This window comes from Sorex araneus, chromosome 1 (genome assembly GCF_027595985.1).
Source record: "Sorex araneus isolate mSorAra2 chromosome 1, mSorAra2.pri, whole genome shotgun sequence".
Lineage (NCBI taxonomy): Eukaryota > Metazoa > Chordata > Mammalia > Eulipotyphla > Soricidae > Sorex > Sorex araneus.
Window position 1 is genome coordinate 76,089,088 of NC_073302.1, and position 288,358 is coordinate 76,377,445.

A 288,358-nucleotide genomic window follows, 5' to 3' on the forward strand; every position below is an offset into this window, starting at 1 on the left:
AGATAACATTCTGTCATTTACAACAACATGAATGTACCCAGCAGATACTAAACTTAATGAAATGTGCCCCTGGGAAAAAACAAATTCCATATAAAAATGAAATCCATATGATTTCACTTGTGTGTGGTATGTGGAGAAACCAGGCATGTAGATTAACTAAGTGAAAAACTAACTTTTGTACTTTAAAACTAATGCACTGTTGGTGGGACTATTTGTCTGGTTCAGTCTCTATGGAAAACAGTTTGGAGATTCTCCAAAACATTAAATGTAGATCATCCTGTGATCCAGAAAACTCCACTCCTTGGAATCTATCCCAGGAACACAAAAACATTAATTGAAAAAGGTATTTGCACACCTATGTACATTTCAGCACTCTAAAAGTAGCCAAGATCTGAAAACAACCCAAGCGCCTAATAGCATATAAGTAGATAAAGAAGGTGTGGTTGAGGCCAGAGAGATATTACAGTGAGGAAGGCACTTGCTTTGCATCTAAATCACCTTGATTAGATTTCTGGTACCACATAGGATCCCCAGAGTACTACCAAGAGTGAGCCTTGAGTACAGACTATAAGCACCATTGGGTGTGCCCCCCCCCCAAAAAAAAAATCAACACAGCAAGAAAAGAAAGTGTGGTATAAGAAAATATAAAATCTTGCATTTCCCTGCAACTTGAGTGGAACTGGAGGGTTTCATGCTAAGGGAAATGCATCTGAGAAAGACAGACAAATACTAGTGTCACTTTCTTATATAAGAGCAAATGGGGGAGGGGAAGAGAGAGGGAGAGAGAGAAAGAGAAAGACAGACAGACAGACACAGACACAGAGACTCAGAGAATGAGGAGAGGGACAATTAATGGCTACCAGAAGAAGAAAAAAGAAAGGGTGTGGGTACATGCTTTATAACTGATGGGCTTTAGACATTTTTTCCAGTATCTGTTTTATATATTTTTCTCTTTATACTAATTAAAAACATTTGTTATTAAAGAGCTATAATTTTCAAAGGTACTGATCCTTGAGTTTTAGGCATACAATAATACAATAATTCAACACCAGTGTCAACTTCCTTCCACCATTGTTCCCAGATTCCCTTCCCACCCAAACCCAACTCCAACACCAGCCTGTCAACTTAACAGGCACATTACAAAGGGACAATTCTAAAGGATGAGACTAGACTTTTAATGGTGAATTTAATGTAGTATATATACATGTGGATTTTTAATGATGTATGCACAAAATTATAGAATGTTATACTGCTTTGTTAGTCCAATTTTTAAAATTCATCACATTTGGGATCAGAGTACAACAGGTAGGTCTCTTACCTTGCATACAGCCAATCGGAGTTTGGTCCTCAGCATCCCAGATGGTCCCCTGAGCACTGCCAGGAGTGATCCCTGAACACAGAGCCAGGAATAACCCCTACGCATTTCCAGCTGTGGCCCCCAAACAAAATAATAACAAAGTAAAATTTAAATTTAATTTCATTTAGTATTTTAAATATATAACAGCTTGCTAGGGGAAATGGGTGGCTGCTGAAAGATGACTCAGTGGCTTGTTTAAAGCACTTGCCAGGCAGGCAATGAGGCTGCAAGTCCTAACCCTACGCCCTCTCTGTTCTTCAGGATTTTTGGAAGAAAGAGATTGGACAATGGCTCAGTGGTGGGACCAGGGAAATGGCTCACAGGACTGGAGCATCCGCCTTGCATGTGCAGACTCCCAACTTCTGTCATCAGCATGGCATGTGGACCAGAGCAGAGCCACTTGCCCAGACCACTTACTAATCGGCAGCCATCTCTGGGAGCTGCCCAGGGCACAAAACGTTGCTCTGAAAAGTGCCTAGCACCAGTTGGAGGCCTTGAGCAGAATTCCAGGACCCTGTGTGAAGAGGAATCCCCTCATCGCTACCACCTCGGGATCCCTGGTAACAGGGAAGACTCAATGTCAGGGTGCAAGGTACAATTAGAGGGAAAAGTCTGATGTCTGTTTGGAGGAAATTTTATTGTGAATGATCCTTGGATATCTTCAACCCTTCACTACTCAAGTTGATAGATGGGACCACGACATACCAAATGTGAAAATATTTCTTTGAAAGGGAAAAAAAACAGGTTCTTTACAAGGTTCCTCCACCTTGTAGGTCTTTCATCTTGAAATCATTTCTGATTTACAGATATGTAAGAATAGTGGCCGAATTCCTGGAGCTGCCTTTCTATACTTCTCTCTTGTTAACCCTCACCACATCTGCTCATCTCTCTTGAAGTCTGGCAATTCAATCTGCACACTTGTGTGTACGTTTTTCTGAATCGTTTCAAAACAAACAGCATACAGCTTTCCCTCTTGCACCTAAACACTTCAGTATCTCCTGGGAATAGGTTTGTTTGCATTTATATTGCAAAATCATAATTTAATTTAGAAGCTTTAGCATACACAGTTCATATGCAAACTTTGCCAACTAGTTCAACACTGTTTTTCTTTTGTACTTTTGTTTATTTTTGTTTGTTTTTAATCTCTGGCTCTGTGCTCAGATATAACTCCTGGCTGGGCTCAGGGACCTTATGGGATGCTGGGGATCAAACCCAGGTTGATCACTTGCAAGGCAAAAGCCCTACTATTGCCCTGGCCCCGCTTTTACAGAACTTCTATAAATTCAGGATCACATTTAGGTTTGTACCTTGCACTTGGTTGTCATGTTTCTTTAATCCTTCTTAATTTGGCACTTTTCCTTAATAGTCCCTGTCTTGAACAGACTAATTATTTGTATAGTCTTCCTTAATTTAGGAAGAAAACTTAAGAACTCATTATAATTTCAAAGACTTTAAAACTTAAGATATCTTCCAAAATTTGTGTTCTTTCTGGGTTTTTGTTTGTTGTTGTTTTGGGAGTCACATCTAATGATAGTCGAGAACTGCTCCCAAGAGCAGTCAGATCTTGGGACTGCTCCTGGAGGTGCTTGGGGACTGTGTGGTTCAGGGAATCAGACCCAGGTCTCCTGTATACAAACCATACACTTGAGTTATGCCTCTAATTTCCAAATTTAGTTTTTTGTTTTGTTTTATTTTGTTTTGTGGCCATACCTAGTAGTACTTAGCGCTTACTCCTGGCTCTGCATTTAAATATCACTCCTGGCCAGGCTTGCTGGGCCATTTGGGGTGCCAGGGTCCAAACTGGGGCCAGCCACATGCAAGGCAAGCACCCTATCCCCTGTACTATCACTCTGTTCCCCTAAAATAATGTTTAAAACATCATCAAGGATTGAGGTGATAGCACTACCTCAGGGGCCAGAGCAATAGTAGATAGGGCATTTGCCTTGCATGAACCCAACCTGAATTTGATCCCCAGCACATCATTTGGTCCTTGAGGCTACCAGGATGACCCCTGAGTACTGCCAGGTGGCCTAAATACCAAAAATAAATTATAAAATAAAAATAAATTTAAAAGAAACCACAGTCTGAGCAAGGTCAGACTCACTCAGTCTGGGTCAAATATCATCAAATGTAACCTGTGGCATTGAGAACGGCTGTGGAGTCCTGCCTAACCACTCAGTTCAACTCCTGTGTTACAGAGAAGCAGAACTCAGAGATCACTCCTAGCAGAGCCAGTTAAAACTGTGTCCATCACAAGTAAGTCATTAGATACACGGGAGTTTACACCCAGCACTTTTTATAATAGTGGGTGAGCCGGGCAGGGGAAGGACATGACCTCAATGTCTATCAAAGGGAGGTTCTTTGAAAAATAAAATGTTTTGTATGAGGCAGAAGCAATAGAACAGCAGGTAGGGTGCTATCCATCACAATGGCATGCCGGATGGTGATCATTACCATTTGAAGAGTCAATCATTACCATTGAGGATCATTACTATCTGAGGAGTCACACCTTTGTAAGAGGTAGTGTAATAAAAAAATAAAAATAAAAATAAAATAAAATAAAAATTAAAAATTAAAATTAAAAAAATTAAAAGTTGTGTGGCAGGTGAGTACCCAAAACACAAACAAGCAAACAAAAACAAATTGCAATCAATTAATGAAATGCACATGCAATCCTGGCCCCAAGTACAGGAGATTCCTGAACCCCCTGAACCCATTCCTTCATTTCATTGAAATCACAAACTCTGTGTTAAGGACTCATGAGCTAAGTGGTAGCAAGAACTGACTGAAGCTACAAAGAAGAGGCAGAGCTCGCCATAGACATTTGAGGTCAATTCATGCATTTCTGTTTCACATAGAGAAAAGGTCTTGTACTTAAATCAGCAAAGAAAAGGCTGAAAGTTAATATAAGTTGTTTTTCTGGTTTCTAGTTTGGTTTAAAACAATGTCTTTCAAAAAAAATTTTTTAATCACTACAGTGTCAAGTGGTAGTTAAGGACAAGAGTCCATGATTCCTTACAAAGAACAAGCAAGAAAGAACACTGAGGATGCATTCATTTAGGCAACAAATCTATGTTGAATTCCCATTATATTCAGGGTCTTGTTCCAGGAATTGGAGATGTAACATGGAAACAAATAAATAAAGTGCCTGCCAAATGAAACTTGCTGGCTGGCTGAAGTAGAGAAGGAAGACCATAAACAAATAATTTTATGCATCACATCACATTATAATAAGTGCCAGGGAGGGAAATGCAGCAGGAGAAAGAGAGAACAAGCCATGGAGAGGTTGTTTGACAAAGGGCAATTTGGGAAGGGCTCAGTGAGAAAGAGACAATAAATCAATGTGAGAATGGCACGAAGGAGCACGCCATGCAAGCATCTGGGGACAGAGTTGTTCAGAAAAGCAACAATGCAGAGTCCCAAGAAGGAGTGTGCTCCATGCAATTGAGAGACAGCCCAGAAGCCACTGTGGTCTGGAGAGGGTTACAGAGTGGTGGGCAGCCCAAGAACTGGCCTGGAGTCAAACCATATAAAGGCTTAGAGGCCACAAAAGGGTGGGTTTGGTGAGGTGTCAAATTGTTTTGCTTCCCTTCCCCTTTTCCCTTCCCTTTATTGTTGTTATAGTGTGCCCAGAAATCTCCTGCTGAGCCATACTCTAAACTGCAGAGCTGCCAGGATCTTGTTTGGGGCATGGAGTAGTACCAAAGAGTCAACTCTTGATCTGGAGACTAGAGAGTTGGTACAGTAAGCAGGGCATGGTCTTACACACAGATTAACCAGGTTTGATCTCCAGCATCCTGTATAATCCCCTGAGCACCGCCAGGAGTAATCCCTGAGCATAGAGCCAAAAGTAAGTTCTGAGCACCACTAAGTCTGGACCAAGAACCAGAAAAAAATAAATAAAAATGAAATAACCTCTTCATCTGATGCTTGTAAGGCAGGAATTTTAAGCCACTGAGCTAGTCCTTAGTGAGCTCCAGGAACTTGACGTTGTTATCTAAGGTTTGCCAGAAGCCTGTGGAAGTTTTTCAGGAGGGCACTAGGATCTGATTGATACATTATGATGAACGATTCCAGCTGTTATGTGGAAAGGACAGAGCAGGAAGAGACTCACAAAAACAGAAAAGATAAGAGAGATAACTTATGTTCTATTTCATATGATAACCAGAGATTTTTGATGATAGCAGGAAGAGGATTATCAGGATCATGCATCATCCTTCAGATCAGCTAATTCCTTTTTTTTTTTTTCAATTAAGCTTTAGAAGGACCGGGGGATAGGAGAGGTGGGGATGCAATGCCTATAAAAGGAAAGCATCCAACCAGGAGAAGGAGGTGGTGCTGAAAGGTGCTAAAATGTTACATGTGAAACCCCATCATTACTGTAAATCACAGCACATATGTATACACACACACACACACACACACACACACACAGAGTACCCCATATGGTTCTCCAAGCCCCACTAAAAGTGATTCCTGAGTACAGAGCCAGGAGTAATTCCTAGGCATCATCAAGTGTGGCCCAAAAAAACAACTAAAAAATTAATCAAACTTTGGTTAATTAATCACATGATTATTTTGTTTGTTTGCTTTGGGGCCATACCTGGCAGTAGTCAGGGCCACTGACTCTATTCTCAGGGATCACTTCTTGCAGTGTTTGAAGGAACACATGTGGTGCCAAGCATCAAACCTGGGTTGGCCGCATGCAAAACAAGCACTTTGGCCCAACATACTTACTTTTAATTTGGGGCCACTCTTGGTGCCAGAAATTGAAGCCTGGGTTTTCTACATGCAGCATGGACTCCTGCCCTTTGAGTAATTTTCCCAGAGAAAGACCAATTAATTCTATTCAACATTTAGCAGATAAGTCTTAGAAAACAGACAACAACCACTTGGTAAATATTTGGTCTTCTTTATGCAAATGATTGCTCTTATTTTTCTCCATTTTCCTGGCATGGAAGCTAGAACCACAACAGTGAATATTCTAGACTAGGGATCTGAAGAGGTGGATCAAGCCCTGAGTCTGACATTCTAAACTGTGGAGATTGGGGAAGTCCTATCACCACTCAAACTCAGCTTCTTCAACTATGAGAAACAATATTGCCTTTTGCACAGATTAATTCTGAGAAGTAAAACTCAAAAATATATTTGAAAGGTCTTTGTGAACCATAAACTGATAGAATTAAAGGTTCTTCTCCTCAATTCAATGCAATTCAATTTAACCCTACTCAGAACCTAGCAGTCACTTCCAGGAAAAGGATAAGGAAGCAAAGCAAAGCTTTATCCATTACTCTCATACCCTCCTGGACATGGGGGCATTAGAGGGAAATCTAGGGGTTTGCAGAACCTCCACCAGTAGTGGGTATTGGGGGAAAGAGGGAGAAGAGAGAAAGATGAGAGAATAAGTTAATGGGAGGAGGAGGAGTAGAAGGAGTGGCAGGCATGAAGGAGATGGATCTGCATTGCAGACAGTGCTACAGTGCTTCGATGCCCCTTACAGCTCTGCAGTCTCTGTCTGCAGCAACCATCAGTCCCCTAATGTCCAATTCAGCAGCAGGGAATCACTTCATTCAAGGTGCCAAGAGAAAGCTGCAAAGGCCCAGCTCTCTGGCCTAGTGATGGACAGTGAAGCAGGCAGAATCACTCCACCTCTGGGGCTGAGTTGGCAGAAACTTGTCTGTGCAGAGACCAACTGCTGCCATTGTTTACTTTATATATATATATATATATAATATATATATATATATCTGCATTGCAGAAGTGCTACACTCCCTTACCCCCATCCACCACCTTATTAGCTAACTTGCAACTCAAACTCTAGGTATCAGCTTCTGAAGAACTTTTACTATGCCAGAGTGTCCTGAAGTTATTTTGCTTTCATTTTATTATATATAATTTTTTTTTAAATTTTGGGCCACCACTGAGATGCTGCTCAGAGATTTACTTTTGATTCTGTACTCAGGGATCACTCTTGGTAGGCTCAAAGGACCATAAAGGATGCCAGGGATCAAACTCAGGTCAGCCTTATGCAAGGAAAATGCTCAACCCACTGTGATATTGCTTTGGCCCCTGAGATTATTTTAATAGAATATAATTTGGAAAGTGTTCAAAAGAGTTTCAGTTTATCTAGCACCATTTTACTGTCCCTTGTCCTTTAGTATAAGGATGAAATTCACCAATTTATCACAAGATAAGTAATACTTTTAGCTATCATTTGTTATTATTAGTTACTAGTTGTATAGTATAGTTATATAGTATAATCACATTTGATACTCAGAAAACTCTAGTACAGGAGGCTAGGTAAGGATACCACAAGAGCACACCCTGACTCAGTGACTCACCATGAGGACTCATAACACTGAGAAGTACGTTTTTCTCAGGCTATGATTTGTTCCATAGATGCAAAGGATGGAAAGGAAAGAACAGACACAACAGCAAGGGGGAAAAGGCACATGGATGAAAACTGGGGTAAAGATTTTAACTAAAATTCAAATAGGGTAAGCATTTTGCTTAAGACCACATAGGTCATAGAGCAAAGCCAGTATTCAGTCTATAGTATGTCTGAATTAAAGCACAGAACAAGTGTTTTGTAAAATTTCAAATCCTCAAAAAATCTAGCTCATATAAAGTATGTATTGAAAGTAAGTATTAAGTTACATGGTTTCTTTCTTTATCTTTTGGGGCCATACTCAGTGTTGCCCACATTTATTCCTGGCTCTGAGCTCTGGGGTCACTCCTGGCAGTGCTTGGGGGACCAAACATGGGGGTGCCTACATGCAGGGCCAATACCTGATCCACTGTACTATCTCTTCAACATGTCACATAGCATCTGTTTTGGGGAGTTATTGTTGTTTACTTTTTGGGCTACCCCCAGCGGGCTTACTCTTGGTTCTGGTCTCAGAGATCATTCCTGGTGGTGCTTTAAGGACCATATGTACTGATAAGAATTGGATTCAGGTCAGTCGCTTGCTGTACTATCTTTCTGGCCATTTCTTTTCAGAATAAAACCCTTCACTGATAATTATGGTGCTGCAGATTTACAGAAAAGGGAAAGACTAGGTTTTAAGTTTAGCATTTTTCAGTTCTGAAAAATGATTTGGGACATCCCCTTTCTGGTTCTGCACTAATAGAACTTAGAAGTTGCCATTCCATCTTAACAAATAAAAAATTAAGCAAACTAAAAACTCAATAATTCTCCTTAAATTCATTAGAGAAGTGAAGTCACAAAGCACATTGCTCTGTCCTTTCCACCACCACCAAATTGGAGAGAAGTGAATACATGGATTTTGCAACTTAAAGGGCAGAAATCATATGAACATGCTCGGGAAGAGGGGTCACAACTGTTATTGACAGATTACTGGAGATTCCATCAGACAGGTCTGAGAGATTAAAAACTCCAGCCAGCAGCTATATGGAATGTGGATCCTGTCTTCAGAAGGACATCTTAAAGCTGTATCAGATTTTCTCCTAGGAGGTAGAGGGGGAAACAAACCATTGTGTAATGCACCATCTGATTCAGTCCCTCTTTTATTTATTTTTTTTTAATTTTATTGATTCACTGTGAGATATAGTTACAAGTTTTCATGTTTGATTTACAGTCACACAATGATCAAACACCCATCCCCACCACCAATATCCCCCATATACCCCCACTTTTCCCAACCTCCTTCTGCCTCCATGGCAGACAATGTTCCCCATATTCTCTCTCTATTTTTGGGCATTATGGTTTGCAATGCAGTTACTGAGAGGTTATCATGTCTGGACCTTTATCTACTTTCAGCATATATTGATTCAGTCCCTCTTAACAGAGGGTCACACTTCCAGAGGATCGCTAACCAGCTCTCACTTCCTGCAGAGTCCAATCTGATCTGAGAGAAAGTAAACAGTCAATGGTGATTTTTCCAGCCTCCCACAAGGGACAAAAGGACTCCATAGGCCCAGTCTAATCTTACTGTCCTGTCCCAGCTAAGCCGGAGTATGCAAATACTGTAACAAAGCACCTGTGAAGGCCACAGAACAGAGGTACAGGCTCACCAGTGACGGGGACTGACTTGTAGGTCTGTGGAAGACTCACCTGCCTCTATACTTGACCAGAGAAAGTCAACAGATAAAGAAACCAGAGATATTGCTCAATAGACTGAGCACAGGCTTTGCCTGGGCTTGAACCCCAGGATGACCTGGACTCCTGAGCACTTGGCAAGAGTGAACCTGGCCCCTCAGCATAGAGCCAGGAGTAGCCCCTGAGCGCGACTGGGTGTGACACCCAAACAACAGTAACAACAACAACAGAAGTAAATATATGGAGGAAGCCATGCCATGTTTAGTTTAATCAAAAGAAAACAGGGCAGCAATATCAATTTCAGAGTAGATGTCAGAACAAAGAACTTTCTTAGGGAACAAGAGAAACATATAAAACAGACACAATAATACTTAATATAAGTCTATCAACAATAGAGTCTCCTAAAATGTAAAGTAAGGGGTCAGAGCCATAGAACAGTGGGTAGGGAACTTGCTTTGCAAGCGACCAACCTGGGTTTAATCCCTGGCATCCCATGTGGTCCCCTGAGCCCTGTCAGGAGTTGTCTTTGAGTAGAATCAGGAATAAACACTGAGCAGTACCAAATGTGACCCCCCCCAAAAAAAAACCCAAAAAAGTAAAGTAAAAAGAGCTTCAAGGATAAATAGCTGAATTGACGTTTCATTTGGAGAATTTAATATTCCTCTATAAAAAATATACATCAATGAAAAGAAGGAACTAAGCATATGGTTCAACATCAATACATTTTATCTAATTGTCAGTGAACAACTGTAGAAATACACTTTGTCTCACACACAAGCTCTGGACTATGAAAAACCTCTTAACAAATTTTCAAGACTGGAAATTACATAACATGTCCTCTCAGATCACAGTAGAAATAAAATAAAAATGAGCAATTGATAAATATCTGCATAATTCTTGGAGATTCAACAACACATTCCTCAAGGAGACATGAGTTCAGGACAAAAATCTCAAGACTTTTTTTTAAAATAGATGAAAATGAAAACTGGCTATTAAAATGTGTGGCTACTGTAAAAACAGTACTTAGAGGAAAATTTATAGTTCTAAAGGATGTGTTAGAAAATAATAAATATCTTAACCTTCAGGGATAATGCTAGGTTTTGGCACACCTGCTCTGCAAACATGTGAGCACAGGTTTAAATCCCTGGGGTCCCACATGTGCCAAGCATGATTTTGGCACCTCTGCTACTTGAGTGGACAGCTATTTTGCCTATGATCTCTGACATAGCATGGGCTTTCCAGTCACACCATGGCCATACGTGTGTGAGCACCTCTGCAAGTAACACCAAAAGTAAATGCTTGACTACCAAAGCCAGAAGGCTCACCTCTGGCGAGCATGTGCGTAAGCACTATGCAGGATTTCAGTGAACTCACACATCACATGTGGCCTCAAAGTGTGTGGCCTAAACACACACATACACATACACACACAAACATGCACACACACACACAAACTGCGCGTGCACACAGACATGCACACACAAAGCCAATTGAAAAGAATAAACAAAAAATCCTGATAAGCAGTTATGGCAAAATTGCATGGTACAAATTTAGTATACTTTCCTATATAACAACTTTCACTTTCCTCTATAACAACAATGAGCCAATAGTATTTGAAATGATCATATATTGCCACTTATATTAACACAAAAAAGAGGAGCACATAGCTATAGATCTAACAGTCTAGGTATAGATCTATATGAAGAAATGAGAGAAATCTCAAGAAAGATATTAAAGAACTAAATAATTGGAAATTCATGTTCCTAAACAGGTAGATGCTATATAGACAAGATGTCAGTTCTTCCCAACTTAAGCTCAAAATCAATGAAATCCACGTTAAGAATCTCAACAAGTTACTTTGTGAATATCAGCAAACTAATTCCAAAGTTTTTTGGAAAAGGAAAAAATGTCCATAACAGTAAACACAATTCTGAAAAGAAGAGAACTGACAGTATCCAATTTCAAGACTTATTAGGAAGCCCAACAATGTTAATTGTGGCATTGGTGAAAGAGCATACATATATACAAATGAAACAGAATAGAAACACCAGAATAAACCTATGTAATCACAGTTAACTGAAATTTTACAAAGAAGCAAAAGAGACAAAATTAGAGGTATTCTTAACAAGAATTTGACAAAAGGTTCTGGAACATCTGGGCATCCATGGCGGTGGGGGTGGGGAAGAATCTGAACACAGACCTTACATTTGTCACAAAACTAAATACAAAATAAATCACAGATTTCAATGTAAAGTGCTACAAAGTGTAAAAATTATAAAACTCCCAGGAGGGAACATAGAGAAAAATCTACATGACCACAACCTCAAACGCATAATCCATGAAAAATGAACTGATAAGCTTTACTTCATTAAAATTGTAAAAATCTGCTCTGGAGTGCCACTGTCAGGAGATTAGAAAAATAAGCTACAGCCTGGGAGAAAATGATTGCAAAAGACTTATCTGGGGCTGAGGAATAGTATATGAGGTCAGGCTCGTGCTTTGCATGTGATTGTGATGAATGCAACCCTGATGGGAATTCCCAGAACACATATGGTCCCCTGAGCACTGCCAGGGACCACTCAAGCACAGAATAGCCCCTGAAAACTGTGGGCATGGGACCCAAACACTAAAGAACAAACCTAAATCAACTCTGGTAAAAGATTATTATCCAAAACATACAAAGAACTCTGAGAACTTAATAAGAAAATTAACAACTCTGATTGGAGAGCTCCAGGGTTAGGCACATGCTTAGTATGTGGGAGGTCTGAGCTACTCCCAATTCAGTGCTTAGGGATTACTCTTGGTGGTGCTCAAGAGATCATGAAGAGCTGGGGACAGAAGAGGACCTCCAGCATGTGCTCCAGACCACTGAACTATCTCTATCGCCCCCAACAGAGCTAAATAAATGTTTACCACCATATAAAACAACCAATATCCTTGGCATTTATCCAAAATAACAGAAAACTTATGTCCGCACAAAAACATGTCATTGAACATTCATAGCAGTTTTATTTAAAGTTAGTAAAAGTTGGGAGCAATGGTTCAACCATATGATGGAGTATTCTTTATTGAAAAGGGAAATGAGCCTACAAGTCATAAAAGGCATCAAAGGCTGGAGAGGTAACTTAAGTGATATAACCAAGTTTTATCCCTAGCACCACATGCCTGCTCCACACCACTAGGTATAGACTTGCTGGTCCTGAAGCATAGCCGGGATACCTCAATTTAAAAAAATCAAGAAATATTAAATGCATATTCCTATGAAAAAGAAGCCACATATTGTTATATTCCAAATATATGGCATTCCAGAAAAGGCAGAAATATTAAAAACAGTAAAAGAGACCAGTGGTTGCTAAGGATTAAGAGGCGGAGTTGGGATGAACAAACAGAGCAGAGGATTTTTCAGACAGTAAAATTATTCCGTATATAGGTCAATGCTAGAAACACTTAATTGTACATTTGTCCAAAGTTATTGAACATGTAACACCAAGAATGAGCTTCAGTGGATACATACTCAGAACACACTGAGCCTTGATGAAACTTTCTGCCCCATATTTGCAAGTTCAGTGAGCTGGGCAAGCTACTTTAACTTTATGGGTTTCAATTTCCTCATCATACATAAAGTGCTTGGTAAATTGCTTTTTACTGCTTATCACAAGGCAGTGATAATTAGCAATTCTTTTAGAAATCTGTGCAATCTCCTAGCACAGAAATCTTTTCCTTTGCTTTTAAACCATGTGATATCAGTATTGCTCTTATCAGTGGGGACTGAATAATGGAAAAGTCATGGGAAAATCTACATGGAACCTTCGGTGACAAATATTGGGCCAGTGGGATCCGTTCCTGCTGCTTCCAGTATTCACAGACAAGAACTGTGTGTCACCAGGTATCAGGACATGGGGACACTGTGTTCCAGATCAGCCTGAAGGTAACCTTTTGTCTGTGAGGCTAGGAATAGAGACCGCATTTGCTGACACTTCCTTGTTGTCTCTCCTAATAAACTTTTGCCGATTTGGCATGTGGGTTGTTAATTGATGGGATGATGGAGTGGAATTGTGCAACAGATAGGCCCAATTTATTTTAAGCTTCCCCTTTTGAAATAAAACAGTGGCAGCACTTAACACTCACATGACTGTGCTCAGGGGGTGTTATGAGAATCCAATAGATTAACAAATGTGAAAATGTTTTTATTAACATCCAAACATTAAAATACTCCCTAATGATTGCTTAGGAGTCAGATAACACACCTTTGAGAAACATGCTTCCTGCCTCCCAGAATGCATCACTTTTCAAACAAAATTAAGGGGACTGGAGTCAGCTCAGGTGACTTGAATTTGTGCTTTGCATGTGGAAGATCCCCAGTATAAGGGTCCCCTGAGGACTGCTGGAGTGACCCCAGAACATTGCCCCAGAAGGAGCACCTGAGCACCACTGAGTGTGCCTTTGCTAAAATGCAAAAATAACAAAAGCCAAAATAAAATTTTAGAATTAAATTGTTCACAGTGACTTACAGTCTGATCTTGCAGCATTTATTCTTTGGGGGGGAGGGAGATTAATGGAGGGAAGAGGCCACACTGGGGGAAGGAGTTGCTGGAAGGTGACCAAGTGTCAGGCATAAAACCCAATCAGTAACAGGACAGTAAACCACAGTGCTTGCGGGGGAAGGGGGCAGAGAAGTGCCTGGGGGTGTTGGGGAAACTGGGGACACTATAGGAGAAAAGTGGACATTGGTGAACTGGATGGTGTTAGAACATTATATGCCTAAAATGTTATTATGGATAACTTTATAAATAATGTTGCCTCAACTGAAAAAGCAGCAGAGGGATTGAGGACCGGAGAGAGAACTCAAAAGTCTGAGTGCATGCTCCCTTGAGCAACAGCCAGGAGTGAGGCCCCAACACAGAGCTGGGAATAACCCCTGGAGCACCTCCTGATATGGCCCGAGCCTAAAAATTATAATAAAAAATTTTCACTGTCACTCATCCCATTGATCATTGATTTGCTCAAGCGAGTGCCAGTAACGTCTCCATTCATCCTGGCCCTGAGATATTAGCAGCCTCTCTTTACTTGTTTTTCCCAGCGGTGCCACATTGAAGGCTCTTTCAGGGTAAGGGGAATGAGACTCATCATTGTTACTGTATTTGGCATATCGAATATGCCATGGAGAGCTTGCCAGACTGCTGTGCGGGCAGGATGCTCTCGGTTTTATCTGAATTACCCAAAGGGGATACCTTTTAGTTCACAGTCTGGAGGCATTTCTGCAAGAAGCTGCTGGTGCCGAAGGTAGTTAGATGGGCGTTCAGAAACGGAGGGACCGCACAGGTGTGGCCGCTCAAATCACATCTGGGCGGAGAGTGGCGCTGGTACCGCCCCCCTCTCCCAAGATCTTCTGCGCATCCCGTTGCTGCAAGCTCGTACCTCTGTTTAGTGGGTCTTACAAGATGGCGGTCGCCATGCCTCCCCTCGGAAAGAAAAAGCCAAGAGAGAAAAACCTTTCCCCTCCTGGGGAGGTATGGGGCCATGGCTTAGTTCACAGTCTGGAGGCATTTCTGCAAGAAGCTCCTGGTGCCGAAGCTCCTAGTTAGATGGCCTCTGGGGTCATGGGCGTTCAGCAACGAAGGGGCCACACATGTGCCAGGATACCTTTTAGATCAAGATCAGAATACATTTATTTGATCACCTCTATAGAATTAGAATATGATTCTTACAAAAAGCAAGTTTACAGAAACATGGTTTTCTCTCCACCTTCATTTTAAATTTTGCCAGATGGCTTAACAAACCTGACTTGTTCTTTTGCATAAACACAGCAAGATTAGAAAACTCTCCATTTGGGGTACCTGGTTATTTACGGAGAAGTCCTGGGGGTTGGCTAAAGACAGGAGACACACCAATAATGGCATTAATCTCATCTAGCAAGTCAGAGTTACCCAGGCCTGGCCATAAGATGTCCCACAATGAACTGGATGGCCTCTAGCCTTCAGGTTGAACTGGAGGTGGCCTTGGGCTTCATTTTCCATAGAAGTGTCCTGGCAGAAAGGAACCCATCCCATCTCTTCTTCAGGGCTGGGAGAGATCCTGGTTTCCAGGGTTTTTCTTGATGCTGAGAGTAAGCCGAGGCTGAGTCAGTCATACAGATTTCCAGATTCCTCATTGTCCATAGCAGTGGTGATTTCCAATCTTTCCTTGAGCTGGTCTGCTTCTAGGGTCCCCCTGAGGTTTGTAGGGTACTTGAAGCAGTACCTGTTAAATACCTGCTTCTGTCATTTAGACCAATCCCTTGACTGTTTCCCTGGAAGAGGGCTTTGGGGTCCCACAACTGATTTTCCTGTCTGCATCAGGGGTAGACACTATTACAGAGAGGAAAGACTTACCTGGATTTATGCAAACCAACATAGTGCCATGAAGCATCAAAAACATACTGAAGGTACAAAAGAAGAGAAAAGCAAGCATTTCACTACTCACAATGAGATGTAATACACCCATTTGTTGTAGGTCCCAGTCAAAAGAAGCTAAAATCTGTAGAGATAAAGCATACAGTTTAACATCATGTTTAATTCATTCAATCCCGTGTTGAAAGCCTTGACTTCCCATTAATAAGAGCACTCTACCAGTGCTCTTATTATTAAAAGTCCAGTGTACAGTTAAACATGTGTAACTGTTTAATCCCATATTGAAAAACCCTTGATTTCCTGCAATATTTTTAGAATTCCATTATCTAAGAGCATTGTAAAAGGTACTAGAACAATTTTGCATGTGATTTAAAGAGTTTTTTTTATAACAAAATAGTTTGATCAGTTCTTTTCCTTAAAACACAACCTCAAATTTTCCATTCATTCCTTTATATTCATTCTGTAACTTTCATTCATTTAAAAACCAACTTCAGGGGCTGGAGTGATAGCACAGAGGGTAGGGCGTTTGCCTTGCACGCCACCGACACGGGTTGGAATCCCAGCATCCCATATGGTCCCCTGAGCACCGCCAGGGGTAATTCCTGAGCGCATGAGCCAGGAATGACCCCTGTGCATAAAAAATAAATAAATAAATAAACAAACAAACAAATGAATAAATAAATAAAAACCAACTTCACTTTAACAGGATTCCTTTCCTTTTTCCGATTGATATCTCCATCCATTATCCTTCTGACTTAAGACATACATCTGTATTCCTATATTCCTTATAGTTATCCCAAGTTTAGATTCTTATTTTACTGAACTTAGTACAACAAGTTTAAACACAAGTTACTAATCATCTCATTTAACATGACAGAACTACTTTGCAGTATCATTGCAAAAGGATTACAATAGTTCTATATTCAAAAAGCTTTAAAGATGCTCAAAACTAAAGTTCTTACAACAACTATTCACTGGGCAAAAGTTCACTTCACATTAGAAATTAACCAGAAGACATCTTTAGAATTCTGATTTCTGGGAAAACACAAATACAAAAGGATTAAAACACTCATAGAGTACCATGAAACAGAAAGGATTTCACACTTGTGTACAAAGGTCTCTGAAGGTCAGGACTAGGTTGATACCTGGTGACAAAGCTTTGCATGAAATAAAGTTATCAGAATAATGGCATGCATTTTTTTATATACTGGACAGGCTGATTAACAATAGCCAGTAAAAGTTCCCATATTTTCCATTAAATTCTTCATTCTTTTTTTTTGAAATCTATTCATTTTATTTTTTTTATTGGCGAGTCACCATGAGTTACAGTTACAAACTTATGAACTTTCATGTTTGCATTTTTTTATATACCTCCACTAGTGCCCAGTCACCTCCACCAATGTTCCCAGTATCCCTCCCAACCTCCCACCCCATCCCCCATACCCCACCCCACCTTTGTGGCAGGGCATTCCCTTTTGTTCTCTCTCTCCTTTTAGGTGTTGTGGTTTGCAACAGAGGCACTGCGTGGCCATCGTGTTTGGTCTATATTCTGAAATTCTTCATTCTTATCTCAAACTTTTACCAAGGTGCAATGCTGTGGCTTCAGACTATCAGGCTGACATTTAGATTAATCCATTATAACTCTCTGCTAAGTAGCTCTAGAAATTTTAGTTTACAAAAGTCTCAGAGATCAAATAAAACACTGGCAAGATAAGTTTTGAAACCAATTTTATAACTCTAGAAGCTCATGTTTTAAACTAAACCATTACTCAGTTCAAGTGTTTTTTTCTATGCTAACATCAAGAATCAGTAAAATATCCAAAAGGCTTTTTCTGTGTCTGAAAGCATGTTTGTCTTCTTGTGGAATTGTTAAAAGTATCTGGTGTAGAAAGCTCATGATTTAAAATAACTAAGGTACAAAAACTATTGAAATTAAGCCAAAGAAGGTTTTATTGTGTTTCATAAAAGTTGATCATTCAAAGGTCTTATGCTGTTATGTCTATGTTCATATTTGTATCTACATTGGATTATAAGAATGTGAGTTAAAATAATTGTGGTACAATAAAAAATTTAATTGTAATAAAAAGTGATTGAAATTCAACCTTCATATTTTACCCAAAAAGGAAAAAAAATGCTATAAAATTTAGAAACTGTTCAGCTGTCAAAAAATGTCACCACATGAAAAATGGCATGATCTGTATCTTAGGTGGTCCTCTCTGAAGGATGTCATTGGAAAACTTGAGCAAGACAGCCAAATAGTTAATAGGCTGATTATTGGGGGTCGGGGAACAACAGTAAGTTGTGCCCAGGACTTACTCCTGGCTCTGTAGTCAGGGATCATTCCTGGAGAGGTTCAGGGAATCGAACCTCGGTCAGCATCCTGCAAGGCAAATGCCTTACCTGTTGTACTATCTCTTCAGCCTCTCGGGCTGAATTTTTAAGCAATTATAGTAATTGAGAAACTACATCTTGGTTTGCTGTGTATAATTTGAGTGTTCACCAATCAAAGGTCAAGATTCTGGGTTAGGGTACCAGTGGATAGTACATGGATAAAAGAGGAGTTAAGGCACTTGCTTTGTATCATGCTCACCCAGGTTCCAGCCCTGGCACCACATATAGTCCCCTGGGCACTGTCAGGCATCACTCCTGAGCACAGGGCCAGGAATAGCCCCTGAGCAATGCCAGATGTGACCCCAAAACACAAAAATCTGTACTTGGGATTCTAAATGTTTGTAGCACTGTAGCACTGTCATCCCCTTGTTCATCAATTTGCTTAAGCGGGCACCAGTAACGTCTCCATTGTGAGATTTGTTGTTACTGTTTTTGGCTTATTGAATATGCCATGGGTAGCTTGTCAGGCTCTGCCATGTGGGTGGGATACTCGCAGTAGCTTGCCAGGCTCTCCGAGAGGGATGGAGGAATTGAATCTGGGTCAGCCGCATGCAAGGCAAATGCTCTAGCTGCTGTGCTATCGCTCCAGCCCCGTTTTAAATGTATTTTATACAATAAGAGGATGAATGTCCTACATGGAAGATATCCCCCATACTCTACTTCTGAGAAGAGTTTTTCCATATGAAAACCCGAATGCAATACAGAAAGCCTCATACTTTATTTGTATCAGTGGATATTTATACTAACCTGTGGGGTGTGTGATTGTTTGAAGAATTATAATGTCTAAACCCTTAACAAAAGCTGATTAACATACATGGTAGCACCCATGAATCAGACTTGACCAAGATCATTTATTTATTTTATCTTTTATTAAAGAACTGTGATTTACAAAGTTATTGATAGTGGAGTTCTAGGCAAATAATATTTTAACCCCAATCCCACCACCAGTGTCAATTTCCCTCCACCAGCGTTCCCATATTCTCTCCCACCCCAAACCCCGCTCCATCACCACCTGTCAACTTGACAGGCACATTACTGAAGCTCCAATGGTTGCAGCTTAGATTTCAGTGTTGCTGAGTCTGTTTTTGGGATATGTGGCTATACCACTCTGCTATTTTTCACTAGAATATCTGAAGCCCTGATTGTTCATCGTTACTTCCAGTTTCTTCCCCTCTTGATTTCTTTCCCTCCCTATCCTTCTCCTCTCTAAACACTGGGGACAAGGGGGAAGATCACTTTTTTAAACATCTGCTTCTTTTTCCCAGCTAGTCTATCTTTGAACATGTCATATCCTTTGTGAAGAACATGATTAAAATATAAAGCGTCCATATTTCCAGCTCTGTCAAGTATTTTTCACTTGAATAAATGTAATGCAATGAATACACAGAGAGTCCTCCAATGGTTAAGGTGTCTGTGGTAATGATTAACCATTTAAAATACTGTTTTATGGGAAACAATTTTGATCATAATATATTGTGCTTTATGAAACTTATAACATTTTTTCAAAAGAATTTTCCTCTCAGCCTCTGTAATCTTGTTCCCTCCTTAATCACTCCAGTAAATCGAGCTATGAGAAGAAGCCATCGGTTTAAAACTACATGGAATTATAAAAGGCTTTTGTTTTCCCTGGCTTTGAGGAAATTGAACATCGAGTTTTAGCCAGGTTGGCAGGGGTACCCAGAGAGAAAAAGAGGCCTCATGCCCCAGTTTCCAGCGTTTGAAAGTGAACTTGCATTCTAGGCCACCATCAACTTTGGTGTTTAGGCTCTTGACTTAGAATACTTTATATCATCAAAGGAACCTGTTCTTTAAGGAAGGTTTTTTATATGTGCGGCAAATAAAATCGGAACGAAGCAGTTCAGACCCCACTGTGACATCTTCCGCTTCTGCAATTTCTTCATGTCCCCAAATTTGGTTTTACTAAGCCGGGTTTGTGGGTGTGCTTCCGGGGCTCTGTGGGCAATAGCACCATGAAAGCAAAATCAAAGTGAGCTAGTTGTTCTGTTGTGGAGGAAGAGAGGTTCCCTCACCCCTCTGGCTTCTTCCTGACTGGCCGATCAGTGTAACAAATTAACAACAGGCAGAGGGAAAATAAGAGGGAAAACAATTCATTACCTAAGTATGGAGAATCCATATAGATTCCAAAGACAGTACAACAAAAAAGGGGTCAGGGAGTACAGAGTATGAGCTAGGAGACGGGATTGGGGACCTGGGGCTTCAAGGAGAAAGGAATCATATGATAAGAGATGATTTGTCTGATGGGGAACAAATGCTCTAGAACAAAAATTAGAAATTAGTGTTTGCACCACTCTGTCATATAAAATAGATTTGGGGGCCAGAGAGATAGTCCAACACAGTTGAAAGGACAGATTTACTTTATTCAAGTGATATTGGTTTGTTAGTTAGATTTTAGACACTCGGTCTATATATACCTTAAAAATAGTGCAAAATATGTGTTCAGCCCCATCTGTCTTTTCAGCCCCAGATATTTCAAACATTTTTTGGGGGATCTACATACCCTTTTCCATAATGGCAGCAAGGGATAGAACTTTTTGTTCACAGTTAACAATCCGTACAAGGCACATGAGGCATTTGCTCTGCACAAAACAGTGAAGGGGGAAATCAATTATGGAATGTTAACTTCTGAAATGCTTACATAGTTTTGCTTCTGGAAGCATTCCTGAACTACTTTTGTATCTGATGAAGACTCAGCTCTAGAGCAAAGAGTCAAAGCTGTTAACTACTTGAAGGTTTAGTGCAGATACCAAATAGACTCATAGGCCCACTATTCAGTGTGATAGAAGGAGATTGAAGAGCGGAGCAGAATTTTCATGAATGAACAGAATTCATTTTTGTTTTGTTTTGTCTTAGGCCACTCCCAGCTTTGCTCAGGGCTTCCTCCTGACTCTGAACTCAAGGATAACTCTTGGTGGACTCAGGGGAACACACAGGGTCCAAGGGATCAAACTGGGGCTGGCCACGTGCAAGCCAGGCACCCCACCCGCTGAACTATCACTTTGGTCCCTTAATGGAATACTTTACATAAATCATTGAGAGACAAAAAGATAAATCAGTGATCTGGAAGACATGCTTTCATGCAGGAAATTCAGACATGAACCTACTACCACACAGTCTCCAGAGCACCACCAAATAAGACATTTACGCACTAAACCAGCAGAAACCTGTGAGCACTATCAGGTGTGACCCAAAAGCAAACCTAATGCTTAACAAACTTCAAAGTGTTAAAAAAAAAGCAGAGGAATTTCAGCTATGTAACATAATAAAACATGAAACTTTAAAAAAACTTATCATTATTCAAATGCCCCAGATTAGATGTTAAATGTGTTGTATTTAAATGTGTTTTACACTAGAACTTAGAAGAAGCAGTTGGCTCTCACAATGGAACAGCTGTTTATTATGAATATCATACATCACATTCTATGAACATCTGCTAGTATAAAAAAAGTCAAGCTTTCATTATTGATTATTGTTTTGTTTTGTCTGGGACCATTCCTGGCAGTGCCTGGAGGCTACTTCCAGCATTGTGCTCAGAGGATTATGTGGTGTTGGGGATGGAACTTGGGGCTCTCACGTGCCAAATATGTACTCCAATTCTTTAAGTTATCTTAAATAATTTTAAAGGTGAAATTTTGTCACTAAGTACTGCTGACTCTAGAGGGATAAATCTAGACATTTACATTTTAGTTAGGAAAATACTTCAGCTTTCCAGGTACCAAGCCTTAATTTTTGAAATGGCATATTTTTTTTTCTGCTTTATACACAAATCTTTGGCTATGTAGCTTTCTTATCATCTTTTTGAAGTAGCTAACCTGGGCATCACAAATCCTGATTATGTTGTTGATAAAAGAAATGCGTGAAGAGAAAAGAGTTTGTATTTTGGAAAAGCATGTGGAGCATATTATTTTGTTGCTTCTTCTAGAGAATTTGGGGTTTTGGTTTTGGGGGGTCACACTTGACAGTAACCAGGGGTTACTCCTGGCTCTGCACTCAGGAACCACTCCTGGAAGTGTTCTGGAAACCATATAGGATGCCAGGGATTCAACCTGGATCAGTTGTGTGCAAGGCCCTACCCACTGTGTCAATTCAGCTCCTCTACAGCATGTTTTTCTTTTTTTTAACTTTTCAGTTGAATCACTGTGAGATAGAGCCTTGCAAAGCTGTTCATGACTAGGTTTCACTTGTACAGTGTTTCAACACCCATCCCTCCACCAGTGTACATTTCCTAACATCAGTGTCCCCAGTTTCCTTCCCATCACTGCCCCCTACACCCCACAGCCTGCCTCCATGGCAGGGGCTTTTCTTTTCTCTCTGTCTCTGTCTCTATCTCTGTCTTTCTCTCTTTCTCTCTCTCCTTTTGGGCATTGTGGTTTGCAATACAGATATTGAAAGGTTAGCAGGAATATCTCTTTATCTACTTTTAACGCTCAGTTCTTGTCGAGCATCTACAGCACTCCTTAAAGAAGTTTATATATTTTTAATGTCTTGGGTTTGTGTGTATATATGTGTGTTATTAGTCACTGTCACTGTCATTCTGTTGCTCATCGATTTGTTCGCGTGGGCACCAGTAACGTCTCTCATTGAGAGACTTATTGTTACTGTTTTTGGCATATCCAATACACACGGGTAGCTTGCCAGGCTCTGCTGCGCGGGCTCAATACTCTCGGTAGCTTGCCGGGCTCTCCGAAAAAGGCAGAGGAATCGAACTCGGGTAGGCTGCATGAAAGGTGAACACCCAACTGCTGTGCTATCGCTCCAGCCCGTGTTATTATTATTAGTAGCAATAATAGTAAATGTTTAGGAAATTCTTTTTAATGAAACTTCTCATTATGTTAACTTCATAAATATAACTTATATTTTTAAAACGCCTAGAAGGATCACATGATAAATTATACATCAAAGGAATTAATGTAAACTAATTATATTTAAATAATAACAAAATTTATATAAGCTTCTCCAGGTGGTATTGAAGTCCTCCGAGGCCCAGACCAAAGATGCTCAGTGCTGGAGGGTCATGGGGTGCCATGGACCAGTCTTGGGGACTTCAAGCACAGACACTAACTTTTGAAAATGGGAGTGTGTAATTTTCCACCTTTAATTCAAGTAAAGCAACAAACTAGTTGTAAGGTTTTAGGGTTTCTGTGGTTTGAGTCTAATATCCAAGGCCACTTCTCCACACCTCTCAGAGAGCCTGGGAAGTTACCGAAAGTATCTCGCCAGCACGGCAGAACCTGGCAAGCTACTCGTGTTGTATTCGATATGCCAAAGACAGTAACAACAAATCTCACAATGGAGACGTTACTGGTGCCCGCTCGAGCAAATCCATGAGCAACAGGATGACAGTGATACAGTGATCCAGTGATCCAAGGGCAGTCTCCATCCTCTTTCTGCAAATGCTGCACTCGGCCGGTAGAGGGCACTATGCGTGCACTGGGCAGAGAAAATCAAAGGCTTGAGTGTCTCTTTCTCAGTTTCTTTTCCTTTGAGGGAATAATCTCTCCAGTGTGGGCATGAGTGTAATTAGAAGGTGGGGGCATAGGCGGAGCTCATCCAGGTGGGGCCCTTTGGAGGTGTGTTAAAAGTAACAGGAAATTCAAGGTGTGTGTGTGTGTGTGTGTGTGTGTGTGTGTGTGTGTGTGTGTGTGTGTGTGTGTGTGTGTGTGTGTGTGTGTGTATGATGCCTCTGGTTTTTTTTAGCACTCGAAAGCATCTGAATCCTGGGCTGGAACAATAGCACAACGGGCAGGGCATTTGCCTTGCATGCAGCTGACCCAGGTTCAACTCAGGATCCTACATGGTCCCCTAAGCACTGCCAGGAATAATTCCATGAGTTCAGAGCAGGAGTAACCCCTAAGCAGCGCTGGGTGTGGCCCCAAACTGAAACCAAACCAAAAAAGAAGTGCCTAAGTTCGGACTTGGTTGCATTAGAAATAGAGTGTAGTTAAATCAAATGATTGCTTTTAGATATGAGTGACAAAATGATAGTGTCTAACCTAGCAGCCCTTACCACAAAAAACAGCCTGGAGGTCAGGCAGCCTGGCTCTGTTCCCAGCTGCACCATCTCCTGCCCAAGAGAGGGAGAACTACTCTCCAAAACACACTTAAAAGCTTTGCTTATGCTTTCATCACATATGATCGATACAAGACTGACTCATATTTTCCACTTTGCAGTTATAATTATAAAAATCTATATCCCTGTCATTTAGATATTCATTGAACGTTTGGTTTGGAAAAACACAGTCATGTGTTTTATGCACAGTGTGCTTAAAGGTTTAACCCCATTAACATTTATTAATCTTAATGCACTTCCAGTGAACCTTTTTCTCTTATTTCTTATAGTACCTAGAATTGAATCCAGTGTCTCATGCATGTGCTCTACCACTGAGTTTGACCCTATGCCCTTACTGAATTTTTATCTAACTTAGCACAAATAGCAGTGGCTGAGATCACTGCAGAAATTTACTAAATAGTGCATTTTTAGTTCAATACTTCTCTGACACTCTTCTAAAAACAAGTGCACAATCCCTGATTTCTGGAAACAGAATTTGGTAGGAAAGAGGGAAAGTGGAGTAGTGGAGTAGGACATCGGAAAAGTATCTGCCAAATGTTATTTTATTGCTCCTTCTGTATATTTCTGAAAGAAATGTACCTTTATTTTTCCTTAATGGCTTGGGTTTGTGTGCATATATATGTTATAATTAATATGTGTTATTATTATTAACATAATAATCCTCATTATGTAATACATAATACACTACATATTATGTATCCCTGTATTATGTAGGGATCATCTATATTGTTGAATTGGTCAAAATACTAAGCAAGAGAAAATATACGGGAGAAGATGGATACTCAGTGAACAGCCTGTTTTTTTTTTTCCTGGTGTTTAATAATTCTATTTTCTGAGTGGTAACTCAGATAAAGTGGTTCTCTGGAAAAGAGAAAAACTAGAAATCTGAGAGTGGACTTATCGGGCACCTCCCTCCCTCGAAATCATCCTCTTGGGATGGGGGTTGGGATTCACAGATGAATGAAAGGGTAATGGAACCAAGGCAGTGAGGAGTCTGAATCATGTGGCTATGTGGCAGGACTGTGGAGTCTCAAGGTGTGAGATAAAGAAAAGAAGAGGGATTTTAGGAGAGAAAAAGGCATTTTATCCATTGTTCCCTCTCCTTGTGGAAAGAGAGGAAAAGGAACATCTCATCATGCAACTTCATGAGAGGCGTTTTCACATAAGGAAAAAATTCTTCCAAATGCTTTGGATGCACACTGTCGGGAGCTGGCGTTACAGTGTTCAGAGATTCTCTCCTAAAGATCTGGTAGATAGTTCCCTCCCTTTCTCTCTTAGTTAGCTCCTAGTTCAACCGTAAGCACACAAGGCACAAAGACAAGATACACAGGGGCCGGAGAGATACACTGGGGGAGTGCACACAGCCAACCTGCATTCAATCCCTTACCCAGCACTGAGCATTGCTGGGAGTGATCCCTAAGCATAGAGCCAGGAGTAAGCTCTGAACACTGCCAGGTATGGCTCCAAATCAATAAAAATAGGAAAGTAACCCCCTCCCTCTAAAATAAAAACAGTCAATGCAGCAAAAAACAAAGGGTATAGAAGTTATAAATATGTGGAGAGCAAGAGCTCACTCCTACCACCTTCTTCCATTTCCAAGGACTTTGAGACATTGAGTTTATTCTGCTACTGACCACTGAAGAGGGCTGTGTGGTGGTTTGGAATGGAAGAGGTTGATGTGCTGAAAGAATTCATTCTTTGAGGTCCAAAGTGAAGATACAATGGGTAGAGCGTTTGCTTTGCAAGCAGCTGACCTGGGTTCGATCACTGGCATCTCATATGGTCCCCAGAGCACTACTAGGAGTAATTCTTGAGTGCAGAGTGAGGAGCAATCTCTGAGCATAGCCGGGTTTTATCCAAAAAGCCAGAAAAAGAGATAAAATTCTTTGTTACTAGCAATCTCAGAACCCTGTGAAAATTAGGAGGGCTCTTATTAAAATTGCTATGTTCAACTTTAAGTTTTCATCCAATATGAACTGCACATTTTATTTAGTATTCAAGAAAAGAATATGAGGCCATATTCTTTTTGGTGGGAGGCAAATGAGGCCGCCCACCTACAAACAATGGTGAGTGATATCCAGCATGGAGGGAACAAGAAAGTCTGTGCTGATTCCACAGTCTGGGCCTGGACAAATTTGTTGTTAAATTCAGCTCTTAATTTCTTTATGCCAGTTTCAATCCCCAGGGTCAGTTGCCGATTTCATAATATTTCTCAGAACTTTGTGAAATCACATCTTTGTGGTTGTGTTTTTTAAAGTTTACACCACATTCTAGATTAACCTGCTGATACACTTTTAGAAAAAGAAGTAGACTTGAGACAGTGTAAGTCAATAAGAAAAAATATGGAACTGTCAGTTGGAAAATCAAAGCCAGATAACAGACAAATTTGAGATCTATCCCAAGTTTACAAGTAAAAACTTCAAAAATGATTGAGGAGTACAACCTGACAACTATAAAAAGGCACATTACTGAAACATTTTTCTTTTCATATCAACCCAATTCTAGCAGTAAAGAGGGTAAAACTAATCTGCAATTTTAGTTAAGTCCTAATCAATGTGGCTTAGTTTATTAATCTGCTAATTTTATTTCTGTTTAATAAATCTTCAAACTTAGTTTAGTTCTAATAAATTTAGAACCAAATCTATAGTTTAGTTCTAGTAAATGTGGCCAATTATTTTGCATGAGCTCAGAAACAACCATAAAAATTCTCAGATTTCTTTCCTGAGCCATTGTAAAGAATCTGACTGAACTTTTCTTTTGTTTTTGGCTTTGGTATAATGGTCGCTAAGAGGTTATGACTGATTTGGTGCATGGGGTTGCTCCTGTGGTATTTAAGAAATCGTGTAGGGCCCAGGATCAAACCCAGGGCTCCGCAAGCAATGCATGCACTCCTGTCCTTTGAGATATCTGTCCCTGGCCCCAGCTTGAGCTTTATGTTGCTGTTTTGAGATAGGGGTTGGGGTCACAGTCAGAGATGCCCACGGCTTACACCTGGCTCTGTGCTCAGGGATCATGCCTGAGCCATGCTGGGGTCAGCCCTGTGTAAGACAAGTGCCTTAACCTTCTGGTCCCCAAATTGAGCTTTTAATGACCACTTAGGACTCAGCAGCCATATCACTTCTCTTTTTAAGAAACCATCATTTCATTCTTCCTGTCATGTATGTCTGGGTATGTCTGGTTGCCTCTTCTCAAGATCTCCCAAATGTCCTGGGATTAAAGGGGCTGCTTCTTCTGTTTGTTGTATTTTTTTTTTTTGCTTTTGATAGACTAGTACCTTTTAAACAGGTTGTTTTTTACTCCATTCAGTCTGATGAACACACAGTGTACATTCCTGAACCAGTATGGATGGGGTCTGATATTCTAGTTACAGCTCTGGTAGTAGGGCCAATTTAGGAGTAATTTTTTGTGAGATAAGAACATCTTCCTGAATCTATGCAAACAAAGAGTTTGCTGTGAGAATTAGGAAAAGCCCTCCCTCAGAAAAAAAGGTGGGGAGTAAATACAGTGAACTATAAAGTTGCTTCTCTAGCCCTTAAAATGAGGTGACATAGTATGCATTTCATTCAATAAAAATGTACACAATGGGGACAGAGAGATAAGGCAGAGTATTGGAGCTCATGCTTTGCCTGCTAAAAGTGCTGCTTAATCCCCAGCACTGTCTGATTCCCCCACACTGGGAGGATTGAGCCCCAAGCACTGGGCCAGGAGTAGTCTCCAAGCATTCACTGAGTGCGGCCCTCTCGCAAAAAAAAAGACAAAACATGTTCAGCGTCAAGTCAAATAAAATGTTGGCCTGCCCACAAAGTCAGAGTCCAAAACTCTAAAAACCATCCCATTTTGGATACATATTATTACTCACTCTATCATTTACTTACTAGAAGGTGCTTTATTAAGATTGACTTTTGTCTGTTGCCAGTAAAGTTTTTATCCCACTGTTAACAAATCATCTGCTTACCGCCCCCTGGGAGGTCTTAGAGTTAAAGGCATGTGATAGGATCAGACAGTCCCAGGTAAACCTGAGCTTTACTGATTAGAAACTAGATGATCGAGGGCTGGAGTGATAGCACAGCAGGTAGGGCGTTTGCCTTGCACGCTGCCGACCCAGGTTCAAACCCCAGCATCCCATATGGTCCCCTGAGCACTGCCAAGAGTAATTCCTGAGTGCATGAGCCAGGAGTAACCCCTGAGCATCGCCTGGTGTGACCCAAAAAGCAAAAAAAAAAAAAAAAGAAACTAGATGATCTTGGAAATATTAATTTTTCTCAGCTTCAGTGGTTTTTTCCTCATCTGTAAAATAAGAATATTGATGATGCCTCCTTCCTAGAGTTATGGGGATCAAGTGAGCAAAAGCAAATTAAGTAAGTTCTTAGTAAATCATTGGGATATATTGTTATTATGGGGGTACAAATGTTTTAACGTCAGTTTAAACATAGTATAAAATGTTAGAATTTTTTATCAAAAGAGGTCATAAAATCATAAATTTCTTTTTAATCTTCTCATTTTCCATAAGGAACCCATGACTCAAAGAGATTGAATAGGAATCAGGACCTGTAAGAACTCCTTCAATCTCTGTATGTTTGATAGTGATAATTAGAAAATGTAATATGCTTTTCTGAGTGATTAATAGTATAGTTTCTGGAGCCAGAGCAATACTACAGCAAATTGGTGCTTACCTTGCATGCAGCAAACCCGGGTTCAATCTCTGATATCATATATAGTTCCCTGTGCACTGCCAGGAATAAAAAGGCAAAACACTTTTATTTAGGATTAAAAAGATCTGGGACCCACAGCTCCTTTTTTTTTTTTTTTGTAGTTGTTGTCTCATAATTCTTCTTTGTTTTTTTTAAAATTGAACCACTGTGAGAGACACAATTACAAAGTTGTTCATTATTGGGTTTCATTAATACAATGTTCCAACACCCACCCCTTCACATTGCACATTTCCCACCATCAATTCCCCCAGTTTCCCTCCTGCCACCACCCCCACAGCCTGCCTCTACAGCAGGCACCTCTCTCTCTCTCTCTCTCTCTCTCTCTCTCTCTCTCTCTCTCTCTCTCTCTCTCTCTCTCAGTGTCTTTCTTTCATTTGGGCATTATAATTTGCAATACAGGTACTGAAAGGTCATCATGTATATCCCTTCACCTCCTATCAGCACTCAATTCTTTTCCAAAGTGATCATTTCTAACTTTGATTGTCATACTGGTCCCTTCTCTGTCCTAACTGCTCTCTGCCCCTCCTCCCCCCCCCACACTTATGGCAAGCTTCCAACCTTGGACACTTGGCCCCTGTTTCTACCCCAGCTTCATTTTTAAATGTCTCCATTTGTGTCAACTTTTCATGGCCTTTTTGAGGGTAAAGGTTTTGTGTTCTCTTTCACCTCCCTCCTCTGGCTTTTTTTCAAAACCTTTTTTCCAGTGCACTTATAGTTCAGAACAGATGTCGCTGCTGGCCTGCTCCCGGAGCCGGCCTTCCAAATCATGACTGCACCAGTCCCTGAGGACTGAGCCATGCAGAGTCAGAAAATGACCAGCCCACAGCAGAGTCTGCATGCTGCCAATCCAAACTCTGAGCCACAAGGGATCAATCCTATCTGTAGCTGTGTGTGTGTGTGTGTGTGTGTGTGTGTGTGTGTGTTTAAGCACGCACACTTCCACTTCATGTTGAGACTGTATAGTACATCACATTTTGAGGATTTATAATATACTCTCTTTTCCTAACTGGCTCAGCATTGCCATGTGTCGATTTTCCTCACCAAAGTAAGAACAAAAAGGAGGAAAATCTGAATAGGCTAGCAGGAACTCAGTGAGAAAATAAATTGGTTCCTTAATTAAATAACTGCAAATCGTTTCACATGTAAATAAAGTTGGAGTATATGACCCAGATGACTAATATAACAGACTCATACAATGTGACTTTAGAGTACTCTAGAGTTCTAATGTCAGCCCTGCTATTTCCCCACCACTGACTGGTATGAGAAACATCTGTGATGATAAACAGCAAATGAGGGGCCAGAGAAGTAATACAGCAGTTAGGCCACTTGCCTTGCACAGGACCAACTCGGGTTCAATCCCCGGCACCTCAGATGATCCCCTGAGCCCTATCAGGAGTGATGCCTGAGAACAGTCAGCAATAAGCCCTGAGCACCACCGGATGTGCCCCCAAAATAAAAGTAAACAGAAAATTAAAAATAGACCTGGGGTGGGAGGGTTGGTACAGAATTGGAGCTGATGACTTTTTGAAAAACTGCAGACACAGAGGGATCCTGAAACAGAGCAGAGGCTGGTCTTTTTTTAAGAGGCATTTGTAAAGGCAAATTCATTTTCCTTCTCTATTTAATTCTCTTAATGCACTGAAGCATAACTTTGTGTGTCTGTCCCCTCCCCATCCCGCCCGCAAACACACACCCCTCCCCCACAGAAAACAAAAACAGCAACAATGAACATTATACAAAGTTCAGTTCATGGGAGGAAGGCGCAGTGCTGGGAAGTCTGGATGACAATGATAACTACTAATACCAGCTCCCAGTGGGGAAAATTCACATTAGGGAAAGCTCCAGGAATAAGATCTGCTTGGGCATAGCAGGAAGCAGCGGTAAACTGAGCATCTATCTCTGTGGTAGCTACAAATGGCAGAAGGTAAGGACCCAGCATGACCTGCTCTGAGTGAGCACAGAAATCTAGATTTCAGGGGCCAGAGCGATAGTACAGCAGGTAGGGTTCTTGCCTTGCACACGAATGACCAGGTGCGATCCCTGGCATCCCATGCAGGTCTCTGGAGCCTACCAGGAGTGATCCCTGAGTGCATAGCCAAGCGTAATTCCTGAGCACCACCAGGTGTGGCTCCATAACAGAAGAAATCCAGATTTCAGGCTGGTGCCAGACAAACAGGGGCAGGATGGAGGGAAGCGTGGGTGGTGGGGCCTCTATTCTCCAGGAACTCTGAGTGTAGTCAGGAAACAGAATAGCTACAGCATGTGAGGAAAGAGCCCAGGAGCGGAAATGAGTAAGAAATAATCATTTTTCGTGCGTGCATGTATGTGTGTGTGTGTGTGTGTGTGTGTGTGTGTGTGTGTTTAAGAGACCCTCCATTAGAAAAGAAAGACGAGAGCACAGAAAGATAGTAGGAGGATAAGGATGTTGCCTTATATACTGTTGACCTAGGGTTGATCCCCAGCATCATCTGTAATTCCCAGGCACTGCCGGAAATAATCCCTGAGCACAGAGTTAGGAATAGGCCCTGAGTACTGCTGAGTGTGCCTCTTACTACCTCCCTGCCCTGCCAAAATGAAAAGGCAAACTAACAAGAGAAAAACAACTATTTGATGACATGCAAACTTTCTGAATACATGAGAGATAGCCAAGAAAACAAAGTAATTTTCCAAATGACTCAACCCATCAACTTAAATATTTTCGGCTAAAGACAGAAATGCCTTCAGGTAAACACATTTTCAGACTAAAAACTAAAGTTGTGGGGCTGGAAAGCCAATTGTAGGAGGTTCACAAACAAACCTAGCAGACGGGGCTGTGGTTATACAGAGGATGCTGCTGCCTTCCCCATCAGTACAAGTTTCTAGAGATTTAAACATGATTGTTATCCTGGTAAAGAAGCAGCCATCCTTTCTAACTGGTTTCCCTTACAATAGATTTATTTTTCAAAGGAATCACTTGTACTTGGATTTCAGAGTTTCTCCTATTTCTTGAAAATAATCAGTTCAAAACAAACATTATGTCAAAGAAGCATATTTGGGGGTAACACATTCTGCCCCTTGTCAAAAGGCAGGTGATGAATACTATCAGATGACTCATACATCATTCAGAAGGGATTATGCACTGGGTATAAAAGAAGAGTTTGCAGAGAGACAGGTTGGCAAAATTCTTTGCATACCGTAAAGAGGAGCAAATGCAAAAGTAATAACCTGAGAGCATATATTATGACTGAAGCTTAAACTTAAATGGGACAAAAATGGTAAGGGGAGATGCTGAAGAAAGAGGTAAGAGACCTGTATGTGACTCAATGATGGAGCTCTTGCTTTCGTGGAAAAGGCCCTGCATTCTATATCCAGCACCACATGGTCACCTGAATACTGAGCCAGAGTAGGTCTTGAGCACTGCCAGGTATGACCCTAAATAAAACAAACACTTAGAATACCTATATTCCATTTACCTAGATTTCCCTATTACTGGTTCCATCTGCTCTATCCTTCTTTCCCTCTGTGCTCCGGTCAATGTGGAGCCCAGGCTGGAAGACTGAGAGGCAGTAACAGGATTCCTGACAAAACAGAGAAACAGCAACACAATTTCCATCTATGAGATGCTAATAAAGGAGATGAGAACAATCTTCCAAAAAGATATAAGTATCTGAATTGTTTTAGCTGAGGGCAATCCAGCCCAGCAGACCAATGCAAACTTCTACTCTTACATCTTTGTCTGGAAAAAAAAAATGAAGTAGGAGCCTGTCCTAGGAAGAGAGTTATTGCTTCTCCCTAGTTTGCCTATTCATCTGAGAGGACAAACATCGAATTCCTGCCTATCTGCTTGTTGTACAGCAGTTGTACAACAAGTTGTTGTACAACAAGTTGTGACTGCTTCTCCTCTGTGGGATCCCCAGATCTCCATCCTACCCTCCTGTCAATGGATGCACTTTCCCTTGGAAGTCCTGTCCATATGAAATTGATTTTCTTTCCAGCCTATCTGCCTTATGACATTTTTAAATCAGATCAGCCAAAGAACCTAGGAGGGTAGGAGGAAAATGTCTCAACCCCATGCAGTGAAATTATTTAAATACTTTATTTTGGGGATCATTTCCCGCAGTAATAACAAACCCATGTAGTGCCAAAGGTTGAACCTAGAGTTCCTACATGCAACACATGGGCTCTGGTCCTCTCAGCACTTCTCTGACCTTTTCCTTTCTTTCTTTTTTCATCTTTTTTATTGAATCACTGTGAGATACAGTTACAAAGCTTTCATGTTTGAGTTTCATTCATACAATGATCGAACACCCATCCCTCCACCAGTGTACATTTTCCACCACCAATGTCCCCAGTATCCTCCCCCATTCCAACCCTCCCCCTGCCTCTATGGCAGACAATTTCCCCCATACTCTCTTTCTACTTTGGGGTTTTATGGTTTACAATATAGATACTGAGAGGCTATCACGTTTGGTCCTTTATCTACTTTTAGCACACATCTCCCATCCCGAATGATCCCTCCAACCATCATTGACTTAGTGATCACTTCTCTATTCCAGATGCCTTCTCCCCCAGCTCATGAGGCAGGCTTCCAACTATACCAGGCTTTTTCTTAATAATTTAAAAGGTTTTGAAATAAATAGAAAATGTTGAGTCTATTGGTCATTAAACTTAAAGATTCCATTTTAATGCCTTAAATTAGAAAAACTTCATCCAGTTTCATTCTTTTTTTTTTTTTTTGCTTTTTGGATCACATCCAGTGATGCTCAGGGTTTACTCCTGGCTTTGCACTCAGGAATTACTCCTGGTGGTGTTTGGTGCTTGGAGGACCATATGGGATGCTGGGGATCGAATTGGGTAGGCCACATGCAAGGCAAACACCCTACCCGCTGTACTATTGCTCCACCCCCCCCCCAGTTTCATTCTTAAAAAAAAATAATAAAAAGTTTTAACATTTTATATCCTCACAACACCATGAGGTTAGTTCTCTTGTCAAATTCATCTTACAAAGGAAAAAAATCATTTTTGAGGTGAAGCTGCAGTCAGTTTGAGATAGATGTTAACCTAATCTGGGGCTAGAGCGGTAGTGCAACAGGTAGGACATTTACCTTGCATGCTGCCAACCAGCTTCAATTCCTGGCATCTCATATAATCCCCAAAGCACTTCTAGGGACTATTTTCATAAGTGCAGAGTCAGAAGTAACTCCTGAGCATTGCTGGGTGTGGCCCAAGAGCAAAACAAAACAAGATGTAACCTATTTTTTTCTAAAAAGGAAAAGGTAAGAAAAATGTGGAGATCAAAGAATTGCATTAGGAAACTTGAAAATTTTAACTTTTATTCCTAACAGGAGAGAGCTTATCAGGCTTCAAAATGCCAATCTCATCTTGAATGCTGAGATTGACTTAATTTTATATATTTTATCTAATGCTGGAAACGATATGCATATAATAACAGTGTAGTTCTAGTTACTTTAGAGGGAAATTAAACCCAAAATGCTAATAAGAGACTCTTTGAAGCATAAATATTTTCCAAATTACATAGGGGAAAATTAGATATGGAAATAGCAAATCAATTTTACTTCTGCTTTAATATTCAAAGGGCTTTTAAATCACTGGTGTGAACACAGGGATATCCACGCTGCCCCCTTGTGGTTCACTTTAGTGATTTCTAGATATAGCTGATGAACAGAATGCACATGCATAACTTTATGGAAGTAGTTTGCAAGGTGGCAGCCCCAAATTAAACAGAACAAGGTGAGAGAAGATGTGTTTTTAATTTTTTTCTTTTTGGGTCACACTCAGCGATGCTCAGGGGTTACTCCTGGCTCTGCACTCAGGAATTACTCTTGGCAGTGCTTGGGGGACCATATGGGATCCTGGGGATCAAACCTGGGTCAGCCGCGTGCATGGCAAACACCCTACCCGCTGTACTATTGTTCTGGCCTCCGAAGATGTGTTTTTAAAAGACTAATGAGGTAAGGTAGACAGGCAGGCAGGCGTCGGAGGAGGGAGAGTGCAACAAGTCATAAAACTAAGATGAAATTGGTGGGCTAGAGTAATGGTACAGCAGGTTGGGCACTTGTCTTGCACACAGCTGACCTGGGTTTGATGCACAGCATTACATATAGTCTGGAAATTCCTTCCAGGAGTAATTCCTGAGTTTAGAGCCAGGAGTAAGCCCTTAGCAATGTCAGGTGTGGCTCAAATACACACACACACACACACACACACACACACACACACAAAGATAAAAGAAGTCCTGTCACCTGCCTGCCTCCAAGGATGTCAATGCAACCAGAAGGCTGAACCCCCTCAGAAGACGGTATAGAGGAACAAAGGTCCTGGTGAGACCCAGAATAAAGGGACCCAGGGTCAGAGCATGTGCTTTGCAGGTGGGAGCCCTGACTGGATCCATGGCACTGCATGGTTCTAAGATCACAGAAAGGTGTGGTTGAAATCTGCCCACCCCACACGGCTACAAAAAGAAAGACATCGAGCTCAAATACAGACTTCCAGAACTCAAAGTGATAACACTCTAGTTATAGTACTTTTTGCAGGGGGAATGTGGGGTGAGGGAGTGGGGGTAATGCTCGGGACACATGCAGTAATGCTCAAGGGTTGTTCCTGGCTTTGGACTCAGGAATTACTCCTGCAGTGGTAAGGGGACTATATGGGGTGCTAGGGATCAAAACTGGGTCAGCTACATGTAAGGCAAGTGCCTTACCCACTGTCCTATCGCTCCTGGAAGGCCCCATAGCAAGATAGCTTAGAGAAGGAGCTCCCTTGAAACAAACCCTTCGCACTGTTCTAGGGTTGCTCACTTCCTAACATAGAGTGTGTGATCCCTTTCTTTCACATGGTACACAGTTTAATTTGGACGTTACCCTCATTTGCCAACTCTGGGTGCACAGCTTCGTCACTCTGCAGTTGGCTTCTCTCTCTGGAGAAGCTGCATCTTCTCCTGAAAATGTTTCTTCTGTGGGCAGTGACACAGCGCAGAAGGGTGGAGCACCAGGCCTCTCTAAATCTTGTGCGTGAAACAGGAGCCAATCAGAATAGGTAATGGGATGACTGAGAGGTGATTTGGCAGAATCATATGATGAGAGAACCCTGTCTCCTGCTCTCTCCCCGCACCTTCAGCTCTCTCTGAGAACAGCTTACTGGACTCTTTCCTCTCGTCCAAGGCCTCCAGCATCAGCTATGGCCCAAGACACAGGGTCCAGTACAGAGAGGTCACTTGGGCCCAGACAGGAGGCTCAATCTTATCACCACCTGGGTGATGGAGGGCTTGGCTGCCCAGGTAGTGATGAGGGGCTAACACCAGAGTCTCACCTTCTCACACATGGCTGTGGCCAGAGCCTAGAAAAGCTAGAGCAGGACAACAGGAACTGCTGGGGTACAGTGGTGAGGTCCACAGACAGGTACAGAGCACAGGGATCTCACCTACGCACAAGTGGCCATGGCTGGAGAGGAGGAAAGAGTACACGGAATAGGGAGTGTGAGGAGACAGGACCTGGCCGTCATTCACAGGAGACAAGTAGACTACTTGGAATGAGAGCGGGAGGTCATCCACGACTGGGCAGTTTCCAGGGACAGGACTGGTGATGTCATTCATGGGTAAAGGAGAGGCCTGGACATCTGGGCAGGGACCATCTACTCTATCTATACAATAAATCCTAACTTACTCTTCTGGGTTTTGAGTGCAAATCCTTCATACAATTCTCCAGATCCCACCAGTGCTGGAAAATCTACTTTCACACCAGCTAAGAGTGGGATGGAGGAAGGCCTGGGGCCACAGCCAGCATCCTCAGAGGCTACTCCTGGCTCTCTGCTTGGGGTCTCTCCCAGAAACACTTAGATGATCCTGTGGTACAAAAGATGAAAGTGGGGTCATCTGTGAGCATGAAAAATGCTTTAATCTTAGTACTATCTCTCATTATTTAAATGCTTTTTTTTGGCCTTCACTCCTCTCCATAATTCTGTAGTAAAACTGTTTTCCTTTACTTTCTTTCTTTCTTTTTTCCTTTACTTTCTTTCTTTCTTTTTTTCTTTCTTTCTTTCTTTCTTTCTTTCTTTCTTTCTTTCTTTCTTTCTTTCTTTCTTTCTCTCTTTCTCTCTTTCTTTCTTTCTTTCTCTCTTTCTCTCTTTCTTTCTCTCTTTCTTTCTTTCTTTCTTTCTTTCTTTCTTTCTTTCTTTCTTTCTTTCTTTCTTTCTTTCTTTCTTTCTTTCTTTCTCTCTCTCTCTCTTTCTTTCTTTCTTTCTTTCTTTCTTTCTTTCTTTCTTTCTTTCTTTCTTTCTCTTTTTCTTTCTTTTTTTTTTGCTGTGAGAATAGACAATGAAGCTAGGAAACCTGGGTGGAGATTGAAACTTTCTCTTTTTCCTGAGAGCATAACTTCACCTAAACCCGAGAATTATGGCTCCCCAAGACTCCAGTGGCAGGGACCAGCTCCCACACTGCATATATCAGGTTGATACAGCTAGACACAGCTTCCAGATCTGCATTCCCCACACTGAGTAGGAACTCAGAGCCCCTGAGCAGTGTGCTTCACCAGTGTGGCTGCCCCAGATCAAATCAGAGGTTGCTTACCTCCTCCCTCTCTATGGCTTGCCACTCACCTCATCAGCCACTATAAGTAAATAACAACTTAAAATATATTATTTTCAGGGCCAGAGAGATGATGCAGCAGGTGAGGTTCTTGCCTTACCTGGTTCAATTCTTCTCACCCCATACAATCCCCTAAGAGATCCCTGAGCACAGAGACAGGAGTAACCCCTGAATACTCCCAGGTGGGCCCAATGCCACCACCACCTCTGCAAAAATAGACTTTTTCAAATTCACTTGAAACAATTTTAGAAACATTGTGCTGAAAATCACTCAGGAATGTGGCTTAACACCTGTCTTGCATGTGTGAAGCCCTATGTTCCATCTCTGGAGACACATACACACACACAAACACACACATGCAGATCAGTACATGTGTTGCATGCAAGAGTCCACAAGTTAATCCCTGGCAGCCAACAGTCCCCAAGCACTGCTGGGAGTGATTGTTGGGTAGGGTTCTTAAAATCAAAGTAATAACAACAAAGAGCATTTTTTTTAGAATCAGAGATGATCTTGTCATATTGTTTGGTCTTGCATGTGGAAAACAACAACGATAACTAAAGTTGCAAAATGGCTTGACCAGGTCACAAAGAATAGAAATGACAAAGCCAAGAACAGAATGTAATGAAGCAGGCAGGCAGACAGAGGTGAGGGAGCGGGCGGGGGGCGGGGGGAGTTGGGGGCAACACCACTCTGAAACCAGCCTAAAATCATAAAGGCTGGAAATTCATTGAGATGCAAAAAAAGAAGAAGAAGGTTGCCAGCATCCTTTCAGGAGGCTGGACTAGAGAAGCTCAGGTTGGAATTGGACATGACGGCCGTGACTGGAATATGAACAAAGAGCTCTTCTTCTGCGGGAGTAGATATCCTGTAGGAGTGACTGGTTCTGACTTTCCTTTTCCTGCAGCAAGCAATTTCTCTTTCTAGCATGAAGCCAGGTCTCCCCAAGAACTTGGGTTGGGATCTAGTTCCCCCCGATGTAGACCAAGTAAACTTCAGGAGCCACTTGGCAAGGTGGGTGGAGCAGGAAGGCAGTAGCACTCCTTTTATTACTCTCTCTCTCTCTCTCTCTCTCTCTCTCTCTCTCTCACTCACTCTCTTCCTCTCTTGCTCTCTATCTCTGTTTCTCTCTCTCTGCTCCTTCTCAGTTTCACTCTTTCACTCCACCCGAGTCACCTACAACATAGAAACACTCAGGAGCTACAGGATCCACATATCCACATATGCGTATCTTGCATGGTGACAACTGGGTTGGATTCTGGAAGAGGATTGGAAGGATTTAGGCCACACCCAGTTGTGCTCAGGGTTACTCTTGACTTTGGGCTCAGGAGTGACCCTTGGCAGTGCTCTGGAGACCATATGGGTTGCCGAGGATTTGAACCAGAGGATGCAAGGCAACCACCTTAACCTCCCAGTTAAAAAAAAAAAAAGTCAGTGTGTTTATCACTTAACTCGCAGAGTTCTACAATGTCCCTACCTACAACCACACATCAATTTGAACTAAGAAGAGTTCATGTCAAGTTGCCAAAATATACTCTTCAGAGAGACTTCATTTCCTTTTTAGTAGTAGATATATCTTAACAATCGGTTCTAAGGAGGCATGGGAATTAAGTAGGAGAAAACATTCTCCATGTGAAAGTATTTCAATCTAAAATGGGGAGAAAGCACATGAAAGAGAGAATCACATGCTTCATTCCCTCAGAGCAATAGACCTTAAGAATGCACTGATTCCCTTTAAATGTCCAATTTGGAAGAGAAAACTTTCAGGACACCACATGGTCCCCTGAGTACCCTCAGGAGCAACAGCACAGCACAGAGCCAAGAATAATACCCAAGCACCATGAGGTATGGCCCCAGAAAACAATTAAAAAAATTAATGCAATGAACCAAGAACCTCTCAGTAGCCTCATGTCAACATACTGACTTCTTGGATGAGGCTGCATCTTCTGTTTTCATTAAACACCGTCCACCTCACCTTCTCCTGGGAGTCCCCCATCTCACTCCCCAGCTGATAACACAGTATTTCCAGAATTGCAATTTCTAAATAAACTTCATTTCTTGGTCTTTGAGCTTGCCAAAGTTTCCTTCTCTGTTTAGACAGAAACCTATAGGACAAACCGCTTGGATGGGCAAGTGTTCCTTCCATTAAAAGATTTAAGCCTGACATGGAAGGCTTGCTCACCCCTCCCCATAAACACCAAAGTCTCCCCTGCCATTCTCCATTCAGTGCTCTTCCTCTAGGTCTGCAACTTGAAAGAGCTGTTGAAAATGCCACTTTGGAAGAGGTATGGGAAGAGTAACAGGAAAAACCACCTTCTCAGGGAGGATTAGTTCATAAGTCTTCCGGAACGGATGGGTGAAGCACTGTATGAAGAAAGGAATTTGCACAGTGGGGAGATGTCTTGGTAGCTTGTCAGCCTTACCATTCTGCAGGTACAATTCTTCATATCCCTCAAGTGATTACATTCCTGGGAATCCTTCAGATTGCTATCTGATCTCTCTCCAGGCTCACGTCAGTGTTGACAGAAGTTCTGGACTCATTGAAAACTTTGCTTTTTAAAAAAATTGACTCAAAGCCTGGGCATCCTCAGGGAGTTTGTTAAAAATGCAGAATCACCAGCCCCACCCTAAAGCTACTGAAGCCAAACTGGCATTCTTACTGCATTCCCAAGTGATTCATCTGCACATTAAGGCTTGAGAAATTCTGCTCTAAAAGATAAATTGCAGAATCTGGTGGCTGGGAGCGAGACAAAAAGGTTCCCCCAGTCAGCGCAGAGTTTTCTCAACTGTATTAAAATCTAGGGTTTCATGGAATATTTCTGTGATTCCAAGAAGCCTAATGATGTTTTGCTGAAATTGTTGAATATATAAATATTTTAAGCTGGAGCATTATAGCAGAGTGCAGTTTCATTCTCTGTCTTCTTTTAAATTTCATCCTTCACCTAGGAGGGGTATTTGTTTCTAAATACAATCAGAGAGAACTAGTATAGCCATTTGGAACAGAAAAGTGTCAGACACTAACAAACAGTTCTCAGCCTATAATGAGTTACACGATCTGTGTTAAATTACTATATATTTTAAAATTTTTCTTAGTCAATCATTAGTTGATAATATTATATAAGCATATTAAATTGACCATATATTTTCTAATTAATTTGTGTTAATTGTATTTAAATTATTAGAGAATGAAATTAATAGCATTAAAATTATTGTATTTGTTTTGTTTATTAACCTATTAGCTAATGAGTTTAGATCATTATTTAGGGGGTGGCTCTTGGGAGTTACTCCTAGTGCATACGAATCAAGCCTTGAACTCTCTCCCCAGCCCTTGATTTCTGTTATTTCAGTTACTGTGTCACCAGTGAGAGACTCCACCCCAACCCAAGCAGGATGTGGAGTGTGTGTGTGGGGGGGGGAAGGGGTGAGGAAATGGCTTTTGTGGAGTGGGGAGGAGAGAGTTGGTAGCCTTGGTAACAGGGTCTACCTCTGTCCTCTCTACCCACCCTGCACCCTGATCATCTAGGGAAATGTCTGGGAAAGTTGAGGAGAGATGGAAGATTCCATTTGTTCTTTTTGGTGTGGGAGTTCATCCCTGCCACCTGATCTCTCAGGGGGCGCCTTGGAACCCAAACTGAAGAGAGGGAAAGGAAAACCAGTCCTAACCTTACCAAGGCTTTTCCAAGTCTGTCACTTTCCCGTGCTAAAAAGAATTGCCAAGAAGGATTTTTCTGTTATTTGTTTAGCAGTGACATTCTGCAGTGCTTGGTGGACTATGGAATGACAGAGATCGAACCCTGGGCTCCCACATGCAAAGCAGCCCTATCTCCCTTGCCCATGAGTTTTATCTTATTTTTTTTAGTACAAGTTTTTAAGTGACTCATTCTGCCTTCTGGTCTGGACCCTGCCACTGCCACTACACTTTTTTCTTTTACTAATTTCTAGTTATATAATTTTTTGAAACTAGCACTCATAAAATATCATCAGGAATCCATGTAAGGCCTGCCTTTTATTGTCCCTTTGACCACTGATGTCACATATTTGGATTAAAAATGCCAACAGAGACCCGAAAGATAGAGCAGGAGGTGGGGGCAGAGCAACAGTACAACAGGTAGGGCATTTCCCTTGCACGCAGCAGACCCACGTTCGATCCTTGGCATCCCAAATGGTTCCCCCAAACAGCCAGGAGTGATCTAGGAGTGTGCATGTGGAGGGTCTGGTTTTGGTCCCCAGCACGACAAAGTGCCCCCCCAAGAATTTCCAGGAGCAACTCCTAAGCACAGAAGTAGGAGTAGCCCTGAGTACCACCAGATGAGTCCACCCCCCAAAAATATCAGTAAAAAGAAAATAATATGGTCATTCTCAATGTGGGCCACATCCTTACTCAGATCAATATTTCTAAATACACTCTCTCACACAGGACATATTCTCATTCACAAGAAACACCAACCTTGATTTAAGACAAATGATACCTTCCCTATATTGGAGCCTACTTTGGTCTTGGCCTTGTAAAGGGAGTGGGTGGGTCATGATCTGTCACTTTTCCTCCCACTTGGGGCTCCCCCCTTCCCCTAGTTAAATATATGGTTCCTGGGGCTAGAGCAATAGTGCAGTGGGTAGGGTGTTTGCCTTGCATGCAGCAGACCCAGGTTCAATTCCTGGTATTCCGCATGGTCCTCCAGACCTGCTGGGAGTGATCCCTGGATGCAGAGCCAGGAGTAGGCCCTGAGCACCACTGGGCATGGCCCTCAAACAAAAACAAACAAGCAAAAATCTGGTTTCTGACTCCACTAAAAGTTGAAGCAGGGGATAGATAAGAATGCAAAGATCAAAGCTGTTTTCCTGTTGATATCACCAGACAATGGTGCTCCACCAAATGTAGTGGCCAGGATGTTCCATCCGAGTGCCTAATTCCTGACTCTCTTATCTATAGGATTTTTTTTTTTTTTGCTTTTTGGGTCACACTTGGTGATGCACAGGGTTTATTTCTGGCTCATGCACTCAGGAATTACTCCTGTCAGTGCTCGGGGGACTATATGGAATGCTGGGAGTCGAACCCGGGTTGGCCATGTGCAAGGCAAATGCCCTATCTGCTGTGCTATCACTTCAGCCCTCTTATCTACAGGCTTTAAATCCTGAGTTGACATCAGCCCACCATGTCCCTGAACTCCATATGGATATATGTCAGATTATCCTGTTTTTATTAAGTTCTTCTAACTTTGAAGTAAAAAGATAGTACCTTCCACATCCATTTGGGAGGTGTTGTAGGCAGAAAGATGGAAGGATCTGGTAATGCATATTGGAATAAAACTATTGTCTGGAACCTAAATCAGCCCAACAGTAAGACACTCTGTGTCTTTGAGACACAGGACCCATTTGAGGAGACCAGAAAACCATTGAGAGGTAAAATTCCAGGTCAGAACATGGGATTTCTGTTCACATTTCAAATTCCCAGTCACCCTGGGAAGAGATGTTCCATTGCTGGAACAAAGGCCACTGTAAGACTGTCACAGAAGACTATCAACAGCTTCAGACTGTCCTCCTTGGCAATATCCCTAGTAATGGACTTTGGGAGTCAGTTTGAGAAAACTTGGCCAAGGGAAAAGTATACTTGCTCCCAATCTTCTCCTGAGATGTGTATTTCTCCACTCTGGGGAAATGACCCACATGTATCCTGCTTGAGATGTGTACTAGCTTTTTTTTCCACTCTAAAGAAACCTGTATTCTCTCTTGAGCATGCTTCTTTCTCTCTCTCCCCTTATTTCCCAAATAAACTTGTTTTACTTCACTCTTGGTATCCACTGAAGTTTTTTCTGTGAGAGAATGGTGACAGACGCAGAAAGCCTGGGTAAGATTTAGGACTGACTAACTTTCCTACAAAGAGCAATTCCTCACTCCAGTCTGGGTTTCATGATTCCCTGACAAATTGAGTATAGAGATCCATCTCCCACTGGGGGCAGAATAGGTGGAACTAAGGTATGGTTTGTTTGACAACCACCTCAACCAACTCATGGGGTTGGTGAAGCTCAAGGAAAGAAAGAAAGAAAGAAAGAAAGAAAGAAAGAAAGAAAGAAAGAAAGAAAGAAAGAAAGAAAGAAAGAAAGAAAGAAAGAAAGAAAGAAAGAAAGAAAGAAAGGAAGGAAGGAAGGAAGGAAGGAAGGAAGGAAGGAAGGAAGGAAGGAAGGAAGGAAGGAAGGAAGGAAGGAAGGAAGGAAGAAAGGAAGAAAGGAAGAAAGGAAGAAAGAAAGAAAGAAAGAAAGAAAGAAAGAAAGAAAGAAAGAAAGAAAGAAAGAAAGAAAGAAAGAAAGAAAGAAAGAAAGAAAGAAAGAAAGAAAGAAAGGAAGAAAGGAAGGAAGAAAGGAAGAAAGAAAGAAAGAAAGAAAGAAAGAAAGAAAGAAAGAAAGAAAGAAAGAAAGAAAGAAAGAAAGAAAGAAAGAAAGAAAGAAAGAAAGAAAGAAAGAAAGAAAGAAAGAAAGAAAGAAAGAAAGAAAGAAAGAAGGAAGAGAAAATACTACCAGTTTAAAATCTCTCTGACCCTAAGTTCAAAGTTTCCATTTTTACATCATGGTATATGGGTTTACATCATGGTATCTTGCTTGTTTCTGAGACATCCCACATCTTCATTGACTTCTGGGCTCTCAGATGTGGTGTCTCATTTTTTACAAGATATGAATTGAATCTCCATACTTTATATGTATGAAATGTTCTATGTAACAAATGGACAAAAAAATGTATGGGTTTACCTTTTTTTTTTTTTTTTGCTTTTTGGGTCACACCCAGTGATGCTCAAAGGTTACTCCTGGCTCCTGGCTTTGCACTCAGGAATTACTCCTGGCAGTGCTTGGGGGACCATATGGGATGCCGGGGATTGAACCCAGGTCGGCCGCGTGCAAGGCAAACGCCCTACCCGCTGTGCTATCACTCCGGCCCCTGGGTTTACCTTTTGATTCCTTTATCTGATATGATCTCTGTACTTTGATATTCTTGGTACAAGATGTACCTTGATCTCTGTACCTCTGATATTCCTTTATCTGATATGATCTCTGTACCTTGAAATAAATACATACTATGATTCGTTTGGGATTTTTCTTGGGTGAGATACTCAGAGGCTCCTCAGAGGCTCCCGCCAGTTCAGTGTTTGGGGTCATTCCAGAAGCCTCATACAAAGCATGTGCACTAGCTATCCCCCAACCTATAGGGTTAAAAAAAAAAACTCTTATTCTGGGCCCAGAGATATAGGACAGCTGGTAGGAATTTGTCTTCCATGTGGCCTACCTGGGTTAAATTTCCAGCACTCTGTATGTCCTCCCACCCCGCCCCAGCCCTGAGTGGTCCCTGAGTTCAGAGTGAGAAATGAGCACTGTAGTGGGTACACTGCCACCCAGCAGGTCAACCTGTACCTGTGGGGCAAGTGCACCAGCAGCCTGGAGGTGCCTTCAGACTTCTTGATACCCCCAAATTGCCACTGTGCCTCTGGCCAGACACCAACAACTTGGGACCAAGTTTCCCGAGAAATTAAATGGCCAAAAGTTAAGTATGTGGGAGTCACACCCACAAACCACCTCCAATTCAACTATATAAGCTGATTTACTAGCCTTGATTCAGAAACCCTTAAATAAATCTCAAAAGAGATCAAAAGCAAGCAAATTAAGTGCATTAATGGCCATGATTCAGAGACTCACAATTAAATCTCAGAGAAGAGCAGCACCCTGCAGAGATGTCTACCCACCCCATGCCAGGCTGATTTCACTGGGGCACCTTGGAGTGGGGCAGGTGTGTGCCTCTGCTGCCCCAAATGAACCCTGGCAGCCACAAACCCCCAGAACCCAATCGTTTCCACACTCATGATCAACCTTCACAGGCTGGACCCAAGCACCCCTGCCACACACACACATATGAAAATAAACCCGCTAAAAAACCCAGGTATGGGGACTAGTGACTGAAAACTCCAGGCTTCATGGAGTTGGGGATAGGCAATCTCCCCACATCTTCCTGCCCTACCGGTTTCCTGGCAGTCATGCCAAAGAACTTCCCCTGGGTGCCATTTAAGCGCATTAACGGCCATGATTCAGAGACTCAGAAGTGAATCTTGGAAGAAAGCAACACATCACAGATATCCCTCTAGACCCCAAATATTAAAAAAAAAAATTAAGATTTCAGGAGCATGTTGCCACTTTCACAACCATGTGACTCCTCATACTATTTTTGGCAAACAATAAATTATTTAGCAACTATTTAAGACAGGCTAGGGTAATGTTTGGAAGGTGCAACAGTTGTCGAATTGGTGTTAAAATATTGAATGTAAACAGTTATTTTTTGAACGACTTTATGAAAAATTTAAAAATAAAAAAACATAATGCAGAGTTCATGCCTGCTTCAATCGGCTTAATCAGTGGCTGAATAAATAGCAATACTTCTACATTAAAAAAAAGTGAGCAGTGTCAAGCATGGCCTCCCCTCAGCAAACAAACAAACAAAACAAATCTTTTATTTAAAATTGTTTTCCTGGAGTTAGCGAATTAGGAGAGCTGGTAAAGTGCTTGTCTTTCATGGAGCTGACCCGGGTTCACTCTCTGTTGTCCCACATGGTCCCCCGAGCCCCAATCTTTAAGATTCTGTGCTCAGGGAGTGATCTTTGAGTTCAGAAACAGAGTAAGTCCTGAGCACTGCCAGGTGTGGCCTAAACAAAATAAAACAAAATTATTTCCCCTTTCTCCTTACTGTGCTGACCAGGATCCCACACACAGCTGCCGGCCTCACACTTAGCCACGGTGCTTTTAGGCCTTTCCCTCTTGGAGTTGTAGTGCTCCCTACAATGCTCACATATGTGCACATGGGGTGTGTGTGGAGGGGGCAGGGTCAAGGCTATGCTGTTTGTACAGCTTTAGTTGTGCTCATCAGGGTGTAGAATAACATTGGGTTTGTCCTTTCAGCCTTGCCACAGGGAACTTAGTTTACCTTAAAGCAATGTCCTTTCTGTATGAACACAGGAAGACAGTTAATATTATGCTTTGTAACTTCGGAGTTGATTGACTCCAATAATATTTACTCCTGGGCATCTGCTTTCTCAACTCAGTTGCCCTTAACTCCTAGCACCCCAAAAGTAGGGTCCCGACAAGGGACAGAATGGACCCAGGGCAAGCTGTGAGCTACCCTGGCATCGAAATGGGTCAGGCCAAAGCACCACATTACTCAACTGTAAGTTGAGAACATGGTCATAGACAAATGCTGTCATCATCCAAAAGTAACAACGAGACTAGGACCCTGCTGGAATTAGGAAGACTAACCTGACCTGAGGACTGTGGTCTAGAAAATATAGTGAGATATCCTCAGAAAGAACCAAACTTTAAGTTTGATACATCTCTTGTTGTGCTCATACAGAATGACATTACTAGAAATATTAGAAGTAGATTTACTACAACTATTTAAGTAGATTACTAGCTGAGGAAGGAAGAAAGGGACACATCCTGACACACCCTTGTTTGGACCCCACCCTTGATCAGATCTCCTAGTAATCTGGAGTAATCTCTTTAGATAAGACTTTTGTTAATCTCCTGGAGGAGTAGTCTTACACCTCTTTGTTGATTTGTTAATGTCAACCCACCTTTGTGTCACAGCCCTATGTGATTGCTATACAAAAATACTGTGGGGGTGGGGCTGGAGCGATAGCACAGTGGGTAGGGCGGGTAGGGCGTGTAGGGCGTTTGCCTTGCACACGGCCAACCCGGGTTCGATTCCCAGCATTCCATATGGTCCCCCAAGCACCGCCAGGAGTAATTCCTGAGTGCATGAGCCAGGAGTAACCCCTGTGCATCACCGGGTGTGACCCAAAAAGCAAAAATATATATATATATACTGTGGGGGAAGAGGGGAAGACAGCAGAGACAGAAGAAGAGGCAGCAGGACACAGACAGAAGAAGACACAGAAGCGAGGGAGAAAGACAGAGGCAAAACAGAAGCAGCAGAGAAGACACAGAAGCAGGGAGAGAAGACACAGAAGCAGAGACAGAGAGAGGTCGGAAGAGACCAGAGGAGAGACTACAGAGACAGAGACAGAGAGACAGACAGAAGAGAGCACAGTGGCACACACAGAAGCAGAGCACAAGGAGGAGTTATCCCAATCTGGTCCATACACAGCGGCTTGAGAGCACCGAACACGAGTGGTGCGCACGAGAGAACTGCCCCGAGAGCCCATGAACAACAGAACACAACACACACATCATTGCACCCTCCCGTGTGCCTCTTTGTAATTTTTTACACCACGGGATGCACATTTGAGTTGTATGGGAGCTCAAACACTCTGCTGTGGCACCAGAGATCCCGGACAACAGAGCTTCGGGGACCAGACTTGGCCCACGTAACCACTGGTGGAAATCACTCAGCCCAGGCTTATAAGGCCCCACTTCTGCCACCCAGCCAGGCCCACGACCTTTCATGCTTTTTATTTTGTTTTGTTTCTGAATAACCTCAGCAATGCTCAGAGACTCCTGTCTCTGTACTAAGGAATCATTTCTGGTGGTGCTCAGGAACTATACGGGATGCCAGGAATCAAACCCAGGTCTGCTGAGAGCAAGGCAAATGTGTACTATAGCTCCAACCTTTGATTCTTGAACATCATCTTTTTTCCTAGTTTCAGACTGAGGCCCCGTTCTCAGAATACATTTCTCCCCATCCTAAATTTGATATTAGGAAGCCTGGAGAGTGGGAGAGGATGAACTGTGTCCTGAGGTACCCATCCCATGTACCAGCTGTGCTGTCAGTAGAAATGCAGCCTGTTTTCTCCCTACAAATGAGGAAGGACAGGGTTGGGATGATTCAAAGGGAAAACAGAAATGCATGCAGTAAGTGCTTGGACCTACGACAAGCTCAGAACACATTGTTTCCTTCGCTACCAGGAGAGATAAGGTTTGATTGTGTTTGGGGCTGGAGAGGTAGTGCAACATGCCAGACTGAGGCCCTGGGTTCATTCGCTGGCACTGAGAAGACAGTGTGCATTCGAGTGGTGCTCAGGAATTATTCCTGGCTCTGCACTCAAGAATCATTCCTGGCAGGCTCCAGAGGCCATATGGGATTTAACCCAGATCAGCCAGGTGCAAGAGTGCAAGGCCAGGGCCCTCCTCACTGTACTAGTCCCAACAGCTCTTTTCTCTTTTATCGTCGTCGTTGTCGTCATCGTCGTTGTTGTTGTTGTCGTCGTCGTCGTCCTCCTCCTCCTCCTCCTTCTTCCTGTTTTTTGGGCCATACCTGGCAGTGCTCAGGGGTGACTCCTGGCTTTGTGCTCAGGAATCAGAAATCAGTCTTTGTGGACTCATTGGACTGTATGGGGTGTCAGGGATTAAACCTGGTCAACAGCATGCAAGGCCAGTGCCCTCCCTGCTGTACTGTTGCTCCAGTCCCATTAGCTTTTTCTTTTCTTTTTTTTTTATTTAAATTTTATTGAATCACCATGTGGAGGGTTACATAGTTCTCAGGATTATGTCAGTTATACAATACTCAAACACCCTTCCCTTCACCAGTGCCCACATTCCATCACCAACCACCCCATTATACCTCCCGCCCCCTCCCGCCCCCCCAGTCCCCACCCTTGTAAGTGATAAGTTTCACTTCGTTTACGCTTTATCTTGGTTACATTCCATGTTTCAACACATAACTCACTATTGTTGCTAGGGTTTCCCCCAAAAAAAGAAAAGACAGTCCCACTGTCAAGGAAGCATTTGATAGTTCTCCATTGCTGAGAATGTAGAGATATTAAGTCCCACTGTTTGTTACATAACTTTTCTATTTTTCCCCCCCTCGTCCCGCGCCACCGAGTTCACGCCTATTTAGTAATCACCACGCTGACTGACAAAGGGAAAAAAAACGAAAAAGATGATTATTTCCCGTCATCCGCCGGCGTGGGGATCTGGCTTAGTTGATAGTCTGGTAGAATGTCTGCAAGCAGTTTCTGGAACCAAAAGTAATACGCTGGTATCGGCCCTGGCTCGAGATTCCACCAGCATCCCGCTGTCACTACAAACTTTAACCCTATTATGGTCCCCCCAAAGTCCAACCCGTTACAAAGGAACCATTTCATATTGCTGATGATTAGATGACATTAGGTTGTGCGGCCGCAGCAGCGGCTGCACGGTTTTGGGTTTCTATATAAAGTCCAGGGAAAATTCTACCTAAAATTCTATCGCTACAATCTTTTACCCTTCAACAAAAAACTCAGTGTTATTGTTTGGAGTTTCCCCCCACGGTAAGCCCTGCCAGAAAGGAACATTTACACGTTGCTGACAATCAAGAGATATTAGGTCTCGCGGCTGTGATAGCAGCCGTGCGGTTTTGGATTTCTATATGAAGTCCAGGAAAAATTCTTTTGGTAATTGCATCACTCGCTGGCGGCGCCTGGGCCAGTAGCTCGAGCACACAGTTTGGAGGCATTTTTGGGGCGCTGCTCATGTCCAAAGTGGTTCAGTTGCCTCCAGGGTCGATCTCGCGCAGCGGCAGAAAAAGCCATTAGCTTTTTCTTAAAGGGCTACTCTGCTCTTGCCATTATAGTAATAGATTTGGCTGCTTCAACATCACCATTAAGAAATGGAGTATTTTCTAACCTGGCTGAAGAAACATTTCTTTCTTTTGTCTTGCTCTATGTAAGAAAGGAGTTACATCTGTCTCTTCTCTCCGTCCTCTCCACTCTTTCTTTCCTTTTCCTCTCTATACTCTGTGTTCAGAGTTGATCAGGACACCACCCCTCCTTTAAGGCATTGCATTCCCTCATCCAGTTATTCTAAATACCACATATAAGTGATACCATCCCATGGGAATCATATACAAAGGTGGTGTCAAGGAATGATAGAGCCAAATATCCAAGCTACAGAGTCAACCACACTGAAATCGAGACCCGAACTTTGACAATCAAATTTAGAAAGATGCCTCTCCAGAGGGCAGGCTGGGGGTATGGGGGGGAACCTGGGGACATCGGTGGAGCTAAGGTGACACTGGTGGTGGGATGGGTACTGCAGTATTGTGTGTCTAAAATTCAACTGTCAATAACTTTGTAAATCACAGTACTTTAATACAAAAAATGTAAGTGGGAAAAAAAGAATGGAGTTACAGAGACAGACAGTGGAAAAATAAAATGTTTTTAATAAATAATGAAAATATGACCCTTGGCGCCAGCAGGTACTTAAGGCCATTCATACTCCCTGATATCCGCTGAGTCATTGCTAACCGAGAACAGGAGTTCCTGAAGCTACCTGGAAGGCTGATGAGATCATCTCTGGTGGAAATGGATCCTGAAATATGTGTCATCTCCTGGTGGAGGGGAGCGGAGAGGTAAACTCCTGGGAAGTGAGGTATTACTTTGTTCCAGTTTGCAAGAAAGATCCATCAGACTCCTTTCCCAGAAACTGTCTCCTGAATGACTTAGAGCAGGGCTGAGGAAGCAGAAAGCATATTTTTAATTGATTCTGTCTTTCCTGGAGCTGCACGCCGAGTTGCCTAATACATTTTTTAATTCCCCAAGAGCTAGTTGCATTCACAGGGACTCCAAAAAAGATGTTCTAATTTGGGATGTCACCAGTATTGCTGCCATAAATGGTCCCAAACCAGATTTCTGCTTGGACTAATTGTGAGCTCTGTGGAAGACTGTCCTCTTTGTCTTTCACCTGCAGCCTCCTTCTAGCCTTTATAAGTATCAGTTCTCAGAATTAGGGATATGGATTGGATCTGTCCTCCCATAAATAATTCAGGTATTAGGTCATAGAAAAACCAGAGAATTTCAGAACCAATAGCTCTAGTTCGAAGTTCTTGCAACAATTTCCAAGGTCACATATTTCAGTGTTGCGGTTCTCAAACAGTGTTGTGTGTTTTAGTGAAATGTGTCCAGATCTCTTGGAGAACTCTTTCGTTTTATTTTTAATTTTTAGTTGGTTTGAGGGCTACATCCAGTGATTATCAGGAGATACCCTCAACTTGGTGATTGTGGGTGGGGGGGTCATTCACTGGGATACTGGGGGACCATGAGGTTTCAGGGAATGAAATCCAGGTCTCCAGCTTATAATACATGTACACTAATCCTTTGAATCAGCTCCCCAGCTCTTGGAGGGTTTTTAAAAACACAGATTACTGGGCCCAATTCCCAGAGTTTTTGATTCAAAATGCAAGGGTGCAAGGGGTGGGGCCTGAGAATGTGCATTTATCATAAATGTTTAGGTGCTAATGCTTCCAGTTCAGGAACCATAATTTGAAATCCACTGTCTTAGTAATTTACTTATAAAGTATAGAGGTCAACAACAAGCAAAAAAATAAATAAAAATAAAAAATAAAAACCATGGGGTTTTTTCTAGGGTCAAGATTTTATGGTAAAATGAAGGATGTGATATTTGCGTCTTTACACCGTGTTTTCCCTCTGTCTCCTGAAAGGGGAGACTTATTAAAGGAGGAGGGAAAGCATAAACTTTGGAATCAGACAGACTTAGTCAAAGGGCCTGACACAGCTCTGTTTGCTGTTTTGACTTTTTACAAATGACTTATTTGTTTTGTTTACAGAAGTTTGGTTTTAGGGCCAGAGAGTCAATACAATGGATCTGGTATTTGCCACACACATGGCCAAACGAGGTTTGGTCCCCAGCACCATATACAGTCCTCTGAGAAGTCCCAGGCATGGTCCTGAGCAAAGAGCCAGGAGCAGCTCCTGTGTACCACCAGGTATGGCCCAAAAACCAAAAAAGAAAAAGTTCATTTGAATTTTTATCTTTTGGGGTTTTAGGGCCACACTTGCACACCTGGAGGTATTCCAGGGCCTACTCTGGATTCTGTGCTTAGGGATAACTCCTGAAAGTACTCAGGGGCCCTAGGGGTACCAGGTATGGAGATGGAGTCAGCTACATGCAAGGCAAGTGCTTACTCACTGCACTACCTTTCCAGTTCCACGAAAATGTTTATTGGTAAATGTGCAAAAGACTCTAAGATAACTCATTCTAACTTTTGGTGGACAACATGTATGGCAGGAAACCTAGATCTTTAAACTGGCATGGCATTATGCTTCAGGAACAAAGAACAGTTCTTTTATTTGCCAGGTTTTTTTTTTTCAATTCTTTTCTTTCAGGATGGCTGACCAAACCCAACAGTGCTCAGGAATAACTCCTGGCTTTTGCTCAGGGATCACTCTTGGCAGTGGTCAAGATAGTGGTGAACAACACAAATGTTTTACTCCCTGTGCTGTCTCCCTGGCTTTTAAAATAGATTTCTCTTTTTGGGGGGTTAAGTGTATTGGTTCATTTTACCACATCCAGCAGTGCTCAGGGGTTACTCCTGGCTCTGCATTCAGAAGTTATTCCTGGAAGTTCTCAGGGGACCATATGGGAATGCAGAGATTGAACTGGAGTTGACCATGTGCAAAGCAAGTGCCTACCCACTGTACTATCATTCCAGCCCCTTTGATATATATTTTCAGTTTCACTGCAGCCAGGTGGTCATTCGGACTCTGGGTGGGGGTGGAGGTGGAATATGGCAACACTTGGTCATTCTCAGGGGTTACTCCTGCTCAAAGGATCATATGTGATACCAAGGATGGAATTGCATACAAGATAAGCATGTTACCTCTGTACTCTCTTGCTGTGGCTAATTTCTTCTGCTCCTCTTTTTGTTTCTGCTTCTTTGTTCATGTCCTTGACCTACTTCTTGGGGATACTTCAGGGTCTTCTTGCCAACTTCCTGGATGGACATGGCACTCCTACAGCCCTCTCTCCTCTTAGGTGATTGGAGTCTCGTATTCTTTATCTGTAAATTAGAAATTATTTGATTTTCTGATGATTTGAAGAATCATAAAAGAAACATCTAGCATGATTAATTATAATACTGTTAGCTCTCAACAGAGCATCTAAGTTCACTCACTCACTTTTCAGTGACACAAAGAGTCAGGATAAATACAGATCTTAGCCAAGACCTCATAGTATATGGCAAAATGAAAACTAGAAGCCTAGTTTTTAATGAGTTTTGTTTATCCTTTGCCTTGAGTAAATATTTCCTAGTCCAATACTTTACTAATGAAAATGATTTTTATTGTAAGATGTAGACTTATGCCAAACATTTACTTTCTTTTGTTTGTTTTGGGGTCATCTGGCTCAGGGCTTACTGCTGGCTCTATTTTTAGGGATAAGTCCTAATGGTGCTTGGGGACAATATGGGATGCCAGGGATTAAGCTTTTATCAGCTATGTATAAGGTAAGCACTCTACCCACTGAACTATCACTCTTGTCTCATGCCAAACATTTTGTAAAAATTCATATTTATACTACAAAGCTATAATAACCAAAACTGCATGGTACTGAACTAAAGATAGACCCATAGACCAATGTTAACAGAACTGAGAGTTGGGCATCAAACTGCCATAATTATGAATTTTAAATTAGTTAGTTATGACAAAATTATGATTATTTCATAGCCAATTAATTATTTCGTAGCCAATTATGACAAAGTTAACGTTTTACCAAGGCACTAAGTTTATGAAGTGGAACAAAGAAAGTCTTTTCAACATATGATAATGGAAAAACTGGATAGCCATAGATAAAAAAATGAAATTTGAACTATCCCACACAAAAGTGAGCTCAAAGTGTAGTAAAGACTTTGAGATTACACAATACTTTGAATTGCAATACATTGAAGAAAACGTGTACATTCAACACATAAGATAAAGGGCTAATATTCAAAATCATAAAGTACTCAGAAAGGTCGGCAACAACAATATCCAATGACTCAATCCAAAAATGGGGAGATGACAGACACTTCCCAAAGAAGACATCTGAATGGCCAATAGACATAAAAAAAATTGCTCATCATGAAAGTAGACTATAGCTCGGACACAATGGCCACTCAATGCTTCTAGTGCAAACTACAACACCCAAAAGGAAAGAGAGAACAAAAGGGAATTCCCTGCCACAGAGGCGGGGTGGGGTGGGGGTGGAGGGGATGGGAGTGGTGGGAGGGATACTGGGATCATTGGTGGTGGAGAATGGGCACTGGTAGAAGGATGGGTACTGGATCATTGTATGACTGAAATGAAAGCACAAAAGTTTGTAAGCATGTAACTGTACTCCACGGTGATTCACTAATAAAATTTTTTTAAAATTGCTCATCACTTATGAGTAGTGAAATACAGATCAAAACAACAATGAGGTATCAACTCATGCCAGTGCAAATAGCACATATCAAAAAGTCTGGAAATAGCCAGTGCTGGTGGCATTGTGTTGAGAAAGGAACTCTCATTCAGTGTTGGTGGGAATGTCATCTGGTTCAGCTTCTATGGAAAGCAATATGGGGTTCTCTCAAAAAAAAAAGAAAGGAGGAAGGAAGGAAGGAAGGAAGGAAGGAAGGAAGGAAGGAAGGAAGGAAGGAAGGAAGGAAGGAAGGAAGGAAGGAAGGAAGGAAGGGAGGGAGAGAGGGAGGAAGGAGGGAGGGAGGGAGGAAGGAGGGAGGGAGGGAGGAAGGAAGGAAGGAAGGAAGGAAGGAAGGAAGGAAGGAAGGAAGGAAGGAAGGAAGGAAGGAAGGAAGGAAGGAAGGAAGGAAGGGAGGGAGAGAGGGAGGAAGGAGGGAGGGAGGGAGGAAGGAGGGAGGGAGGGAGGGAGGAAGGAAGGAAGAGAGGAAGGAAGGAGGGAGGGAGGGAGGAAGGAGGGAGGGAGGGAGGGAGGGAGGAAGGAAGGAAGAGAGGAAGGAAGGAAGAAAGGAAGGAAGGAAGGAAGGAAGGAAGGAAGGAAGGAAGGAAGGAAGGAAGGAAGGAAGGAAGGAAGGAAGGAAGGAACTCAAATATGACCCAGGGGTACACTTCATGGCATTTATCCCCAAACACAAAAAATACTAATTCAAAGGCCTATGTCCACACCTATGTTCATTGCAGTGCTTAGTACAATAGCCAATATATGGAAACAGCCCAAATTCCCAACCACAGATGAATAGAATGAGAAGTTGTGGTGTATATACTCAATGGAATATTATGAAAAAAGGACAAAGTTATGCAATTTGTTGTAACATGGCTAGAACTAGGGGCCATCTCACTGAGTGAAGTCAGTAAAACAGATAGGAATAGATACAGAATGTGATCTCTCATAAGTAGGACTTAAATTTACACAGCAAGATAGCAACAAAGGGTCAAAGCCTTTTGACAGAACAGGAGAGTTGATCTGCAGAATTGAGTTTGGGGGGCTGCGGATGGTGTGTGGGGGTGGGGAAGAATAGTGCCTGGGAATGCCCAGCTTGAGCAGTACAACACCCTCAAACTCTCACATAGAACCACCAGGACAATAATAGGGAGTGGCCTGCGGCTTTATAGGTACCACTTGGGAAATCCTTCCCCTAAATAATTAAGAGAATAGCTATAAAATAAAATATAAGGACCAGAGGGAGTTCAGAGGTTGAGGCCATACTCAATGTGGCTGCTGCTATGACAACGGTTTAAATCCTGACACTACAATCTCCCAGCACTATCAGGTGTGTCCCCTGAACACCAGCAGGTGTGTTTGTTCAAAACAAACATGTTAAATTAGAAAATAGAAATAAATTTTAAAAAGAGCCACTGTTGTAGCTATATTAGTGTGTTGCCAAAGGAATTTGTCTACTTATATCCTTGCTTTGCTGTTAGAAATGAGTACATTTGCAAAGGAGCAGTTAGTAGAGAGATAGAAAACCAATTTTGATGTGGCAAAAAAAAAGTTTTAGTCAGATTAGGAAAATTGGAATAAATGTTTAAAGGAAAAAATATCATCCAAAGGACATTATTCACTCAAGCTGCACTTGTTTGAGATGTACTAAAATTAGCGTGCTTTAGAGCTAGTGAAAAACACTTCATCTATTACACCCGGACTGCTGGGTGCAGGAGCTGAGGAATTTGTGAAACTGAGTAAATGGTCTTGGCAAAGAGGATGGAGCCTAGATCAGTACTTTGGGAACTGTCCCTAGCTCACCATTTTCATTTTATGCAATATCAATATTTCTAAAAGATTAGCTATTACTTTTTTTTTAATTATTTTTTTTTATTAGTTTATTTTTAATTAGAGAGTCATCGTGAGGGTACAGTTACAGATCCATACATCTTTGTGCTCATGCTTCCCCCATACAAAGTTCAATAACCCATCCCTTCACCAGTGCCCATTCTCCACCACCCGTAAACCCAACATCCCTCCCCCCCTCCCCAGTCCCGTCTCCCCCCACCCCACACTGCCACTATGGCAGGGAATTCCCTTTTGTTCTCTCTCTCTGATTAGGTGTTGTGGTTTGCACTAAAGGTGTTGAATGGCCATTGTGTTCAGTCTCTAGTCTGTATTCGGCCCGCCTCACCCTTCCCCCACATGACATCTAACCACATTTTACTTGGTGGTCCCTTCCCTGAGTTACCCAGAATGAGAGACCAGCCTCCAAGCTATGGAAACAATCTCCTGGTACTTATTTCTACTATTCTTGGGCGTTAGTCTTATAGTCTATTATTCTATATTCCACAGATGAGTGCAATCTTTCTATGTCTGTCTCTCTCTTTCTGACTCATTTCACTTAGCATGATACTTTCCATGTTGATCCACTTATATGCAAACGTCATGACCTCATTTTTTCTAACAGCTGCATAGTATTCCATTGTATAGATGTACCAGAGTTTCTTCAACCAGTCATCTGTTCTAGGGCATTCGGGTTTTTTCCAGATTCTGGCTATTGTAAACAGTGCTGCGGTGAACATATAAGTGCATATGTCACTTCGACTATACTTTTTGGCTTTTCTGGGATATATTCCCAGCAGTGGTATTGCTGGGTCAAATGGGAGCTCAACCTCTAGTTTTTTGAGAATCGTCCATATTGTTTTCCAAAAGGGCTGAACTAGTCAGCATTCCCACCAGCAGTGTAGAAGGGTCCCTTTCTCCCCACATCCTCTCCAACAGCGGTTGCTTTTGTTCTTTTGGATGTGTGCTAGTCTCTGTGGTGTGAGGTGGTATCTCATGGTTGTTTTGATCTGCATCTCTCTGACGACTAGTGATGTAGAGCACTTTTTCATGTGCCTTTTGGCCATAGCTATTACTTTTTTGTGAAGATAAGAAATAAAAGATTCAGGGCCAGAGCCATGGTACTGTGGATACAGCATTTGCCTTGCATGAGGCTGACCGGGGTTCAATCCCTGGCACCCCATATGATTCCCAAGCCACACCAGGAGTGATCCCTGAGCACAGAGCCAGACATAAGCACTGAACACCACTGGGTGTGACCCCCCCAACCCCCCCCAAATAAATAAAAAGTCCATGTTAATGCAATAAAAATCCAGAGAACTTCCATGCTTTTTGCCATTTGTTTTGATGTGTGCCAACTGTTTACATCTAAATCACCATTTGACTCTAGTAAATCCAGGATCAATGATACTATGTATGTAATTCCTTTGATCCAAGAGCTTAAAAGCTTTTGTGTTGGGCATATCTATCCACTAAATGACCAAGAACTGGACAAAGGACAAGGAAAAAGCCTTTTCTCAGAAAAGTTTAGTTATTTCAGCCTTCAGTTTCTGGATTCAAAGCAATGCAACCATTCCAACATGGCAGAGTTTCCGTCGCTTTGCAAGCACTTACTGACGTGCCAACAATCATCCTCTCCTGTGGAGAGGGTTCCCTGCACAGCGGTGGACAGAGAACTGTGCACATCAGGAAGCCTGTCTGCTTGGCCCAGCAACTGATAACTAAAAATCTGCACTAATAGGAAGGTGCAGACCCCAGGGGAGAAGGCAAAATCCCCTTAAGACAGCTTGGTCCTGTCTAGAATTTGTGATGTGTCTACTTCAGATGATTTGGAGCTTATTTGTAAGGGTCTGGAAGTCCGAATATAAAATGATTTTGAAGTCACGATATAAATTATTCATTATGTCAATTGAATATTCAAGAATCACGCCTCTATGGAATACAAGAGGTTATTTCTTTGGGGACGCTGCAATACTGCTATTGTTAGGTCCAGAATCCAGCTGATTGCTTCTAGGGAGCCTTTGTGCAGCCCAAAAAGGCACTCCCTCCTCCTGGTGATGCAGACCTGTGCATGCCAGACTTGGCCAGCAGTGCCTGGGCTGAATTTTAACTGCCTTTTGTCCTGTTGGCTGCGTGATTTTCGGAATACACAAACTGCACTTCCCCCTGCCCCATTGCTATTGGAAATGTTTGCCAGCAGAAAGGTCTAAGTTTGCAACGTCTGTGTCCGCTGTGAGAGAGCACATCAGAAATGCCTGCTAGCTGTGGCTCCTTCCTGCCACAGGATTAGCCACAGGAGAGAACGTGCCAGTTCACCTCCAGAATGCTGTGAAAGCGGGTGGCATCTTAATGACAGAGATGAGAGATCCTATTTCCTAAAGAGGCACCTACGGCGGGTCCAGACTTCTTAAACCAGAAAAAACACCTGGGAAATGTAGGCGCTTTTGTCCACATTAACAGGCAAGCCCTGTATTGTGTTCGGTGTGGAGTGAAAACCTTTTATATTCACCAGATGAACAGGAACTGATGTAGTAGTATTAGCACTAAAATAACATACATAGGATAATAAGGTACTATTAACACTAAAAGGTAGAGACTCGATGGTACCAGAGAGATAGTATGATAGGTAAGGGCATTCATTTGCCTTGTACATGGCCAACCAGGATTTGATCCCCAGCACTCTATCTGGTCCCCTGAACCTGCAAGCAGTGGTTCCTGAGCACAGAGCCAGGAGTAAGCCCTGAGAATCCCCACATATGTGCCCCAAACAAAACAAACACACCACACACATACACACACACACACACAAAACCCAAAAGTATGCATTTTCTTTCCTGGAGCCACTGCCTTATGGGTATCACGAGGGTGAGACCAGAACCATGGTTCCAGGGAAAGATGGAATAGACACACAGCTCCCGGGACTCTAAGGCTAAACACTGCTAAAGTTCCTGCATATTGTAATAAAACCCAACATGAGAAGATTCTAACAGGTACAGGGTGCCCTGGATGGTAATGGAAGGATATCAGCTTCTTGTGGTGTGCAAGGTGTAGTGACATGCTGCTCCTAAAGCTTACAAGATGTCTACTCTTGGTCTAGAGAGGGCGCTCAAGAGGCTGAGAGCAAGCTTTGCATACAGGAAGCAGGGTTCAAGGAGCACCACAAACAGCCCTGAGCACAGTCAGCAGTAGTCCCTCAGGATGCTGCGTGTGTCCCCCAAACCAAACAAACAAATCAATTTTACAGTCCTGTAAGCCAATATTTCTCAATTTAAAAATTAATAAATGTAAGGGCCAGAGAGATAGTATGAGTGAGGCACTTGCATGTGGCTGAGCTGGGTTGAATTCCTAGTGACGCATCTGGTCCCTGAGTCTTCCCTGAATGCAGTCATTAAGTAAGCCCTGAGCATAACTGGGTGTGGCCCCAAACTAAAATCCATAAAAATTTGTTTTAAAGAATATATTTTTTTCATTTTAAAAATTTTATTGAATCACCGTGAGATAGTTACAAGCTTTCATGTTTGGGTTACAATCAATCTCACAATGATCAAACACCCATCCCTCCACCAGTGCACATTCCCCACTACCAATATCCCAGGTATACTCCCCCTTTCCCACCTTCTCCCCGCCTCTAAGGCAGACAATATTCCCCATACTCTCTCTTTACTTTTGGGCATTATAGCTTGCAACACAGACACTGAGAGGTCATCATGTTTGGTCCATTATCTACTTTCGGCATGCATCTACCATCACCAAGGACGGTAGATACAAGAAAGAAATCTTGGGGCTGGAGTGATAGCACAGCGGGTAGGGTGTTTGCCTTGCACGCGGCCGACCCGGGTTCAAATCCCAGCATCCCATATGGTCCCCTGAGCACCGCCAGGGGTGATTCCTGAGTGCATGAGCCAGGAGTGACCCCTGTGCATTGCCAGGTGTGACCCAAAAGAGCAAAAAAAAAAAAAAAAAAAAGATTTAAAAAACAAACAAACAAAAAAAACAAACCTTATTTATGGGGCTGGAGTGATAGCACAGCGGGTAGGGCGTTTGCCTTGCACGCGGCCGACCTGGGTTCAAATCCCAGCATCCCATATGGTCCCCTGAGCACCGCCAGGGGTGATTCCTGAGTGCATGAGCCAGGAGTGACCCCTGTGCATTGCTGGGTGTGACCCAAAAAGCAAAAAAAAAAAAAAAAAAAAAAAAAGAAAGAAATCTTTTAGGGGGCCAGAGCAACTGTACAAGTAGGCTCTTGCCTTGCATGCGTGGCTGACCCAGATTAGATTCTCAGCATCCCATATGAACCCCTGCCAGGAGTTCCAGTAGTGATCCCTGAGTGCAAAGCGAGAAAGGAAGGAAGGAAGGAAGGAAGGAAGGAAGGAAGGAAGGAAGGAAGGAAGGAAGGAAGGAAGGAAGGAAGGAAGGAAGGAAGGGAGGGAGGGAGGGAGGGAGGGAAGGAGGGAGGGAGGGAGGGAGGGAGGGAGGGAGTCTCTTGAGCACTGCCAGTGGTCACTCATGAGTACAGAATCAGGAATAACACCTGAACACTGCTGACCCAATCTCACCTCTCTTCCAAACAATCTTTACTAAAATATAATTTCCTTGGGCCAGAGATATAGTTGTGTGGAATACATGCCTCATAGATATGAGACCCAGGGTTTTTCTATCCCAGCATCACCTCCAGTAAATTCCCTTATAATAAATTCCTTTATTTCTGCAGTCACAGCACAGGAAGACATAAACTGTATTGAGAAGAACAAAGAGATTGTGAAAGACTAATGTTAGTGTGAAACCCATCCTTTCTGGAGAAAGCACACAATGTTGGAGCCTTTCACCCAGCCACTTTGCTGCATCCTAAAACTACAAACTCCATCTTATTATGAACACTTTGCAACTAATGTGTGGGGAGAAAGAAGATCTCATTGCATTTTAATCAGTTTTGTTGAATGATAAAGACTATACATGAGACTATTTCCGGTTTCAGAATGTTTTCTTTTGTTGTTATTGGGTTTGGGGCCACAGAGGTGCTCAGGATTAATTCCTGCCTCTGCACTCAGGGGTCATTCCCAGCAGGCTCTGGAGAGCCATATGGGTGTCAGGGATTGAATCTGAGTTGACCGCATACATATTAAGGACACTACCCACTGAACTATCACTCCAACCCCCAGAATAAGTATCCTTATCCCAAAGTCATACTTAATTCATTTATTTAAAGATTACAATTGTGGGACTGGAGAGATAATACAGCAGGTAGGTGCTTGCCTTATACATGCCCAACGCTGATTCAATCCCTGGCATTCTTTTTTTTTCTTGATCCCTGGCATTCTTTTTTATTTTTTTCTCGATCCCTGGCATTCTATATGTTCCCCCAAGTACCACCAGGAGTAATTCCTGAGTGCAGAGCCAGGAGTATCCAAAAATCATTTTTTTTAAAATAAAGATTTCACTGTTTGCCCCCTGCTTTAACAAGTATCTCTGAGCACTCAATGCTCCTTGCTTTCTAGGGAACTAGCATTTTTTGGGGAAAACAAAGACATATCTTTGTGGTTTTTTGAGAATATTGTCCAATTTAATTTAATAGTGTATTTTGAGTCTTGGCTGAGTAAGGGGGGGGGGGGGTTGATCCTTTGATTTAAAGTTCATTCACGTTTCCTTCCAATTTTCCTTAGAAATTAGCTCCTTGTATGATCCTCTGTTTAGAATCCAGAACATTGACTCAAGTATTTTTAACTAGAATCCTGGCAAACAATCCCAAACCCTAATAAATCCTTATAGATATGTTGTGAAATCTCACTCCTCCTTGTGCCAGTTGGTCATAGCAGCCAGACTAGAATTGTCTGACTAAGAATGCATCTACCCATTACCCATTCCTCCCTCAATAATGAGAAAAGCAAAACTTAAACTTCTCACTTAAGCTGCAGACAGTATAATACCGACTTACTATAGGTCTTTCCTTTAAGTCTTCGCCCATCCAATTGAGTCTTGACATTTAATACTCCCCAGTGCTTTCCTTGCTCTGTTGGAGCACAGGAATTACAGGAAGAGACTGTAATCCCTAGGGCATATTCAAAAACCTTCCAGCTCCTGTTTGCACTGTAGCATTGTTATCTGTCTGGTTGTTCATCGATTTGCTGGAGCGGGTACCAGTAACATCTCCATTGTGAGACTTGTTATTGTTTTTGGTTTTTGCTTTGTTATTGTTACATGTTTTTGGCATATCGAAAACTCCACGGGTAGCTTGCCAGGGTCTGTTGTGTTGGCTGGATACTCTCGGTAGCTTGCTGGGCTCTCTGAGAGGGACGGAGGAATCGGACCCTGGTCTGCTGCGTGCAAGGCAAACGCCCTACCTGCTGTGCTATCGCTCCAGCCCTCAGCTCATGTTTAGAAGAGGTTAATTGGGAAAAAGTTCTGTTCCTTCCAAGACAGTGTAGCCCTAACTTCCAGTGTCTTGGGTTGTTTGATTTGAATTCAATTTTAGTTTTGGTGTCTTCTGAGTTGCTGCATTCTCTGAAGTTGTTTTAAAATGTAGCTCGGGGTAGAGCACCTGCCTGGCTTGCATGTGTGAGGCTCAGATTTAATCCCACCACCACCATCACCACCACCACCACCACCACCAGACTAGAAGTCTTCATCCTGAAATATGAATGTGTTTGGGTAATGCCTAATTGTGTATGGACTGAAAATGTGTTGGACCTAATTCACGGTGGACAGGATAGTGAAAAGGGAATGTCCTTGAATGCCCTCTTACTTTATCAACCTAGTTGCAGTTTGGCATGAAATGTCGTCTCGTGACACAGAGTCCATCATTGCTTCTTAAATGTAGTCTAGTGCCTGGGTGGGAACGGAGGGACAGGGTGTGTTGACAAAATTCAGTCCATTTAAATAAACAAAAATGACAGGGCCTAGCCCACACCCCTTCCCAGCTTTGTCAGTGTTCAGCCTCAGTACAAATCAGCAAAAGACTTAATTTCCTGATACCAGAAAATTTACATTTCATCAAGAGACATAAGTATAGATACTTTGGTGGTGACTTTACTTTTACTTACAAGTTAGAGTAATAGAACATCTTGGTAAAATGACCTATTATTGACTTAGAGAAAATTTGGAATGGTGTTCAAACAAAGTGGGGAAAAGCAGGAAGAGAAGGAAGTAGGGTGAGAATTAAGAGGTAAAACTGAGCAGTTAAAGAGGATGCAGATATTGATTTTGGGTTTTGTTTTGGGGTTGCTTTGTTTTGCGGTGATTTAGAGGCTCAGGGGAAATGTGGAAGTAACAGTCAGAGAATAGAATAGTGTGGTAGAATGGAAAGACAGTGTAATGGGCTGTGTACATGCTTTGGATGTGGTAGTCCTGGGTTCAATCCCTGTCACCATATAGTCCCCTGAGCACTGCCTGGATATTATGACTCCAAAAGCCAAAACAAATAAATTAAATAATTAAATAACATGGAAACTAAGCCAAAACTTCTTTTATATAAATTAAAGGCTTTGGAGTATTGGAGAGACAGTTTAGGGGGTAAAGCACTTGCCTTGCAAACCACTGACATACTCTCTTGAGCACTCCAGGAGTGATCCTGAGAACATAACCAGGACTGATTCCTGAGCGCAGAGCCAGGAGTGATCCCTGAGAGTATAACTAGGAGTGACCCCTGAGAACATTGTTAGGAGTGATCCCCATGAGCACCATTGGGAGTGACCCCAAATCAAAACAAGAAAACAAAAATAAAGTAGGGTCTTTGGCAATTAGAAAAAATTCCTTCCATTTTGCTTAACTAACACAATACATCCATCTTAACACATATGTGAAGTGCTGATTAATCCAAATTACTGGCATGTCCTAGACCAACACACTGGCATGTCCTAGACTGCTGCCATTTTTCCTCCAGAAAATGCTGCCTCGGGTTTTCTGCCCCTGTGCGATAGCTGGTATATACAATCATGTACTCACCGGACACAGTAGCAGCCTCAAGGAAAGTCACCAGGGACAAGAGATAGAACAGCAGATAAGGCACTTGTATTGCACATGTCTGACTTGGATTTGATTCCTAGCATTCTTATGGTCCCCGAGCACTTCCAGAAGTGATCCCTGAGCACAGAGTCAGGAGTAAGTCCCAAGCACTGCTGGGTGTGGCCCCCAGACAGACAAAATAAACAGGATAGAAAAGTGGAATCAGGAGGCTTAATCATTTGCACAATTTATTTTTAATTTCTCATAAAAAATTGTTTCTAATAATATGCATGAGACCCTATCAGTAACTGTATTGTAAAACCACAGTGCCTAAAAGGAAAAAAGAAAGTGCCTGCCATTGAGGCAGGTTGAGGGGCAGGAAGGAAACTGGGGCATTGGTGGAGAGAAGCGGACATTGGTGAAGGGACTGGTGTTGGAACATTGTATGTCTGAAACTCAATCATGGATAACTTTCCAAATCATGGTACCTCAATAAAGAAAAAATATATCCTTTGTATCACTTGTCATCCTGTTGTTTATCGAATTGCTCAAGCGGGCACCAGTAGCGTCTCCATTCATCCCTGTCATGTGCTAGCGGAGACCGATGGCATCTGCTCACTCCAGGCATACAAAGAGCCTCAAACCGTTCGTTCAGGGTCTTTTTTTTTCCCCCTCATACAATGTTCACAAGCACATCCCTCCACCAGTGCCCGTTCTCCATCACCAATAAACCCAGTATCCTTCCCCCCCCAATCCCATCTCTCCCCCACCCCACCCTGCCTCTGTGGCAGGGTACTCCCTTTTGATTTCTCTCTCTCCAATTGGGTTTGTGGTTTGCAATAGGGTATTGAGTTGCCATTATGTTCAGTCTCTAGTCTACTTTCAGCAAACATCTCCCTTCCCGGGCAGGATCTCCAGCCACATTTTACTTGGTGTTCCCTTCTCTATCTGAGCTGCCTTTTTCCCCAGCATGTGAGACCAGCTTCCAAGCCATGGAGCCAACCTACTGGTACTTATTTACTATTCTTGGATATTAGTCTCCTATTCTGTTATTTTATATTCCACAGATGAGTGCAATCTTTCTATGTCTGTCTGTCTCTTTCTGACTCATTTCACTTAGCATGATACTTTCCATGTTGATCCACTTATATGCAAAGTTCATGACTTCATTTTTTTCTAATGGCTGCACAGTATTCCATTGTATAGATGTACCAAAGTTTCTTTAACCAGTCATCTGTTCTCGGGCACTCGTTTTTTTTCCCAGATTCTGGCTATTGTAAACAGTGCTGCGATGAACATATAAGTGCAGATGTCATTTCGACTATACTTTTTTGCTTCTCCAGGGTATATTCCCAGCAGTGGTATTGCTGGGTCAAATGGGAGCTCAATTTCTAATTTTCTGAGAAGCGTCCATATTGTTTTCCAGAAGGGCTGAACCAGTCGGCATTCCCACCAGCAGTGTAGAAGGGTCCCTTTCTCCCCACATCCTCTCCAACAGTGGTTGCTTTTGTTCTTTTGGATGTGGGCCAGTCTCTGTGGTGTGAGGTGGTATCTCATGGTTGTTTTGATCTGCATCTCCCTGATGATTAGTGATGTAGAGCACTTTTTCATGTGCCTTTTGGCTCGTTCAGGGTCTTGATGAAGAAGTCTGACCATCTTGTAGGTGGGCGGCCACGTGTTCTTTTGACGTCCTGTGGAATCCAGGCTCTAGGCTCAAAAAATATATATACATTTCCCATTTTATTCTTAAAATTTTATTTGAGAAAACTTGATTTACAGTACTGTTTAGGGTAGGGTTTTATGCAATGTTCCAACACCACACCCTGTCCCAGTGTCAGTCTCCCATCACCACTGTGTCAGGGTCCCCTCCCACTCTCCTCCATATGGTAAGCTCAGTTCTGCGGACGAGTTCTCGGGTTCCATTCTCTTTGGCCATTTGCTCTTCCCCTCCTATGTTTCTTTATGTCCCATGTATGAGAGATTATTCTGAGTCTGTCCCTCTCCTTCAGACTAACTTCATTCAGCATGATGCTCTCCAGATCCATCCACTTAGCAGCAAACTAGGATTTCAGCTTTTCTTATAACCAGGTACTAAGTATTTTATTAAATAATTAATAGTTCATTAATTCCAGTATGTAAAAGTTTCTTTACCCAGTTTCCTGCTCTTGTTTATTTTTCTGATTCTTATTATCGTTCCTTGGGGACTTGAGGCCACAGCCAGCAGCACTCAGGGCTTATTCCTGGCTCGGTGATCAGGAGCCACTCCTGGAGGTGCCTGGGTTACCACACGCAGTGCTGAGGACTGAGCTAGGGCTGATCGCATGAAGAGCAAGTGCCTATTCCTGTAGTCTCTCCAACCCCCATCATCTTTTAATGTTGTCAATTTTGAGAAACCTAGACCTACAATACTGTTAATACAGGGTTTCATGCACACAACATTCCAACACCACACCCTCCCCCGTGACACCCTTTTTACTCCAAGTCCCCCTCAGTGGTATAGCTGCTTGATTTAAATAAGGGTCAGACCCAGAAGACCTCTGGGGGGGGGGGTCTAGGGCCTCTCTCAGCTGTGCTTGGCACAACCATATGGATAGTTTGGTGCTCAGGTTCACTGACACTAGGAAGCACCAGGTGGACAACCAGCTGTGCTTGGAGGACCACATGGTGCTGTGGATCAAACGCAGGGCCTTATGCAGGGCAGACACGTGCTCTATTGCTTCACTTATCTTCCAGCTCATCTTTAGAGTCTGAATTTTTCTTTTTCTTTAATTTCCTCTTATGTTTCTTGAACATTATCATGGTAATTGTTTACATGCCTCAGTGATTCTATGTGGTGTGAGGTTTTTATCATTAGTCTGACTTTTTACCTATAGGCCAGAATTTACTGTTTTCTTGCACATCTAGCTAATTTTTGTATATTGAGTTATTTTTGGTCAAGGCCAAACTTGGTTAGTTTTGTGTGTGGAGGTTTATGCTGTTCCTTCACAATGTTCAAGCTTGTTTCTGTGGGCAATTTATTTTCAGACATATCTGCAATGTAGTTTGTAGTTTTGTTACACTCCATCTAGTGCCTCTTTTCTAGGGCCAGTGTCATCTGGCTCTGAAGGCGTCCTTTCTCAGACCTCCTTTGGAGGCCCCAAATGTGTAAAAGTCTTTCTGGTATGACTAAACTAAATTCAAATGTACCTCAAATTACGTGTGAGAAATCCTTAGCCTTTGTTCGTTGACTGGTCTATCTGGATTTCACCTCTGTCATCCACAACAAGGAACCCAGAGGACTCTGTTGAGAAATTTCTGGGTTCTTTTTCTCTGCAGCTTGTCCCCCTACACTATTCTATACTGCGAAAAAATCAGTAATGGTACTTACTGTAAAGCATAATGCAGAAACTTACTTATTTTTTTTCAAAAGTGCCTCTATAGAGGCAGACTGGTTGGTGGAAGGCAGGGGGATGAGTAGCTCTGATGGACAGAAGTGGATACTGGAGAAGGGATTGGTGTGGAAATATTGTATGCCTGAAATCCAATCGTGAATGACTTTGTAATTTCAGTGACTAAATAAAAAATTTTTTTCACCAAAAAAAAAAATCTAAAAACTAAATAGGGTAGCTTACTGAGTGTGGGGGGACTCCTGGCCTTGTACTCTGGGCTACTGGCTCTGCTGAGGATCAAACCTGGGCTTCCTGCAAAAGCCTGAGCTCAGCCTGTTGGATTACCTCTTGGGCCCTGAGGTAGCTCTACTGTCTGTAATTGTCTAGAAGCATCTTTAGGAGACAGTAGTACCCAGGATACTCAGGGTAGAGCACATGCTTTTGATTTAGGGGTGGTGGCGGTGGGGGTGGAGCCCCACCCGACAGTGCTCAGGGATCTTTCTTGGAAGCGTTCAGGGGGAACATATGTGAGACTGGAGATTGAACTGGGATCATCTGTGTACAACGCAAGTCCCTGAACCCCCATGCTCTCTCATTGTGCCTTCCCCACCCCCAGTGTAATTTCTTATTGTTTTGTTTTTTGAGCCACACCTGGCAGTGCTCAGGGGTTACTTCTGGGTCTGTGCTCAGAAATCACTCTTAGCGTGCTCAGGAGACCATATGGGATGCCGGGATTGATCCGGGTTCAGTCGCGTGGAAGGCAAGCACCCTACCCACTGTACTATCGCTCTGGCCCTCACAGTATTTCTTCTGACTCTGGAGTATGTGACATAGAGTTGTTCATGTGAGAAAAACAGTTATGATTTAAATCTGTAATCACCTTTGCTCTTCTGCTTTATAATCTCCACAGGCTTTAATTTTGCCCCATTTCATCTGCTTTACACAAGGCTATCTCATCTCTGAGGCAGGTCACAAAGTTCTTTGGCTGGCATTGCACCAGACTGTATATGAGGTTTCAGTCCATTCCCAACTACTCACCTCCAGTGAACAATGGCCAGGTCCCAGGCCCATGTCATCTCTGTTCCATGCACACTTTCCTGGTCTAAATCGTGTCCGTGGGCCTTTCCCAGACTGCTCCCCAACTATTCCCCGAAGTCTTATTCTATTTTTCCTTAGTCTCCAACCATTGTCACATACATGTGAGTGACTCTGGTGCTAGGCATCTGTCTCTGCTTGGGTATCCATGACCTGCTTAAATCTGAACTTTCCCGGGCTTGAGTCTTGCCTGTATTCTGCCCCTGTGTAGGCCTATGGGTCGGCCTGTTGTCAGACACCTGCTTGGAAGCGCAAGTCTTATTGGATGCTGTAGCTGGCCTGGGCATGAAGAGAGGGCGAAAGGGCAAGAAGGAGAGGAAAGGGGGAGAGGGGGAGAGGAGAAGAGGGAGAGAGGAAAGAGTCTGCACACACACACACACACACACACGGCATGCATGCAGAGGTGCTGGGGGCTCCTATCTGCTGCCATCTCCTGTCCCCAGACGTCCTATTATCTGTTTTGATTGGCTACCTGTTTGATAGGCTGTCACTAGATTCACCTGGTACTCTACCCCCATTGTAACAAGAGAGGGCAACCAATATTAATTGAGTGTTTACCATATACCAAGTATTTCACATGCAGTGTGCTGGAGTCAGCCTGTGCCAGTTCATATGGGCCTGTGAGAGGCAATTGTCAGTATTTTCAGGAATCTTGGAAGATTTCAGGAATCAGGCAAGATTTTCAGGAATCTTGCCAGGCACTTTAAAACTGTTGGGAGCTAAAAATTGACAACAGGAATACTATAGGTATCAGTGAATGCTCCAAGTTATGGCTTCTCTATCCACTCCCAGAACCGATCACTAAGCAACGACCAGCACCTCATGCAGCCATGTTTTTCATTTTAATTTATCCTATAAATCCTAGTTTTATAATGTGTTTATTAGAATTTAAAAAGTTCTTTTCAAGAGGAGAGACAGAGACAGACACACACAGGGGAGGGGAAAAGGGAGGGGAGAGAGAGTGAGAGAGAGAGAGGGAGGGAGGAAGAGAGAGGGAGGGAGAGAAATAAATGTGTCTGTCATAGAGCTGGTGGGGGAGAGGGGAAAGAAAGGGGGTAGAGAGGGAAGGAGGGAGGGAGAGGAATGTGTCTGTCATAGAAGCAGGTAGGGGAGAGGGGTGAGAGAGGTGGGGAGGGAGGGAGATCGAGAGAAAGGGGGAGGGAAGGAGAAAGAGAAATGTGCCTGTCATAGATGCAGGTAGAGGTTGGGTGGCAGGAGGGAAACTGGGGACACTGGTGGTAGGAAATGTACACTGATGAAGGAATGAGTATTAGAACCTTGTATGACTGAAACTCAATCATGAACAACTTTATAACTGTGAAAAAATTTTTAAAAAGCATAGTAAGGGAGCAACAAATGGCCAAAGGCAAGATTGATTCCCTCCCTCCCTCCTTCCTTCCTTTCCTTCACTCCCTCCCTGACTTACAATACTGTTCATGACAGACTTTCATATGTACAACCATCCAACACCACAATCTTCACCAGAGCAGCTTCTTCCCTCCACTGTAGTCTCAGGTCCACTCCTTCCCTGCCCCCACTCCGTGGCACACCACCCCAACCATTTGGCAGCTCATTTCTGGAAATCAGTTCTCTGGTTCTCTTTATTATGTTTCTTTATGAATCCCATATGAGGGGGATCATTCCCTATTTGCCCCTCTTCTAGCTGACTTCATTTAGCATGAAAGCCTCCAGCTGCATCCAGCATCAAATTAAATGATTTGTCTCTTCTTATAGCCAAGTAATATTCCAATGTGTACATAAACTGTACCAAGCACTTGCTTGGTCAGTGTTGCTCCATCTTTAAAGAGGCCTTGGAAAGTTCTGCCTACTTTTCCTCAATGTTATTTATGGATTCAGGTCTGTGATCAAGGTCTTTAATCCATTTTGATTTGACTTTGTGCATAGAAATGGGCCTGCGTTAATGGTTTCCCTTGCTTTCATACTTTTGGCTCCTTTACCAAAGGTTAATTGTGTTCTTGAGAGTCTCTACCTGTAGCAGACACACAAACAAGGCCCTTTGAGTGCCTTCTAGGAATTTGCACCACTTGGGGCTTCCCAGGACCCAAAGCTACAAGATTTGTACTTTGTGTACTACCAGATTCGCTCTGCTGAATTGTTCCCTGGAGATGCAAGAGTGAAAATGGAAGTTCCAGGTGATTGGTTGAAAATTTATCCCTGGAAAGTACCCTATTGAAAAATCACCTATCTTGTCTTTCTCTACTTTGGACTTAGTTATCTAGCAAGGCTTTATGCCGCTGATGGACTGATCTTTGGGAACATCCATATGTATCTTTGTTTCAAAGAATTCAGTAACTAAATTAAAGATGGAAGGGGAAGAGAGATTGTACATATATGCTTGCCTTGCACACAGCCAACCCCAGTTCCGTGTGATACCCTGAGCACCACCAGGATACCCTCAAGCACAGAGCCAAGAGGAGCCCTCAAGCACTGCCTGCTATGACCCAACCCCCTTCCAAACAAATTAATAAATAAAAGCGGAAGCCAATGAACAATCAGAATTCCAATGAGAGAAAAAAAAAGGGACTGATTTTGGAAGATTGATAAGGTCCTAAAATCTGAGAGAAGATTGCAATTTTTGTTTTGAGTTTGGTTGTGGGGCGGTCATCTTGGTAGTGGTAAGGGCTACTTCTAGTTTGGAGCTTGGAAATTGTTCCTGGCGTTGTACCAGAGATCATGCAGTGCCAGGGATGGAACCTGGGCTTCCACATGCACACCATGTGCTCCAGGCCTTTTTGCTAACTCCCTGCCCCACGGTTCAAGAAGAGTTTGTTTATAGGGAGGACTACTCGGTGCTTATGTGGAACAAGCACTAAGTGCGTGGCTTTAGGCTCTAGCAGTTTCTAATAATGGGACCTCAATTAGAAAGCTGAGGTCCTAATTTTCTAAAACATCAGTAGCCTTTGAACGGGCAGAGAAAAGATAATCTGAGCACTGCCTTAAGAAGTAAATATATATTTTTTGGTTTTGTTTTGGGGCCATGACTGGCTATACTCAAGGATTACTCCTGGCTCTGCGCTCAGGAACCATTCCTGGCAGTTCCCAGGGCACCATATCTGGTGCCGGAAATTGAACTGAGGTTGGTTGTATGCAAATCAAGTGCCCTATCTGCTTATCTCTCTGGTCCATGTTTTGTCTTGTCTTGTTTTCACCAGCCAGCTGTGGGCACAAGTGCTCCTCCAGATCTCAAAAATAAAATACAGGGATTAGGGTCTAATCTTGAGTCACTAGAAAACTGACATGGTGGTGGGCTTGGAATTGGAATAGTGAATGCCTGAAACTATTATCAACAGCCTTGTAAATCAATGAAAAAATAAATAAATAAAGGGATTAGGGTGTATGTGAAAAATGTATTAGTTTATCTGAGTTTCCATAATCATTCTTAAAAAGTTAACTTTTTGTTAAATAGACTGTCTAGGTGCAAAAAGAATGACAATTTTATGATGTCAAAATACACTATTTAGAATATAAAGTAACAGAATGGGAGACTAACACCCAAGAATAGTAGAGATAAGTACCAGGAGGATTACTCCACAGCTTGGAAGCCGACCTCACATGCTAGGTGAAAAAGCAGCTCTGCTAGAAAAGGGATCACCAAGCAAAGGGTGCTAGGCAGGCCCACTAGGGATGGGAGATATGGGCTGAAAATAGACTATAGACCGAACATGATGCCTACTTAATACCTCTGTAGCAAACCACAACACCCAAAAAGAGAGAGAGACAGCAAAAGGGAATGTCCTGCCACAGAGGCAGGGTGGAGTGAAGGGAACAGGGTGGGGGTGGGGGAGGGATGCTGGGACGATTGGTGGTGGAAAATGGGCACTGGTAGAGGGATGGGTACTCTCGATCATTGTATGGCTGAAATGTAAGCATGAAAACTTGTAAGTCTGTAACTTTTTCTCATGGTGATTCACTAATAAAAAAACAAAAATTAAAAAAATAAAAAAACCAAAAAAAATACACTATTTAAAATCAAACATTATTTATTAAGCTTTCTTTGGGCAATCATACACATGCAAAGCATGTGCTTCAGATCTTTGACCTGTCTCCCTGGCCCCACTCCAGCTTTGCTTTCTTTTATAATTAAGCTTTCTTATGGCAAATAATATAAAAGTCACCAAGCAAAATGCACTTATATATTCTTAAGAGCTATATGAAACTGGTAAATTAAGTTAACATTGGAAAAGCATAAAGGTTAACCAGATCAGCAAAGTTATGTGTTGGGACCACAACCCACAGTGCTGGAGTGGGGGCTACTTAAGCTGATAATAGGCTCAGTTCAGTGACAATCTAGGGCTGAGGGCATGTGCTGCTGGAGATGGATCTTGGGCCCTGCACATGCAGGGCATGCCCCTACCTCACCCATCTCCCTGGCCCTAATTCTACGTCACTCTTCTAGATGCCACAGGACAAGTGGTGCTCTGATCTAGTAGATAAAATCTGAATGACATATTAAAACAATTCTCAACCCTATTATTCAACTTCACAATGATCTAAGTAAGAATATGAGAATGTTTGCATTTAGAAGAAACATGTATCCTTTTAGATGGCTTCCAGTCAGCATTTTTATTATAGAAGTGCAGTCCCAAATTGAGGAAGAGTTGTACAAGATCTTAAAGGGCCCTTATATAGCGTGAACAGAGTTCAACTTCTCATTTAAATCTGAATGTTTTTCAGTAGCATTTGTGAAAAATATAATTATCATTCCTTGGCATGCACAGCAGAGCCTGGCAAGCTACCCGTGGCGTATTCAATATGCCAAAAACAGTAACAAGTCTCATAATGGAGATGTTACTGGTGCCCGCTTGAGCAAATTGACGAACAACAGGACAACAGTGCTAAGGACAATGCTTCTTTGATCAACAAATTCCCAATAGTTCTTTTTTTAAAACACTGAACACTGTCTTTTTACAACTTCCTAGTTGTAAAGTTCCAACTTCCTAGTTTTCCTTTGAGAGACAAGAGTCAAGTATAAATGACACTTAAATACTGAAGACAGGTATCAGTAAATGGAAATCATCCAACTTAGTAGTCCCTCTAGACTTTGCTTTACTTTGTGGATTTCCTTTCATAGTATTCTGAAAGTAAATTAATGTTGCAGATGTGGTTTGACCAGAACTTTGTATAATGAGATCATTTCCCCATGATTTTTAGCACTCTAAGACATTAATTTTAAATAGTTGTCAGCACACATTATTCCTCGCAGGCTAACATTTCCAGATATATTTCCATGTTTATAGAGTAAGGACCAGGATCCATGGCTGTGTCCCAAACCATGTTGCCAGTCTCACTCACCCTATGGCCTCCTTTCCTTTCAACTTCTGGCCTGATCTTCTGTTTCAAATGTCCAACCTTCCCTAAGTTTCCACATATTGGTACCCTCAGAGCCAGGAATGTTTCCCTTGGGTAACCCAAGTTGAGTCATTTCTTCACATTTAAAACTCAGGTTCAACAAACTAGTGCATGCTTTATATGTAGGCAACTTGGTCCAGATACACTGCACTCCTTCAGATACTCAGTCTTGACCCCTGAGCAACACAGGATATGGCCCAAACCCTTGCTACCAACCTGCTCCCCGCCCCCCCCACCCCCCCCCCCTGCAAGGGGATAAAAAATAAAACAAAAAAAAAACACACATACACACCAAAAAACCCCAAAGCAAAACAGAAAAAATGCAGAAAAACCCACAAAAAGATTTTCAAAAGTTTAGCTCAAATACTATTTCCTTAAGGGACTCACCGACTTTCTTCTCATGGAACCCCTTCCAAGAGTATCTTTAACCTGCTGTAATAATACCCTTCAAATCTTGGTCCAAACAGTAATACTTACATAATAAGGTGTATGTCTCCTCAGATAGACTGTGAAGTTAATGAAGACATGGTTTCCGTCTATGTTTATCTGGCACAGGGTTTTGCATGATCTAGATACTGGATACATATTTGTTAAATGAATGAGTGCTAGATCAGTATGATACACACTGCAATTTTCGCAGATAATCAATGAAAATACCTAGTAAATTCTGGGTTGTACGTTTACAAAGAAATAATGGCATTGATGGAATTCAAAGACAATTGTGAAAAGAAAAAAATCTCCATGAATGAAATGTGGTACAGTTTAGAAAACTATAGAACTGCAATTTACAAAATATAGTTATTTCCCCCCCCCCCCCCATTCTTTATAGTACGGAGTCAGGAGCATGGAAAAAGGCAAATAGGCACAGCTGAGTGGTATTTTTTTGTTTTACTGTTAATTTGACACATCTGAACCAAAGCATTCACAATACTTGATATACTTTGAAGAGAATCATATACTATAATCTTAAGACATAACCACAGAACAAGCAGAACAATTAAAACTACATAAGGCCTTAAAATATATCCACAGTGTATATTATTTCAATATTCATTCATTTACAAATTAGACTACATACCGTTAATTTTTTCTTTCATTGTTTTATTCAAGCAGGATTCATTCAAGGAAAGGCAACTTAATTTTTGTGTGAGCTTTATTTTTTTTACTACATTGGTTAATATAAAAGTTATGAATTATTAAGTGTTTTCTTAGCTCCTGCATACAGGAGTGAATCCATGAAATTCTCTGATAATAATCCCAAACAAATGATTCTATTTTTAAAAATAGCCAACATGAAAAGGGACAAAATAGCTAGTCTGTTTGTGGTCTTGAAGAACATCTAATGGAACTTTCAAGTTATCTTATAATGAAGAGTACTGCCATTCTATAAGATTAGTCAAAATTTAAAACATCACATACAAAATCATTCTTGAAGCTCTAAATTCCATTTAACTAAAATAAAAAATTTAAGAAGTTGCCTTATAGTACCAAACTTATAAATTAAAACTAGTTAAAATTCACTGCTATCATGACTTTTCATTTACAAGGTAACTAGATGGTAAATTAACAGATGGCATAAAAATTAAGACTTTACATCATTTTTTTTTAAAGGGATAAAATGTACGGTAGTCAGGGAATACAGAAAATTCAATGTATTTTACAATAAAATAACCGTTTAAACCTCGATCCCTATACAACAGGGCTTAGGTCATCTCTAGTGAACTCAACTGTTTTATACAGATTATTTTATTATGAGTACTTGAATTATTTTAGATATACAGCATTTTCTTGAAAGAATATTACATCTGAATACCAGGATAAGATTTAGTACATTGAGATGTTTTAAAAATATTTATAAATTTGTTTCTGATATGCAAAAGCATTTGGCAATACTTTTACAGCATTTGATTTTATAATTAAAATTTTATACAGTACTCATCTTGATGTTAAAAAAAAATTCACAGAAAAAATATAAATTATACAGCTTGACTGCATGATACTGTTACTTCCAGTTTCTATTTCTGGTAATTAAAACCTTCATTAAGTCTGTTAACAAATCATTACCTGTACATTTATGAAGGCAACTGACATGATTTGCAAACAAAACCTTCAGGTTTCATACTCTTTACCAGAGTGCAGTTCAGCAAGAACAAAATAAACCCAGTATGCAAATTTACAGACTATTTTACAAATTTACCAGTTCCTGTGACACAAACTGTTTCAACCTTTCAAGGTATTGTCCATAAAGTTCCACATCATTGTGACCTGCCCCTTCAACCCATAGGGGTTCCACAGGTCTTTGGCACCGCTCAAATAATGCGAGGCCATGTGAAAAGTCAATGACTTCATCTTCAGTCCCATGAATTATTAATACTGGAGAGGTTATCTTAGAGATTTTGTCAATACTGTAGGGAAAAAGAAAAGGGGGGGAAATCAATAAATTAACTCTGCAAAGGAACACCTAACAAATTTCCTTGTGCTGTATCTGGCCACTCACTGAAATAATTGTCTGTGAGTCAATTCTGAGGGGATAAGTGTCTCCTGGATGTTAAAATGCAAAAAAAGTTACAATTCTTAATATTCCCTGCTTTAAGATGATCTAAAGATATATACTTCATGGACTTTCTTTGTGAAGCAACAACTCATCACCCTACTTCACCTTTCTGATATGTTTTGGGGACCCGAAGGCAGGTAAATGTCAATTTGTTAAGAGAGAAAAAAATATGGGAGAATTTCACAATTTTAAGAGAATAGAAGGCAAAGTAAACAAACAGCACACTTCACACACAGAATATCCCAGAGGGTAGGAGCTGATATGGAGATGATATGACAGCTGATGAAATACACTCTAGTTTTAAGGCCCAGTATGAGAGCACATTCCTCACTCTGGTGAGGGACTGGGATTGACCCCCTTACTGAAATTTTAAAAGCAAGCAAGCAAGCATGCAAGCAAGCAAGCAAGCAAGCAAGCAAGCAAAAAGGCATTTAAGAAAGTTATGCCCTTTCTCCCTAAGAATTTGTCCCTTCTTTATGTTGCCAGATAATAGCTGTCACCCCAGGACTGGAGGGTTTGTTGGACTAGGTTCTTGCCACACAGAGTTTAGGGCAGAGGCAGCATAGTGAACAAGTAAACACATACACACTGGCTTTTGAAACCATTTCCCCAGAATGTTGGCAGTCAGGCTTTTATTGTCAACTGGCGAAGAAATAAATCCTGGATGCCCCCAGCACTACTGGGTGTTGTCTGCATAATCACAGGCACCACAGGTCTGATAGCTGAGAATTGCTAGGGTCTTCTGAATATTTTGGGCGTCCTCCCAAAATAAATAAATAATTTTCCCCAACAATGATAGGAGTATGTAGGTACTAACAAATTATTTTGAGAACTGGATCAGTTGCCTTTCAAATTTGTCTAATACTACATATTTACACTTTGCAGCAGTAATAATTATACTAATTTAAGACAATTTCTAACTTAGATATCCTTATATTTAATCTACTCATTTTTATGCACACTTTAAAATTTTCCCTCTACCTGTCCCTATGAACCACTACCAACTATATGCATCCCATGGAACTGCAGCAATATCCATCAGCAACTCAAGTGACAATCATAAATTATACGTAAGTTCTTTGATCAGCATCCCATAGTCGATCTGATGCTTAGTTGTCAATTATTATTTCCCAAATACATGTCTCATCTCCAACACAAATACCATGTATTATGAGGTCCTTGGTACTTTTCAACCAGATTATTATGGCTAACATTCAATCTCTTCACTGATGCTATTATTCTCTTCACAGATTTTTTTTTTGCGATATATTTAAAATAGCTTATGACTGAGAGGGGCCACAGAGATAGTATGGTGGATAGGGTGTTTGCCTTGTGCATGGCTAACCTGGGTTCAATCCCAAGCACTCCATATGGTCCCCTGAGCTCCTCCAGGAAAGATCCCTGAATGCAGAGCCAGGAGTAAGTCCTGAACACTGCTGGGGTGACCATCCCTTGGTTCCCCAATAGCTCATGACTGAGATAATTAAAAGAAGTTATTAAAAATTCCTTAGATTTATTTTGCATTTGACACTTACTTTGGGAATGCATCAAAACAGTACGTCTTCTTGGTATCAGGAAAAGCAACTCGCATTCCTGAGGTCAAAGGAGAATGAAGAATAACAGCGGCGCTCTCATATCGAGCAGCAAGATCCACAGATGGGACTGTCCCTATACTTTGGCCATATATAATCACATTTTCAGGACGAATGCCATATCTACAAAGTTTAAGAGTTTAAAAAGAAACAAAACAAAGTTAGACTGGCAAATGAAATGTTCACTCATTTCACATGACTTAGAATTACACGGTGCCAAAAGGTCATATTTAAAATTTCAATTTCTAAAAATTAATCACCGGCACGTACATTCTTTGTTTATTTCATCTTTTGATAAATAATTAAGGTACATTGACATTTCAATCTTGGATTTATGAAATCAATTAAACAATTTAATAAAGCACACTGGTGAAAGTTGGTACAAATATTAATCATATTCTAATGGACTTATGCTTAAGATGATAATGTTTTATTAAAATGTATGTATCAGGGGCCCAAACAGGCTGAACATATGCTTTGCAGGCAGGGAGTCCTGGTTTGATCTCTTGCACCACAGGATCTCCAGAGTACAGAACTGGGAATAATTCCTGAGCACCACCAGGGCCACAGAAAGGCTCCAAAGACCAATCCCATCCCCATTTATCATTTTAGCCAAGAGATATTACTATTTTTCTTGAAATTTGCCTTTGTCTATGGAAATGAACAACTGAAAAGGTAAGAATCTCAAACACTTCTAGGTTATGTAGATTATGAATGGGCTTCACGCTAGTATCAAGAGTATGGCTTTTACTGTAAGGCACCAGATGAAAATATGTTAACTACATTAAACGGTGGATGCATACTATATTACAAGCGTATTACTCTCTAAAGTATAAGTGCTAATTGTAAACTAGTGCAAAAATGGTGTTAATGAGACAGAAGTAGTAACCTTGGACTGCTAAAGGTTATTTGAGTAACAGTTTCTCGTTTTCTGAAAAGGGGCCAAAATTTTTTTATGGTTAAAAGTAGAAAACTGTACCAGGAAAGAGCAAAACCAAACCTTGTCCTTCCTTGTTAGGGCATAGGGCCATACTAACTACCCAGAGAGTGGCATGACCACCAGTCCCCAAGCTTCTTCCAACCCACACTGTCCATGCATTTGGTTATGGTCAGGATGGGTTTCCCTTTACTGCTAACTGTTTAGCCTCAGGAGAATCTCTTTCTTGCTAAGAGTATGCACCATTTGTAAGTACTTCATAGAATGAAGACATTAGGAAAAAGAATGTTTACATCAGTCCACCTCCTGAGGCTGCACGCTGCTGTCAGCTGAAGAGAAGCACTGTTGGTATTAACTATCTATGGGTTTTGGGCTAGAGCTAGCAATGGCAAGGCTCCAATGCAAGGCGCCAGAGTGGCAGACGCAGCTGCTAACTTAGCCTAAGAAGACTCAAAGCAACAGGAGAATTACAGTTCTAGTATGCACCAGAAAGGAGTTTAGAGACCAATCTAATCTAGTTCAGCTGCTTACTGAACAGATGTTCAAACTCAGTGGCAAACCTATAAATAGAATCCAGGTATTCTTAGGCCCAATGCTTTTTCCTACTGTAACAGCACAAAAATAATGAGCTTAAGGACTCTGGTGGCCAGTTGTGACGTGATTATCAATCCCTTATTTTGGGAACTGCAGAGATAGACAGTGGGTAAGTCGCTTGCTCTATGTGCAGCCAATCCTGATTCACTGCCAGGAGTGATCCCTGAGCACAGAGCCAGGAATAAGCCTTGAGCCCAGGCAGGTGAGGCTCCAGAAAAAAAAAAAAAATCTCTTTGTGCTGATCTACTGTGGTTATTAGAGATATTCAATTTTCCAGAAAAAAGGGGTCATAAATAAAAATGAACTATTTCCCCCTAGAGGCTAAAGCCCTAACTTTTTTACTTTAAGGAAGTGAAAAGCATGAATTCTGATTATACACACTTTGTGAGAGGATAGGACACTGAAACCAAAAGGATCTTGGGGTTAGTGTAGTTTAATTTCTTCATTGAACATGTGGAATTGAAGAAGTTAAATTGTGATCCAGGGCTAGTTCTAATTTTTACAACTCTTCCAAATATATTTAAGGTTCAACATAAAAGAAAATTAAAGTCTGATTTTTGTAAGGGGGTCACACACAGTGATGCTTAGGTGTTACTCCTGGCTCAGCACTCAGGAATATTCCTGGTGGTGCTGGGGGTACCATATGGGATGCTGCGGATAGAACCCAGATTGGCTGTGGATAGGAAGTACCCTACCTGCTGTACCATCACTCCAGTTCTAGCTTTTTATCTTAATACTGCTCATCAAATGTGTTTTATTAAAAGATCAATTAATGAAGACTAAGCCTTATCTTAGAAGGTTTCCTTCAAATTGGTAAACTGACAAGATAAAAAAAAGCTTGCCATTTACTAGATGAGATCTGCTTTACACTGACACAATGCTGAAATGGATACTAATTTTCTCTGAATAACATCCTTCTGTGATACTTTGAAGTATTAATAATAAAGCTATGTAGTTTTTACTTAGCATCCTTAAAAACTACACTTATCTACTGAGGTATGATTTAAAAGGACGAATTATGGCCTGTAAAATATAACTCAGTCTGTTGTAAAAATTAATTTTGGGGGCTGGAGAGCGATAGTTCAAACAGCTGGAGCTCATGCCTTGCATATAAGTTCCATTCCCTGCACTGCAATGGCCCCCAGGTACTGAAATGTCAGGCCCACATAGTCTGGCCCAGTATCTCCACAAACGAGCCAGTCCCTGAGTACTGCTTGGTAGAAACCATTCTCCATAAATGAATTTTCCTGAGTTAATAATCATTAAACTGCTAACTGAAGAACACTTGTTTCTGATTTTATAGAGTCCTCAGGGGTCTAAGATAAAAGGTATCTGGATCAATTTTGATTTTGGCCACTTAAAAGTGATATTCAAGGGCTAGGGATATGGTTAAAAGATAAGATCATTGGCCTTATATGAGCGAGACTCTGGGTTTGATCCCTCTGGCACCTTACCGACACAAACTTAAAGTTAATTTTCAAGTTTATAATTTAAGTCATTTTTATATTATTATGCTACTCCCTCTAACCTGTGAACTCCTTATATTACTACTCAACTGATTTTAAAAATCCCCTTTATATAAAAGTTGCCAAGGACAGTACTGGTAAACAGTTCTAAAAAACATGTTCTAAAAAGGGTTACAAGCCCAAAGGAAATGCACAGGGGGCATAAGAGCACCACTCTTGCAATATATGGCCAACAGTTCAAATCCCCAGTGTCCTACATGCACTACATGTACCCTCAGAAGTTCTGGGGTCTTGGGATGCCAGGAGCCAGGTAATCTGGCCATGTTTATGAGCATGACAGAAAAGGAATGTGACCCCTATAAGCACAGCAACTACAAAGATGTGCCAGTCACCTGGCCAGAAAGTGCAACCTCTGGTGAGCATGTGTGTGAGCACAATGACCCCATGAGGGCACCACAACTGTTCATTTTGTGGCTCAGCAAGAGTCCTCTAAGCACATACATGCCCTGCCACAGAGGAGACGCCTCAGTGAGTTCTGCAACTGGGAGTGCAGGTGTTCTGGCTGTCGTGCAACCCCCAGTAAGCATGTGTTCAGGTCACGTAACAGCACTGAAAAAGAAGAGGCAAAGAGAAGAAAAAGAAAGAAAAAGGGATATACATACTAAAAAGAACCACCAGGTTCTCCTTAGCAAACTAAAGAGTCTTTAAATTAAAGGCTGTAACTGAAAAGTCAGGTAAATTATCAATGTATATGAGGACTAACTTACATCAAGTTTATATTCTGATTTGTTTTATCATATTGTACAATGAAAAAATGCACTGGGATGGAGCAAGAGCACAGCGGGTAGGGCATTTGCCTTGCATGCGGCCAACCCAGGTTTGATTCCCAGCATCCCATATGGTTCCCTGAGCACTGCCAGGAGTAATTTCTGAGTGTACAGCCAGGAGTACCCTAACCCCTGTGCATTGCCGGGTGTGACCCAAAAAGAAAAACGAAAAAAAAAAAAAACCCGAAAAAAACCTGATTTACAAAAATTGCCGTATTTACACATACTTGGTGTCAAGAACAGATTAATACACTTTCTAGTTCCTCCAAAAAGTATTAAGTTATAATCAAAGAATAAGTAATATAGTATGAGAATTTATTTAATGATTTATTGTAACATTACTTATTTCCATTTGAGATCATCACTACAAATTTTAAATTTTAATCCAGAATAAAAAGTAAAAATTCCTCCTATACAATATATTCTTAAAACCAGTTCAAATATGATATCCTTAAATAACATCTAAGAGATAATTACATGAAATAATGCAAATACTGACTAAGAATTAGAACAAAAAAAATAAGGTTTTTTTTATAATTTATAATTATCTTACATTGTTATCGACCAAGTAAATAGCTATCACTATTTTCTCTCATTTTCTTGAAATGACTTTGAGTAAAGATTTTACATTATATTCTAATAAGAAGTTTATAGAAAAAAATCAACTGTTAGTGGCTTAAATTTTTCAGAAAAATCATATATACCGAGACACAGCAATGCAAACTACCTTAAAATTTCTTTTGTTATTAAAAAAATTAACTTTCATAATTATGCTGGTAAAATTGGTCTATTCAAGATGTGTCACAAAATTGCCTTATTGTAGTCTCAGAGAAGACCATCACACATGTTAAAAATACTTTAGAGCCATCATTTACCTTGTCCTGAGAGCAAGCCAAGCAGCTTCTATGTCTGCATAGAGGTTCTTCTCTGTGGGCTTCCCAGAACTTGCACCATATCCAGAATAATCATAAGAGAATATGTTACAATTAATCCGTGATCCCAAGCCTATATAAAAACTGCTCATCTGACCAAGATCCACAGCATTTCCATGTGAGAAGAGTAAAGTGTATTTGGCATTGGGTGAGCAACGCACAAACATGCAGGCAATTCTGTTGCCTTTATTGGTTCTAGTCATGAAACACTCAATAGCATCTTTCTCTCTGGAAGAGTACTGCCAGTCTGCTCTTTCTGAGAGGTGCAAAGTCCAGCGGCTTCCACTTTCATCACACATCAGCGTGTAAGTTGGATCAGGCGGCAAAAATGCTAATTTTGAAGCAATTTTTCCTGGACAAGGTGGACAGCAGAAGAGACAACATAGCTCACTAAATGAAAGATTATTCATTTTCTGGAAAAAGAAAAGAAGATAGGAAATGTTTTAATCAGCAGTCTACATTCTCATACAATAAAAGCTTAAAACAAATACTAGTATTTGGAGCCTATTCTTCTAATTGTCCTCTCAAACACAATTTTGGCATCTTGCTTTAAACAGTAGTGGTTATCTCTCATAGTTTTTAACAAAAACATAACAGGCTATAGTTGCCATTTCTTCACAAACAACAGCACAGGAGGTATGAAATATCTTTAGTATTTATACCAATAACATTGAAAAATTCTCAGTCAACTTCACTGAAAAGCCAGCTTTTTAGTATGATAAAATAACTACATAACATTTATGAAATCCAGGTATCATGCTGGATTTTCCAGAACTAAGATTCAATATTTAGCTCTTGGAGCAACCCTGTCTGTCCAATGGATGCAAAGTGACGCAATGGCAGTGTGCTAGGACTGGACACTATATTTATTCATTGTCCCACACAACGAGGCTACACTGGTCTAAGTGCTCAGAAAACTATTTGTCTCAGAAACCTATAATTTTAACTATAGTGTCAGTAGCCTAAGCAATCTGCAAAACACAATGTGTATATAATTATTGCTATATAAACACAATATATATAATTATTTATATATATAACAATATATAAATATTGTTTTATATATAACAAAAAAGTTATAAAGTTTGTTATGGAGAAAAACAAATTTTCCTAAATGTTGGGGCGGAGGGATAGCTTCATAGAGCGCTTATCTTGGAGGGCATGAGTTCAAACTCATGAGGCCCGAGATCACCTCCCAAACTCAGAGCTCCATCACGGTTGGCACAGACATTTGGGATCCCCACACCCACAATAAGTCTGTTCTCTGACTCATGGCAACCAAATGTATGACCCCTGGTAAGGACTAAGCAATCTGAGCACCATAGCTAAATTATTGCTGCCCATCAACAATAGGAAGGGGAAAAAATAACAAGATGCTTAGAAAAACCTTAATTTTTTTTTCCTTGGCTGACCCAGGTTCCATTCCAAGCACTTCATACGGTCCCCAGAGACTGCCAGTGATGTAGGCAGGCAGGCAGAAAGGGAAGGCCCCCTCATAAGGCAGTGACAGTAAATTTTCTGGGAAGTAATAGCCCTTAAGAAATGTTGGTGAAATTAAACCTTGTAGAACCTTTTAATCTGACCAGCAACAGACCCAGAGAAGGCTGGACCCCCTCCCAGAGAAGTTCCAGTAGAAACAAAAGGCAGGAAAGGAATGTTAAAAGACATCACGAATGTAATCAAAGTAAAGAGAAAATGAAGTGAATTTTATCAGTTATGCAGGTGGGAGTAGTAGGTGGGGGGGTGGGAGGTGTACTTTTTTTTTTTTGGTGGTGGAATATGGGCACTGGTGAAGGAACGGGTGTTTGAGCATTGTATAACTGAGACATAAGCCTGAGAACTTTGTAATTTTCCACATGGTGATTCAATAAAATAAATTAAAAAAAAAAAAGAAGACATCACCACTCCCAACCCTACCCCACGTTGGAAACCCCTTAGCAATGGACTATTACCTAGGTAGAAGCCCCACAAAGGGGCAGATTGGAAAAACCCTAAAAAAGCTACCTTGAACAAAGGAAGGAGGCACATATGCTGCCAGAGCCCATGTGCTGCTTGTGTCTATGTGGCCAAGCACATGTGGTGCCCGAGTACCTGTGTTGCCCACATCTCCCCTCTTGAGATGTGTACTTTTATATCTAATACTGGGTTGTGTGCAGGGGCTCTCGTTGCTCCTGGAAAAGCCCATACTCTCTCTTGGGTGCATTTACTCAACTCTCCCATGTTTTCCTCCCTCCTCCCCTTCAAAAACCTCCAAATAAAATCTGTTTTACTTCGCTGTCTACTCCTGAAATTCTTTTCTGCAAGGCGAGACAAGAACCCAGTACTCCTGGGTTCTGGGGTGGCAGAGATGGATGGGAGAAAGTGACCGTCTTTCTCCTCCCTGCTTCACATAAGCCACCTGTGGGGCTCACCGACACCACCAGGAATGATCCTTGAGCCAGAAGTAATTCTGAGCACAGCTGGGTGTGATACCCAAACAAAATAAAGCAAGCAAGCAAACAACAACAAAATTTCCCTAAGGGCTTGAATAACTCACAGTAAGCATAAGTGCATATAGGTATTGCTAGCACCATCAGGAGTGAGGAGAATTGGGTGTGGTCCCCAAACAAACAAGAAAGGATTGTTAAATGTTTAGAACAAGGAGATTCAAGTTTGAGAGAATAAGGGTAGAATCTAATCTCTACTATTTGCTTACTGCATGACTTTGGGCTTTAAAGAATTTACCTTTCAGCCTGGTTGTGAGAATGAATACAATGAAAAGCTAAGGAATAATGGCAATAGTATACTTCTCCTATGCCTTTTTCATTAATATTTTAAAAGCATTCAGCTCATACTTGTTTGCTCTACTAACATTTTCTTTTGTCTTGTCCTTTCAGATTCCTAGCTCTTTTTAGCAGAAGCAGAACACTGTTTAGTTCCAGGAAGAAGATACTCAAAACAAACACCTTCCTGAGGCACTTGAAATCCTCCCCCAAATCTAAATACAAAGATAGGGAAAATAAGCATCATTATGCCAGAAATGGAACCACCTAGGGAGAGTGACTAAACAGCATTTTGAAATAAAGGATTAAGACAACCCCCAACCTCAAGACACACATTAGCAAATTAAAATCTAGTCTACATAGCTTCAGTAAGCAGAAGCAACACAAAGAAACATGGGCAGTATTTCTTTGTGGAAACACCCATCCGCTTGAGCGGGCACCAGTAACGTCTCCTTTGTGAGACTTGTTGTTACTGTTTTTGGCATATCGAATACGCCACGGGTAGCTTGCCAGGCTCTGCCATGCGGGCGAGATACTCTCGGTAGCTTGCCATGCTCTCCCAGAGGGGCAGAGGAATCAAACCCAGGTCAGCCACGTGCAAGGCAAACGCCTTACCCGCTTACTATTGCTCCTGCGACATGAGTAAGGAAATGAGTAAGGAAAGAGAAAAACAGGAAAGTGTTTCTTGGCTATTGGGAAACACCATTACTTGCTATTCTACTGTTATTCCTTTATAGTCTTCAAAACAAATAAGAAGCCAGATTAAGTTAAAGTTTTAGCATGGTTTGAGTAAGAGTCAGAGAAATAATAACTAGATGCCATATACAATATTAATTCTAATTGTCTCCCCCATATCTGTTGTTTTTTGGTACATGGCTAATAAATAACAAACAAACAAAAAAGAAATAAGGAAAATCCCATTTACAATCACATAAAAATAATCAAATATCTTGGAATAAAATCAAAGACATGAATGCTGAAACTCTAGGATACTATTTAAAGAAGAAAGAAACTACAAAGAGATGGAAATATATTCTGCGCTCATGAACTGAAGTAACAACAATATGGCCATATTACTTAAAACAATATAGATTCGATGAAATCTCAACCATTCATTAAAAAAAACTGAAAAGGGGATGGAGTGATAGCACAGTGGGTAGGGCATTTGCCTTGCACGCAGCCAACCCGGGTTCAATTCCCAGCATCCCATATGGTCCCCTGAGCACCGCCAAGAGTAATTCCTGAGTGCAAAGCCAGGAGTAACCCCTGTGCATCACTGCAAGTGACCCCAAAAGCAAAAGCAAAAGCAAAAAAAAAAAAAAGCCTGAAAAATATTATTATTTGGATTTACGTAAGACCTTGAATAGGAAACACACTCCTGAGAAAAAAATGAATATAGAGGTACATGCTCCCTAACTTTATACTACCAAAGTGATAGTGATTAAAGTGTTTATCCCAATACTGGGATAAACAGACAGAGACACACAAATCAATGGAAGAGAAAAGAGTTCAGATATAAACATAAAAGAACACCTAATTATGACAAAGAAGTTAAGAGTTAAAATGGAACAAGGAAAGAGTCTTCAATAAATGATGCTGGGAAAGAATGAAACTGTAACCTCTAACAGTTTACAGTAGTATTAATTCAACATGTAAGATATGAAACCATAAAATAAATAGAAGGAAATAAGGGATATGTATCACTCCTTGGTACCACACTTAGAGATGTATTTGGTGACTCAACTCTAATGGAAAGGGGGGAAAAGCAAAATAACTGGACATACCACCAAACAAAATATATGAAAGAAGGAAGCATACAAAAAAATGAAGACACTGGTGATGGATGGTAGTAGAGGGGTTAAAGTGATTGCCTTGCATGCATGTGGTCAATCCCAACTCAAGCTCCCAAATCCATTCAGTTTCTGGAGCTCCGTCCTGAGAAACACTTATGTAGAGCTAGGAGTTGTCCCTGAGCAACACTGGCGTGGTCAATCCCCTTACAGCCCTCCAAAATGAAGACAAGATACTTGCATGTCATAGTTTGAGATGGAGGATCAATACCTCCAATGTACAAAGAAACCATAAAACTTAACAATGAAAAACTGAACTTTTAAAAAAAAATGAGTAATTGAGAATGAATATGCTTAACGTAAGACAGAGATAGGCAAGAAGCACACGAATGAATAGATGTTTATTATTTACTACTATTTGGGAAATGAAACTGAAAAATGCCATCACCTCACACCTGTAGAATGGCTATCATCCAAGATGAGAAACCAGTGTTGGAGAAGATGCAAAGAGAAGGTAAACCTCATACAGGAATATAAGATGGTTCGGACTTTATGGAAAAACAAAATGGAGGTTTCTCTCAAAATACCAAAATATTAATTTAAAGAGTGACAATCATCCCTGTATTTGTTGCAGCAATACTTCCAATGTCAAGAGCTAGAAATAACCTACGTTGACAGACTGACAAATGAATAAAGATGTAATACACACACATGACTATTCAGTTGTTATAATGAACAAGATCCTACAATTTGCAACAAATTGGACCTAAGACATTATCCTTAGTGAAATAAGCTAGAGAAAAACACTATGATTTCAGTCATATGGTATACAGAATAGAGATGAAGTAAAGTGAAAATACACTTTGAGATTGAATTAATTAACCTAGTAATTACTAGCTACCATACAGGAAGGAGACCGGTGATATATCAAAGAAAATAGGACAGTTGCATGGTGAAGGACAAAACTAGACTTTTAGTATCCATGTTGATTTTCAATTATGCACATCTAAATCTTACATAATATGTATTAAATATTCAAAAACAATTATAAAGAGAAAAAGTGTGAAGTGTAGATATGCACTAGAGAATATGGTGACAAATTTACTAGCAGACTAAAAAAAAATCTTAGGATAAGCATGACAGGGAAGGGAGTTCAAAGGGTCTGTTTCAGGAGTCAAAACAAAAAAAGGATGATGAAGCAGAAGATATAATGCCAGTGCTACCTGTATATTCATCTGCCTGTGGCTATTTCTTGTCCCCAATTAGCTGATGCACAATAGCCTATTAAGGGCTTGATTAATAAGTAAACTGCAAATTGTTAAAGACTATACTCCTGTAATTTATCTTGTGAACATGAAGATTTTTACATACTATAATAAGTAATTTTGAAGTAAGTTTGGCTGACTGGACATGCATAATGCAAGAGAGATCCTTCTGGGGATTAACCCAAAGGAGAAAAGCTAAGAGGAAAAACAAACAAAAGACTGCAGTGCCAGAGTCTGGTCTAATGAAGACAACTTGATTCTGCTGGTGGCAGAAGAATTTATTCCCATCTCTATTGTCCCAAATCCAGACAAAATTTACAAATTATCACCTTTTCATATAATAGGGTTATATGAACCTATTATATGCAATAACAATATAGATTTGGGGAAAAAGAGTCACTCCTTTCTTCTTAGTAGGTGCAAAATATTCCACAATAAATAGTACAGTTAAAAGAAATAAATCTGGAGGTAGGGGGTGGGGAGAAACTGGGGACATTGGTGGCAGGAACTGGACACTAGTGAAGGGATTGGTATTGGAGTATTCGATCAGTGTGTGCCTGAAACTTAATCATGAATAACTTCTTCTTTTTTTTTTAAAAAAAAAAAACCACACCAGCAATGCTCAGGGCTTGAACCTGGCTTAGTGCTCAGGGACCACTCTTGGTGGGTCGGCTCAGGGTAGCTGGAGATCAAACCCAGGTCTGCTGCATACAAATCAAAGGCCCTACCTGTGGTAGTATCTCTCTGGCCCCACAAATTTAGATACTTTTAAAGTCTTAATTTGTCTTTTGTGAATTTCACTTGATGAAAATATATACTTATTTATTGGCAAACAAACTGAGGAGATATTTGGTGGTACATAAAAGCTTTGAAATAAATTGAATAAGTCATGTCAAAAAGTTTGGCTAGATAAAGCAAGCATTTTACGTTGTTACAGGGCTCGTAAGATTAGTATGGAGGCTTACAGTGCCTTCCCTGCAAGTGTGGTCACAGTTCAAATCTCAGTGTCACATATGCTGAGCATGATGACATGTGGCCAGCTTTGTCCCACAGCCTGGTGTATCTGCTGTCTACGATCTCTGCACTACAAGGAGTTCTGGTAACACTATAGCCAGTTAGGTAAAAGCATCACCAAAAGGGATGCAAGCCCTGGTGGGCACAACTAAACAGACGTGTGAGACGTGCAGTTTCTCTGGAGTACCACAGCCAGGTTGTGCAAACCTCAGTCACTGTGACAGCTGCAACTAGGTGGAAAGAGAGAGAAAAGGGGCAGAGAGTGAGGGAAAGAGAAGAACAATATAAGTGACCTGGATTCCTTCTCTGCCAACACACACACGCACCGCACGACAACAGATACAAAAGGAAAAAAAGCACCAAACTGAACATTCTGGTACTAGAAAACCAATATTGGGGGCTGGAGAGATAGTACAGTACATAAGATGCTTTCCTTGAGTGCAGCTGACCTGGGTTCGATTCCTGGCATCCCATATGGTCCCCAGAGCAGCACCAGAAGTGCATAGCCAGAAGTAACCTCAGAGCATTGCTGGGTGTGGCACAAAAATTTAAAAATCAAACAAGCAAGCAAACAAAAAACAAATCAATATTGAGGCTGGATACTTCAATATAGCTTGGCAATAGAATGCATTGCTATCATATTTGATCCCAGACATGAGAGAAAATATTAGTATCAGAAATAAAGAATTTAATTTGGGGAGAGATTGGGCTATAACCAGAGTTACTCAGGGGCTACTCCTGGCTTTTACTCAAGACTGACCTTGGCAATGCTAGGTGGGTACCGGGGATATGAATCAGGTTGGCAGAATGCAAGGCAATTGCCTTTACTCCCATACTACTTCTCTGGACCAGAGATTAAGAATTTAAAATGATGGGTTAGGTGCATGAATACAAACAATTAAAAAACGTATCAGTGAATAGAAAGATTAGGCTGTAGGAGACCCACAGGTTTTACACAGGACCTTATGGTAACATAACATACATAAACAAGGGTGCTCACTGCAACCATTATTTGTTTCAGAGTGTAGGAGATAAAACATTGATCCCATTGATTCCATTACTGAGGAAATGACTATAAATGTGTTGGATGCAGATAATGCAATAGTATGCCGTCAGAAACAGTCTTTGATACTGGAGCTTAATATATTACTATATGAAAAAAGGAATAAACAAATCCATAATATTATTGACATTTGTCAAGGATAAATATCTAAGGGATAGGCAGCTGAATGGATACTAAGAGAAGGGGGCAAGAGAGAACAGAGGGAAAACCAAAATGAAGGAGAACAAGAGCAGTATCTGTGTTCAAAGGCTAATGATGTAACAAGCCATGAACTAGTCAGCTATGAACTAATACCTTCTTGTTTTACCTCTGAGGGTCATCAGAGTAACTCCCAGATATAGGACTTCTACTATTTTTTTTTGACAAATGAGTCAATGATAAGACGGTTCCCTGCATCAGTAGCCCCTATCATTAAAGAAGGAACATGTTTACAAAGATCATATAGCAGGAATGACTACAAACATGTTTTGTTGTTATTACTTAGTTTTCTTTTATAAGGAGGGCAAAACAGAATCAAACAAAAACCCACGAACCTACTTTGAGGGAAAGTAGCAGTCACTTCATGCATTATAAAATGCAGAACGGAATAGTCTTGTAGAGAAAGGAAATTTTGTCCTCCAGAATTCAATCCAGTAGGACAAAAGTAGGGGAGAGGGCTAACGATTTAAAGTCTTATCCAGGAATTAAAAAAAAAAGTCAACTCAATGTTAAACAGATGTTCCCATTGTGAAAATGTAGATTTCCCTTTTGGAGTTACTTCACTTATAGCAGGAAGAATTTCCTAATATTGTATAAAATAATTTGAAAACCTGTTTCACCTGGCTACTTTTTCCTGCTCAATGACAAAGGAAAAAAGATGGACGAGCTCTTTCTCAGCAAAACAGGAAGATTAGTGTTAAAAATGTTCCCTAAAATAGAATGACCTACTGTATTTCCTTCCTTTCTTCTGACAGAAAAAAAAAAAATCACTGAAATGACTCTTGTCAATCCCCAATGTAATAAATATTTACTGAAAAAACAAAACCACCACCTCCTTCCTTGCATCCTTTTAAAATAGTTTTATGGTAATGTAGATGAACTCATATTATGCTTTGAAAGGATTTTTAAGGGCTCAAACTTCTGTGGTAATAAACTAGTTCAAGCCTTTTTTAAAGCCTAGAAAACACATGAAAAAATGCTTCTGGGTTGGGGAAGTAGCTCAATGGATTGGAGCACAGACTTTGTATGCAGGAAACCCTGAATCTGATCCAAGCATCACATGGTGCCCTGAACATGGGGCGTTGGGTTTGGGGTGGAGGGGATAAGTAGGGGAGAGGGCTAACGATTTAAAGTCTTATCCAGTTTAGAGGATAGGCATTTGTGAAGAACTACATTCTTTAATCCAAGGTGAGGTATTTTGAATTTGGATTTATGGATAAGTGTGGAGATATGAACATTACTGATATTCTGTTTTGTAGAATGTCAGAAATTATCATGCCACGTAGAGAATCTTACAATTTCTTCAATTAGTTATAGGTCCATCTAGTTAACAATCAGGAAGCCCCACAAATTCAGAAAACCAGCAACACTTGCTAGAGATTTTTGTAAAAATCATAAACAAATCTCTGAGCAAAGGTAAGAAATAACTGAGCACAGGGAAAGTGCACAAAATGTGAAAACTTGTGCATTATTTGCTACCATAAAAAATATCCCTGCTTTTGATACTTACCTTTGATTATAAAAATTAATGTATGGGGACTGAGAGATAGTACTGGGGCTGAAATAAAGCTCTTGCCTCGAAGGCAGCTAATCCTGGTTTGTTATAGGCACCACACATGTATGGTTCCTTAAGCAACACTAAGAGTGACCTCTGAGAAGAGCCAGGAATTGCCCCTGCACTGTTCCTTTCCGCCAAGTCTTTTTAAAAATAAATTGACAGAATAAATCAGAATAAAATGGATATTAGGTTTTTATAGCAGAATCTAACCTCAGAAATAAAGGGATTTTGATTGTTAAGAGGTAACAAAGACTAGAGTGAACTCATCAGAAATGATAAGACAGGAAATTCAACTATTAAAAAGCAGGAAAAAAAAATCAAATTTAGGTCTGTTTTAGACAAAGGAGTCGAGTCTAACATAATTCCCAGTAGATAGATACAAGGTAAATCACATACTACTACTATGACATAGTAGCCAGTTATAACAGCTCAGCTGTCTAGAAGAGTATAATCCCAAAGCAGGAAAAACCAATATAATAATAAATAATAATTGATAATTAATAATCAATAATTTATTATTAATAATAAAAACGAATGAAACGCACGCATGAAGAACCGGCAGAGGAACCCAGGTGTGTGGGACCCAGGGCCGAGATCTCCAAGGCTGCTTAGATTGGGACTGGGCCTCTTCCACTCAGATGCCCCATTTTCCAGTAGCTAGGCAGTCACACCCAGAAACTGCCCCCGGCACCATGTAATCCCATCAAGGGCCAACATCCAGAGACTATAAAACCAAGCTTCCAGATGCACAAGACCGCAATACAGCCGTGCACCATCTGATAGCCTAGTCCTTGAAGTGCCTCTAATGTGGCCCCATTAGGAAGGACGAGTAAAGAGAGGCTGCTAAAAACTCAGGGCTAGGATGAACGGAGACGTTACTGGGCCTGCTTGAGCAAATCGTTGATCAATGGGATGACAATATATACATAGCTCTCGGAGAGCCCGGCAAGCTACCAGTGGAGTATTCAATAACACTCCAAAAGCCAAAAACAGTAATGATAGGTCTCATTCCCCTGACCCTGAAAAAGCCACCAATCGCTGGGAAAGACGAGTAAGGAGAGGCTGCTAAAATCTCAGGGGAGAGAGGAATAGAGACGTTACTGATGCCCACTCAAGTAAATTGACGAACAATGGGATGACAGTGATACAGTGAATAAAAACTAAAATAATATCCAGACAGTCAAGTATCTAATCTGTAGTAGTATCAAAGTAAAGCACTAAGAGAAATCTTGAGTGTTAAGGTCTTTAGAGAAAATAAACAGTATGTCAAGAAGCTGAATATTCACTTGAAAAAAAATTGGAAACATGCTCCTTTTTCAATCACATGGAGCATCCAACATACTTGATCAAAATTTCCATTAAATGATACTTTAAAGCTAGGTCTTGAGAGTATTAACTCTATTTTATGACATTTTCTGTCTCATTTTTGTTTGCTTTATGCAGAAACATAGGTTGTTTTTATTTTATTGATTGTGGTTCTGTGATTAACAATACTGTTAATGGTGGTTTCTCACTCCTATCATAACTTGCTTTTGTTTCTGTGGGGGCAGATGTATCTCCTTTCAGTCTATTATAGAAATCAGCAACACAGACTTGGACTATGAGATCACAGGACACCATGCATTGGGTGACTTTACTAGAAAACTCAACTTTAATTGAAGACACAGAACATACAGTGGAGCCTCGCACCTGCAAATATTTGGCAAAACTACCTGCTTCTTTGACAAAAAAAAAAAGATAATGAAAGCCCTCCCCCACATTTTTGCTTTTGGGGCACACCAAGTGGTGTTCAGACCTTACTCCTGGCAGGGCTGGGGAACCATATGGGATGCCAGGGATATGGGATACCAGGGTCAGCTGCATGCAAGGTGAATGCCTTGCCCCCCGTATAATCTCTCTGACCCCAGTGATAGTTACTTCTCAATGTACTTTATAATTTTTAACTTCCATTATGATCACAGAAATACAGAGTAACTGGACCAGAAAATTACTAGGGAATGGGAGTTTCTTTAACAGAAGTCTTAGTTGTGAGTCTGAAAAATTTACAAAAGTTCCTTAAATAGGAAGGAACCTTCTGGACAATATTAAAAACCAACTTCTTTCCCAAAGGTGAGAAAAGCTGGGGTGAACACAAAAAAAGATCAAGTGAAGATGTTGAGTATCACCAGGGACATCAAAAATAGCTGCAAATGTTGAGTTAGTTATGAGCTTGTTTAAGATGTTTTTTAAAAAGAAATCAGTATCAAAAGTGAAGAACTCTGATCTATGACAATATTACATAGGAGATGGGAAATTAAGATAGGAAACGAAAGTTTATAAGCTTTGATCCACATACTTAATTTGAAATCCCACAAGTAGTCATTTCTGTATTCCTTTTCCCTTAGTTACTTGTATTTACTATTTACTTTTGGGGCCATACTTGATGGTTAGGGCTTACTCCTGGCTCTGTGTTCAGGACTCACAAAGCCAGAAGTAAACTCTAAGCACTGCCAAGAAAAACGAAACAAAAACCCAATATCTAACTTAGAACTAACGTAATAGCCTTTTTATTAAAAATGAGTAAAACCCATCAGACTATACATTTTAAAGCATGGTTTTGATGTATAGGGGATTCAAATACTTGAAAGGTTCTAGGCAAGCTGGAATTACAAGCACAAAAAGTGATAAACATAAATTTTGACAGCCAATAATTTCTGAACATAGTCCATACAAAGTAAACATTTCCAAGTCTGATAATCTACTTAAGCAATCCCCTTATACATGAATAAAGTCTTCCTGATTAAGCAGTTGGACAGGTTGCCGATTTCTGCATATGCTAATACAACAGATTCCAAAGACTTTTGATAACTGGAATTAACTCAGCTTTCAATTAAACCTCTCTACGTTGCTGAGCACAAATTCAAATGAGAACGGTTGTCTCTTACCCATTAGTTTTTGAGACTTGTAACAAAAGGCTTTTCAAAATATATTTCACAAGTACAAATTTTCTTCTCATTTACAAGAAGCAAAATCTGTTTACAAAAAACTTTTCAGTTAATTGCCTACTTTACATATTCCTATTATATAATGTTGATTACAATACAATTAAAGTAGTTGTAAGTTCAAAGGATTACTGGTGATTATAATGATTACACAATTTTTCAAAATGGTGGCTCATAATGTGCTAGGGATGTGGCCCAGTAGTAGAACAAATATCTTACAAGGAAAGGATCCAGATTCAATACCTATTACCAAGTTCACATTACTCGTATGCCAGTTAAACTTCTGAGAAATTAGAAGTTGTTTAATAATCTGTTAAATACACGAACCCCCAGTCATCATCATCACTGTAAAATATGGAGGAGGAGGAGAAAGGGGAGGAAGAAGAGGAAGAAATGTAGGAAATCATCAGAGAGATTTTTCAAATTTGATTTTTTTTTTTTGTTTTAGGACCACACTCAGCAATGCTCAGGGGACCATACGAGGTGCTAGGGATCAAACTGGATCAGCTTTCTGCAAGGTAAGTGTCTTTCCCTCTGGACTATCTCTCTGATCCAAATATTAATTTTTTAAAAAAATTTTTCTTATTTGAAGATTTCAGTTTACAATTTCATTAGTAATGGTTTCTCATTCACATAATTTCAATAGAGTTCAATTTTAATGTAGTAGAAAGTGATCAATTGTGCATAACCCAAGAGAATAAGGCGAGAAGTGGCAAAAAATTCAAGAGCACTTATTTCCCTACCTTTAAACAGTGTAACATCAATTTTATTCCAGTAAAAAAAAAAATAGCTCCTCATCAATTAGATCTTATGTTATTTGGAATAACAAAATAAATTCACAAAGAAACTTGTGCTTCTAACTTAGAACCATATAAATGAAATGCTTTTTAATTCTATTTCTCATGCTAACCGCCCCCTCCCCCACTTTTTGGAATAATTAAAGCAAGTTTCATAAGTGATCATAGGTAAATAATTTTTTTTTTTTTTGGTTTTTGGGTCACAGGGGCTTTTGGATGCACAGGGGCTACTCCTGGCTCTGCACTCAGGAATTACTCCTGGCAGTGCTCAGGGAACTATATGGGATGCTAGGAATCAAACCCAGGTTGGTCGTGTGCAAACGCCCTACCCACTGTGCTATCGCTCCAGCCCCTGAAATAAAAATTTCTCTCTGGTGTTCAAGTGAACTATAGTTAAAACAATTATTCAAATAAGAAAATTTGGGGCTGGAAAGGAAGTACAGCAGGTAAGGGACATGCCTTGCACATGGCTGATCTGGGTTTGATTCCCAGCATCCCATATAGTTCTCTGATCATATGAGGAGTGATTCCTGAATGCAGAGCTAGTAATAAGAACTGAACACAGCCAGGTGTGCCCCCTCCTCGGAAAAAAAAAGACCCCAAAATTCTACTGAAAAAGCTTATAATAAATCAAGAGCCGCGGCACGAGAAGCAGAGCTCCCGCCTACTGACTGTGATCCTGAGGTCTCCTAACCCATTTTGGCACCAGAGCAGATTCTTGCAGCCATGCATTTTGACTGTGAACTGAACTACAACCTCGTGCAGCCCGGGGAGGGATTTTTTTCCCTCTCCACCCCATTTTTCTGAGCGAAGATGGCGGCAGCGGCAGCAGCCATGCGGTGAGAGCCACTCTCTAAGACCCCTCCACCAGGAGGTAGGACTTTCTTTAGTGACGTAGCCTGTAGGTGATCCTGGGAGGGGAGGTGTTCCCGGCGCGCCTTCCGCCCGGAGATGAACCAAGAGCCGCGGCACGAGAAGCAGAGCCTCCCGCCTACTGACTGTGATCCTGAGGTCTCCTAACCCATTTTGGCACCAGAGCAGATTCTTGCAGCCATCCATTTTGACTGTGAACTGAGCTAAAATATTAGAAACCCAAAACCGCGCGGCCGCTCTTGCGGCCGCGCGGACTCAAAGTCTTCACTTTTACCAGGGAAGAGAAATTATTAGATGATGCTTATTCAGCAGGCCTGATTGTTGGGGAAAATTTCCAATCAACAATAGTGAGTTCTGTATGGAAATATGAAATGTACTCAATATATAGAGAGAATAATGGGAATATCATCAGCTACTTAGATGGGGGGTGGGGTGGGAGGGGGGTGTATTGGGGTTCTTGGTGGTGGAACAGGTGCACTGGTGAAGGGATGGTGGTTTAATCAGTATTTGACTGTGACTTAAACCTGAAAGCTTTGTATTTTTTTTCTTGTTTTCACGGTGGTTCAATAAAATATTTCTTTAAAAATAAAAACTTATAATAAATCATTTATAATAGTTCTATTTATAAATATTTACCTATAAATATTTATGAACTACTATAAAAACTATTATAAAGTTATATGAAGTATAGAGATATTTATATCCTAGCAATATTTTTAAGGAGGGATCAAAACTTAATATTCTTTTTGTTTTGGGCTGTACCTGGTGATGTTTAGTGGTTACTCCTGTCTCTGCATTCAGGGATCACTGCTGGGGAGGTTAGGTTGAGGGACCATATGGGGTGCCAGGGAGTGGGATTGGGCGGCATGCAAGGCAGATGACCTACTTGCTGTTCTATTGCTCCAGCCTCATATTAAAAAAAAAAAAAGCATTGGATTCATATTTAAGTAGAGCCCTGTGAATTTCTTGAGTTTCCAGTGAATTCAGAAAATTCATATTTCCATCATATCTAACATATTTCGTTATTTTAGAATGTGTACAATAGAATCCATATTGTTTCTAAAGTCCCAGGAATTTCATTAGTTCAAAGAAAATTTCTTCTATTTCTTTGATTGTAGGATAACATAGACTCAGGTAGTTTAGGTTTATTGGGTTGTTCCCATCACAGTGCTCCCTTTCCTCTGTGTTTATTTGTAACTTCTTTCTTTGTGCTCTGCTGACTTCTAAGTATTGTTTTCCTCTTCTCCTTAAGTCCTTTGCATAGTTTATTCAGAGCAATATCCTTTTTGTATGGGCAAAGGAAGACAGTAGTAAATGCTATGTTTTTGTAACCTGGGAGTCATTTGACTCTGGATGGTATTTTTCTCCTGGGCATCTGTCCTCTCTACCTAAGCCTCAGCTGCCCTTACTTCCTAGCACCCCCAAAAGCAGGGTCCCAATGAGGGACTGGATGGAACCAGGGAAAGCAGTAAGCTATGTGCTACCCTGTCATAGAGATGGGCCTGGCCAAAGAGCCTAATGCTTAACTATAAGTTAAGAGCTTGGTCATGGACAGATGCTATCATAACTCAAAAAGTAATAACTAGATTCGGACCCTGCTAGGGTTAGGAATGATCAGGCCTGAGTGCTGTAGTCTGAGTCTGTGGCAAGATATTCACAGGAGAGTTGCCCTACAAGTCTCAATGTATCTCTTACTGTGTCCATACAAAAATAACTAGTATTAAGATGTTGATAGAGTTTTTGGACTGAGGAAAGGAGAAAAACACCTCAAGAGGTATTTTGCCTGTGGGCAGTCAGGAAGAGCTTTGATATACCTCTATGTGGTATTTCCTTTGAACCTTGTGGGCCCTCAGGAAGGGTTTTCTTATGTTGATTTTGCTACCAGACTATGTGTAGCTTGGGCCCAGGGGGCAAGGTAGAGAGAGGCAAATAGGGATGGAGAGACTAGTGGGAAAAGAGGCAGAATCCAGAGAGCTGGGATAGAGCAATGAGAGGCTAGGTTGGAAGAGAAGCAGTCAGAGTAAGAATCCAGAGGTCAGAGTCAGAGTCAGAATTCAGAGAGGAGAAAGAGAGAGCCCAGGCTGCAACATGGAGCATGGAGAGATGAGCGGGAGAGACAGGAGGAGACGGGAATGAGGCACAGTGTGAGACTAGAATGGGGAGCTCAGAGACTAGAACAGGAGAGAATGAAATAAACAGCAACTGATTAATCAACCGCCTTGGCCCTGGTTTCCTCTTCCAAGATGTCTTCCCCAAGGCCTGGGCCACCCCAGCTGGGCTAGTGGCGAACTGACCCCTGAACCCGGGCACCTATGGGGATAGCGCTGATGGGGAGAGCTGCCAGGGCTCTCCCAGGCCGGCCCTGAGAGTTTTTTTATATTTGATTATTTCTTTTCTTTCCCTGGGACCCCTATTAAGGAATACTGGCCTATCCACTATTCCTGTAATTTTTTTCACTTCTTTCAGCTTTAAATTCTAGAAATTTCTAATTTATAGAATAATTGATATTACTCTGTAGTGTAAAATCAATTTTATTGTATCATGTCATTAGAATGCTTCTTCAATGACCATATTTATAATAACTAAATCAGGTTCCTGTAATATTCATGCAAGTCTATGGACACAGAAGACTTCCGGTTTGACTGGAGGCCACCTCTCACCCCCCACCTGCCTCTATGGCAGGCGCTTTCTCTCTCTCTCTCTCTCTCTCTCTCTCTCTCTCTCTCTCTCTCTCTCTCTCTCCTTTTGGGCATTGTGGTTTGCAATATTGATATTGAGAGGTTATCAAGAATATCTTTTACCTATCTTTAACCATCAGATCTTGTCCAGAGTGATCATTCCCAGCTATTATTGTCATGCTGATCTCTTATCTTACCTATCCTCAGCCCGCACACATTTGTGGTTAGTTCCAACTACTGACCAGTCCTCCTAACACCTGTTTTCCCAGGCCATGGATATTATTCTACTACACACACACACACACACACACACACACACACACACACCCATGGATATTATTCTACTACACACACACACACACACACACACACATATATAAATAACACAAATGAATGCAGTCATTCTAGATCTGTACCTTTCCTTCTGAGTCATTTCACTCAGCATGATACTCTTCATGTCCATCGTTTTTAGGCAAATTTCATGACTTCCTATTTCCTCACAACTGCATAGTATTCTATTATGTAGATGTGCCATGGTTTCTTTATCCAGTCATATGTTTTTGGGCATTTGAGTTGTTTCCAGATTCTGGCTATGGTGAATAGTGCTGCTATGAACATAGGAGTACAGATGGTGTTTCTGCTGTGTGTTTTTGGGCGCCTGGGGTATATAACCAGGAGTGGTATCGCTAGGTCAAATGGGAGCTCAAGTTCTAGTTTTTTGAAAAAGTCCATATTATTTTCCAAAAAGGCTGGACCTGTCGTCATTCCCACTGACTGTGAAGGAGAGTCCCTTTCTCCCCACATTCATGCCACACCAGTTGCTTTTGTCCTTTTGGATGTGTGGCAGTCCCTGTGGTGTGAGATAATATCTCATTGTTGTTTTGATCAGCATCTCCCTGATGATTAGTGATAAGGAGCATTTTTTCATATGCCCTTTGGCTACTCAAATTTCTTTTCTGAGAAAGTTTCTTTTCATTTCATCGCACCATTTTTTTGTTGGGATTGGATGTTTTTTCTTGTAGAGTTCAACCAGTGCCTTGTATATCCTTGATATTAACTCGTTACCAGAAGGGTATTGGGTGAATATCCTTTCCCATTCCATAGGCTGTCCATGTCCTGGTTACTATTTCTTTTGAGATGAAGAAGCTTCTTAGCTTAAGATAGTCCCATTTGTTTACCTTTGCTTCCACTTGCTTGGTCAGTGGCATTTCATCTTAGAAGATAATTTAGCTTCAATGTCATGGAGGGTTTTACTGACCTTTACTTCAATGTACCTTATGGATTAGGCCTGATGTTGAGGTGTTTAATCCATTCTGATCTGACTTTTGTGCATGGAGTTAGGTAGAGGTCTGAGTCCTGTTTATTTATTTTTTTTGCAAGTAGCTGTCTAGTTTTGCCAGCACCATTTGTTAAAGAAGATTTCCTTGCTCCACTTTATATTTCTTGCTCCCATATCAAAGATTAGATGATCATATATTTGCGGATATGTGTAAGGATAATCAACCCTATTCCACTGGTCTGCAGATGTCTGTATTTCAATACCATGTTGTTTTGATTATTACCACTTTGTAGTACATTTTGAGGTTGGAGAAGGTGACGACTCCCATCTTTTTATTCCAAGAATTGCATTAGCTATTTGTGGGGGCTTATTGTTCCATATGAATTTCAGGAGTGTTTGATCAATTTCTTTTAAAAATGTCACGGGTGTTCTTATAGGGATTGCACTGAATCTGTATAATGCTTTGGGAAGTATTGCCATTTTGACAATGCTGATTCTCTCAATCCATAAGCAAGGGATGTGTTTCTATTTCCTCGTGTCTTCTTTTATTTCTTGAAGTAGTATTTTGTATTTTTCTTTGTGCAGGTCCTTTACCTGCTTAGTTAAGCTGATTCTGAAGTACTTGATTTTCTGAGCATAATCGCTTTTTAAATATATCACTTTCTTCTTTCTCATTATTTGTATATTGAAAAGCCATGGACTTTTAGGTATTAATTTTATAGCCTGTGACTTTATTGTTTCTAGGAGCTTCTTGGTAGAGGCTTCTTGGTAGAGGCTTCAGGGTCTCTTACTATCATGTCATCTGCAAATAGTAAGAGCTTGATTTCTTCCTTTCCTACGTGGATGCCCTTAATATCTTTTTTTTTTTTTTTTTGCTTTTTGGGTCACACCTGGCAATGCACAGGGGTCATTCCTGGCTCATGCACTCAGGAATTACTCCTGGCGGTGCTCAGGGGACCATATGGGATGCTGGGATTTAAACCCGGGTTGGCCGTGTGCAAGGCAAACGCCCTACCCGCTGTGCTATCTCTCCAGCCCCTGCCCTTAATATCTTTTTCTTCTCTAACTGCTATGGCATGTACTTCCAGTACAATATTGAATAAAAATGGCAAGATAGGGCATCCTTGTCTTGTCCCTGATCTTAGAGGGAAGGCTTTTACTTTCCCCCCATTGAGAATAATGCTTTCTGTGGGCTGTTAGATGGCTTGACTATATTGAGGAAAGTTCTTTCAATTCTCATTTTGCTGAGAGTTTTCTCATAAATAGGTGCTGGATCTTGTCAAATGCTTTCTCTGCATCTACTGATATGATCATATGGTTTTTATCTTTTCTTTTATTGATATGATAGATTATGTTGATTGACTTGCCATCCTTGTATCCATCCTCAGGATGAATCCCACTTGGCCATAGTGTATGATCTTTTTAATGAGTGTTTGGGTTCTATTTGTTAATATTTTGTTGAGGATCATTGACTCTGTGTTCATCAGGGATATAAGTCTGTAATTTTCTTTTTTTGTGGTGTCTCTGCTTTTGAGGTGATATGTGCCTCATAGAAACTGTCTGTGACTGTTTCTGTTTCTTCAAATTCCTGGAAAAGCTCGAAAGGACTGGCAATAGGTCCTCTTTAAATGTTTGGAAGAATTCAATATAATTCATCTGTACCTGGGCTTTTGTTTTTGGTAAGACTTTTGATTACTGTTTGAATTTCCTTGACAGTGCTATGTCGCTTTAGATATTCCAAATCTTTTTGGGTCAGCTTTGGGAGGTTATAGGAATCCAGGAATTTGTACATTTCTTCTAGGTTCTCGTTTCATGGCATACAGACTTTCAAAGTAATCTCTGATGATCTTTGAAATTTTTTGTTTCTGTTTTGATGCCCCACTTTCCATTTCTGATTCGATTTATTAGGCTTCTCTCTCTTTTTTTGTGAATCTTGCTAATGATTTATCAATCTTGTTTATTTTTTTAAAGAACCAGTTCTTGATTTCATTGATCTTCTGAATTGCTTTTTTGGGAATCCAGCTCATTGATTTCTGCTCTAATTTTTATTATTTCCTCCTGCCTAGTTTGGGCTTCTTTTGTTGATCATTTTCTAAGATCTTAAACTGTGAAGTCAAGTTATTTTTGTAGGCCCTTCCTTCCTTAGAAACAATTGCAGAGCTATAAATTTTCCCCTTAACACTTCTTTAGCTGTGTCCCACAAATCCTGGTAGCTCATGTCTTCATTCTCATTTGTTTCCAGGAATATTTTGATTGCTTCCTTGGTTTTCTCTCTGACCCATTGGTTATTCAACACTGTGCTGTTTCAGTTCTAGGTGTTTAATTTCTAGGTGATTCTCTGTTTCTGTGTATGATTAACTTCTATCTTCAGTGTATTGTGGTCTGAAAAGATAATTGATACAATTTCTATTTTCCTCATTCTATTGAGGTATGTTTTATGGCCCAGCCTATGGTCTATCTTGGAAAATATTCCATGTGCACTGGAAAAGAATGTGTATTTGGTTTTTTGGAGGGGATGAAAAGCCCTGCTACTTCTATTAGCCCCCTCTCTTCCATTTCTTCGTTCAGAGCTAGTATTCTAGTACTCCCTTGCTGAGTTTTAGTCTTATTGATTGTTCAAGAGGTGATAAGGTGGTATTGAAGTCTCCAACTACTATTGTGTGGCTTACCAATGTCTTCCTTGTAGTCTATTAGCAATTGTTTTAAGTATTTTGCTGGCTCCTCATTGGATGCATATATGTTTAGGATTGCGTTTCTTCCTAATGTACATATCCCTTGATTATTAAAAAATGGCCTTTGTTGTTCCTTTTAATATTTTTCAGGCTGAAATCTTTGTTGTTGGACACGAGTATGGCCACCCCGGCTTTTGCTGAGGGAGACGTCTGCTTGAAGGATTGTATTTATCCTTTGACCTTGTGTTTGTGTTTGCTCTGATTGTTTTCTTGTAGGCAGCAGAATGTTGGATTCAGTCTTTAAATTAATTTTGCCATTATGTATCTCTAATTGGTGTTTTTAGGCCATTGACATGGAGAGAGATTATTATCATGCGGTTTTGTGTCATCTTTCTGTAGAGTTTTGATGTACTTGTGGGGTTTGTCTTGTCTTGCAGGAACCCTTTAAGTCCTTCTTTTAAGGTTGGTTTTGAGTCCATGAAGTTCCTGAGCTATTGCTTATCCATGAAATAGTGTATTGTTCCTTCAAGTCTTAGTGAGAATTTACCTGGGTAAAGTATTCTTGGTGTGGCATTCATTCCATTGAATTTTTTCTCTATATCCCACCACTGTCTTCAGGCTCAAACGGTGTCCTCTGGTAAGTCAGCTGTAAATCTAAGGGTTGCTTTTTTGTATGTGATTTCCTTCTCTGACCTTGCTGCTTGCAGTAATGCATCTCTATCTGTGGTATCATCGTTCTGATTTATGATATATCTTGGAGTCTTTTTATTAGGGTCTCTTTGAGCTGGTACCCTTCAGGCTTCTTGGATCTGAATGCCTGCCTTCTCTAGCTCTGGGAACTTCTCAACAATGATATCTTTAATTGTTACTCTTGCATTGGGATTGCCTCCCTGTCCTGATACTCTGATGAATCTTATGTTATTCCTCTTGAATTCATTCCCTAGGTCTCTTATTCACGCTCAAGTTATTTTGAGGTCTTTTTCCATTGTATGTTGTTGCCTGCATGCTTTCTGCAGCTCATCTTCAAGCTCACTGATTCTGTCTTTGGCTGTTGTCATTCTACTGTTGAGGCACCCACTGAGTTTTTAGTTTCATCTACAGAATTCCTTATTAGTAACACTTCTGCTTGTAGCTTTCTTATTCCTGCTCTCATTTCTTCCTGTATTTTATTGGCTGTCTGTTCCACTGTTTCTTCATATCCTCCTTTAATGTACTGGATGTCTGTTCTACTTCTCTGTGCTCATTGAACATCCTCAACATTTCATCTCTGCATTCTTTTTCAGAGAGATTGTATTTGTGGGTATTTCCTGTTGAGCTCTTTCTTCATTCACTCCTCCTGGTGGGGATCTGCGCTGTTTCTTCATATTGCTGTAGTAGTATGGAGGTGAATCCCTCCAGTTCATTGTCAGTATCCTCCTCTCACTGTTTTGGGCATAGCCAGGCTTCTTTGTAGGAATTAGGTAACGGAGGTTGAGATATGAGTCCAAAGCATTATGAAAGGGGAAAATAATACTGGCTGCTCATGGAGGCCACACCCCCTGCCACCACTGTACCTCTGGGAGAGAGGCCTTGTTGGTGCAGGTCCTGGGTTAGAGTTCTGCTTCCGGCACACTTCTAAAACTTCAGGCGACCCCTCTGGACTTGGTGCTCATGTGGGCACCTTGGCCGAGGAGTTTCCAGTTCCCTGTGGCTGCTTGTCGACACGCTACGACAGAGGCCTGGAGGCCTGAAATTCTTAGCTACAAAAATGAGGAGGAGTTTTGGGGACAGAGTACCTACTATGATAGTGGACTCAATCTACTTCACAAATATTTTCACACATACAAAGATTTAATGCAATTAGGAATTGAATTAAATTGTATTTAACTGTTTTAAATTTATTAATTGTCCCAATTGTTAAATTCTTCCAATAAGAAAATAATGAATTATCTGCACAATGAAGTTATTATATCCCCTGTCCCCTGGACCCCCCCCCAAAAAAAACTGAGCAAAGAATCATGAGACTAGGCTTTCTAGTTCTACTACTAGTGACTTCAAGAACTCAGTCGCTTTACACCTAGTTTTCCTTTCCTGTAGAAGAGGTGTGATCTAGATAATATTTTTCTAGTTTGAAAACTTTGATTAAGATTTTTTTCTTCCCAAAAACTTCAAGACATTTATAATATGAAAAATCCTGTATTTTTAAAATTCCTCCACCATTAAAAACAAAACATCTAAATAAGAACATTAATTTGTAATTGGCAAGTGTAACAATTCATAAGTTGGAAAAGGGCAGAAAGGAGGTGATAAACTGGGTGTAGAGGCTATAAGTGTTTGTGATGGTGTGAGGAATCCTCATTTCTCAACACTATTTTACAAATGAGTGATTTCTGCAACTCTTGGTCATCACAGGGAAACATTTTGTTTTAAAATTGTGGTAAAGTACACAAGACAGGAAAATTCTGTGCTCTTACACATTTAAGTATATGGTTTAGTGATATTAAGCATTATTTCTAATGTTGGAGTTGAGAGAGAGCTCAATGAGCTAAGTGTTTTGGTTGCCAGTTTAATCCCAGGCACCACAAGAAGTGCCAGAATCATCCCTTAGCACATAGCTGGGTGTGGTTCCAAAACAAAACAAAATATATATACACATAGTTGTGTAACGATCACCAGTAGGCTTCTAAAGAAATTTTTCATCTACCCTAAAGGGGACACTGTGGACATTTAAAGAATGGCGTCCCACTGTCTCCTTCCCCCAGCTTCTAATCAATCACCATGTCAACTTTTTGCCTCTATGAATGACTATATCTAGGTACCTTATACAAGTGGAAATACATCTATTATATGTGTGTATTAGATTTAGTTTATGCATCAAGCCACCGAGACTTTTTTGATACTGTGAATAATGTGGTTATGAACATAGGTAAACAAACATCTACTTCCAGTTCCTTCTTTCAATTATTTTTGGGGGTATGGCAAGGGGAACAATGCTTTCTACAGCACAAAAATTTTTATTCTAATGTAGATGGCTTGATTTATTTCTCACTTTCCTTCAAATGAAAACAGTAATTTTATATCTAACCCTTGAAATTTATGTAAAACTAATATTAAATGTATACTTCAACATCAAAAGTAAAAAGCACATTAAACATTTAAAAAATATACTCCATGAAGTTCTGTAATCTTCAAAATGTTTAGACAGTTTTGTATTGCTTCTAAGAACCTCGTGGTTTATCACTGAAAAATTAAATTGCACTCTATCAAAATATACCTTTTCAGCACATTAAAGGCCCAGAAAGTCCTATTTCAAAAGGAGGTAGGCTTTTTGAGCTTTAAAATATTTTCTCTTTAAAATTGATCAACCAAGCACTGCACTGTAGCACTGTCCTTCTATTGTTCATTGATTTGCTCGAGTGGGCACGAGTAATGTCTCCATTGTGAGACTTGTTAACTGTTTTTGGCATATCAAATACGCCATGGGTAGCTTGTCAGGCTCTGTTGTGCGGGAAGGATACTCTTGGTAGCTTGCCGGGCTCTTCGAGAGGGACGGAGGAATTAAACCCAGGTTGGCAAGGCAAACACCCTACCTGCTGTGCTATCGATTTAGTCCAATCAACCAAACCACTTTATAAATGACCCAATATTTACTAGGCTCAAAAACATGTCTGTCCTTACTGTTCTGAACCATCACACACAACACTCTTTGCTGCATGTACTTAAGATGCAAATACACTTATTTGAATAGCTGTTACATAGATATCACTAATAAACCAATATTAGCTTATGTACAGTTCATAAATGAAACAAAATAGTACTATCACTGATTTTTGACAGTGAAGAATGTAAATTTGTAGACTAGAATGTTAACAGATTATGAAAGCAGATTAGTATTCATATACTGAAATACCCAACATTATGTTGATCTTGTAAGAACACTAATTTAATGCTCATAAAAATTCTACGATATAGACTATACTATCTCCTCTCCTTCCCATTTACAGATGTCACTGTCACTGTCATCCCATTGCTCACTGATTTGCTCAAGCGGGCACCAGTAACGTCTCCATTTTGAGACTTGTTACTACTTTTGGCATATCGAACACGCAACAGGTAGCTTGCCAGGCTCTGCCGTGCGGGCGGGATACCCACACTAATTATTAGTATCTACTCATTCTCAGCCTTCTTTGTGGTACTAATGACCATTTCAGGGCGGGGGAGATAGCTGAAGGCCTGGAGTCCATACCAACATTGTATGTCTATTGAACTCAGCCAGCAGTGGTTTCAAACATTCCACCAGTACTGGCACCAAAATGAGGAAACAATTTTAAATCCCAAATATCAGAACGTTATAAAGCCAGGACCCATTTATTTCAGGCAGTTTGGGTCCTAAGTCCATACTTTTAAGTAGTTAGTTTAGTATTTGGGAATGAAATGTTTTGCTCTTGTTAAAGAGGAGAAAGAGAAATATCAGATCTTCTAGAGTATAAAAGTAGCATCTTAAATTCATAGTTTTGTTATCCCCCCAAAATTCTAAAGTCACTTTTTGAAAGGGTAAATTTTACTAGTAATGTGGAAGACAATAATATATTTTTAGTATTATTAAAATATAAGTATTCTACGTCTTTGGATACATGCCTCAATATGATCAAGTTTTCATTTAATAAAATAGAAAAATGAACTCTCAAAAGTGGCATATATTTACAGTTAACACCTATACAACCACCCTCCTCCATCATGGGAATGTTTTGATATATATATATATGTATATATATATATATATATATATATCCCCTCAATGATTCACCGCCTCATTGTGGCGGGAGGGTGGCAATGCTGCCAACCGTAGAAGAGTGAACCAACAGATGCTGCCGAGAGACACAGGCAGGTGTGTGTTTGTCAGTGTGCAGATCGTTACATGCCAGTTGACCAAAAACTTGCATCCGGTAGACTGGGAGCATCTGTAAGGACGATTAGAGGACACCCTAAAAGCCTCCGTCCCTCTCTGAAAGCCCAGCAAGCTACTGAGGGTATCCCACCCGCATGGCAGAGTCTGGCAAGCACCCATGGCATATTCAATATGCCAGAAACAGTAACAATAATGGGCCTCATTCCTCTGACCCTGAAAGAGCCCCCAAAACGGCAGTTTTGGGAAGGACAAGGAGAGGCTGATACTCTTCAGTGTTCCTGGAGCGAGCAGACGCCATTGGGCTACACTAGCATGCAACCTGAATGGAGATGTCACTGGCGCCCGCTTGAGCAAATTGATGAGCAATGGGACGATAAATGATACAAGTGAGATTTTATAAGTGTGTGTGTGTGTGTGTGTGTGTGTGTAGCACAGTGGGTAGGGTGTTTGCCTTGCACACAGCCGATGTGGGTTTGATTCCTCCATTCCTCTTGGAGAACCCGGCAAGCTACTGAGAGTATCCTGCCAGCATGGCAGAACCTGGCAAGCTACCTCTGGCGTATTTGATATGCCAAAAACAGTAACAACAAGTCTCACAGTGGAGACATTACTGGCGCCCGCTTGAGCAAATCAATGAACAACAGGAAGAGAGTGTGACAGCTACCGTGCTATATAAATATACATATACATTTAGATGTATTTTTGTTAATTTTTGAGCCATACCCAACAATGCTTAGCCATCCCATTATCTATTTTTTTAATTGAATCACTGTGAGATAGTTACAAAGCTTTCATAATTGAGTTTTAGTCATATAATGTTCCAACACCCAACTCTCCACCAATATCCCCCACATATACTTCCATTATCTACTTTGACCATCTTTTTGGTGGGTAAGACTTAAAAGGATCAATTACAGTAATTAGATTACCTGCTAGTTAACAGTATGACATGGGGAGGAGGCATTTTTAAGTATATAATATTAACTTAGAATCTGAGGCAACTTAAGAATCCATGAATGGCTTTCCCCTCCCCCATGGAGGATATGAAAGTATATCTGTGGGCCAAAAAAAAATTAATGCTTGATTTCAGGATTCTACAATTTGCCTTCCCTTCTGGGGAGTGATGGTGGTGCTGCTGGCAATCAAACCCAGGACTTCACACATGCAAGGTCAGCACCCTTCTGCTGCTGAGTACTTCCCCAGATGAGTTACCTCTCCTGCCCATCAACCCCGAGGGGCAATATAATTCAGTGCTGGGGCTCTGTGGTGTCTGGGATTGAACTGATGGCTTTGTACAGGTTTTGTCACCTGAGCTATCTCCCCTGCCTGCCCCTTTGCCTTCTTTTTACTTAATTTTATTTTGGGGTCACACCTGGCAGCACTCAGGCTTACTCCTCGCTCTGCTCTCGGGGATCACACCTGGAGGTAGATGTGGGACATACAGGGTGCTAGGGATCAAACTTAGGTCAGCCACAGGTAAGGTAAACACCCTGCCAATTGTACTTTCTCTCTGGCCCCATCTTCACTTTCTTACTCAAACCTTTTGCTCCAAACAAACCTTTTGTTATTTTCTGGATTTAGCTCTGTTGTCTTGTCTGAACTGCCAGGTCCATGCTCAGTTGTTTTCTGCATGGATTCTTTTTTCAATTTTGAGGGTTACATGGTTTATTTTTCATTTTCAAACCACCCTCAGTTCCATGCTTAGAAGAGCAATTATCCTCTTTTAGTATACAACACATTCTTATTAGTGTAGAGGGCAACTAGTATCTACACTAAATTCAAGCTACTGTGCTAAATTCAAGCTTTACCCAATAGAAGAGGGGAGAAGAGTGACAGTCTGAGGGTCAATGGGGATCCTGTGTGAGTTTTAAATGTATATGAACTGGAGCTATCATATAGCTTATTTGCAGGAAACATACTAATTCTGCTTTTACTTCAGGGCAATCAGCCATTTAAGCAAGAAGAGGGCCACATGAAATGCTGCAATGTCCTTTTCATTTTTCTTTTGATTTTGGGGCTATACCCAGCTGTGCTCAGGACTTACTCCTGGCTCTGTGCTCAGCTATCACTCCTGCAGGGCTCAGGAGGTAATATATGGTTCCAGGGATCAAACCAGGGATCATGCTGGGGTCAGCTGCATGCAGAAGCCTTAGCACTGTACTGTCTCTTGGGCCCAATGCTGCAATTTCTAACAAGGAAATAACTGAGGTAGTTGGGTAAAAGTTCACCCCTCCTTTTTTGGTTTCATTTTATCCTTCTCATCTCCATAAGAATAGATTTTTTTGAAATTATTAGGAGGAATGGACATAACTAACTACTGTGTACAAGGCAACTTTGCAGACCTTGTACTAATGCAAAGGGTAGATTCACCATTAGCCTAAAATGAATCAATGACCATCAAGCTACTATTTATTACTAAGGAGTAGCACTTTAGCACTGTAGCACCCTCGTCCAGTTGTTCATGGATTTGATCGAGCAGGCACCAGTAACATCTCCATTGTTAAGACTTGTTGTCACTATTTTTTGCATATCAAATATACCACGGGTAGCTTGCCAGGCTCTCCGAGAGGTATGGAGGAATCGAACCTGGGTCAGCCATGTGCAAGGCAAACACCCTACCCGCTGTGCTATTGCTCCAGTCGTAACGGGTAGAAAAGGGCTTAGGTATATTCATAAGAAATCTGCCCTTAGAGGTGGTTTGAAGAACAGAAGGTATTTATGCTGTTCTCCTGACTACCTCTTATTACTGATGAATACAGCCATGTATGCCATGATTATAAATTGTTATTAAGTTTTACCCTTTGTTTCCCCAGTTTCAGAGGCTGCCATTTGGGTATTCTTTGATCTGGGATACACTAAGTTAGAGTTGCTCAAGGACTGACTATATATTAGCATTCACGTCCTGAAACTTATTTCCTAACAAGATGGGTACATACATACGTATACACGTGCGCACACACACACACTCCCTTTAGAATAGAATTTTCTTTTCCATTTGATGCATGGTTCTTCCTTTTCTTTTTTGGACAACACCCAGCAGTGCTCAGGGTTAACTCCTGATTTTGCACTCAGGGGATCAAATGGGGTGCTGAGGATCAAACCCAGGTCTGCTGCCTGCAAGGCACAAGCCCAGTGTGTTGTATTATCTCTCTCTGGTCCCTACGATTAAGGGGGTATTCTTTTGTAGAATACCAGTGACAAGAATCTTAATCCCCTCAACCTCAACCAATCAAGTCCTTAATCAAATGACTATATTCTTGTTCTATCCTCTTAATATGACGTCGAATACAGGAGAGGTTGAAAGAAGTTATAAGCCAGTATAGAGATATAGAATTGCTGTATTACCTTTCACTGCAAAATGTGGTCAATTTGAAGAATGTGTCAAGCCCGTTAGCCTCTCTAATGCCTCCATGCACAAGTTCTAAGGTTTAATGATTTTTAATGATTTATTTTCTATTAATATACCCAACCCCCAAATGGCAACCTATCAGGACAATACAATGTTATATACTGTTCTCCACATGGTCATTTGTTATGTGGATACTTCTGAACTAGGTGCAATGTAATCAATTTCATGCAAAACAAGTTAATGTGCTACTAGGCTGTTCAAATACAACATTACTAGATAGCAGTAGAACCATTAACTATATCAGGGGTGAGAAACATCCTAAGGGGGCAGAATACATGCTTTGCATATAGGAGGTCAGGTTCAATTCCAAGCATAGCATAGTTTCCCAAGCATCATGCCAGGAGTAGCCTACAGACACTGCAATGTCCCCTTCCACCCTGCCCCCTTTTGGTCAAGAATCTCCAAGAGTGGCTCCAGGGCACCCCTGCTTTACTAATACACAGAAAACCACTGCAATTTCTCATAAATGGAATAGAATGATGCATCCATTTAGGCAACTGCATATATATATACCTATGAAGACCCGGAGTCACATTAGAATTTGACAATACCAATGGCTTAAGTAAAGCACAGTGATTGGTGTTATGAAAGCAACATCAGCAACACCAGAAAGCAATAAACAAAAATAAACCACAAACAGACACATTTTTCAATCTGCTGTGTAGAGGTGTCTCAAATATACTGAAATACTATTTTACAGAGATGAGTACATTCACAATTATAGGTTTGCTTTCTTTCTTTTAGAGATAACTCCTAGCCTAGGTCTGAAAAGTACTTTGTGAAAAATATTTTCCATGAAAGCTGACAGAAAGCAACATTTCTTGTGCCCGTTAATGCAACTGGAGAAAGAGCGATGGAGAAAAGGGGAACAGATACTTGCAAAACAGAGTTGAGGCAAATTCTCAATACATAATTTTTTTTTCCATTTTGGGTCACACCCAGTGATGCACAGGGGTTACTCCTGGCTTTGAACTCAGGAATTACTCCTGGTGGTGCTCAGGGGACCACATGGGATGCTGGGAATCGAACCCGGGTCGATCATGTCCAACGGAAATGCTCTACCCGTTGTACTATCGCTCCAGCACCAACAATACATATTTTTTAGAAGAATCTAATAGCTAGTTTTACTGGCAAGCTACACATTCATTGTATTTTCAGTGTTAGGTAAATATTAGTTTGGTATGAGGAAGAAAGCAAACACTAAAGATGTAGTTCTAAATGGGACTACATCAAACTAAGAAGCTTCTGCACATCAAAAGAAACAAGTGACCAAAATACAGAAAGAGCTCAAAGACTGGGAAAGAATATTTACCCAATACCCATCTGATAAGGGATTAATATCCAGGATATACAAGATACTTGTAGAATTGTATAAGAAAAAGACCTCCAACCCCATCAAAAAATAGGGAGAAGAAATGAACAGAAGTTTCCTCAAAAAAGAAATACAAATGGCCAAAAGGCACATGAAAAAATGCTCCACAACCCTAGTCATCAGGGAGATGCAAATCAAAACAACAGTAAGATATCATCTCATACCAGAGACTGGCACACATTCAAAAGAACAAAAGCAACCAGTGCTGGTGTGGATGTGGGGAAAAAGGGACACTCCTTCACTGTTGGTGGGAATGCCGACTGGTCCAGCCTTTCTAGAAAATAATATGGACGGTCCTTCAAAAACTAGAAATTGAGCTTCCACATGACCCCGCAATACCAATTCTGGGAATATATCCCATGGTTGCAAAAGAGCACAGTAGAAATGACATCTGTACCTATATATTCATTGCAGCACTGTTCACAATAGCCAAAATCTGGAAACAACCCGAGTGCCCTAAAACAGATGACTGGTTAAAGAAACTTTGGTACATCTACACAATGGAATACTATGCAGCTGTTAGAAGAGATGAAGTCATGAAATTTGCTTATAAATGGACAAACATGGAGAGTATTATGCTAAGTGAAATGAGTCAGAAAGAGAAGGACAGATATAGAGGGACTGCACTCATTTGTGGAGTGTAGGGTAGCATCACATGAGGCTGACACCCAAAGACCATAGATACAAGGGCTAGGGGGATTGCCCCATAGCTGGAAGACAGCTTCATGAGCGGAGGGGAGTAGGCAGACGGAATAGAGAAGGGATCACTAAGAAAATGATGGCTGGAGGAACCAGTTGGGATGGGAAATGCATGCCGAAAGTAGATAATGGGTCAAACATGATGATCTCTCAGTGTCTGTGTTGCAAGCTATAATGCCCCAAAGTAGAGAGAGAGTATGGGGAATATTGTCTGACATGGAGGTGGGGGAGGGTGGGAAAGGGGGGTTATACCCAGGATATTGGTGGTGGGGAATGTACACTGATGGAGGGATGGGTGTTTGATCATTGTGAGATTGTAACCCAAACATAAAAGCTTGTAACTATCTCACAGTGATTCAATAAAATTAAAAAAAAAAAAAAAGATGTAGTTCTGTCATCCTTCCAAATAGGTCATCAATTGGGCTGTTTAAATGCCAACTTAAGTATGAAATAGTAGACTCATGTAGTAATTTTTAGTTTAACACATGGGTTTTGCCTTTTAAAGAGTATTGCTTCACATTACATGTATATCTGTTTTTATAAAATTAAGGAATATTAGAAATAGCACCAGCATGGCACTTAGGAAGTTTAGGTTCTAGTTCTAATTGCTTAAAATGGACCTTGTCCCCTTAACTGTCTCAATTCTAATACATGAGGGATTGAATCAAAGTTTTTTTCAGTAAGAACAGTTTCTTAGCTTTGGTTTTGGGTGGGGCACAACCAGCAGTGCTCAGGGGCCACTCATGGCATTGCTGGGGGAACATTTGGTGAGGGGGATCAAACTTGGGCATATGGCACTCAGCCCACTGAGCTATCTCTCTGATGCAAGAATAGTCTATTATTAAGAATCCTTCCTCTCTTCTGTAAGCTGTTTGTATTTTTTGGACATCATATCTGATCTTCATACAAATAGGTACAGTTCTTTTCCTCCCCTTTCCCCTACATAAAGAGAAATCAATCTGATTATATATTCTATTAAAAACACAAAGTATATAAAAGTAGCTTCTAAGCATGACCGTTTCAAAACAAAAAGAAAGCTGGGAACATAGTTAAATACAAAAGTATCAATTAGGGGCCATATCAGCATGCAGGAAGCCCAGGTTTGACCCCTGGTATCAAATGCTCACCCAGCACTGCCAAGAACCACCCAATGCAACATACTAGAAGTAAGCTTCTAAGAATTGCTGATGTGAAAAAGAACTGTATAAATAGATTATTAAGTTGGGGATAATTACATGTATAATTTACCAAACAGCTAATACATGTGTTTTTACCTGATAATGTCCACTTAACTGCTACATAGGAAGCACATTTCTTGACTATAAAAAGTCAATGCAATATTTTAATATATTAAGTCCGATTACAAATATCCTTTGACCCGGGAGCCAGTGTGAGAGTACAGTGGGTACAGTAGTTTCCCTGTATGTGGCTAACCCTGGCTGGATACCAGCCATTCCATATGGTTCCTGAGCACTGCCAGGAGCAATTTCTGAGTGCAGATCCAGGAGTTAACCTGAACACTGCTAGATGTGACCCCAAAAACCTGTATCTGTGTGTGCATATACATATGCACATATGCACATATGTATGTATACACACACATATACACATCCTTTGACAAGACTGAAAAATCCTTTCTTCAAAGGATTATTTTGCAAAAAAAAAAAAAAAAAGATAAATGATTCCTAGTTTATCACTTTGTGAGGTCATTTAGAAGGTATTAATATGAGTTATTTTGAAAAAAATTTAAGTTCTTACCTGGAAATACAAAACATTCTCTGACTAGAATGTCTTTAGCAATAAAATGTGTGTTAGTGGGAGGAATTTATACCTTTCAGTAATGTGTGTCTAGAGCACCAAGGTGTATCTATTGTTCCTAAGCAATACAGTATCAATAATATCCAAACATTTACCACAGAACAAGCAATCTAGTTTTTCTAGATGCTTTACCTTGCCATTTTACTAGGAAGGTTCATTGTATTACTGAAAATCTTGGTGGAGTCTATCTTCATTCAAAAGTAACAAAAGAAAAATTTTTTAAAAAGCAAAAAAAAAAAAAAAAAAAAAAAGAAAAAATAGGGAAAAACAAAAGCCCTAACAGACCACTGGGATGCTCAGACAGAAAGAACCAAAGTTATTTCTTTCTTCTCTAACTTTAGCATTAAAATCAGGGAACAGTGAGGGAATGCCTGGCTAATTATTTTCATATCCAGCGGGACTTGGAGCAAAATGTTATCAACAATGATGGCACTAAGTCCCTGAACAGAGATTTTTTTTCTCCCTCCCTTTCTATCTTATTCTCATTATTTACAGGCAGAGGCAAACTTTCAGCCTCAGAAAACAGAACATAAAGCCCAGCAGAGAGCCAACACACTTGCTAAAGAGATACTGTTTTATGATTATTTCAGGTTTATGATGGCTTATAACAATTTGAAAAATAACCCATAATAAAGACAACCCAGAAATAGTGCAGAAATGAACAACAGGAAAAACTGAGGGTCAAGGATGTGGCTCTGCGGGAGAGCAGTTAATTTGTATATGAGGCCCTGGGTCCTATTAATGACACAGTACCTACCCCTTCCCACCTCCCACCCCCAAAAGCTAGATGAATAGGAAAATAGCTTGTGGTTTAGTGCTAAATATTTCTCAGAACTTATCACTTTATTAATATCTTAGAAGTTTGCTAATGAGAAGCCTCAGAAATAAATTTGTAGCAAAACAAAATATGAAAGTTTCTAAAATAGACAAAAAATAAGCTTCCAAAAAATTAAAACAAAATAGAATTGTTGTAACAATCAAAGTGGAAATGCAATCGTAATAATGTATTGCCTTTTAAAAATATAATCTCCTGGGTTGGCTTAAGGGCTGGCACTATTTTATGGTAAAGTTTTCGTAATTCTTCGGCAAAATAAGAAAACTAAGGACAAAAATAGTGGTTTAATAAATTTAATGGTTAGTGTTCTATTTGGAAATTACACTTCTAACTTTTCTAAGATTCTTTATGTGAAAATAAAACTTACATAAAAAGAAGTAAATGCCAGTAGACACTAAGTTTTTATTTCTCTGAATGAGTGTAGTCTTTTGTAATTCTCAAAAAATTCTTTTAGTGCCCCACTAAAACTTCTTAGAATTACTGGGCTTTGGAACTAGATAGAACTGCAGTGAAATCACAGCCTCATCTTCTAGTTGTCTAGCCTTAGACACATTACTTCTCTGCTTCTTCACTGTACTATCTTTTAACACTGTAGAGTTGCTGGGAACATTAATGTGACATCTGAATTCCAGGCATATTAGACGCAAAGATCTTTTTACATGTTTGCCTTTGTGCACTCCTTCTCTATTGGTACTATCTTCCACTTCCCTTACAAACATAATTTAAGCAAAACTTTCTCTCCCCGCCCCTGCACACCCACCCCACTCATCAGTGCTCAGGGCACCTAATAGCAAGGCAAGCACCTTAATCTCTGTACTATGTCTCTGGCTGACTATTTTTCTTTTAAAAGCTGTTATTTTAATCGTCTTTCCTAGAGTCTTCCCTGTTGACCCATTTAGATTAATGTCTCCAGTGTAATTTGTATCTATCTGCATGTGAATTATTAGGACATGGATTGTGGTTCTAACAACAATAAAAACAAAAGCAGCAGCCATTACCCAGGGGATTTTTTTCTTTCTTGGGCTTTGGCTTTTGGGCAACACCTGACTGTGTTGCTCAAGGGACCGGATGCAGCACTGAAGATAGAACCTGGGTCAGCCATGCGTAAAGCAAGCAACAAAGCAAGCATTACAGTCTCTGTACTCTTTAACACCTACTCTTAAGGGAATTGCATTAGTATATCCTTTATGTATTATTTAAAAAAATTGTTTTGGGGTCACATCTGGCAATATTCAGGGGCTACTTCTGGTTCTACATTCAAGAATTATTCCTGGTGCTCAGGGAACCATATGGGATCAGGAATTGACCTCAGGTGGACTGCGTGAAAGCCCTTGCCTGCTGTATTAATACTCTAGTCCCTGAGATGATTTTTACAAGTCTTTTCATTCCTTTGTTAATAAATATTTATTAATAAAAAGCTATACTGAGGTCTACAGAAAACCTCTACACTGTATTTAAACTGTGACATTTGGCATAAATTTGCCAACACAAGTTAGAGATTACTATTATTTTCTTGCTAATAACTGATGTACAGAAAATAATCTCTTATTTTGGGGGATGGAAATGGCTAGGCTAAAGAGTGAAAAGTATCAGTGCACCAAGCAGGATTCTAATCAGAAACAATGTATCTTGGGTCACAGTTTGCAGATGGAAAATTTTACTGTAAAAATTATTTAAACTGATACTCATTTTTCTTAAGTTTAAGATTTTAATTTTTAAAGCATCTAAATATAAATTCATGTCATTTATTGTGATTGATGAACAGTTAATACTTTCTATGTGTTTCTGGGGGCATCTATTTACTTAAAGGTTTGTTGAGATTGGAATGGAGACTTGCCTAGAGAAGGTTAGATTATTTCAATCCCTGCTTTTTCCTTCATCCTGACCTATATTATATATACAGCTAATTTCATAATCCTATACTTTTAATGTGATTATACCCTAAAAATCAGCCTGAAATATCCCAAGACACTTAGAGAAGCTTTATTGAGGCATTATGACTTACAAAGTTATTCATAGCTGAATTTCAGTCATACAATGTTCCAGCATCAATCTCATCACCAGCATCAACTTTCCTCCACCTATATCCCCAATTTGCCTCTCATTCATAGCCTGCGTCCTTGATGAGCATATTTTAACGTTTGGTTATTGTAGTTGGATCACAAGTTTCACTTTCAATTTGTTCCATGATTTAGATATACAGATATACTACACTTCTAAATTGCTAATGTGTGTGAGGTCCCTGCCACAGCTACCAATCTCCGCCTCTTCTTAGTTCCTCTCAGTTTCTTGGTGCTTTGGGGAGCCACACTTGGCAATGTACAAGATTTACTCCTGGCTTTTGCATCCAGAAATCACTCCTAATGGGGGTCGGGGACCATGTCCTATGTAAGGTGAGGCTCTCTACTCCCACCCACCCAAGACTTTCTTTAGAAGTATGATTTTTGTTTGTTTCGGGTTACACCCAGCAGTGCTCAGGGGACCCTAGACAGTGCCAGGGTTAAACCTAGGTTGATGCAATGCAAGTGCCTTAACAACAATACTGTCTCTGACTCAGAAGGTGCATTTTGTCTGTTGTTTGGGGGCCATGTCCTGTGGTGCTCAAGGCTTACTGGCTCTGGCTTCCAGCCCTGAGCTCAGGGATTACAATTGGAGGTGATCTGGGGACGATATGAAGGGCGGGGCGGGGGGGGGGGGGGATTGAATCCAGTCAGTTGCATACAAGGTAAATGCCCTCTCTGCTGTATTATCTCTCCAGCCCTAGAAAGAGCATTTTGGAGAGTAAAGATTAACTCTATTGTCAGTTCCAGTTCTAGTACTTCCTCTATAGGCTCCAAGAAACTTAACTGGAGAAAACTGAAATAAAGTCATTACTAATGTAATAGTTTGTATACCAAAGGTGATGTTCTAACACTATAACAAGATACCTATTTTTATTTTTGTAATTTAAAGAGTCAACATTAGCAAAATAAGGGGGTGGGAGAAAGAAGCATGGGAAAATATACCTAAATGTAGGCAGATACAATTCAAATTCTATTTGAATTTCCGTCAATATAAAATTCTTTCTCAATAAATCTGCCTGAGATGACTTCAAAAATTTGAAAGGTTAAAAAGTAGTATACCTTGGGTGACAGACCTGGCTCAGAGGGCAAGAATGCATATTTTGCACGTTGAAGTCTGGGTTTGATCCCCAGCATCACAGTCATCCAAGTCACATGGGAACATCCTCTAAGTCTGGTATCATTTTAGTATCACTGATATCATCCCCAAAACAAGTAAGGTGGTAGGCCCATGACTGCACTGACAAGTTCGTCCCACTCATCTTCAAGGTGGAACAAACTGGGTGCTAGGGAGACAGAGATTAAGATACTTGTCTTGAGCATGACTGACCCCCAGTTCAATCCTCACTGACCCCTAGTTCAATCTTCAGTATTTCCCCCAAGTACTGCAAGAGTGAGCACTCTGGGTGTGGCCCAAACCTCCTCCCCTACAAAATATCAACTCATGGCAGAGATTATTACACAGTGATAAATGCTATGAAAATTAAGTATAGTGTGTTACATGAGAACTAAGTTTGGGTGGGGGGAAGAGCTAGGTGTTATCTTTGCACTCCTTATCTTGTTATCTCCTTTTATTTAATAACACTTTTCTCAGGTTATCATCCTTTTGCACATGAGGAAAACTCGGCTTCAAGTTGTTAAGTCAATTAACTCCTCCAAGTTCACAGAACTTACTAAGTGGGAGAGCTAGGAATACAGGTTTAAGACTATACTCTGTCTACTCTCCCAAGATTCTGCTAATACTTGTGTGACTAACGCCCTCACTGAACATTCTCTTCATTTCTTCCCTTAGGGTAGGTTAGAGACCCTAACCACCACGGTGAAGTCTCATGCCATGTCCCCCATTTACATGATTTTCATTTGTGGCTCCCTTGGAATATCCTAAAGCACAGGTTCCCAAACTTTATTTTTTGGGTGGAAGGAGGGGAGTGGAGCAGGGCAACTGGTGGATAAAACAATGTATCTAAATTTTAATTTAAGATTGTAAAAATAGTATTTCCTCAAAAGAAATCTTAGGTCACCGTGGGAAGACATTTACCAAGGAAAGTAACTGTAGACTTTCACATAAATACAAGAAAATGACTATTTAATATCAAATGGGACTAGGTTGACACAAGAAATCAAAGACTTGATGAAGAGCAATTGTTTGTTTTCTAGGTAGATTACTTAAGTATTTTACAATTTGCTATTAAAAGCAAACTAAAGAAGGAAATTTTTGTTGATTAAAATTAAGCTTAGCTTTACAGAAGCACACTGACTATATTTAAAAAGCTTATTTTGGAGAGCCTGGCAAGCTACCCGTGGCTTATTGGCTATGCCAAAAACAGCAACAATAAGTCTCACAATGAGAGACGTTACTGGTGCCTGCTTGAACAAATCGATGAGCAACAGGATGACAGTGATTTTGGAAGACCGTAATGAGAGTAGAGGGTAGTGCATATGGTTCCCTGAGCCTGCCATGAGTGATCCCTAATAGTTCTCAGCACTTCCAGATATCGCTCCAAGACAAAACAAATGCTATTTTTAATCCTTATAACAATTTTATTTAATCGCAAATTTTATATGTTTGATCAAACATAAAATTTCTTTTGTAATATTCATATACCTTTTTATACCTCTCTTCTTTACATTCCTTTATCTTTCCTCTCATTCTGCAGTAAGCAGGAAAGGCAAACCGTGTTTCAGAAGATGGGGAATATTCCTACATTCATCTGTTGTTAACACCATGTCTTTTTTTTTTGCTTTTTGGGTCACACCCAGCGATGCTCAGGGGTTACTCCTGGCTTTGCACTCAATAATTGCTCCTGGCAGTGCTTGGGGGACCATATGGGATGCCGGGGATCGAACCGAGGTTGGCCGCGTGCAAGGCAAACGCCCTACCCGCTGTGCTATCGCTCCGGCCCCAACACCATGTCTTATCTTGTGGAAAGGAACAAAATCATACACCTACTTTGTCAAAGGAAAGAATGAAGAACCAAGACCAAAACAAAGTGTTTAGAAATTATACCTCTAAAAATAGCAAAAGATAAAATCTCAAACACTAAAAATGATAAATATTTCCTTCTTCCTAATATAACTAGAATTTCATGTGTATTGAACTTTACTGTACTACTTGTTTTTGGGCTTCCAGAAAATACCTAACATGATTAGCAATGATAATATAAAGTTTACTTCCTCAGAGCATTCAAAATAAAACATGTCTTGCTTCTTTGAATAACATTTATATTATTAAAGACAAACCAAAATCCTGTAAGACATTCTTTATGGTTTGTAGATATCTTAATAAAATTCATTATACCATTTTCTCTGAGAACACTCAAACTGTATGGATTCCAAAACCCAGTTACAATTTTTAAAAAGGATAAGAATGAAAGAGTGCTAAGTTCTAATTTTGCTACAAAGGAATATTTATTATTACATAAATATTTTTGTTGCTGGTTTTGGGACAACACTTGGTTGTGCTCAGGACTTACTCCTGAAAATACTCAGGGAACTACATGTGGTGCCAGAGATCGAACTGGAGTTAGCTATGGACAAGGAAAGGATCTTAACCCCTGAACTATCTTTCCAGTCTACTACAAAGCAATATTACAAACAAAACACAATCTATAATTCCATATGAAGAACATTAAGATGAAAAAGAACATTATCTTAATATAAAGGGTAGTCATCTTTGAGTAAATTCAGATTCACAGATATGTCACAGGAAACTAGTACTAAGTGAATTGAATTTAAGACTTAAAATGTGAAAAAAAAAGTGGTAAAAAGTTTGAAATAAGCATAACAGAATCTAATCTTGCAGCAGTGTTTACAACAGCCACAATCTGGAAAAAACCAGAGTGCCCCCAAAGAGATGACTAGTTAAAGAAACTCTGGTACATCTACACAATGGAATACTATGCAGCTGTCAGAAAACATGAAGTCATAAAATTTGCATATAAGTGGATCAATATGGAAAGTATCATGTTGAGTGAAATCAGTCAGAAAGAAAGAGACAGACATAGAAAGATTGCACTCATGTGGAATATAAAGTAGCTGAGAGGTACAAGCTTGTAATGATGCAATTTCTGGCAGATATTTCTCTGGACTTAGTTACTAAAATACAGAAATCCAAAACCACACGGCTGCTCGACCTCATATCTCTTCATTCTCAGCAATGGAAAACAAATTATCAAATGCTTCCTTTTCAGCAGGTCCGACTTTGGGGGGAGAAACTCCAAACAATAATAGTGAGTTTTTTGTTGAAATATTGAATGTAATCAAAGTAAAGTGAAAGTAAAGTGAAATTTATCAGTTACACAGGCGGGGTGGGGGTATACTGTGATTCTTGGTGTTGGAATATGTGCACTGGTGAAGGGATGGGTGTTCGAGCATTGTATAACTGAGACTTAAACCTGAAAGCTTTGTAACGTTCCACATGGTGATTCAATAAAAGAATACATTTAAAAAAGAAAAAAAAACAGAATCTAATCTCAGGATAGAGAAGGAAAAAGCACCATCATAAAAGGATGATAAAACTGACATTAAAGTTAATAATTTTTTTTTAAAAAAAGTCTACAAGAAGGTATTTGTGAAACAGCAACAAATACTGTTATCCAGAATATAACATAAATCAGTGTTCTCAACTACTGGACTAACTACAGAGTGACATGTGACATGTGACAACATTTCATACTCCTCAGAGTGGCAAATCTCAACAAATTTAAAGTATACGGAAAGTGTGGGGGCAGAAAATAGTACAGGCTTCTGGGTTTGATTCTGGAGCACTGAAAGGCACAACCATTCATCAAGAACCATCAAGAGTGACCCCCTGAGAATATATTCTGGAGAGGCAAAATAGTAAAAATGACATCTGACTTGTATGTTCATTGCTGCACTTTACAATAGCCAAAATCTGGAAAAAACCCGAGTGCCCAAGAACAGATGACTGGTTAAAGAAGCTTTGGTACATTTATTGGTATATCTACACAATGGAACATTATGGAGCTGTTAAAAAAAGATGAAATCATGAAATCTGCATATAAGTGGATCAACATGGAGAGTATCATGTTAAGTGAAATGAGTCAGAAAGAGAAGGACAAACATAGAAAGACTGCACTCATCTATGGAATATAAAGTAACAGAATAGAAGACTAACACCCCCCAAATGGTAGAGATAATGTCCAGGAGGCTTGCCCCACTTCTTGGAAGCGGGCCTCACATGCTGGGGGAAAAGGCAGCTCAGATAGAGAAAAGAACACCAAGTAAAGGGTGTCGGGAGGACCCACTCGTGCTGGGAGATACGATCTGAAAATAGACTACAGACCAAACATGATGGCCACTCAACACATCTCACAAAGATCACAACATCCAAAAGGAGAGAGATAACAAAAGGGAATGCCCTGCCACAGAGGCTGGGTGGGGTAGGGATATATGGGATGGGTTGGTGGGAGGGCTCCTGGGATCACTGGTGGTGGAGAATGGGCACTGGTGGAGGGATTAGTACTCGATCACTGTATGACTGAAACGCAAACACGAAAATTTATAAGTATGTAACTGTGCCTCATGGTGATTCACTACCACCACCACTACTACTACTACTACTACTACTACTACTATTACTACTACTACTACTAAAGAGTGACCCCCTGAACACTGGGAGGTTAAAAAAAAAGAAAGAAATATAAGTAAATACAAAACTAGAAAGTTTTTATTCAATATGTTCTCTACCACTAATTACTGAAAACTATTTGAGACAAAATATTTAATAAAGTTGCTCAGACCCAGTGCTCTAGCCATTTATTGCTAGATATCCATCCTAGGGCAAGCTTTCTAGTTTTTATAAACAATGGGGGCTGGGCAGCAGGGGAAGGATCTATTGAATAGCTGCTCCCCACACTCCTGGTATACAAAGATAATGTCCCATGTCCCGATACTTCTGAAGGTACTCCTTTACGAAACTAGCACGGAAAAATAAGGTCAGATATTTTACAAATAGATTTATCAACAAAGTATATTTCAGTACAAATGAAGGCTTTTAAGAATGCATTCACTCAGGCCAAATGGAACAGAACTGAGAGTCCAGAGGTTAATTCTCAGATATATGAACAGTTACAACAAAGCAGATGCATTCCGATAAGCATGGAAAGCCTCTACAACAAATGGTGTGGGATGTGGGTAGTCACATTCAAAACAAATGAAAATGGACCTCTATCTCAAACCATAAACAAAAGTCCATTCAAAACAGCTTAGATGCCTCAAGATTAGACCCAAGTCTATATAGTACACTGAGGAAAATATAGGCATTGATGCTGACCTTACAGGAGTCTTGATTTGCTCCAAATGGCAAGATAAAAAGAGAAAATAAATTAGGGGAGATGGGTCAAAGGGCTAGAGAACATGGGGAGACCTCATGTCTAGTCCCAGCACCATACTGTCCCCCAGTACTAACAGAGGTAGCAACAACAGGCCCCAACTAAATACAACAAATAAGACTAAATACACAAATGAGACTACATCAAACTGGAAAATTTCTTTCCTGTGAAACTATGTCTAAAAATCAACATACTCACTGAATGTGGAAAAATATTAGCATATCATCTATATGGCTAATACACAATATAAAGCACTCACAAAGTTGAGCAGCCCCATCACAAAAAGGGAAGCCTATGTGAAAACTTCCTCATGGGGGGCATACAGATGGCCAGGCATATAGAAAATGTTCACTGTGACCAGTTATAAGGGAAATGCACATCAAAACAGTGAAATGAATACAAGTCTCACATGAGCATACTAAAAAGTTGGGGAACAGTCAGTCCTGACTGGGATGTAGTAAAAAGGAACCCTTACACTGGTATGACTGCTGTCTGGTTCTGCCTCTACGGAAAACAGTATGGAAACGTCTCAAAAAATTAAACAGAACTTCCATATGACCCAATGACTCTGCTCCTGGGCATTTATCCAAAGAACACAAAAACATTAACTTGAAAAGATATAAACATACCTATGTTCACTGCAAGTGCTATTAACAAGAATCAAGATCTGGAAACAATCCAAGTGTACAACAACAAATGAGTGGGCAATGCACTTGTGGCATATATACATAATGGAATACTATTCAGATATGAGACAAGACCAAATATGGCACTTTGCTACCACTTGGATAGAATCAAAGAGCATTATATTCAATGAATTAAATAAGAAGCAATAAAACAAATAAATACCAGATCATCTCATTCATGTGTGGAGTATAAAGAAACAAGGCCAGGGGATAGACCATGGTGAATGAAAACCCAGAGATAATGCTAATACCTGAGGAAGCCAAAGTGGAAAGAGAGAGAGAGAGAGAAAAAAGGACAAAGATACAGTGGTGGAGAAACATTAGCACTCTGGTGGTGGGTGCAGTACTGTAACACTGTAAGCTTAGAATATGACTATAACTTGCACACGAATATAATGATAAAAAAAATCAGTAAAATTTTTTATAATAAATACCAATCACTGTAAAGAGAGAAGAATGCATTTTTACTTTTAAACCTTACTAGTAATATATATTTAGAAAAATGATGCCTCACCAACAATGGTACCATACATATTTGAATGACCTTATCAACACCTGTTTTCATCTGCATTAGCAGCTGCACTACTACTCAATGGTGCAAGGCATGACTACCATCTCTTCCAGGACTGCTCTTAGATTTAAAATGAGCATTTGTGATTTTTTTTTTTTTGGTTTGTTTCTTGGGGGTTCAGGGCAGTCTGTTTTTTTGGCCCACATCTGGTGCTTAGGGTTTAGTCCTGACTAATGCTCAGGAATCACTCCTGGTAGTTCTCAGGGGACTATATGCAGTGCCAGGAATTAAGCCTAGTTGGTCATGTGCAAGGCAAGCACCTTACCCACTGTGCTATATACCTGGCCCTGCACATGTGAATCTGATTAAAATTGAGCCTCAAGAAGCTGGGGAAATAGCACAGTGGGTAAGGCTCTCACTTTGCATGCAGCCCATCTGAATTTGATCCTCAACATCCCATATGATCCCAGGGGGCACTGCCAGGAGTGATTCCTTGAGTGCAGAGTCAGGACTAGCCTCTGAGCATCACTGGGCTTGGCCTCTCAAACAACATAGAAGAACTATCACACTAGGGATAAGAGGTAGAAGAGCGGGTAAGGTACTTGCCTTACATGCAGCCAACCGAGGTTCGGCGCCCAGAACTACATATGGTGCCGTAAGTATTGCCAGGAATATCTCTGAGCACAGCCAGGTGTGGCCCAAAACCAAAAGAGCAAAGAAAAAGAATACCAAGACAAGGCCAGAGAGACAGCTAGGAACAACCTCTGAGCACAGACCCAGGAATAAGCCCTAAGTACTTTTAGGTGTGGCTCCAAAACAATAAATAAATAAAATAAAATAAAATAAAATAAAATTGAAGCTCTAAGGTTCTGGTTTCTAATAGCACTCAGAATTTTGATGTTGCTGGTCAACTATAAAACTTGGTAATACTATCCTGTAAGATAGTGTGGTTGAGTCAAGCAGTATTATAAATGACTTATTTATTACTTGAGTACAACCATTACTTTCTTTAATATATGAATGTAAGTTAACAAACATCAACTCCATTTCAGGGCAATTTTGGGACACTGAGAGAAGTTGTAAAGTACATCTGGTAACAGGATCTAGAATCACTATCCTAGGGCAGGATTTCCTCAACTTTTTCCACTCCTGACCTCTTTTTGACTGAAAATTGTTACTGATCTTGAGTATGGAAAAAAAGATGCACAAATAAAATATTTACTGAATAAAACTAAGTCAAATTTACTTTAAAACAAACTTTTGCAACACTCCGTACCCCCACTCCATATTCAGTTACCTAACTGACACCCACACACAGGTTAAGAAATTAGACCCTAGGGAACAGAGATTAGTACTGGGACTAAGGCACTTGCCTTGCATGCAGTTGGATCTCTAACACCAATTTAGAGTATCTTCCTCCATGCACTATCAGCAGTGATCCCTTATCATCACTGGGTATGGTCCCAAAACAAACAAAAAAACTAGACCCAGAAAAAGCCTGCACACCTTCAAAGTAAACAGATACAAGACTAATTCCACAACACTTTTCAAACATGCAAACAATTGGCAACAACTAATATGATCAGCTGATACCTGACAACAGCCATATAACGACACACTATGCAGTAGTAAAAATAAACTTAGCTACCTGTATAAACATAAACAAATTTTGGCAAGTTGAAAGAAAGCAAGCTATAAATAAAAAAAAATTATTTAAAGGGCCTTCCAACAAAGCAAAACTATACGATGCTCATAAACACAAGACTAGGAAGGATATATGTCAATTTTGGGGTAGTGATGGGGTAACTGGATAGAGCAAATAGGTCTTATGAGGCAACAAAGTACTGAGGAAACTATTTTATAGTTTTATTTCTTCAGCAGATCATAGTACATGAATATTCGATATAGTGTATGTTGCCAAGATTTACAGTGCTGCATTTTTTCTTATTTCAACCACAATAGCAAAATCTGCCTTGGACTATGTAACTATTTTAAGAATACTATTTAAAAGCAAAGGATTCAGGACCAGATATCAAAAGACACTTCTCCGGACTGTCCTTATTTCATCTGAAAAGTGACTTAGGACATAAGTTTCCCTCTCCAACTCACAAAGCTCCTTTGAGAGGCAAATAAGACAAAGCATGTGAGAAGGTTTTACAGGGTAGTAAATATAGGAGCAGTTTCTGGGAATTAAGAGCAAACCCTTGAATGTATTACAAATGAAAGCTTCCTGTAAGGAAACAATCAAGTGTCTACAGAGATAGCTCAAAGGGTAGAGCACATGTTCTCCATATAGGTGACCTGAGTTTAATCAGTCCTAGGAGCACTCCCAGGAATAGCCCCCCAAAACCAAATCAAAAAATAAAAAATAAATAAAATCAATCAAAGTAATCTGTCACTCTATCCAACTGCCATTATTGATTGTAGAAATTCAACCATGATCAAAACACTAAAAGCTGAAGTTTATCAAATCCTATGGGCTATCAATTTCCCATTGTTTTCTTTAGTCAATTCTTCACTAAGGCACTGAAATTTGTAATATTATTACAAGAGAATTGCACTAAAAATTACTTATAATTAAGAAAATGTCCCATAAGCAGAATAACTGTTGACTCTCACTGGCCTTTCTATAAAGTGAGCAGGTGGCATATTTTATTAGCCCTGTATTACAGATGGAGAAACTGACTCAGATGTGGGTTAGTTTGCCTGGAGTTGTAGAACAATTCAGTGACAGAACTTGGAACAGACACTAATTGCCTAACTCTTGTGCGTTCATTAAGCTACCAAAAACATTATTTTGCCATGATGCTTCATGGTGATTTTGCTTGTCACAGATAATAGAAAATTCTTTTTTAGATGACGTTTCATATAAACTTCATTCAAAATGGGCAGATACTCAACAAAACAAGCCACTTAACTACAGTGTACACAGCAAGGAACAAAATTAAACAGCCTAGCCAGCTAAAAATCCAACCCAATCCTTGCCATTTAACCTTATTAATACTAGAGTAAAAGTCAAAATAAGGGCAAAGGTGCTATTCACTACCGGATTTTCTTTGATTAGTTGAAAGAGAACTAGTTGTGAACCATTCTACCTCTCCTACCTTCAAAATAAAACTTCACCAACAAGCAGAGTGGGGCAGGACAAATTAGAAGAATGGTGATTATGATAATTAGCAAAATTATTGTCTATGATAAGACATTAGATGTCAGCCAAATCAACTTATCATATACATATAAACAAATTCTTCATGGAAAAAATCTCATTTTCTTATGGTTTCCCAGCTCATGTAAACAGATGACATGTTCAGATTCATTCGTTTCAAACGCTAACACAGATCCTGAAAATTCTTATTGGAGCCTTTAAGAAGATCAATAAATCATACTGTGAATCATATATTATATAATAGAAATAGCTTTTCATAAGCAGCTAAAATCTAAAGGTCTCCCTTTTTGTACTGTTATGTATTATTTTGCTTAAAATGCAAAAACTGAGAGCATCTTTGAAACACACACACACACACACACACACGCACGCACGCACACCCTGGGATTGGCAGACTACACACACACACACACACACACACACACACACACAGCCCCCCCATGCCCCCCCCCCCGCGCCCGACCCCCGGGATTGGCAGACTTCTCACCAGGGATCAAGCCCAAACCACGTCTTTTCCCAAGAAGCCGGGAATCGAACTCCTAGGTCTTCAGAGCGGTACAATCCAACTTGATAGAACTTTACTGTGTGTTTTTAAAAAATCCAACCGTGGGTGGGGTGGGAGAGTGGGGGTAGAAAATAATCTAATTTTCTACCGGGAGAACCATCCCGGATAAAGCTTCCCTACCGCGGGAAAACAGGTTGAGGTTCAAGTCTCAGCAGCCAGACAAAAAGAAGCCGAGCACGGCCCGACCGGAATACACAAACCAGCACGCACGGTGCAGATTTCATCTCAGATCGAGGCTGGCACACGAGGGCATTCCGGAGAACGCTCGCAGGCATCGCAGAGCTCCCAGAAGGAGGCACGGCGGGGGAGGTGCACCCCAGCCCGGGTCTGGGTCCAGCGCGGTGCAAAAGCCACAAGAGCGACCCGAGACCCCCCTCCCCGGCCCCCGACGCCCCCGACCTCAGGAGACCGCGGGAGCCTTCACATCCGGCTCTTTCACGAACCGCCGGGCGATCGCTCGCCAAAGACACCGACCCGATCGCGAGTGGCTTCTCGCCTTCCCCGGGCGCCGAGAGGGATCCCGGTCGCCAACAACAAAGACGCCTCCCTCTCCCCTCCCCCCACCAGTCTCGGGCCCGTCCCTCCCGCGCTGCGGCTCCCGGCCTAGCGCCCCCTCCCCGGACCCCGCCGCCGCGCCCCGGCCTCGCGCCGACTCACGCACCTGCACCGGAGGGGCCCCGCGGTCGAGGCGTGAGGCACAAAAGGGCACAGGGAGAATGTCGGCCGCCGCGTCGTCCTCGACGAGGGGCGAGCCGCGCGGCCACCGCCGCCGGTGGACTCTCCCGACCTGCGGGCGGGACCGGCCGCGGCGGGGACGAGGGCTGCAGCCCCCGGCGGCGCCGGCAGGAGAAAGGACAGAGGCGCCCAGAGGGGCTGGCGCGCGCTCCCGGCTCTCGCCTCGCCCCGGCCCTGCTCCGCCACCACAGCTCGCGTTCTGCTGACTAACGGCTCCGGCGCCGGGCGCTGGAGCGGCTGTGGCCGCCGCTGGGGTCGGCTGCTCTCGGGCCTCAGGTCCCGCGCGGCCGTGGTCGCAGCCACCGCCGCTGCCACCTCCCTTTCTGGCACCGCAGACGCCAACGAGACCCTTGCCAGGTCTTTCTTCTCTTTAATCCTCCTGGCTGGACTCCTCCTCTGCCTGCCACCTGCGGGGCTCGCTCTCGTGGCGGGATGGAGGCGGAGAGGGTGTCGAGGGGCGAGCCCGGAGTTCGCTAACCCAGGAGTTGGTCACTGACTGGACGTAAGTCCCCGAGCTGACCCGGGCTCCAGCCTGCGCGCTGGCTGAGGGGAGGGACACCTCCCAGTTTAGCCGACTTCCACCAATCAGAAGGCGTCCAGCGGAGCGGGCTCCGGGAAAGGCTGAGCGCCGTCAGCAGGAGGCGGGGACTGCGGAAAAGAAGAGCCAATGGAAGCGAGGTACCCCGCCCCTTCGCCGAGATGGACCGCCACGTTCTGGCCGTTGGGGAAATTCTCGCTTCGAAGAAAGCGGGACCTCGACGCCCCGCTGAGGGAAAAGAGAGAGGCTGCGCGGAGGGGGAGGGGTCGAGACCCGGCCGCGTGGAAGAGCCGCGCCGGCCGAAGGGTCCTTGGCCCGCCGCAGCGAGTCACGTGGGCCGGCGGGGGCGGGGTCGGAAAGGCTGGTGAAGTTTCTTCCGGGTCAAGGACGCTTAGCTCCAGCTCCGTGGGGGTGAATGCCGGGTCTCGGGACGCCTGGCGTTTGACTCATCTAGACTGCGAGTGTCTTCTGGTGGCGGCGATGAGCTCCCAGAAAGGGAACGTGGCGCGTTGCCGGCCCCAGAAGCACCAGAACACGTTTAGCTTCAAAAATGACAAGTTTGATAAGAGTATTCAGACCAAGGTAGGAATCTGCCTGTTGAACTCACGCTGACTCCAGGAAGGAATGGTTCACTGCACGGGAAAAGGAAACGAGGAGTAGGCGAGGGCGAGTGTGGACCGGAGCCTGGAGTTAGTCTTGGCCGAGGCGCAGCCCTCTCTAAAATGATATTCCCACGCCCTGTCTTTGACCTGGATGTGTGTGTCTTGTCGTTAAGAGCGTGAAAGGGACCCTCTGCCAACATTCAAATGGATAAATCGAGTCATGTGCGCTCCCCATCCGGATCCCACATTTTGCCATAGGAAAACTAGGAGCGGGACACAGACGTCTTTCAAATTCTGTGCCAGATTTATGCAATTACTATTTCTTTTTAAAACACAAACTCCTTGGTTTGTTGGCTTCATCAGGACTGAAGTTTCTGTTTAATTAAAGATTGCAGGATCAGGTTTGATTCATGTAAACCTGCCTTTTTGGTTATAAGTCATTTTGCTTTGGCGGTAATTTTGTAAAAGTGGGAGGATAGTAGCTCTTAAGTTTCATATAGCATCTACAATTGCTGTTACAATCGCCGCCTACTCTCGTGACTGTAGGGAGATAGTTGAAGCAAAGACGTCATGGGGGCTACAGTCACATCAGATAAATCTGATATGCACGTAAGCTGGAGTTAAAATTTACCAGGTGTGGAAAAACTTTCCCAAGTCCGTACCTTTATTATTGTTTAACCTGAATAAAAAGGCCGTGCTATTTCAAATATATGTCTGTGTCTATCCTGTTTTCTTACTCTCATGTCTTTGCAAAACTTTTGCAATATTGTCTTCGCAATTGTGTCTTTCATAGAATGATAAAAATCACTTTTAGTAACTACTAGCTCCAGTGTAGCTCATTGCACTTGCACTTTTAAGCGCAAATCTTTTGAGTTTGCACTTCTTGCTGTGGTATTTCTTCTTAGTCTTGAGCATTTCCTTGTGCATTTTATTGATGCTATCTAACATTCAGCTCAGTATGATCTTGGATGTGTTCTTGGGTCTTAAGTTCAGTCACTTGGGACTGCAGCGATAGCACAGCGGGTAGGGCGTTTGCCTTGCACGTGACCTACCCTGGTTCTAGTCCCAGCATCCCATATGGTCCCCGGAGCACAGCCAGGAGTAATTCCTGAGTGCAAAGCCAGGAGTAACTCCTGAGCATCGCCGGGTGTGACCCAAAAAGCAAAAAAAAGGAAAAAGTTTAAGTCACTTTGGCACTTTTTTGTTTTGGGGCCATACCTGGTGATGCCCAGTGGTTGTTCCTGGCTCTGAGGTACTCATGGAGGTGCTCTGGGGACCACATGGGATGCTTGGGATAGAACCTGGGTCTGCGTGTGCAAGGCAAGTACCATACCTGCTGTACTGTCTTTTCAGTTCCAGTTTTGCCACTTTTGAAACAGGAGAAATCTCATTTGTTGGTACTATTGCCACCTTTTTATTGGAAGTTCTGACAAAAACAACTAGAAATATTTTGCTAAAGAAGGAATATTAGGCTGCTTGTTTATATAATGAATAACTAATCATTGGCAGTCTTCATAGCAAGTTATTGAACCAGTTACCTGCAGTTCTCTAAGGCCAACATGTCCAAAGTATTTTACCCTATCTTTATACTTTACCCCTGCCAGTTGTTTTACCTGTTTTCATGGAAGGGTTCATAGGAAATGCATGGTTGGAGGCTGGAGAGATAATATGGGAGCTAGAGCATTGCATGCTGTTCTGCCCTGGTTTGATCCCCAGCACAGCATATGGTCCCCTGAGCACTAAGCCAGGATTAGCTCTTGAACATCACTTAGGGTGGCCCAAGCCCTCCCCTCTTAAAAAAAAATTCAGATTTTGTAAATGTCTTTGAAAAGATGCAGTAGCCATTCACTACTTGAAACTCATTCTTTGAAGTTTTGCATGACATTTCTCTCTTCCTCCTCCACCAAGCTGTTTGTCAGAACTTTTTTGTTTTGTTTGTTTGTTTTTGGGGCCACACTCGGCAGTGCTCAGGGCTTACTCCTGACTTTATTTTCAGGGATCACTCCTTACTGTGCTTGGAGATCAGACCCGTGTCAGCCACTAGCAAGGCAAGCATCCTGCAGGCTGTTCTACTTCCCCAGCCCCAGTTTGTCAGAACTTTATTGAAATTCAAATAGGATCATGACAGATGTTTCATCGAGAAGTTTTTCTAGGGAAAGCACCCATTCCCACAAGGAAACAGATGTTAACTTGTGTGAATAATTTTGGTGTGAGTAATGAAGTGGCAGTCATGGGAATATTTTGTTTCTCAATCAATGGGTGTCAGCAGTGAAGGGTTAAACAAGTAGGTGGCCATAGAACAAATGGGTAGTTGGACAGATATATAATTGACTATGATTTCAAGTTAACCATCTCAGGTACTCAAGAGATCACATGGGACTTCCTTTGATCTTTTATCCAACATTTGGAACTTTTCCTGGGCTGTACTCTGCTATATTTTAACAATGCTGTCTATTAAATGGGTTTATGTTAACTATCTCCCTCCAACCCCTCATTTATTTACTATAAAACATAATGGGGTCGGAGTCGTCATACATTTGGTAAGGTATTTATTTACCAGTCCAGGTTTGATCCCTGGCACTTCATATGGTCCCCCAAGTCTACCAAAAGTGATCCCTAACCACAGAACTAGAAGTAAGCCCAAAGTGTCACTGGTTGTGAACCCCTCACCCTCTCCAAAAAAAAAAATAAATTTAATGGTACTTTTTCAATTGACAAGGTGATGTAACTTGAGCCTCTAGTTTGCTGGACATCATGGTATACATAAGAATATTTACACTTGGGCCGGAGAGATAACACAGGAGTCCAGAGTAAGGGACTTAATTGCCTTACATGTGGCCCACCCAGATTCAATTTGCAGCATCTCATATGTATGGTTCCCTAAACCCAAGCCCTGTGAAGAGTGATCCCTTAACACAGAGCCAGGATTAATTCCTGAGCATAGTCAAGGAGGCCCAACTCCCCTCATCCTACCCTGTCACTGTCATCCCGTTGCTCATTGATTTGTTCGAGCGGACACCAGTAACGTCTCTCATTGAGAGACTTACTGTTACTGTTTTTGGCATATTCAATACGCAGGGGTAGCTGCCAGGCTCTGCCCCGCGGGGCTCAATACTCTCGATAGCTTGCCGGGCTCTCCGAGAGGAGCGGAGGAATCGAACTCTGGTTGGCCAAGTGAAAGGCGAACGCCCAACTGCTGTGCTATCGCTCCAGCCCTAAAATAATAATGGTAGTTAAGTTTTTTCTTTTTTTCCTCCCTGATTTTTATTGAGGCAGGATGATTTTCAATACTGTTATCGATAGAGTTTCAAACATACAAGTTTCAACACAGCCTACCAGCAGAGTGTCTGCTTCCCACCAACAGTATTCCGAGCACCCCTCCCACTGGGTAAACTCAATTCTGGGAACCAACTCTCAGATTTTGTTGTCTTTGGCTATTTATTAGTCCCTTGCTCTGTTCTTTTTATCCCACATATAAGAAAGATCAAACTTAAGTTTTGTAGTATTTTCAGATATTTCCTCTATTATTATTTATCTTTTACTTTCTCTTGGTTTCACATGAAAAATAATTTCATCCATATTTGGGGATAATTCCCAATTTACCGACATTCTCAAAATGATATCACTTGAAATGTTAACACATGTTTCTTAATATTGAGGCCCATTCAAGTGTAACTGTTTTTTTCTATACCATTCCTGTATTTTCATTGGTGACTGAAATAAATTTGTCTTGATGGCATCTACTATACTACTCCTGCTAAGTGGTAGGGTATTCCCATTGAATTACGAAAAGTGTGTAATTGTCAACACTTATTTCAACAGAAAGTTAAAGAACATAATTGGAAATAAACTATTCTCTGATATTCTCTGTTTGTTTCACCGGAGAGAGGGAAAGTCATAATTTATGTTCTCTCCTCCCCAAATGGGTCATTTTCCATTTCAAGAAACACTGGTAGGGAGTGGCGCAGTTGGACACAGAACCTCAGGGCTGAGAGTTCCAGGCTGCTGTAGCAGCATTTGTTATTTTAAGCTGGAGGACTCTTTCCACACCTGCACATGTGTTCTAGTGAGATCACAGCAGGTGTACAGACGCTCCTGCTTGTCCTCAGAACAGCCCTGATGCCCTCTCATGCCATCCTTCCAAGTGTGTTTTCTCACCGTTGACTTTTGTGAAATGAAGAAATGAAGTAATGAAGTAAAGAGAGGGGTAAAGAGATAGCTCACATGCCTGAGATTCCATTCCAAGATTTTTCTTAGCACTTAAAAGCCATATAGCAGTTAGATATATTGAATGAATTATACATGCATTCCTTTTCTGAACTTGTCTGATGTGTGCAAAGCAAAGCCGCCTTCATGAAGGAAACTATCATTAGTATTTAGTTGCTATCTTAGGAAGAAAGGGCTTTTGGGGAAAGATACTGCAGAACAGTATGCCCAGAGGTCATTCTTAGTGACCCCTGGCAGTGCTTAGAGAACCATATGGAGTGCTGGGTATTCCAACCAGGGTCAGCCACATGCAAGACAGAGCCTTAGATACTCTATTATCTCTGGCCCTGAAGTGTTTGTTCTTTTGGTTGGACTTTCAGTGTCCCAGATTCTCAGATTAGCCATTATTACTGGCAAGTCTCTTCCTCATTTGGCTTTCTTAATCTCCTTCCCTGAGGCAGCCCCCAATTTTTCACTGTTACCTTCTCCACTCCTTTTAATATGCCACCTGTAATTTGTAGTTTATCATGATCCTATGAAGACATAGTACTGCAAACAGATTTTTTTCTTTTTCTTGTCATATCTGAGAATTTATTTGGGAACTATGTTCCCCTGCAGTCCTTAAGCAGCAAAGTTTTTTTTTTGTTTTGTTTTATTCTTTATGTCACAATCAAGTTTAGAACTCTTTGTCATGGTGCCTCAGTTTGTGTTTCCCTCATTCAGAAACCTTGGTTTTATGCCATCATACAGTTATCTGCTCCACACCTGTACTCACCTCATGGTTATACATCTCCTTATGAGTACCTGGCTCACTCACTGTATTCCCATGCTACCTGTCATCATACTTACGTGATTGCTTCATTCACATGGCTGATCTAGCCAACATCTGCTATTCCATATATGTGTATATATATACACACACACACATATATACATATATATATATGTATATATATATATATATATATATATATATATATATATAAAATGGTCAGGGACTACTCCTGGCTCTGCACTCAGGAATTTCTCCTGGGGATGCTCAGGGGACCATATGGGATGCTGGGGATCTAACCCTGGTCCACTATGTACAAGACAAGTCCCTTACCCACTGTACTATCACTCTGGCCCCAATCAATTTTTTAAAAGTTCCATTTAATAGATGCTTCTGTCTGTTAAATTTTCCACTTTTTGCTCTTCTCATTTGTTCTTTCCACCTTTATCTAATTTCAAATCCTTATCATATCTGTTAAAATGCTATTTTGTACATATGTCAACTACCTTATTCTTTTCCTGTCTGATACTTGTCTGATAGAATTCTTAACCTGCTCAGATCCAGATTCCTTTTTTTTTTTTTTTGGAGGGAGTTGGGGTGTGTACGTAGGGGGCAGGAAGGCCACACCCAGCAGTGCTTAGGGCTTACTCCTGGCAGTGTATTGAGAGGTCACTTCTGAAGTTGTTCAGGGGACCATACATGGTGTCCTGGATTGAACTTGGGTCAGTTACATATAAGACAAGCACCCTATCCATTGTACTCTCTCTCCAACCCCTAGGTCCTCATTTCTGGTCTGTTACTACAGTAATCCCTTGATTATAAAATGGTGGGGCTCAGGGTATCATGCAGTGCCAGGGGTCAAGCCAGGATCAGTGGGGTAAGAGGGCAAGAGCCTTAACCCTTGTATTATCTCTCTACCCCAGATCCAGCTTTCTTTCACTCCACCAGCATATCAACCAAACAACCTGCCTCAGTGCACATTCTCTCCTGCTTCCTGTTCACTGAATACAGTACCTGTCTCCCTCTGTGCCCCGGAGCTCATTCCCTCAGCTTACCAATGGCTTAAAGCCTTTAATTCTCTCAGTTGTCATCCATGTTCTCTTGCATCACCATTCTTGCCCTAATGGCTTATCTCTTTTTAAAAGTTCTGGAACTGGAGACATAGGGCACAAGTTAAAATACTTCCTTTTCATTCACCTTGGTTCTGTCCTGGTTCAAACCAAATATGGTCCCTCAAGCAGTACCAGGAGTGACCCCTGGGCATTGCAGGATGTCATCCCCAGTCCAAAATATAAATAAGGGCCAGAGAGATAGTATAAGAGGCAGAGTGCTTACTTTGCATGCAGCGGACCCAGTATGTTTCCCTGAACCCCTCAGGAGCCATCCCTAAGCACAGATCCAGGAGTAAACCCTGAGCATCACCAGGTATGGCCACAGAACCACAGATAAGAAAGAAAACATCCTTAGATACAACCCATACTTATTTCTATATCTATCCGATTTCTTTTTTCTTTTTTTTATAGAAAGCTTTTGATTGATTTGCACCTTTACTTGCACCTTTACCTATCCATTATTATTAACATTGTCCTATCCCTAACAGATACTTTTTAAAATTTATTTTTGGGGTTTTGGCAATACCCAACAGTGCTCCTGACAGAAGAAGACCATACTCAGGGCTGGGAATTGATCTGCTATCTACTGAATGCTAGGCAAGTGCCTTAACTCCTGTACTATCTCTCTAGCCCCTCACATACTTTCTGTGGTTACAGCAGTCTCCACATTAACACTTCCAGAGTATGCCCAGAACTACTTAGCTGGGAAATATGAACCTTGGGCCAGGTCATGCTTGATGTTATTGTGTAGTGTGCAGGAAAGAATTCAGACCTCAAACTTGCCTTGCAAAAGTTCTACACTTGAACTACCTCCTTGACTGAAGTATTCCCCTGATTGGAAGATGGTGGGGCTCAGGATATCATGCAATGGTAGGGGCCATGCACTGTCACCTGTCACTTATCTTTTTTGTAGCCATGAATCCACCCAGACCGCTCTTGTCAAAATTTTTCTACATCTCAAACAATTCAGCAGCATTTGCTTCTTTAACATTCTCCCAAAATCATTTCTTCTTTAACTCAACCCAGGCCTTTATAGGACATCTTTCTGCTCATCCCTTCCAGATCTGGAACTTCAGATTGGCCTTTGTTCTAAGCAGCAGAGTTGATATTTACTACCTACTTGATGTTTATTCTTTTAAAACATATGTATATTATCATCATTATTGCTATTTAATTTATTGATTTCCTTCTGAGCAGGAATCCTAGAGTTTCAGATTATCAGGAATGCCCAGTGTTTGATGAGGCAATTTGTGTTAACCCCATTCCTGTACTCTCAATTTAGGCTGTCACTCGGGTTAAGTAGATATGGATTGATTTTGATACGGTTATTTAATTATTGTTTCACTATTTTTTAAATTTAGTTTTGAGTTGTATGGTTTACAATACTATTAATAACTGTTTGTTATGCACATATCTCCAATACCGCACCCATTGCTAGTGTACCTTCCTCCCTCTCCCAAGGACCCTAATACCCCTTCCTCTCAAACCCCTCTTCCCCACCTTCAAATCAATTGTGTGGATCAGTTCTACCATCATCTTGCTTTTTGGCCATTGTTACAACCTTTCTTTATATCTTTAAATGTTATTTTGGTCAGTTCTGTTTGTTTATCTCCTTTGCTCATTTTTTGCCAGATTTCAGATGGGATTTTTAAAACTTTTGGTCAGAATTTTCAGTAGCTTTTTGAAGAGGGTGGCAACATGGTATGGTAGAGAGTCTTTGATTTTAGGGTGAAGATTTAGGTAGAGGTGCTGTTTTTTGGCAGTGTAATTTTGGACTAGTTTCTTAACTTGTTAGGGTCTTGGTGGATTTAGTGTACAGTGGAGGGTAAGTAAGGCTGATGGGAATGCTCACATGGCATTCCCAGTCATCCCGAGTTAGGCATTCAGATCATGCTAGCCCATCCCTTTGTCTTACTACAATGTACCTCATGCTCACATGCTGGTCGCTTATTTATGTCTTTCCTGGCTAATCTCTCTGGAATGTCTCTCTGCAACTTTGTGGCATTGGTTGCCCTTCACACACATATGATGATCATTTCAATTGGTTATTAGTATATAGATATATCATTTTTTTCTTTTTTTGCATAAATACCACCTCTAGAGAATAGGGCTTCAAACATCTTTGAACTGTATGTGGTGTATAATATGTACATCTAGCAGAAGTTGTAGGATGTGGGTTACGAAACAGTGAAAATTGAGTAGTTTCTATCGACATTGTACTATTGATTACAGATCTGTGTTGATTTACATATGGGTTCTTTTGGTGAGGACGGTGGGGGGGGAGGGGAAAAGGACTGTTTAAACAGTGCTCTGGGGCTTCAGGAGCCAATCCTGGTGATTCTTGGCCAGTCAGGCTGGCAGTTAAATGTGAAGGCCCTAGCATGTCGTGCTGACTAGACCTTGCACTGCTGAGGATTACCCAGGAGGCCACGAGGCTGGCTTGGGAGACCATCTGCTGCCAGGATTGAACAGGGTTGGCTGTTGCACAGCATGTGTCTTAACCCTTGTACTACCTCTCTGGCCCTAATACATTTGTCTTTATTCAGCCCCTCTCCTAGACAAAGATTGCAAAAATATCTTTGCAATTTTTTAATGATTTGCTTTACTCTGAGGATTCATATATTATTAAACGTTCTGCCCTGAGCACTAGGCGGTTCACTTGTTTGTCTGGAAATTACTCATACTACTGAAGTCATCAATTTGTGTAATATAGATGACATAGTATATACTTGTAAATGTTTGTACAGTATACATAAGCTTTTATCCTAAGACACTGTGGTAACTTGTTTTCTATCAACTTGAATGTTTATATAACTTAACATTCAATCTAGATTTTAATAAAGTTAGGATGTCACCTGTCATCCATATTTAAAAAAAAATATTATGGTTACTTTCACATAGGGGCTGCTGATGCATCTTTTTGCTGTTGAGAATGGCAGTTTTTTGGCCTCTATAAAATTGTGTCAAGGTTAATTATACCCTAGTAAATTTAAATTTAAAATTCCCTGGTTTACTGTAGTAGTTAACTCTAATCTTAAGGATTTTCTTTGGACAACTTTTTATCTGTTTTGCTTTGGTTTTGGCCACACCCAGTGGTGTTCAAGGTCTATTCTCAGCTTGTTCAGGGGTTATTCCTGGTAGTACTGGGGGATCATGTGGTTCCCAAGATTAAATCTGGACCTCCAGCATACAAACCATGTGCCCTGTCCCTTTCATCTGTCTCTCCAATTGGGATGCCTTTATTGAGGTTGACTTTCTTTTACACAGTAAGAAAAACCAATAAAATCTCATTAAGTTTTGCAATTCCAAGTAGCTGACTGAAAAGATGAATTTATCTTTGTTTTCCCCAAATTAATCTAACATTAAAAACATGAAGTTTCACCTTTCACTGAAAGTGGTTATTTGAACCACCGTATTTCTTGTCTGTTATCAGGTGATCTATAGTTCAGATCTAAAGTTCAGAAAAGGCTTTTTTTTTACTGATTCTTTTTTTTTTCCCTTTTTTGAGTCATACCCTGTGATGCATAGGGGTTACAGGGGTTGCTCCTGACTTTACACTCAGGAATTACTCCTGGAGGTGCTCTGGGGACCATATGGGGTGCTGGGAATCGAATCTGGGTCGGCTGTGTGCAAGGCAAACCCCCTATCCACTGTACTATCGCTCCAGCCCTTATTCACTGATTAAAGTGTGTGTGAGTGTGTGTGCACGTGCACACATGTGCATGCATGCAATCAGTGTCAGAACCTTCCTCAAGGTCTCACATGCAACATGAGCAAGTACTGCACCCCTGAATGGCTTTAAACAGTGGTCTATGTGCCTGTCTACACACACCAGCTCTTCTGCTTTTGTTTACGGATAAATCCCACTTCTTGTTTAATGTCTTGTTTAAGTGTTAGAAGTACAGAAGGACATGAAAGAGTCACTTTTGTTTGAAATTAGCCTGTGTTACTAATTTAGTCTAGTCCTTCAAGAATTTATGTTCCTTTGTTAGTTAAAATTAACAGTGATGGGACGTGAGAGATAACTCACATGTAAAACACATGCCTAGCATGCAGGAGACCATGAGTTAAATCCTTGGCACCTCATACTAGTTATCCATTCATCACTTCCCAGCCCTGCCAGGCCTGGCTCAGGCATTAAAAACTTGGGGCTGGAGCGATAGCACAGCGGATAGGGTGTTTGCCTTGTACGCGGCCTACTCGGGTTCTAATCCCAGCATCCCATATGGTCCCCTGAGCACCACCAGGAGTAATTCCTGAGTGAAGAGCCAGGAGTAACTCCTGTGCATCGCCGGATGTGACCCAAAAACCAAAATAAATAAATAAATAAATAAATAAATAAATAAATAAATAAATAAATAAATAAACAAAAAACTGCCTGCACTGTGGATTGCCAAGGATTGGTATTGCCAAGGAGCAGTTCTGCCCATTCCTTAGTCCACTTCTGCTGGGGATGGCCCTTAACTTAAAAAGAATGTAGGGGCTCCAGGGAGATGGCTCAAAGACCGAGGCATATGATTTATGTGTGGGAGCTTCAGATTCAATGTCTGACACTGCAGTGTTCCACCAAGCACTGCATCGCCAAGGGTGGTTTCCCCAGGTCAATGATGTGTAAGTCCACAGGGCTGGAGAGATAGTGCAGTGACTAAGGCACTTGCCATGCATGTAGCCAACCTGGTTTCATTCTTCAACCTGGCACTGCGTTTTGTACCCCAGGCTTAGCCAGGAGTGATCCCTGAGTACTGCTGGGTGTTACCAAAAAATGAAGGAGGGAGGGAGGGAGAGAGGAAGAGGAAGAGGAGGTGGAGGAGGAGGAAGGGGGGTGGAGGCCGGTTGTAAAATGTCTTCCCTATTCTGTGGCATACCTTTGAGATTTGCCATACGAAGTAGAGATACATGACTTTCTTGCTTTTACCCATTGGATTGGGGCTCAAAGAAATTATACTCTCCAATCAGATCTTAACCCCAGTGAGGATGGCACTATACACCCCAAATCTTTTGAATCCTTGAGATGCTGAACATAGTGTTGAATACCAACTACCTCATACTTTTTGGAATTGTTTCTGTAGACAGCAGAGAGATGGCTATGATGTATGCTTAATTGTAACCTGTCACACATTTGATCATTTGACATGTTGGAATACTAAACTTAGAGCCAGGGCACAACTGGAGTAGTCTTCAGACTCTGTGTGGGTGAGTCACTTTGGGGTAAGTTATATCACCTCTCACATTAGAATAACAATAAATGGCAACACCACTTTCTTCTTCCCACACAAGGATGATCTGAGAATAAAATGAAAAGCATTATAGAATGAATCCAGATTCTTAAAAAAGATATAGAAATTAAGTGCAATAGTATTTTGCTAAGGTGATTTGCATCCTTCATTCGAACATCTTTATCTCTTAGCTTTTTTATATTCTTGTCTTTTTTCCTCTTTTTATATGAGACAGTATTCTCAACTAAGGTAATAACATGAATACTGAACTTCATAGAATCATGGCACAAGTATTTTTTGGTTACCGGTATAACTTGACTCTTAAATCAATTGTCAACAACTGCTTTATTCTTAAGACATATTAGTGTGATCAGAACAGGGCAGCTATCTTTGAAGAAGTTAATTAGCTTCAATATGGTGATTATCCTTGTATGCCTGCCCTGAAGTAAATGACTTCCAATGTTGATTTATTTTAAAAGATAAAATCATTTAGTCAGTGAACATTATATGTTACTATGCTTGACTAAGTTCAAAACATATTCCTAAAATATGCACTTGGGAGGAAGTAAATTTTTCTTTTTTGTTTAATACATCTTAAACAATGATTGGTGAATAGTTTGTCTCTTTTAAGATCACTAACTTGAGGCATACCATACTGGTTGAACAAGATCTTAAATTATGACTAAGTTTGGATGACTGCTTATACAAAACGTGTGTTGCCTCATGATATGACACAGTTGTTACTTGTAGTGCTTTTTTGCATGCCAGTTGAATTATACATAGTTGGCCTATATGGCTCACCTGTTTAGTTATCAATATATTGTTTAAGGTCTCAGTATACTAAAAATTTGTGCAGAACAGGATATACAAAAGTTTGTCTTTTTTAGGGCATTCCTTAGTAATGAGTTTTTCTAACTTTGAAATTTTGCTTTGTACTCTTTAAACAACTAATATTTTTTTAGAATAAAAAATGTATTCAATGTGATATTTTTGCCTTAGGAGCAAGCTGGCAGGTTTGGCCTTATTTGTACTAGTACTAGAATTCAAGTCAAAGCATGGTACACATTGAAGTAAGTACTCCATGAAATTGTGCTTTTCCCCCCATTTAGTATTTAGAACACCCTGAAAGTTGTAAGAGAACACTTTCTAGTTAAAACTTTAATAGACTGTCCTAAACTAAAAGCCATCTTTTTATGGTTTCTGCCTCTGCTGCTCTTGTTTAATCTTGTGACTTGAAGCATGTCTCTTAATTCTCTGAACCTAAGTTTTCTCATCTACAAAATGAAGATAATTATGCAGGCCCCTAACCACAGGAATGTTCAAAGATATAGCAGGGAGAATTTTTTATAGATTAGGTGTGTGGTTTATAGATGTCTGATAGCAATCTTTTGTGTAAAATTATTTAGTTTTGGGTCCGAAGCAATGATAGTGCAGCAGGTAAGGTGCTTTCCTTGTAAGCAGCCAACCCAGGTCCGTTCCCCAACACCCCATTTAGTCCCCTAAATCCTGCCAGGAGTGGCCCTTGAGCACAGAGCCAAGAGTATACCTTGAGTACCACCAGATATGGCCCCCAAACAAGCAAAAATTAGTTTGCTATTATTTTTCTATCAAAACCTAAAAGGGCCTCTTTATAATAAGCCATGTAAATAAGTAACTCTTAAACATGCTTCTGTCTAGACACCTGACCAAAGTACAGACATATCCCTTGCCTGTGAAATCACTCGAGGACTTCACAAGTACTCGAGGACTTCACAAGTAAGCAAAAGAGCACAACCAGGAACTGTAAACCACCAAGCAGGAAGTCAGATGATAAGTAAAGTACAAGCTTTCTTGAGAAGATGTAGACACATCTTTAGCTGGATCTCCTTTTATTTTGGTGCAGAAATATTCCTTAGGCCTGAGCATTGAACTGCCAGCTCACTTTGGACAAGAAAAGTAGAGAGTGTATATATCTGGGCTCCCTGAGTACCACTTGGATGCACCCCTCCCTCCAAGAAAATAAGAAAAACAACTGATATAAATATTTTTTTCATGATCAAAAGAAAGTTGAAATCTAAAATTGATAGTTTCTGTGCAAAGCAGTGTGATTGTTTTTGAGTTATAGACCTTAGTCATGTAGGTAAAAGCCCAGGGTTAAATTTGATTGGGGGAGGTGATGCCTTTAAAATTTTTTAAGGGGCTGGAGCGATAGCACAGCGGGTAGGGCGTTTGCCTTGCACACGGCCGACCCGGGTTCTAATCCCAGCATCCCATATGGTCCCCTGAGCACCACCAGGGGTAATTCCTGAGTGAAGAGCCAGGAGTAACCCCTGTGCATTGCCGGGTGTGACCCAAAAACCAAAAAAATAAAAAAATAAAAAATAAAATAAAATAAAATAAAATTTTTTAAATTTATTTAATTGAGGAAAGGGCCAAACATGACAGTGCCTCAGGTTAGTCCTGGCTTGGGATCACTCTTGGCAGTGTTCAGGGGTCAATATCAAATCCAGATCTCCTGCATGAAAGCATGAGCTCCAGCCCTTTGAACACTCTTGTCAGCCTGGGGTGGATGTCAGAGGAGCTGATGTCTTTTTTTATTTTATATTTATGTAGTTTTTTTTTTTATTATTGAATCACTGTGAAATAAACCCTTACAAACCTGTTCATGATTAGGTTGGCTGATGTCTTTTAATATAAAACTTTGGGAAAGCTCCTTTTGAATGAATATTTCACCTAGACCCCAATAGAGATTTCTGATACAGCCTTTCTCACCAGATTGGAAGTTATTCTGCAGACAGTTTCAGCTGTTTGATAGTCCAAACTGTCATACTATGCTTTCAAGGGTTTCTTGGTCATTGGTGAGGAATCTTTTACTGAGTGGCACTCTCGGTGTGCAGTTAGAAATTGTAAGGACTAGGGAGAAAGAAAACAGGCTGATGAAGCCCTGGTACTACATATGGTCTCTGAGCAGCACCAAGAGTCACGTCTGAGCAGAGCCAGGAGTTTGCCCCCGAGCAACCACCAGGTCTGTCCCCAAACCCACCCCCTGAAAAAATTATCAAATTTTAATTTCTAAAAAAGAGGCAGTATGGAATAGTGGAGAAGAATCTGAAATTTGAAGTCAGTGGTCTTGAGGCCTATCAAATTACTCAGTAGATATGTAATTGTAGGTGGCCTATTAAAACCTGTTTGAGGGCTGGAGAGATAGTGCAGTGGGGAGGGCATTGCACGGAGCCGACCCAGGTTTGATCCCCGGCATCTCATAAGGTCCCCTAAGCATCGCCAGGACTCATTCCTGAGCTCAGAACCAGGAGTAACCTGAGCATTGCCAGGTACAGTCCCCAAACAAACAAAAATAATAGAACTTGTTTGAATATGTTTCTTCATATCTGTAAAATGTATTTCTAATGTGGTTGTGAGTAAGCAATACATACAATTAGCTGTGGATGTTGATTTTTTTTAAGTAGAAGATATTATGTCAGTGTCTTTCATCACATTGTTTACTTCTCACTCCCATAACCAGTGGTGGTTCAACTGTAATAATCATAACTGGGGTCAAAGAGATAGTACAGTTATCAAAGCACTTGCATTGCATACAGCCGATCCTGGTCCAATCCCTGGCACCACACATCGTCCCTGAACAACTGAGAGTAGTAGCCCCCCAGAGCACAGAGCCAGGAGTGAGCCTTGAGCACAGCCAAGTGTGGAAACCCCATCCCCACCCCCCCAGTCATGGCTTTGTTTCTTTGTAGCATGTCCTCTACTTCCAGTAGCTGAAATAGGGCACACATTCTCTCGGGAAATGTCAACTTCAACTTTCTGCAGCAGTTTTTTTAAACATTAGCTAGCTTAGGAATCAGCCATTCCTTTGCTCTCTTCTGGAAAAGATGTCTACTAGCATTTGGAACAGTTTGCTGTTTGACCTACCATTACAATCTCTCCTCTAATACTAGGCTGTCCCAAACTCCTGGTAATAGGATTGTTTGCCTTCAAAACAAGGTTAGGAAAACATCGAAATCTGCATGTGGTATTTTCCCTGGCCGACTTTGAGGAGTACCTGCTATGCAAGCTAAGTTCCTCTGGGGCTGTCTGAAGTGAAAAGCAGGTCAACAGGGTGTGCTTGGTGTGTGCATGAAAGGGTCAAGTGTGCGTTCCACACGGAGCTGCAGAAAATCAGTGTGAGAGCAGTGAAGGCACTAGCACAGTCAGGAAGTGAAATCCTTAACCCTTTTTGGAGTGGGGAAAAATTCAAAAAGAAAGAAGACAGCACCCAGAAATTCAGACTCTTGACTATGCCAGGTTGCAGAAAGTGTCAGTCTTGAGGTTGTGTGTGTCAGACAACTTTAATACAGATGCTCCTCAAACCATACTTAAGAGTACTCTGGTAACCATGTTCTCTTGTATTTGGTACTCTTATTGATACTCTGGTCTGCATAACCAGCTTTCCAAGAATCATCTTTTTTATGCAGGAGGATGGCAGGGGCTCAGGGGCCACATCTGGTTCTGTGCTCAGGAGCCACTCCTGGCAGTACACGCTTTACTGTATGTGTTGCAGGGATTCAAACCAGTGTTGGCAACCCCAGCTGCATACTAGCCAGCTCCTTACAGCGCCATACTAGCCATCCCCAGAACTCCATATGGTTCACTTCTGTATTCTCTCTGACCCTCTCCAAGGATCATCTTTTCTACATTTGTTTACTCTGAGAAAAGGTGCATAGGGGTTTTACTATCCTAGAAGCCCATTTCTTTCTCTAGAACTTTCTCTCATGTCTAGAGTTCTCAAAGTCTGTTCTGTGCAATAAGTACTCATGAGTAATAACATTAAATTCTCAAAATGTGGGGCTTAGAAATCTGTTTTGTTTTGATTTAAGGAATCCATACCCAGCAGTGCTCAGGGCTTACTTCGGCTGTGTGCTCAGGGATTATTCTTGGAATGTCTTAGGGAACCATATTTAGTTCTGGGGATCAAACCTTGGCCAGCCACATGCAAGACAAGTACTATACCCATTCCACTATCTCCTGGCTTAGCTTAGAAATCTGATTTTTAATTTTTGTTTTGGGCCTATACCCAGTGGTGTTCACTCTCGATATTGCTCAGGGAACCATATATGGTTGGGGGATTGAACCTGTATGGTCCCCATACAAGGCAAGTCCCCTTCCTATTATATTATCATTCCAGCTCCTAGAAATCTGATTTTTAATATGCTTTCCAGCAGTGTCTCATATACCCTAGAATTTGAGAATTGGCATAAAAAGTTACCCATTTCCCTTACTGTCTTCCATGTCTGTGCCTATCTTTCTATTCCCACTGCTGTAAACACGTTCATTTTTTAGTGCTTTGTTTCTAGATTACTGTAGGATAACATAGCCTCAGGTAGTTTAGGTTTATTGGGTTACTCCTGTCACAGTGCTCCCATTCCTCTGTGTTTATTTGTAGCTTCTTTCTTAGTGTTCTGTTGACTTGTAAATATTGTTTTTCTCTTCTCCTTGAGTCCTTTGCATAGTTTATTCAGAGCAATGTCCTTTTTGTATGGACACAGGAAGACTTAGCAAATGCTATGCTTTTGTAACCTGGGAGTCATTTGACTCTACATGACATTTTCCCCCTGGGTATCTGTTCTCTTGACCTAAGCCTCAGCTGCCCTTACTTCTTAGCACTCCCAAAAGCAGGGTCCCAATGTGGGACGAGACAGACCCAGGGCAAGCGGTGAGTTGTGTGCTACCCTGGCATCGAGATGGGCCTGGCCAAAGTGCCTAATGCTTAACTGTAAGTTAAGAGCTTGGTCATGGACAAATGCTGTCATGATCCAAACAGTTATAACTAGATTCAGACCCTGCTAGGGTTAGGAATGATTAATCTGGCCTGAGTGCTTTAGTCTGAGTCTGTGGCAAGATGTTGCCAGGAGAGCAACATTACTGTATGTGTTGCAGGGATTCAAACCAGTGTTGGCAACCCTGCAAGCCTCAATGTATTTCTTGCTATGTCCTTACAAAAATAGCTAGTATTCAGATGTGATTAAGTTCTTGGACTAAGGAAAGGAGAAAAACCTTAAAAGGTAATTTACCAGCTGGCTGTCAGGAAGGGCTTTGGAATGCCTGACCCTCAGGAAGGGCTTTCTTATGTTGATTTTGCTACCTGGCTGGGTGTAGCCTAGGGGCAAGGGGGAGAGAGAAAGAGGGAGGAGAGGGACCCGAGAATCCAGAGATGCTGTGGTAGATCCAGAGAGAGGACAGAGCTGGAAGTGTGGGAGGTGAGAAAGATGGAAGATTGAATAAACAGTAACTAATCAGCAACCAGCTTGGTCCTCGTTCTTCACCTGTCCTTGACCACTGGCCTTCCCAATCCAGCACATACACAGCGGTTCCAGAGCACTGAATGCAGGTGGTGAGACAGAGCTGCCCTGAGAGCCCGCTAGTGCACACGCCCGTCGTTGGCGTGCTTTAGTTTTTTACAGATTACTACAGCAATATCCTTACACCATTGCCACCTTTCCATTTTGTTACATTTAATTGCCACTTAGGATTTTATCTGATCGAGTCTTTAGATTGAGTAAACCTATTTTTTTTTTCTTTTTGGGTCACACCCAGTGATGCTCAGGGGTTACTCCTCACTTTCACTCAGGAATTACTCCTGGCAGTGCTGGGGGACCATATGGGATGCCGGGGATCGAGCCTGGGTTGGCCACGTGCAAGGCAAACACCCTACCCACTGTGCTATCGCTCTGGCCCCAAACATAATTCTTTAACTTGGCAAATAAGTTCTATGGTTTTTGAGACGTCTTCCCTGATGGATTTTTATTAGGTAGTATTAAGTAATACTTCATCTTGGGGCATGTTTTGTTTACCTCTGTCATCAATATAAAGATTTTAACAAAAAAAGCAACCCAGCTCCCCCAGTGCCTGCAAGCAAAGCATGTGCGCCAACCCACTGAGCTATTTCCTTGACCCAATCTTTCCAAACTATATCTCGAGTATCTAATGTATATCTGGTCTTAGTAGGCTTTCTGTGTGCCTTCTGAGTTGAATGAGAACTTTAGAGAATTATTTAGGAAACAAGGCCAGAGTTTAAAGAATTTAACTTCAACCTGCAAATATCGAGCAAAAGGGGTTATAAGCATAGACTGAGAGAGTTTGATCACCGTGCTGTTCACATGACGTGAGCAGAGTTCCCCGTGGCTCTGGTGCCTGAACCGAGTGTGCTACCAAGTATACTACAGTTAGATGTACAGGTACCACAACCAAGCATGTGACTTCCAATCATCACTGCACGAGCAATAAAGGGAATGAAAGGAGAATAGGAAAGTGTGTGCACTTTACTTTGGGAATAAAGTGCATCCCTTATAGGTTTCTCTGCTGCCAGAAGATGCTACAGAAGCATGTTTCTGCCTGTACATGGGTGTGGCTTCATTTCCATCTACACTGCTTGTCAGGAAATTCTGGGTAGTTTGCTGGTGACTGAAAGAAGCCAGTAGATGGTATGGGTAGTTTGTGCATAGACTCTCTGTGTGATTGGAACTGACAATAGCTCTGCCCACTTATTGAGAGAATAGTCCTCTGTGTGGGATGACCAGAGCTCATTTTATATTCAGTATTTGGATAAAAATGCTATTGTTTATTTTCACAGATGTCATTTATTAAAGATTCCAGCAGGAACAAAGAAAGTGGGAAAGGGAATCAAATATTATTTCTTGTCTAGAAAGAGCTTGCATTGTAAGGATATTGAACAAGAGGAACACTTTGGTTATGTCTAATATATATTTTTCATCTCTGGTGACTTAGGGAAGAAAATTTTAGCTTAGTGTAGAAATAGATTTCACTGTCTTTTCAGGTTTTAATTAAAATTTTATGTAGGGCAAAATTAAATATTGTTTAATCATGTACATGTATGTACATGCATATACACATCATATATTTTAGAGTCTTAGGATAATTTGCTGGAAAGATACTTGGGCTGAGTTTTTTTGTGAAAAACACAAATATTAGTAATTGCTAGCACTGTAGCACTGTTGTCCCGTTGTTCATCAGTTTGCTCGAGCGGGTACCAGTAACATCTCCATTGTGAGACTTGTTACTGTTTTTGGCATATCGAATATGCCAGGCTCTATCGTGCAGGCGGGATATCGTTGCTGGGCTCTCCGAGAGGAACAGAGGAATTGGACCCGGGTCAGCCGCATGCAAGGCAAGCGCCCTACCCTCTGTGCTATCACTCCAGTCCAATAGTTGTTAAGAACATTTAATTTTAGAAAACTCTGGGTATAATTTTTTAAAAAGAAGGAAATCCATAGTAACTTTAGAGCTATATATTTTATTAAATAGCTGTAAGCCAAAATACTTCTAGAACTCACTTCAAAAGTATTTATGGGCTATTTATATGACTAGTTCATTTTTTCAAAAAATAATAAAATATATAAAAATAGTAAGACTCAGTCACTTATCCAAATACGGTATTTCTGAGAGAAGTAGACATTCATGCTATTATTTCTTGTTACATTAAAATAGAGTTTGTAGGACTGGAGAGATTAAGTACAGCAGGTAAGGCTTGCAGGCAGTTTGCATGCATGACTTACATGTAGCTGACCTAACTGTGATTCCCAACACTACATTTTTTTTTCTTTTTGGGTCACACCCAGCGATGCACAGGGGTACTCCTGGCTCTGCATTCAGGAACTACCTGAATGCTCAGGGGACCATATGGGATGCTGGGAATCGAACCCAGGTTGGCTGCGTGCAAGGCAAACGCCCTACCCGCTTTGCTATCACTCCAGCCCCCTCAACACTACATATTTTGTGCCACACCTGAGCACTGCCAGGTGTGACCCAAAATATAGAGTTCCTAGGTTTGTAAGTTTTATGTCAATAAATCTATTGATACCCTTAATTATATAGTGGTAGTATGCTGTGTGCCCATAAGTGTCATATGAACTTGATTATAAGAAGTATATTTTTTACCCCTCTTTCAAAAGCAATAAAGATTATGTCTTTTCTGTTCTTTTAAAAGTACTTTATGCTTTGGGCTCTTCTCTTTTCTTTTTCTCCTCCTGGCAGTGGGAGGATCAGGCTTGCTGGGACTCGACCCCAGAGCTGCATGCAAAGCAAGAGCTCCAGCCCTCTGACCTCTATTCCAAGCCCAGAACCATTAGTTTCTTATGAAGTGAAGCATAAGATTATTGTACCCACTCAACAATACCATTTATAAATGCTAACCTAAGAGAAATGAAAATGTGTCCACACACAAAATTGCAAATGCTAATCATCACTCCAAACTAGCAACAAGTCAGAATGTACTTCCGAGGGAAAATGAATAAACATTAGAGGATATCCACACAGTGGAATATTGTTCACCAATGAAAGGGAATGAATTCCTGAGATATGTTTACTGTTTCTAAGGAGCTGGACTTTTTTTTTTTAATTATATAGATATCCCCACATGGCAGAGCCTGGCAAGCTACCCGTGGCATATTCGATATGCCAAAAACAGTAACAACAAGTTTCACAGTGGAGACATTACTGGTGCCTGCTCAAGCAAATCGATAAACAACAGACGACATGGCTACAGTGCTATATAGATATTGTGTCAGTTAGGAAGAAGGGCTGATGTTTTACAGGCTACTAAAAAAAAGTTCAAATCTCATTATTTTAGGGCTATGCCCAGCAGTACTCGGAAACTACTCTTAAGTTTTCCGGAGTCCCTCCTAGCAGTACTTGGGGGGCCATGTAGTGCTGGGGATTAAACCCAGGCTCCCAATTGTGAAGTATTTGCTCCAGTCTTTGAGCCATCTCCTGAGCCCTGCTTTTTTATGGAGGAGGGCAGAGGCATAGCTCCACATTGGTGGTATTCGGGGCTTACTCCTGTCTGCACTAAGGGATCACTCCTGGCAGTATGGTGCCAAGGATCAAACTGGGGTTGGCCACATGCAAAGCTAGAGCTTTAATTCTTGAATTGCTATACTCTCTCTAGCCCCCAAATCTAAATGAAGTGGTTGTGACTGGCTGGGCCCACTACTTGAAATTTCTTCTTATTTTTTAATGGGGGTGGGAAGGCGGGAGACACTCTTTGGGCCATACCCAGCTGTTCTCAGGTCTTATTCTTGGCTCTGTGCTCAGGAATCACTCTTGTCAGTGCTCAGGAGACCTTATGTGGTACTGGAGATCAAGTCAGGATCAGCTGAGTGCAAGTTAAGCACCTTAACCCCTGTACTATCTTTCCACTCCTTTATTCTTTTTCAACTTTTTTAAGCAAGTATTCACTGGATTAAGGTTTTCTTCTTTAGCTATGGGTGCTAAATTTAGTTAGAATCTTCCACTGAAGACTTCTTCCTTCTAAATACCTAATTTCTTTGCTTGCTAAAATAAATTACCTTTAAAGTATTTTCACATTTATAACATTAAGTTTTGATTTTATATTTGCACTTGCTTAACCTTAGTAACCTATGATTGTCTACCATGGGGAATATGCTAAAATTAATTGCCGAAGCAGACTTAGTTATAAACACAACTGAGATTGCCATCTCCTTTGCTCCAGGCGAAATGATTCCTAGAACTAGGATTTAACTTTCATTACTCACTTTTCTGGAATTCACTTTTTCTATTTTGCCAAAATACTGTAAAATGTGGTTCATGGTTTTCTTTATTTCTTATGATTTGAAGTAAAAGTATTGTGCATGCTCATGCTGAATTTCATTCATTTCTTAAGCAAGGTTAATTTTGTAGTAGTGCTGTTAGTCATGTGAACTCTGTGTAACATCTTCATTTATACTGCCCTTCACATCCTTCACGGGACAAGTTTCCACAAAGACCTGTTTGTTCTACTGTTGATCCACCCTAAAGAAACCAGTTTTCAAACTATGTACAGCTTTGTAAATCAAGATAAACTGGTCCGAAATTGGACATAGCCACAATCAAGAAACCAAAATGCTTCCTAGTTAACAAGCAGAGTGTTTTATGTAGAATAAAATCGGCTGTAATGAAATGATCTGCATTCTAAGAATATTCTAAACAGAGAGCTCATATTGCATTCATATTACAGTCATAGTTCAAGTCATTAGCGTATTCCCATTCTTGTTGAATTAGGAAAATATACATAACACTTTTAGTAAGAATCGAACCTGGGTTGGCCACATGCAAGGCAAATGCCTTACCCTCTGTGCTATCACTCCAGTCCTATGTTACTTGTATGGAACATTATTCACAAGAATTATGGAAGGTTTTATTTTCTTTCATATAATCTGTGAATATCATTCTTTTAACTCAATATCAAATAAACTTCCAAAGAATTGTGTCTTTTGTGATGCTTCTTCCCCAACCCAAGCTAAAAATAAGAAAACAAAAGAAGCAAAGAAAAATTAAAATGCTTTCAACATAGGCATTATATCAACAAGAAGCAAAGACCAAGTTTCCACAGAGTACTTTATGGAAATATATAGAAATATTTAGTCCTGGTCCTGAATCCAAAGAATATATTAAAATATAAATCTATTGTAGAGAACACAAAGATTTAAATTGTTCTCATTCTCTCATTTCCCAGCATGTTTTGAGAAAATAATTTGGGTGGAAAGATTTTTTTCTCAGGGCCCAAGTCATAGTACAGTGGATAGGGTACTTGCCTTGCATGTGGCTGACCCAGGCTCCATCCCCTGTACCCCATTTGGTCCCCAAGCACTACCAGGAGTGATCCCTAAGTGCTAGGAGTAAGCTCTAGGCATCACCAGGTGTAGCCCCAAACAAATAACAAAAACAAAAAAGCATTATCACCACCAGGGGAAATTCCTGAGTGCAGAGCCAGGAGTGACCCCTGTGCATCGCCAGGTGTGACCCAAAAAGCAAAAAAAAAAAAGGTTAGGAAGGCTAACTTTTCTAAAGCATTTTTCCTTATATAAGAATGCAAAAGGCAGTCTAGGGAGATGGCTCAGAAGGCTGGGATGACTGCTTTACTTGGGTCTGACTGTGTTGGCTCATGGTCTCCATTTATGTTTTTCAGAAAATTAACTTGAAGGTTCATGATGGAGTATGTCATCACTGTAAAGAAGTCCTGGAATGGCGTGTCAAATACAGCAAATATAAGCCATTATCAAAGCCTAAAAAATGGTAGGTTGGAATTATGTCCATGAGAAATCATTATTAATCACTGTCACTGTCATCCTGTTGCTCATCGATTTGCTCGAGCAGGAACCATAACGTCTCCATTGTGAGACTTGTTACTGTTTTTGGCATATTGAATACGCCACGGGTAGTTTGCCAGGCTCTGCCTCACGGGCTTGATACTCTCGGTAGCTTGCCGGGCTCTCCGAGAGGGACGGAGGAATCGAACCTGGGTTGGCCAAGTGAAAGGTGAATGTCCTACCTGCTGCGCTATTGCTACAGCCCATCATTATTAATAATATTGTAAATAGAAAACATTCTTTATTATAGCAGTAAGATATGTATCATAGTTTGTTTCATCGTCTTCTTTGGGGAGGGTGGTTTGAGCCACCCCTGGTGGTGCTCAGGGATTGTTCCTGACTCTTTGCTCAGGGATCACTCCTGACTGTGCTTGGGGGGACCTTTTGGGGTGCTAGAAATCAAACAGGGCTTGATTTCTAGGCAATGGTTCAAGGCAAGCACCATTCCCACCATACTATTTTTCCAGCCCCTCCTTACTCAACTTTTAAAAATGTGTCTAAACAAATAATAAGCTAATAGAGAAAAAAGTCTTCCAAATCAGATTTGTTTTTTTGGGGGGCCATACTTATTGGTGATCAGGACTGTGATGCCAGGTATTGAAGCCAGGTGAAGTGGTGCCCAATCCACTATACTATCTTCCTAGCCTCTCTGAGTTAGAATTTTATCTTGTATGCTGAATCTCAGCTTTTGTGAAACTCTTGGTATTTGTGAAAGCAAATACACTGAAAAACTAAGTTCATCATTTTCTTTCCCATTCTTACATAAATAATGCATCCATTTTTAGACATCACAGTAGGCAGAGAAATTTTGTTTGTAGAATTCTGTATGCTATTGATAAGATTTTGAAAAACTAAAATTCTCTCTTCTCTATCCCACTGACAAAATTTCCCACTCACAAGCATTTATTATAGATTATCTCTAAAAACAAGATATTATAAAGGGTCTAATTTTGGTTTTTTGGGTTTTGCGGGGAGGAATGTGACTTTTGGAGTTTGGGGGTCACACAGCAGTGCTCAGGAGCTATTCCTGCCTCTGTGCTCAGAGGTCATTCTTGGGGGACAATATATGGTACTGGGGATTGAACCGGGGTTGACAGCATTTAAAGCAAGCGATGTTCAAGGTTTACTCCTGGCTCTGTGCCTCAGGTTTTACTCCTAGCAGTGCTCATCTGCATGTGTCATTCTTACCATCCCATGTGATACCAGGTATTAACTTTAACTGCTGTACTATCTTCAGCTCCCGAAACAAGACTCTTCCCTCCCTTGTTGTTTGTATGTCCAAAGGTCGCACATAAGCCTAGCCATGGTGCTCACATATGTAGTCTTGGTGCTTTCATATTGGTACTCATCAGGCTATGGTGCTCACATACTTAGCCCTGATGCTCAGCGAGGCATGTACTCCTTCATGGTAATGCTTGCACACAAACTTACTGGGGGTCACATTCTTTAGTTGTGGTGCTTTCCAGGGATTGCCACAGTGCTCATATGGGTGCTTACCAGGGCCTAACCTTGGTGTTGGAAAAGCTTTCAGCAGTATCTACCGGGGGTGGCTCCCTTTTAGTTATGGTTCTTCCACAGAGCTGGTTGCAACACAGCCAGATGTCATTTGCCTCATCAGGGTTCACAGGCAGCAAAGAAACCCAGTTTAAACAGTGGAGTTCCAGGATCCACCCTGGAAACAGAACTCTGGAGCTTTCACTGGCCAGGCAGGTGTTCTGAGTTGATTAGCTATCTACCCCAGTCTCAGGGAGACAGGCTTCTGATTTTTGATTTGGTCAGAAGATTAGTGAACAGGCTTAGATTAAATATCAATAAAGCATCAGTAAACATCAAAAAAAGAAATTGCTAGATTAATGCTTGACAGTTTTATTCCTAGCTGATCTCAAAGGAAGGACACTGAACTTTATTCATCACTCTTATGCCACTCACCATTCTTTCATAATCCTGGGGTTCTGTTCTATTCACCTTACCTACATCCTGTTGCTGCTTTCCTGTGTTCTGTTGCGCAGCTGAGAAATGATCATGTTGAATGTTGAAGGTGATTGCTGCCTAAAAGAGAAAAGTGGGGCTGGAGAGATAAGCTGCTTAGCTTGCATGCAGCCAACCCAGCTTCCATCCTCTGCACCAGATATGATCCCCGAAGTTCACCAGGAGTGATCCTTGAGCACAAAGCTAGGAGTAAGCCCTGAGTACCTCCAGGTGTGGCCCCAAAACAGAGAGAGGCTGAGAGAGACAGACAGACAGACAGACAGACAGACAGAGTCTTTATACATTGCAAAGTCTTTTTACATTGTACATTTTTATTTGGTTTTCTGTTTAGTAGCTATCTAGAACACATTTGTGTATAATTGCATTATTTTCTCTTTTAAACTATTTATGATGACATCTGTCTTAAATGTGTTCTGTCTTCCTTGATGGAAGAAAATTTTATTTTACATTTGTAACATCAGTTGAAATAATAAATATGATACGTAATTTTTGCTGCTTGAAAATTCATATTAGCTGTTTTACAAATTGACAACTCTAATACCAGCTATGTTGAGATTATTTGACAGTTTTTAATGTTTCAGTTTTAAATGTTTTGTTCAAGGTAATCATTTCTAAATGTACCTTTTGTTTGTTTGTGGGCCACACCCAGTGCTGCTCACGACTTATTTCTGGCTCTATGCTCCAGGGGCCAAATGCCGTGCCAGGGATCGAACCTGGGTCAGATGTGTGCAAGGCAAGCACCTTATGCAATATACCCTTCCCAGTCCTTAAATTTGTCCTTTATTAGAATTTTTATAAGTTGACTGACACTGACACAAGGTTCATCTTTTGTGTAGATTTATTTTCTAGCATCCTGAACATTGTATTGATTTAAAAATCAAGAATGTTTTCACTTGACTACCTGTTTCATATTGTGGAACTAGGTGGTGTATACATGAAGAAAATTTGAGGGGCAGAGAGATAATCCAGAAGGAAAGGTGCTTACTTGCACTTGGCCTACTCCACTTTATTCTCCAGAACCACTTACATTCCCTCAAGCACCTTCAGGGGTCATTCCTGAGCACAGAACAAGGAATATTCCTTAAGCATCAAAGGGTTATGGCCCAAACCCAATCCCCACCCCACCCCCCTGCCAAAAGGGGGCAATTTATTTTATTTTATTTTAATGAATCACCATTACTTTCATGATTGTGTTCCAGTCAAACAATGTTCAAGTACCCATCCCTCCACTAGTGCCCATTCTCCACCACCAGTGTTCCCAGTATCCCTCCCCCACCCCACTCCCACCCCTTCCCACCCCTTGCATTGGTGGCAGGCACATTCCCTCTTACCTCTGTCAAAAGGGGACAATTTTAGCAGAACACAAAATATAGATGGGGGTAGCACTAGTCATGATATTTTATTTCGAATTCCTTGTCCCAATAGAGGGAAAAATGAAATGTATTTATTTGGCTGCTGACCACCACAAAACACAAACAATTAACAAATTTCTCTTGCCCATGGAATCTAATACCAAGCAGCAGACCCATGAAAAGATTGACGTCTAAACTCTTCAAATTTACATACTTCTAGGCAAACCATGTACTGTGTTTAAGCTTAGCGAAAAAGTACTTCTTATTCCTCCTTTTCCTTTTTCAGTGAGCTGACAAGCTGCAGAGTTTTTAGAAGCATGTTCTTTATAACAGTTTCTTCCAGTGACTGTGAATAACCCTAAGCCATCCCCAGAGACTTTTAGAAAAGAATAGATGACCTGAGTCCAAGAAGAGAATTGAAAACTATATTTGCTGAAGGAGGATGGGATGGTGATCAGAGAGAAAAGGGAACAAAATACCTGTCACACATAAGTGCAGTGACATGAAAAGATCAAGTTTTCCCCTCGACATGAAAAATAAAGCAAAATGACTCAGAAAGAGAATATTTAACTTTCTGAACCTTTTCTTTTTTTTTTTTTTTTTTGTGTGTGTGTGTGTGTGTGTGTGTGTGTGTGTATACTACACCTGTCAATGCTCAGGGGTTACTCCTGACTTTTGCCCTTAGGAATTACTTCTGGTGGTGCTCAGAGGGATGCCAGAGATTGAACCCAGGTCAGCCACGTGCAAAGCAAACACCCTACCTGCTCTATTATTGCTCTGGCCCATCAACATTCTAAAGCTTTTCTTCTCTGTCAAGTGTCAAGATTAGCCTCTGTCTTGGATTTATAGACCCTGTGTGATCAATCTTTGTTAAACAGACATCAACATAGTCAGTACTAGAATTCCCCACCCATGGTGACTCATGTCTTTTGATAGTGAAACAAGAACTTGCTCACTCCTTAGTTTAGGGCTGACCTGGTGCCAACCCTTAATACTCAGACCATAAAATTAACTTTCAGTCACTAATATATGTAAGTGCAAGTATAAAGTCCTATGTCTAAGGCCTTATTTTTAAAGTCCCTTGCTTTTGACTTTTGAAAAAGGAATCCAGAAGTGAGTGTAATACATTCCTAAGCACTCCTGATCCTTCCCAAGTGATCCCTGAGCACTGAAGGTAACCCAGTCCTTGAGGTTAAATTATAGAAGAAGTAGGAGCACTTATAATATGAATTCTATTGCTCTAAGTTCATCATGATATGTTTTGCTTATCTCATTTATAGGATATGCCGGGTCCTGGAAGTACAGGAGGTTAAAAGTAAAAGGCTGGAGCAGTAGTACAGTGGGTGAAGTGCTTGCCTTGGATTTAGTCATTGGCACCCCATTTGGTCCTCTGAGCAATGCCTGGTGTGGCCCAAGAACAAAAACAAGAAAAAAAAAAAAGTGAAATACTGCCCCCTTCTTCATTCTTCATTAAAGTGATGGAATGGGCCTTTTTTCATTATCCGGGCCTCAGAGGGATTGAATGTCTTTAACCAAGACCTGAAAGCAAAGCAGTTAAGATTCAAATGCAAATTGATTTTCCTCTTTTTCTTCTCTCCCACAGCAGGTTTCTCACCATTGCATTATGCATTCATAAAGTCCTTCTTGAATGAATTTTCTTCTCATCACCTGAGCCCAAAACTCTTACTAATTTTTTACAAAAGTCACCTATTTATTTATGGAAGTTGTATACTGCTAAGTACTGCATTATGCAACTTGCTTATTTTACGTTTTTATCTAGACAGGCAAGTTTATTATCAGGCCTGAAATACCTAGGGTAGAACCTAAAAAATTCTGTGACTTGTGTTCAGGTAACAAAATAAACTTTTTCATTAATACATAAAAGATGCTAGATAAATATCCAGATTTGTATTATAATCTTCAGCTTGCCTCTGAAAAAGATTGTTAACAATATACCATTATGTTACCTCACATTTAATGCATTACCATCTTAGAAGAGAAAGGAGAAATAAATTAAGATAGCATAGGTCACCATCATATTGGAGCTTCAGTTTAAAATTGGATCTCTAGGGAGTCAGAACAATAACACAGCTGATTGGGCTCTTGCCTTGTATGCAGTCTGCCTGAGTTTGATCCCTTGAATCTTATATGGGCTCTGAGTGTTTCCTGAGTGCAGAGCCAGAAATAACCCCTGAACATCTCCAGGTGTGGCCCCAAAATAATAAGCAAATAAACAACAACAACAAATTGGATCTCTAAGGCTAGCTAATGGACCAAGCACATGCTTTGTGTATAAGTGGCCTAGGGAATGGTCCCTGGACACCCCAGGAGCATCTTATACAGAGAATGACCCTGAGCTCTGCTGAGTGTGGCCCCCAGTGAAACAGTACAAATGGACCTGTCCATCCTCTATATTGGCAATTCTCAACTGGTAGCCAAGGTTTTTGGTAATGGACTCCTCCCTCTCCCTGCCAGGGAACATTTGGCAATGTCTGGAGCTTTTTTTGAGTGTCATGTCTCAATTGTGAGTGTCTAGAGGCTTTTTTAAATGGGAGGAGCCAGAGCAATTCTGTGGTTTATGCATAGGGCCTGTTTCTCCTCAGCAGCCAGCATAGCATGGGGGAAAAAGAAAATACCATGACTAGAGACTGGGAGGGATACTTCGATGTGTTACATCCCCCAGGTCTCTCAAACCGAGAGGCTAAACCTTCTTTTATATAAAATGGTCACTTGCAGGGGCAGCCACAGAAACATCATGTATAACTTAGTATAGCGTGTTCCAATTTTTTAGCTGTTAACATTCATAAATAAAAACAAGGTTTACTCACATGTTCCTTGAGTTCAACAGGCTAAGCCAATTGGGGAGAAGGCAACTCAGAGTTTGGTTCAACAAGACTGCTGATTGAAAGGCCGCTTCACTTCTCCAGCAGAGAGGGAAGGACTGGTGTAAAATGCCTTGAAACTGATATTGCTCAAGGGATGTCTTTCTGACCCAACAGTTTCATGACATGCAGCTGCTTTATGCTATTGACAGTTTCCTTGTCATTGAACAGTCCTGTTAGAACAGTTCTCCCCCTGCCTTGGTCCTCTAGTCTAGTTACTTGGCTCCTCTGTGTTGTTACATTTTAATGGATTTCAAATGGCTTTTAAATTTTAACGTCTCAAGTTTTATTCCCACTGACCAGTCTAGTCAGTGCAGCCTTTGCCTCTTTACACTTGATTGCATTAAATAAATACATTCTCGTCTACCAGAGCTCTGCTTCATATACCCCTCCCCCAATTGTCCCGTGGTTGAATTTGGGACCGAACCACTGGCTAAGAGAAGTGGATTAGAGAAGACTTTATTCACCTGTGTAGTTTCAAAGACACCTTAGTAAAGAGTTGTTTTATTGCTTTAAATTTTTAATTTTAATTTGATTTTTTAAATTCTATTAAAGCACTACTTTTTGTTACTAAAACATTCCTACTTTTAAGGACTTTATCCATATGGAATCATACAGAATTGCCATTTGGGGATGGACTTGTTTCAGGTACCCTAATGTTCTTTTTTTTTTTTAGGTACCCTAATGTTCTTAGGCTTCATGTGTGTCATAGCAGTTGATAGCATTTCCTTCCTTTGTCAAGCTAAAAATCATCCCATTGTATTTATCCACATTTTGTCTGTCAAGATTGTGATTTCTTTCTTTATGAATCTAGAGTTTGTTGTACAGTTTAAGTGAGTTCTTCTAGGCCCCTGCCTGATGTCCAGGTCTGTTTCCTTCTACCCTTCTACCTGTGCACTTTCCTTTTCCCTTGCCCTGTTCTCAGTCCAGTGAATGATGACCAAGTCCTGTCCCACATGGCACTTGCTCCCATGTCCAGCTTCCACAGTGAAGATCTGTGGTTGGAACCTGGAATCTTTCTGGTGCTTCTGTAGTTCATCTCTGGGCTGCCCAACCAGCAGAACTCCAAAATAATTCCTGAATATCTGCTGCACAACAATGAAAATAAATGGGCCTATACCCCAGTGTCTCCCTGTCCCCTCTGTCCCCTCAGACCATCTTTGTTCCCAGGCTGCATGGGCAAGAACCTTTTTATTTTTCCACAGTGATTGCACCTTTTGAAACCCCTCATACCTTCACATACTCTGTAGTTCTTTATTTTTTCTTTATTTTATTTGTTTGGTAGTTCACTTGTATCACTTGTCATCCCGTTGATCTTTGATTTGCTCGAGTGGGCTTCAGTAACGTCTCCATTCATCCCTGTCGAGTGCTAGTATAGCCCAGTGGTATCTGCTCGCTCCAGGAACAGGAAGAGCCTCAAACCGTTCATTCAGGGTTCTGACAAAGAAGTCTGACTATCTGGTAGGTAGGCGGCCACACGATCTTTTGACGTCCCGTGGAATTCAGTTGGCAATAGCTCTAATACATGGGTTGTCTCTGAATCACATTATGTGGCCCATCTGATTTTTGATGCCTTGATTTTTGATGATCAAGAAACAGTGTCCCTGATTCTTGATCATTGACGGAAGTCGGAACTCCGGATTCCTTCACTCACTTGAGTGAAACATGATACTCCAAGCATAGCTCTTTCCATTCCCCCTTGGGCTACCCGAATAGCGTTCTCATCCTGTTTTTGTAGGGCCCAGGTCTCTGAGGCATATGTTAGTTCAGGAAGAACGGTGGAGTCAAAAAGATGTGCCTGGGGCCGGAGGTTCTTCATCCTCTTAACCACTTTTTCAATGCTCTTGAAGGCGTTCTATGCTGCTCTCTTCCTCCTGCACAGTTCTGGCGCCAAGTCATTCCTCATGTTGAGTTCTTGACTGAGGTACACATAGCTGCTGCTATTCGGAGATGTTCGTTCCATTGAGAGCAAGTGGAACATCAGGGACTACTTCGTTTTTCATGAACATTGTTTTGGTGAGATTCAGCTGCAGTCTGACCTTCCCACACTGGAGGTCAAAGTTGGCCAGCGTTTTGTGCCCCTTGGCTAATGTTTGGTGTTATTAGAACTATGTCATCAACGAAGCAGACATGGTGTAGCTGCCAAACACCTATCTTCACTCCCATTCCTTCCCATTCCAGTCATCGCATGATGTTCTTGAGAGTGGCACTGAAGAGTTTTGGTGAAATGGTATCACCCTGCCGCACCCCTCTCTTTATATCAATATCACTTCCTTGTAGAATGGTGAGATCCTGGTGGTGAATCCGTAATACAGCTCACAGAGGATCTTGATGTACTGAGTTTGAATGCCCTGTTTGGCTAGGGCTTCGATGACCACTTTAGTCTCAACAGAATCAGAGGCCTTCTTTAAATCGATGCGCACTTTGTTTGGAGTAGTCCACAGAGCACCTGTGGAAGAACTAGCCCCGGGTGGAACACCCACCCACCCAGCACACTGTGCTGGGAGAAGCTTCCCTCTCTCCAAGTTTGTGGGTAAAGCTTTAAAAAAAAAAAAAAAAAGAGGAAAGAACAGGAGACCAGACAAGTGCCACAGGGTCTAAGGTGCTTGCCTTGCATATGCAGTCTCCTGTTCCACATGGTTTGCTGAGCACAGCTGACAGAGCTAAGTACTATAGGGTATGCCCCAAAAACGGAAGGAAGGGGAAAACATTTAAAAGGGAAGGGAAAATTACTGAGTCATTTGGAGCTCAACTGTCTAAAGAGGTCACATGCTAGATTTAATTTTTATGATAAGATCCTAGTCAGAAAGGGCCCTAGACTTGATAATGACTCCTTACAAAGGAAAAAAGACCAGAGATGTTCTACCATCTTTAGCTTTGTAAAAATTGCATGTTAGAGCAGTGGGTGGGTGACAGAGTGGGTGGGTGAGAGGGTGGGTGAGCAGTGGGTGGAGGGTGGGTAAGTGGGTAGGTAGCCATGAAATATCACTATCTCTTCTGATATTCAGAAGCCCCTTCCCCAAAGAAACCTTGCTAGGAAAAAGGAACTTGAGATTTCATTTACATGTTTATTGCCTGAAAACTGTGTCTGTAGATTCTTTTATTTTTATCTATTTATTTATTTTCGTTTTGGGGCCACACTCAGCAATACCCAGAGGAGTTATTCCTGGCTCTGCACTCAGGGATCACTCCTGATGGGCTCAGAGCTAGGCAAGTGCCCTACCTGCTGTAGAGATAGTACAGTGGATAAGGTGTTTACCTTGCACATGGTCACCCCAGGTTCAATCCCTGGCACCCCAAATTGTCTCCAAGCATTTCCAGGAATAATCCCTGAGCCCAAAGCCAGAGTAAGCCCTCAGCACCGCTGGCATATAGCCTAAAAAACAAGCAAGAAAAACAAGAGAAAGAATATTAATATTTAAGGTTTGAGCCCTCATTGGTATCATCTCTAGATGTTTTTACCCATTTGTAGGTTATTTGAAAATGTAGATAGTTTGTTGTAGCAAAGGTGGCTGGAATGAATACAGTTTTACAATTATGGTGTCTATCAGAATTTGAACGGAATTAAAAGGTAGTAATGACTTTCAGCTGCAGTGTGGAAGTAGGAATTAGGTGTCAACTTTCTTTGGCAGCAAATCACTCCAGGAGCTGAGCGGGTCCACGCAGGCAATAAATTACTCCTAGGGACCAGGTGGGTCTGATAAGGCAGGATCAAAGGGCTGCAGTGACTTTTTAGAAATTATCTGATAAGACTTGTAACAGTACGTACCACCCATGAAATATGTTGATTATTGTATGTCCGCTAAAAAACACTACATATAAACTCTGTATGAATGAGGCTCCACCTTTCTGGTGTTAGCATGGTTGGGTGCACATACTAAATAAACTGTCAGTTCCCTCTTAAACCTCGAGTACCAATCTGTTTTCTGGTCAATGTTCTGTAATAATGTGAAGATTTCTTATCCTCCTTCTTCTCGTTCCCATCTTCCATCCATCTAAAATGATCAGCTGTAAACAGCCGAGTTTTCTCTGCCTTTGAGTGCACTTTTTTCCTAATAAAGCAGCATAACTTACATTAATAGAAACTAGGAGTGGCCTTGCAGAGAATATATCTTAGATCATGAATTATTTTAGAACTCTGGAACGTAGAATTGTTTAGTTATTATAGAAATGTCCTTATGTTTTACAAATACAGTTTGTTTGGCTTATGGAATGATTTCTTCTTTCTCATATGGAATAAACTCCATAAAACTTGAATTTGAATTTTGTTGATGGGGAGTTGTTAGCATTTGTTGCTGAATTTCTTCAGAAAATTTTAAGGAAACTGTTACAGACTTAGAAAGGGAAAAGAGGCACTGTTACTATTGGAGGTCAAATATTCTTGATTTGACTTTGATTCAGAACTTGAGTTTTCCCTTCTTTATTTGGGCATGGGTTTTGAGGCCATACCTGGTGGTGCCCAGAGCTTACCCCCATCTCTGTGTCCAGAAATTGCTCTTGGCAGTGCCCAATTGTGGTGCCTTAACTTCTTTCTCTAGCCCCTAAAGTTTCCCTTTTTCTGGTGACCTCTTTCCTTGTCTCGCCCTTACTGCTGCTGTTCTCTTGATGAACAGAGGTTACACAGTGTGTTGTGCTGCTCGTACATTTGGCTACCATGCTTTCCGGGAGTCACACATTCCTGGCTGCAACGCACACACATCTTTAGCTGTTGTTTATGGCCGGAGTTCCACTTTCTCATTGTGCTGTTGGGCATTCCAGGGAGCTGAATCCCAGGGGCTGGATTGGGTGACTCTAGAGACCAGACCCACAGCCTCACACTCGGTAGGCAGGTGCTCTTAGCTGTGAGTCATACCTTAGACTCCCTGATCACATCGTAAGCAGGTGGTTAATTAGTGATACTGAAATGTATATTCCCCTCCCCTCCCAAAGCTATACTACATATATATATAAAATTTTCATAATCTTGTAGAAGATTAGCAAGTGACTTTATAGTGACCTTATAAAAATTAGGTGACCTGGCACTGAACTAATGTACAGGCAATAGGGCACTCACCTTGAATGCAGCCAACAGAACTTGGGTCCCAAGCACCCTATGTAGTCCCCTGAGCCCTGCCAGGAGGAAGCCCTGAATGCCATCAGGTGTGGCCCAATAAACAATATAAAACAAATTTTAAATAGAAATAAATTTTTGAAATAAAAATTAGGTGACTATATGGAAATGCAAATTCAAACTACAGTGAGCAACCACCTGTCACCCAGGAGAATGGCATGTATCAAAGAGATTAGAAACAATGAGAGGATATGGAGAAAGGGTCTGGTACACTGGAGTAGGGACTGAAAAGTAGTGCAGTCTTTGTCAGAAATAGTGTAGAACTTCCTTAATAAACAAAAATGGGAATCCAGGTCCAGAGAGAGAGCTCAGTGGAAATAAGGAATACTGTTTGGAGGCCACACCTTGTGGTGCTTGGGAGCTGCTCCCATGGGTACTAGCGGGGGGCGGGAGAAGTGGGAGATCATGAAGTGTTGGTGACTGACCCTGGGCCTTCTACATCTGTCCCCCAAACACAAAAGCATTAATTCTAAAAGATATGTGTACACCTATGTTATTGCTATGTTATTGGAGCACTGAGTACAATGGTCAGGATATGGAAGCAACCCAAAATATTTAGTGGCAAATAAATGAATAAAGAAGTTGTTTGCATGGAATGCAAAACTATAGAAACATAATAGAAAACTATGCAACTGTCAGAAGAAATAAACTCAGTGTACTGCACCATGGATGGACTGGAGGGCATCATGTTAAATGAAAAATGCCAGAGAAAAACAGAAATATTGGATGATCTTACTCATCTGTGAGACAAAACAAGGGAATAAATTGTATCTAACAGTGTCAAAGTATTGGTTTTGGATTATGAAGATTACCAAGCAGTTGGGAGTTTCATAGACGGACTTGAAGATCAGCCTAGAGGGGACATCAGGATGGGAGTGGAGAGTCCCTGCCTTCTGAATTAGGTTGAGGTTCTAAAGTTTAGCCAGTGGCCAGAGTGCTGTCACCAAGTTACAGCAGGAGGAAAAGACCGTTGAATTTTGGTTATAGATAACTTTTCATATCAGGTGACTCTATGAGCTCAGGGTTCTAATCGGGGTCAACAACAGTAAAGCAAGCACCTTAACTCCTATACTCCTGCCCAATCCTGGTGAATTCTTGTTTGTTTGTTTGTTTGTTTGTTTGGGAGAGAGCCACAGCTAGCAGTGCTCAGGGCTTACTCCTGACTCTGTACTTAGGGATCAGCCCTGACAATGCTCTCGGACCGTAAAGGATGCTTGAGATCGAACCCCAATTAGCTGTATGCAAGAGACTACCTGTACTATTGCTCCAGCCCCAATCCTGGTAAAGTCTTTTTTTTTTTTTTTTTTTGCTTTTTGGGTCACACCCAGCGGTGCACAGGGGTCACTCCTGGCTCTGCACTAGCTCAGGAATTACCCCTGGCGGTGCTCAGGGGACCATATGGGATGCTGGGAATCGAACCCGGGTCGGCCGCATGCAAGGCAAACGCCCTACCGGCTGTGCTATCACTCCAGCCCCCTGGTAAATTCTTAACCAAACCTTGATCTTTAATATTTAAAGGTAAAAGTGAAGCTTTCACTGATATAGCAATATAGGGAGGAGAGAGAAATAGCAGTGAGATTAGAAGGAAGAAAATCACCCCACAGAAAACTTCTTGAGAAAAGGCTCAAGTGATATGCACCCAGGATACACAGATAATTGTTTCAAACATTGACTCTCCCCCAGCCTCTTTTTATTCCCATCCTGCATATTGTAAGCTAAGTGCAAGATACTTGCCTATTCCTCAAGTAGAAAGAATATAAAAAGGCTTTTCCACCTTTCCACGCATGCCCCAGCTTCCCTACCTTACCCTTTGTTTTCTCAAATAAAGTGTCTACTAATCTCAGCCATCTCATTTGTGGTCCTCTGCTTTCAGTCTTGACTACCTGAGCTCAAGAATCTGAGCATGCTGTAGAATATCATTATTGTCATCAGTTGTTCACTTGATCATGAGGCCTACTGTTAAGCGTTAATATTGATTTGGTTTGGGCAGAAATTTGTTTGGGGCAACATTTGGTTTAAAATCGCTGCTCTGAAGTTTTTAGGAATTTCCATTTTCTCCCCCTTTTTTTTCAGAGCTACTGTTGGTCAAAGGTACTTTCTGTTCTTTTAAGAATTATTCTAATCAGGGGCTGGAATGATAGCACAGCGGGTAGGGCGTTTGCCTTGCACGCGGCCGACCCGGGTTCGATTCCCAGCATCCCATATGGTCCCCTGAGCACCGCCAGGAGTGATTCCTGAGTGCAGAGCCAGGAGTAACCCTGTGCATTGCTGGGTGTGACCCAAAAAGAAAAAAAAAAAGAATTATTCTAATCAAATCAGTCCTAAGAGGTCATCCAATCCCAACTTTGAAAGACGTAATTAGGAACACAGGAGTAGCTAACGTCTTACCAGATGCCACTTCCAGTGTCCACAAAGTGGGTCTGGCAAACGTGCTTTCAGCTGCTTTGGGACGAGTGACAGAGATAGAATTCTTCAAATTCTATCCCAGGAATTCACTGCCAGGGAGTTCCTCTATCTGTCTATCTGCTTCAGTAACTTCTTAAAGTCAAAGTAGCTGAAATTTGATGATGAATATTTCTTTGTGGGGGGAGATCATGAGAGACATACCTGGTGGTGCTGGTCAACCCAATGTAGAGCAAGCACCTTAACCTCAGTACTACTGGAGGGATAAACTAGGGAAGGGAACACTAGGACAATGGGGGAGGAAGAAAGTGCCTGCCACAGAGAGAGGCTGGGAGGCAAAAGGGAAACTGGGGACACTGGTGGAGGATAGTGAGCACCAGTGAAGGAATTGGTGTTGGAACATTGTATGCCTGAAACTCCATCATAAATATCTTTGTAATGCACAGTAATCTGATTAAAGAAGCAAAAATCAAAAGGCACTTTCTAGAGAGCATGCGATAAAACTCTCAAGCATGGTTTCAGAATGTCTATGTTAGGGACCTAGAGAGACTACAGCAGATAGGATGCTTGCCTTTCACATGGTCCCAAATTCAGTCCTCAGCACTGTTCAAGGTCCCTCGAGCCCCATCAGGAGTAACCCCGGAACTCACAGCCAGGAATAGATTAGGTGCTTGCCTTGTGTGTGGCCAACCCTGGCTCAAACCCCTGCACCACACGTGGTGTTCTGAGCTCCAGGCGCAAGCCCTGAGCAATTGTTTCACCCCCCAGCTCTCTCAAAAAATATGTAGACATAGATTACTTAGACACACTGTAGGTAATGTGACTTTAAGGAGCTTTGTCAATACTGAGTTTCTGTTTCTTGTACACCAAGGGTGGAGTACCACAGCTCACTGTTTATAAAAGTACATAGTCATCACATATGTGAGAGCTGAATTACGATAAAGGTTAAATAAAGTATAATAGCACAACCAGGAAAGAAAGGCTGTGCCAGAAAATTGTGGCCAAGTAACAAAAGGCTTTTTTTTTTTCTAGCAAGTGCTAGAAATATCAACTTTTGTTCTTTATTGTCCATGTCAGGGATTCTTAAACTGTTTCTCAGGACTGCTGTAGTCTCCTGAAAATTACTGAAGATCCCAAGGAGCTTCATTAATGTGGGTTGTTTTTATGACATCTAGTGAGATCTATTGTATTTGCTATGAAAACTGTGACTATGAAAAATTTCTTTAGATTGATATCATAGAAGAGGAAATGGTAAATTTTAAAAGAAGTGTAAGTGTGAGACATAGCAAGATTGAGCTCATCTGTGAAATATAAAATAGCAGAGTAGGAGACTAACACCCAAGAATAGTAGAAGTAAGTTACCAGGAGGTTGGCTCCATGGCTTGGAAGCTGGCCTCACATGCTGGGGGAAAAGGCAGTTCAGATAGGGAAGGGAACATCAAGTAAACTGTGGTTGGAGGACCCGCTCGGGAGGGGAGATGCGTGCTGAAAGTAGACTATAGATTGAACACGATAGCCATTCAATACCCCTATTACAGACCACAACACCCAAAAGGAGAGCGAGAACAAAAGGGAAGGCCCTGCCACAGAGGTGGAAGGGAAGGGGGGGATGGGATTGGGGTGTGGGAGGGATACTGGGTTCACTGGTGGTGGAGAATGGACACTGATGGAGGGAGGAATGCTCGAACATTGTATGAGGGAAACGCAAGTACGAAAATGTGTAAATCTGTTACTGTACCCTCATGGTGATTCACTAATTAAAAAATTTTTTAAAAATTTTTTAAATAAAAATAAAAAAATAAAAGAAGTGTAAGAAAACTTTAGGGTCCAGTGATAGTGCAGTGGGTTCCTTGCATCACATGGTCCCCAAAGCATTGCTAGTTGTACGGCGAACACGCCCAACACCTCTGTGCACCTCTGTGTGACCTGGTAATCTCCAGCACTGTCTCCTTAGGCCCTTGCAGTGAAAAGCTGCCCTGTTGGCGGAGAATCATCAGTGAGGCCACTGCGCCTACCTTGGGAGCCCCCCTCCATCCCAAAGTAAACGTTCATATCATCTTTTTTGAGATAATAGTGTAAATTTATTTTTCTCAACAAGTGTCAATTGTTAGAAAGGTTACTTACAATGTAGACTCTGATGCCACATCAATGAACCCTTTATACTCACTTGCACTAAAAGCCTTCAATATGAGTAAAGCTTTGATCCATGTAGATGTTGTGACAGCACATTTTGGCCACTGGGAAGAGATTTTTAAATGCTGGTTTTTGTTTTTGATGTTGTTGTTGTTGTTTTAATCGTCTAATAGAAATAGTACTATGATTCTCACAGTCAGAAAGCTGGGGTTCAGCACCCTTAAGCAGTGGCCTGAGAATGATCCCTGAGCACAGACCAGGACTCATCTCCAAGTACTGCCATGCCAGGTGTGGCAGCAAAAAGCCAGAGAGATAGTCCAGGGGTTCAGGCACTTACCTTGAATGTGCTGTACCACCAGAAGTAACCTTGAGCAAAGATCCAGGAGTAAGTCCTGAGCACCACTGGGTGTGACCCCAACCCCCTAATCACCACCCCTCTAAAAAAGACTAGATTTTTCTGTTTAGTTTTTCAGTGTTTACAGACATAACAAATAGTGGTTATTAATACATTTGGTATGTAAAGAAGAATTTTCCTTTCAAGCCTTCTAGAGCCTTGACTGAGATACTCCTATAGCCCCCAACTCTCTAATGGAAGATAGATTCACTGAAGAAAAACAGTTTGTTATGGGGGCCTACTTGGAAAGCTGGGTAACTTCCCATGAAACGCCATCTTCCCAAGTTTGGGGCTGGGGGCTAAAGGGAACTTGGGAGACATGGTAAACAAGAATTTGATTGTTAGACAAATTGAACTATATGCCTTTTCCATTGAGAAGAAATTTCTAGATTTCATTGTATTTATCTTCCTCTTCCTGGGGGAGAAAGGCAGGTAACCAATAAAAATGGAGATTTCCAATTAAGTATAAATGTCTTTTACTTAAGTTTGTCCAGCTTCACCTGGGCTGCTGTTTCTTCAGAATAAACGGGTCAAGATTATCTTTATATCTAAGGGACATATATGGGTGGGGGGATGTTATAATTTGCTAGCCATCAGGTGGCAAGGCCTTTGTAGGTGCTGAGAGCCAAACTTTTGAATACCAACTATGAAGAGTTTGACTCAAAGAGCTTAAAGCTTAAATCTTAAGAACCTGTCAAAGCTGGGGTAAAATCTGGCTCTCCTGTTTCCCAAATCATTGCTATTTTTGAAATTTTTATCCTGCCTGCAAGGTACCCGTGGCGTATTCGATATGCCAAAAACAGTAACAAGTCTCACAATGGAGATGTTACTGGTGCCCGTTCGAGCAATTCGATGAACAGCAGGATGACAGTGCAGTGCAGTGCAGTGCAGTGCAGTGCAGTTATTTACAGTGTCTTCCAAGTAGTAGCTTTTAATTACCTTTTGTCATTTTGTTGTAAAAAAAAATCTTAAAGTGTACAACTAATCCTTTGTCTAGACATGGTTTTTAGAAGTAACATCTATTTTATTTTATTGTTTGGGGCCACCTCTGGCTGTGCTTAGGGCTTACTCCTGGCTCTGTGCTCAGGGATCACTATTGGTGGGCTCAGGGGACCATGTGGGATACCAGGGATCAAACCCAGATCTGCAGCATGCAAGGCACTTTAACCACTGTATTATCTCTCTAGCGCCCATGGTTTATTTTGATTTAACCACAGTTTCTACTTAAATGATTGTGTATCAGGTGAAGATTGTTGGTGGCAGTTGAATCCAATGGGGAAATTAAGAGGCAGAATCCATAAGTTAACATCACTGACCATTAGTGACAGTACCCACAAAATATTCAAACTATCTTTTCTCAAGGATTACTAGTAAAATTTTTATTTAGAATTTCAAGTATTTTCATTCATTCATTTACCTTTGTGCATGGTAAATTATTTCCTTCGGTATGTAGAAGCTTTGGTGTCCTAGTTGTTTATTTTCGTTTTTGTTGCCGTTCCTTTTGCTGCCATATCCAAAAATTTATTGCCAACATGATAGTGGAGGAGCTTGCATCTATTTTTCTTGTTGGAGTTTTGTGATACCAGGTTTTAATCTATTTCAAGTTCTTTTATTGATGGGGTATAATGAGTGATAGATTCATTCTCTTACATGTTGCTGTCCATTTTCCACCACCACTTATTGAAGAGAATGTCTCTTCCCATTCTATATTTGTGTTACCTTGTCATAAGCTAATTGACTGTTTATGCGTGGATTTTTTTTCTAGACTCTTCTTTTTTCCCCATTGATTTGATCTTACAACAATTGCATATTGTTTTAATCACTGTAGTTTTGTTATGTATTTTGAAGAGCCACCACATTTATTCTTCTCATGATTCATCCTTTTGTTTAGGATCTTTTGTATTCCATGCAAATGTTGGGATTTTTCATTCTGTTTTGTGAAAAATATATTTGGAATTTTGAGAGAGATTACATTAAATTTGTAGATTGCTTTGAGTAGTATAGAAAATTAAACAGTATTATACAGATGTCAAAAGATTGTTGCATCTAACAGTAGCAGAATAGGGTGGGGAAAGGAGCTCAAATGGTTAAAGTTCATTCCTTGTTTGTACCATGGAAGGACCCATACAACCATCTTCAAATTTTCCTTCTCCTGGGCTGGATGTACAGAATGTAGGGTACTTGCCTTGCACACAGCAAACCGGGTTCTGTCTCTGGCATCCCATAGGTCCCCTGAGCCAGGAGTAATTCATGAGTGCAGAGCCAGGAGTAACCTCTCGTTCCTTTTGCTGCCATATCCAAAAATTTATTGCCAACTGATAGTGGAGGAGCTTGCATCTGTTTTTCTTGTGGGAGTTTTGTGATACCAGGTTTTAATCTATTTCAAGTTCTTTTATTGATGGGGTATAATGAGTGATAGATTCATTCTCTTACATGTTGCTGTCCATTTTCCACCACCACTTATTGAAGAGAATGTCTCTTCCCATTCTATATTTGTGTTACCTTGTCATAAGCTAATTGACTGTTTATTATCTTAGTAACCTCTAAGCATCTCTGGGCATGGCCCAAAAACAATAACAAAAAACAATCCTTTCCCCATTTTTGGCTATTGTTGTAGGATATTGTGATGGTCAAAGATTATACTCACCCTTAGTTATGATTGCTGGAGGGTTCACATTTGGCCAAGATGCTCACACACCCACTGTGATTGCCAGGGTCACATACTTTAGTTGCAGTGTTTGCACATATGGTAATGTGCACATCATTTGTTGTGCTGGTCACATGTACTCAACAGGCTATGGTGCTCACACATTTTTGTTGCATAGCTTGCCAGGGATCAGACCCTATTAGTTGTAGAGCTCATATACACCTGACCTCATTGCACCAGAGATCACACTTGGTTGCTGCACTTCAGGTCCCAAGCAGCAGAGTGACAGATCTCTCCGGGCACACGAGGGGTGAATGGCAGAGATGGAATTTGCTGCACACTTACAGGGAGGATGCCGTTGCAACTGAACCATCCTCGGCCCTCACCCTCTACAGGACATTGTCCCTAAAACCTTAAGAAAAATAGATAAATATCAGTATTATTACTTTGTAGATGTAAGGTGAAAATGATCATCTAAAGTGCTGTAACTTGGGGCTGGAGCAATAGCACAGTGGGTAGGGCGTTTGCCTTCCACACAGCCGACCCGGGTTCGATTCTCAGCATCCCATATGGTTTCCTGAGCACCGCCAGGAGTAATTCCTGAGCGCAGAGCCAGGAGTAACCCCTGTGTGTGCATCACTGGGTGTGACCCAAAAAAGCAAAAAAATAAAAAATAAAGTGCTATAACTTGGGGCTGGAGGGGTAATGCAGGGGTGAAGCAGTTGCCTTGCACATGGCCATCCCCAATTTTAATCTCTGGGATTGTGCAAATTCCCTCTCAGCACTACCAGGAGTGATCCCCAAGCACAGAGCCAACAGCAAGCCAGGGTGGGGCCCAGAAACCAAAATCGAAACCAAACTTTAAAAAATAAAGTGCCATGAATAAATATCTGAGGTTGAAATTGACCTGTTTTTAATTTTCAGACATTTTGTCTGTACATCTAGCTATATCCTTATTTTGCCAAATAATTAATAGGTCATTATAAAATTTAATGTTTTCTTTTCCATTTTTAGTGTTAAATGTTTCCAGAAGACAGTGAAGGATTCTTATCACATAATGTGTCGACCATGCGCCTGTGAGCTTGAGGTCTGTGCAAAATGTGGAAAGAAGGAAGATATTGTTATTCCGTGAGTTTTTCTTTTTATCTTTGGGTTTTATCTTTCAGTAATTGGTGCATTAATTTCCTTCCTGAAAACATTCAGTGGCTTGGGAAATCTTAAGTTGCAACAGATCTCTCTAATGTAGACTTTTTTCTACCTAATTAGGAAGAAAGTCTTAATTTTTGTTAAACTATTTTGTTTTACAGTAAAACACTTTTAGGAAATTTAAATATTTACCCATAAAGAATTTCCTGTTATATAACAAATTTCCATGGGATCGGAGCTATAGTACAGTGGGAGGTGCTTGTCTTCATGTGGCCATCCTGGTTTCAATCCTGGAGCCCCCATGTGATCCCTGAGCTTGTCAGGAGTGATCCCTGAACACACAGCCCAGAGTAAACCCTGAGTTTAACCGAGTGTGGCCCCAAAACCAAAGTGGGGAAAAAAACAGCCTTTTCTTAATGTATTAATTTCATTTAGCCTATCCCATTGACAGCAGTCGGTATTATAATTGGTTGACTCTTCATTAAATTAGCCTTTCTTTTCTCTACGTTTATTTTCTTAGTCTGCTTTAAGTCAAGAAATAAAGTACAATGGTCTTTTCAATAATGAAAGGCAGAGAAAGTATTAAAAGTGTTTTTTTCCATTTCAGGTTTAATAAAGAAACAGAAAAGACAGAAGATATTGAAAATAATCTACATTCTAACCATAGGAGAAGCCACAGAAAAAATGAAGAAGAAAGTAATGATTTAGATTTTGATATTGATTTAGATGACACAGAAGATGACAATGAAATTGATTAGACAGAAGATGACAATAAATTGATTTTGACTTCCCAAAACATCAAATTCTGAACAAGTTTTGCTCTTAAGTATTTTATTAAAAAATATTTTTTGAAATCCTAATGTGGAAATCAGATGAACCTCTACAAACAAGCACATTTTATATGAGGATGTTAGATGTTATATGTGGTATTTGATACAGATGTTTCACAAAGCTTCTTTAAAATTTTGCTACATTTGCAAGAATGTAAATATGGGGGATTATTCAGAAGAATATGCTTCCTGATATCAGATTAACCAAGATATAGGTTTGATTCTTGGATTAAAAATATGTAGAAAAGATACCAAAAAAAAGTATGTAACAAAAATCAGATGACTTTGGCTGGGGAGACAGTACAGCAGGTAGAGTGCGTGGCTTGCATGTGGCTGACATGGATTTGGTCTCTGACAGCACATATGTTCCCCAGTCCTGCTGGGAGTGATTTCAGAGCATAGAACCTAGAATAAGCCCTGAGAATAGCTCAGTATGCCCCCTAAAACAAAACAAATAAACAGTCAGGTGACATTATTATCTTGCTATTGTCAGGCAATTGGTACTCAGGCAGTCACCTCAGGCAGGCATGTGTGCAGTGCCCAGTTATCATAATGAAGGGAAGCAGGAAGGAGCTGGGGGAAAATACATAAATAAAAACCCAGGTCCTCTGTAAACATTAGCCAGGCATGTGCTAAGACTCCATGTTGAAAAAAAAAAACTGATAATTAGTAAGCATGTTTTGATAGTTTGTGCTCAAGTAAAATCCCCACACAGCAAAAAATTTAAAAAGTAACTTGCATTACTTATATATTGTATAAAGCTTTTTATTTTTGTATAATAATGTTTAACAAATGTATAACAATTTCTCTTTAAAATAGTTTTGTTTTTTGTTTTATTTGGGGGCCTCACCTGCAGTGCTCAGAACTTACTCCTGGTTCTGTGCTCAGGGACCACTCCTGGTGGGCTCAGGACACCATTTCTGATGCCAGTGATCAAACCCACATCTGCAGTGTCCAAGAAATCAATCCCTGGCACCACATGGATCCCCACTACAAGGAATGACCCCTTTTCCCTCAAGCACAGAACTGAGAATAGCCCCCAAGTACCTCCAAATATGACCCAAGGACCCCTATATTAATTAATTGAAATATTTTTATGTACCCATCATCATCATCATCATCATCATCATCATCTCATTGATCATTGATTTTCTTGAGTGGTCTCAGTAATGTCTCCATTCATCCTAGCCCTGAGATTATTCATCCTAGCCCTGAGATTTTAGAAGCCTCTCTTTACTCATCCTTCCCAACGGTGCCACATTGGAGGCTCTTTCAGGGTCAGGAGAATGAGACCCATCATTGTTACTGGTTTTGGCATAAGAATATGCCATGGGGAGTTTGCCAGGTTCTCCCATGCAGGCAGGAAAATCTTGGTATTTTGCCCGGTTCTCCGAGAGGGAGAACTAGGCTATAAGATGTTGTGCGCTTCCGGGAGCTTGGTTTTATAGTCTCTCGATGTTGGCCATTGATGGGATTACACAGCTCAGGGGCAGTTTCTGGGTGTGACCGCCTAGCTACTGGAAAATGGGGGATCTGGGCAAAGAGGCCCAATCCTGATCTGAGCAGACTTGGAGATCTCAGCCCCAGGTCCCACATACCTGGGTTCCTCTGCCGATTTCTTCATGTGTGAGGCTCGTTCGAATGTGTGAAGAGGGGCCTTGAGCATGGCTGTGACTGGGTTCTGGAGGTCTTCGATTGTGGGGGCTCTGCTCAGGGTGGGGAGGGAAACTCAACCCACCCCCTCTGAGGGGCCCTGGTAAAGACAGCCAGGCGCAGGGGCAAGAGACTCTATTATGTACACATAACATCCTTTAACTTTTTTTTTATAATGACATATGAATATAAAACATTTTTTGAATAATTTTTTATTTAATTATTGATAGTTTTAAGCATATAATATTTCAACACCAATCCCACCACTAGTGTCAACTTCCCTACTTTAGTGTCCCATGTTCCCTCCCAACCTATCCCAACGCCCAACCCCCCATTTGTTATCTTTACAGGCACATTACAAAGTTCCAGTGGATGCAGCTTAGATCTTACATTTTCAGTGTTGTTGAGTCTGTGTTTTGGATGAGTGGTTGTGTAACTGAAGTATATCTGAAGCCCCGATCCCTATTTGCCCCTTACTTCCTTTTCTCTTCTTTTTTCCCCCCTTGTTTTGTTTTAAAGTTGTTCACAATAATTTATCACATTCAATATTCCAACACCAATCCCACCACCTTTACACCTTCCCACCACCATTATTTTGAATTTTCCCAACCACCCACACCTTCCAGTAGCAGATCCTAAGTAATTTGTTTTATATTGCTTATTACAAATAATTCATTAAAAATTATCAAAAATGTTTCCTTAAAAGAAGGTGTGCTAAGATTGTATCTCAAACATGTTTTTTCAGGTTGAGCCTTATATGCTAATATTTTTTTTTAAACAAGATTGGTTCCTTTCTACTTTACATCCCATCCGATCCTGGTACATCAGTGGTGTATAGTATGAGATGTTGCTCCAGGGATTCTAAAATTTTAAATAGTGTGATGCAGCTAGAGTTAAATTTTTAACTGGATGGTGACTTCAGAGTTCAGAGGCATCTTTTCAGCTTGTTGATCTCTTCCTAGATTTATTTTTGAGTCTGTGGACCATGGCTGGTTAATGAGTTTATATGTCATAGGAGGCAGTTCGTGGGTGTGACTGCCAGACTCCCTGAAGAACATAAATGGGGGGAAGCCGCCCATTCCGACTCTGTGAGAGCCTGGAGATTTTGGTCACAAAACCTGCATACCTGAGTTTGTCAACAGATTCATTTATGGATGGGGCTTGTCCCTGGATCCGCTGTGAGCATGGTGGCCATAGGGTTGTGGAGGTTTTTGGCTGTCAAGACTGTTTGGACAGGTGGTGGCTTATCTGCCCCCTCCAGGGTGCCGTGGATGAGACTCAGCCTGGTGTGTCTGGAGGCATTTCTCTTAATGTGTGTATATTTTTATACATAATGGAGAAAAATCATATACAGTCCAGGTGAAGAAACCATTCCTAAACTGAGTTTTTTCTCTTTTTATCTCTTTTTAGTTTAATAAGTCACCAACCTTAATAAAAATAGCAAACTAGTACATTGACCATTTATATGGCCTTAATCTAGATTTCCAATTAACATAGCCATGTTTTTTCTTTAAAACAATTATTGTTTTTAGTTTTGGGTGATACCCAGGTGTGGCTTACTCCTGGGCTATCTACATGCAAGTTAAGCACCTTAACCCCTTTACTATCTCTCTATCCTCAGTATTTTCTTTATATTCAATAGATGGATGTCATATATTTTTATATTTCCAGAACCATATGAAAGTAATTGTTGGGAACTGGTATTGAACTTCATAAAACAGATTTATACTATACATATATTTTTTAATTTATTTCATTACTATGAACTTATTGAGATTGTTTTATTTGTAGGTCACACCTGACTGTGCTCAGGGTTTATTTCTAGCTCTGCACTAAAGGGATCACTCTTTGTGTGCTTAGGGGACCATATAGGGTGTTAGGGATCAGACGCAGGTCAGCCACATGCAAGGCAAATACCCTACCCACTGTACTATTGCTCTGGCCCCCAAATTTTTTAGATTGATTAGTCTCAAATGGCAAGAGCTTTCATTTGTTCTAAATCACTGTTGCTTGTTCCAGTGTATTTATATACAGTATGTATTGTCCTCTACTTTCAAGATATTTCAATTTATCTCAGATATTTTCTGCTGTAAATTACTCCTGTGAACATTCTTATAGTACACTTTGATACAGAAGTCTTGTTTCCTCACATTTCTATTAGATGTATAATGAGGTAGGAAACATTAATATTTATCTTTAGTCTTACTATACACATAATATTAATGTCATGCTATCCTTCCAGAAGGATTATCTCCTTTACCTACAGGAGAGTTCTATTAAAGTTCCAGTTCTCTGCATCCTTCCCAACAATTGGTATCAGCCTTTTTAATTTCTCTGTTTGATATGTGTGCTATATAGCTCCTCTTTGTTCTAATTTGTATTTCCCTCATTGCTAATGAACTAAGCCCCCCCTTAATGTCAGTTAGCTGTAAAAGTGTTTTGTGTTGGAAATGGCACTGGGGCTACACCCAGCAGTGTTCAGAAGCTACTCATGTCCCTGTGCTCGGGAGTGACCCCTTGCAGTGTTCTGGGGAACTGTATGTGGTGTCCAGGAATGGAACTTGGGTCAGTTCATTCAGGACTTATCTTGGTGAAGTGTCATAAAGTTCACTGATGAATGCTTTGCCTTTTTTGATCCCTCACTCCTCTCAAAAAATTACTAAATTAAAGAAAATAGAGACAAATGAAAACGATATAAATAGAAAGAGATAATCATGTTGATGATCTAGAGACTTCAGTAGTGTAAGCTTCTAGACTTATAGAAAGTTCTTTTCCCTTAAATTTGTGTGGCTTATTGTTTTTGCATTTAAGTTTACTTGCTTGACTCTGTAACTTTTAGAATTAAAGAGCAAGTTAAGTCACTGTTAGATTTAAAATATATTCTTTCCATCCAGTGAGTTCCAGTTCCTCAGATGAGCAGGAGAGAAATTTGACAAAAAGCATCACCTTATGACAGGCACTAATATCTACACTTTATTCTTGAATGCTAGCAGTTGTTTTAATTTTTCACACATAAATTAACTTTATTTTTTAAAAACAGTGGCTTACACAACACACATTTATTATACCTCAGACAGGAAATCCAACACTTGGAATTCAAAGTAGTTCGATGGGATTGTGTTCTTTCTGTTCACTCTAGGGCAATAGTGTTTTGTGCGATTGATCTGAGAACAAATAGAGGCCGCAGGTATAAAAAGCTTGAAAAGCACTGCTCTCTGCCAGGAGTGACCCCTGCACACCACCAGGCATAGCCCCAAAACTCAGAAAATAAAATTAAGGGACTTCGTGGACTGCTTGCACCCGTGTGGCCGAGCACATGTGGTGCCTGAGCACATGTGTCGCCCGAATCTCCCCTCTTGAGATGTGTACTTTCATACTTTCCTATCTAATGCTGGGATGTGTGTGGGGGCTCTCTTTGCTCTTGGAGAAGCCCGTGTTCTCTCTTTGAGCACGTTACTTTGTCTCTCTTACTCTCCACTCTCCCACTTTTCCTCTTCCCTTCAAAAATCCTCCAAATAAAATGTTTTACTTAAAAAAAAAAAATTAAGGGGCTAAAGAGATAGTACAGGGATTAAGGCACTTGCCTTGCATGCAGCCGACTCCGGTTCAGTCCCTGGTACCACATATGGTCTCCTAAACACTACCAGGTATGTCCCCAAAAACATTAATAATAAACTAAAGTTTGACTGGAGTTTTTCTGTGTTTTAGTGAAGCAAAATAGTTTGGGGGAGGAGTTATTTGTTTTTATTTTGGGGGTATGCTCTCAGGAATCACTCTTGGCAGGACTGAGGGCCATGTACCCACAGAGAGCTCTGATTTTTTAAAAAAAGGTATCCAGTATAGGCCACAGTGAAAAAAGTGACATTTGAGCAGAGCCAGATGTCAGAGTCATGTGGAAAAAGAATGTTCCCAGCTGAAGAAACCACCACCATAGGTCTTTTAAGCAAAATTGTGCCTAGTGGACTCAAGAACCCCTAAGGAGGAAATGATTCAACTGGAGAGTCATAGAGATAAATATCAGAGAAGCACAAGGTTAGATCTTGGGAATCCTGCATTAGATTATTTTTTCTTTATCTTCAGTTTCAATCCTTTGATTTCTAAGGTAGGAATTTCTTATCTATGCTTATCTATGCTTATCAAGGTTTTCTGACTGATGAAATCTGTCAGTATTCTTAAACAGAACTTAAAAATATATATCCTTGGGGCTGGAGCTATAGCACAGCATGTAGGGCGTTTGCCTTACATGCGCTGATCTGGGTTCGATTCCCAACATCCCATATGGTCCCTGAGCACTGCCAGGAGTAATTACTGAGTACAAAGCCATGAGTAACCCCTGAGCATCACCGGGTATGACCCAAAAGAAAAGAAAAATTATATATATCCTTTCTAGCCTTACTTGTGTCGGTTCTGTTGGCCTTCTTTATATTCATTAATTTTCTCTTCTAGTTAGGATTAATCTATTCTGTCTGCTCTAACTTTTGGGGGGGGGGGCGTGGAGAGGGGTTGGGCCCATGTTGTAGTGCTCAGGGCGTACTCTTGGCTCTGCACTCAGAGATCATTCTGATGGTTCTCAGGGGACCATATGAGCTACTGGGGATTGAACCAGGTCAGCCACTTGCAAGGCAAGTGCCCTAAGCACTGTACTATCTCTCTAGGCCCTGCTTTTATGTGTGTGTGTTGTTTTTTTTTTTTTTTTTTGGTTGTTCTTGTTTGTTTGTTTAATTTTGAGGGAAAGTTTAGGGTAGTGGTCAGGGATCACTCCTGGCAGTGCTCAGGGGACCATATACATTATGAGGATTCTAACCAAGGTTGGCGCTATGAGGTAAATAAATGCTTTAATCTTAGTATTGTCTCTCCAGCCCTTGATTTAATACTTTTTAACTGCTGTAATATGGTGGCTTGCATCAGTTTCCATACTACTGTTCCATTTTGTAGTGTGCCTTCACCACCCTCTCTAGGGTATGCCAAAGTGTCCCTCCACCACCATTCCAAGGTCCCATCTCCCCCTCCATCTCTGTGACCTAGGTTCACTGCTCTCTTTGGACTTTCTCAGACTTTGTTTTCTTTTCTCCCTCCCTCCCTCCCTCCCTTCCTTCCTTCCTTCATCCTCCCTTCCTCCCTTCCTCCATCCATCCTTCCCTCTCTCCTTCCTTTCCTTCTTCCCTCCCTCCCTCCCTTCCTTCCTTCCTTCCTTCCTTCCTTCTTTCCTTCCTTCCTTCCTCCTCCCTTTTTTCATCCATCCTTCCCTCCCTCCTTCCTTTCCTTCTTCCTTTCCTTCCGTTCCTTCCTTCCTTCCTTCCTTCCTTCCTTCCTTCCTTCCTTCCTTCCTTCCTTCCTTCCTTTTTTCTTTCTTTCTTTCTTTCTTTCTTTCTTTCTTTCTTTCTTTCTTTCTTTCTTTCTTTCTTTCTCTCTTTTTTATTCTTTCTGTCTCCTCTCTCTCTCTGAAAGGTTTATTGAATAAATCTTTGTATAATACACCTGAAGGAAATCACAATATAATGAATGATTGCTTTTGAGGCCTCAGAACTTCAAACAAGACAAAATCCTAAAGTACTGGTTATTGTGCCTCAACTTTCCCCCATTAGCTTTTAAAAAAATAGCATCAGACTTACAGTGCCTTAGTTTATTAAAGGAAACTAGAATGAACGAATGTGCCAAATATGTCTTTTGTTCATTGTGGACACAGCTTATAACTTGCTTTACGAAAGCTGCATGTCTTTCAACACACCTCTCAGCTTGTTTCTCCAGATCAGTCGGCATATTGGCACAAAACCCAGCTGCTTGCCACCTAAATACGCTAACAGCTTATTAAGTACATCCTTCAAGAGCACTGACTGGAGAAATAATGGAAAGGGGGCTAAACATGGACTCTACTTTCTTTTTTTTTTTCTATTCTTGTCACTTTTTCTTATTGGATCATTGTGAGATACAGTTACAAACATACAATGATTGAACACCCATCCCTCCACCAGTGATCATTTTCCATCACCAGTGTCCCCCTATCCCTCCCACCACCCCACCCCATCCCACCCCCTGCCTCTATGCCAGGCACCTTCCTTCTTACTTTCTCTTTCCTTTTGGGCATTATGGTTTGCAATACAGATACTGAGAGGCCATCATGTTTGGTCCTTTGTCTACGTACAGCACACATTTCCCATCCAGAGCAATCTCTCTAACCATCATTGATGTAGTGACCCCTTCTCCACCCCAACTGCCTTCTCCCCAAGCACTTGAGGCAGACTTCCAAACCGTGGAGCGATCTTCCTTGCCCTTGTCTCTACTGTCGCTTGGGTGTCAGTCTCCTATTATGTTATTTTATATTCCACAAATGAATGCAGTCATTCTTTGTCTGTCCCTCTCTTTCAGACTCATTTCACTTAGCATGATACTCTCCATGTCCATCCACTTATAAGAAAATTTCATGACTTCATCTTTCTAACAACCTCATAGTATTCCATTGTTTAGATGTACTATCTTGGCACATCCTACATGACCGTTGGAAAAAATACTGAACCTGACATCTTGGAACAATCCTGCTTGCCACAGAGATCAAGAATTCATCACAAACTGGGACTGCCAAGTGGTTATGAACAGGTTTTATTTTTGTTTTACATTTAAAACAAAGAGGATAGAGTGTTCAGTGATAGATCAGGATCAATCATAACCCCTCTTACCACTCATACTGGATGTGCTGACCATCCCTTCTCCCATTCTGGTCAGTCCCACAGACAGATGGGGTTGCCGCTGTTGTCATGGCTGCTGTTCCTGATTCCTCAGCTCCCTGTGCAATGTTTGAATGAAAATAATTGGTGTTTTTCTATGAAATTTGCTTCTAACTTTCCAGGCTATTCTGGCCACCATAGCCACCTCAGTTAACTGAACTGGCTGGAGAATCCCAGGTTCCCTATCATGTGACTCCCCTAAGCAGACTGCCTCCTCCTGATGTAGAATTCAAGCAGAGTTCTACATGTCCATGATGCATATTTGCTTGATCTCTAGACATGCCTGCCAAAGCATCTTTGGGAGTTGTAAACTTGCCATGTGCCTCCCCAGTGACTCCACCATTGGATCCAGTTTCAGTGTGGACTCTCACAGGGTTTGTGCAGCAGTGTCATTCTCTGTGGCTCTGCAGGACAAGCCTCACATATGTGTCCTGAGACTGGACCGGCAGTTGCCGTAACGTGAACAGTCCTGAGAAACAGTAATTGAGGTCTCATCTGACCCTTTTCAGAGAGATTCCATAGCCATTTCTATAGCCAGTATCGTCCTCAGAACCTCGGTAACCTCTACTGAATGCCCAGTGCTGGCTCCTCCCAAAGCCAGCACCTCTTGTCACTACATCTTCAGCCAGCCTGTCACCAGGCCTGACAGCTGCATGCCTTGAGCTTTCTGAGGGGGTCATAGTGGGTTCCACCTTGGCATAGCTGCTCTTAAAGATTTCAGTGTATCTCAACTGCTAATTAGAGAGAGAGAACAAAAGGGAATAACCTGCCACAGTGGCAGGGTGGGGTGGGGAGGAGATGGGATTGGGGAGGGTGGGAGGGACGCTGGGTTTACGGGTGGTGGAGAATGGGCACTGGTGAAGGGATGGGTTCCTGAACTTTGTATGAGGGAAGTATAAGCACAAAAGTGTATAAATCTGTAACTGTACCCTCACGGTGATTCTCTAATTAAAAATAAATTAAAAAAAAAAAAGATTTCAGTGTACCTGTGTCCTATTCTTTCTTGTATTTTTTTCTCTTTCCTTTTTCTTTCTTCCTTCTCAGGTTTTCTTTCTTTTTTCTCTTTCCTTTTCTCTTTGTCTTTTTCTCCCTCCCTCCCTCTTTCCCACATTCACCGTGCTCACAGATTACTCCTGGCTTTGTGCTCAGGGATCACTCCTGGTGGGGCTCAGGAATCCATATACAGTATGGGGGATCAGATGAGTGGGCCACATGCCAGGCAGGTAGCTTACCAGCTGTACTATCTTTCTGGCCCTTCTTATTTCTGAGCCTTTTCAGTTATTTCCTGTAAAACAAATTGCACAGTGGCCTCCTACATCTTCCCTTCCCCCTCCCCCTGGAAATCCACTGATAAGCCATCCCATCATCCCATTTGGCAGGCTTCCCAGGCCTGAGATGTGAGCCATCTCTTCGCTGCTTCTCCAGGGCAGTTCTCAAAGCCTCACCAAGCCATCATTGGCCATATCAGGATGACTGGAATCATCATGCTCCATCTCAGTCAAGGCTGACTTGAATATTTCAACCTCTCTCTTCTTTCAAGGCCAGTTTTGCTTTATTTTTTTATTTGGGTTCAACAAACCTCACCACTTGGTCTGCTTTCTCTGGTGTAGATGAAGCATCCAAGATAAAAGAGCTCATTGGCAGACCAAAGCAGGCCCTGCACCTCAGCCACAAAGCTCTCAGCCCCTGGCACTCAGCATCATGGGGACAGAGGCTTGGATGGCCGGAAACATGCATGACTATGGCTGGCTGGAGGAGAAATGGAGTCAGTCTGCTTTCAAACCATCTAATCAGTTCTTTTCTTCAGGTACTGAATTTTTCAATTCTAAAAAGTAGATCTTCTACAAATTATGTAAATTTTGAAATAGCATATTTTACATACCTAATGCATCTTATTTTTAATTTGTGGCTTTGGGGGGAGGGTGGCGAGCAGGGCAGTTGGGCCTCACCCAAGAGTGCTCAGAAGCTATTGTCAGTGCTCAAGGAATCATAGATGGTAGCAGTGATGGAACCGGGCTCAGTCATATGCAAGCAAGTGACTTTCCTCCTGTTTTCTGTTTTCTTTGACATATCAGTGACAATTACCTTGAAGTCTGCATTCACTTTTATTTCCCTTCATTGATTCTCTCATTATCTATGACTATCCACTGCTTCACACAGCACTTATTTGTATTGTTTGCTAGAAATTGTGGACTGGAACAATAGCACAGCGAATAGGGTGTTTGCCTTGCATGTGACAGACCTGGGTTTGATTCCTCCATCTCTCTCGGAGAGCCCAGCAAACTATCGAGAGTATCCCACCCGAACTGCAGAGCCTGGCAAGCTACCCGTGGCATATTTGATATGCCAAAAACAGTAACAACAAGTCTCACAATGGAGACATTACTGGTGCCCACTTGAGCAAATTGATAAACAACGGAACGATAATGCTACAGTGCTAGAAACTGGACAATACACATTAGACTCAGAGCATCCCCACTGCCATTGCTTCTGTGTGTGGTCCCAAACCTTCACTCACAAAAATGAGAATTTCTACTCTGTTGTTTGGTGGTGCGAAGGTGTGGTTAATATACATAAAAACCATAAATATTAATATTATTGTTTTGTTTTGAGTGAGTGGGGGCTAGTGTTGAGCCACGCTTGGCTGTTTTCAAAGCTTACTCCTGACCCTCTGCTCAGGGGTCAGCCTTGGTGGTGTTCGGGAACCATAACCAGTGTCAGAGATAGAACCAGGCAGGGATGGCCACTTGTATGGCAAGCGCCATAAACCCTGTTCTTGCTCCTTGACCAGATGGTAGTATTGTAAACATGTTACCTATTATTCCGTAGCAAGTTCCTCCAGAGAAAGCATCTATTACAGGGATGTCAGACTTGATATTGACTACTTTGTCCTGAAAAGAGTTCCCAGTAAACCACATCCACAAATAAATGAGTGCAAGAACAAACTTTTAGAAAAAAAATCTTTTACCAGTAACAGCTTAGGGGTTTTTTTTTTTGGTTAAAACTGGTTGCTAACCATAATATCCCATTATGAAGTTAGAATTAGATGTTAGAAGTTAGAATTAATTAAAAATATGTTTTGAAATTACATGATGAGTCATTATAAAGTGAACCAGGAAAGCATATACTAGCGGCCATGTAAAGAGTGATAGAGCATTTGCCTTACAAGTGTGAGACCCTTGGTTCAGTACCCAGCACTGGGGGAGGGAAGGGAGAGCCTATTTTACTTCCCAGAATTTTGTATTATAAAACTACAAATAAATTTTTTTGTGTAATAATTGAAGACCTTCTCTGTTCCCACTTTAAAAAAACATTTAATCTAATTACAATTTATTTGTGAAATACCATTTTAATCTGTAAAAACACTTTACGAATATGAAAAAAATCATGGTAACAAGAAAACAATGACATAAATGACGGATATAGGAACTAGATTCAACCTGGGGAAATTGCCAGGGCCAGCTGTGGTTAGAAAAGATGGTCTCTTACAGGATAAATCTGATGTTCCTTAGCAGAGGATATTACAGCATGTCCGCAAAGTCAGGAAACATAAGATAAATGAACTTTTAAACACTTTCCTATTGTGTACGCAGTATGTTTTCCAATAAAGAACTCAATATAATGCAATAGCTCCAACACTACTCTGGAAATATATATATACATATACATATACATATATATAATTCATATATTCTGACATGTCTGGAAATGCAGGGTGAATTGTGGAATTATTATACGCTACATAATTAGAAGCATACCGAATGTACTATTTGGAAGCGCAGCTTAACAAAAGTTCATTTCTCCTATGTCACAACTTAAAAATATGTTTCTCCTATGGTCTTGCCTTTTGCCACCCTTGTGGCTGCCTGCTGAACAAAGCAGGTGCTGCATGACAGAAAACAAGACTTAATGAAACAAACAAGTGTTTCTCATCAGTAATTTGGAAACTATTTTGAAATCCCTTTCTTGGCAATGGATACAATACATTTCAGATCCCATCAAGTGACAGATATATACATGGGAAGTTATTGACTAGTCATTCTGGAAATACTTCATGGAGCTCTACCCACCGGTCAGTCAGTGGGGAGGATTTCCTACAGAGAGGCGCATCCCAGAGGAAGGAAGCCACTTAGGGGCAGAGGGACTCTGCTTGGCAGTAATCATGTAACAAGCTTGCAAAGCTGGTGCCTTGGGGTTACAATTGAAATGGAGGCCAAACAGGAATCCATAGACCAGATCTGTTATGTTTGGACATGTCTCCAGCCTTTCTGTATTTTTTCAGTCATGCAAATTCCTTTCTCTGGACCATTTGTCAAGTACATTTGCTCACAATAGGACATGGCAGTGAGTCAAAAGTCTATCTTGTTCTTTCCACCCTATAAATTGGCTACAGAAGTGACAAAATGCACCATAGAATTAGTCTTAAAAGTAGCACTTTGCCAGTATATTTTCTTGTTAGATGCTGCCTTAGAAAGCTCTGCAGGTTTTTCAGGGCGGCTGACCTCACTAGTGTATAAGAGGATTCTTTTGTTTGTTTGTTTGTTTGTTTGTTTGTTTGTTTGTTTGTTTGTTTGGGGACCAGAGCCAATGGTGTTCACGGCTTACTCCTGGCTCTGCTCTCAGGGCTCACTTCTTACAGGCTCAGGGGACCATATGGGGAGCCAGGGATCAAACCTGGATCAACTGTGTGCAAAGAAGAAGCCTTACCTGTGGTACTGATTCTCTGTCTCCATTTATTTACATCTTAACTTATATTTCTGTGTGTGTTTAGTACCAGAGATTGAATTCAAGATCTCACACATGTGAGGTACCTGCTCTATTGCAAATCAAATCCCTAGCCCTATATATCATAATTTTATAATACAATCTTTTTACAGAATGCTCCCAAATCTACCTCAAAAGTGTTTTTCAGTAATGTAGTCCCACTGGTGAAGATAACAGAAACAAAAATAAATCACTGGAACTATATCAAAATGGAAAGGCCATGTAGGCATGGCAAAAGAAACAGGTTAAACTTAAAAGACACTCTACTGATTAAAAGATATTTGCACACAATATGTCAACAAAAGGACTAATATCAAGAATAAATGAAACACAAAGCAACCAATAATCATCAAAAATGGGGAGATGGGAAGATGAGATAACAGGTAATTCCATGACGAGTACATTGCAGATAGTCAATAGATATGTCATCACTTATTATCAAGGAAATCCAAGTCAGAACTGACTATATGATCCTCAGGGGACCTGGCTGATCCCCAGTACATCATTGTGCCCCAAGCTTTGATTGGGAAGAAGTACCAAGCCAGGAGTAGCCCTGAGCACCCAGGTATGATGCCCCAAATATCCCAAAACAATTAAACAAAAAATAGCCCATGAATTCCCTTTTGGCCAGAATTTCCATCTTCCAATAGATAGTAAAAAAGACCAACACAAAGAGAAAGAGGAGAGATACCTGCTATGTTTTCTTCAGACGTTTGAGAAAACATACTGTTGTTCCTTTGGCCGCATACCTGCGGGTCTACAGGAAACATGATGTGGACCTAAAGGGAATGGGCGTGTTCAAAAAGGAATGTCCCAGAAATATTCCTGGGCAAAACTGGAAGCGTCTACAGTGTTACCCAGCATGCTGTTGGCACTGTCATAAGAAAACTGGTCTGGGCAAGATTCTTGCCAAGAAAATAAATGTTTGGGGGCATACTAAGCACACAAGAGTCAGACAACCTTCTGAAACATCGAAGGAAAAGAATCCAATTAAAAAAGGAAGTAAGAACCAAGTTACCTGGGCTCAAAGGAATCACCAGCCTTGCTCCACCCAGGTAAACAGACTCTGTAAGAATTAGTGGAGAGGGGCCTGAGCTGCTAGAACTTGTTCCATATGAGTTCATGGCATGAGAAGTGTTTAAAATAAAAAGACCTGGAGCATAAGAAAAAAATTCAATACATATAGTACTTGACATGAAATTAACAGTTGAAGGGCTGGGCAGCTAGTATACAGGTTGAGATTAAAGCACTTGTCATACATCCTGCTGACCCCAGTTCAAATCCCCAGTACCACATACCGTTCCACAAACTTCACTAGCTATCACTCCTGCCCACAGAGCCAAGAATAGTTCCTGAGCATCACTGGGTGTGACCTCCCCTCTCCTTGCCCAAAATTAACAATTGAAGACATCATAATCTGTCTGGCAGCCATGAGATTTGGTGTTCTGATGCCTGATAAACTTGCCAATGCCCCTCCCAGCTACATTAATATTTTAGGTCAATTTTCGAGCTGGCTTTGTGTATGCTGTCTTTAAGTAGATTCTTTTGGTTTGTTTTTATTTGGGGGCCATCCCCAGCAGTGTTCATGACTTTTTCCTGGCTCTACACTCAGGGATCACTCCTGGTGGTGTTTGGTCGTGCTGCAGACAGAACTAGGATTGGCTGCATGCAAGTCTAGTGCTCTGCCTCCTGTTCTGTCTATATTAAATACATAGATTTTGGGGGAAGGCAAGCAGAGAGCATGTATCCCATTATGTTGCCCCCATAAGTTTATGAGAGTTAGTGGAGAGGGCCATGAACTCTTAGAACTCATTTCATATGAATTCATGGAATGCAAAATTATACATCTGAAAGCTTGTTTTTCCTCTCTTTGGGGTGTACTATGGGTATTTCCACTGTGACCAAAAGACAAAGCATCTGGGAATGTGGGAAAATACCTTTTGTTATCTTTGTGTTTGTTTTGTTGGCCATCCCTGGTGCTCCAGGAGTCACCTGTGATAGTGCTTAGTGAATCAGAAAACTTCATGGTGCTGGGAATGAATTCGAGGCCTGTTATGTGCAAAAGCACGTGCTCTAGTCCTGTGACCTATCAGCTTAGCCCTTTGCTACCTTTAAATCAAAGTCTGTGTGTGTATGTGTGTGTGTGTGTGTCTGTGTGTGTGTGTGTCTGTGTGTGGATAGTACAGGAGTTAAGGCGCTTGCCTTATACACAGCTGTGTGCATATGGCCCCCCAAACACTGCCAGGAGTGATCCCTGAACACAGAGCCAAGAATAAGTTCTGAGCATTATTGGGTGTGACACAACTGCCCTATCCCACCCCCAAAATAAAATAAAAATAAATCTAAAGGGGATTCCAGCATTTGAATATGTATGAGGATGGTACTGAATATGGTTAGAGGGGATGGCTCAACCAGAGACTTCATAAAACAAACAAATAACTTATTAAAATACTTTAATAATAAGCTTTCTATTTTGCAGTGCTGTGGGTTCAGCCAAGGCCTCCTGCCTGCAGCCTCTGAACCTTAACACTTAAGCTAACCCTTAGCTCCAATAGCTAGACTACTTTAAACAGCGAAGACTATGAGTACAGCAAATGATAAGCCCATGTAGATTCTTACGTTTCTGGTTTTTTCCTAAATAATGATTATATGACTGTTGTCCTTACAAAAATCATTTCAGGGGGCTGTGGAGATGACTCAGAGGGCTGGAACTCATGCTTTACACTTTATGTGCAGGACTGGCTGCTTTGGGTTGCACATAAGAGTTAGTAAGCCTTAAGTACTCAGTTTTTAAGATGCATCATTTTTTCCTTTAGAAAATATTTTTAATATTTAACAGATTATTTGCAAATGCCTGGACCTGCAGGCTCTGACCAATACAATTCATCTGTTTATTTTGTTTATTTAGTTGGTTTTGGTTTGGGGGGTCACATGCAGTGATGCTCAGGGCTTACTCCTGGCTCTGTGCTCAGGAATCACTTCTGGTGATGCTGGGAAACCATCTTCTGTGTTGGGGATTTGAAGCCCGGTCAGATGCATGCACCTTACCAGATATACTATTTCTCTGGTCCTATGTTTTCTTATTATTTTTTTTAAATTTTCCTTTATATTTTGTAGAGTGAATAAGCTCCTGCATGAATCATGAACACCTTCCCTTTTAAAAGCAGCTGGGATTAGTGATTATTCAAAAAACAGCCCTTATGCTACTGAGCAATAGTTGTCAGACCTAATTATTCAAAACCTATCCCATATGATACTGCACATTGGATATACATTAGGATCACCAGTGACGTGTACTTAGGATACAAATATGCCAATCCCTTAAAGAAAATTTACCTACCGTGTTGGTGTCAGGTTCTTTGAGGAGAGAATAGAGCAGGTGAAAATTCACAGCAGAAAAAGCTGCATTGGGACATTACAATGAACTATGAACACACGTAGGAGAACGGGCTCACCCTTCTGGATGCCAGCGGTACTACACACCAGTGGCCCAGAACTGCCTAACCTCAACTGTGGGTGCTAATGGGTGGGAGTCAGTTGGCCATACTGAAAAATTCTATTTTATAGGACACGTTTGTGTGAGATTTAGGAGCCCTGAGGGATATAGCAGGCAGCCTAAGTCTTGTGTTCTGGTAGAGACATGGAAGAAATAGACTGTTGACGGGCAGGAGGGGAGTACTGGAAGGGTGACTGCAGGTAGGCAGGTAGAGACGCTCCATTCCGTCCTGAGCTGGATCAGAGCTCAGCAGCCGAAGCCTCAGTTGCCTCCTGCCCTGGTATCTTCTTCTCAAGTTCTGGTTCTAGCTCATGGGACTTGCTTGTTCTTTTTTCACCAATTTTAGGCAACCTGGTTTAACCATATTATAGTTGGAATTCATGCATAACACATTCCAGTACCATGCCTCCAACATTGTCTCAGTGTCCCTCCCCTACCTTTCCCTCCCTCCTTCCCACTCGCAGAGTAAGCTTTCTATTGAAAACCAGTTCTCAGTTTCTATTGTCTTTGGGTGTTTGTGATCCCCCTACTTGGATCTTTCTATCCTGCACATAAGAGAGAGCATTCTGTGTCTATCCCTCCCCTTCTGGCTAACTTCACTCACTGTAATACTCTCCAGACCCAACTACATTGCAGCAAATGACATGATTTCATCTTTTCATCTTTCCTTAAGGCAGAGTAATATTCCATCAAGTGTATGGGCCAGAGTTTTTTTTTTTTTTTGGCTTTTTGGATCAGACCCGGCAATGCACAGGGGTTACTCCTGGCTCATGCACTCAGGAATTATTCCTGGCGATGCTGGGGAGACCATATGGGATGCTGGGGATCGAACCCAGGTCAGCCGTGTGCAAGGCAAATGCCCTACCTGCTGTGCTATCGCTCTGGCCCCTAGAGTTTTCTTTATCCATAATCTGTGCTTGGACATGTGTGTAGTTTCCAGATTTTTGGCTACTGTGAATAGTGTTGCAATGAACATAGGTGTTCAAATGTCTTTTCTGGATAGAGTTTTGGGGTTCTTGGGGGTAAATGCTTGGACTTACTTAGTATGTTTAAGTACAAGTGAATAAATTTATGGATTAAAAAGTTACTCTTGGCAGAAATGCGTCTGGATTTCATATAAGTTTTTGGCGCCAGGAGGGAATAGGTTTCATGCCTTGGCCTGTTCCCCCTGGCAGCTCGGTCGCCGCCATCTTCCAGAGGCCTATGGACAGCCAGATAGGGGCCCACAGTGATGAGACAGGCCGGGCCTCATGGGATGGGGATGAAGCCAGCCTTTTCCTCCCCCACCCCAAGGAGATCCTGAGTTGCTGCCCATGAAAGAGCCCTCTGCAACCGAGCAAGTTGCTTAACGGTCATAATTCCAGAGACTCAGAAACAAATCTCAGAACCCAGCAGCTTTTGACAGAAATCCCTCCAGACTGAATTATTAAAACTTAAGAATTCCAAAATCACATGGCCAGACATCATATGCTGTTCATAATCAGCAATAGGAAACAAATTGTCTAATGTTGCCTTTCCGGCAGATCTGAGTGTTGGAGTAAAATCCCAAATATTAATGGTGGGTCTTGTGTTGAAATAGTGAATGCAATCAAAGTAGAGAGAGAACAATGTGGAAATATCTGCCACACAGGTAGGGGGAGGGTGTGGGATGGAAGGTAATCCGGGTTTCTTGGTGGTGGAAAATGTTCACTGGTGAAGGGACAGAGTTTCATCATTGTATGATCGAGACTTAAACCCGAAAGCTTTGTAACTGTCTCACAGTGATTCATAAATAATTTTTTTTAAATTACTCTTACCTACTCCTTAACCATCTTTTCTTGTTGACAGGATTGTTTCTCTTTAGCACAGCTTCAAAGAGGTACCCTTTAGAGCTATGCAATTTCGTTGCTATCCCACTAGAGGGAAAGCAATTGTGAGGCTCTTTTCTAATTATAACTTTGTCACTAAATGGCTCTAAGACTCCAGCAAATTGTTTCAGTTGCTTGACCTGCAGTTTCTCCTGTGTAAAATAATAGAGTTGGTCTAGATCAGTGGTTCTCGGGTGTGATCCAAGGTCCAGCAGCATCAGCACCAGCTGGGAACTCATTAGAGAGGCAAATTACTGAGCACCACCACCACAGGATATCCTAAAATGACTCAAAATGGGGATCCAGAAATCTATGTTTGAACATGAGCCATGGTCTGGTATTGGTCTCAGCTAAATTAGTAGTTCTGGGGTTTTGGATGCCCTGAAATCACCTGGGCAACTTTTACTGTCCTGGGCTTACCCTCACCAAAGATGAGGGTAAACTTAAATAATTTCTTTTGGAAGCCAGACACTATTCTGTTGCTCAAAAGGACCTCTCTAAGCTAGACTTATTGCAACCAAATTAGTGTTTCTAAATATAGATCCATGCATCGAGAGACCATAGCCTTATAAGTGTTGCTGCAATAGAGAAGGAAAAGTCATTGTTTGAATTGTCATTAGGGGACTCAAGCTAAGTGTAGCCCCAAAACCCAAAGTAAAAAGTCACTGAATTTGTGAAAGGGGAAGCAATTTTTTTTGTTTGGTTTTGGGACCACACCCACATTGTTCAGGGGCTGCTCCCAGTTCAGTACTCAGAAGGGAGAGCATGCTGTGGTAGTTTGGGACCTCGGGCTCCAGCATGAGAAGCAGCCTCTCCAGTACACCGAGTTATCTCTCTGCCACAACAATGATATTTCTTAACTTCAGGTAGGAGATTGCCCTAGGCTGGAGACAGTAGTGGCTACAGCACACATATCCAGCTCTGGTTTGATTCCTGGCACCATGTCATCGCCTGAGCACCACCAGATGCAATTCTGGAGGCCCCATCACCTTCAGAGTGACCCAGGAACCCCCCTTCACCACAGTGCCCATCTCGTTCTCAGTCCCTTGCATTGAATTGCCAGCCCAGTGGGCTGAAAACTGCTGGTGGGCCCCTGAGCCTCCTAGGTACCTTCTGGGAGCCCCTCCCCTTCCCTGCAATAAAAAATGTTCCTGTAGTTTATTTTTGTGAATAATTTATTAAATATTCTACTTGTTTAGTTTTATAAAAAGGAAAAAGATCACATCAGTGACACAATTGAACAATAAACTTTGGTCTCTATGTATAATAAAATACTCAAATACTCCTTAACAATGAAAAATACCAGCATTACATCTGTTGAACATAAACTGTACAGGTATGATTTGTGCACTCTACATAATACTACCAAACATTGAGAAGATGAAAAGATAGTACAATGGGTAGGCACTTGCCTTGTTTGTGGCTAACTCTGATTCAGTCTCTGGAACCCCAGAAGGTCCCTGATAGAGTGACCCCTGAGCACAGAGCCAGGACTAAGCCTCAAGCACTACATGGTATGGCCAAAATAAAAAAAATTGAAATATGACCCCCAAGTATAGTAAGTAGTTTACCAGTTCACTATTGCTCAATAGACTGCAATTCTATTTGTGCCCTCATCCCCAACCCTAGCCCTAAAAACTTCTTAAAATAACTCAATGGGGGTTATGAAAAGATAGAACAGATTGGCCTGAGGTCTGAGGGTGCAGCAACCTCGTCTCTGGCAGAAGGGCACCCCAATGCATTTTTTGTTTGCTTTTGGGCCACACCCAGCAGTGCTCAGGGCTTACTCCTGGCTCTGTGCTCAAGGGTCACTCCTAGCAGGGCTCAGGAGACCATATGTAGTGCTAGGGATTGAACCTGAGTTGGCCCAGGTTCAGTGCAAGACAAGTGTCCCTTACCCACTACACTATTGCCCTCCGCCACACACATGTACAACCTGCATTTAAAAAAATTGAATCACCGTGAATTATAAAATTACAAAGATATTTATGATTGCATTCCAGGCATATGTTATTCCAATACCAATCCCTTCACCAGCGTCCACTCCCTCCACCAATTTTCCCAGTTTCCCTACCACTCCCCAGCCTGCCTCTGTGACAGGCACTCCCTCCCCCAACATTGACCTAGTGTTCCCTTCCCTAGCTCATCCCTCCAACCTGCCCCAGTGCCAAGTTTCCTACTGAAGCCCAGTTCTTCTCCTCTTCATTTCTATTGCCACTGGGCATATAATTTTCATCTATGAAGTTTCTTTATCTCAACACGGTCTCTTGCCCCCACGCCTGGCTGTCTTCACCAGGGCCCCTTGGAGGGGGTTGGGTTGAGTTTCCCTCCCTGCCCCGAGCAAAGCCCCCGCAGCCGAGGACCTCCAGAACCCAGCCACAGCCATGTTCAAGACCCCTCTCCACATGTTCGGACGAACCTCATGCATGAAGGAACCGGCAGAGGAACCCAGGTGTGTGGGACCTGGGGCCGAGATCTCCAAGCCTGCTCAGATCAGGACTGACCTCTTCCTCCCAGATTCCCCATCTTCCAGTAGCTAGGTGGTCACACCCAGAAGCTGCCCCCCGGCGCCATGTAATCCCACCAACGGCCAACATCCAGAGACTATAAAATCAAGCTCCCAGAAGCGTGTGGCTGAAAAGCGACATCTTGTAGCCTAATTCTCCCCTTTGGAGAACCTGGCAAGCTACCGAGGATTCCTGCCCACGTGGGAGAGCCTGGCAAGCTCCCCATGGAGTATTCATATGCCAAAAATAGTTACAATGGTGGGTCTCATTCCCTGACCCTGAAAGAGCCTCCATGCAGCACTGTTGGGAAGGACGAGTTAAAAGAGGCTTCTAAAATCTCAGGGCTAGGATGAATGGAGACCACTCAAGAAAATCAATCAACAGGATGATGATGATGATGAGGAGGAGGAGGAGGAGGAGGAGGAGATGTCTCATTCTGAGTCATTTCACTGAACATGATGCTCTCCAGATCCATCCACGTTGCAGCAAATTAAATGACTTTATCTTTTCTGTACATTCTTTGGGTTTGGACAGAGTCATGACATAAGTTTTAAGGTAATGATTAAGAGGACCCCAGGCCCCGACTTGACAGTACAACCAGTCAGTGGGGACTGCAATGCAGACCTTCTTGACTCCCAGTCACCCATCTTCTCACTACAAAGCTAAAATCCATGCCCTGAGCACATTTCTCTAGCAGCTTCTGTGCATGCTATGTATAGGCATTGTATGTTCTTCAACAGCGATGGTTCACCATTCCTCTCATGAATATGCATAAGTTTTCTGAAAAAAAAACCCTACAATATGTATAAACCCTTCTGTCACTCTAGATCTGCTGGCCATAAAACCAGATCCCTACTTCTCTCTGGTGTCTTCTCTCCAGCCCTCACTGGTTAGACAATCTTCCCATCTTAAGTTTTCTTCTTGGCAGTAAAACCCCTCTTATCTATTCAGTTCTTCCTGTTTTTGTGGGGACTATACATCTGCAGTAACTTAACACTCTTCCATATTAAATTAAAATGTCACACATATACATGTTGAATTACCCAAATCAAAAAGTTAATGCCATACTCTAGTAAAAATCATAATGGCATAGTAAAAAAGGTCACTGTCACTGTCATCCTGTTGCTCATTGATTTGTTCAAGCGGGCACCAATAATGTCTCTCATTGTGAGACTTATTGTTACTGTCTTTGGCATATCCAATATGCCAGGGGTAGTTTGCTAGGCTCTGCCGTGCGGACTCGATACTCTCGGTAGCTTGTCGGGCTCTCCGAGAGGGGTGGAGGAATCGAACACGGGTCAGCTGCATGAAAAGCGAACACCCTACCACTCTGCTATCGCTCCAGCCCCAAAAAGGTAATGGCATCAAATCTAAGACCTTTATTTTTATTTATTTTTGAGTTGTTTGACCACACCCAAAAGGGCTCAGGGTTGACTCCTGGCCCTGTGCTTGGGAATTGCTTATGGTAGGGCTCAGAGCACCATATGTAGTGCTGGGATTTTAACCCTGGTTGGCAGCATGCAAGAAAGCATCCTACCTGCGGTACTAGCTCTCTGGTTCCTAAAGTCTTTATTTTAGATCTTTGTATAAGTGCGGTGCATGCATTCTGTAGCTGTACATTTGGGTGATTGTTTTACAGTGGCCTTGTTAATCTCTTCCATACTCTTCAAGTCATATAATAGAATCAAAGAAAGAAACTGCCCATTCCTTATTATATACAGAAAAAGACATCCTCCCCCTACCATCCTTCAAGAGATAAGAGGTCAGACATCCTCATAAATCAAGATGAGATAAGAAGTATCCACTATAATCAGGAAGATAGACATTGTATCAGCTATCCTTTAAGACCATGATACACTGAAGATAGAAGTTAATCATGTACAGAAACAGAAAACCAAATCAAACACCTGGAAATTAAACAACTTGATGTTGAACAATGTGTGAGTCAGGAAGGAAATCAAGGAAGAAATCAAAAGGTACCTGGAAACAAATGAGAATGAAGACACGAGCTACCAGAACCTGTGGGACACAGCTAAAGCTGTGTTAAGGGGAAAATTTATAGTTCTGCAAGCATTTCTCAGGAAGGAATAAAGGGTCCACATAAATAACTTGACTTCACAGCTTAAGATCTTAGAAAAGGACCAAAAAAAGGAACCCAAACCAGGCAGAAAGAAAGAGATAATAAAACTTACAGCAGAAATCAACGACATGGAAACCCAAAAGATAATCAGAAAGATCAATGAAACCAAGAGCTTGTTCTTCGAGAAAATAAACAAGATTGATAAACCACTAACAAGACTCACAAAGAGAGAGAGAACCCTTATAAACTGAATCATAAATGAAAAGGAGGATATGACAACAGAAACCAAAGAAATTCAAAAGATCATCAGAGACTACTTTGAAAAGATGTATGCCATGAAACAAGAGAACCTAGAAGAAATGGATAAATTCCTGGATTTCTACAATCTCCCAAGGCTGAACCAAGAAGACTTGGAGTACCTGAACAGTCCTATTAATATCAAGGAAATTGAAACTGTAATCAAAAGTCTTCCCAAAAACAAAAGCCCAGGTCTAGACAGATTCACTAGCAAATTCTTCCAAACATTTAAAGAGGACCTATTGCCAGTTCTTCTCAAGCTTTTCCAGGAAATTGAAGAAACAAAAATCCTCCCAAACAGTTTTTATGAGGCACATATCTCCCTAATACCAAAAGCAAAGAAAGACACCACAAAAAAAGAGAACTACAGGCCAATATCCTTGATGAACACAGATGCGAAGATTCTCAACAAAATATTAGCAAATAGAATGCAACAGCTCATCAAAAAAGATCATACACCACGACCAAGTGGGATTCATCCTGGGGATACAAGGATGGTTTAACATCTGGAAATCAATCAGCATAATCCATCATATCAATGAAAGAAAAGATAAAAATCATATAATCATATCAATAGATGCAGAGAAAGCATTTGATAACATCCAGCACCATTTATGATGAAAACTCTCACCAAAATGGGTATAGAAGGGATTTTCCTCAATATAGTAAAAGCCATTTATCAGAAGCCTATGGCAAGCATCATCCTCACTGGGGAAAAACTAAGAGCCTTCCATCTAAAAACAGGGACGAGACAAGGATGCCCACTCTCTCCACTTCTGTTCAATATAGTACTTGAAGTATTTGCAATAGTGATTAAGCAAGAAAAAGATATTAAAGCATTCAGATAGGAAAGGAATAAATCAAGCTCTCACTCGCGGATGATATGATACTATACTTAGAGAACCCTAAAACCTCTACCAAGAAACTCCTAGAAACAATAGACTTGTATAGTAAAGTTGCAGGCTATAAAATCAATACCCAAAAGTTCATGGCTTTCCTATACACAAATAATGAGAGAGAAGAAAGTGATATGATAAAAACAATCCCGTTCACAACTGTGCCTCAAAAGATCAAGTACCTCACAATCAGCTTAACTAAGGAGGTAAAGGATTTGTATAAAGAAAACTACAAAATGCTACTTCAGGAAATAAAAGAGGACACGAGGAAATGGAAAGATATCCCCTGCTCATGGATTGGAAGAATTAATATTGTCAAAGTGGCAGCACTCCCCAAAGCATTGTATAGATTTAATGCAATCCCTATAAGAATACCCATGACATTCTTTAAAGAAATGGAGCAAGCACTCCTGAAATTCATACAGAACAATAAGCCCCCACGAATAGCTAAAGAAATTCTTGGGAAAAAGAAAATGGGAGGAATTAACCTCCCCAACTTCAAACTCAACTACAAGGCGGTAATAATTAAAACAGCATGGAAATGGAACAAAGGCAGAGCCACAGACCAATGGAATAGGGTTGAATATTCTGACACACACCCCCAAATATATTATTACCTAATCTTTGATAAGGGAGCAAGAAATGTGAAGTGGAGCAAGGAAAGCCTTTTTTAACAAACTGTGCTGGCAGAACTGGACAGCTACATTCAAAAAATGGGCTTAGATCTCCATCTATCACCATGTACAAAAGCCAGATCAAAATGGATTAAAGACCTCAATATCAGACCAGAATCCCTAAGGTACATTGAAGACAAGGTCAGCAAAATCCTCCACGACATTGAAGCCAACGGTATCTTCAAAGATGACACGCCACTGGCCAATCAAGTGAAAACAGAGATAAATAAACGGGACTATCTTAAACTAAGAAGCTTGTGCACCTCAAGAGAAACAGTGACCAAAGTACAAAGACAATCTACAGAATGGGAAAAGATATTTATCCAATACCCATCTGATAAAGGGTTTATATCAAGGATATGCAAGGCACTGGTTAAACTCCACAAGAAGAAAACTGCCAACCCAATCAAAAAATAGGATGATGAACAGAAACTTTCCCAAAGAAGAAATACTAATGGTTAAGAGGCACATGAGAAAATGCTCTACATCACTATCATCAGGGAAATGCAGATTAAAACAACAATGAGATATCATCTCACACCACAGAGACTGGCCCACATCCAAAAAAACAAAAGCAACCGGTGTTGGCATGGATGTGGGGAGAAAGGGACTTTCCTTCACTGTTGGTGGGAATGCCGACTGGTACAGCCTTTTGGAAAACAACATGGACGATTCTCAAAAAATTAGAAATTGAGCTCCCATTTGACCCAGCAATACCACTCCTGGGAATATATCCCAGAGAGGCAAAAAGCTATAGTAGAAATGACATCTGCATTTGTAGATGTTCATTCATTGCAGCACTGTTTATAATAGCCAAAATCTGGAAAAAACCAGAGTGCCCCAAAACAGATGACTGGTTAAACAAACTTTTATACATCTACACAATGGAAATATTATGCAGCTGTTAAAAAAGATGAAGTCATGAAATTTGCATGTAAGTGTATCAACACGGAAAGTATCATGTTGAGTGAAATGAGTCAGAAAGAAAGAGACAGACATAGAAGTATCCCAATTATACGTGGAATATAAAGTAGCAGAATGGGACACTAACATCCAAGAGTAGTAGAGATAAAAATAAGGAGGTCTGCCCCACAGCTTGGAAACTTGCCTCACATGCTGGGGGAAAAGGCAGCTGAGATAGAGAAGGGAACACCTAGTAGAGAATGTTGGGAGAACCCACTCAGGTTGAAAGTTGCGTACCAAAAGTAGACTATAGACCAAACATGATGGCCACTCAATACCTCTGTTGTAAACTACAACATCCAAAAGGAGAGAGAACAAAAGGGAATACACGGCCACAGAGGCAGGGTGGGGCAGTGGCGGTTGGGGCGGGGGTGGTGGGAGGGATACTGGGAACATTGGTGGAGGAGAATGGGCACTGGTGGAGGGATGTAAACCAAATGCAAACATGAAAGTTCATAAGTTTGTAACTACCTCACAGTGATTCACTAATAAAAATTTAAAAAAAGAAGTAGCCCCTATAACAGAGAGAGATAAAATTTTACAAATTGTACTAAGCCATAGTCTCTCAAGACGAGGCACATTAGAAGTGCATTCAGGGAAGAAAAAAGTGTTGGGGAAATGAATACCAGAGTCACTTAGCAGAATACAAAACAAACGATTGGAAATGGAGCCTTATCATAATAGATGGGAAATTACCCTCCATTACTCAGCTCTGACCTTAAAGTCACACTCTGGGTGATCTGATTTCATCTCAAACTCTGCTAATCTAAGCCAGGGCTGGCGCCTACCTATGAAATCACTCGAAGAGAAAGCCAGAATCTTTCTTCAGCTAGGACTATATTGAGGCTGTCACTTTTACTTGATGGAGTCATTCTGAAATGCTTTGCTCTGCCACATTATTTTCCTTCCCCTCCACTGTGTTAGAACTGGGCAGAATACACAGATAAAACTTTTTATCCCACAAAAGTTGGTGTTATTTTTGTTAATCAATTGCTTGGTTTGTCTTGGTTTCCTTGTAGTATCACACCTGACAGTGTAGAGGGCTGACTCCTAGGGACCACAAATGGTGCAAGGGATAAAATCCATGGAAACTGCATGCAAGGCAGCATCTGAAGCCCTGTACCATTTCTCTAGCCCTATAGGGTATTTTGTTTTGTTTGTTTGGGGACCACACCGGGTGGTGCTCAAGGCTTACTCCTGGTGGGCTTGTAGGGCCTAATGGGGTGCTGGAGATCTTACCCAAGTTCACTGCTTTCATGGCCAGGATCCTACATACTATACTATCTCTCTGGCCCTGACGCCAATTCTTTTTCAACACAACTGGTAACATTCAGCTTAGATTAAGTTTAAAGCAGTTATAATCTTCACCACTTTTGGCTTAAACTGGATTTCATTATACTAAACATTTATTTATGGACAACTTTTGTTTCTCATGCTGATTTATTTTGGATCTAATCCCTGATTAAAGCCCTTGTTCCTGGGATGTACTTAACTTTGACATATTTAATCTTACTCTTTGGAGTCTACATCTTGTTTTATACCCCTCTTTTGAATTCTTTCTCTGTTCTTTCAATTTCCATCTTTGTTTCTTTGTTCCTGCACTATTTGCTCACTTCTACTTTTCCCCACCTCTGTCTACTATCCCTCCCAACTCTGTTTTATTAGCTCTTTACCCTGTTTACATTCATATTTGACACTACTTCCCCAATATTTATCTCAACAGCACTATCAGTCTGTCTTTTGCATCTAAATTGAAATGTCCATAATATTATGTCTTGTTATAATTTCCTGAAAAATAATTGTATTCCTTAGAAAATAAACTTGCATTTGCAAAGTAAACCTATTAGATCGGGGAAAAAATCGTATTCAAGCAATCCAATTAAGGAAGCAGGCAAAGGACAGGAAGAGCCATTTCTCTGAAGCTGAAGAGGGCTATAAATATATGGATGGTAAACATACACATAAAAATGATGTAATGATACATCATTAGCCATTAGGGAAATGCAAATGAAAGCTATAATGAAATATGACTGCGTAGCTAATCTAACAACTCAAACAAAACAAATGGTGACAGCTCCAATGCTAACAAGGATGAGGAGATACTGAATCTCATATATTCCTGGTAGGAAAGTAAAATGTTTTGACAACTATAGGAAATACTGAGATCTGGAGCAATTGTATATACAGCAGGTAAGTCACTTGCCTTGCATGCAACCGATTGGAGTTCAATCCCCAGCACCCGATATGGTTTCTTGAACCCCACCAGGAATGATACCTGAGCACAGAGCAGGGAGTAAGCTCTGAGCACCAGCAGTGTGGCCCCAACCAACCCCACCCCCCAAAAAAGGGAAAAAGAAAATACTTAAACAGTTTTTTAAAGTACTAAACATACTATAAGATTTGTGGCATATGACTTACAGCCATACTCCTGGGCATTTATCTGAGAGCAATAGAAATTCGTATTTGTTTTGCATTGTTTTGTTCTGTTTTGGGGATCACACCCAATGGTATTTAGGGCTTACTCCTGGTTCTGTGCTTAGGGATCACTCCTGGCAGTACTTGGGGGTATATTGTGCTGGGAATCTATCCCAGTTGGTTGCATGCATGTAAAGTTCCCTACCCACTGTACTATCTCTTTGGCCTCTGGATATTCATGTTTATATAAAAGTCTGTATAGAACTGGTCATAAGAGCTTGTTTATAATAGCTTTAAACTGCAAACAACTAAAATAAACTCTAAGAGGTAAATGATTGAACAAGCTGAGGCTGCAGTGCACAGCAGGTAAGGCATTTGCTTTGCACACAGCCGACCCGGGTATGATCCTCAGCATCCCAGATGGTCCCCTCAGCACCATCAGGAGTAATTCCTGAATGCAGAGCTAGGAGTAACCCCTGTGCATCGCCGGGTGTGACCCAAAAAGCAAAACAAGAAAACAGCAACAACAACTATTGAACAAGCTGTGGTCCATTACTATCACGGGGTATTAGTAAGAATAAAGAACAAGCCATTGATAGCCACAACATTTTAGATGTATCACAGGATCTTGTGCTGAATGACAAAAAAAAGCCTCCATCTTTAAAGGTCACACAATGGTCAAGTGTATCAGTGGTAGAGTAGTAGACTTGCATGTATGAAAACCTATATTTGAAATACACACACACAAACACACACACGCACACCACATTTTTTTAGGAGTCAGGGAGATATCTCAAAGGGCTAGATCCCATCCTTTGCAGGTGAGAGCCCCCAATTTAATCCCATGGTATCTCTTGGAGCCCCATTGGATGTAGCCCTCGTGCACCCTCCCTGAAAATAAATCCTTAATCTCAAGCCTTGAGACATAGGAAAAGGCATAAAGCACTTGCTTTGCAAGTGTGCAGTCACAAGTTCAAATCTCCAATATCCTTCATGGTCCCCAACCACCACCATGAGTGGCCCCTGAGCACTGCCAGGTGTGGGCACAAAATGTAAAAGAATATCACATACCATATGATTTCCATTGCGAAAGCCTTCTCAAGTGGTCAAAGGGTAGCACTGCACTGTAGCACTGTCATCCTGTTGTTCATCGATTTGCTCGAGCAGGCACCAGTAACGTCTCCATTGTGAGACTTGTTACTGTTTTTGGCATATTGAATATGCCATGGGTAGTTGTCAGGCTCTACCATGTGGGTGGGATACTCTCAGTAGCTTACCGATACTCTCAGGCTCTCCAAGAGGGACGAAGGAATCGAATCTGGGTTGGCTGCATGCAAAGCAAATGCCCTACCCGCTATGCTATTGCTCTAGCCCCAGAAGAAGCCGACTTTTGGACAGAAACTACTCTCTTATCTCTTGTTGGAGCTAAAAGAGTTGAATCTCATTCTAGCCAAGGCTCTGTCTCAGGGTGGCAGGAGTTAACTTCCAGGACAAGTGGATCAAACAGACAAAAGTATGCTTGTCCTTTACTTAGAGGGAAATCTTTACTGATTATTTATTTATTTTTTGCTGCTTTACTTTTCTTTATTGCTGCTTATTTCCCTTTACTACTGGGAAATCATCTGAACTGAGCAAGGACTCAACTGCTCCTTCCCTGTCTCTCTGCTCTCCCTGAGTCTGAACTCTGGCAGTCACTGGGGAAGATAGGATAAGGCTACACAATGCACTACTTTCAGCTTCTTACGAATCTATAATTGTAATTATTATTTTTTTCATTGAATCACCATGTGGAAAATTACAATGCTTTCAGGCTTAAGTCTCAGTTATACAATGCTGAAACAACCATCCCTTCATCAGTGCCCATATTCCACAACCACCAAAAAAAAAAAACCAGTATACTTCCCATCCCTCCCCTCCTCAACCCCCCTCCCCGCCCCCGCCTGGGTAACTGATAAATTTCACTTTACTTTCTTTTTGGTTACATTCAACATTTCAACAAAAAACTCACTATTACTGTTAGGAGTTCCCACTAGAGTCAGACCTGTTGTGAAGAGATATGAGGTTTTGGATTTCTGTATTTTAGCAATTAAGTCCAGGGAAATTTCTTCTAGAAATTGGATCATTGCAAGCTTGTATCTCTCACTAGTGGTCCTCATAGTATGTCGGTCACCATGCCCTTCCCGCCCTGGCAAGGAAAAGGCAAGATAAAGAAAAACCTTTCCCCTTCTGGGCAGGCATGGGGCCGCAGCTTAGTTCTCAGCCTGGAGACATTCTGCAAGGAGCTGCCTGTATCAAAAGTAGTTTAGCTGGCCTCTGGAGTCATGCTTGTGCAGCTCCAGTGAGGCCCCACACGTGCGGCTCCTGGGATCACATCTCAGCGGTGAGCGGGGCCGGTGCCACCCACCTTCCTGAGAGCACCCTCACGTCCCTTTACTCTCTAATTATAATTATTTTGATGGGGGATACACAGCATGATGCTTGGGAGACTTTGCAGTGCTAGGAATCAAACCCAGGGCTTCTATATGCAAAACGTGTGCCCCATTCTTTAGAAACATTTCTCTAATCTGTTGTTGTTGTTGTTATTGTTATTGCTGCTATTATTATTATTATTATTGTCCCAGGGATTAAATCCAGAACGTAAACATACCAGGAAAATGCTCTACTGCTAAACTGTATCCGTAATAGCTAAATTAAAAAAAAATTTTTTTTAGGTTTTAAAATGTGCAAGGAGGATCAGAGAAATAGTACAGCAGGTAGGGCATTTGCTTTGCATGCGGCCGACCCGGGTTCGATCCCTGGCATCCCATATGGTCCCCCACGCACCACCAGAAATGATTCCTGAGTGCAGAGCCAGGAATAACCCCTGGGCATCACCGGGTGTGACCCCCCCCAAAAAAAATAAAATTTGCAAGGTCCTTTACCCATATACCATCTCTCCAGTCTCAACCCCATTTATTTTTATGGTTTTCCATTTTCAAATGCAAGATACTTGTGCAATTGTATCACACTTTATTAAATAAGTTACCTTTTGTCGATGTTTCAATTCAATTCTTTGCTGTCATAATAATACAATAAATAACCTCATATCATATGACATTAAAGAGACAGACATTTATGAATAAAGCATAGATTTCCATAAATGAAATTTCTACATTTATTGTCTACCTCTCATCCCCAGAAGACATGTTGCTCTAAATATTTTCCAGTTGGGCTACAACAGATAGTTTCAGAGGTTGTAATTTGAACTAGTCTGTGATGGTTTTCAATCACTTGATACTCCCTGATAGTTAGAATCTGCCCACCTAATACTAAATATTTCTATTTTAAAGTGCCTTTGTAACATTTTTCTCTCTCCCTACCTTCCTCCCTCCCTTCTCTCCTTCCTTCTCTTCCTTCCTTCTCTTCCTTCCTTCCTTCCTTCCTTCCTTCCTTCCTTCCTTCCTTCCTTCCTTCCTTCCTTCCTTCCTTCCTTCCTTCCTTCCTTCCTTCCTTCCTTCCTCCCTCCCTCCCTCCCTCCCTCCCTCCCTCCCTCCCTCCCTCCCTCCCTCCCTCCCTCCCTTCCTTCCTTCCTTCCTTCCTTCCTTCCTTCCTTCCTTCCTTCCTTCCTTCCTTCCTTCCTTCCTTCCTTTTCTTTCCTTTTTTGGTTTCTGTTTTGTTTTGGGGCAACCCCTGGCTCTGAGTTCAGGAATGACTCCTGGTGGTGCTCAGGGGACCATATGGAATGCCAGGGATTGAACATGGGTTTGTTCTATGCAAGGCAAGTACCTTACCCAAAAATGGCAATCCTAGGCAGGAGAAATAGTATAGGGGTTAGGTACTTGCCTTGCATGTGGTCCAAACTTGATTGAGAAGGAGTAACACTAAGCAGAGGGCCAAGCACTGCTAAGTATGTTCCTCCCTGTCAGTGGCAAATCCCATTAAGACAGGAGGATGATTCAGTTTAGGGTACTACAGCTGTACTTTTTTAATAGAGGGGGTAGGGAACACACCCAACAGTGCTCAAGGATCAGTTTTTCTATATCTTCTAATAAAATCTGGGACCCTGACATGCAGAATCATGCATTCCAAATCTCTATCCATTCCCCACTGTTGTACACTTAGCCAGGGATAATTTGGAAACAGGCTTTAGAACTGGATCCTGAAAGTTATAAATCCTTTTTGTCTGACTTTCCTAGAAGTTTGTGTGCTAGTTACACTCATTGCCCTTCCATACTATAATTGATTCAACAACTTACTAGACTCATATAATTTAGTTAAACATGGCTTTAGGGGCAGGGAGAGAACTGTAGTATGTTTACATGTGGGAGTTCATGGTTCAATACCTGGCTCTGAATGGTCCCCTAAGCAACACAAGGAGTAAGCAGAGACTATGGACCAAAAGCAAAAGCAAAATCAAACACAAACAAATAAACAAACATGGCCCTAGGAGAACCAAATATGGGCTGCTTCACTCTCAAGCTTGTCATCTCCTTGGGAGCAATGCATTGAAATATGTTAAAATATTTAGAATATATATAAGCATAGGAATAGGGTTTATCAGCTACCCACAGATGATTGCTGTCTAAAGGGTTCCAGACTCACCCTGGATGCTCTTAGCTTGACCTCCTAGGAGGTGGGTAATTGAGCAAATGGGGCTGATGTTTGCTGAGAGACATGGGAAGACTCAGCAATTTAACCCACTATATAGATTTCCAGTATTTCCAGAGAAGAATCCTAGTTCCTTACCAAGGCACCCAATCTTTCCCATGGAGCACAGATTCAGCCCTGTGGCAGGGTCCTTCTCTTCATTCATGGTGTTTCAGCAATATTTTCTCAGAAATGTATAGTTTGTTGAATATTTTCCTTCTCAGGATTAAAGAAATCTGTTATTACTTAAGTAATAAATTAATTGCCACCTCTGAGCCAAGGGGGTCACTGGCTATACCCAGCTATGCCCTTTGTGGTGTGGAATCAATTTATAGCCTTGTTCACACGAGGCATGACCTCTGCCAGTTGACCAACTTCCCCATGCTTGTGTAACAGAGGATGGCCATTAGCTTTTTGGATCTTCTGGACAATGTATAAGATTAGCACATCAAGCACCAGAAATCCTCAGTGGCACACTCTGTATTTTACAGTTTGTGTAGCAGCACTCCTCCCTCAGTTGATTGGTTGGGTACTCAGTCCCTGTCTGGACCTGGACACTGGGTAGCACTGTAGCATTGTTGTCCCATTGTTCATTGATTTGCTCGAGTGGGCACCAGTAACGTCTCCATTGTGAGACTTGTTGTTACTGTTTTTGGCATATAGAATATGCTATGGGTAGCTTGCCAGGCTCTGCTGTGCGGGCAGGATACTCTCGGTAGCTTGCCGGGCTCTCCAAAGGGATGGAGAAATAGAACTTGGGTTGGCTGTGTGCAAGTCAAATGCCCTACCTGCTGTGCTATCACTCCAGTCCAGGAACACTGGGTGGAATCTGAAATATGAAGTGAAATGAATGTATGAACTCTCCAAGTTTTCTACCTGTAACCTTTGGGAAAAGGAAGGGCATGAATGATGGGAAATACATGAGATATGAGTCACGTATTTAAAGTAAAACACTGTTAAAAAAATTGCTTTGGTAATGGTTGATTATGTGACAATAAACAACTTACCTGAAGCCACTAGGGTAAATGGATCTATATCACTGAATCTCAGTAAGCCTGTGTAAAATGACTCATTGTGAGTTTCTACCTGTTATTAAAATCCCCCCTCATCCAGAGTTGATTTATCTGGTATAATGTTTTACTTTTCATTGTGTTTGAAAGAGATATAAATGCATTGCTAATGCTTTCCAGTCTTGAAAAGGAAAAATAGAGGATCCAATTTACTCATTTCTACAAGCTGAGGGGTTTGGACCACTCAGCTGTAATTGACAGAGCTATTAGTAAAACATTTTCAAGAAGCTCAAAATTGGGGCTGGAGAGATAATACAGTGGGTAAAGTGCTCCCTTGCACATGGCCGATCTGAGATCAATCCCTGGTACAACACAATCAGCGACACATTTGATCTCCTGAGTCCAGCCAAGGGTAATCCCTGAGTATAGATCCAGGAGTAAGTCCTGAACACTATCGGTTGTGACCCTCTCCCCATAAATAAAACAAAACCCAAAACCCAAATATCTATACTGTTAGTAGTTAAATGAGTTAACTTATCAAGTGTTTAATATATTAAAGGCTCCAAGAAATAGTAGCTTTCTACATGACTTTCACATGAGGAAACTAAGAAATAGGTGAGAAAGGGCATGGAGGTTAGGGCAAGAGATAGGTGTAGGGAGGAGGTGGCAAGAGAAGGGTCAGTTCAAACCTGTTAGTCCATGATTATTTTTGCAGATGAATCTCGATGAAATAAATCAGTCACTGGGGCTGGAGAGCTGGAGCTTATGTTTGCATGTAGGAGGCTGGGATTCAGTCCCTAGTACTTTATGGTTCCCAAAGCTCCCCTGGGAGTCACCTCAAGTGATGACTTGGGAGTATCCCCATAGCTCCTAAGCACCTGGGTATGGCCCCAATTAAAATAAAAGAGAGTAATAAATGATACAGTCAGCAATTGTGTTGAGAGTTTTCTGGGTGTTAATTTTAAGTACTGATCGTGAACTTCCCTATTCTTCTGGGTGGACAGTCTCCTCAGGGACCTTTATGGGTCTTGGATGACAATGTTCCTGTTCTCAACCCCCTTTTTCCCACCTGCTGTAGCCACTTTCCTGTGGTAGATTTTGGGGCTCCTAGGGATTCATTCTAAATTTATTGGTTGCTTTTTGAGCTACATTTGGCGGTGCTCAGGAGTCGTTCCTGGCAGAGATCACCATCCTGGGCAGGGGAAAAACTCAGGAGACCACATGGGGTACTGGGTATTGAACCAGGTTGGGTGCATGCAAATCAAGTGCTCTATCTGCTGTATGCTCTATCCAGTCCCTCATTCTAATCCCACTCCCAAGACTGAAGAGATAGTACTGTAGCACTGTAGCACTGTGGTCCTGTTGTTTATCGATTTGCTCTAGCGGGCACCAGTAACATCTCCATTGTGAGACTTGTTGTTACTGTTTTTGGCATATCAAATACTCCATGGGTAGCTTGCCAGACTCTGCCATACAGGCGGGATACTCTTGGTAGCTTTCTGGGCTCCTCAAGAGGGACGGAGGAATAGGACCCAGGTTGGCCTCATGCAAGGCAAACGCCCTACCCACTGTGCAGTTGGAAGAGATAGTACAGAGTTTAAACTGTAAACTGATTGCCCTGATCCCGTACGATCTCCAGAGCATAGCCAGCAATAGACCTTGAGCACTTCAGAGTTACCCCCAACCCCGCAACCCTCAGATTTTTTCTTGCATCACAATGAAATTTTGAACTGATGCTGAGTCAATAGTTGGTTCTCATTACATCGAGTTTTTTTTTAAATATCACTAAGAAATACAGATTAACATAATGATCACCAAAGTATGCAATTGTTTCCTCAAGGAACTATAGGTCCCAGACATCTTACATAGTATGTTTATAGCATATCCCCCTCTAATGTATGTTATCACTTCCCCCAGTTTTATACATATATCAATGTTATGATATTGCTTATGTCTTTCCATAACTCACTACTTTTACTGTGGTTCTTTTCTTTTTCCCTGTACAGTGCCAGGGATCAAAACCACAACCTCACACACGCAGGGCATATGCCCGACCATGAAATTACATATCGCCCCTGCTATCATTGCTTTTAGGATATTCCACTTTAGGAAAATTCCATGATTTAGTACTGGAACCCTTCATCAATCTTCTGAACTACTTTTCTTTTGGGGGGCTAGGGGGTGCATATCTGGTGATGCTCAGAACTTAGTCCTGGCTCTGTGCACAGAAATAGCTCCTGGTGGGACTCAAGGGACCATATGGGGTGTTGGGATTGAACCCAGTTGGCTGATTATAAAACAAGCACCCTGCACCCTGTACTATTACTTAGACCGCAACCTTGTGAAATTCTTTAACTTAATAACACTGCTTTAAATTTTACTTTGCTCATGACTGCCATATTGAAAGTTTTTATTTTGTTTGTTGCACTTACTTGTGTATGTCGCATAGCTCTTTTACTCTCATTTTTCTTTGTGTTTAGGGTTTGTCTCTTTAGACTTAGGTTAAATAAACTTTTTACTTCCAGTCTATCTGAAGACAAATGATGAGGCTCTGCTCCAACCCCAACCTCAGATTTTAACAGGCAAATAGGCTTTTTAAAAAATAGGTTTTGCACCTCAAATATATGGTCATCTAATATTTGATAAGGGAGCAAGACATGTAAAGTGTAGCAAAGAAATCCTCCTTGACAAATGGTGCTGGCAACACTGGACAGCTACATGCAAAAAAAATGGGCTCAGACTTATACCTAACACCATGCACAAAAGTCAGATCAAAATGGATTAAAGACCTCAACATTAAGCCAGAATCCATAAGGTACATTGAAGACAGGTCAGCAAAACCCTCCACGACATTGAAGCTACAGGTATCTTCAAAGAGGACTCGCCACTGACCAGGCAAGTGGAAACAGAAATAAACAAATGGGACTATCTTAAACTGAGAAGCTTCTGTACTTCAAAAGATACTACGACCAGAATACAAAGACAATCTACAGAATGGGAAAGGATATTAACCCAATACCCATTGGATAAGGGGTTGATATCAAGGATTTACAAGGCACTGGTTAAACTTCACAAGAAGAAAACATCCAACTCCATCAGAAAATGGGGCGAAGAAATGAACAGAAACATGACTGACCTGGGTTTGATTCCTCCATCCCTCTCAGAGAGCCCAGCACGCTACTGAGAGTATCCTGCCAACATGGCAGAGTCTGGCAAGCTACCCGTGGAGTATTCGATATGCCAAAAACAGTAACAAGTCTCACAATGGAGATGTTACTGGTGCCCACTCGAGCAAATTGATGAACAACGGGACCACAGTGCTATAGTGCTACAATTACAGAAAGTATGACATTTATACTCTAGTTTAAAATGGATCTCTTGGGGCTGGAAAGAGTGTACAGTGGGTCAGGTCCTCGCCTTGCAAGTGACTGACTTAGGTTCCATCCCTGGCATGCATATGAAACTGGAGCACCTTCAGGAGTGATACCCAGGAGTAAGCCCTGAGCACTGCTATGTGATCCAAAAGCAAAACAATATAGAACAAAAGAACAAAAGGGAAGGGGAGGAAAAAAGAATCTCTTAAAAATAAGCAAACTTCAGGGCCGGAGCGATAGCACAGCGGGTAGGGCGTTTGCTTTGCACTCGGCCGACCCGGGTTCGATCCCCGGCATCCCATATGGTCCCCCAAGCACCGCCAGGAGTAACTCCTGAGTGCAAAGCCAGGAGTAACCCCTGAGCATCGCTGGGTGTGACCCAAAAAGCAAAAAAAAAAAAAAAAAAAAAAAAAAAAAAAAAAAAGCAAACTTCTTCATGCTGAGTGAAATGAGTCAGAAAGAGAGAGACAGACATAGAAAGACTGCACTCATCTATGGTATATAGAATATCAGAGTGGGAGACTAATACCCAAGAACCGTAGAAATAAGTACCAGGAGGTTGACCCCATGGCTTCGCGGCTGGCCTCACGTTCCGGGAAAAGGGCAACTCAGAGAAGCGATCACCAACTACATTGTAGTTGAAGGCCATGTGGGGGAAGGGAGTTGCGGGCTGAATGAGGACTAGAGACTGAGCACAGCGGCCACTCAACACCTTTATTGCAAACCACAACAGCTAATTAGAGAGAGAGAACAGAAGGGAATGCCCTGCCACAGTGGCAGGGTGGGGTGGGGGGGAGATGGGAGTGGGGAGGGTGGGAGGGACGCCGGGTTTACGGGTGGTGGAGAATGGGCACTGGTGAAGGGATGGGTTCCCGAACTTTGTATGAGGGAAGTATAAGCACAAAAGTGTATAAATCTGTAACTGTACCCTCACGGTGATTCTCTAATTAAAAATAAATAAATTATAAAAAAAAAATAAGCAAACTTCAGGAGTTACAAAGCTAGTACAATGAGTAAGGTGCTTGCCTTGCACATTCCCACATGTGATTAGTGGGCACAGCTGGTGTGGCCCCAAACCAAACCAAATCAAATTACAGCAAGTATTGGGCCCCCCCGGTAGTGCCCAGGAAGCCATGTAGTTCTGGGTATTGAACCTAGGGACTTGTCCACGTCTGGTACTAACTCTAGTATTTTCTGAGACTTCCCACCCCCCAGCCCAGTCTCTAAAGAAAAATTAGTTTCACTTTCCCCCATTGCCTTCCCTTTGCTGATTACAGCAGTTGCTCTCTTGGTTATGCTGCTCACACACTTGCTGGATTCTAGCTCACAGGGGTCACATGCTTGGTAACTGCATCACGGATCACACAAGTCTGTAGGGGCCTGGAGAGATAATACAGCAGGTAGGGCGTTTGCCTTGCAGGTGGCTGACCAAGGTTAGATCCTGGCACCCCAGATGGTTCCCCAAGCATCACCAGGAGTAATTCCTGAGTGCAGAGGCAGAAGGAACTCCTGAGCATTGCTGGGTGTGGCCCTTAAACAAGCAACAACAAAAATAAAACACAACCCCAAGCAGGGATTGTGCACATGAACATAGCATGTGGGCTGGTGTCAGGGACATCTGGGGTGGTATCAGAGACCATCTGGGTCTTGGGCCTGCAGAGCAGGCATACCCTGGCCCCCTTGATTTATTTTTATTTACCAAACCAGTAGCCTGTTTCTATATGTGCTTCCCTCAATTTTCTCTGGGTTCATTTTCTTCTGGTGATAAGCAATCTTAGTCTCAGTTTTTCTATAAAGGAAAAGTACTTTCCTGAGCCTGTGGCCCCAGGTTGACTGCTGTTTCCCTGGCTGCACCCACAGTGCTGGTCCCAGCTACCATTCCATCCCATGGCCTGCTTTCGTAGGTTCCTGTTGTTGCCTCTTGTGTTGTTGCTATAGGCCCTTTATTGACTGAAACCCAATCTGCAGTGTCTTCTTCAGAAAGGGCATGTGGTGCAAGTCTTTGGCGTCCCTCCACATTTATAAATGCCTTTATTTTTCATATTATTTTGTAATTTGATGTACAATTCAGTAGACACGGTTCTGCAAACACTTCTAAGGAATTGTCCCACCTGTCTCAGTGCTGAGAATTAAATCTTCTTTTGAGTCTCCAGCTTCCCATGTGACCTGTTTTCCTCTCTGAATATAGTTAGAGTCCTAAAGTTCTTTATTCCTCTAAAGTTTTATGATCATGGGCTGATGCATGGGTCTTTTTTATTTGGGCAAATTGGGCAGTTGGTGAACTTTTTAGAGCTGAAGATGCAATCCATTCCACATGGGTTTTTTTGGTCATTGTTTCTTGATAACTTTATTTCTTTTACTTTATGTTTACTTCTTCTATAATAGCTACCATTCACTTGATGTCTTTGATTTCTCTCTGTCTTTTATTTCCATTTGTTTATCTTTTATCATCCTATATTCTTGGAAATTTGATTAAGTTTGATCATCTAATCCTTCTATTCAACTTTTAATGAATTTCCAAAAACTTTTAAGCTTCCATATTCTCTTTTTTGGGGGGTGGGAGGTGAATTTGAGACACACCTGTCTCTGGGAACATATGTGGTGCCACTGAGGTATCCAGTTCCCAAAGACTGGGTTGGTCAAACACAAGGCAAGTGCCATAACCCGGATTCCTTTTTAAACAGCACTCTGTTTAGTTTTTTGGCGGGGGGTGGGTGGTGTACTTGAGAGTATTCATCCATATTAAACCCAGACCTCTGGCAGGCTCAGCAATTGTGTTAGTCTTTTGAGCTATATCCCTGGACCCTACCCTATTTACATTTTATGAGTACAGGGGCTGGGGCAATAGCACAGCGGGTAGGGCATTTGCCTTGCACGCAGCCAACCCGGGTTCGATTCCCAGCATCCCATATGGTCCCCTGAGCACCGCCAGGGGTAATTCCTGAGTGCAGAGCCAGGAGTAACCCCTGTGCATTACTGGGTGTGACCCAAAAAGCAAAAAAAAACAAAAAACATTTTATGAGTACAGTATCTTCTTTTGTCTTGGAGAATCTGACAGTCAAAAAAGTTGTATTATTCTGTACATTATACCTATTTCCTCAGAGTTTCTGTTTTTTTGGAGAGAGGGTGTTGGGCTATAAACAGCCTGGGGACTCCCCAGGCTCTGTGCTCAGGGGACCATCTGTTGTCATGGATTGAACCAGGGTCAGACAGATGCAAATTATCCATTTTCACCCCTGATACTTTCTCTGCAGCTCCTGAGTTTCTTTTTAGTTTTGTTTTGTTGAGCCACAACTGGCAGTACTGAGGGCTAACTTCTGGCCCTGCACTCTGGGATCACTCCTAGAGGGGTGCAGGGAACCTGGTGATGGGTATGATGTTGGAATTATGTGCACGAGAAACCATTATTAATACTATTTTGTGTCAAAAATAAATAAATAATATTTTTTAAAGTTATGCCTAGGTTATATTCACCCACAGAAAAACAGTCTTACTGCACAAAGACAAGTGCTGAAAGAAAGATGACAGTCAAGAATCAGATGCTTACCCAGCCCTGCCAAAAACTCCCAAAACTCAACCACCGCCATGCTCATGGCTGCTCTCCACATGCTTGGGCCGAGCCTCACCCCTGGGGGAACCTCTGGAAAACCCAGGTATTTGGAACTTTGTGACTGAGAACTCTGGGTTCAACAGGACCAGGAACGGAGATCCTCTGCCCATATCCCCATCTCTGGTGACTCACCATCTTTTTCTTCCAAGGATCCCATTTCTCCCTCTCACCTGCTCCCAACTCAATTGTGTGCATCAGTTCTGTTGCCTTTGGATCTGTTCTGTTGCCTTTGGATCTTTGTTGCTACTTTGCTGTAATTTTTGGAGAACTTTATAAAGCTAATTACTGTAATAAGATACATTTCCAGGCCTGGAGAGATAGTACAATAGGTAGGGAACTTGTCTTGCTCATGATAATCAAATTCGATCCCCAGTACCCCATATGGTGCTGCCAAGAATGATCTCTGAGTACAGAGCCAGGATTAAGCCCTGAACACTACTAGCTGTGACCCAAAACCAAAAATTTAAAAAGGAAGATATATTTCTTAGCCTTAAATTTTGTAAGGATCAACATTTCATCTGTCCACCCCTTTGGTGATACTAGACAGTATAGTGAGTTTTAATTCCTGGTTTTTGCTGTGTGATCATAGACACATCACTTACTGTTTCTGAATGTCAGTTTTCTCAGGTGTAAAATGAAATACATTATTCCTCACTGGAATGTTACAGGGATTAAATATGATAAAACTCTTGTCATTACCCCCAAACCATCAGTTCAAGAGTGCTTCAATTCTTAATTCCATAATAATCTGTAAACAGGGCCTTGTTCCTCCTGGCATAATCATTTTTGGAAAATATTAGGCATTGGATATTAGAGAGATATTGCAGAATTTAAGGCTCTAGCCTCACATGTGGACAAACTTGATCCAATTCTGGGCACAGCATCATAATCCCCTGAGCACCACTGGGAATAGCCTCTGAGATCTGAATGTGACCCAACCCTCGCCAAAAAAGATTACTTCTTAGCTGAGGTGTTAGCAAACAGATGGCACACTTTAGTCCTTTGTGATGTTTGTGTTTCTCTAAGAACCAGTCTAAGAACAAAGGGCTATTTCTAATAGTCTGGCTCCAGTTGAGAATCTTGAGACTGAGTCTAATTTACTCAGTTTCTGTATAGTCTTTTAGACACAGGCAAGGCTGCATGTAATTGATGTCACAAAGTAATGTCAGAAAAGTGATTTCAGTCCATTCATTACCTGGGGTTGATAAGGCAGGTGACTACTGACAGAACAAAGGAATATTCCTTTTGTGATTAAGGCTAAAAGTAACTCTCTTCAGAACTAGGTCAAACAGGTGTATGAGGGCTTGGTTGTTGACTCAGACTACAGTCTTGGACTTCCAGAATAAGGGACTTGGAAGATGTTTGAGTGATTCATCTTTAATAGAATTGTTCCTCTAAATCTATTTCCGTCTTCCTCTCTTTTCATTTTCCTTTCAGTCATTTCTGTCAGACCTGTGTTAACTACTACTTAGTTCTTTTTTAGTTTTATTTTGGGTCATACTCAGCTGTGCTCAGGACTTCTTCCTGGTCCTGTGCTCAGGGATTACTCTTGGCAGTGCACAGGGGACCATGTGGGGTACTGGAGAGTGAATGGAGGTGGGAGGGGAATCAGCCAGTTGCAAGGTGAGCACATTGACCTATACTGCCTTACCTTACCATTCCATTCTATCTTTCTGACTAGACTTTTAGGAATATTTCTGAGGAAGAGATGAGGGAACTTTACTAGTTTCTGATTTATAAGAGGCATACAACCACACAAAAATTAAATAATAAGGAAAATTTAAGTGGAATTTAAGTTTAGCTTGTAAGAAGAAGAAAATTTAAGTTTAGCTTGTTAAGAAGATAATACATGGCATCAAAGGGTAATTAAACATTGATTAGCTTTAAGAAGGCATTTTGAACATAATTTTGTTTCAAAAGCAACCCACAGACCTGACAAACCTTGACACTCAAATAAATACAAGATCAGTAATTAATCACAGATTTCTAATGCCCAAGGAAGGCATTGTACAGAAATGAAAATAAAATCATGTATTTTATATTCTGTGTGCTACCTTGAAGACTGCAGTAATGATAAAAATAATAAATGATTCTAAGTTCTTTGGATAAACAGAGCTGGATAGGAACAAGTGAGCAATATTGGCAAACTGGATTATGGTTTGATGCTTGAAGAGATGTGCGTTGTAAGTCACTTCACTTCAGGGCTTTAACAGGCACATACCAGGTGCAAAGCTCTGCTCTGGACATTGGAGGGGGCTACAGACCAGGGGAGGCACCGTGAGGAAGCAAAAACTTCCTGTTGTTGTAGACGTGTCTGACTTCTTCAGACCATTGCATTCTCTGGTAATTTCTCCTTGGTTTTGCTCCTGTTAATGTCACGGGGCAAAATTTATTATTTAGAGATTAGGCAGATGGGGGTGTAGAAAGACGTTAGGAAAGGGAGTCCAGTTACATTAAGAAAGTGGAATTTGGGGTATCCCCGGACAAGTCACAGTATGAAGTCGGATCATGCTCTTTTGTGCATTTTCCCCCTTTTCCTCTTGTGCCTTTCACATTTTTATCAACCTTCAGTGCTCCTGAAGAAGCAGAGAAGAATCTTAGACTCTTGTGAGCATTGATGGATTCCAAAAATGTTCTCTGGTCCCGCGTCTCGGCATGTACCCGAGAACTCACTAGTGATCCGGATGTTTAGACCCCATTTAAACTGATGCTCCCGGGGGGTGTGGCATGTTCGCGAGCCTTCCAAGGGGATTCCTGCGACCGCCGGGCTGAATGAGACGCACCCGACATCCCGAATAGGAAAGAGGAACAGCGCCCTCTGGAGGTCATGTGGTACCATCGCGGAAAAACAAGCTCTTCCCCAGGAAAATGCAAATTGCAAGCGAGGTAACAGGTGTAGGATTTCCAGGTAGTACGTGGGGTTAAAGGCTCTGCACTGCACACAGCTGACTCGGTTCCACCCACCGCGCCGCCAGGAGTGAGCAAGGCTGCTTATCCTCTCCCTCAAAGCAAACCAAACCAACCAAAACAAAACAAAACATCGAGACCGCGGCCCCTGTCATTTGGGGCGGGGAGGAGAGAGCTCTAGAAACTCATTATATTTGTCCAGATTTTCAAGAATGGATGCATTCTAAGATGAATATACTCATATTTTCCCTTCCCAGTCTGGTCTCAGTTCTTGTCCATGGAGTGGGCCTGGTGGCCAGGTCTGGAATGCTTTCAGGGCCCGCTGCTATCCAGCCCTCAGCCTCTCCCTCACCGTCCCTTCTCTTGACCAACTCCTGGAGGTCAAGGCCACATTCTACTTTTTTTTTAAAAATCACTATCAGTTAGCACATCTAGCATATTGTTTGCATAAAAATTGGTGTTGGAAAATGGTTCTAAAGGAGTGAGTGGGTAGGGTAGAGTTTGAGGTCTGGTCCTGTAGAATTAGTTGTTGTCTGGAGTATACACGCAATCCCTTTCCACATGAAATGCCTTCTATGTTTAATCCTGGCCTTTCAAATACTCACCTCCCCCTTCCTTTAAGATTCACTCATAGGCCTTGGGCGATGGCTCAAAGGGCTGGAGTACATGCTTTGCAGGTGAGAGTTTTGGGTTGAATTTCTAGCACTGGTCTCCCAAGTACTTCCAGGAGCAACTTCTGAGCTGAGGTAGATCCTGAGCACTACTGGAGTTGGTCTAGAACCCCCTCTTCCCCCCCTCCCCCATAGCCTTCAAAACTCATGAGACCATGGAGATAGTTTAGCAGGTAGGACACTTGCCTTGCATGCAGCTGACCTGGTTCTGATTACTGGCACCACACATGGTGAACATGACCAGGAGTGATTCCTGAGAGAAGAGCCAGGAGTAAGTCCTGAACACAACTGAGTGTAACTCACAAACAACAACAAAAAGAAAAAAGACAAAAAGAAAGAGAGAGAGAAAGAAAAGAAAGAAAGAGAGAAAGAAAAGAAAAGAAGAAAGGAAAGAAAGGAAAGAAAGAAAGAAAGAAAGAAAGGAAGAAAGAAAGAAAGAAAGAAAGAAAGAAAGAAAGAAAGAAAGAAAGAGAAGAAAAATGATTGATTCATAGTAGTCATTCAACAAATAAGTGGATGTGGACTGTGAGAGTGGGATATATACTCATTCAAGCAGAGCTATAGCTAGAGTGTACCAGAGTGTTAACCATTATATCACTCTTAGAGCAAAGTGCACCCATGATAGAAATAGTACAGATAAGATCAATAACATTAATCTGTAATTATTATATTATATACATTTATTATCTATATATAGTGCTATATATTATAACATTAATCTGCTGCTGGGTTGTATTTATTGAGTACATATCATGAGCCAAACCTTTCACTAAGTCACTTATGTATATTATCTTTTTTTACTTAACCTATGACAAAGCATTGTTATCTATGAAATAATAAATGGAGACATAGAGGACACAGGTTAAACAATTTCCCAGAATCATACAGCAAGAAATATCAAAGGTGGTTGAAATATGGTTGTGTTGAAATATTGAATGTAACCAAAGTAAACAGAAAGTAAAATGAAACTTATCAGTTACAAGGTAAGGTGGGGGGGGCGGGATGGGAGGTGTACTGTGTGGGTTTTTGTTTTTTTTTTTTGGTGGTGGTATATGGGCACTGGTGAAGGGATGGTTGTTTCAGCATTGTATAATTGAGACCTAAGTCTGAAAGCATTGTAATCTTCCACATGGTGATTTAATAAAATAAAATTTTTATTAAAAAAAAGAAATATCAAAGCTGAGATTAAAATTCAGTGTGACCTTTAGTAAAGTCTACTTCAAAATAACGCCAATGCCTGAAACCTGTTTTTCTTTTATGTAGCGCTAGGGACTGAACCCATACATGCAAGGCATAGGCTCTACCACTGAGTTCCAAAGTCAAATCTTTTGTCTGTCTTATTTTTTGTTTGATTTTGGGCCACACTTGGCAGTGCTCAGGGATTACTCTTGGCTCTGCACTCAGGAATTACTCCAGAGTTTGGGGGACTGTATGTGATGCCAGGGGCGAACCCAGGACAGCCACGTGCAAGGCAAGTGCCCTACCTGCTGTACTATCACTCTAGCCCTTGTTTGTTTTATTTTTATTTGGGTGTCATGTCTAATTTGGGTGTTGTTCTGGGCAGTGCTTAGGGGACTTCCCAGAGCAACACTTATTCAAACAACAGCTAAGAGTAGCTCTACTGGAAAGAGTAGGTCTAGTTGGGAAGACTTTATCCTGGATAAAAAGGTAAGAAGTACAAAGACTAAGAAGAATCTGCAAGCACAAACTATGCATCCTCCTGTCTTTGTGGACTATTCTCCATCCATTTATGCACAGATACTTAGGGAACACTTCTCAGGGGCCAGGTGTTAGTAGACATTGGCGAAGTGATTAAGCAGACATGGCAGCAACTCTATGAGCAAATATTTTTGTTGATTTTGTTTGACTTTTTTGATTTTAGGTTTTGGACTGCACCTTGCAATACTCAGGGCTTACTCCTCGCTCTGTGCTCAGGGATCACTCCTGGCAGGGTTCAGGTGATCTTATGTGATACTTGGGATTGAACCAGGGTTGGTCAGGTGCAAGGCAAGAGCTTTACCTGCTTCAATATCTATCCAGGCCTTGGTTTGATTTTTGGGCCACAGCTCGCATTATTCAGGGGCTATTATGGCTCTGTGCTCAGGAGTGATGGGGGTGATATTTGCCGTATAGGGCAAGCTGCTTACCCCCTGTACTATCCCTCTAACACACAGGGGTCTTCCCACCCCCACCCAAAGCAAACACAGTACTTGAAGATGATTATAAGTATATTGAGGAAAGTAAGAGGCTGATGTGATAGAGAAGGATTGGTCAGTTCTACTTGGAGGAGGCAGACAGGTGGAGAACTCCTAGGGACAGATATTTGACCAGAGACCTGAATGCCTCAAACAGACAAGGAGATGAAATAGTTTTACAAACTTGATCTGGAAGAATAATACTGGCAGGGCACAACACCAGGACAAAGTGTCTGACCCCTGAGCAAATAGGATAAGTCTGAGGAACAGAGAGAATCAATTCAGAGCAGAGGAAGGGGGAAGCCTGGGGTTAGGTCTGACAGGCAAAGGCCATGATGAGACATTCAGATTTTGTTCTGAAGACAAAGTAGTGTCATAAAGCAGATGAGCGATCCAATACGATTTTTGCTCTACAAATTCTAGGACATCTTCTCTAATCCACTCTGCCAATTATGCTTTAATTAGAGTGAACTTAAAAAAAAAAAGGGAAGACATTGAAGTTTTGTGATGGATCTGAAGGTCACCCAGAAAATTCAGCATAGTTAGAAGCTGGTTCTCCAAATTCCCAAGTCCATCTTTGTTTTCTGGGCAGCAGCCAACTGCAAAGTAAGATTTGTGGTGAGGATGATAGTATGTGGATGCTGCCTCTTGTTTACACACTGGATGCCGTATAAGGAGGGAAATGGGGAAGGTGAGGGTATCCTAGAGAAATGTATATCTTCATATTCAGTAGAAGTTCAGCTAAAGACAGAGGAACTGGTTTTTTAAGAGTCCAACCTTTGGATTTTTGTAGTTCTGTAGGGTTAAGGGATAATCCTGATATTGTAGTAGCTAAATATTATGGTGCACTTACTGTGTGCCATCAGCCTCCAGTCAAAAGGCATTTCAAACACACACACACAACACACACACACACATACACACACGCAAACTTCGGTTTGAAACCAAGAGAATTTGTCAGTTTTATATATCTGCAAATATCCTCAGTTCTTATTTATCTAAACATTTTTCTTCACAGTCCTCATTTGTCTTAAATATTTAACACTCAAACCCTTCCAAATATATCATTAAATATAATTGTGTATGTATAGTGCTTAACACTGAAGGGACTATTTATAATGATAATTTTATTGCTTGTGTTTTCACTCCAGCATTTAGTAGCCATAAAATTTATACAGGAACAACCTTCTGAAATCCTAAGTTCAGTGCCAAGATAATTAACATTTGAGACAATAAGGTTAAGATATAATAGAGCCATTGAAATCTTATTTAAGCTGGTATCTATATTTAATCTTGCTAAAAGTTCACAAAGTTTTATGGTCTAGGTTTTTTTTTTTGTCTTTCTTGCATCATGAAAAAGAACTGAGGGGGAACTTTAAAATGGTCTATTTCAGTGAATCTGTGTCAACAGGTCGTGCTGCCTAGAGGAAGCCCTAACAAAGCCCCACAACTTTGTGAACATTAATTATCTATGAGCCAGAGATAATGAGGGTCTTTTATTTTTGTGCTAGAGAAAGAATTTATATCGAAGAGCTCAGTGTTTGTGAGGTTTTACTATTTTTGTAGACTATTACTTTAATGAATATTCAAGGGTGACTCTGCCAAGTGCAGCAGGGGAATTAATAGTCCCAGGGTTGCTCTCCAACAGGCTGGCAGCCAGGCGGCAAAGACTGTCCATCCTGCATGTGAACGATCTTTTCCAAGAGGTTCCAGAGGACTCAAGAGAGGAGTCACCTTGGTAATACCTTACATTAGCTTCTCTTTCTTCCTGGTTCATTTTACTCTCTTCTTTGCTCCTATTTCTTAGAACTACCCTGCAAATAAACAACCCTCCTTCAAGTGATTTGCCTCGAGTTTTGTTTAAAAGAGCCTTTAAAGACAGAAGTTTGAACCCAAGATTAAATCTAGAAAGCAGTCCCTTAGAATGAGTTCTGGGAAATGCCCTAGTTCCTGATGAGCTGGAAGGTCTAAGGGGTGGGGGTGGGGGCCTGTTACATCACATGGGCTAAGGCTGTTAACAGGCAGGATGGGAGGATGGAGTGAAGTTTTATTGAAAGGGGAAATGTAATGACTCAGAATTGTTACAGTGATGATAGCTGGATGTCTGCTTTGAAAGTTTGAAAGGAAATGCAGGTCAGGTAATTACTAGCTCAAGGAAACTTGATAAACCCAGCGGGCCTACTTGACAGTAGCAAAAGAAAGTATTATCTCTTGCAGCCAGTGCTAAAAATCAGGTTGGAGATTTTCGAAGGCAGCAGGGCTGCAAAGAACACTGAGATGCTCAGTCACTACCAGGTACCTACCCATGCTAAGTAGGAGCTCCATACTGAAGAAATTCGCCTGGATGTCTGAGAAGTTTCACTGCCTCCGTGAAGTCCTTTGAACCCAGCTGACTGCATTATCAACAATTTTTTTTGTCTAGAGAAATGCAACTTTCCTAAGCTTGACAAGGCAGACTTCAATGAGATGACTTTAATAGAGATTTTTTTTGTTCTGAAAATCTGACATTCTTGGGTTCGAGAGCTGGTGCAATAGTAAGGCATTTGACTTGCACGCAGCCAACTCAGTTCAATCCTAGATACTACATGTGGTCCTTTGAGCACTGCCAGGGGCCACTCTTGAGCACTTTGGGGTCTGGATAAGTCACCCATCTACCCCTCCCCCAGAATCTGGCACTCCCACTCAATGCTGTCCAACTCACTGCTTTCAGACAAACGCCATCTCTGTTATAGTAGAGTTGTATAAATGATAAGACCTAGCTAATATGCATTTCCAGAACTGGGGAACATACACAGGAATGAATTTTCAAGTGTTAGGGTGGGTGAAAAAGCAAAACAGAAAGTGGATAGGGGAGAGGGAAATGATATCAGAGCCTTCTCTCCTTACTTCGAATGAAATGTCCTTACAAAGAAGCAGGTGTCTGGTCCAGTATCCTGCTGGGAGGCTCCTTGGAGGGCAAACATGTTGGCAACCTCCATGAAATGAGGTGGGGCTGGTGTGGAATCATGTGGAGGATGGGGATCTGAGTGCTCAGAGAGGTGGCCATGCTAGATTGGATGTATTATGTAAGTTAAGTCCTAAGAGCCACCTGCTAAACTTATTAACAGGGAGGGCTCAGAGGAGAGTCTTCTATTAAGGGGCAAGAAAGAGTGGGGTCCTTTTGTAAGGATGGGCAAACAAAAGATTGGGGTTATCTTCCCTTAAATCATCTCCCAGTTTTTATGTTTGAGTAGTTCTTAGACTCAGGATTTAAGGGGGGCTGGGGCCATGGTGGTAGGCGCCACAGCCTTCCTTCACGTGTATCCATTACTCAATGGTCCTTTAATTCTTCCACAAAGAAAACTATACACTGCGGTGTTTCAGAAACACGAGCCCTGTCCTTATTGGCACAGGGCCTGAGCTCAAAATCTTAAACGGATCCCCTCAGACACCATAGTCTATTCAAGCGTAGGATTTGTGCAAAATCCTAATGGCTTGATTGTTGCAGTAAAGGTAGACACTATGGGCTTCAACAAAGGGACCCAAGTATAGCTGCTGCACCCTATGTGGCATCTTGATGATTATAGATCTGCCACTTGACATTAGCCGTAGGCTTGGGGAAATGCCTATTTTTCAGTTCTGCCAGTAAAGGTAATCAAAAGAGTTCATGTAAATATGGGTAACAAAGGGATACACACTTATGAGTTGGACCCAGGCTATTCACTTTCTGGCTTTGAATCAAATAACACCCATAAGCCACGACCCCCAGGAGAACATGCCCTTTGACTATATTATTGATATCATGTTCACTGGACTTGGTCAATAAAAGTACCAAAGACTATGGGTGCATTACTAAAATGTATGTGGTCCACAGGATGAAAGAGAAGTGGTTTCAAGAAGTTGGCATATTGGCAAAGATATTAGGGGATTCTATTGTTTTTCCTATTCTGGTAAGGAGAAAAACCAAATAAGTCACTTTGTACCCCTGAATATTCAACACTTTGGATAATTTAGTGGAGGAAAATTATTCTTTCCTTTGCCCTTCTAGATTCTTGTCTTGGCAGAGATGTCCTCATAATAAAAAGATTAACTGTAGAAAAGCAAATGGGATTAATTATCATTGTGCCATTGCTGAGACTGAGTGAGTAAATACAGAATACCAAGTGACTTGAGAATGAAGTTGCTCAACCTGGGCTGGGCATCACCAGAAGCAGTGATGGTAAAGGAGTGGCCACCTCTATGGTATGATGAAAAATAGTTCATAGCAATCAGACCTAAACAGGCTCAGAGGGTGTGGGAGAGACACCCTTCAAAAGGTGGAAGACAGAAGAGAGTCCTGTGCCTTTGTGGAACTACTTTTTTGCAAGTCATGCATATGTCTCCACAGCTGCCTCCAGATGATCTGATGGTGGAAGAGGATCATTCTTGGCCTGATCACAAAAGGGATTGACTCTATGTTGGGGGAGAAGATATTAGACAGCTGTCCTCTTGTAGTCACTGAATATTGGCTCTTAAGGGCAGAGTGAGGGCAATTCTCCTACTGCACAAATTTGCAACTAGTAAACTTGGTTGTTCACTTTGTAGGGGAGAACGTGTGACCCCCATAACAGCTATAGACTGGATTCTGGTGAGGAGAAATTTAGTTAGTTGGTAAGTTTTCATGAAACTAGCAAGACTAGAAGATCAGGGATCTGTGGATGAGGATATGTAAGAATGACTTCAAAGGGATCTGTTGTCAAAGAGATACTCAGTAATCAAATGGACAGCATGCCTTAGCCAGTGAATGTAACCAATGTCTTCCCCTGGCTCCCCAAGCAATGAACCCATGAAGAGAGCAGTTAGTCTGAAAACAATAAAACACCCGTAGTTCTCCAGCACAACCTAACAACCAAGTTAAGAAATGGCTAGAAGCTATGACAATGTTGAAGATTCAAATGTTGGTATCAGGGAATGTCGTTGAACCCCCGATAGGGTACAGTTCTTAGGACATTAATTCCAGCTCCTGTATGATAGGTTGATTATACCTCTTCTTCCTTGGAAGTAATGATGCTAGCAATAGTATATCTCTGCATATTAGGGACTTTATGAAAATAAAGTAGGAGGGAGAAACAATATTTAGGGGGCCATGCTCAGCAGTCAGGAGTGAAACCCAGGCCTCCAGTATGTAAAGCATGTATTCTAGCCCTTGGAGTCATCTCCTCAGGCATAAGACTATTGAGAGTAAAAAATACAAGAATTCAGAAACTTCTGTGAGGAATTTATGTTTTAAGTATAGTTACTAACAAGACATTTGGCCTTGTTCTCCATTCACTGGATGGAAGGTGGAAATGTGAGCCATTTTTCCACAGGAGAGTCCTTTCAAAGCTTACAGCACTTGTAAAAACAAATGACCACATCAAAACATGGGAAGAAGAGATGAACATTTTCACAAATAAGAAATACCGATGGTCAGTGGGTATATGACAAAATGGTCCTATACATCACTTATACTGTTAGAAAAATGCAAATTAAATAATATCACCTCACACTAGTGAAACTGGCACTTATTACAAAGAACAAAATAATCAGTGCTGGTTGATATTGGGGAAAAAGGAACACTTACACACTGCTGGTGGGAATGTCAACTGATTCAAACTTATGGAAAGCCATACGGACATTCCTCATAACAAACTAAGAATTGAGATTTCATATGCCCAGAAATTCTACTACTTCTGGAATCTACCCTCAGAACCCCAAAACACTATTTGAAAGATATTTGTGCCTCTATGTTCACGGTAGCATTATTCAAATATTGAAAAATATACATATAGGAATATATACATACACATACACACATATATATGTATATATATTTATAAAACTGCCATTCACTATGAAAAAAAGATGGAATCATCTAGTTTACCACTATGTGAATTGAACAAGAGAGTATTATGCTGAGTGAAGTTAGTCAGAAGAAGGACAGATACAGAATGATCCTCATATTTTGACCATATAGAAATCTGCGTTAGGGTGTGTGTGGTAGTGGTGGCTAAGGTGTCCTTGGGATATTGGTGGAGAAAAGCAGGCACTCTGGTGCTGGGCTTGGTGTTGGAATTTTATATGCATAAAAATAGCATTAAAAGTATTGTAAATCATGGTATCTCAATTAAAATAGAGGGAAGAAGTTCTAAAAGTAGTCTGTTAAGGTAAGCACATATTGTGAGCAGAAGTTGCTAAGTTGTTTTTCTCTTTTGTGTGTGTCATTTAATATTTCTAGGCCTATAGATGCCTTTCCAACAGAGTGTAGAGATAGGTTTTTGAAAGGAGGAAGGGTATCTGGTATCTAACAGGGAACAAAGTCAGTGAGCACACAGCTTGAGGGTATTATGCTGAGTGAAATCCGTCAGAAAAAAAGGGATAGATACTGAATGATCTCTCTTAAATGTGGGGCTTAAAAATTATACATAGTAAGGTAGCAACAAAGAGCCAAAGGCAACACAATGAGAGAATTGATCCACAGAACTGATTTTGGGGAGAGGGTTGAAAGGTAGAGACTTTAGGGGAGGAGGCTGGATACACTGATGATGGGTGTGGTGTTGGAATTGTGTGCACATGAAACCATCATTAACAGTATTATCAAGTACCAGTCAACAAAGGACTTTTCAAAATTAAAGTAGAATATATGCATATTCAAAATGTTAGTTCCTGTGAAAAAACAGGTTAGATATCAGAGTTTAGAGGATGAGGAATGTTTTAATTTTATAACAAAAGGTGCCTTATTTTATCTTAAAAAATTTTTTTTGTTACAAGCATTCAATATTACAACACCAATCTCACCACCATTGTCACCGCCCCTCACGATTGTCTCCAATTTTTCCAACCACCCCTTAAGCCTGCCCTTAAATCAGGCTCTCAATAATTTATTTTATACTGTTTTTATTAATAATTTGTTAGCAGCATGATCAAAAAATGTTTCCGTGGAAGAAATTTAGTGGACTATTTTATCTCATTAAGCCATTAAGTTCTTGTATAAGAGATTATTAAGATGTAGTTACAAGTTAAGCCTTCTGTGTTTATATTTTGTTAATTGAGATTGGTTGTCTTCCTCATTACATCCCATCCAATCTGCTGTGCTAGTCCTGGCTTATCAGTATTGCGACCCTGTGCTCCAGGAAGTCCAACATTTTTTGCCAGATGAAACAGCTTAAGTTAATTTTTTTAATTGAATTACCATGTGGAAAGTTGCAAAGCATTCAGGCTTAAGTATCAGTTATACAATGGTCGAACACCCATCCCTTTACCAGTGCATATATTCCACCACCAAGAACCCCAGTATACCTCCCCTCCCAGCTCCACCACCCTGCCTGTGTAGCTGATAATTTTCACTTTACTTTTCTCTTTACTTTGATTACATCCAAATTTTCCACAAAAACCTCACTATTATTGTTTGGAGTCCCCCTCCCTCCCCAAATCAGACCTGCTGAAAAGGAAGCATTTGATAATTTGTTTTCCATTGCTGAGCTCTTCATTCTCAGCAATGAAGTTAAATTTTTAACTGAGTGGTGGCTTTGGGTTATGTGCATGACTTCAGGGCCTTCCAGAAGTACAGGGATATGGCGGAAAGGTAGCCCATCCCTGACTCTGTGAAAACCTAGAGATTTCAGGCACGACACCCTCATACCTGAGTTTTTCAATGGACTAATTTCTGGGTGAGGCTTATCATGATCAGAGAAGTCCAGCTGGGGACATGGTGGTGATTGTGAAGTGTGGAATGTGGAAGCTTTCAGCTGTTGGGGCTCTGTTTGGATGGGCACTGGGTTGACTGACCTCCCTCCAAGTTGCCCCAGATTTCTTGCATGAGGTCTGGAAGAATCTCTGAAACTTGTTGATCTCTTTCAAGATTTATTTATGAGTCTGTGGATCATGGCCACAGACTCATAAATAAATCATGAGCTTGAGCTACATGGTGCAGGAGGTGATTTATGGGTATGGCTCAAAAAAGGTGTTTTATAACTATGCTTAGGTTGATGTTACATCTAGTTGGTCAACTTAGCTATTTTTCCCATTTCCTGGTGGTGCACAGGGACCTTTTGTTTCGCTGGTGATCAAACCTGAGTCAGCATATACAAGGTAAGCACCTTATCTGCTCTGCTATCTTTATCCCATTTTTAGCGGGACAATCTTTTGAAAAGTTTTATATTTCATAATACCTTTATTACCAATTTTTGTTTGACATATAAAAGTCCAACAAGCCACCTCTCCTATATATTTCTGATGCTGTCTTACATTTTCTGTTGAATTATGAGAAGCAATAGTTTCATTTATGTAAACTTAATTTTCTTGTTCACGAGTCATGGTTTATACAACTCACTGTGTTAAAACAGTTATTCTTTGGAAAAAATTTTTCTCCTTTACCATGTATGGTAATATATAAACAAAAGTTTACAGACTATAAACTATAGATTATAAACTATATTTATATATGCACTATATAAAATATGCATACATATATAGACTACATATACATAAACTATATAGACTATATAAATACTGTGGACTATAAACTAGAGACTATAAACAAAAGTCTAACCTAGCAATAGTTGTAGGAATAAAAGACAGTGGTAGGTTTAATTAGCTTCTCAAAGACAATGATTTACTTCAGGACTGCTCAATTTCTTTTTAATAATTTTTTTTGGCAGGGGGGAGGGTATCACACCCTAATATGCTAAGGGCTTACTTTTGGCTTTACCCTTAGAAATAAATCTTGGAACCACGTGGAGTGTTGGGATGGAACCTGGATCGGTCATATGGTAGGCAAATACTCTACTCATTGTTCTAATTCTCCAGTCTCCCAGAAATTATTTTCTCAATAATTATTTCCCAAGAGCTCATTTTCAGCTACCCCATCTGTCATTTTTTTATTTTTTGAATTAATATCAATATCATTCTGCTTGCTTGAATAATTCAGAATTGAACTGCTTTAAGCTTACTTTAACTGTTTCAAATACTTTTTTCTTCTTTTGATCCACACCTGGCAATATTCAAGGGCTACTCCCAGTTCTGTGCTCAGGGTTTGCTTCCGGTGGTGCTTGGGAATCCTCAGGAGTGAAGGGATTGAATCCACATGAAAAGTATGTGATCAGCTCATAGTACTATCAGTTCAGCTTCCAGATCAAATAATTCTTAGGAAATGCAATTTTGAAAGAGATCCAGCTCTGTTCTGCTCCCTCTGGTGGTTTCAAGCTGCCATGGCACTAACAGGTTTGCAGCATGGTTTCCAGAACTCAGAGAATGGCTTGATGGCTGACAATGCCTGTGTTGCAATTTTAAGGTTGCAGATTCAACCTATAGCCCCTGCGCTCAGGGCGATCCTGGAAACTCTGCTGTCTCAGATGCCTAACAGCATTAGCTGTTTGTGGTTGCACTGCAGCCAGGTGTGTGTGGGCCCCCATAACTGAAGGGAAGCAACCCACAGTGTGTAACTCCCCAGCAAGCACTACAACTGAATGCTCCTGAGCACTATCATCAAAGAATAGGATTGCTGGTGAGCAAGTGTGCAAGCATCCCAGCTAAAGAATGAAGCCCTCAGCAAGCACTTGGGCCGGCACTCAGAAACTGCAACCTGCTGTTGCTCACCCTTAAGACTTAATCAAATACGTGAACACCACAGCTAGGTGAGTGGGCAATCCTTGGCCACTACAACAACAAAGAAAACTGTTTGTAAAAGATCAAAATGGTGGTTTTCAACCTTTTTATACGTGTAGACTAGCACTGGACCAAGTGATTGAAACTGTTATCTTATCCGCAGTGACTTTTTGTGGGCCAACAAGACATTTTTGTTGGCTGAAAATCAAAGATTAAAACATCACAAAGATCGGAAAGCCAAGTGAGATTCAGCAAGTATTCCTTGATAAATATACGCAGACTTACTGCAGTCCTTACTTTTTTTAAGTTTTTTTTCCAGTGTTCTGGTGCCTTTCATAGAATGAGTTTTTGAAGGTCACCATCCTTACTGATTCATTTTTGGTTTTTTTGTTTTCTGCTTTTCCCCTCTTTATTTCTAGAGAATTACAAGGTGTAGGGAGAGAGAATTGATGAATTCTGCTTGTGACGTGATGAGTGATTTGCATGGCACACCCAGGACATCTGGAATTCTCCACTACATTACATTAGGAACCTCAATCTTGATATAGTGACCAATTTAGAAAGGGTAACTCAAACTGTTAGAGTAGATAAGAGTCACGACCAAAGAGATTCTACATTTGGGTAGATAATTCCTGAGGGAAAAACTTTTTTTTTTCTAAAGTCACATTGTTCAAATTAATGTCTCACTAGATTCATGATCTCTGATATCAGCTAGTCTGAGAGCAGTCTGTCAATTCTGTCCTTTTTGTTAGTTTCCTCAGTTCCTAAATAAATGCTTTAATTTTAATTATTTTACCCTTCTACTGAACCTCCCACCTAGCCTTACTCCTACTCTTCTAACTTTAAGAAAATTGAAGCCTGTGACTTTAAGATTATCAACCTTAATTTACTTTTATCTAAAAGTCACAATAGTGATTTAAGAATACCCATGCAAAGATTCATTTAGATATTGTAGGCTGGGTGGTGAATAAGAATATCTATGAGAGAGGAGGGAAGAATTAAGGGAGTCTAGAGATGGTAGATTTCTCTATTTGAAAATGGATTTTTGCAACAAATCCAAAAAAGATTCTGTAATATGAATTATACAGAAAATTTGGTTATTTGTACTTAGAAAATTTGAATGTACTGGGACATTTGGTGGAAGTTATAAATGGCTTTTGGTGGATATTTCAGATAAATAAATGGTCTACTTATTTCAGTCATCAATCCAATATATGACCTCACTTGAATCTCAGTATTTGTTTTCTGAATGTACTGTTAAATATCATGGTAACAAGAAGTCTAATAGAGTTTTAGAGGATTTAGAATTCATTTCAGAGGATTTAGGATTCATTTTAATCATATAATATTGCATGCCATTATTTTAGACAATATAGGCAGAAAAAGACAAAATTTTTAATTATTTATTAAATACTTTGGGTTGTGTTCTTGAAATTTTCTTGGATGCAATGTTTGGAATTTGTAGTTGACATGCTTTGGATACTTATAATGAATATAGCAGCATTTGAACCATATAATCAGCTATAGTTTATTTTTCATTAGACTGAATTTTCAAGGTTATCTCTTTTGTAATTATTAACTCTGTTGCTGCCATTACCAGGTGATCACAAATGCTTAAAATACCATATTAATTATGTCAAATTTTCTTTAAGAAGTCTAAGTGGGTAGATTGCCATGTGTACTTTGCTTGGTATCACACAAAATTAAAATCAAGGTAACAACTGGGTTTGCTTCTTATTGCACGTTCTGGAGGAAAAATCTACTTCCAAATCCTCCTTCATGTAGGCAGTCAGATTCAGTTTCTGCAGGTTTATATCCTTGTTTCCCTGCTGGACATCAGCTGGTTGCCAGTGTTTGTTTTTAGAGTCTGCCACATTCCTTCTTATGGATGAATGAATGAATGAATGAATCCACATTCATTCCTTCTAGAAGGGACCTATGTGGTTCCTTCTAGGTACATCACTTCAAGTCCCTTTCACACTTTCAAAATAAATTTTGTTAAATCGCCGTGATTTACAAAGATACTACAGTTGAGTTTTAGACATACAATATTGCAGCATTGATCCCACCACCAGTATCTATCTCCCTCCACCAGTGTTCCCAGGTTCCTTCCCCTTTTTCCCCTGGGAGGCAATTCTTCACAATTTTCTGTTTCTTTCCTCCTTCTCCTCCTTCTCCTCCTCCTCCTCCTCCATCTCCTCCTCCTTCTTCCCTTCTTCCTCTTTTTCTCCTCCTTCTCCTCCTCCTTCTTCTTTTCTTCTTTCTCTTCTTCTCCTCCTTCTCCTCCTCCTCCTCCTTCTCTCTCCTCCTCCTTCTACTCCTCTCCTCCTCTTTCTCCTCCTCCTCTTTCTCCTCCTCCTCCTCTTTCTCTTCCTTCTCCTCCTCCTCCTTTTCCTCCTCCTCCTCCTCTTCCTCCTCCTTATTTCCCTTCCTCCTCCTCCTCCTCTCTGTCTCTGTGTCTCTGTCCTCCTCCTCCTCCTCCTCCTCCTCCTCCTCCTCCTCCTTCTTCTTCTTCTTCTTCTTCTTCTTCTTCTTCTTCTTCTTCTTCTTCTTCTTCTTCTTCTTCTTCTTCTTCTTCTTCTTCCTCTTCCTTTCTTCTTCTTCTTCTTCTTCTTCTTCTTCTTCTTCTTCTTCTTCTTCTTCTTCTTCTTCTTCTTCTTCTTCTTCCTCTTCCTCTTCTTCTTCTTCTTCTTCTTCTTCTTCTTCTTCTTCTTCTTCTTCTTCTTCTTCTTCTTCTTCTTCTTCTTCTTCTTCTTCTTCTTCCCCTCGTCCTCCTCCTCTTCCTCCTCCTTCTCCCCATCCTCCTCCTCCTCCTCCTCCTCTTCCTCCTCTTCCTCCTCCTTCTCTTCCCCTCCTCCTCCTCCTCCTCCTCCTCTCTGTCTCTGTCTATATGTCTCTCTCTCTCTCTCTCCTTTCCTCTTGGGAATTGTGGTCTGCAATACAGATACTGAAAGTTATCAGGTATATCCCTTTACCTACTTGTAACACTCAGTTCTTGGCCAGCATGATAATTTCCAGCTATTATTGTCATACTGATCCCTTGTCTATCTTACCAACTTCCTGTCCCAGTCAGCATTCCTACCAGCAATGAATGAGAGCCCCTTTCTCCCTGATTCTGTGCCAGCACTGGTTGTTCTTGTTCTTTTGGATATGTACTGGTTTCTCTGGTGTAAGATGATATCTCATTGTTGTTTTGATCTGAATATCCCTGATGACTAGTGATGAAGAGCCTTTTTTTTCATGTGACTTTTGGTCACTCAGATTTCTTCTTTGAGAAAGTTTCTGATAATTTCTTCTCCCCATTTTTGGATTATTTTTCTGCAATTAACAATATAAATTAGGTACATTTAACGTCTCCACACATTCGGAGGAGCCTCACACATGAAGGAACCAGCAGAGGAACCCAGGTGTGTGGGACCTGGGGCTGAGATCTCCAAGGCTACTCAGATTGGGACTGGGCCTCTTCCGCCCAGATTCCCCATTTTCCAGTAGCTAGGCAGTCACACCCAGAAACTGCCCCTGGCCCCCATGTAATCCCATCAATGGCCAACATCCAGAGACTGTAAAACCAAGCTCCCGGAAGCTCGTGGCCATAATGAGGCCGAAGGACATCTGATAGCCTAGTTCTCCCTCTTGGAAAACCTGGCAAGCTATGAGAGTTTACTGCCTGCATGGGGGAGAGCCTGGCAAGCTCCCCGTGGTGTATTCATATGCCAAATACATTAACAATGATGGGTCTCATTCCTCTGACCCTGAAGAGCCACTAATGCGGCACCATTGGGAAGGACGAGTAAAGAGAGGCTGCTAAAATCTCAGGGCTAGGATGAATGGAGATGTTACTGGGCCCACTCGAGCAAATCGATGATCAACAGGATGACAGTGACAGTGACAGTTTTTGATGGAGTTGGATGTGTTTTTTTTTCTTGTAGAGTTTTAACTAGTGCCTTGTATATCTTTGATGTTAACACTTTATCAGAAGGGTATTGGGTGAATATCCTTTCCCATTCCATAGGCTGTCTTTGCTGGTCACTGTTTCTTTTGAGGTGCAGAAGCTTCTTAGTTTAATGTAAGCCCATTTGTTTACTTTTGCTCCCACTTGCTTGGTCAGTGACAGTTCATCTTTGAAGATACTTTTAGCTTCAATATCATAGATGGTTTTGGCTACATTTTCTTCCATGTACCTTCTAGATTTAGATTTGTCCTTCACACTTCTTAATCTCTGATTTCTTCTCTGCTGTTGGTATTGCTCTAATTGCAGCTTACTGAAGCTTTCTGCTTTTGAGAGCCCTTTAGATTAGGTTAAATCAGGTACACCCAGGTAATTCAAAATTATTCCTACAATCTTAGTTACATCTATTGTGTCTTTCACCATGTAATATATTCAAAATTTCCAGGGTTTAAGGCATGGGCATCTTGCAGGGAGGGATGAATTCTGCCCCTCATGGTAACTAATAACAGCAATTTTGAAAATTATTTGCATTAGTTATGAAAGGTGTTAGTCTATTAAGAATAAGTATAATTATGAAAAGTACTGTTATATAATCAAGCACTCTCCCTCCTTGAGATAAAGTTTAATAATGTTTTATAATAGTAAAAAATGTAGAAATTGACACCACAGAAATATATTTCTCTATGAGAAAGAGTAATAATGGAAATATCATTCCCCTAATGATTGTTTAAGTGTACAATGTAATTTACCTATTTTGATAGTTTAGCTAACTTTCCCTGCCCACACAGCAGAGCCTGGCAAGCACCCCGTGGCGTATTTGATATGCCAAAAACAGTAACAATGATGGGTCTCATTCCCCTGACCCTGAAAGAGCCTCCAATATGGCACCATTTGGAAGGATGTGTAAGGAGAGGCTGCTAAAATCTCAGGGTTGTGACGAATGGAGACATTACTGGTGCCTGCTCGAGCAAATCGATGAACAATGGGATGATAGCGACAGTGACAGCTAACTTTCATTTGCTGAAACATATTGGATGTGTACACCACCCAGGAATAGACAATTTAGAAAATCCACTGAAAAACTATTTAATCATTATTTTTCATTTACCTTAGCTTGCCACTGAGTAGCTAGGGACTCTGATTTCTCCTTAATTGACACAGATACTCCAGATGCTTAGAAATAAGTGTCTTTGGAGAATGGAAGTTTCTTAAATGTATACTTATTTATTTTTGTATCACCAATACAGAAAATATTGTAGTTGTTCCACAAATACTTGTTGAAGAATGATGGAGTTCATGAACATAATAATTAACAAGAACAAGTTTTTATTGAACAACTACTATGTGAACAGGCTACTTGTCTTTGATTTAGTTGTAAATGAATGTTCTCATGCCTTCAAATCCTCTCTGCCTGATTTCTTTCTCTGGCAACTGCTGGCCGTCATAGCTATAAAAGGACATGTTACATCTGATTAGAGAACATAAAAAGCCCAAGTTAGAACAGGTGTCTTGAATCCTGCTATGACATTAATAAGCTGTTAAATTCTGAAGCAAATTAATTTTAAGCCCTAGCTTAATCTATATTAGAAGTGAAAATGTAAAATGACATATTAAGATTTCATTTAACTTGTGAACTGAGCCAATTTTTAATAACATGGGAAATTTGGAAGGTAAATGAGTTCAAAACTGTCTCAAACAATATTTAATTTTTTTGCCTTTTTCTGGGTGTCAGAATTCATAAAACTGATGTTATCTTAATTGCCTTTATTTTTAATATCTTTGAGAGTTTTGTCTAACCCATTTGTAGGATAACATAGCCTCAGTAGTTTAGGTTTATTGGGTTACTCCCGTTACAGTGCTCCTATTCCTCTTTGTTTATTTGTAGCTTCTTTCTTAGTGTTCTGTTGACTTGTAAATAATGTTTTTCTCTTCTCCTTGAGTCCTTTGCATAGTTTATTCAGAGCAAGTCCTTTTTGTATGGACACAGGAAGACTTAACAAATGTTATGCCTTTGTAACCTGGGAGTCATTTGACTCTACATGATATTTTCCTCCAGGGCATCTGTTCTCTTGACCTAAGCCTCAGCTGCCCTTACTTCCTAGCACCCCCAAAGCACAGTCCCGACGTGGGACAAGAAGGACCCAGGGCAAGCAGTGAGTTGTGTGCTACCCTGGCATCGAGATGGGCCTGGCCAAAGGGCCTAATGCTTAACTATAAGTCAAGAGCTTGGTCATGGACAAATGCTGTCATGATCCAAACAGTGATAACTAGATTCGGACCCCCCTAGGGTGAGGAATGATTAATCTGGCCTGAGTGCTGTGGTCTGAGCCTGTGGCAAGATGTTGCCAGGAGAGCTGCCTTGCAAGCCTCAATGTATCCCTTGCTATGTCCATACAAAAATAACTAGTATTGAGATGTTAATAAGTTCCTGGACTAAGGAAAAGAAAAAAACCTTAAGAGTGAGAAAGGGCTTTGGAGGGCCCTGCCCTCAGGAAGGGCTTTCTTATGTTGATTTGGCTACCTGGCTGGTGGTAGCCTAGAGATCCACTGGGAGAGACAAGGAGGAGGAGAGAGAGAAGCCAGGGAGAGGTAGCAGTTGAGCAGTAGATCCAGAGAGAGGCCGGAGCTGGGAGTGCGGGAGATGAGAACGTTTGAAGATTGAATAAACGGTAACTAATCAGCAACCAGCTTGGTCCTCGTTCTTCCTTCGCCTGTCCTTGACCACCGGCCATCCCGATCCAGTCCACACACTGCGGTTCCGGGGCACCGAACTCGGGCGGTGAGACAGAGCCACCTAGAGAGCCCGCGAGTGCACTTGCCCCTCGGCGAGCCTTAGTTTTTTACACCCATTTATGTATTTATTTAATTTTTGAAGACTGAAACAGAAAGCAAAAGCTCAATAAGGTACTGAAATGTATTTTTTTAAAAAGAAACTGAAAGCAAACACACAAAAAGGGGAAATATCTGAAATAAACAAACTTGAGTCTATAGATTTTCTATTAGTAAGTCAAAAGCAAGACCCAGTAAGGAAGTCAACCAAGTTTTTCTTATCCAAGTCATTATAAAATTTGGAAAATATTCTTCCCTCTAATTAACAATTTTAGAGGGAAGGGTTAAAGTGAATAGTTGGTACATGGTGAACATTTTGTTATTCTAGTTAGCCTAATTTTTATGTGTTCTCTCTTTTATGCACAAAAATAAAATTACTTTTTTTTTCTTGACTGGCTTTCAGTTACTTTTTTTCTAAAACAGAAGTGCTTTATCCCAGTAGAACTCCTTTTTATCTTAGAGAAACATGTTTAAGTTTCACTTAATATAACAGCCTATGGTTTGAGATATAAGACCTAAAAATTCTGCTAAATTTGAAATGTAGCTGATTGACTCTTGTCTTACTTTATGAAGAAATGTGATCCATTGTTAAATCATTAAATTATTTTATTAGATTATTATTATTATTTTTTAATGAATCACCATGAAGTACAGTTGCAAACTTTTGTGCTTATGTTCAGTCATACAACGATCGAGTAACCATCCCCAAACAGTGCCTATTTTTCACCACCAATGTTCCCAATATCCCTCCTCCTCCCACCCACATCCCAGGGTAGGCACATTCCTTTCTACTCTCTTTCTCCTTTTGGGTGTTGTGGTTTGCAATACAGGTAATAAGTGGCCATCATGTTCGGTCTGTAGTCTACTTTCAGCACACATCTCCCATCCTGAGCAGGCCCTACAAGCATCCTTTACTTGGTGGTCCCTTCTTTGTCTGAGATGCCTTTTCCCACAGCATGTGAGGTGGCTTCCAAGCTGTGGAGCGATCCTCCTGGTCCTTAACTCTACTATCCTTGGGTGCTATTCTCCCATTCTGTTATATTCCACAAATGAATGCAGTCCTTCTATGTCCCTCACTTTCTGACTCATTTCACTTAGCATGATACTCTCCATGTTGATCCACTTATATGAAATTTCATGACTTTATCTTTTCTAACAGCTGCATAGTATTCCATTGTGTAGATGTACCATAGTTTCTTTAACCAGTCATCTGTTCTCGGGCACTTGGTTTTTTTCCAGATTCTGGCTATTGTAAGCAGTGCTGAAATGAACATACAAGTGCAAATGTAATTTCTACTGTGCTTTTTTGCATCTCTGGGTGCTTTATATCTCTATACATTATAACCAGGTAGACATTTTGGTGGGCTTGCTGGCTTTTGGTTTTGCGTATATACTTGGTTTTTTGTGTATATTTGAGGGTGAGGAGCACTGAGGACCATGCAGTGCTGGAGATTAAACCAGGACTAGCACCCTTTTACTAATGTGCCATCCCCAGGAAGGTAGTCTTAAGGAAGACTGGGCATGAGCCCTGAACACAAGTTAAGTATTGTTACACTTGAAGAGATTTTTGAGATCATGGTTAGAAACTACTCTTATTTCATACATAGGGAAACTGAAATCCAGAGTTGTGATTTCATTTGCTTCAGTTTTTATTTCCAGTTAGTTGTGTAGAACTGGGATTTTTAACTTAGGACTTTTATTCCCAACCACATTGCTCTGCTCCCTCCTCCAATTTTCAAAATATTTTGCCAGAGGCATAAGTCAAGAACATATATGATAAAAAATAGAAATTAAAAAACATAAATAATTTATTAACTAATTTTCTGTCTAGATAAAAAAGAATTTGAATGTCCAGAATGTTCTAAAAGGTTTGTGAGGAGTGATCATCTTTCCAAACATATCAAAACACCCCAGAATAATAAAGGTGGTATGGCAGCTCTTTCCATTGTTGCCTCTGGGAACAGGACTTATCTGGCACAGAGGTGATTGACTCCCCAAGAACTGTCACAGCTGCTGCCATTTCTCAAGATTCAAACCCAGCAACTCCCAATGTTTTAACCAACATGGACGAATTCTGAAAAATATTTACAACAGAGCCCTCAAGCACTGCACTTAAGCTACACACCTTTGAAAAATCTGGAAATGGGCTGGTCAAGTGAATTACGGAGTAGGAAATCATGTTTTCATTCCTGATTTCCTTAAGAAAAAACAGTATGTCAAAAACAGTAACAATGATGGGTCTCATTCTTCTGACCCTGAAAGAGCCTCTATTGTGGCACCATTGGGAAGGAGGAGTAAAAAGTGGCTGCTAAAATCTTAGCGCTAGGACGAATGAAGACGTTACTGGGCCCGCTAGAGCAAATCGATGATCAGTCGGATGACAGTGATGCAGTGATAGAGTTTCCTTAAGAATTCCAGGGTTTTGGGTCAGCATGTGAAATGTCGAGCTTTTAAAAGCACAATAAATAAACTGATACACTGGAAACAGAAAAGTATTTATTCCATATTTTTAAGTTGCAGTTATATGGAAATATATAACATAATGTTTAAATTGAATCTTCCCCTCTCTTAATATCATATGTTAACTATATTTAAGGACTTTAGTAGTTTGAAGCTGGACCTTAATTGGATTAATTTTCTTTGAAAATACTTTGTATAAATTAAATCAGTAATAGCTTGTATGGATTTTGTTGCTGTAGTGTACAGAAAGCAGTTTACTAAAAATAAGTGCTGTGCTTTATTTCTTTAGCTTGACTTCTGGAAAATGAGATAAAAATAAAAATAGTTTTGGCTGTCTTTTTAAATATTAGAAATTCTTCAGCAGTTGAATTAGATTCTAGATCCAAGAAGGTAATTTGATATTTGTGTAAGATCTTTATTACCACTACATTATACTAGCATGTATGTAGACAGTCATAAATCCAATTACTTTTCTCCATTTGGAAACTCAAGAAGAACTTAAAGTTAAACCTTAGGTTAGATTTTAGATTGAAACCTTAGGAAAATGCTACAAGAAAAATGGTTAAAACAAAACTCAATATAACTTCAGAAAAATTAAATGAGGCAACTAAGCACATAAGGTTTTAAAGTAAGGATTGATTGTATTCCTAACCCTAGATTCAACTATGAAATTCATTTTAAGTATTTATATTGGAAATATTTGTGTAGAGTATAAATCATTCTGTAGTTTCATAGTCTGTAAATATGAGTTATGTTGACAAGGTGCAGAATTCTTTATGCTTTGACTTGGTAGTCAAAGAATTATCACAATAGCCTTTATAAGTAATAGGGCACAGATGTTCAGTAGAGTCGATTTAATGGAATTTCACTGTTCATTCCCTTTGCCACTGCTATGAAACTTTTCTTTATTGTAATTATCAGTGCAAAGCTATGTATTTATCATGGTAGAGCTCCAGTGTTAAAGTTGTTTTCTTGCAGTACACATACTTTGGTTAAGTTTGTTTATGTGTTGTTAAGTATATTAGAACTTGATGTTGTCATTATTGATCACACTCATAAAAGTGTGTAATCTAGGAGAAAAAGTTAATTTATCAAATTTAGATAAGCATGATGCTTAGGTCCTGTTTTTTTAATTTTATAACTGTTATATTGCAACAATGTTTGTTTTTAAGTCTTCATTTTAATGCCTTGTGTTTTTTAATACATGTTACTAAGTTGTGATCCCACATAAATTGATGTGCAGCATAGAGTATTATGTCTACACAAAGATTTTAAAACAGAAATAGTTAATGGTAAAGTGTAAATAAATTTTTTGCAAAAATATCTTATAAAAAGTTTTGTAGTAACATTTTACTTGTGATATTAAAAAAAGATGAACCTAGAAAAAAATCTTGTTTCTTATATCCTAGAATTTAGACAATTATTCTGCCAGCAAAGCCTTTGGGGCTGTAATTGACATTTTTACAGTACTAATGTGTATAAAATTTGGTTTTTGTGGATTTGTAAATAAAATCATGTACAAGTTGTTGCCTGCAATAACAATTACAAGTAAGCTATTAAAATTTCCCTTGAGATTAACATGTTTTTTCATTTAATTATATAAACTATAAATCAGCAACAAATTGAGCAGTCACCTTTTTATCACCACGAACACTAGGAAGTAAATGTCTCTGACTTGAAAATGTATTACAACTCCTCATTATTTCTGGTATTAAGATCTGGTCTTCTCACTCAATATGCTGCTAAAGAACAACTCAGATTTTATGTTAATTTGTAGTCATTGCTTCAGACATTTATAGAAATTAAAATTTTATTTAGGGACATTTTAACTTAATTTAAAAAATAGGATACTAGAAAATCTTATCGCAAAATACAAAAAAATTAAGTTTAAGCTCATAGAAACATTAGAAAATAGTGCGTGGCTCACAGATATCACGAAGGTGTTTTTTTTTTTTTTTTTTTTTTTTTTTGGCGACACCTCGCAATGCTCAGGGATCACTCCTGGCTCTGTACTGACAAATTACTCCTCATTGTGGTTTAGGAGCCATACAGAATGCTTAGGATCAAGCCCGGGTAAGTTTTATGCAAGGCAAATGCCCTAGGAGCTGTACTATCACTCCAGCCTCATAAAGAAAAAGTCTTTTTTTAAAGAAAAAGACTTTTTCTTTTTTTAAAGAAAAAGTCTTTTACCTCTTGGAGAATCCTGCAAATCTCAAGAACCTCACAGCTATTATAGAAACATCACAGTATCACTGTATCACTGTCATCCTGTTGCTTGGATTTGCTCAAGCGGGCACTAGTAACATCTCCATTGTGAGACTTATTGTTACTGTTTTTGACATATCGAATACACCGTTGGTGAAGTACTCTCTCTCGGTAGCTTGCTGGGCTCTCTGAGAGGGGTGGAGGAATCCAACCCAGATGGGCCTCATGCAAGGCAAACGCCCTACCCGCTGTGCTATCGCTCCAGCAAGGAGGGCATTTGTCTTGCACACAGCCGGCCCGGGTTTGATTCCTAGCATCCCATATGGTCCCCTGAACACCGTCAGGAGTAATTCCTGTGCATCACTGGGTGTTATCCCAAAAGCAAAAATAGAAACATAATTGTGACAACCTCAGTAATTAGATTTTCAAGCCCAGACCAGATTAGAGAAAATGAGGGGCAGATTTTAGGCAACATGGGAAGAATACTGGTTTGATGAAAGACTCTGAAGGGGTCATTTTAAAATCTGTAGTAAGCAGAGAGATAGTATACCAGATACAGCATCTTGCACATGATCAACTATGGTCCCCCCAGCACTGCCAGGAGTGATTCCTCAGCTCAGAATCAGGAGCAAGCCCAAACAACAAAATAAAATCTGTAGTTTAGGAGCTACTTAGTATCTGATTAGATATTATTTGGCAAATTCTTAAATTGAAAATATTTTTCATGTTACAACTTGTAAACAATTTGTTCATGTCATGATTGAACGGTGAAAGCTAAACTTATATTATTATACCAAATAAGACAGGTAAGGAATGAACTTTTAAAAATGTATCAAACTAAAGACATCAGTTATTTGTCTTTAAAAAAATCACACTTGTGGGGCTGGCATGATAGCACAGAGAGTAGGGCGTTTGCCTTGCACGCGGCCGACCCAGGTTCTATTCCCAGCATCCCATATGGTCCCCTGAACACCGCCAGGGGTAATTCCTGAGTGCATAGCCAGGAGTAACCTCTGAGCATCGCCGGGTGTAACCCAAAAAGAAAAAAACCGCACTTGTATATATAATAGAAAAGGGGTTGGTGCAATTAGAAAATTTATGTCTTTTAAAATTTTTATGTGGTAGTACCAATTCAATTCTTGGGGGTTTTGTTCCTTTTTATTTTAATTTAATTTCATTTTTATAACGATGGCCACTCAATACCCCTATTGAAAACCACAACACCCAAAAGGAGAGAGAGAGAACAAAAGGGAATGCCCTGCCACAGAGGCGGGGGGGGGGGAATGGAACTGGGGGGTGGGAGGGATACTGTGTTCATTGGTGGTGGAGAATGGACACTGGTAGAGGAAGGGGTGATCAAACATTGTATGAGGGAAACACAAGTATGAAAATGTGTAAATCTGTTACTGTACCCTAATGGTGATTAATTAAAAATAAATAAATAAAATAATAAAATTAATTTTATTTTTATAAAGTGGATTACAGTATTTGATTACATTTAATATTTGAATACCAACCCCACCATCATTACACCTTCCTATTTTGGATGTTTCCATCCTGAACCCCAATCCCTGCCCCCAAAGCAGAACTAAAATACTTTATTTTGTATTGTTATGAATAATCCACTGAAAATGATCTGAAAAAAGCTTCTTAGAGGAAAATGTGTGAAGATTGTTGTATTTCACCCAAAAGCCATTCCACCCTTCTATAAGAGATTAGTAACATGTTGTTAAAAGTTGAGCTTTGTGTGTTTCTCTCTATCTCTCTCTCTCCATATATATACATATATATTTGTAAAGATATATAGATATATTTCCTCCTAAGATTGATTGCCTTATACTTTAAACTCCATTAAATATGGTGTGCTACTCTTGGTATATTCACTGTATCACTGTTATCCCATTGTCCATCGATTTACTCGAGTGGGCACTAGTAATGTCTCCATTCCTCCCAGCCGTGAGATTTTAGCAACCTCTCATTACTCATCTTTCCCAATGATTGGAGGCTCTTTCAGGGTGAGGGGAATGAGACCTATTGTTACTGTTTTTGGCATATCGAATATGCCACAGGTAGCTTGCAGGTTCTGCCTGTGCAGGTGGGATACTCTCAGTAGTTTACCAGGCTCTCCGAGAGGTATATGTGTGTGCATACATATATATGTGTGTATTACTCTCTATGTAATATATAGATATGAATATCTCTATGTAACATACTAATATACATATATTACTCTCTATGTAATATACTAATATACTCGGTATTTAGTGGTGTAAAGTATAAGATGTTGCAGCCACACGGTCCAGGAATAGATTTGCTCATGGGTGAGCTCGTCTGAGTGTGTGGAGAGCGGCTGTGAGCATGGTGGCAGTTGAATTCTGGAGGTTTTTGGCTGCCAGGGCTGACTCTGTTGGGGCGTGGAGGGACCTCACCTGCCCCACTCCCGGTTGCCCTGAATAAAATAGCCTGGCATGGGGTCTGGAGGCATGGCTATAGCATATCCAATTCTTAGGTTATTAAGAAATTAAACAATGGACTTTTGGGTATTGATTTTATAGCCTGCGACTTTATTACATAAGTCTATTGTTTCTAGGAGCTTCTTGGTAGAGGTTTTAGGGTTCCCTAAATGTAGTATCATGTCATCTGCAAATAGTGAGAGCTTGATTTCTTCCTTTCTTATTTGGATGCCCTTAGTGGATTTTTTCTTGCCTAACTGCTATGGCAAGTACTTCCAGTACTATATTGAATAGAAGTGATGAGAGTTAGCATCATTGTCTTGTCTCTGATATTAGAGGGAAGGCTCTTAGTTTTTATCCATTGAGGATAATGCTTGCCGTAGGCTTGGGGTAGATGGCTTTGACTATATTGAGGAAAGTTCCTTCAATTCCCATTTTGCTGAGAGTTTTTTTTATCATACATGGGTGCTGGATCTTGTCAAATGTTTTCTCTGCATCTATTGATATGGTCATATGGTTCTTATCTTTTCTTTTATTGATATGATGGATTATATGTATTGACTTGTGAATATTAAACCATCCTTGCATCCCCGGGATAAATCCCACTTGGTCGTGGTATATGATCTCTTTGATGAATTTTTGGGCACTATTTGCTAATATTTTGTTGAGGATCTTTGCATCCATGATCTCAAGACTATTGGCCTGTAATTTTCTTTTTTTTCTGGTGTCTCTGTTTGCTTTTGGTATACACAAATAATGAGAGAGAAGGAAGTGATATGAAAAAATGCAATCTTGTTCACAATCATGCCTCAGAAAATCAAGTACCTTGGAATTGGCTTTACTAAGGTTTTCTGTACAAAGAAAACCACAAAACACTACTTCAAGAAATAAAAGAGGGCATGAGGAAATAGAAACACATCCCTGCTCATGAATTGGAAGAATTAACATTGTCAAAATGGCAATAATCCCCAAAGCATTATGCAGATTCAATGTGATCCCTTAAGGGTACCCATGAAACTCTTCAAAGAAGCTGATCAAAGACTCCTGAAATTCATATGAACAACAAGCCTCCACAAATAGCTAAAGCAATTCTTGGGGGAAAAAGATGGGAGGCATCACCTTCCCCAACCTCAAATTGTACTGCAAAGAGGTAAAAATTAAAACAGCATGGTATTGGAACAAAAACGGCCACAGACCAGTGGAATAGGTTTGAACATCCTTACACACACACTCAAATATATGATCATCTAATCTCTGATAAAGGAACAAGAAATGTGAAGTGGAGCAAGGAAACCTTTTTAACAAATGGTGCTGGCAAAACTGGACAGCTACAGGCAAAATAAAATGGGCTCAGACCTCTACCTAACACCATGCACAAAAGTCAGATCAAAATGGAATAAAGACCTCAACATCAGATCGGAATCTATAAGGCACATTGAAGAAAAGGTCAGCAAAACCCTCCATGACATTAAAGCTAAAGGTATCTTCAAGGACGAAACACCACTGACCAAGCAAGTGGAAACAGAGAAAAAAAAACAAATGCGATTATCTTAAACTAACAAGTTTCTGTACTTCAAAAAAACAGTAATCAGTATTTATATGCAAATTTCATGACTTCGTGTTTTCTGACAGCTACATAATATTCCATTGTGTATATGTACCAGAGTTTCTTTAACCAGTCATCTGTTTTGGGGCACTCTGGTTTTTTCCAGATTCTGGCTATTGTAAACAGTGCTGCAATGAACATAGAAATGCAGATGCCATCTCTACTATACCTTTTTGCCTCTCCGGGATATATTCCCAAGAGTGGTATTGCTGGGTCAAATGGAAGCTCAATTTCTAATTTTTTTAAGAATTGTCCATATTGTTTTCCAAAAGGGCTGAAACCCAAAACCGTGAGGCCACTAGGTGCGGTCATTCGACCTCATACCTCTTCATTCTCAGCAATGGAAAACAAATTGTCAAATGCTTCCTTTTCAGCAGGTCTGACTTTAGGGGAGAGACTCTCCAAACAATGATAGTGAGTTTTGTTGAAATATTGAATGTAATCAAAGTGAAAGTAAAGTGAAATTTATCAGTTACACAGGCAAGGGGGGGCTAGGGGTGGTGGGGAGGGCTAGGGGTGTGGGGGGACGGGGTGGAGCTATACTGTGATTCTTGGTGGTGGAATATGTGCACTGGTGAAGGGATGGGTGTTCGAGCATTGTATAACTGAGACTTAAACCTGATAACTTTGTAACTTTCCACATGATGACTCAATAAAAAAATTAAAAAAAAACAGTAATCAGGATACAAAGATAGTCTGCAGAATGGGAAAGGATAATTACTGCAACACCTTTCTGATAAGGGGTTAATATCAAGGATATGTAAGGCACTGGCTGAACTCTACAAGAAGAAAGCATCCAATCCCATCAGAAAATGGGGTGATGAAATGAACAGAAACTTTCTCAAAGAAGAAATCCAAATGGCCAAAAGGCACATGAAAAAATTTTCATTGTCATCATCATAATAATAATCTGGGAGATGCAGATCAAAGCAACAATGAGATATCATCCCACATCACAGAGACTGGCACACATCCCGAAGAGCAAATGCTACCAGCATTGGCATGGATGTGGGGAGAAAGGGACTCTCCTTTACTGCTGGTGTAATGCTGACTGGTCCAGCTTTTTTGGAAAACAATATGGATGTTTCTGAAAAAACGAGAAATTGAGCTCCCATCTGACCCAGCAATATCACTTTTGGGAATATATCCCAGAGATGCAAAAAAGAACAGTAGAAATGACACTTGCATTTGTATGTTGTAGCACTATTTACAATAGGCAGAATCTGGAAAAAACGCAAGTGCCTGACAACAGATGACTGCTTAAAGAAACTTTGTAGCTGTTAGAAAAGATGAAATTTGCATATAATTGCAAGTACGTGGAGAGTATCATGCTAAGTGAATGATACTAAGAGTATCATGCTAAGTGAATGAGTCAGAAAGAGAGGGACAGATATAGAATGACTGCACTGGAATATAAAGTAACATAATAGGGGACCGATACCTAAGGATAGTAGAGATAAGGGCCAGGAGGATTGCTCCAGGGTTTGGAAGCTGGTCTCATGTGCTGGGGGAAAAGGAAGCTGGGATAGAGAAGGGATGATGTAAATGATGGTTGGAGGGGTCACTTGGTATAGGAGATGCGTGCTGAAAGTAGACTATGGACCAAACATGGCTGCTTAGTACCTGTAATGCAAATCAGCAAATCATAATGCCCCAAAGGAGAGAGAGAGAGTAAGAGGGAATATGCCTACTACAGAGGCAGGGGGTAGGAAGTGGTGGGGATGGCGGGAAGGATACTGGGAACATTGGTGGTGAAGAATGGGCATTGGTGGAGGAATGGGTGACTCGAACATTGTATGACTGAAACGTAATCATGAAAACTATATAAGCAGTGATGTCCGCTTAATTAGTATATACCTTGTACTTTATTCTTCTCAGTAGTTGTAAATGTAATAATTTCTGACATCTGAGAGTAATCTCAAGTGCAAATCATTTTTTTAATTTTAAATTTATTTATTTTTTAATTAGTGAGTCACAGTGAGGGTACAGTTACAGATTCACACATTTTGTGCTTGTTTTTCCCTCATGCAATGTTTGAGAGCCCATGCCTCCACCAGTGTCCATTCTCCACCACCAATGAACCCAGTATCCATCCCACCCCCCCAGTCCCATCCCCCCGCCCCACCCCGCCTCTGTGGCGGGACATTCCAATTTGATATCTCTCTTTCCTTTTGGGTGTTGTGGTTTGCAATAGGGGTATTGAATGGTCATCCTGTTCAGTCTCTAGTCTACTTTCAGCACTCATTTCTCTTCCCGCGCGGGATCTCCAATCACATATTACTTGGTGTTCCCTTCTCTATCTGGAATGACTTTCCCCCAGCGTGTGAGGCCAGCTTCCAAGCTATGGAGCCAACCTCCTTGTATTATATACTACTATTCTTTGGTATTAGTCTCCTACTCTGTTATTTTATATTCCACAGATGAGTACAATCTTTCTATGTCTGTCCCCCTCTTTCTGGCTCATTTCACTTAGCATGATACTTTCCATGTTGATCCACTTATATGCAAAGTTCATGACTTCATCCTTTCTAACAGCTGCACAGCAAATCACTTATTTTTAAAAACTTTTATTTCCTAATTATTTTTTAATTGAATCACAGTGATTTACAAAGTTATTCATGATTGCATTTCATTCATATAGTGTTCCAACACCTGTCCCTTCATCAGTGTACTTTTCCCACCACCAATGATCCCAGTTCCCCTCCCACCCCCCTGTCCCATCACTTGCCACTATGGCAGGAACTTTTATTCTCTCCTTTCCTCTCTTTCTTTCTCTGTCTCTTTCCTCTTTCTCTCTCTTTTTCCCTTTTTGGGTCTCATGGTCTGCAATATAGATAATGAAAGGTTATCGAGTATATCCCTTTACCTGTGCCCTTTGCCTCCCATACATTCTTATGGCAAGCTTCCAACAATTGACCTGTCCTCCTGGTACCTGTTTACCCTCACCTTGGATATTAGTCTCATACCATACATATATTTTTTATGTCACACAAATGAATGCAGTCATTCTATTCCTGTCCCTCTCCTTCTGACTCATTTCACTCAATCTGATATCTCCATGTCAATCCATTTATGAGCAAATTTTATGACTTCATTCTTTCTAAAGCTGGCTGGTATTCCATTGTGTAGATGTATGATAGTTTCTTTATCCAGTCATCTGTTTTCGAGCACTCTACATCACTAATCATCAGGGAGATGCAGATCAAAACAATGAGATATCTCATACCACAGAGAATGAAGAACAAGAGCAACTAGTGCTGGCATGGATGGAGGGAGAAAGGAACTCTCCACTGTTCGTGGGAATGATGACTAGTCCAGGCTTTTTAGAAAACAATATGGACATTCCTCAAAAAAATTAGAAATTGAGCTGCCATTTAAAAGCAATACCACTTCTGTGGCTGGAGCAATAGTACAGCGGGTAGGGCGTTTGTCTTGCATGCGGCCAACCCGGGTTCGATTCCTAGCATCCCATATGGTGGCCTGAGCTCTACCAGGAGTAATTCCTGAGTGTAGAGCCAGGAGTAACCCCTGTGCATCATTGGGTGTGACCCCCCCCAAAATAAAAGCAATACTACTTCTGGGAATATACTCTGGGTTCCCCAAAGCACAGCAGAAACATCACTTGCACTTTGATGTTCATTGCAGCATTATTCACAGTAGCCAAAATCTGAAAACAGTACAAGTGCCTGTGATCAAGTGCAAATCATTTAAGAAAGAAGGAGGGAAGAAAATTTTGTAAATCTTTATTTTTTTGTCGGAGGTAGTCGATTTAGCAAATGTTGGAAAAAGATATGTTTTGATTGTGAGTAGTTTACTAAAGTGCTAAATTCTACTTATCCCCCAGGTATCCATGTGTACAAAAAAAACCTCAACATGCATAAAAACAACATGTGTATATATACATATATAGAGAGACTATTGCAGTAAAGATTTGAATTAGCAATGCATATATTGTATTAGATCATACTAACAGAAAGTTTGCTCTGTTAAATACCAAAAGTATTTTCATGTGAAATCATGAAATCACCTGCACATAGTTAAGTACATATATTCCCGCCTAGTACATTTTATAATGAATCAGCTAGGGTCATAGTCAAGCAAAACTTTTCATAAGCTTAATATTTTAAATTCCCCGTAGAAACTATTTTGCCATGATAAAAAGTTGCTTTGAAGAATACCTATGCGCCTCCCTGTGTGCACGTTCACATACACACACACACATACACACACACACAAACACAAAACTCTGTATGACTATGTGGCACTGTTAACATTTTTTTCAGCGGAAATATGTCCATGAGGGTGGTCATTATATTTCAATATAACTAAGCACATTTAAATAGATAATATATGTGCTATGTGTTACTTTTCAGGTTATACCAAAAACTAACATTTGAGTTGCATTTGAAAGTCAGATTTCAAAGAAAAACTAATTTGTATTTAAAGTAGTTGAAAAGGTAATCCACAAGAAATTACAAGTAAGTCTAAAACTCACACTTGGTCCAAATAAACTTCCATGTAAGATTTTGTATCAATCATTTTCATGGAATTTTATTTTGATCTAGTTCTGCTTCTGGATATTAACTTGCTATGGGATATAATAGCAATGAGTATTAGGTTGAATTTTGAATCTCCCCTTATTAATAAGATGCTGGCATGTACCATTGTTGACTCACACTTGGCCATTTTTAATGCAGCACTGCAAACGAAGTAGTAAATGCAGATGTCAGAGATATACTGAGAATAAGACAAGTGAAAAGCACTGTCACAGACTTACACCTATTTAAAAAGTGGTGAGAGCCAAGGAAGATGTTGAGGGTATGCAGAGTGCGGAGGCTGCATTGATAGGTATTCAGCCTCCTAACAGTGGTGTCTGAACAAAACCTGAAGTGAGGAGGCAGGCTTTTCAAGTCAGTGTCTAAAAGAAGCTGTGGGAGGAGGGGGTCCAGTGAAAGGGATGTGCCTTGGGATTACTGTGGCTGACACATAGTCATCTGCAGGAGCCACTAAGGGATGACCAAGGGAAAAGGTCAGAGCTGTCTCCTATCATGCCAGAAGTCCTTGCCACTGATATGTAAGGATTTTCTAAGGAAACAGGCCCTCTCCCTAGTAATAGTGAACGCTTGTGTCGAAGACCATCAGCTAGAAGGCAGAGGAGACCTTGATTCCTGGGTCAGTCACTTAGCAATCTCCACATCATCTTGAATGCAGTTAACCTTTCTACCACCCTCATAGCAAGGAATACTACTTTGATCTGTTAAAAGGTGCAAATAGTTTACCATCAAGCCTATGATAGAATCTTGCTCATTAGAGAGAAGTTACTGTTCATTATAAATCCTCAAGGGGGTACAAGAGTTATTTCTAAGATGAAATTTTTTTCTTGTCGTGCAACAAACATAAATTCTCAGTATCCCATATGGAGGAAAAGGCAGCTGTTTCAGTAGAGATTGCTTGATTCAACCATCTTCTCAAACTGCCTGTCTTTTGAGATATTCTGGGATGATTAACCTCAAAATTATATGATGACTGTCTTTTCCAAGTTCTTGAAGAAAAATTTTAGTTTATGACTTTAAAATAAAATAAGGACTGTAGCTTGTAGTGCTTAGGGCAAGGAGAAAGGGAAGAGGTGCTTTAATGCTAGACCCGGAGCTTTAGGCTGGGAGATTTGGGTGCTGGAACCCAATGGTACACAGGGATAAAACTCAGGCCCTCATATGTGCTAGACATGTGCTCTACTGGTTGTGTTATTTCCCTGGCCCCAATTCTTAATATTTTTTTTTTTTTTTGCTTTTTGTGTCACACCCAGCGATGCTCAGGGGTTACTCCTGGCTTTGCACTCAGGAATTACTTCTGGTAGTGCTTGGGGGACCATATGGGATGCCGGGGATCGAACCTGGGTCGGCCGCGTGCAAGGCAAACGCCCTACCCGCTGTGCTATCGCTCCGGCCCCCCCAATTCTTAATATTTAAGTGTTAGTTCTAACTACTGCTTGCCTTCTGTGAAAGTAGAGAATCGAACTCACAAACAAGAAGGAATCACTGAAGAGCAAACAGTTGTTTGTGTTGTTCAATACATGGGATGGAAGGAATGTGTAAATATTTCTCTAATTTAAAATAGTGCTCTGAAGGGAGAAACATGAGCACAAAAATGTATAAATCTGTAACTGTACCCTCACGTTGACTCACTAATTAAAAATAAACTATATAAAAAAAAAAAAATAAAATAGTGCTCTGAGACCAGAACAATAATACAGCAGTGAGGGCACTTGCCTTGCACACAGCCTACCCAGGTTTCATCCCAGCACCACAAAGTTTCCCTCCAAGCCCTGTTTGCCAGGAGTAAGCCCTGAACTCTGATGAGTGTGGTCCCAAAATAATAATAATAATAATAATGATGATGATGATGATGCTACTACTACTACTACTACTACTACTAAAACATTCCCTATATTTTAAAATGTGTTTATTAATGAATGAAATGAACTGGAACTTTCAGGGCTAAAGTAGTCCTGTTTTCATCACTACTAAATTGCAGTCAATAAATATAAAATGTGCAACTTGGTGTCAAAAGGTTTTCTTTTGAGAGCCATGGGCTCTCAAGTGGTATTTAGGAGGCCCAGCGGCCACTTCCAGTGATACTTGGTCAACCAGTCCAACAGGGACTACTAGGACCCACGGATGTCATGCTGCTTGGGCCCTGGTTGGGAACCACTAGGCCATCCCACTAGTAGTTGAGGACCTTCAGGAGTACACCCAGCCATGTTGGGGTGGTCATGTGATGCTAGGGATTGAATTGGATTTGGGTGTGTTTGTGAGCCATGTACTATCTTCCTGGCCCCGAACGTTTTCATATCTCAGACATTATCCTCTCAAACCTGATTCGGAAGTTTAAAAAAAGCCTTGCATGCTCTACATTTATGAAATCGAAGTTACTTTTGTTTAGCTCCATGGATTCCTTGTGAAATAAGGGTAAATTGAAGAATATTGTCCAAGCTGTCTAATTCCCTGCTGGGCTAAGGGGGGCACTTGGCTGACATCTCCCATTTTCCTTACAGTCGTGTCCAGTTAACTACCTTCACCTTGACTTCACATCCTGTTCATAATTCTGACTTACTCAGTTTGTTCCCCAGCTTGCCTTTGGAGAGTTTCTTTACATTTTTGATAGGCTTATAAAGGTATCCTTTTTGTGTCTTTATTTTTAGTGCAGTTGTCTTTTGGTATCTTTATTGAGTAGGCATATAAGAGTAAAAGCAAATAACAACAGCAACAGTAAAAACCTCTTAGATGCCAAGTTTAGGTATGAGACATTCTTCTTCCTTTTTTTATTAACGCCGCTTCCATGCATCTATCACGAATCACGAATCACGAAATCCCGTTGATCATCAAATTGCTCGAGCGGTCTCAGTGACCTCTCCATTTGTCCTATCCATGAGATTTTAGAAGCCTCTCTCTACTCGGCCTTCCCAAGGTAGGAAGCTCTTTCAGGGTTAGGGGAATGAGATCCAGCTGGTTACTGGCTTTGGCATATGGATACACCATGGGAAGCTTGCGAGGCTCTCCCATGTGGGCAGGAAACTCTCAGTAGCTTTCTAGTTTATCCCAGAGGGAGAAGTAGGTTATAAGATCTCTGGGAGCTTGCTTTGAAGTCTCTGGATGTTGGCCGTTGATGGGATTACACACATCTGGGTTCCTCTGCCGGTACCTTCATGCATGAGGCTTGTCTGAAAGTGTGGAGAGGGGCCTTGAGCATGGCTGTGGCTAGGTTCCAGTGGTCTTCAGCCGTTGGGAGCTCTGCTCGGGGCGGAGAGGGAAGCTGGAGCCCATCCCCTCCGAAGGGCCCCGGGGAAGACAGCCAGGCATGTGGGCAAGGGATTCTCTGCATCTATACCTGAGATAAATTTGAGAGTATATTGAAATTGAGTTCCCCTTTGCCCACTTCTAGAGATAGGCCAATTAGTATTCACAGAGACAGATGTTAGCCAGCATCTCCAGGGGTGATCATGGTGGGCCAAGTTAAGATGAGCAGGTTTTGAGTCAGAGAGCTTGAGGTCAGACCTGGGAGCTAATTATCAAACAAAAGTGAAGTATAGGGAAGAGAAGGAAATTAAACTTGAGCTGTTATGTCAGACACCCGTTTGTCCTTGAATCATGCCTTGGTTTAGTTCATTTTAAGGAGACTTGGCTTAGTTCAAATTGTTCATTACCCTTCTATGAAATATAGTTTAATAAATATTTTATTGATAGCATTATTTTTGGAATGTGGAACCCATAAAAAAGTTATATTTTCTGCTGGCAAGGACAGTTCTTGCATAGTTTAATGTTCCTGTAAATACTTCAGTAATTCACTGTTTTAGTGAAGACCATACATAGCTATCAAGTTCCTGATTCCAATTTTTGGTCACCCAAATAAGTTTGAAAGCCACCATTAAGGAAAGTAATTTAGAGGCAACCAATATAATAATTGCAAAAAGATTCCAATGCAGTTTAGGAATATTGTAGATGCTCACATTGAAAAAATATTGCAAAAAATAATTTCACTTTTTTTGTCTTGGAATATTTCTATAGTTTTTTCTTAGGTTGATTTGTATATCAGCAATATTAATGTGCATGCATGTGTGTGTGTTCATGTTTGATAAAGCATAAGATATATTTTGAATTATAGTTCATAAATCACAAGTAAGTGTACAAATTACTACGGTTTTGTATTGCTGCTTCCTCTCATTTTTTATAATGATGTGCACAGAAAGTTAAGTTCTACCTTAATTCTCTCTTTTTATGGAGTCATGACCAGACCAAGGATTTGGGTCTTATGAAAGGAGATTCGTTCATTCATTTTCCTGTTGTTTTCCTTCAAAACCGAGGGGACGCCAATTTGTACTAAACATTACTTTAAATAAGATAACACATTTTATGAAAATACAGAGCAATATTTACACCTGAAAACAATAAAAATTTTTTAAATAGGTTTGAATTTATGTCAAAATGTCTATTTACATTGGGGGTCCCAAGGAAGTGTGATCAGAAAATGGTCATTTATATTTTAGTTGTTTCCCTTTTTACTGGCATATAAGATTATGTAAGGAGCATAGTGTGTTCCTATGTGGATTGAATGTTACATTGCTGTCAGATTCCCTTTTGTTTGGAAGGAGTGTTGATGAAAACTACCACAGGAGGACCAGGAGAAAGATGGAAGCAAGATCTTTTTTCTTTTATAACTTTATTGAATCACCATGAGATAGTCACAAGCTTTCATGTTTGGGTTGCAATCACACAACCTTCCCTCCACCAGAGCACATTCCCCACCACCAATATTCCTGGTATACCTCCCCTTTCCCACCCTCCCCCTGCCTCCCTGGCAGACAATATTCTCCATATTCTCTACTTTTGGGCATTATGGCTTGCAACACAGACACTTGAGAGGTCATCATGTTTGGTCCATTATCTACTTTGGCACACATGTCCCATCCCAACTGATTCCTCTAGCCATAGTGATCCCTTCTCTATTCCATCTGCCTTCTCCCCTCCACTCATGAAGCAGGCTTCCAGCTATGGAGCAATCCTCCTGGCCCTTGTATCTACTGTCCTTGGGTGTCAGCCTCATGTGATGTTATTCCATACTCCATAAATGAGTGCAGTCCCTCTATGTCTGTCTCTCTCTTCCTGCTCATTTCACATAGTATGATACTCTCCATGTCTATCCATTTATAAGCAAATTTCATGACTTCATCTCTCCTAACAGCTGCATAGTATTCCATTGTGTAGGTGTACCAAAATTTCTTTAACCTGTCATCTGTTCTAGGGCACTTGCATTGTTTCCAGATTTTGGCTATTGTGAACAATGCTGCAATGAACATATTGGTACAGTCCTTCAGAAACTAGAAATTGAGCTTCCATATGACTCCTCAATACCACTTCTCAGAAACATGGTCTTATTTTCCTTTCCCAGGCCTCACCCCAAGGGAATCTCTCAGGATTCTCACCAGGCCCTTTTTTTTTTTTCTTCTTCTGGTAAGGAGGTTGGGGGTCTTCCAAGTGTCTTCCAAGTCCCTCCTGTGATTCTTGGCTAACTTAGCAGGAGGTTAGTTGGGGGCCTGACCCAGTGGTACTGCTCTGCAAAGGATTACCCAGGCCTCCCCTGGCAGTATGCCGGGCTTCCGAGGCTATACGCAGAGAGTCTTGGAAGATTGTGTAGTGCCAGGATTGAATCAAGGACAGCCACAAGAGATGCAGCTGTGTTATGGCTCCACCAGAGAATTAGTCCCCCTACTAGATACTTGTTCGTTGGGTTTGGGGGTCTGTTGGTTTGGTCCTGTACATCCCATCCTTGTCCTTCCCTCCTTCCTGCCCTTCCCCGATGAATTGAGGCACTGTGAATTACCATAGTGATTGTTTCCTAATGTATATAATTCCACTACCACACCCCATTGCCAGAGTGCCCACCTCCCTCCCCTCAGGTGTACATTGCCCCATCCATCCTCCTTCCCTACACACACACACACACACACACACACACACACACACACACACACACACACACACACACAATCATGCACAAACTCAAGTTTTGAGCATCAGCTTTCCTGTTGTGTTGCCTTTGGCCCTTTATTATTACCGGTTTAAGCCCGGGAGCCAGCCTGGACGTGGTGGGGGAGATGGAGCTGAGGGAGGAGGAGGAAGAGGAAGGCAAGGAGGCAGAGAGCTCTCCCGTGCGTGTGCTTCGTGGCCCGATGTCCGTAACAGTTGCTGGGACTCCCGGAGGAGAAATGGGCCCGTATTTGCAGAGCACAGGCCCCGGCAGGGCCTGGGGGAGTTTCTGGAGAGCCTAGGCCACCTGTCAGTCACTGTCGCCAAGTGCCTCCAAGCCTCCAAGAAGGAAAGTCAAGGGGCGCCGGACTCTGACATGCCAGTCTGCCAGCCCAGCGGAGGGGATGCGGGGCTGGAGTGGGGGTGGAGGGGGAGGGAGGCCGGGAAGGCAGGTCCTGCACATCTCGGATTCCCACGGGGCACACACTCGTGTTCTTTAACAGAAACAAACTTGGCTGGGAATGTCAGCTTAGGGGCCGCGACATGCCCAGGTGAGTCCACGCAGCAAGGAAGGACCCTAGGTTGGGTCTGAGCACAGCGAGGCCCCTGCTGCGTGCGCCCAGGGGCCCAGGGGCATCCTGCTCTGCAGAGCTTACTTTTGTGCTGGCGTGACCAGAGAATGACAGAGACACAGCTCAGAAGATAGCGTTTATTAGAGGCTCAGCGCTGAGGACCTCAAGTTGAAAGTGAAAGAGACTTGGAGCTCTGTTTGCTGAAAGGGTCTCTTTTATTCTCTAAAGGTGGGCTTCAACCCGCCTACCACCTTATCAGTAAAGTGGGGATACAGAGGTAATAAGCAAAAGAAAAACAATCAACCATCTTTCTCACATGGTATAGCCTTCAAAGGAAAAAGTATCACTATACCTTGCCCATTTGGTGCGGCCTTCATGGGCCACCTCCTGTGCACTCCCAGAAAACTGGTGGGCCTTTGACCTGGTTGATTGGGGTCATAAAAGGAAATTTTTTCCCCTCCCTTCTCTTGTTAATTTTGGGATCAGTTTCAGTATCTCAGTTCTCATTTCAGTTTCTTAGTTCTCATTCTATACGGTTTCTTGGTTGTCAGTTGCAGATTCAGTAGCTCTGGAGTCTATTTACAGACTGGATCTTGGGGTTTTCACCGAAATCAAACTGTCCTGCAATCCTTCGTTTGCCTGCACCCACGGGAAAATATTGTTTCATTTTCAAAGAAGTTTTCTGTTTTTTTTTTTCTTTTTGGGTCACACCCAGCGATGCTCAGGGGTTACTCCTGGCTTTGCACTCAGGAATTACTCCTGGCGGTGCTTGGGGGACCATATGGGATGCTGGGGATCGAACCCAGGTCGGCCGCGTGCAAGGCGAACGCCCTACCCGCTGTGCTATCGCTCCGGCCCCTCAAAGAAGTTTTCTGGACAATCAGCATAATTTGTGTTTGGGGGTCACAGCCTGTGGTGCTTAGGGTTTACTCCTGGCTAGTGTCCACAGTGTCCCTGTGGGACACTGGGGACACGAGGGTGCTGGGGACAGAACCTGGGTCTGACACATGAAAGGTAAAACCCTGCTACTCTACTATCTCGCAGGTCCTGAACTTACATAACACCGTGGTTCATGAGCCGGTTAAGGTGTCTCTATAGCATTTTTCCAAGTGGGAAAACTTTAGAGTTTTAAAATCTTTAAAGCGCCACAATTTAGTATTAGCCCTTTATATAATCTTTGGGAAATGGGAGCTTGCCTGAGGATTTTGTGAGTTTTGAAGTTATTTTGGTTGTTCTTTGCTTATTTTAGTTGGGAAAGTTTTGCCAGTAGAAAAGGAAGTAGAATACTTACCTCAATTTAACTCAAGATAACCTGAAGATAATCTGGACTTGGTTGTGCCAGGTTTTCTCAATTAAGGACTGCTTTTCTTTGAAGTTAGGTATACACATTAACCTTGGTGTGTTAACCTATAACCTCTAACCTAACCTCTTTATTTCAGTTTGGCTTATTTCCAAACAAATGAAGATCATAAATAATTTGCTAAGATGGAAGCATTCTCAATCTCCTTATATTTGTTTTTAATTGCTAGGTGTTATGGTCTGTAATGATCTGGCATACCAAGTAGGTCTTTTAAAGGTGATATATCTGCACCCATAGAGATAAATTAGCATTATAATAGTACGTGAAATTAGCATCATAATAGAATGAAAAGTAAATGGGGCACTCTTGCTCACAGCAGAGCACTGTGACTTTTTTTTGTATAGGTAGGCAAGATGCTAGCTTTTGTTTCTTCAGCCAGCAGTCTTGCCACAAGATAGATAGAATCATTCCACCTTGTTAACATGGAAACTTAAACTAATTTATCTTGTGCTTATTTCAGAATCCTAGAGGTGAGAGGCATAAACTTGTTTATATTGCCAAGATGATGACTGAAAGTATGGCAGTGCATGATTTCTCTCAAACAGTTCTATCTGGAGAATTACCTGTCTCATCTCTGGAACATGGAGCTACTTTCTTAGACCAGGTACTAATTTTTATCTTTAATACTTGAATCTTTATTTCTAACCTGTGGGATTATTCAGGACAGTTCCAGTTACTTTTTTTTTTTTAAGAGAATGTAGAAGTGTGTAAGAGTGCAAACAGCAAACTCTTGGTTCTGCATTTAAAAAACCATATGAAAAATGAACTGGTACTAGTGAATTATTTTGTTTGCTTGTTTGTTTGTTTTGGGGGTCACAGATGATTGGTGCTTAGGGCTTACTCCTTGCTCTGTGCTCAGGAATCACTCCTAAATCATTAGGGAACTATATGGAAAGCCAAGAATCAAAGCTAGGTCAGCTGCCTTGGAGACAAGTACTATTTCTCTCACCCCCTGGTGTGAATATTAAGCAGGCAGAATATGTACAGATTATTCTTTTTCTTATTTTTAAATACTGGAAGTAAAATAAAAATGGCTTGACTAGTTTTTGTCTATAGATGTGCCTTTTGAACTTCATGTGCCTGCTTAAGACAGCCACTGGCACAGATATGCAGAGTTGCAGTTCTCAAATGTCAGTGATGAGTGTGATCACCAGGGAAACTTGCCAGCCTACGAATGTCCAGGCTGAGATGATGCCAATTAAATGAGAGCATGTGTGGAGTAGGGGGATTGCAGTCAGTCATCACTGTCTCCAATTGTAGTTGTCCCAAATTTAGGGAGCCCCTGGGTTTGATATGAGTAAATCATTTCTCTAAATCATTGAAGACTCAGTGATGTCGAAAATGAAGACATACACATAGCCTTGCTAAGGCCAATACTTAAGTAGGCCTACTAACACATTTTTTGCTAATTTGCCAATATTCCTTTTTGAGGTCACTATTACTTAAGCCTCTTATCACACTTTTTATTGTTGTTGTTTTGGAATCACATATGGTGGTGCTCAAGGCTTACCCTAGCTCTGCGCTCAGGGATTATTCCTGGTGGGGCTCACGAAACTTTATGGGGTGCTGAGAATAGAACCAGGGTCATCAGCATGCAAGGCAAGTGTACAGGGATCATATGCGGTAGCATGGAAAGAAAAAGAGTTGACCACATGCAAGGAAACACCCTAACCTCGGTACTATCTCTGCCTCCAAGTTCCACTTTCAAAATATATCCAGAATAAGTTCCCTTTACCTCTCTGCTACTGCCGGTTTGGCCTGGTTTACCTGTGGTGCCACCTTCACCTCTGACTGGTCTCCCTGCTTCTTTGTGGGCTCCCAGTGGGGTCCTTGATGAAAGAACCCTGGGTCAGACCCTGTCATGGTTCCCTACCCACTCTGAGTCAGTGTATACCCATATGCTGATGGGGATCCAGGCTTTGTACACCTCCCTGCAGGCACCCCTCCCCCATCACACTGAGCAGCATGCAGGGAAACTTGTTAGGCACCAGTACTCTCAAAACCCCATCCCAGAGCTATGAATTGGGCCTGCCAGGAGAATCTGGTGCTGGTTAAAGGGACCTGGACTCTGAGCTACGGCCTTTCTTATCTCTTCTTACTGACAAACTCTGGGTCTACTTGTAGTTCCTCTCATGCCTTGGACACACTTTGGCCCAGGTAAGAGTCCAGGAAGTACATTCAGCCAACCAGGTTAGATCCCATGTTTGATCCCTGGCACCCCAAATGGTTCCATGAGCCCTACCAGGAGTGATCCCTAAACATAGTTGCTGAGCACTTCCGATATGGCCCCTTCCCCAAAATACAAAATGAATAAAGATCAGTTCATATCCTCTGTTTAAAACAGCCAAAAAGAATTTCCTGACCCCGGGCCAGGCTGTCTTCACCGGAACACCTTGGAGGGGGCGGGTTGAGTTTCCTTTCCTGACTCAAGTAGAACCCTGGCAGCCGAAAACCTTCAGAACCCAGCCACAGCCATGCTCAAGGCCACCCTCCACATGCTCGGATGATTCTCACTTAAGTGGGATCTGGCAGAAAAACCCAGGTATGAGGGCCTGGTGACACACTGCTTAGATGGGGACTGGGTCTCCTCCCCACAGCTGCCCAGTTTTCCAGCAACTTGGCAGTCATACCCACAAACTGCCCCTAGCACTATGTAATCTCATCAATGGTCAAGACCCAGAGATTATAAACCAAAACTCCCAGAAGAGAGAACTGAAGAATTTCCTGGAGCACATGGCCCTGTGACCTCTTATACTCCAGCCATATCAAAAGTACCACACATTTGTTTGGTTTTAACAGACTTGCTTGTATTCTCTTGTATTATATATGGGCTTAAATGGTTCCAGAATGAAATACAAAAACCTTCACACACTTCCTTCTTATTGTGGTGGGAAGGTGCTTAGTGGTGGGATTGGTGTTTGAGTATTATCTGCAATGAACTATTGTGAACTTCTTTATGAAAATAAAATGTAAAAAAATTATTAAAAAAATCACTGTATCACTGTCATTCTGTTGCTCATCAATTTGCTCGAGTGGGCAACAGTAATGAGACTTGTTGTTACTGGTTTTGGCGTATCAAATATACCATGGGTAGCTTGATAGGCTCTGTCGTGTGGGTGGGATACTCTTCGTAGCTTGCTGGGCTCTCCAAGAAGGACAGAGGAATCGAACCCGGGTCAGCTGCATGCAAGGCAAACACCCTACTTGCTGTGCAAAAAAACAAAAAAGACAACAGAAAACACTAAAACTTCAGGATTTTTAAAAGATAAATGGCTTGTGATATCTAATATGTTTGTTCATATTTGTTGTCACTTGGGAATTTTTTTTTTTTGCTTGGAAAAGTCACATGCAGCTGTGTTCAGTGCTTACTCCTGGGTCTCTGTGACTCAGAGGTCAAAGCTGGCAGGCCTGGGGTATTATATCAGGTGCTGGAGGATAGAATTCAGGTCCACTGCATGCAAGGCAAGCACCCTACCTGTAGTACCATCTCTCCAGTCCCCAACACTTGGGGAATTCTGTGCTGTTGCGCACCTCTTCAACCAGCGAAGAAACACGAAACCCGGAGATTCTTCTTGCAGCGATTTATTCAGTGACCTTCCCATGCATTTGGGGAAGATGAATTATTCAGGGACCTTCCTATGCATTGGGGAAGATGAAGAGGAACGGGAAAGAGGAGAAACGAAGAGGAGAAATGAGGAGAAATGAGGGGGAATGAGGGGGAGTGAGGGGGAACCCCCTAGCTAGGCAGCTTCCCCCCCTATGTACCTCTCCCTGCTTGTTTATGCCCAAGTGTCTGCAGCTGATAGGCTAGTTACACCTTGTGGGCGTGACAGGACATCCTGTTTCCTTATTAGGAGTTTTTTTCGAAGCACGGTGCAATTAACAAGAAATAGGTGTCCACGAAGCACTGTCCCGCGGAGGCTCTCCACAGCTCCCCTATTTGTTTTAGAACAGCAAGTCTGCGTAGCGACCTCGGCCCCCTTGGCCTTACCTGTCATTGGGAGCCCTCTCACTCGTAGGTCCCTGTCTTAGGTTGGTCCAAGGGTCAAGTTGGGTATAGTGCACCCTTTCAAACTCCTCAACTACAGGAGGTCCCCTGCAGTTAAGGGCTCTCAGCTGCATAATACTTTTGCTATATCCAGCTAGACTTGATTGTTCAAAGCGAGATTATTGTTTCAGAGTTGCAAGCCAAAGCTGTGGGGATTGCTGTGCTTCCAGGGCCGCAAATGCCTGTAAATACCACGCCTTTGTAAGTAGTTGTTCTTGCTGCATTTTGTATAGACACCACGCAAAAACCAAAGCAGCGAGAAGCAATAAAGATAGTACTGCTCCCACCCCCGTCCACTCTTTGATAAAATGGAGGGGACTTTCTACTCTGGTTTTATCAAGATGGGTAAGGAAGGGGATAATCTATGCACAGGCGTCAGAGCAGAACATGTTGTAGCAATGGCCCAGAAAGCTGCTTCTTCAGCTTGTATTGACACAGGAACCAGGCTGAGCAGGAGCACCTGTTTGCACATCTTGGTCTACTGGGGGCGCGGTATTCCGTGTCAGGCGTTCAGGAATCCACACTGGTTCTGCCATGTCCTGTGGAAAAACACAAACAGAACCCCTGGACCAGGTTAACACGGTCCAGGCCGTGCCATTCACCAGAAAGGATATGCTTCCATTTAGCATATCCTTGGCACACAGGGATCTTTGAAGAGTGCCTATCTGCAGGGGAGGTGCCCTTATCATCAATAATCAAAAAATTTAGAGTAAAAAGTGCAATAGAGGTTCTTTCTCGAGGGGGCCGTCCCAGGCCAACTCCCCCTTTTTGTTTTATTAAGCATGCTTTAAGGGTGGAATGGGCACGCTCAACGATGCCCTGCCCTTGTGGGTTATACGGGAGACCATGAGATAAAGAGACTCCCATCTGGGCACAAAATGCGGTGAATTTAGCAGAGGTGTATGCCGGACCATTATCTGTTTTCAGTTGGGCTGGGATTCCCCAGGCTGCCCATGCTTCAAGGCAATGAGAGATAACATTTGTGGAACGCTCTCCAGGAAGGGGAGTGGCATGAATGATACCGGAGCACGTGTCCACAGATACATGGAGATATTTGAGCCTGCCAAATTCCGAGAAATGTGTAACATCCATTTGCCAAATACGTAAAGGCACAAGACCATGAGGGTTTATGCTCATGGAGGGGGCAGGAAGAAAAGGGACACAGTGTGGACAATGTGAAACAATTGCCCGAGGGATTTGAAATCTATGTTGAAGGATCCGAGAAGAAACATGGAAGCGGTCATGAAAATTTTTTGCTAATTGTAGAGGGGACTGAATAATAAAACAAGATGGTCTAGTGAGTGCATCAACACAAGCATTGCCTTCTGCTAAGGGATCCGGAAGGCCTGTGTGAGAGTGGATATGTGTGACAATGGTTTTTCACGGGTCCAAAGAATTTGTTGTAAAACAGATAATAAGGAGGCTATCGAACTGGAGGCCTTTATGGGTCCTGACACCTCGAGTGAGCAAAGAGCATTTACAACGTATCGTGAATCAGAGATCAAATTGAAAGCAAAGGGGCAGTGCTCAAACACTGTCAAGACAATGCGAAGTTCCACAACTTGAGGGGATGTAGTTGGAAATTGCATACGAATAGGATACTGACCCTCTATCATATAAGCCCCCCAGCCTGTACTTGATCCGTCAGTGTAGATGTTTGGAACATCCTGAAGGGGTACATAAGAGGTGACTTTGGGGAAAATTACCGGATGGGTTTTAAAGAAAGCCATCAGTGGATGTTTGGGATAATGATTATCAATAACATTGGGAAAAGAAAATCGGAGAATCGCCAAAATCATCATGTAAGTTACACAAAGAAACTATTTGAGTGGAATTATAGGGGGTTATAAGAGTATCTGGAAGTTTTCCAAAGTATTGCAAGCAGTCCTGAATACCAATCATAGTCAAACAGGCTACAGCTGCAGGGTATAACTCCACGGCTTTCACCAGAGAGACCCTAGGATGAATCCACAGAAGGGGTCCCTCCTGCCATAGGACTGCAGTAGGCTGCCTATATGTTGGAAGCACACAAAGTAAAATGGGAAACTCAGGCTGCACGCGTGTATTGCTAGCAGCAGTAAGAGCTTGCTCAATTTTGCAAAGGGCTTCTCTAGCTTTGGGTGTGACAGTCCGTGGGGAAGAGAGGGATCACCTTGAAGTATATTGAATAAAGGTTTTAAGTCATAGTTAGGTAATTTAAGGTATCCCCTTATCCAATTAATGTCTCCCAACAAACGTTGGAAATCATTAAGTGTGTGTAAATGGTCAAGCCGAAGCGTAATCTTTTGAGGATGTACTGCTTTGGGGGTTATCTTAGTGCCTAGATATTGGACAACTGTTCCCTTTTGAATTTTTTCAGGGGCAATAATTAAGTTGGCACTTTGTAAGAGCGAGCTTAGTTTTAGTAGGACGTTATTAAGAGCGTTTTCAGATTTTGCTGCCAGCAGGACATCATCCATATAATGCACACATTGTACTTTTGGGAAACACTTTCGCAAGGGAGCTATGATGGAACCTATGTATAGCTGGCAAAGAGTAGGGCTGTTTGTCATCCCTTGTGGGAGGACTGCCCATTCATATCGCTTATCTGGTTCCTCATGATTCTTAGAAGGTAAAGTAAATGCAAAGCGGGGAATATCCTGTGGATGCAACGGAATAGAGAAAAAACAATCTTGTATGTCAACGGTAATTACATGCCAATCTTTTGGCAAAGTGGTTAATAAAGGCAGGCCACGCTGTACAGGCCCCATCATGCACATTTCAGCATTAACGGCTCGAAGATCATGCAACAAGCGCCATTTGCCAGATTTCTTTTTAACTACAAAAATAGGAGTGTTCCAGCGGGATACAGAAGGACGTAAGTGTCCAGCAGACAATTGTTGATTAACTAAAGCTTCAGCTGCGTCTAATTTTTCAGAGGATAAAGACCACTGTGGGACCCACACTGGTTCCTCTGTTAGCCATGTTAGGGGGATGATTTCCACAGCGGCCTCTATAATAAATTTTGATCAGTAGGAACAGGAATAGGACGCGAAGAAGTGCAAAGCCTAACTTCCATCTTAGCTAGAACATCTCGTCCCCAAAGGGAAACAGGCAAATTAAGTATAAAAGGCTGGAAGCTATCCCGGTGTCCCTCGTCATCCTTCCAGGTGAGGTGACGTGCGCTCACTTCTGGGGTACTGAGATACCCCAGGCCCTGCAACTGCTGAGCAGCGAGGGTTGGGTTAGAGAATGCAAAGAGTTTAGGTTTTAAGGATTCCTATGTTCCAAGATAAAAAGGAAGCTGAAGTATTGGGTGATTATTACCTTTGTCCTAATAGTTTTTGCCCATTCTTGGGTTAAGCCTAGTATAGTGATAGAATTAGCCTATGGGTAGCTTTTAGGATTAGGTATGTAGAGGTTTTAGGTCTTATATTTTTCTGCATTCATTACTGGAAACGAAACTTAAGTATAGAAAGATTGTTAAATTTAGGGAAGTTGGTAGTTTTTGTCATCAGAAAAGTTACTTACTAGCAGTAAGGGTTAAAAATAGGATTGGGGGGCTGGAGCAATAGCACAGCAGGTAGGGCGTTTGCCTTGCACGCGGCCGACCCGGGTTCGATTCTCCGCATCCCATATGGTCCCCTGAGCACCTCCAGGGGTAATTCCTGAGTGCAGAGCCAGGAGCAACCCCTGTGCATCGCCGGGTGTGACCCAAAAAGCAAAAAAAATAGAATTAGGGATAAAATTAATGAAAGTGTAGAGTTTAAATGTTAAGAATTGCTATGTTACAAGATAAAAGGGAAAGTGAAGTATTGGGCAATTGTTAAACTCGTGCCAATAGATTCATGCCTGTGAGGTGGGCAGGCTCAGCATCCAGACAGGACTGATATCAGGCTTGGGTTAGGTTTGAGGAGTTTTCAGGTGTTAACTTTTTGTGTGTTCAGGCTCAAAAGTAAATTGCAGTGTAGAAAGATCATGAAAATTTGGAAAATTGGCATTTTTGAGCCTCAAATAAGGACAGGTTAGCTATGGGCTTGGGTTAGGATGAGAATTAGGGCTACGGTCAGGGAATGTGCAGGGTTTAGGTGTTACGCCTTTTTGTATTTTAAGAAAAACAGTTAAATGAAGTATTGGGTATTGTTAAATATGGGACAAATCATAGGTTTCTGCCTCTGCTTAGGTTAGTATGAGTACAATTGAGGCAGATAGATAGAAGAGGGCCCATGGCAATGAAATTTCTGAGACAATAAATCCAATAGCCCTGAAGCTGAATGAATTGTGGCTTAGGCCTGATGAGATCTTCCTGGCTCCAGTAACAGACCCAGAGAAGGCTGTAACGCCCTCTGAGAGAAGTTTCAGCAGGAACAAAAGGTCAAGAAAGGAATTTTAAAGAAGATCATAGACCACTCCCAACTCAACCCCCTGGGATAGCACTGTAGCAATGGACTTTTACCTAGCTAGAAAGCCTCACATAGGGGCAGGTTGGAGAAACCCTATAAAAGCCACCTTGAACAAAGAAAGGGTGTGCATATGCTGCCTGAGCCCATGTGCTGCTTGTGCCTACATAGTTGAGCACATGTTGTGCCCGAGCACATGTGTAGCCCACATATCCTCTCTTGAGATGTGTACTGAGACTCTCTCTGCCTTTGAAGAAGTCTGTGTTCGCTCTAGAACCTGTTATACTTTCTCCCTTTCCTCTTCCTCCTTTCCCTTCTTTGAAAACTCTCCAAAAAATGTTTTCTTATTTAGACACTGCTTGTCTATACTCCTGAAATTCTTTTCTGAGAGATAGAACAAAGTACCTGGAAATGCAGAGTAAGACCTAGGACTGACTTTCCAGACTTTATCAGTTCTAGCCTTCCTAGCCAGTCTTGGGATGGCAGAGGCTGATCAGGAGAAGGTGACTGTTGGAATATAGCTCTAAATATGTTAGGCCTGACTTTGGTTAGTCCTTGCTCCCCTTGCCCAAGGAGCTTAGGTTTATCAGTCACACCCATCAAAGTGCTCCCGAGTCACTCCCATTCTTTTGTTTATCTGTAACCAATTCTACCAGTTTATCTGCTCTTCCCTTAATCAAACTCTGTAAATTGGTAAGGTCAGAACTTCCTAGGACACTGAATATTATAACATTGCCTTTCTCTCCTCTTTATGCCTTTTGAATAATTTTTACTTTAAAGCTATGTCTTTTTTGTATAGACACAAGAAGACAATATTATGTTTTTATAACTTAAGACTTAATTGGCCTCGATATTCCCTCCTGGGCATCTGCTTTCTCCACTTAAGCCTCAGTTGCCCTCAGTTCCTAGCACCCCAAAGTAGGGTCCCCGACGTGGGACGGGAAGGATCCAGGGCAAGCGGTGAGTTATGTGCTACCCTGGCATCGAGATGGGCCTGGCCAAAGTGCCTAATTCTTAACTATAAGTTAAGAGCTTGATCATAGACAAATGCTGTCATGATCCAATAGTAATTATGAGACTGGGACCCTGCCAGGGATAGGAAAGACTGATCTGGCCTGAGCACTGTAGTCTGAGATTGAGATGGCCCCAGGAGAGCAATTCTATAAGCTTTAATGCATCTCTTATTGTGTCCATACAAAATGATTAATATTATGAATTCTTATATGTTTGCTGGCTGAGGAGAAGAGAAACACATTCATGGGACTCTGCCCTTGGGTGGGTCTTCCTGCTGAAAGAGAGATTCTGTCCTAGTGAAGGCATTCCCCTAAGAGATAGAACTATACCCCCTATGGATTGTAACCACACCTTTAGATAAGCCCCAGGCTGCTGGGGGACGGGGAGATTTAAGGTAGCTGTATGAGGGGGCAGGGGGAGAGTTCCGGAGGAGAGTGTATAGAGGGAAGATTGGAATAAACTGCAAGTGAGACCAACCATCTTGGCTCCGTTCCTTCCTTCGCCTGCCACATCTTCGCCATCAACCTCCCTGGGGTGGGGGAAGCGGCTGGAGGCTACCGAACTCGGGTGGCGGGAGAGACAGCTGCTGCCCTAGGCCCTGTGCCTGGCTCGGTGCGGTGAGGTATCTCTTCCCTCTCCCGCGCCGTTTCTTTTTATTTTTACACAGGTGACCATCTCTCTCCTCTCTCTGACTCACCTAAGCCATCTGTGGGGGCCTTCTGACTTCATAATGATAAAGGTTATGATGAGAATTAGGGCTAAGGTTAGGGTTAGGAAATATGCAGGGTTTAGGTATTAAGTCTTGGTGAGTTATAAGGAAAAAAATGGGAAGGGAAGTGTTGGGCAGTTGTTGAATTGTGTCTAAATTATAGGCTGCTGCCTTTGCTGGGGTCAAGCTCAGTAGCAAATTATAATTTTTTTCAGGCTATAGTTAAAGAATTGTGGAGGATTCAGTTGTGAGCTGTTTGTGTGATCAATTGAAAAACTGGAAGATTGGGTATAGGAAGATAATGACATTTGGAAAATTGGTACTTTAGGGCATAAGTAATGGGAGTCTTGCTGTGGGTTAGGGTTAGGAAGGAAGTAGGGCTAGGTGGGGTTAGGCAATATACAGGGTTTAGGTGCTAAGTCTTGGTGTGTTTTAAGATAAAATGGAAAGGGAAGTGTTGGACCCTGTCAAATCTGGACTACACTATGGGTTTCTGCCTCTCCTGGGGTCAGGGTAAATGTGAATATAGAATTTTCCTCAGACTATGGTTGGGGTAAGGTTTATGGAGTCTTATGTTGAAACCTTTTTGTTTGATTAGTCTCAAAACTGAAAGTTTAAGAAAATCAATAAAATTTGGGGCCTCAATAAAGGGCAGTCTTACTGTGTGTTAAGAGTAGGATTGAAGGAGCTGGAGCAATAGCACAGCGGAGAGGGCACTTGCCTTGCACTTGGCCAACTGGGGTTCGATTCTCAGCATCCCATATGGTTCCCTGAGCACCGCCAGGAGTGATTCCTTCCTTAGTGTACAGCCAGGAGTAACCCCTGCTGTGCATCACTGGTTGTGACCCAAAAAGCAAAAAAAAAAAAAAAAAAAAAAAAAAAAGAGTAGGATTGAGGGTTAAAGTTTATTTGGCTCAATTGCTTCCGGCCTACACCCAGTGGTTCTCGGGGCTTATTCCTGTCTCTATGCTCAAAACTCACTCCTGATGGGGCTGGGGTGTTATATTCAGTGGCAGGAAACAAACTCAAGTTTGTCTTGTGTAAGGCTAATATTTTATCTTCTATACTCTCTCTGTGGCCCATATGACAACTTCTTGATCCAATCATCTGTTGTTGGACATTTGGTTTGTTGGTTTGTTTCCTTATCTTGGCTATTGCACTGAGCATTGTGATGAACATAGGTATACATATATCCTTTCCAATTGTTTTAATGTTTTGGATGTAGATACCCATGAAGTGAAATTGTTGTAAACTATCACTTCTTTGGTTAACTCTTTAGCCAACAATATATAATATAATCCCTTTCCAGCATGTTTCTTTTGTTTTTGTTTTGACCATACCTGATGGTGCTGATGGGTTACTTTTAACTCTGCACTCAGAAACAACTCCTTTTGGTGCTTTTGTGGACTTTATAGGATCTTGGGGATCGAACCCAGGTCAACTGTGTGCAAGGCAAATACCCTAGCTATTGTACTATCTCTCAGGCCTCCTCAGTCTATTTCCTCTAAATGAACAAAAAGGAATACATAGGATTTCAGAAAAATATTGATATATTGAAATCTCAAATACCATATTGTTTGGACTTGAGCGATAGCACAGTGGGTAGGATGTTTGCCTTGACGTGGCTGACCCAGGTTCGACTCCTCCGTCCCTCTTGGAGAACCTGACAAGCTACCGAGAGTATCCTGCCTGCACAGCAAAGCCTGGTAAGCTACCTGTGGCATATTCAATGTGCTAAAAACAGTAACAGTAAGTCTCACAATGGAAACGTTACTGGTGCCCACTCAAGCAAATTAATGAACAACTGGAGGACAGTGCTATTTTGTATGTGCTGCTTCTATGGATGATGGATTTGGTCCATATTTAGTGGTGTTCAGGGGAGCATGACATTTACCAGGGATTGAACCTGGGACTCCTGCATGCAAAATTTATGCTCCAACCCCCTAACCCATACACATACTACTTTACTTACTGTCACTGTCATCCCATTGCTCATCAATTTGTTTGAGCGGGCACCAGTAACATTTCTCATTGAGAAACTATTGTTACTGTTTTTGGCATATTCAATACTTTACTAGTGTTCTTTTAAAATAAATCTAATGTTTGATATGAAAACCTCCTAAAATTTCAAACTCTTGATAAGCAAAAATGACATCTGGAGTTAATCTAGTCCATTGATTTTTTTATCTGCATGGCAAAAAATTTATATAAAATATTTGCTTCTTTCTTAATAATCAAGCCAGAGTTACTTCTAATGCTATTGTGACATGCTACTTTTGTTCATTATGGAAAGAAAAAGCTAAATTTCAGTTACAGATGAGTAAGATATTTTTCCTTCTCTGAGAAGGAAAGATTGTGTAGTAGGTAAGTTGCTTGCTTTGCACTCAGCCACCCTATGTTCAATCCCCAGCACTATGTATGGTTGCCTTAATCCTACCAGGAATGATCCTTGATTAAAATATTTGCTTCTTTCTTGATAAATAAGTCAGAGTTGCTTCTAATGCTTTTGTGACATGCTACTTTTTTTCATCATTAACCCATATATAATCTTGTATTTATAAGTATCAAAGGATGTTTATATTGCAAATGCCAATTTTTGTGTTTTTTTCCTTTGTACCAGAAGCTAAGTGTGTGAACATTTGAATTATTCACCATTGTATCCTCAATACCTCTACAGTCATTGACTATTTCTTATTCCTCACTCTTCTCTTTTCATAATCAGAGCTGTAACTTTGTTTTTGCCCTAGGATTCTAAAATTACAGTGACATTTTTTAAAAAAAGATTGTGCAATTTATTCAATAACACATGCATGTAGTATCACTATGCTTAACATCTAGTTAGCAAGAAAAATTAGATGAACTAGGAAAATACCAGATGGTGTTATCAATAATATCCATATGTGAGTCAATATGTGAATTATGAAGTTAATTTGAGGGCATGTTCTAGCCTTGCCCTGGCACTAAAAGGGCTAGTACAGCCTTTTTGAATAATTACTGATGGCAGCTCTATTTACTTTATTTTTTTTTAAATAAAAATTTTATTTTATTAAATCACCGTGTGGAAGATTACAATGCTTTCAGGCTTAGGTCTCAGTTATACAATGCTGAAACAACCATCCCTTCACCAGTGCCCATATACCACCACCAAAAAAAAAAAAAAACCCACACAGTACACTTCCCATCCCTCCCCCCCACCCCCTACCTTGTAACTGATAAGTTTCATTTTACATTCTGTTTAATTTCGTTACATTCAATATTTCAACACAAACCTCACTATTGTTGTTAGGAGTACCCCACTAGATTCAGACCTACTGTGAAGACAAATAAGGTCGCGCGGCCGCAGTAGCGGCCACGCGGTTTTGAATTTCTGTACTTTAACACTAAGTCCAGGGAGATTTCTTCCAGATATTGGATCATTGCAGGCTTGAAAACACAATCTGTGGTCGTCTTAATATGGTGGACACCGCGCCCTTCATCCCCGGAGAGAAAGAGGCGAGAGAGAGAAATACCTTTCCCCTCCTGGGCGGGCACGGGGCCGAGGCTTAGTTCTCAGGCTGGAGACATTCTGCGAGGAGTTGCCCATGCCGAAAGAGGTTTTGCTGGGTCTGGATTCACGCTTGTGCAGCTGCGGAGAGGCCGCACATGCATGCGGCCCCTGGGATCACATCTTGGCGGTGGGAGGGGCCGGTGCCTCCCACCTTCCCAAGAGCACCCTCGTGTCCTTTTGCTGCAGTTTTTGTCCTAAATCCCATCTGTGGTCGTCTTAATATGGCGGACACCGCGCCCTTCATCCCCAGAGAGAAAGTGGCGAGAGAGAGAGAGAGAGAGAGAGAGAGAGAGAGAGAGAGAGAGAGAGAGAGAGAGAGAGAGAGACAGACAGACAGACAGACAGACAGACAGACAGACAGAGACACAGAGGAGGAGGAGGAGGAGGGGACTGTAGGAGGTGCTGGAGATTGAACCTGGGTCACCTGAGCTCAAGGCCAGTGCCCTACCTGCTGTTCTATCACTCTGATCCAGAATTTGGATATGTACTAATCCATATGAGAGAAAAAAGTACCAGCACTCATATCTGCTTTGAGTCCTTTGCCATTGGGGTCCATAATTCTTGCAGATTTGGTTTGCTGATTCATACTGTATTTTCTATATGATATTAAATCAGGTTCTCCCATGCTTCAAAAGAGTGAGGCAGTTTATTTTGGAAACCTAATGAACACTTTCCCGTCTTTCATACTTCATGATACAAGTCATGCGTAAATGGAGTTCGGTATATTTGAGAAAAGTAGTACATTGGGAATTTTGTGTGTAATTTGACTCATTTTATATTCTTAACTACTTGTTGAAACTCTCAAGCTTATTTGCTAAAGTGGTTTGGCAGGAGCCTCAGGCAATCACAAGCTAACATCCGAGCTGGCAAAGCTGTGCAGAGAAGCAATAAAGGAAGACCTCAAAGAGAGAAGAGCAGCAGTGTTGGCTGATGCAGCAGAAGCCGGGAAAAGTATTTGTAATGCTCGCCTGTCCTTCTACAACTACAAGACCAAGATGACTGCCCTCCACCATCCTGATGGATCTATCACATCTTCTAGAAGGGCAATGGAGAGGATTTTTCACGACTTCTTTTCGGATCTCTTCAACAGCCTTGTCCACCTGCCCACATACCAAATTACGCAGGATGGATATGTCGTTCCCAGTGTCCTCCCTTCCAAAATCCGACACACTATTTCATCAGTAAAGACATGTACAGCACTTGGTCCAAACAAGATCAGACCCAAACACCTGAAGAATCTGCTGCCAGTACTCGTCAGTACACTGGCTCAGCTCTTCACATGCTACCTGTCTGAATGCAAGGTTCCGTCCCAATGGAAAACCAGTAGGACCATTCTGTTGGTAAGAAGGGAGACATCCATGACATCAGCAACTATCGCCCAATCTGCTGTTGTCTGTCATCTACAAATTGTTCACTAGAGTCATCCTAATAGAATAGACAAACACTAGACAAAGGACAACCATGCAAACAAGCCAGGTTCCGAAAAGGATTCAGCAGGATCAACCATATCCACACAGTGACCAAATTCATTAAAGTTTTGCGAAAGTTCAAGATGCCACTCTGTCTAATGTTCATCGATTTAAAGAAGGCCTTTGATTCTGTTGAGACTGAAGCTGTCATCGAAGCCCTTGCCAAACAGGGCATTCAAACTCAGTACATCAAGATCCTCTGTGAGTTATATTACGGATTCACCACCAGGATCTCACCATTCTACAAGGAAGTGATCATTGACATAAAGAGAGGGGTTCTCTAGGGTGAGACCATTTCACCGAAACTCTTCAGTGCCACTCTTGAGAACATCATGTGATGACTGGAATGGGAAGGAATGGGAGTGAAGATAGATGTTCGGCAACTACACCACCTGCACTTTGCTGATGACATCATTTTAATAACACCAAACATTAACCAAGCGACACAAATGCTGGCCAACTTCGACTGTGAGTGTGGAAAGGTCGGAGTGCAGCTGAGTTTCACCAAAACAATGTTCATAAAAAATGAACTAGTCTTTGACGTTCCATTTGCTCTCAATGGACCAAACATCTCTGAATGCAGCAGCTATGTGTACCTGGATTGAGAACTCAACATGAGGAACGACTTGTCACCAGAACTGCACAGGAGGAAGAGCGCTGTGTGGAACGCCTTCAAGAGTGTTGAAGAAGTGGTTAAGAGGACTAATAACCTCTGGCTCCAGGCACATCTTTGCATTCTTCCTGCACTAATTATGCCTCAGAGACCTGGGCTCTATGAAAACAGGATGAGAATGCTATTCGGGTATCCTAAAGAGGAATCGAAAGAGCTATGCCTGGAGTATCATGTTTCACTCAAGTGAGAGAAAGAATCCAGAGTTCTGACCTCCATCAACGATCAAGAATCAGGGATGGTCTCATTTGCAAAGGCGTCAAAAACCAGATGGACCAGACATGTAATACGATTCAGAGATGACTGCTGTACTAGAACTGTTACTGACTGAATTCCACAGGATGTCAAACGACCGCATGGTCGCCCACCAAAGAGATGGTCAGATTTCTTAGTCAAAACCCGGAATGAACGGTTTGAAGCTCTTTGTGTTCCTGGAGTGAGCAGATACCATTGAACTACACTAGCACCTGACAGGGACAAATGGAGACGTTACTGGCGCCTGCTTGAGCAAATCGAAGATCAACAGAATGACAAGTGATACGAGTGATACTACTTGTTGCCTTGAATTTGCTGAAATAATTTTTTTTATTTTTTGGCTGAGGTGGAAGTTGAGGGAAGCTCCCAAGCAGTGCTTAGGCGTCCTGCGGTCAGACCCAGTGATTATTGGTCCGACTATGGGACTGAAGGTCCAGTGTTCAGGCTAGGTGAAGCTGGAGGTAATAGGGTTCCACACACATGGTTCTGGGGAGGGAGACCGTGCAGTGCTGGGATTGACTTGGGGCCTCTCCATGCAAGTCATGCTCTCGAACCCTTCTATCTTCCCGCTGCCCCAGAGGGGACCTAATAGAAAGATGATAGAGAGAGATGGGTTGGAAAGGATGTTTCTAAGGGCTGGAGCGATAGTACAGTGGGGTAGGGGCCTCCAGATCCCCACCAAGAGTGATCCCTGAACAGAGAGCCAGGAATAATCTCTGAGACCAAAAAAAAGGAACTTTTTCTATACTTTATTTAAACAATTCTTTTTTTTTTTTTTTTTTTTTGCAATGCAGGGGATAAAAACCAGGTTCTTACACCTGTAGTCCTAGCACTCCGGTGTTTCTGAGTTGAGCTGGGGATGGTGAAAGTGATGATGGGCACCTGGAAAGTCAAAATCAGCTCACGACAACACTCCTCCATCCTGCAAAGGTCCGAGGTTTGTGCAGAGTTGATTGAAGGTAGTATTATCCTGTGGTGAGCAGGTCAGACTTGGAGGATGAATGATTAATCAAGCTCTTAAGCTCTGAGCCACGGGCTCAGATATTGCACAAAGGATAACTACAGCAGTGAGTAGTCTGAGTTTTAAAAGGTGACTCACTTGTCTTGAAGCACTCATCACTGCTTTCCGTGCAGCCTTTAATGGAATACCAATAAATTCCACCTGATGGAAACAGAAGACAAACAGGTGGGTAGACTCTTGAGAGCCAACCCTCCTAGCCTCAGATGTAAAATAAACAAATTCCCAGGCTTATCAAGATACAAATCACCTTATTCTAAAAATGCTAATCTTAAGGTATTCTGGTTGTGTGCCTGGCAAGACAAAAGCCTTGAAATTGTACAGCAAAACAACTTGCAAACTCAAATGTTAAAGCCCAGCAACCGCCAGTGACTATGCAGAAATTTCTGAAGTGGTAGGGATTTAAAAGCTTCCTGTTACCCACTCAGCATCCCCAATTTACCCAGGTGACAGTTATTTAGAGGTTTAGATATTGACAGTTAATCCTTGTGAAGTAGTACATATTCACTATAGAAAATGGAGAATATCATGCTAAGTAAAAATGAGTCAGAAAGAGAGGGACAGATATAGAAGAACTGCACTCATTTGTGGAGCATAAAATAAGATAACACAAGACTGACACCCAAGGACAGTACATACAAGGGCCAGGAAGATTGCTCCATAGTTGGAAGCCTGCCTCATGAGCAGGTGGGTTGAAAGGGGGTTGAGAGAAGGCAGCTGGAATAGAGAAAGGATCACTAAGAAAATGATGGTTGGAAAAATCGGTTGGGATGGGAGATGTGTGCTGAAAGTAGATAAAGGAGCAAGCATGATAACCTCTCAGTATCTGCATTGCAAACCATAATGCCCCAAAGTAGAAAGCGAGTATGGGGAATATTGTCTGCCATGGAGGCAGTAGGAGGGTGGGAAAGGGGGGGTATACTGGAGATATTGGTGGTGGGGAATGTGCACTGGTGGAGGGATGGGTGTTTGATCATTGTGTGATTGTAACTCAAACATGAAAGCTTGTAATTATATCTCATGGTGATTCAATAAAATAAAATTGAAACAAAGAAAATGGGGAAACTACCCCAAAGTGAAAAATAGGTTACAGTAATATTTTATAATCCAACCATTCCTATGTAGTGTGAGGCCAACAAAAGAAGCCAAAAAATCATTATTTTAAAAAATTTTATTAAAGCCCCATGAATTGCAGTGTTGGATTTCAGACATTCGGTTTTACAGCACAATACTAACACCAGTGTCTTTTTCCCTCCACTAGGGTTCCAAGGTTCCCACCTCGCCCCCACATTCTGCCTCTTACCCCCATCCTCAGCTTGCCACCTTGACAGGCACTTTTTAAGTTAGGCTGTTTGGATCTCTTGTTTTCTGTGTTGTTCACTTTGTGACTCCTTAATCCCACCCATGTACTTGGAACTCTTGACTCCTGCTCCACATTGCTCCCACTTATCTTTTCTTCTCTCTTGATTTTACTCCTGGTGGTATTTAGGACTTAGTCCTGGCTCTGCACTCTGGGATTACTCCTGACAAGCCTGGGGGACCATATTGGATGCCAGAGATCAAACCTGGATTGGCTGTGTACAAAGCAAGTCCCTTTACCTGATGTACTATCTCTCCCTCCCCCACCTCCCCTTGATTTTAAAGAAGCAAAATTCATGATTCTTGGAGACTTGAGAAGACAGTAATCTTTCAACTGAGGGCAATTTTTCTGCCCTATACCTTGGTCATTACTCAATGAAGGAGACATTTTTGTTGTTACAACTTGGAAGGTATTACTGCCAGTTGGGTAGAGGGCAGGGATGTGCCAAACATCCTATAATACACAAGAGATTCCACATAACAAAAAGTTGTCCTGGTGAAAGCTAGTGGTGTCAATGACTAGAAACTGTTAATAAGACTATACACAATAGAACTCCAATGCTATTTGTTTTTACAGCAGAAAGATGTCATTTACCCCACCCCCACTTTTATTTTATTAAAGCACCATGAGTTACAAAATTATTTATAGTTGGTTTTGACATAAAATGCTCCATCACCAATCTCACCACTTGTGTCAACTTCCCTCCACCAGTGTTCCTTGGTTCCTTCTCCTACCACCCACTCCCCAGCTCAAGCCTGCCATCTTGACAGGCATCTTTTAAGCTTGGTTATTGAGGTTTGGGTCCCATGATTTCATTGTTGTTGATTGTGTGGTTTGGATATTTAGCTCTTTCATTCCTTAACACTACCAGTTCACCTGAATCCCCTTCATACCTGTCCCTGTTACTTCTCATCTGTCTCTTTTCCCTTTCACCTTAATTTCTTTCCTCCTTTTTCCTATACTCAGGGGAGGGTGATCTAGGCAGCTCCATTTAAACCATTGCATTTCCTCATCCAGGTAAATACCACGTATAAGTGATATCATCCTGTGCTTGTCCTTCTAGCTTACTTTATTTAACATATCTTCCAATTCCATTCATGTTGCAGCAAATTTCATGATTTTATCATTCCTTACAGCTGCATAGTATTCCCCATATTCATAATCCATTGATCGGTTGTTGGGCATCTAGGTTGATTCCAAATCTTAGCTATTGTACTGAATGCTGCAGTGAATAATAGGGTGAATGATTTTCTGCCCTTGGGGTAGATACCCATAAGTGGAGTTGCTGGGTCATATGATAGCTCAATTTTCAGTTTACTGAGAATGTTCCATACTATTTTCCATAGGGGTTGATTCAGATAACATTCCCACAGCAGTGGATGGGAGGTTCTTTTTTATCACATCCCCACCAACATAGATTATCCATATTATTATTAATAATAATAATTATTATTATTATTTTATTTTTTAAGTCACCATGGGATACAGAGTTACAAAGCTGATCATGGTTGGGTTTCATTCATACAGTATTCCAACACCCATCCATTTCTCCACCAGTGTACATTTCCCATCTCCTATATCCCCAGTTTCCCTCTTGCCACCCTCCCTCCTGCCTGTCTCTGTGGCAGACACTTTCTTTCTCTCTTTGTCTCTGTCTCTTTCTGTCTCTGACTCTCTCTCCCCTTTGGGGCATTGTAGTTTGCAATACAGATACTGAGAAGTTATTGTTTGTTCCTTTATCTGTTTTCAGCACACAGTGCTTATCCAAAATGATCATTTCCAACTATCTTTGTCATGGGGGTTCCTTTTCTATCCCAACCACCTTCTCCACCAGCACTTGAAGTAGGCTTCCAACAATTGTAAACTAGTCTTCCTGTCCCTTGTTTCTACTGTCTTTTGTTATTGGTCTCATGTTTTTTTTTATGATTCTCACACATGAGTCCAATATACATTTCATGTATATCTCTCTCCTTTTAACTCATTTCACTCAGCAGGATAGTCTCCATGTGCATCCATTTATAAGCAAATTTCATAACTTCATTTTTCCTAACAGCTGCATAGTATTCCATTGTATAGATTTACCACAGTTTCTTGAGCCAGTCATCTGTTCTCAGGAACTCAGGTTGTTTCCAGATTCTGGCTATTGTAAATAATGCTGCAATCAACATAGAAGTGCAGATAGTATTTCTGCTGTATTTTGGGCCCCCCCAAAAGTGGTATCGTTTGGGTGTATGGAAGCTAATCACACAAGTGGTATTGCTGGAGCATATGAAATTTCGATTTCTAGTTTTTTGAGGAAAGCCCATATTGTTTTCCAAAAAGGCCGGACCAGTTGGTATTCCCACTAACAATGAAGAAGAGACCCTTTCTTCCAGCATCCATGCCAGCATTGGTTGCTCTTGTTCTTTTTGATGTGTGCCAATCTCTGTGGTGTTAGATGATATCTCATTGTTGTTTTTATTTGCATCGCCAAGATAATTAGCAATGTAGAGCATTTTTTCATATGTATTTTGGCCTTTCTATTCATTTCTTCTCCCTTTTTTTTTGTTGAGGTTGGATTTTTTTTTTCTTGTAAAGTTCTACCAGTGCCTAGGCTGGAGTGGTAGTGTAGCGGGTAGGGCGTTTGTCTTGTACATGACCAACCTGGGCTCGATTCCCAGCATCCCATATGGTCCCCCTTCACCTCCAGGAATAATTCCTGAGTGCAAAAGCCAGGAGTAACCCCTATGCATCGCTGGGTATGACCCAAAAAGAAAAAAAAGGTTCTACCAGTGTGTTATATATCTTGGATATTAACCCCTTATCAGAAGGATATTGGGTAAATAATTTTTCCCATTCTGTGAGCTGTCTTTGTATCTTGATCACTGTTTCTCTTGAGGTGCAGAAGATTTTTAGTTTAATGTAGTCCGATTTATCTTTGCTTCCACTTGCTTGGTCAGTGGTGTTATCTTTGAAGATGACTTTAGCTTTGATGTCATGGAGGCCCACATTTTCCTCCATGTATCTTATTGATTCAGATCTATATTGAGGTTTTCAATACACTTTGACCTGACTATTTTGCATGGCATTAGAAAGAGATCTAAGTTAATTTTTTGCATGTAGTTTCCCAATTTTGCCAGCACCACTTGTTGAAGAGGCTTTCCTTGCTCTACCTCATATTTCTTGTGCCTTTTTTAAAGATTTGGTGATCATATATTTGAGGGTTGGTATCAGGATATTCAACTCTGTTCCATTGATCTGCAGGTCTATCTTTATCCCAATACCATGCTGTTTTATTTTATTTAAGATTTTGTTTTAAAATCTTATCTTATTTATTTATTAATTATTTTTACAAACCTGCTCATGATTGGGTTTCAGTCATACAATGTAATGACATTCCTCCCTTCACCAGTGTAATTTCACAGCACCAGTACTCCCAGTTTCCCTCTCACCCCTCCAAGACCCTCCACCCTGCCTACCCATATATGGCAGGCATCTCTCTCTCACTCTCTCTCTTTCTCTCTTATTTTAGGCATCATTATGGTTTGCAATACAGATGCTGAAAGGTTATTATGAATATTCCTTTACCTACTTCTAATACTCAGTTCCTGTCCAGAGTGATCGTTTCTAACTAATGTTGTCATAATGGACCCTCCTCTATCTTAACTACCCTCCACCCCCATACCCTTGTGGTGCTTTCCAGCCGTTTACCAGTTCTCCTGACCCATTTTCCCTGTACTCGGGTATAAGTTTCATGCTTTTTTTAATCCCACAAATAAATGCAATAATTCTACATCTGACCCTCTCCTTCTGACTCATTTCACTCACATGATACTCTCCAGGTACATCAATATATAGGCAAATTTTATGACCTCATTTTTCCTAACAGCCATGTGGTATTTCATTTTATAGATGTACCATAGCTTCTTCATCCACTCATTTGTTCTTGGGCACTCAAGTGGTTTTGAGATTCTGGCTATGGTGAATAGTGCTGCAATGAACATAGAGTGCAAGTGGTGTTCCTGCTGTGTTTTTGGACCCCAGGGTATATTCCCAGAAATGATACTTCTGGGTGCAATGGGAGCTCAATGTCTAGTTTTTTGAGGAATGTCCATATTGTTTTCCAAAAAGACTGAACCAGTCAGCATTCCTACCAAGCAATGAATGAGAGCCCCTTTCTCCCTGATCCTGTGCCAGCACTGGTTATTCTTGTTCGTTTGGGTGTGTGCCAGTCTCTGTGGTGTGAGTTGTTATCTCATTGTTGTTGTAATTTGCATCTTCCTGATTATTAGCAATGTAGAGCATTTTTTCATGTGCCTTTTGGCCATTCAGATTTCTTTTTTGGGAAGTTTGTTCATTTCTTCTCCCCATTTTTTGATGGGGTTGGATGTTCTTTTCTTGTAAAGTTCTACCAGTGCTTTGTATATCTTTAATATTAACCCCTTATCAGATTGGTATTGGATGAATAGTTTTTACAATTCTATGGGCTTTCTTTGTATCTTGGTCATTGTTTCTTTTGAGGTGCAGAAACGTTTTAATTTAAGGTAGTCCCATTTTAAAATTTTTTCTTCTATTTGCTTGGTCAGTGGTATTTTATCTTTGAAGATACCTTTAGCTTCAGTATTGTGGAGCGTTTTGCCTACATTTTCTTCTATGTACTTTATGGATTCAGGTCTGCTGTTGAAGCCTTTGATATGACTTTTGTGAATGGTGTTAGGTAGACATCAGAGTTCATATTTTTTTACTTGTAGCTGTCCAGTTTTCCCAGCACCACTTGTTAAAGAGGCTTTCTTTGCTCCACTTCATATTTATTGTTCCCTTACCAAAGATTAGGTAATCATATATTTGAGGGTATGTCCCAGGATATTCAACTCTATTCCATTGGTCTGCTGGTCTGTCTTTACTCCAATACCAAGCTGTTTTGATTATTACCGCTTTGTAGTATACAGTTTGAAGTTGGGAAAAGTGATGCCTCTCATTATCTTTTTACCAAGATTGTTTTGGCTATTCTTGGGGGTTTGTTGTTTCTTTAAATTTCAGGAGGGTTTTCTCAATTTTTTTGAAAACTATCATGGATATTCTTAGAGAGACCACCTTGAATCTGTGTAATGCTTTGAGGAGTGTTGCCATTTCGACAATGTTAATTCCCCTAATGAGCAGGGGATTTGTCTCCATTTTCTCATGTCCTCTTTTATTTGCTGAAGTAGCATTTTGTATTTTTCTTTGTACAGGTCCTTTAAGGAGGTGGTTTATATAGACTAATTTGTAATGTGTAGTTGGAGTCAAAGAGCTCACCGTTGAATACTAGTCACAACATCCTTAACTGTAACTGTAACATCATGTAAATTTCTTAATCTTTTTATATTGCAGGTCCTCACCTTAAAAATGGTATTATGAAAATTTCAGCTCCTATCATTGTTAGTTTAATATTATCTAGGCAAATCATTCATTATTTTAATTCTAAAATTTTGTTTATTTTAAAAAGACACATCCTCTCTATTCTGTGATGTTTGTTTTTGTTTCACACTCAGCACTGTTCAGAGCTTAGTCCCTGATGTGGCTCTGAGAACCACATTTGCTGTCAGGGATTTGAACCCAGGACAGCCACGTGCAAGGCAGACCCTTTATTATCTCTCTGGCTTGCAAAACTTATTGCACCTTGTGTACTCAATGGACTTTTGTTCACGTGTAGTGATTTGCCTTGTGTTCATTGCATTTTGTTTAGAGTCAAGACTTACCTTTATAATGTCTCTCTTCTATACAATACTGATCAGGTTCTGCATTGCAGGTACCAAAGTCTAAAAGACAGCCATGGAAGGCAAGTGAGAGGTTGCAAAATCTACAGAGCAAACCTCCAACATCTGCAAGTACAGGAGAGAAAAATAATAGAAAAATTGATTTTTGCACCAGAAAGGAAAAATGAAGAGAGGAAAAAAAATTCCCAAAATAAAGCTGTGAATTCAGCTATTAAAAGTAAGCAGTCCAGGGGCTGGAGAGATAGCTTATGTGGCAACCCAACTTTGAAGGATGGAGTGATAGTACAGTGGAGAAGGCACTTGCCTTGCATGCAGCTGACCCAGATTCAATCCCTGGCACCCCATATGATCCCCTGAGCACCAACCAGGAGTAATTACTGAATGCAAAGCCAGGAGTAACCCCTGGGCATCACTGACTGGATGACCCAGAAACAAACAAACAACTTTTATTCTCAGCACCATACAGTCCTCAAGACATTTCCAGTCCTCAAGACATTTCCATTCATGGCCTGGGCACTGTAGATCTGAGCAACGCTACAGTGACAGAGCCAAGCATTGAGCAATCCAGTGCAGGGGCTTGAATATCATGTAGAGTAGTCTCTGTACCCACCTGATTACTTCTGAGACCCCTCCCCAAATAGAAATGTCATTGATTCTAAGAATTAATGATAAAAACTCACATATAAAATATCATTAATTTTAAAAATAATGATAAAAACTCACATAAATTAAATACTATTCTTTACTTCATTTTGTGGTTTGGTTCTGTGGCCACACCCAGCAGTGCTCAGGGTTTACTGCTGACTGTGCTCAGGGCTTACTCCTGGATGGTGTTCAGGGATCATATATGGTGCCAGGGATCAAACTCAGGTCAGCTGCATGCAAGGCATTATTACTGTACTATTTTGAGAATTTAATAGGGGCAAAGTTTAAAAGCTATATTGCAAAGTTCAAAATATATTTAAGAACTGGAAATACCCTGAGATAATTCTAATTATAAGTAAGGTTGGGTGATCTAAACTAGCTTTCTTCACCCTTTTACACCTCTGTGTGGGCACTTGTTCATTATTTCAGTGAAAAACCACTGGTCTAAAAAGCTGAGGTGGTTAAAATTTATCTAGTTACTTTGAAACAACATGAAATTAAACCAATTACTTAACCAAAAAGTTTAATTTCAGCCATATGAATGCTCTTAGGCCTTTATTTCAATGTCTAAGGCAATACATGTATAGTGTAGGTTATCTCTAGATATTACTGCTTTACTAATCATATTGACTAACATTAATTAATTCAATGACTTAAAAATGTAATTTGTGTTATGAAGAAATAACTCAAAGAACTAGAAAGTGTATTTTGCATACAGGACATCTGGGTTAGACCCTGCTCTGCACTGGAGTGGCACCCGAGCTCCACTAGGTGTGGCCATAAAGCCAAAAAATGGGAAGAATTCATTCAATTTTAGTTATATAGAAATATTCCAGAGATTCTTGAACTTAGTTAATGTGGGTAAGATGATAAGACATTATCTAGAAAAATCTATTTTAAAAATTAATTCTATTATCAAATTCTATTATCAAGAAGTAAAAACTTGATTCTATCTAAAGCAGTTAGAATAAAAGGAACAGCGATTTCCAGAGACTTTCTCTGTAGCAGAACTGAGCCTTGGCAGAGATAGCGACCAGGAATCTATGTTTTAATGCATGTAAACAATGATTTCAATTTAGATATATGGATCAGCTCTTGAGAATCATTGGTTCCATTGTATCCAGTTTTTTTTTAAAAGAACTACATAGTCATTAATAATAGCTCAGTTTGTTAAAATATCCTAAAATTGAGTCAAAATTTCTCTTGGGATCTGGAGCAGCTGCACACAAAACTGTGATCTGAGCTAAAACCTCAGAAATCCAAAACCGCGCGGCCATGATAGCTCATCTATTCTTCATTCTCAGCAATGGAAAACAAATTATCTAATGATATCTTTTCAGCAGGTTTGATTGTTGGGGGAAATTCTAAATAATAATAGTTTTCTGTCGAAATATTGAATGTATTCAAAGCATAGAGAGAACAAAGTGAAGATCATTAGCCACACAGGTGGGGGTGGGTGGGAGGGGGGTATACTGGGGTTCTTGGTGGTGGAATATGTGACTGGTGAAGGGATGGGAATCTGATCATTGAATGACTAAGACTTGAACCTAAAAGCTTTGTAACTTTTTTCATGGTGATTCCATAAAAAAATAAATATTAAAAAAATTCTCTTGGTATTGCTGGTTTTCATCTTCACTATCCTGATATTCATATAAAACCATTGATAAGTCATTCCTATTAATTGGTAACCATAAAGAACAATTTGCTAGACCAAATTGCTCTCCTTTCATTTCATCGCCCCTTCTTTTTTCTGCCCCCCTTCCCTCCCTTCCCCTCCCCCCTCCATTCCCCTCCTTTCTCCTTCCCCTCCCCTATCCTGGTGGTGGTCAGGAGACCAGATGCCAATCCAGGAATAAAACCAGGATTGGCAAAGTGATTTGCATGCAAGGCAAGTGTATTCAGAGAATACTTCCTGTTTTATCTTTTTAACCTCCTAGATAGGCTAGAACAATAGCACAGCGGGTAGGGCGTTTACCTTGCATGAGGCCAACCTGGGTTCAATTCCTCAGTCCCTCTCGAAGAGCCCAACAAGCTACTGAGGGTATCTGCCCACTTGGCAGAGCCTGGCAAGCTCCCCCTGGTGTATTCATATTCGATATGCCAAAAACAGAAGCAATAAGTCTCACAATAGAGACGTTACTGGTGCTCGCTTGAGCAAATCGATAAACAGGAGGACAGTGCTACAGTGCTACAGCCTCCTAGACACTTTCCCCAAACATTTTTTGTTTCTCCTTGCATATTGGGAATTAAAAAGATCACTTTAATGGGAAATTATATTATGAAGCTAGCTAACCTCTGTTAGTTCATTTAAACATCATCTAAAGACAATTTTAGAAGTTTCATGTTAGTTTTCTCACTGAGCATTACAGACTTTTGAGCTAGAATCAATGATCAAAACTACATTTTTTAAAAAACTAAACTTGCATCAAGGACTCTGCTGAGCATTAGTTCAATGATTTGCCACAATCAACCTTATAAGCAGGTGTCATAATTGCTCACAATCCACATAAGAGAAAACAAGTTTCAGGATTTTAAGT

At 41.1% G+C, this 288,358-nt stretch overlaps 2 protein-coding genes across 2 annotated transcripts; one reads left to right on the forward strand and one right to left on the reverse strand.

Annotated features, from left to right (window-relative positions):
- Positions 1-75,176: 75,176 nt before the first annotated feature.
- Positions 75,177-131,756, reverse strand: ABHD17B (abhydrolase domain containing 17B, depalmitoylase). The gene is made up of 4 exons (XM_004600112.2): positions 131,163-131,756; positions 83,153-83,622; positions 78,397-78,576; positions 75,177-76,712 (listed from the first exon to the last, which is right to left on the reverse strand). Exons 2-4 carry the CDS (start codon positions 83,617-83,619, stop codon positions 76,493-76,495), a joined length of 867 nt encoding a protein of 288 aa, XP_004600169.1. The 5' UTR covers positions 83,620-83,622; positions 131,163-131,756; the 3' UTR covers positions 75,177-76,492.
- Positions 131,757-131,903: 147 nt separating this feature from the next.
- On the forward strand, positions 131,904-183,515 carry C1H9orf85 (chromosome 1 C9orf85 homolog). The gene is made up of 4 exons (XM_004600111.2): positions 131,904-132,356; positions 155,639-155,745; positions 175,744-175,857; positions 176,483-183,515. Exons 1-4 carry the CDS (start codon positions 131,904-131,906, stop codon positions 176,631-176,633), a joined length of 825 nt encoding a protein of 274 aa, XP_004600168.2. The 3' UTR covers positions 176,634-183,515.
- Positions 183,516-288,358: the final 104,843 nt, after the last annotated feature.

What these genes read in the sequence shown, in the direction of transcription:
- ABHD17B (XM_004600112.2), bottom strand. Translation starts at nt 83,619, where the DNA reads ATGAATAATCTTTCATTTAGTGAGCTATGTTGTCTCTTCTGCTGTCCA. An exon ending in TGGCTTGCTCTCAGGACAAG is followed by an intron (nt 78,577 to 83,152) that starts GTAAATGATGGC and finishes TAAACTTTGTAG; the next exon opens with ATATGGCATTCGTCCTGAAA. An exon ending in TGTTTTGATGCATTCCCAAA is followed by an intron (nt 76,713 to 78,396) that starts GTAAGTGTCAAA and finishes TTTTCCCTACAG; the next exon opens with TATTGACAAAATCTCTAAGA.
- C1H9orf85 (XM_004600111.2), top strand. Translation starts at nt 131,904, where the DNA reads ATGGAAGCGAGGTACCCCGCCCCTTCGCCGAGATGGACCGCCACGTTC. An exon ending in ATAAGAGTATTCAGACCAAG is followed by an intron (nt 132,357 to 155,638) that starts GTAGGAATCTGC and finishes TATGTTTTTCAG; the next exon opens with AAAATTAACTTGAAGGTTCA. An exon ending in AAGGAAGATATTGTTATTCC is followed by an intron (nt 175,858 to 176,482) that starts GTGAGTTTTTCT and finishes TTTCCATTTCAG; the next exon opens with GTTTAATAAAGAAACAGAAA.